The sequence below is a fragment of the Platalea leucorodia genome (genome assembly GCF_965183815.1).
Source record: "Platalea leucorodia genome assembly, chromosome: 1".
NCBI classification, from domain to species: domain Eukaryota; kingdom Metazoa; phylum Chordata; class Aves; order Pelecaniformes; family Threskiornithidae; genus Platalea; species Platalea leucorodia.
The window spans coordinates 118,550,554-118,838,911 of record NC_138823.1 but is presented as its reverse complement, the minus strand read 5'-3'; the positions used below and the strand labels follow the sequence as shown (position 1 = coordinate 118,838,911).

Here is a 288,358-nt window from a genome sequence, read left to right as displayed (position 1 = left end):
TCCAGTCCTAGCACGTACAGAATAAGAAAGTAAGCTCGAATGAATGAAGAAACTATTTTTATGAGCTTATGGTGCGTGTACCTCTTTGCACTTCTTTCCAGGTCCATGCAAGGATACCCACACATTTGCTGTATCATTAGGGGCTCACATACAGAGCCTCACCGTTCTACAGCCGGATAACTATTTAGTAGGAGCATCGAGGCTCCTCTAGGGCCCTGCTTACATTCTGCTCTGTAAGCCAGTGTCCAGCTTGACTCTGGTCATATCCTTTCTTGCTAATCTGAGAAGCAGTAATAAAAAAGTGATATTTGTGAAATGATGCATCTGCTTTCTTGTATCCAAAATTTGGCACAGGAAGGCAATTTAAAACTTGAGTTTCTTAAGAGAAGCCTCTAAAGCTACCTTGCACACAGGAAAGAAAGCTGACAGAAGGGAGCTCAACCCTCCTATCTCCTATTGATGTCAACTTCATGTCTGAAGAAAGATTTACCTTCCTTCTAAAGGTCAGATTAACTAGGAAAAGTGAAGTTTTAGTTTCTTAAATGAAGTTTCCTAGCAGGGTGCTTCAAACAGGATATTTTTGTGTTCCAGTCTGTGACTCTGAGCCTCAGCTTCCCCTTCCACTTTGCTATAGATTAAAAAAGTATGTTACGCTTTTTTCTTACTGTTACCCTTATCAGCATTATAATGCTTATTTCGAGTTAGTTTTTTGTGGGTTCCTTGCTAAAAGCTGAAGAGACGACACATTGTAAACAACAAAATCTCTGCTGCTGAGAGCCAGTTTTGCATACTGAGTTTTGTATGTGCGAAGATTTAAAAAAAAAATGTGAGTTTGATCTACAGATCATGAGATATGAAAAGGAAAAGAAGGAAATTTTGTTATTTTATTTGTATTGTATTTCCTCTTTTTTATTTTTTGTGGACAAAGAAAGAGTGTTTGGGTTCTTTTCCTGACCTCAGGGGCCAGAAATATTTTTAATAAGAAAACTAAAATGTTCATACAATTCTCAGACACCAAAGTAGGGCTTTAATTAATATCTATATCTACACATATTTTTGTGAGATTTTTATATAATCTGTAGCTATCTCATATGATATAGAGATACATATTTTGTTATGCAGTTATCTATCTATCTATATACGTGTATCATAAGACAGGCTGTGAAAATGTTTGTTACAAATTGGCAACGCTGTGCTTAGAAATGTTTTAAAAAAAAAACCCAAACGATATTGTTCTGGTCTACCAGAATCAGTCTGTTATTAATACAGGACTCCCTACATTCAATCATTTTGAAGAGGTTCTTAAACCATTTCTTTCAGCAGTTCTTTAATTAATCCCTTTGTATAATGGATGGCAATAGAGCCTTCAGCCCCCCTACGAAGAGCTTGTGATTCTAATGCCACTTTCAAGGTCTACAGCTTGCACAGTTAATATATGTTAGAGAAGTATAATATATAATAGTACAGATAGATATGTAAGTAATACTGCAGGTATTTTAGAAGCATGGATGAGCCTTAGGAAGATTAATGGAATTTGACAACATGACAGAAATGCTGCTGCACAAGTACATCCATCTCTAGGCTTTTTGTTACGTATTACTGTGAGGGAAACAATCAGTGGAGTAAAATACCCTTTGATGAGTGTAATTTGGTAACAATTTGCAAAACATGGTAACGTGCCTTCTTAATTTAAAGGCATTTGACAGAGATATCTTGACATTTTCATTATAGGAGCTGTCAGGAATTATCTGGAAGAGGAGAAGAGTCTTATTGAAAAGTGCCTATTTATCTTTGGTAATTTAATAATCTATAGTAGTAGGGTCAAGTAATTTTTTATGATATAGCCTTTAATCATCTATCAATTACTACTTTTAATTACAGCTGAGTTGCTGAGATGTATAGAAGTCTTCCTGGGGACAAAATGACCAGCTATATCTCTGCTCTGAATAGCACACTATTGCCAAAGAGACAGCAATTCCCTTTCTCCACCACCACGACATGAATGAAATGTCTGTTAAAAAAAAGGTGCTGAGTCCATTACACCTAATGCTAAAGATCTGGTTATGTCATAACACATATCTATGGCAAACTGAATGAAGATTACAACAGAAGTTTTTGTGGCTTTTTCTAATTTATAGCTACTTGACTTGCCCTTCAACATTTCTAACTGACTAGCTACACTAACAGCTGTAGATACACTTTCTAGATAATTGTGAACATCTATATGGGCCAGGATTTTTTTTCATACCAATCAGTCTGACACTGTTTGAGTCTCTGCCCCAGGGAGAAGGGAACACCTTGCCTGGGAGCCATGAAGGTCTGCTCAGAGCAGGGCGATCCCAGTGCTGAGCATTACCTCCCTCAACAGCACGGTCCAGGCTGTCACACGTATATTGATCACACACGCTTCTTTTGGGTAGATAAAGATACACAACGTTAATACCCCCAAAGTAAAAATTTCATAGCCCACCAGCCACCCTGACAAGCTGCAGTTCTCCCTTGATTTCATACAACAAATTTTGCTGTGTTCCCCGAAGGCCACTGTGTCTCGTTGCTCCTTGGTGGCCCTGTTCTTCTGTGGATGGGGTAGCTTCAGAGGGCTTGTCTGTTAATAGCACAGCGATAGCTTTACTGATTCTGCAGGCTAGTACTGCAAGAGTCCAGCTGTTCATAAAAAGCAAGTAAATCAAAAGCCAGTGTACTTCACACCAAATGAAAACTACTTTTTTTTATCCCTTTATGTGTAGGACTCTCCAGTCTAAAACAAAGATGCATACAATGACCCTGCAAATAAGATCAGTGTAATTCAGAGAAGGAAATTAATCTGTCAAGCCCTGGCTTTGTTTGTCACTTACCATCACTGTAGTTTCTTTTCATCTTCAATTCTTGCGCTGCTTCATTATTTGCTATAAAGAGTTTTATTTAGAGGAAGAAATAGAAAGAGTTTATGCATCCATTATTTAATGACGGGCTTTTATCCTGGGGGGGAAATGGGCAAGAAGGATTCTGATGGCAGAGTGAAGTGAATTACAGATCAAAAAATTTCCTAAATTTGGCTGAGAATATATGACCTAATTTGCATAACTCTGGGATTATTATTAGTGACTTCTTTCCTGCTCCATTGTTGGGGTATTTTTGTTTTCAAATTTAATTGCTTGTGTATTAATTTTCACAATTCTGGAGCCAACATCCCTGTGAGATCTAATTTCAGGACTGTATTTCCTCTTTGGAAAATAAGAGACTATTTCACAAAGAGAAAGAAAAATCAAGAACAATGGCTTCTTTGAAATAACATACATTATTTCTTTTCAGAACAGCAGTTCTTTTCTAGGGCTTCTTAGGAGAGGGTATTGTCTTTACAGGAGATTTGCCTGAATACAATTTCGAGACTCTCACCAGGCAGCACAAAACTCCAGAAGCGGCCCCACAGCATTACTCAAACTTGCCTAAGTGGGCCTGATGCACAAGGGGTACCGCTGCGATTAGGCTGGGCAGAGGGGAATTTTACCCTGCTCCACTGCCTCACTGGCTGATGTTTCATGGAAAGAGGGGGATAGCCTGCATGTAGCTCTATTGTAGTAGCAACTAAATTATACCTGATCAGAGTGCCTTAGTACATTGTATATACAATCTAATCCTCTGTAGAAGGATACAGGTTTGCCCACAGAATGTATGGATACGGCAGAGCTTTATTTTCGAACAGAAATAATTTTAGGCGTAAGAGTCAGGTGCCAAAAGTTTTCTGACCCGCTTTCGGCAGCGTACTCCGTGTGCTCTGCATTGCTGTGCTGATGCGAAAGAGCCGTACAGCCGGCATAACGGGCCACCTGCACCAGCATGGCCCCGCAAAAGCTGCACCGTCAGCAAAGCTGCTGCGCAGCATGCGAATGTGGGCCTGGGCGACAGAGGATTATTGCCATGGGAAGGATCTGCTTTAATCCTCCTCTGAAGGAACAAGTGCATCCACTACCAGTGAACAGCAGGGCTTGGGGCAACCCGCAGGGCTGGGGCACTTGTTGCCAAGCCTTTGCCTCCCCACTGTGGGAAGGCGAGTGGGGTGAACCAGCTGGGGGGGGCTCAGCTGAAGGCTAAACACCCTCTTTTCACCAGGGGCAAGACAACAGTATTTACATCAGATTTGACACCACTTCCAAGATACGTCTCAACAATGCCCTCCCTATCTTACTCCTTATTTCTCCCCATTTTTAATAATAAAATTCTGCCCTCCCCCAAAAAAGTAAAAATCACAAAAAAAGCTTTCAAAAGAGAGTATTTAAAAAACCTTATTACTATGAAATGAAGCACAGGGTAGGACAAACAAAAAATTGTACAAAGTGCACATTGCTGCCTAAAGATGCCTTTAATGAAAAGATGGAGAAGCTTATGAATGCTCGAGCACTGGACCCTTGTGATTGCCTAGGACATGCCAGAAAGCACACAGATGTGCTTGAAAAGACAGCAAGGCCTTTTGTGTGATGAAGAGCCCCCAAGGAGTTGCAAACATGGTAGAGCTGGTAAAACAGATTCTGGAGTCTTCTGCTTTCCAGTTAAGCTGGTAAGAGCAGGGTGCCCCCATGCAAACAAAGTGCTAAACCTGACTGTGTTATGGGCACAACAGGAGTCATTCCCTCCCCCCCTCTTTTCCTAAGGCTGCGTTGTCCTTGGTTCCTAATTTCTTTACTGGTGTCAAACAGTCTGCCTCCATCACAGTTAACAAAGCGGTGCCCATTTGTACTGCAGCAGGCAATTTCCTTTAGCCTGAAACCACTATTTTTTGTAAGGAGACACTTGCCTCCTTCCCCACCACTAATGGTAGCTGTGGAGTGCTGCACACCCTAAGCACAAAGGTGTTTGCACAGCCCGCCGCACCACAGGAAAGCCTGCAAGTACAGAAAGAGCAGAACAGGCCCCAGGACCTGAAGGCATAAAATATGTTACACCTGAGTCAAAGGAGCAAAAAAAAAAAAATCATGATTCACGGTCCTAATCTTGACTAGTGGGGCCTCTGTGGCTCTGCTGAGAAGAAGCATCAGAGAAAGCTCTTCTCTGTACCATCTGAAATTAAATTCATGATCAAATGTATGTTTCTGATAAGTGAAAACACTACATCTCTGGAAAGAGAATGAAAGCAAATGACCTTTCAGTCATTTGGCCTCTGTGGGACTTAGAGGAGCTCCTGTTCTACCCTGTAAAAATGCCTCTGAGCAATTCTGCGTTAAGGCTACTCCTTAATCCAGACAGGAAAATAATATTTTGTCAAGATACTAGAGAAACTCCCTCCAGAGTCAGATACTTAAAACAAGGGCTTTCTGGCAAGCAACAAAGCCACTAACAAAGGCTTTTCTGAGCTTCACGGACACATTAGACTTCGGATTCTGCTGCTTCCATTTCTACCTCTGTTTAGTCCTGCCGGTTGGCCTAAAAGCCCTGAGGGCCTTGGCTCTGCGATGTCGCAGCTGTCCTTGCAGTATCTTAAACCCCAGCAAGATGTAGGAGACTGCAGACCATATGTGTGCGTGGGGATAGGTTGAGAGATGACCTATTTTAAGGCCAATGCATTATTTTCTGACAGTAACTGAGAGGAGATTCACACTTAAAAGTTATTCTTGAAAGGATGATTTTTGCAGAGCTGGGAACACTGACTCACTCCTGCCATCCTCTCAGTCTCCAGTGCGTGATGCAGAGGTGAGGTAGGAGAAGGAAGCGAGTGATGTCTTGCTTTTGCTGTGATAGAAATAAGGGCTGGTTTGTAACTTGGCTCTTTTCCTGAAAATTTCCAGCATGAGATGGGAGACTGCAAATAGCAAATCACAAATAGCTGGCTTCTGGTGCATAGAACAGAAAGGCAAAGTTTTCATTCCTCTTACTTCCAGACAATTGCCTAAAATACATCGAGACTATACAGACCCCCAAGGAAGAGAAAGACGAGATTAGCTGGCTCTCGCATGGTCTTCTCATACTAAATCTAGCGTAGTTAGAGTTAAAAACGTCACCACGAGACAAATTTAGTCAAGACACATATACAAAGATACACCTTCTCCAAAGAAGAGGGTTTTTTTTTCCCTCTTTAATTTTCCTGCAAATGCCATGTCTCAGCTCTGCTGCTAAACGAGTGCATTTGCTGGTGGAAATGCTCCCAATTTTTTTCCTCATGTCTCACAGTTCAAGTGCTATCCCATCCTTGGGTTGCACCATGTCAAAGTAATGCAGCTGCGATGAATGCAGTTACATTGGGATGCAGCTGTGTTTACAGCAATGAAAATGTGAGGAACTGCATTATTCAGGCAATGGAGGAAGGAAAAGTGATTTAAAAGAGCTATTTGGAATGGTTGATGCTTTTCTCTTGCTTAGGTAAATTATTATTTTTACATCTACATGCCCAAAAGGCAATTTTAATCTGTCTGTGACTACAGGAAGACAATTTGCCAGTGATATTTGGAAATATTGTAGATAATATTGGACACAGAGAAAGAGCATTCTAGTACAAATGGAAAAGGTGTCAAACATGTAATGGTAATGACTTCCTCAAAAATACCCTCACTAATGCCTTGCAAATGAAAACTGGGTCTCTGAAAATTTTTCATCAAAAAAGTTTGGTTTAAAGTACACTCCAATTATTCACAAAGGTTATTATGCAGTGCAAAGTTTTCAAAAAGTGTATTCTGTCAAAATTTATGACCTCTTACTGAAAAACAAAATCCAGCTGGAATATACTTTTGTGTATTTTTCCGGAAACTAAGATGTTGCATTTGGAAGCACGATCCCTGGTAGCTGTACATTTAAGGCCACAAATTCCATTTTTGTGTTCTGAGATGGGTTATATCACCAGGCTAAATCTTAAATTTAGACTCCCCCAAGAGATAAGCTGGGAATACAGGGAAGCTTGACAAACCTACCCCAGAAAAAATCAAGTACAATGTTTCAAGGATGCCTTTCTTTTCATTAGGAAGTTAGTGAGTTGGAAGCGTGTAAACCGTAAGTAAATGAAGAACAGAGCAACGCAAGAGATAGATACACAAAGACAGATGGGTGTATCTTCCAGTACTTAACATTATAAACTCAAAAACAAAAAGGCCACCTCAGTCTTTGCTAGAGAGTCACTAGCCTACTCCAGCTAGACTGAGTTTCAAAAGGCAAGCTTCAAGGAAGCTTTGGGTGCATCTCCAGCTGGGAACCTCAGCGTAAACGAGCACTTCTTTCTCCGGTGCTTGGAGCAAAGGCAACACAGAGGGGGTCTGTTATAGCAGTGTTACACCTAGGCACTAAAATATTGCTCAGTGTAGAAAAATACAAGCTAATACATTTCACAGGGAAAAATGCCAGCTATATTCCAATGGGAGGGAAAAACACTAACAGCAAGTGAAATTAGAAATAAATCAGGTGTAAACTGTGTGGTTGCAGACTTCAGGAGAAGAAAATAATACACATGAGGAATTCAGTTTTTCTGCCGCTGCAAGGCTGTAGGATGACAACCCCTAGGTTTTTAGGACATTTCACTAGTTTCAGCTGTTAAACCCTAGCTTGGAGTGGCTGACAAAGATTACAAAGGACTGATGATGATGAGTAAGGAGAAGTTAGAAGAAATGAGGGCTGAACTCTTATTTGAGAAATTGTAAAAAGCTAACAACAACAACAAATCAGTGGCAGACCTGTGCAGAAAACGATATCCTCAGGATTTCCCCTTCACTAACAAATACCTCCAAGTAGGCAAAGGTCTCCAGCTTCTTTACAGTGGTAGTAAAACATCTCAGCCCTACAGCTGCAGGCGTCTTGGGCAGCTGGTGCAAGGGTTGCTCTGGCTTCAGCAGCTAGGCTGTTCACTGGGCTGTGGAACAGACCTTTGTTGCCTCCTGAAAAAATACCTTTTTTTTTTTTTTTTTTTTTTTTATGGTCATACAACACCTTTGCCTTCATATCATACATTCTTGGGCTCAGCTCAACCATGGTCTGACTGTGTCTCATTTGTCCAAAGAGTATTTAAAGACAAGTTTCAAAATGCCAACAGAATTTAATAAATTCTAATAGCACAGCAGTGAAAGGATGTTTTTGAAAGGCATTTCAATGGCGTGGCCCAAAAAGAGGTTGAATGAGAGGGAGACCCCCATGGTCAGTGAGGAAATACTGGGAAAAATACAATCCGCATTATACATTTAATATCAGATGTTGATAATGTACTGTATGATACAGTCCTGAGTGGGAAAAGAAATAAGAGCCTTCACTCTGTCGCAGTGCAAAGCTGTACACTGCCACAGTAGAATAAAAGCGAGAAACAGATGCAAAAGAAGTGGAAAAAAACCATTCAGGCAGCTTTCCCGTCAACACTATACAATCTGTCCAAAATGTCTGAGCAAGCAGCCTGAATGAGATTAATAATCGGTTTTGATCAGAGGGCCTTGCTGTATTATCTATTTATTTATTTATGTATCATCTGTGCACACCCACAGCCAGCAATAGGGTAATAGTCAATGTCTTTATTCCTAATGTGGCTTATTTTTTCCAGGTTATGAAATGCAGGTTAATATTTGATCTTATATCAATAAATCTCCCTATACTAAACATATAAAGGTTATTCTGGAAAATACATCCGGGCATGGCCATGAACTTCTTGTGACAGTTTGTAGGAGGAGAAGTTCACTAGGGATCTGAAAAATTTCACCGCACTTATGTGAATATGTGAATATACTTGTGCCAGTCCCCGTTACAGTTATGGTCACAGGTGATGTTACGGACCGGTATTTGAAATATGTGACTTACAAATTTAATATGATATGTTACGGACTCTGTTTCACCATCATAGTTGCTGGATGGCATTGATTTCTTCCGTCTCCCCCTGCTTATCTCAAGCTCTTTCATTTTGCTTGTCTTATTGATTTTCATGTTCTCTTCATACATTATCTCACCGGAAGCTGGTAATGAATCAATGTGGCCTCCTAAATCCGTGTTCTGTTATAACCCTTTGGAAAGAGCCACTTACAGCTATCTATCTATCTATATCAAAATGCACTGAGTACCTATTGTATACATGTAAACAAGAGAAGACATCATTGTCTCAACCCTACTCCTGGATGAAGGCCTGTACAGTCTTTCTGTTGAGTGCATGTATTTTTAAATGCCTGCCATGATAATATGGACTTAAAAGGAAAACACTGGAGCAAGCTAGAGAGACCTCAGTGTGTCCTTCATCTTTAGTAGTTCCATTTTTAGTGGCTCACTTCCCAACCTTCTGCCTGTAAGTTGCCTGCCTTCCTCTCAACCCCTTCTTTTCCTATATCCAATAATACTGGAAGGACTTCAGAGCAGGGACTAGCTCTTATTCTCTGCTTACGTTGCCCATAATGCGCAGTTGTTATCAGAAAGAGTCTCGTTAGCACAACAGGGACACCTGAAGTATAGATAACAGCAATCCTAATTATGCAAAAGAACGCCAGGACAGCTATGATGACAAGTTGTCATTATTTTTGCTTCCTGCTGTTCTTACATCTTTAGGTAACGTTAAAATTTAATGGTTAGTTCATTCCCATAGATGCACTCTTTATTTAGCCTAGCTGGCCTGCTGCAGCATATAAGGCTGTTGATACAGCTTTCTGCTCTACAGAGATGGGCCTGGCTGAGAAAGGAAGACTCGTACTTCAAACTGCTGCTTGAAACTAGTCAGAGTAATAACACAGGAAACTAATTTCTACTTGAAGATGTTTTCAGTGGGTACTTGAGGGAAACATAACAACATCACAAACATCCTAAATTAACCAGCACCTCAGTGACAGAAAACAGTATCTTGAATTCAGGGATTTCTCCTAAGAGATTTCACGTGAGTTTTAGTTAAAAATCTGCTTGGCTGAACAAAAGTAGAAGATGCGTATGTTCATTTTGGAGCTCTCCACCATGAGAGCCAACACTGAATTTTTAACATCCGTGTATGTAACGTAGAGTGATGACTGGCAATAGTTGCGTGCCTCATTTGTTTCTAGGCTGACACAGCCCTCCTCCTGTTCCACATGGGAGCTGGGTTTGAGCAGAGCCTTGCCACAGAGGCCCCCGGGGCCCCGCGGCGCAGGTCAGCGGGGCCTGCGGGTCCCTGCTTTGTGCCAGCCACCTGTGTTCCCCGAGGGACAGTGTGCCAACTGCATCGCGCCCGGGGGTTCTGGCCACCCGCTACAGGACTTCTTGGCAGGGATTAAAAGTAGTGGGTTTCTGTGACTGCGTTGCCTGAGCAGCCTCCTGTGACAAGCCAGGCTCAGAGTATTTGGAAAGACTTCAAGGCTTGATTTGCAAAGGTTGAAAGCTCTCTGATTCCCATCTAATTCACTAAGGGCCAGGCAGCTAACGACTTTTCTCAACCCCGAACAAATCAGGAATGCATTGGTAACAAACTTGCAGGGCTTGCTTTGCTAGAAAACAGCAGCATCTTAGTGTTCCACTGCCTCTTTTTGCTTGTGCTCTTTATCAGCAAATGCTGTCCTAAGTGTGGACAGACAGACTAAAACTCATGCTGAAGTATTGTGGTGGTTTAACCCCAGCCAGCAACTAAGCACCGCGCAGCCGCTCGCTCACTCCCCCCACCCCAGTGGGATGGGGGAGAGAATTGGAAGGGTGAAAGTCAGAAAACTCGTGGGTTGAGATAAGAACAGTTTAATAATTGAAGTAAAATGAACTAGAAAGTAGTAACAGTCATAGTAATAGTAATAATAATAATAATAATAATATACAAAGCAAGTGATACACTACACAATCGCTCACCACCCACCAACTGATGCCCAGCACGTTCCCGAGCAGCGATCACTTCCCCCCCCAGCCAACTCCCCCCAGTTTATATACTGGGCATGATGCCATACGGTATGACATAGCCCTTTGGCCAGTCTGGGTCGGCTGTGCCCCCTCCCAGCTTCTTGTGCACCTGGCAGAGCATGGGAAGCTAAAAAGTCCTTGACTGGTGTAAGCCCTACTTAGCAACAACTAAAACATCAGTGTGTTATATCAACATTATTCTCATACTAAATCCAAAACACAGCGCTCTACAGCTACTAGGAAGAAAAATCAACTCTATCCCAGCTGAAACCAGGACAAGTATACAGAAAACGAACTGCCAGAGCTGAGTGAACACACGAAACCTGTATGCAAACACTCTGGAAACAAAAAGAGCTGTGTAACCCACCTGCCAGGGGATGTTTTTGGCAGTGAAAAGGGTTCAGGTATGTGAGGTGCCTCTAAACTTCTCAACCCTTACAACAAACCTTAAATTAGCCTGCTCCTCATCAGGCACGTGGGAGACTAGATTACATTGGGCTGAAGCAAAACCTTCCCACTCACCACCACCACCTGGAAGCCCTTGCCCGACTGGACCTCCCAAATGGGCTCTGCCAGGCTCTTGGGCAAGGAATTTAAATTAATTCAAGAATTCATTCATTCAAGCAGAAGCACTAAAACACTTACTTCAAAGCAAAAACAGGTAAATGAATCAAAATCTCCTATACTCGTTTGCCTTTACAAGCTGTTTTGACTTTAAAAAAAAAACACACCCCGAGGCACCACAAGGCTTACCAGCATTGCAATTAAACTGTGAGTTGACAACATTTGGTTTTGTTAGCTCTGCTGTGGCTAAGTGAACAAATGGCTTATATGATATTAAAAGATTTTTTTTTTATCTGCTCAGAAGCTATTCCCCATTTACAAGGCAGAGCATGTGATGCATTTGCCCTCCTCTTGTTTGCGTGTTTCTGTTTTTCAAAGTCTCAGTAAAGGTTCAACCAGTGGGCCCTACAGTAATGTCTCTGGACCAGCTATCATCATGTTTCACAACTATGAGAGTAATTCAATAAGCATCTATTTTATATAGTGCTACAGGGAAATTTCAAAGCCCCTCCAGCTCCAAAGCTGCCTGCACCAGAAACCCGTGTGAAGTCTGAGGACATTCATGAGCTACACCTTGCATCTGCAGCAAATTACCAACAGTAGTCAGTGTCCACTTTAAAATATCCTCACAGTTCTTCCAAACAATTTTACAAGAGGCCTAATTAAAATGGTCTTGGTTGAGGAATTAGTCCATGAAGGTCTCGTAGGTAATTGCTGCCAGGTCCTGCACTTGGGTCACAACAACCCCATGCAACGCTGCAGGCTTGGGGAGGAGTGGCTGGAGAGCTGCCTGGCAGAAAAGGACCTGGGGGTGCTGGTTGACAGCCACCTGAACATGAGCCAGCAGTGTGCCCAGGTGGCCAAGAGGGCCAATGGCACCCTGGCCTGTATCAGGAATAGTGTGGCCAGCAGGAACAGGGAGGTGATAGTGCCCCTGTACTCGGCACTGGTGAGGCCGCACCTCGACTACTGTGTTCAGTTTTGGGCCCCTCACTACAAGAAGGACATTGAGGTGCTGGAGCGTGTCCAAAGAAGGGCAACGAAGCTGGTGAAGGGTCTGGAGCACAAGTCCTATGAGGAGAGGCTGAGGGAACTGGGGTCATTTAGCCTGGAGGAGGCTGAGGGGAGACCTTATTGCTCTGTACAACTACCTGAAAGGAGGCTGTAGCGAGGTGGGGGTCGGTCTCTTCTCCCAAGCAGCAAGCGATAGGATGAGAGGAAACGGCCTCAAGCTGCACCAGGGGAAGTTTAGGTTGGATATTAGAAAAAACTTCTTCACCGAAAGGGCAGTCAGGCACTGGAACAGGCTGCCCAGGGAAGTGGTTGAGTCTCCATCCCTGGAGGTATTTAAAAGCCGTGTAGATGTGGTGCTTAGGGACATGGTGTAGTGGTGGGCTTGGCAGTGTTAGGTTAACGGTTGGACTCGATGATCTTAAAGGTCTTTTCCAACCTAAACGATTCTATGATTCTATGCTTTGGTGTGCTTACAATTTCCAGTTGTACAGGGTGCTTCATGGTGACCTGTGAGCAGTGGCAGGTCTGTGAGATAACTCCTCCTCCCTAGACACGTGTGTCGTCCCCCCCCCTCAGCTATGCCCTGGCTTAACCCATTTCTACCTGAATAAGCCCCTGAAAAGCATAGTTTTTACTGCCATCTAATGTCTACCCAGACTGCATAATCTCCTGCTGGTACAGTATATTAGACTAATGCCATTAGACCATTCGATTCTCCTGAACCTACTTATCCACAGCAGGACACCTGGTTCATCGCAAGTTGCCTGCCCCATTGCAGGACCTTCCCAGCTAAATCCCGCTCGGCTCTTCGCAGCGTCACCCTGCAGCCCGTGGGTCCCACAAACGCCAGTGTCACGTGTGACCACCGGCTAGCACAACTGGGGCAAACGCACCAACTGCATCTGCCAAGACACTGGAGTCTGGGGGTCATTTTTGGTCCTTTCTGGATCCAGCAGCCAATGTTTCTTGCAGCACCAAGGAGCATCCAGGAGAGCTCTAGGCCAGTGCCTGGGTGGCTGTTTTGGGGAGTCCAGCTGGCAGCAGCACCTGGCGCAGACCCTGGTGCCCTGTCCCAGCCCCTGGGGGAGGTCTTATGCCTGAAGATCCCATGGGAGAAGGTTGGGGGGTATCGCCACAGCCGTGTGGCACCCACCCCTCGCTGGCCTGGGCTGTCCGGTGGGCTGCGGGTTACACAACCCATGGGGCAACACCGGGGAGAGACCCCGGCCTCCGCTCACCGGGCATATTTGGAGGGGCAGAAGAAAATTTGATCCGATACAGCCACCAAGGACGGTGGACCACAAAACCCTCAGCTTTGGCAAAGAGCAGAAACGGGCTCAGGTACCCCACATCTTGGCAAATGGCAGGGAAGGCATATGCCTACATCTCGCATATGCTGAATTTAAACTGCCTGGAAGGGACTGCACAGGCACAGCAGTGTCCATTAACTAGAGTCTCCGAGTGCTTATTTCAGCATTGTTTTCTACCATAACAGATTTGCACGGCACTTAATCTCATTCTAATTGACCAGAACTGCTGATTGTGTTATAATTAAATTGCAGTCTAATTTTACTTAGCTATAACTGATAGAACACAAAGCTACAGAAATTAAACCACGATGAAAGGAAACTGCACTAACCACTGCAATGAATATTAGGCCAGAATTAGGCTGAAGAAATGTGGCAGCAGACCACCATCACGGCCACCACTATTTACAGAAATGAATATTTAGGGACCAAGGGAACCTAAAATAGTTTTTTAACGTGTGTTTTTCCTACATCCATCGCTCTAAAAAGAATTTGGATTTCAGTTAAATGGGCAAAACTGAGATTGTTGGATGACTGTCATTGTGGGCTCAGCTTTTCCCGACATGTTGACTGGATACTGACTGTTGGGGATGAAGCCCATGCTTCTAATGCCCATTTTTCTACTGTCATATTTCTTCCCTCTTGCCAGACCAACTATTTTATTTAGTGTGTTGTAGAAAAGTCAGCTCATCGTGCAGCTAAAAGATCAAAGGTGCTGACTGTGCAAGCCCTAGAACTAGGTCATTCAGTTCCCTTTCCAGATTTAATCTTCTCTCTCTTTTGTACTAATGAACCTGCAGTGGAGGTGGCTTTTTACATTTCTTGGGCATTGAAATGAAAGCCACCATCACTTCAGCCCATGCAAAAGTATGAGAAAAAGCTCTATGTAATGCTGGAGAGCAAATTCCTGGAGGTCCCAGTTGTCATGCCATGCTCTCTGTAGAGCGTACGCTTTACTAAAATAATAGTATATACATATTTCCAAAAGCTACTTTTCATGGGGAGCTGAAAAATTGTATCAACCCCTCCCCATACATAACAGGGACCACAGACTGCACCAGCAGTATTAATGCTGGGGAGTACTCCCTTCACGTCCATCATTTCTGCCTTCTCCCCCACTGGCCAGTAAATCCAAGCCTACATGGAGATGTAAACTTTAACACACGCCAACACCTGATACTCTCCTTGTGGCACTGCAGTGGTGACAAGGCACCTTCAGCTTTTACCTGGAGATAACCCAATAAGGGCTACTTCATCAGCTTCAGCCATTGCTGAGTTTGTCTTGTGGTAAACCATACACCTCTGGTCTCCTCCAGGATTTTGTTTTTAAGGGCAGGGTAGCTCACGAGCACGTGTTTTCCCATTGATAAAGCATACCTTTTTCAACAATGAATGAAGCTAAAATCCCAGGTGTGCAGTGACTTACGTGGCGCGGCCTTCTCAGGAGGGCTAAAAAGTAGAGTGATGCTTTATTGCTCTAGACAGAAAAAACACCGAGAAGAAACCTGGTTTGGTCATTAGCCTGCCAGACTTGGGCGATGCTCCTCTGAAAGCCAGGCTATGGCAGGAGCGACCTCAGCCCGAGAGCTGAAGACTGAAAGCCGCAGGCCTGTGCCACGTGATATTTTCTCTTTTCACTAACCAACCCACATGAGGTTAATGTGCAGAGCGCTATTAATCCTCCTACAAACAGATCATTTTTCAGTTCATTAAACATGATTGCTAAACTACCAGTAGCTCTTCCTCAATTACTCACCTCTGAGAAAAGTGGCTCACAACTAAGTGGGAGCAAAAATAGATATTAAACTGTTTATCCCAATGAAATCTCGTGCTGTGCAGGATAATTTCTGTTATTATTTGGTTTCTTTGAGTGGGGGTGGACAGAAGAACTGGGTTTGTCTACGCTGAAGTATTTTGTTAATGCTGAAGAGACGTGTTTATTCAATCCAGCAAGCATTCATTTTATGTTTCCAGAATTTGTACGATGAGCAGAGCTGACCAACCTCTTCCCTCCAACCCCTTCCATCACCTTGCTTGACTCTCTCCCTCCAGCAATATAAAAACGCCAACCCCTGCGCCTTTTCACCCGGCTCCGTGGTTCCTTAAGAGAGGTCTCTTGCAGACATGCAGGGCCACCCCTTGGCCTGAAGCCTGACTTTCAGACCCTGGCACAGCACTGTGGCACCAGCAGGAGGTCACTTCTGCACTCTGCTGCTGGAGAGGGGCTGGAGGGACAGGATCAAGGTCTGAAGGAGGCAGCAAGGAAGAAGGCAACCAGATGAATACTGTATTTCAGCACATCTTTTCCAACCCTGCCTCTAAAGGAAAGAGGAAAAATCCCCGATAAGGCTGCTGTTTCTGGTACTTGGGAACAAGCTGGGGAGGGATGGCTGGTGCTGGTTAAGACAAGACAGGAATCTTAGAAATTTGATAAAATGCAAAGCTAGCTTTGAAATCATTTTAGGCCCTAACAGTCTGGGTTATTAAATGCATCCGGTTTTACTTGTAAAAGGTATTTGCTCAAAAATCTGATTAATTTATGACTTTCAGATCTAGCCCATGGATACAACCCCTAGTAGAACTCCATTTCATGCCTTCAGAACAGCTATCAGTGTCATGATACCTCAGCTTTTCATCCAAACCAACAACGGACAGACCTAATTACTTAAAAAAGAGCTGATGAAGGAATTAACTTCCAGCTAAGTCTCAATCATCCATACTTATTTAAAAGCAATGCCCCAGTCTTCAGCAAAACCCTTCTATTATGCAATACAAATCAGTCCAGTTCTTCATCTGGGAGCAAAGTGCTTCAGTGCTACTTTTTCCCCAGCCATCGAAATTGCTGTATGACTGCCATTTTGGGGAAAGGAATAAGATTTAGATTTGTCTTCCCAACTGTGGATCCAATTTTGAAACCTTTACTTTGTATTCCGCATTCCAGAGGGATGACTGTACAGTGACGTATATATGGCATCTTCCTGAATTCAATGGACAGACTCCAAAAGATCAGTTGATCCTGGTTTCTATGCTTTCCAGCATTATAGCTTTTCCTAAACAACAGACTCCTTTTCAGGGTACCTGTTCACCAGGTCTGTTGGTGTCATGCAACAGTAAGCTCCTGACCTCAGGAGAGCTGCAGAGCCCAAATTACAGCCAGTCTCTTTGGTGGGAATCTCTGTTAACTAAGTTGAAACCAGCCAGATCTTACCCAGCTAATTAGCAGGTAAGAGATCCACGCTTCCAGGGAGTGATCGAGCTGACCCTGTTTTAGGAAGCATTAAAGTACCTACCATTAAAGTCTTCAGCAACGAGAGAGGGAGCTTACACAAAATGTTTAGATTACTAAATTAGCTGAAATTGAACCCACCCAACACATAACATGGCAGTACTTCCATTAAAATGACCCAAGCTAAGCTATATAAATGTAATTCCAAATGGTGTTCTTACTGATATCTAGACTGATGGGCTCAGTCCCTAAATCTTAGGGATGGGCTTAGTCCCTAAGTCTTTGCTTGCAGGAGTGTGCAATGCTCGAGTTATATTTACAGCATCAATCTAGACCAGGAATGAAGTTGGTAAGAATTACACTTTAATCTACCTGACCTACCAACTATTTGGTTTGGGATTCTGTATCTTGTAATCAATAAATTCCAGAATTAAGTGGCACGTCTGCATGTCCTTGCTTGCTAGGGAACCTTTATGCCTCCCAAACAAACAAGCCAGTTCCACTGATTTGATTTCCTGAAAGGGAAGGCAAGGAGAGGATTAGGAGAGCTTTGGGTCAAATAGAGAAATATATTTAGGCGCCTACAGTCCCACAGCAATCCATATGCACTAAGGCACCCGAGAGACTCGCTGGAGCCTGTCCTTACGCAGTATTGGCAGCTTCCAGAAGGCGGCCTAGCAGCAGCTGGCCGGCCGTTTGGGCTGCATCCGTTTCTGGGTGAGCACAGGTGAAGGGGTGACTGACTCCTGAATCGGCATTTTGCCTGTCCTCACCTTGCCACCACACTTGGAGGCAGCTGGGGGCCATTTAAGGCCAATGCCATCAAACCCGGTAGTTCTGAAATTCTGTTCTTAAACCCACATCCGATGGCCAATTTCAAGCTATTTGGAGAGGATCAGGCACTGTTTTGTGATGTTGTATGGTGTCTAGTACCATGGGCTCCTGCTCTGTGGGGTGACTCCTAGTATTGTAACCAGTATGTTCATCCGCAGTAAAGGTGACTCAGTTTTATTTCAGTGGCACCGTATCATTAGATCTTTCTCTGTCACAAAATCATAGCTTCGGTTTCCTGGCTTTATCAATAGATCACCTTTTTTCTCCCTGAGGTAGCGCAACCAGACTCTTCCTCACACGTACATCGTTGTGGGGAACAGCCAAATCTAAAGATTTTGCTTCATGTGTTTCATTACATGGAATTAGAAAACCCATCTGGGCTTCATCCGAGCTCTGCACAAACACGAGCAGCCTCAGCAGCGGATGACTTTGTAGCACTTCGGTACGTTTACATGCCTGAGTTAGCCTGCTGTGCCTATACGGGAAGTACATGGACTGGACGGTCAATGATCACACATAAGACCATCTGACTCTTAAATCTCTATTAAACATGACATTCTTCAAATAATGGATATGAAGGTTAAATCCTACTATAAAGCCACTCACCTGAAATTACCACTGTTTCTCAAGCCCACCCTGAATGCAGCCAGAATCAGCGTCTGAGTTACCAATGTGAGCTCAGGGCCAGTTTTCTGCTGTCAATTCCTTTCCTCTCCTTTTTCTTTTTCTCTCTTCAAGTTACCATTTTTAGCACCTTGTGCCAGAAGAGGTCAGTGCTCCTGCCCCAGGAACAGTTGTGCTGAGGCAGCCGTCGCTATTCCGCAGAACGAAGTGTCCATGGCGTACAGCATCCGGTAGGCTACGATTGCCACATCCGAGTGACGTTACCCAGAATGACCTGAACCGCTATACGAGCTCACCAGCCCCAGAAGGAAGAGGCAATAAGACATCTCAACCAGAAGAGTAAGTCCCCTTTTCTTCAGAGCTAGCATTTCCATCAGCAGCTGAAACTTTCCACATAGTTAACCTTAATTAGTATACTCACAATTAATTAATATACTCACAATACCAGGGGGAAAAACCAAAAATCATTCAGTACCTTCTTACATTGCAGGAAATACTGTCGATTTATTTATTGGAAAGATTCCCCACAGGGTATCAGGAAGTCCCTCCATGTGTGAGCTGAAGATGTTAGGCTACATTTTGGATTAGAGCTTGTTCTGCAACATGACCGCGTGGATGGCAGCAGGGAGGCCGCCGGACCCAAGCTCTTTACGCCTGCTGGCTGTGGTTTGAGACCTTACCGACGGTGAGATCGGTCAGGGCCCTCGGCAGGAAGGAGCCCTTGCAGCTGTAGGGTAGGACACTATTCTCATGGAGCGTACTCTCAGGTCTGGGGGGGCTGAACCCACCAAGTTTCTCTGGCAGGTGCTGGAGAAGGGCCGATTTCTTTCCTTCCGTCACGGAGCCTGGGTTACACTCCTGTATACCAGCCTCAGCAAAGAGAGGAAGCACGGCTGTGCCTCTGCAGGGTCTCGCTTGCAGTGCCTCGGCCCAAAGCAGGTGTCAAGTCAGAAAAGGTGCGTCAGAGAGAGACGTGCAATGAACTTCACGGTGAGCTGGTACGATGGCCGGCAGCAAAAGCCGTGGCTGCTTGCCCGAGCGAGGAATAGGCAGTGAACAGCCCGGTCCCTTCCTGCATGTCATGGACCCCAAAACACAGGCAGGGTCTCTGTCAGCCCAGGGGGGCTAACCTCTCCCCACACTCCCAAACCCGGTCTCCCACTGACGTCACTGCAGCTGTATCTGCTTGGTTTTGTTAAACAGTGAGGCTGGTTGAAATGAGCTACAAAATCATGGTGCATGCCACCACCGGCCCTAAGGACATCAAACACCGACAGCAGCACCACCTGCTGAGAGAGTCCACAAGCATCTAAAATTCCCCAGCAGAGGGGTCAGCATCCCTGCTTTGACCAGAAAGACATTATTTTAGGAAAACAAGTTTTAAGTTACCAACACATTTCTCTGGAGCCGTATCCTGGCACATCTGTGCTACCTTCCTGCGCGGCAGCGATTGCAATCAAATGCCCGGGAACTTGGCTCTCACTTGATGCAAGTCATCTACCCCTTGGGTATAACTGGCTCCAGAGTTTCAGACACTCTGATCTCGTGGACACAGTGTACTTTCTAATCTTGTAATCTCATAAGTCATTGTACTGTTGCTGATGCTTCACTCTTGGGGGAAAAAAAAAAAAAAGCTAATATATAAAAGGGAGGTTTCAGTTTTACAAAGCTGCTTTTATTCACCTGAATCCTGCTAAGGTCAAGAGAAAGACTGCTACTGACTCATAACAGCATTTGAATTGAGTGAGGAATTAGAAGTTACGCTTTGTACAATTTCAGCTCGGGAAAGAACTAGTTTCCTGAACGATCACATGGTGACAACTTTCAACCTTAACAAAAGTCCTAGAAGTACTTTCCAACACTTACTCACCAAATCAGAGCATTTTTCTATGCCAGTTTTAATACAAGCTAGTTACAGTTTTGATCCTATAGATATTAAAAATGGGTTTCAGCCTCCTTATATGAACAAAATACCCGCTGAAATCCAAAGTGCTGTCAGTGTTCAAGGAGCTCATCCCTAATGGGCTGCTCCCAGCTCTTACAGTCTTGGAAGAGGAATGGGCCCCCAGGTGTAACCCATACCCAGATCTACCCAAATACCCTTTTGGGCCCAGCCTGCCTGGGGTGGCACTGGAGAGGACCATCAGCCACCCAAACTTCTGGTCCCTAAAGGGGCTCCTCTGACTTCTGCCATGGTTTTGAGCAGCTTCTTTAACACCGGTTCCCTACAACTCTTTGCTGCAGGCAGCTGGGTCCGGCGTGCAGTCGCTCCCATTGCCCCCATGCAGACGCGCACCGAGCTCCTCTCCTCCCCCGCGCTCCAGCAGACCCGACCCCAGCGCTTCTCTGAGCCTGCAAACTCGGAGAACCAAGTGGAGGAGAAGCAACTCCTTAACCCCCCCAAGCAAATCATTCCCTGCGGATGCACCTCCCAGGACTGGCTCGCTGCCAGAGGAGGGGCAGCGCTAGCTGGTGGAACCTGCGGGGATGCAGAGAGGCAGGTCTGCCTCTTCCCGTGGCACCTTGCCGTGGGCTGACTTTTGCCTGTTACGAAGCCATCGCTGTCGTCTCCTGCCTCTCCCGGCGGATTTATTTCTTCTCTCTGAAGCGGTGCAGGGGGGGGTCTCTTACTGCACCTCTCGCGCAGGGCTCTGCGGTAAGCGTGCGCTGAGCTGCGAGTCGCTGACGGCGTGCAGCCGCCGTAGGGAAGGGGTACATCTAAGGACAGATTTCAGATCCTCCCCCTCTCAGGCAGGGGAAATTTGGGGTACAGTTTCACACGGGTTATGCCTGCAACCACCCAGGAATTTTACCAAATTTCCCCCTCTGCATTCCCCCACCTAAACTTTACAGTCGTTTTTCCTGGCTTCAGTGTCACTATTTTCAGTATGTGCTGTCTTCTAGTGACATCTAGGGATAGAGACTGGAAATAGCAAGCTGGCCATTTACGTAAGCATTGCTTAAAACATAATTCAATCTGATAAAATGGGGTTGTTTGATACAGAACATGTAACTGCTTTTCAAAAAAAAGGCCAGGAGTCCCCTATCTCCTCCCAGAAACTTAAAAAAAATAAATAAAAAAAAAAAGCTCACAGGAGAATTTGTATTTTTAAATATCTTTTGTTGTATTCTCCTGATCGCAAAACTTTAATCACACAAGGGACATGAACCTATAGATCTTAAATAAGCCAGTGGCTGAAGGGACAGTTGCGATTAAGATCGGGAGAAGAGCACATTGCCCGTTTTGCAAGAACGATGCATGATACTCCCCAAGGCCCGTTCCTCAGCTCATGTGCGCTAGCATTAATTTCAGAAAGCGGTATCAGAGACAGGGCACTGACTGACGTAGCATTTCACTCCGGTACAAAGACGGCAAGCAAGATGAAGACATTTTGTTACTAAAAGCAAAGCACATGAGAAGGGATAAAGTCATCAGGAGGACAGAAACACTTGGAGGTCAAAAGAGCAAGCAAGTTGCCTCATGTAGCGGGATCTACTATTTACTCATTGCTACTACTATTGCCAATTTACTCATGACATTCGTACGTCAGTTCTCCAGTCACGAATCAGAGAGTCACCGTGCTTGGTGTTCCACCTACACAGGACAAGGCTACGGGCCCTGACGTGCAGACCTTACCAGGCTTCCCCCGGAGCACCGCCACAACAGCCAAACACGATCAGACGCAGAACGCGCTACGTGCCTGTGTAATACTTCCCGTCAGAGATGCAGAAACATGCAGCCTAGCTTTTTTAAACCAGTCTTTGTATGACTGTACAATCTACATCTGCTCTGGATTTCCCCCTGTAAATTTAGACATCCTAATTCTTCACAACCCACAAGAACAAAAGAATCCTGCAGTAATTCATGCCCGGACCTTTGGAGAACCCCCAAAAATACCACATCTCTTTAATGGCAGGAGGAAACATGGAACATACTCTCAGAAGGAGGACACATCAAGAGAAGGGCTTATACACATACCAGGGGCTTGTATGTCCAAAACAAAAGTATTTAAATCTGCTCATGTGGAAAAACAGTATGGAGGGCAGGGACAGAGGCAAGCTGGTTGGTTTTCAAGATCTTTTGGTCGGATCAGGTGGAGCTGTGCCAGCTGAGGCCCCAATTTCAGTGAACAGGAACAACTCTGTCCAAAAATAAAGGTTAAGTAATTTGAAAAGTGTCAGTGGATGCTTCACCAGTCTTTGCAAAACAGCCTGTAGAGCCTCAAGACAACTACCTAAGGGCTATTACCATTTTAAGCAGGTTTCCATTGCATTCCCACTGCCTGCAGCCTCATCCAGCAATCTGCAGCCGCTAGCTACAGGCTGCTTTTGCTTTTGTGTATGTGTCCTCTGATGCTCATTTCTTGTCTTCTGAATGTCGGCCTTGACGATTCCTACAACTTTACAGGTTTGCTTGTTTCCCCCCCCGTAAATCTCCACAGCAAACCACCAGCAACTTTCCCTGTTCAGAGGGTACTGCCTGGAATTTGTCAGGCTACTACTTTCATGAGGCAGACAAAAAGTAATTAAAGGGCTGCAGGGACAGACCCACAGCAGATGTCCATCTCTGTGTGGTCAGATCACGTCCCATGACCAGAGCGTTCCGTTACTTTGAATTTATTGTCAGAGACCCAGCCGCGTTATCAGGCTGAACTGCTACGAGAACCAGCTAAGGCCTGGAAACCGCGCAGCTGCTCCTGCGCAGCGCAAAACACGATGCTGCCGTGTTCAGACTGGATGCGGGTGGAGGCAACCTGAAGGGCTCTGCATTGCTCTGCTCGGACGCGAGGTGCAGACACCTCCTTCCCTCTCGTCTTCTGCAGAAACCCTGTTTATCTTCCATAGCGTTACTGAAGGACAACCTAGTTTCAGCGTGACTTACGCCAGCACTGGAATTGCCTTCTACTACCAGGAGAAATGAAACAATCTGATGACCCCAAGGGATGTCCCTCCCCTCAGTGCCCTTTAAAAACAGCTCAGCATGCAAGGCAGGTGAGGCAGTGATGGGTGACGACTCCAGGCCCAGCTACTTTCAAACAAAGCGCTGTTCACAATATCTTTTTAATGAAGTAAAACCACTACTGGACAATCAGAAAGTTTCTCTGCACCACTGCAAAATCTTACCTAAAGGAAACGTAGGTAAGGAAGGAAAACACTCTTCTTTCAACATTCCCTCTAAGCACCTTTTTCATACTGAATTCTCACTAATTATCTTGAATAACACATAGAGTAATTTACAGGTTACTGTTTACTAAAGGGACCTGGACAGTGGTTTTGCTCTGTATCTTCAAGTCCTAATCCAGATCTGGGCTTTGAGTTACAGGCGTAACTGAAGATACCGTCAGTATCAGATGCTGACCGGGATTGTACAGACACTGCCAAGTATCAGTTCGCAGGGCCATCTTTTTCACCAGCATTACCGAGCACAGACGCGTTGATACCACCGCTGTCTGTCCTGGCATTTACTGAGGTGTAGCCCATCATTCCTCGGGCGGTACCCCCATCACACCAGTATCTAACCTTCTCTGTCGGAGAGTAGCTAAAGGCTGCTTCCTCGACAACAGGGGCTGCCCTTCAGTAGATTTTTCCAGCAGGACTCTTGGGAACAGACCATTTGCAACCTTTCCACTGCGCAACTATTCTCCGATTACACATCAGTGCATTCATGTCATTTGCCGGGTCTACCTAAAAGAGCAACCTTCTAATTCACACGGGGGACAGGCTACCCAAACAACTGCAGCCCCGCCTCTTCCACGGGGTTAACCGTCCCATCGTGATACCCAAGGCCTGTTCGTCTGTACTGCAGGGACAGCGCTGTTTCCCTCTCCAGTTGTGAGAGGGACCACAAACGCAGCTGACAGCTAAGTCCTGTCTTTGAGGAGCATGACCATTCTACCTGCAACCACGTCTGCAGAATTCAGCTACTCATAACTTGGAGAACTGAGCCTGGATCACGGGTTTTTTTTGCTGCATAATCATAGCAAAGATGGCTTAAAATGGAAAAAAGCATTTATTATATACACAAGTACTTTTAATGAGACCCCAAATTAATTTCAGAAATGTGCTGGCACATTTCGCAGATGCAAGACATTCTAAAATAGCTGAGACCAAACTTGAGCACACATTACTGGCTTCATCTTAAAACACTGCATTTTGCTTATTCAAGAAATTAGATGATGCTCTTCTACTCAAAATTTTAGACCTCAAGACAGTATCATCATCTTGTTTTAGAGCTATAATATCCCAGTACAAGTCACAATATTTTTAAGTTGGTTAGTACAGATCACGGTAGAAATTTAAAAGAGGAAATAACATTTCTTGAAGAAATCAATGCCGATTACAAGAGGATCACGTACATCACTATTAAATTACACTACTTCTATCTTCCACCAAAAAAAATAATCCTCCTTAATAATAGCATAAAAGTCCATCTGTTTTAGAAAAGCATACATAAAATAACATCAGTACATTTTATTTCAAAATACTTTGTTGTCTCAACTCTCTAGCAATACTCCAATACAGGTTAAGACTTGTTCATAAAGAGATCAATCACAGGCATGTAGCAAACATTAAAAAGGCATGCCAAGTACAAATCCTCTTTTGAGATTTTTTTTTTTTTTAATGTAAACTGGAAACAGTAGGCATGAAGCATCTGTACAGCAAACATAAAACAGCTATGTAATTTTTCCCTTATTCATCTCAGGAGCTTTTGATCTTGCAACTGGAAAGTAACCTTCCTGTTGCCATGCATGGGGGACGCGTTCCTAACTAAACCGAGTCTAGGTGTATGGAGAGTCTTAGGAGGAAGGCAGATTCTTAATACTTAAATCCACATGCCCCTCTAAGATCGCTTCCATTTCCCTAGTGGCAGTAGCACACTAATTAGAGGAACACTCAGTGACACTAATCAACACTGAACACACCAGAAGTGACAGTAACCCCTACTGTGTCCCAAAGTCATCTATAAAAAGGCCTCCCACATTCTTTAACTTGCTGAATACCTATCTTGTACATACTTTCACATAGTAAGAGGCACTACCGAGCCACTTTAAACAAGGGTATAACACAGGGATCCTGTACCTTAGAGCCTCCCAGAAGGATTAAGGAAAAGATAATTGCTGACTGGAACTGAAGGTGTATCTGTCTGTATGCATCTTTAGGGCAACTGCGTACTGACTACAAGCAGGATGGCAGAACAGGACAAAATGCAGAGCATTGCTTAATTATTATTTTTTAAATATTTAAGACTTAAGCTTAAACAACTCTTCACAATTTTAAGTTTTATAATGGCTTTAGATACATTTAAAATCTTAAATGCCAAGCTCTCAAGGAAGTTTAGTTAGGATTTTTAAAGACACAGGAACAGAAATACCAATGTTATAGAGGTCTTGCAGTCCAAGTGAATCTAAGTTAATGAAAACAGACTTAAGATATAAACTTATTTCCTAAGGTGGGGTTTTTTTTTGTGGGGTTCCTTCCTCCCTCTCCAAAGAAGTTCACCAGAACAAAATGCTTTTCATTTAGGCTGTGCAAGAATGTAGTGCAGGAAGGTTTAAGCAAAGCCACTGAACCAATGAACAGTATGCACACACAATCTAGGCACTATTCTTTCCAAAGGTTCTTTCACTTGAGAAAATCATTGCTAATCTGCCCGTAGCTGTGCTCTTCACACTCATCTCTCAAACACAAGGTCAGATTTAGCAGACCACAGATGAAGGTCAAGGGTCTGACAATTCACACAAGAGGAAGCAGGCAGCTTACAGACTTAAATTACTAAACCTCATCTTCTACAAATAAGGACTGCTACGACCACTTGGGAAGGGATGGTTTCATTGTTCATAGCTGCATTAAATAGATGTAAGCTCTGAACAGACAATTAAACGAATTTATTTATGCAACACCTTACTCCAGTGTACCAGCTAAGAGAACCAGCTACAACAGCCTAATATAACTATGTACAGTAAGGCTGTGAATTTGAAACAGCAGTTCCTACATCCAATTGCAGCTCGTGGTTAAGCCTAGGTATCGCTAAGCAGCAGTCTTGGTTTGGAGATCTCACATAGACTGCACAATATTCCAAGAAAAAGAAGCCACCTCTCTTTGCAGCCTGAGCTTGCCCAGTCTCAAGTCCTACTAGTGGGTTTTAAAAGTGTTTTCTATTATTAGCTCCCTTTTACTGCCTCGACAATTATGGGTCACATCCTTCACCATTTTTTAACCTATTTTGCAATAGATGGAAAGACTGAAACCTGCCTTCACTGTGAAAACAGGTTTTCATGGCAGTAATTTAAACAGTCCTTTCCCAAGTCTTTCATGTTTTTCAGCATTCTTGAAACATGGATATAAATTCCAAATAGGCTGAGCTTTGACAAAGAAATTTCAGCGTAAGATGGTAAAACATGAAATTCTTGAAGCCCTTCCTCTGGAACACGAAAAAGGCCTCGGCTTCTAACAAGGCTAGTTACAGTCTTATTGAGACACTCTTCTAGTTTAAAACACTTCAAGGACAAAAATTTCTGCTTTCCTTCTGGAAAGATTGTTGCCACAACAAATCTCATCTACTTAAACTTCAAATGTGTTACTTCTTATTCCCTCTCCTTTTAATTTTGCCCTTCAAAGGTCAAAACACAAGCAGCTCCACTAGAGCATAAAAACCAAGGCACCCATCAACTGCAAGGTTCCTCCTATCAGAACGGACTTTTAAATGAGGAAGAAGAAAACGAAGGGTTTTCTTATTTATTCCAAGCAGAATGACTATGGAGAAATGACTCAAGCTTAGGTAGTAAAAGTTAATGGAATGCCATCTGAAATGATGACTGACTCAATAACACATGAGCCTTGCTAATCATTTGTTAATCTCCAATTCAAAAACCCACTAGAAGTACTCATGTAATACCAGTGAAATAGGATAAGATACTGCTTGGTTTTCCTCTTGGGCAGGAGAACAAGCTTTAAACGAGAGCGTCAGTTTTTCTGACATTTGATAAAATGAAAATCACTAAGTGCTATGTACCCCCGAAGGATTAATTATTTTAGCATCTATGAATCAGGACTAGGTAAACTTGCAGTACAATGATTTTATTCTGCTAATGTGCAACACTTGCATAAGACTTATTCTTTGGATTTTTGTTCTGCGTGATGGTGTATCATGTTTTGCTGCAGGCTTTCCCTCCTCTTCCTCCTGAACACACTATACCTTAACAGTATACAATCTTCTGGAACATCGTTTTCCTGGAACAGTTAAGATCTCTAACACCAGGCAGAATTTGTGGAGACTGAGAGACTGGACACTGGATTCTTACAGGTGGAATTGTCTAGACCAGACAGAGAAAGAAAGTGTCATATGAATGTTCTATAATGCTCCCCTAATTGTTGTTATTGCCATAAAGGTTCATATCTTAATTCAGAAATCTTGGGGGGGGGGGGGGGGGGGGGGGAGTTCAAGTGAGTTAAAATTGAGCGTTTCTGTTTAGAAAGGCAAGTCTCAACAGGAAACAAAGTATAGGCACAGGTGATACTAAGTAATATAGTTTTGCCTATTCTTGATGTTTACATAGGTAGTCAGCAGTTCTTTTCCTTCTCAATAAGTTTTATTAATAAAAGTCTTAGCAGTAAAGAAATGTCTCTTTCTTCCTTTCCAGAGAATACATGATGTTACAAGAAGTTTTTTTTAACTTTTCCCACTATTCTTATGATTTCCCAGCTCAGCATGTTTTGAATTGTTTCAGAGAAAATTCCCATGTCTCTCTCACAATGAAGATAAGATCTCTGTGTTTCACCAAATTAAGTCCTTTCATTCTGTAAAGAGACACATCTTAAAAGCAGAATACCAAATGCCTACAGCTAACTAAAACTAGATGAAAAGCATGGCGGAACAAACCTATTATAACTTCAGATGACAGTTAATGAATTGTCTGCTAGAAAAGTAGACTAAATCAGCTTCCTGTAGTAACACCCAAACCCCATTACAAGCCCCTCTATATTAACCATTAGTCACAGCAAAACTTTTCACACTGGGGGGGGGAAGGTTAGTGTAGATCCTATTCCCTTCCTTCCTTCCACAGCTAACACTGCCAGCTATTTAAAGCACTCTGCTTGCTGACATTAAATGCACAGTCATGGCAGAAACCAACTCCATGTCTTTCCCCTTCACGCAGTCACAGAAGAGATACAAAATCCCATGCACTTCCTTCAAATGTTTTGGGAGTACTATGTAAGACCTGGATGTTTAGCATGTTATCAGTAATAGCAGCCTTAAGGAGTTCAGCTTATTTTAGTCCTACTAAGCTTAACGCTAATATTTCATAGTCACTGCAGTAAATTTTAGAGAAGATCCAGTTACTTACTCAGCAAACAATTTATGTCTTATCATGCTGGTACTAAGATACACTTACACAAAAGACTTTAAAGTTCTAGTCTTACAGCTACAGGATAAGATCACATCAAGCTAATCTACTGATTAATTAGCTAATACTTTGTCACATAGATTTTCCAATTTATTCAATGAGCAGTGAGCTACACCTGCCACAAAACATTTTAGCCATTCTTTAGTAAGGCTGCTGTGCTAGTTTAAAACTTAAGCTAAAGCATTTCAGATATCCCAGAAAATATATGAATAAACTTTTATTTCTAAGCAACAACACACACTATTTTAATACAACCCACACATTTAAGTCAGGTAGAGAGTAATAAACTGAACAATCACCGCTAAAACATTTCCATTGGAAATGTGTTAAAGTTCACAAGTCTCTTCATTACCACCTTACTGAAGTTTTCTTATGTGTTTCTAGTCTACACACCACATGTTTCACGCAGTCATGCAAATCTGAATCAAATTTTAAACGTTCAGGTAACAGGGAAGTCCATTCACTGCAAAGATTCATTTTTCACAGAAGAGTCAGGCTAGGTAAGACCAATACTGCAGGGTTCTTCATGGGAATACACGTATTTTAGAAACCATGAACTTTCAGTTGTTCTTCCTTGACAATGCCAATCTAAAGGAGAAAAGCAACATATTTCAGTAAAGCTTACATGCTTAGGGTATTACAGTGATATCAAGTTACCACAATCTTATACTTTGATTAAAGACACTGCAATACGATATATACTCAATAAAGCAGTTTTCTAGTTTCCACAATGTTTCTGGGCCAAGCAGAAGAGTTGACTATGCAAAAAAGAAAATCTTATCAGACATCTGGCTTGTTCTGTAGTCCTAGCACTTACTCTTTAACAGCATAACATCTCTACATCGTGATTTGCATCAGTAACCTAGAAGTGAAAGACTCTTTCCTCCGTAGCGTTTTCAGTCTCAAAATTATGGTTTGCATGAAACACTTGATTTTACAAATGAAGAACTCAAGCTGCACTGCCAGAGAACAAGTGGTATGTTGTAGCAGGGTAAATGCATTCTACAGGGCTTTGGTTCTTACTAGAGTTTTACTCTCATTCTGCAAGTGTCATTTTACTTTTTGGCTGAAAATACAGAGGAACTATAGTGGACATCTTTAGCTGGTTAATTAACATCAGTGCCACCTGTCACTCTATTGCTTCCAGAGAGGTTTAGGTATTTATCTGCAGTCCCTCACCTCCAAGAGGAATTGGCAAATGTTCTTCCTCTGGTCACCTTGAAGCTGGATAACTTCACCGTATTCAGGATGTTCAATCACAGTACCATTACAAGCAAATTTCTAGAGAGAAACATTCATATCGTAAGGCATCTGATACACATTATGATTTTGCTTAGTAAGTCTTTTCAGCAGAATTTTGTCAACAGAAGCTGCTTACTAAATTCTGATGCCAAGCAAGGCAAAGGCTAGATCTATTTTACACTGGTTTTGAGAGCAAACGGAATACATCTGCTGATGCATACAGACACAAACTAAGCTGCTGATGGTAAACTCAGGCAAAGACAGGATTAGCTACTGTGCAGAACGCACTGGCCAACACTCATTACAAGAATGGAAAACAAAGTCATAAGATACATCCTTTCACCTCCACACTATTTTAAAATAAATATTTTCATTCTGGCAAAACTCAAGATCTCTATTTCAACAGCAACCCAGCTATGACAGAAGCAGGAATGCAAAAACAGTTCTACTTTAAACCGATTTTATTCTTCAGATCAACAAAGCCAGGTATCTGTGAAATTTTAATGAAACATTCAGAATATATTTTATTTGCTTCTTTATAGGAAAGAAATGTTTAGCTTCATCACTAGACTCTGATAGGAGTTTTGAAAAAGACAGGGAAAGGGATCAGCCTGAATATGAAAGTGATGTGCACTGGCAAGAATGATATAAAACAAATTATGTTACTTAGTACTAAAAGCTATCATACACCTTTATATAATATCTTTATTATTAAATCAAATCAGCAACTTCACCTTTTTGAAAGCTTTCACAAGTTTCTTCTTGTCATAATCATCTGCAATTCCCTGAACAGTTGTCAGTGTCTTTCTTCCGTTTCGTTGCTGGATCCTTATATGAATGTAATCCTCAGTCCCCGCCGGGAGTAAGTCGTCACCCTTTGTTGCATCAGCAAAGGGGTCTGCAGGAGGAAAAAAGACTCATGTAATTCCCACAAAGGAAAACACCCAAGCTCAAAAACTAACAAGTAAGTTTCTCACTTCACAAAGAGCTTTATTTAGGGGATAGTCTTGCTGTTTTCCCCCCGTTTAAAAAACAGAGTACTTTTTTCTACAGCTGTATTAAATCTCACTAGCCTACTAACTCAGCACAGTGCTCTCAACTATCATGCAGTTTCTTCACTGCCTTCCCGGATATAAACAATTTTCAGCTACAGTATCAATTTACTGCACTATTTCTTGCAAACTGTAAATCCTGAAGCTCTGAACAGGGTTCTGAGAGAACATCAAGTGCACATGAGTTTTAGACAGCCACATGCATTTTCAGTGAAATACCGAAGTCGCATCTTTTATCAGATCAACTGACAAGTACAGACAAATAAAAAAGCTCTTGTACACACACTCCTTTACAGGTCCAGAACAGAAGTCTTATACCATGACAACTACCACACTACCAGCATTTTAAGGCATGAATCTAATTCCTGGCTACTAATGTAAACAAAACATGGCAACAGACACCAACAGATGTCAGAGGCTGTCTGTAAACCAGCACCCCTCTGCCAGTCAGTAGTTTTAGGCAAGAATTGTAACAAAATTAATTTAGGCTTTGACTACAGAAAGGTCAGTTCTCAAATTCTTCCAAGCTTAAACTTATCTAGCACAGGTGAAACAGGAAGGCATTTAGGAAGAAGGGTTTCCAGGTTATACTTCTTATTCTCCCTTCTCCACAGAAACATTTAACAGTCACTCTATCAAGAAATTTCATAGCTGTACAAGTTTCCTAATCAGTAGCTCCAAATAAATCTTGAAGCATGAAGTACTTTAAGTAATTTTTTTAAAACGAATGAGTAATTTTTTGATACTCATCGGAATCGTACTGAAGAGTCCAATCTTCAGGAAGTGTACATTCAACAGCCATGCATGCTACAATTTCCCAAACTTCCATCCAAAACTCAAATCTAAAAACACTGATCAAGTTTTGCCATCCACTCAAAACAAATGCCCCAAAAGAGTAAAACTTCAGCAGAAATAGGAACATAAGTAGTTCAGCTGCAGACAGACTGACCCTTGTAGAAATACAAATGACAAGAGCATTAAAGGCACTGAAAGCATCATGAAGATGCAAGCACCACAAGAAAGTACAGCAGCACCGGGAAGCTGGACTGGTGTAATTTCTACTAAGGCATTTGTTAAAACATGCTGAATTTCACTGTGCCCCGCAGCTTGTGGGGCAAACAGAAAATTGCAGTCAAAGAAAGGTGAAAGAAAAAGGGGACTCAGGCATGGAGATCACTTAGTAGAGTTTAGGATTCTAGGCTGGAGATAAGCCAGCGCTGTAGGTGTCAACACTGGATTACTTCAAACAAATCCTTCGGGCAGCACCTTCCTAAGCACAGGACCAGCTTCCAGATCGTTACTAACATAACGTTCTCATATGGCTTATGCGTGCGGAAGATTAGAGATAAAACTCAGCCCAAAAGCTCGACAACATTACCATATAAAGTGTTAACTTGCTCACTTCTGTTGCCTACAGATAAGGAAGGTGGAGAACCATGGCCCATCGTGGTAAACTTCCCTGCTAATACAAGAGAAATGCCCTACCATCTGTATTGCTCAATCTATAGAAACAATACCTTTTACAGGGCACGCATCAGGTTTTGGGACATTGGTAAGGATAAGACAAGGCAGCAAATCAACAAGCAATTGGAACTGAGAGGATGATTCCCTTCCTTAGCAGAGGATACGAGCCCGAGGCTCCCTCTGCTCACAAGACCTACAGCTTTGGGACTGGAGAGCTGACAGAAACGCCCGGTTCGGGCTGCTACCAGCCATTCAGGCAAACAGGGCAGCAGGGGGTGTCAGAGCCACAGCACACGGCAGCACCTCCCACGGGAGCGGGGAGGGAGCAGGGCCCCCCGGCCCCGAGGCCGGCGCGGCGGGAGGGCGAGCGGCCAGAGCCGCCCGCAGGGAGCAACGCGGGCAGCCGCGGGGACGGCAACGCCCGCTCGGCAACGGCTTCCACGGCCCGGCGGCGGGCCGGGGGCGCCGACGCACCGGCGGCCCTCGGGAAAGCGGGGGCAGGACGCTGCCGGCGGACGGGGGCGGCAGCGGGGCCAGCGGGCCGAGGACGGGACAGCCGCAGCCCCGGGGCCGGTTTGCCGAGGGGGGCGGGGGGTGACTTGCGGGGCTCCCCGCGGCACAAGGGGGTGGCGGGGTGCCGGCCGGCGGCGGCTCTTACCGAAAGATTGGAGGTTCTGGATAGATGACATGCGACTCTGCGGCGAGAGGCTGGAGCAGCGGGGAAAAGGCCGCGGCTGGGTCCGCTCGGGTCGCGCCTCCGGCTCCGCAGTGCCGGCGGGGGCGGGGGGCGGGGCGGGGAGGGAGGGGAGGAAGCGAGGGGAGGGACAACAAAGGCAGAGGGAGGGGGGCGAATCTGAGGGGGAGGGAAGGGGGGGAGAGAGAGAGAAAGGAGTGAAAGGAGGAGAAAGCGCGAAGGGAAATAAACAGGGGTGGGAGCCCCCCGCCCCTCACCCCCGCACACCGCCCCACGCTACCGGTAACGGGCAGCGGCCGCCGCCGTTCCTCACAAAATGGCGGCTCGCCCGGGCCGCGCCAGGCACGTGACGGCCACGGCCGCCCCCGCGCTGCCCGACGGGAAGGAGAGTCCCGTCCCGCCCCGCGGCCGCGGCGCGCGGGGCGTCGCGCCGTCCCGAAGGACTACAGTGCCCAGGGTGCACCGCGCCGCGGCGGCCGGCGGGGCGGGGGCGGGGCGTGGGGCTGCGCGTGCCCCGCGGGGGCAACGGGCGGCTGGAGATCGGCGGCTCGGGAGCCCCGTTCCCCGCAAGAGGGGCCCCAGGAGCAGGGCTGGCCGGTCGCTGGAGCCCCGCCTTCTCCAGGCCGCCCTGGGGGGGGCAGTTAGCGCCCCACAAACCGCCCGCGTCTCCCCCGTTGTGCGCGGGCTGGGGGGGGACGTAAGCGGTGCTGGGGCTGCAGTGGTAAAGGTTTGCCTTTAAAAAGGTGCGCTTGTGTCACAAAGCTTGCCAGTGCTCGGGGGGTGATTAATGGCTTTGCGGATGTACCTAGTTGCATTGGCACAACTGCCAGAACCTCTATTCACCCCCCCCCCCCCTTTTTTTTTTTTTGGCTTTTATGCTAAGCTTCAGTCCATTTAAATGAAAGGGATCTCTCTCTCCTGTGATCCAAGGCCTGGATCAGCACTGCAGTAGTTTTATGAATGTCAGCGTGCATTGGTCTGAGAAAGTTTCTGCTCCTGGCACTTGGCAAGGAAGCTTTTCTTTTTCCCTGGGGTAAAGCAGGGCCATTTGCCATGGTACAAAACCTTTGCTTACCCTTTGCTACCATCGCTGATGAAGCCTTTCACTGCAGTATAGGCTTGTCTAATTCTTTCCCAAGCAGCTGCAAAAGGCACTATTGGGACAGTAATGGGAGGATGGGGAGATGCTAATTGCGGAGCCTGAGGTGCCTGCTTCAGTCACAGAGGCATGCCAGGATTTGGACAATGTCTGTGGATTAAGGACGCAGAGCTAGACACTGGGAGACCTTCTGGGCAGGTTGAGCAAGCTGAGGACTCCCATCCTCAGGGACATGTCCCTGGCATGTCCCCAGCACCTCTCTCAGAGAACTTACTTATATTACTACTAATGTGGGGAATTTTTGGCTCTGATGCATTCTTGCAAGCTCTACACCTCTGTACAAAATTTTGTTGTATATCTTTTGCCTCCCATCATCATCCCATGAAACTTCTTCCCAGCAGCAAAGCAGGCCTGTCATCCCTTTTTTCCCCCAGGCACTGTTTTTTTTTACCTTGGCTGGGTCAGTACTGTTGTCTGTGGGGCATTGTGATGAGCCAGATCAGCAAACTGATTTGAGTTAAAAAATAAACTCAAACGTTAAAACCTTAGATCCACTCCACTTGCATAATAATCCTGCAACCGTTGTGCTGGGACAACTGAAGAGGCCAGAGGCTGGGGACGGGCCTGGCCATGGATGAGAGGACAGTGGGTTTTCAGACACAAAACCCAAGTCCGAGTTTGCAGGTTTAGGCGAGTTCTCTGCTCACTGTGGTGGTTCTTGTGCTTACTTTGAATCTCATGCATTTAAAATAGTTTTGTACTTCTCACTGCAGGGCCTATGGGCTCATTGGGCATCTGTGGGATTCATTGTACAGTTTACAAACACATGAGATTTGGTGTCTGGGAAACAACAAAGCTCCTATGTAAGCCAAGAAGATGTGACTTTGTTGTCCTTAAAACGAAACCACAATGAACAGTTCTTGTGTGCAAACCTTGACAACTGCAGAGAGAATGGAAACAAATCCTAACTGCACAGCTTGGCATGCACTGGGCAGCGATTAAAACAAAGGTCGTGGCCAGCACCCTTATTCTTCCCTTGGCAGCCTGCCGCAGTGGCCACGTGTGTTGGCGTGGGGTCTCGGTGGGGCTGTGTCAACGCAAAGAGCTCTTCCTCTGCTGTCCTCCTCAGGGGGAGCTGCAGGTCTCCGTCTCATGTCCGTCACTTAGGTCTGACACATAGCCTGTGCCAGCGCCTTGCACCGCACAACTTTGGTCACTGTGGGCAGAGACAGATGGCATCCTGCTGGAGGTGTGCTTCTGCTTTTGCCCCTTGACAGCTGTCCTGAGGTCCTTTGTCCTGACGGAGTCCTTCCCTTTGCTCTTGAGCAGCCACTCGTGGCAATAGACCCGTGGAAGTCCTGGTTGCCAGGGCTTCTAGCCACACCAGACTGCAGAAAGGCGTGGCACAGCAGCAAACAAAAAAGGCAGAAGCAGTTAAAATAGGTTTAAAACCTAAGTGGAAGCAAGAGGTGGTGTGGCTTAGGCTGTTAAGTTTCAGATAGCAGCTAATCACCCTAGAGCTGAGGCTGGAGTTAATCTCATTCACTAATATCTATTAGACATCAGGATTTAAGCAATGGATTGGGAATGAGACTCTTGCCTTGCCATGACTAATGTATAACCTGGCAACTATTGTGCAGGAAAAGAACAACATCATCTCTAATTATCTTGATCGTGGCTTCAGGCTATTTAAGTGTAATAGTTGCCAGACCTGGTTATGAATAGCGATTAGAGATCCCTTTGCTTGCCTTTTACTGTATTTCAGTTCATCTGTCAAGCTGTATGTGAATCATTAGAGGTTGTTTATGACTGGATAAGCTGCAGGGAATAAAACCAGGGACTCACTGGCATGCAGATGAAAAATATGACATACTGAAGCCATAAAGTACACTTTTGTAAAACTTGTCACCCTAGTGCAGAACTGCACCTTCCCTGGGTACCCTCGATAGTACTTTGGCTGCCCTTTAGGAGCAGCGAGAAACCCAGACCAGTGGGAGAAACTTTGTTCTTCCAGAGAATTATTGTGTTGGAAACATGGGCCTGGAATACCATGAGAAGGCCTTGCATCAGGAAAAAAACAAGTCACCCACATGGTAGGGGCTAAAGCTCTGCTTTAATTTAGGACTCTGTATGACATCCATCTTTGCATGTGTACACACACTTCAGCTGCCTTCAATCCCCTCTGTAATAACCGGAACAAACAACATCGTTGTTTTTCATTTCCTGTAGATATTGTTCTAATATAGAATCATAGAATCACAGAATGCTTTGGGATGGAAGGGTCCTTTAAAGGTCATCTAGTCCATCCACCCTGCCATTGGCAGGGACATCTACAACTAGATCAGGTTGCTCAGAGCCCCATCCATCCTGGCCTTGAATGTTTCCAAGGATGGGGCATCTACCACCTCTCTGGGCAGCCTGTTCCAGTGTTTCACTACCCTCATTGTAAAAAATTTCTTCCTTATTTCCAGTCTGAATCTACCCTCTTTTAGTTTAAAACCATTACCCCTTGTCTTATCGCTACTGGCCCTGCTAAAAAGTCCGTCCCCATCTTTCTTGTAGGCCCCCTTTAAGTACTGGAAGGCTGCAATAAGGTCACCCTGCAGCCTTCTCTTCTCCAGGCTGAACAACCCCAGCTCTTTCAGCCTTTCCTTATAGCAGAGGTGCTCCATCCCTCTGATCATTTTTGTGGACCCGCTCCAACAGGTCTATGTCCTTCACTATATGTATAATATATACTACTACTACTACTTTCATGTGCAGCACTCTAATACTGCAAGGTTTATTCCTTAGGAGCCTTTACAAAGCCAAAAGGTCTGTTAATTTAATTAAGGAATGCTTCTGTAGGCATATCCCCTGGGCCTGGTCTTGCGGTCTGCCCTACCAGAACATGGCAGGCTCTTGTGCTGAACTGCCCTCCACAACAGCCTGGAAACCCGGACAATTATTGCTTGAAGCATGCCGTGTTCAAAGAGCAGTTTAAGTTGCCTGAGAAAGTGATTGTGCATAAAATGTGCAAACGGTACGTAGCGGCACTAATTTCCATCCTGTATTCGAGCAACGCAACTACTCTTTACACAAATTCTGCCCCACTTTGGTGCCAGAGGCATACCTTTGCTGGCCTAATGTTGGCATCCTGAAAAATACCATCCAAGTGCTGGATGCTTGAGAGACAGGCAGAAATATTTCTATCCTTGATTTTTTTTTTTTTTCTTGAACCGTAATCTTCCCTGCTTCCGCTGCATGACTTTACCTACAATATCCATCTGCGTTTGGAAGCTGTGCATCCTGAACCGCTGTGCAGAAGGCTGTCCGGTGGCTTTCTAGCAGGGAGGAAGAACAGCGAAAGTTTCAGAAGAAATCTTCCCTCTCTCTGCCTGCGGTGTCAGCAGAATTGTTTTGAAGGTGGCTGTAACCATGCCAAGCCTGACTCGTATTTTTCCATCCTAGCTCTGGTGCAAAGCCTCCACAGCGTGCTGAGGAAGGGCTTGTGTGGCAATTAAACACGGACTCTGCATACGAGTTTAGGCGAAGACAAGCGAAGACAGGCGAAGACACTTTATTTTTACAATCTATCCCTTTTATAATATGATCTAGTGTTCACGAGCAAGCAAAACTTATTTCATTGGTTACTGTCTTGTGTCCACGCGTCTCTTCAGCGTTACTTATTGGTTCTTCGAGTTGGTGCACGCGAATTCCTCTTTCAGGGATGTATCCAATCTCATCCTTATTTTTCTGCCTCTAAGTTTCACAAACTTGTTTGTAACAAGCCTCAAGGGCACAGCTGCATCTCATCAAAGTAAAACACGATCTCACTTATTCCCACAGGCTTGGGGAGACTGGCTGATGGCCTGAGCTGTAGCCTATGCCTGAGCTGCCCAGCTGCTGACAAGTTGTTCCAGTAAGCATGTGCTAACTGGGAGAACTGGGCAACCCAGGAACCGTGCTGGTGGTAAACACCTGGATATCCAGCCCAACTTGTCAGAATCTGGGTTATACGCACTTTGGTTTAGCTTCACCACATGGTCAGCTTTCAAGATACACATGCTTTCATTTGAAACCTGTGGACGTTCATTCCTTGCTCAACGATGACTGAAAGCAAGAAGATAATTTCTGTGTTAACCACTAGATGGTCCTGTTTCTCAAAGAAAAAAATAATTCTGAAACAAAGCCAGTCCTGGCTTTGCTCCAAACCTGAGTGTTAGTAGAGAATGGCTTCAGTGTAAAGGTACACATAATTAACAAACAGTCTTGTCTCGTTGCTTGAATTGACATGGGTTTCTGAATAAATTTGAATACAACTTTTCATCAGTCCTCCAAATTCAATTAGTGCAACTGAGCCTCTTATCGGTCAATGATAAAATATTTCCTAGTTAATGTCAGATAAGAATTTCCAGCTCCAGACAGCACAAATGTCAGTGTTATCACTCCCTCTTGTTCAAGGATAGGCAAAACCAGAACGGCAGTGTTTTATTTCATTTCACGCACAGAAGTCGTGCCCTACCCCAGTACAGAAGACCGGACAGATTCACAGCTCGGCATCATGGCCCTTGCAAACTGTTCACATGCTGGTATGTGAAACAATGAGAGCAGTGGGCTGGAAAAAATATATTTATGGTTCTTCATCCAGCTGCATCAAATGCCTTTGCTTTGGTGGTTTTTACCTTCTGTTTGTGGAAGGTTCCTACCAGCAAAAGAAATACAGAAAAAAAATAAGTTTTGGATTAGTTCTTTGAGCAGGCTAGGTGGTAGAATTTGGCATCAAAACTGTAGTTCAGTGTAGTTGGTGCTGTCTTCCCAAAGAATATTCCTCCATGGCAGGCTCCCTACACCTCATCCTCTTGGGTCACTCCAACCTCCAGGAGATACCTTCCCATTGCTGACATTCATCTTCCTCACCGTTTCCTGCCCAGAATCCCGACCTCTCCTCAGCCTCGGGAATTTGCTTTCCTTCCCACAGCCCTTCACTCCTGTAGCTCTGCTGCCTTTCTAAGAACTTGCATCCTGCAGTGTCTCCCCGGTCAGCCATCCCACCGAGACACTGAGACACTCCGGCTAGCAGCCGGCTCAGCCCCGCTCCCGGGTCCCATAACCTACGCAAGAATTTTACATGCAGGAGCCCTTGGTCGTGTGATGGAGGCCTGAGACCTTCCCGTGGGCCATCCACAAAGAAGAGAGCATGTGCCCAGCCTCTCACTCAAACACAGGAAAAGGATGGAGGTTTTAACACGCAAACCTCTGCCCCTTCACTACAGACCAAGCTGCCCTCTAGATCATCTTCCCAGTTCAGTCTTTCATGACCCCCTTTCCCCTGACAGCTCTTTCCCAGTTCCTCCCAATTCTGAGTGGCTTTCACATTTCTGTGTTGCATGAGCTGACATTCTTTCCTCAGCCAAAGCATAAGCCCTGCTATGAATGGGATAATAAAATAAAATAAAATCACAACTGCCTGAAAAGACCGTGAGAAGTCAGGATGATTTCTGTGAAGCTTTTGCGTATTACACGTAGCACTCTGATAGTTCAGTTGTGGTCTGATGGAAAGAAACGGTAACTTACAGTCAATGACAATGAAGTAAAATAGTACTTTAGTAAGAGAAATGCCTGATGAGGCTCATTTAAACAGACTGACACATAGTTTATTAGTCTTCATTGCTTAGAGCATTTTATCGTAGCCTTTCATGAAGGCAGAATGAAAGCAAAAATGAAAAAATAAGTGCTTGAAACTGGCAAGTGGCGTGTCCAGAACAGACGCACGGCTGTGATCCTTCTTGTAGCAGGGACAGAGCTGTGAAGTCCTCGGCACACGATTTTGTGGATGCTGAGAATTTACATGGGTTCAAGAAGCCACTGTCAAAGAAAAGTAGTCCGTTAAGGGCTTCCTACCACAAAGACGCATTTGGCTTGGGAAGCCTCTGGACCACAAGTCTCAAGGGTCTGGGAGAATAGTCTAGTGGGGAATGTCAAATATGCTGCCCTGGTTTTAGACTCTTCCCCAGATGTTCTCTGCTGGCCACCATCAAAACCAAGATACTGCAGTAGATGGACCTCAGGCCAGAATGGAGGCAGCTGATCATAACAGAGCATTTTAAATGCTGGCTCTCCTAATGATGATTTTTCTTTGTATGGCATATTGTTTTGCAGGCAGCCAGTAAGCAAACCACGTTAACATGAAGACATTGTACAGTTTTATTTTATATGGCAACTTTCACGTAGGTGTCAGTTGATGAAAATGATCTGTGCTACTGAAAAGCTCATAGTGCAGTGCCAGCAAGACTAGAAAGACTAAATGGGATGAAAATGGCTTTTACTTCTGTTTTAAGATGATAGGATCACTTAGCAAAACAGGGCCCTACATATCCTGGAGAGAAAAAGCCCTCACTCCAGCAATTGCCCACTAGAGATCAAGAAAGGATACCCACATTTTCTGGTCAAAATCAATGTGAAGAGCAGTAAGGGATAAGATCTACAATGCAAAACCATGAAGGGTTTTACTTCCTAAGAAGATACGCTCTCCATGCATGCACACAAAATTAGCACAGCGGAAGCACGGCCACCTCCTGGGTCTTGGATGCAGATTGATTTTTAGGTAGGCAGCGTTTGCAAGGTTCAAAGGGAACACGCTAAAAGGAGGTTGCTGAAGAAAGCGTGTATATACATTATCGATTGTGTTAGCTGTAGAAAGACCTTTTGTGCTATCACGGACTTGAAGTGCTCTTCATATTTTGCTATTGTAATCCTGAGTAGTCTGAGTAAACTCTTGAAAACTTGGATGAGGAAGACACTTCTTTTACCTGTTACTAGGTGGAAATTGGAGAATGGAAGAGTATTTTTCAGGCTTCTTTACCATTTGTGTTCATATGCATGACCATAGAGCAAACTACTACACATGAATGAGAAATTTATTTTAAACCCCACGATTAGTGGCCATACCCCCACAGTGGTGGTGGTGGGGTCATCTACTCGATGTCTGGATCCTGAGTAAGGGCAGGGTCAGGCAAAATTTCAGTCATGCTTCCTTGTACAGGTACCCCACAAATTGCCCCTAGGAAAACAAAAGAAAGTCTCATTTCTTTTGGGACGTGGCTGCAGTGAAATAGTGTCATCTATACTTTGAGGTTTTCCCAGCTGGAAGCATCTTTATAGGAAAACTGAACAACAGATTTGCTATTGAACTTCCACTTCATCCTAATGGGATTGCAGCATTTCCTATTCAGTCTCAGTTTCTGGACCGGGTCATGCCTCAGAGCCCCCTTTTCTACGCACAGCCTTATAAATTGTTTCTTCAGGTAGTGAGTCTCACCAGGAGCGGAGCACAACCCTGCGTCTGCACAGATCCCTGCAGGAGAGCCTGCCGTCCCCGGCAGCCCAGTAACGCTTCACGTCTCAGCCTCTCTGCAGGATGGTGCCGAAGGAGTGAAACCCCTGCCAGTTCAGCTGCTGCTCCTCTACAAACCTTCACGGTAAACATGGTCTTAGCTATCAAAGCAGTGAGATCTGTAACAGCAAGACTGTGATGACACATTAGTCAAGAGAGAGTGTTAAAAATAGCCACACAGAAGAGACGCCTATTGTAGAAATACAATATTGCTCGAGATATTAGCCTCATGCAGATGAAATTTTCTCTGCCACAAAACCAGTAAGCACCTGCTTAAGCATTGAATCACCACTGATCTCATCAGCTACTTGGGTGCTGTGTTGCAGTATGGCCTAAAACTTACATGCGGGTGAGTTGACCCCAGCCGTGGGTTAGGGGCTTAACGGGACGAGAGCTGCAGTCAAGTAAGTCCCCAAGCAAAAAGCAGAGGTGGGACAACAGCAAGAGGAGCAAGGGCTGGGAAGGGGCACGTGTCCTGGCTGCTCCAGCTTGTTGACCCCGAGAGCTTCCCACTGTCCGTCTCTTTTTTCTCCCCACAGCTCATCCCCAGCCACAAGTGTTTTTCCCCTGCAGAGAAGTGCTTCAGGCAGAGCACCTCAGCCGGGCAGCACGGAGAGCCGGGCTCTCCTGCGTGGAGAGCGTGGTGGCCGGTGCTGCTCTGGCTTGCCCGTGTCCCCCCCATCCACAGGGACACGGCAGCGGCCCCCTCCCCTCCGCTTCCCTCCTGGGGGGCTGGGGGGGCCTCGGCCAGGTGTCCTGCCAGGCCCCCCCGCAATCCCCTGGCCCTGCCCTCAGCTCCTGCTCCCTGCCCTGATCAATGGCTTTCTAATAGAGCCACAGTTCTCTTCCCCTCCCTTTGTAAATTTAAATTTTGCTCACTAGTATGCTGACGTCCTCCTGGCCCACCTCTTGACTCCCCCTCCCACTTCAAGCCCACTTCCCTCTGGTATAAAAGGCACAAGCCCCCAGCAGCTGCCCTGCTTCTGCTTGGAGCAGCGGCTACCTGAGGAGCAGCTTTGGTGCAAACAGGTGAGTGCCTCCCTCTAGCTGCTTCAGCACTTGTCCTGGCTATTTCTTGCTGGATTTCCTTTTTTCTTTTTGATCTTTTCTACATTAATGCACACAGCTGTGCTCTGTGTTCCGTAACTTTTCTCCAGTTTTTGCAGTGAAGGAGACTGTGCTGAGGCAACGTGGCTGAACCCGCGGGCAGCGCCGTGCCCCTGCGGGGAGAGCACACGCAGGAGCCTGCAGCCCAGCAGTGCGCCTTTCGTGCCGCTCAGCCTTGAAATGAGCTGTGGTCCCAGGCCTGGGTTCACCCAGGGTTTGATCTCTCGTGGGGATCGCCAGTGCTGCTTTCGAACATGAAAGCTATTCGCGTTTGCATTGGAGGGGGTGTACGCAGCCGCTGATCTTGAGTAAGATGCTGTTTTAGGGTTTAAAGAGTTAATAGCACCTTGTCTTCTGAGGACATCCACGGTAGGTTTAGACCTGATGGATCTGCAGCAGAGCTTGAGTTTGATGTGCTGAGAGCCCCTGTGTGCCTGGAGGGAGAGCCGGGCTGGTCCCCCACTGCTTGTGTGAGGCAGACGCGCAGCGAGCTGTGATACCGCTGCTTCGCTGTAACTTCAGGAGTGGCTTTAACGTGCTGTACCTTTCTCCTCTCGTGTCGATGGAAATTGTCAGACCGCTGTCACAGATGTCGGTCACCAAAATTTAAAGGCTCTTTCTGCTTAGGGACCAACGAGAAGTCACAAGTTGACCAAGTTGGCAGTGGTGTCAACCTCTTGCTGAGCTCCAGGAGAAAAATTATTCCTGAAACTTTTAATTGTGTCCAGTTTTGTTGAAACCAGTAAGGTTTTAAAATTTTTGGTCATCAATTTAATGATTGGAAATGGAGGGCATATACAGACTGACTGTATGAGGTCTTTTTTTTTTTTTTTTGATTTTCCCTTTGGAAGACAGCTGCAGGGCTGTGGGCTAAGGCAGGTCTGGACCCGAGGAGATCACAGAACATCTCCCAGCCCCATTACTCCTCAAAGAACTGTGAGTGGGTAACCAGGATTTTGTGCTTATCTGGGTGTTAGAAGTGCTCAGCATTATGCAGGGCCAAGTTTGTGGCATTACCTGTGCCTCAGTTTCTCCCCACACAAGCAGGGGTGGGACAATTAGGAGGAGGAAAAATTAGGGAGGATTAGAGGTGCTGAGCCCCCTGATTATTTAGGGGTGGCATGTTACTTACTGAGGAGCAGTGGGAGCCAGGTGCTTCACAGGAATCTTAGCCAGGTCAAGAGTATGAGCAAAAAGTTCAATAAATAACAGCACTGTGGAAGGTGGCCAGAATGGCTGATGCGGGCACAGGACCAGCTGGTGGAGACTGAGACACAGCACTGCTTAGGAAAAAGCTGGTGCTAAAAGCTTTTCCCTTTAGTTTTGTCTTTCATCAACAATGAGCACAGGGCAAGCTCTTCCTTTCTGTCACTCAGTTCCCAGAAAAACAAGACACAAACCCAGGCAGCAAGTAATCTGGAAAACCTGTCAGCAACCCTGTAAGCACACTGGAAAGATTCCTCAAAACACCTTCTTTTTGTCTAACTGAACTTAAGGCTTTGCTAAGCGTGGAGCAACCAGAGACGTACGCCAGCTGCAACTGGAGGCAGACTTCAACCCGTGTAGTTTTACATGCTAAGATCATTTAGTCCTGATTGTTATGAGGCATTCAAGTTAGAAAAAGTTAATTCACAGTTCCGTTGAAATTACAGGTTAAAATCACTTTCCTCTAAGCTGCCTGCTAAGCGACTGTCAGTGTAGAGAAAAAAAAACAACAAAAAACCCGTCACTGAATGCTAGGGGTTAAGGAGCTTTTGATTTTGCATTTTAATGAAAGACACAACCAGATTCTCCACGTGCTTTCATTGTGTTGCCTGTGCGGCGTGCTTGGGAGCATCTTGCATCAAAAGATTTTCATTCCTGCTCTGCCCCTGCTGAAGCACGGTGCTTAGGCAGCAACCGGGGAAAAAAATCCCACCCTTACATGGGGCGAAGCCTCTGTATAGGCGTGGCCGAGAGGATTTCCTACAGCTCTGTAGCTGTACAGCTACTATACGTGATGCTTAAGCAAACAGGGCTCCTGTAGGCAGAGGCTCCAGGCTGTCAAATACACAGGCAGACCTTGCACGTTAGAAGGTACCTAGCGTGACAGCTAGGAGAGCTGCTGCGAGGAAGCTCGTCCAAAATGCCAGAGGAAGGGTAACAGCAGTAACCTGAGCCTGGGATCCTTCACCTTCTGGGTGCGATTTTCCCGACTCAGCACCTTCTGTTCTGCACAGCCCTTCCCTCGGCGGGATTTCTCATCTGCTTGCGTCTGGATGCATTTACAGGATCTGGACATCTAACAGTGGAAACCATAACTGGAAATAGTACTTTTGCATGCTGGCTGTGAAAGGGTGAGCGGACATGGGAGGAGCGTTCCCTTTCAGTAAGCCTTTCTAATGCATTTAGTTGTAAAGAGATTGTGTAAAATGCAAGTGTTAGCCATATTTTACAAGTGAGGAAAGGATGATGGAAGTAGTGACTAAAACAGACTTTGGTGGCCAATGCCCACAGCCGTACAGAGGGCCACACCAGAAAGTCAGCAGCAAGCTCAGGGCCAGGATTCGCGTGTCGTGTGAAGCTGTGCCAGGGGCTTTCACTGTTGGTGAGAAAACACCCAAGCTGCAAGCCTTACCTCAGTAGATGGCTCACTGCGTAGCCTTTGCCTTCAAGCAGAAATACCCAGGACGTCCCCAGCATCAGCGTTCCACAGAACTTAGTCATGAAATGGCTCTGATGGAGAGGAACACGCTGTTGACACCTTCCTTCACCTTGAGAGCTTTAACTCATGTGTTCCCCATGTTCACTTTTCTCCTCACAGCCTTCCCACCACCGCTCCATCATGTGGCATCCGATCTCGTGGACACCACGTGCCCAGTGGTCACCCAAGCACTTAAAGCTGGTCACTGTCTATGTGCTGGTGCTCTTGGTATCGCTCAGCTTTGCTTCAGGACAGAGCAGGCCATTAAAACATCAGATAGACAACAGAAGTAAGTATGAGCCTCACCTGATGTGATGCGGTGGACTCCCACAGGGTGACCCCGCGGTCTCTGGTGCATTGAGGGATCAGGGTCGGGCTGTCAGGCAAAGTTCAGCAGCAAATCCATGTGGGTGTTTCTATGGTAAAATGCAGGTGTGGGGTCCTGTAATTCCATTTACACTTGTAAGAGCATATACAGAACTTAATCTCCTTCTCACAGCCCTTAATTAGCCAAGGGAAATAGTGTAATTTTTGATAACTACCAGAGGAGACACTAATGGACAAAAAACTGACAAAGAAAACGTAAGGCAGTACACATCATTGAATATTTAAGCATCAACTTTTCAGCTGTGTTCTGTAGACCCAGGGTAGTTCGGAACAACTTCTATAGAGTAACAAGAAAGCAAGGGCCAGAAGCTTAAGTTCCCTTTACAGATGTCTTCATTTCTGTCTGGAACCATGACTTGTCTGAAAGGCAAAATACAGGTGGTCGAGGTGTCTCCATTCAGAGACGCTGTGGGCACCTGAGGCTGGCCAGGTGAGGGACAATCCCATATGTCCCAAGTAAAAGCTAACACACAGTCCAGAAGATTTTTGAGAAAATCTTTATCAGGAAATCTCATCTTCCCCCAAGGAGCAAAGTCTGATGGTTGGATGTGGCATGGGAGAGAGGTGGGTGTGGGGAGTGAGGCACCTGGGCTCCCAGTGGCACACCTTTCCCCTTTCAAAGAGAACTGGGGATGTGGGGTTTTTAGGTATCCAGGTGAAAAAAATGAAATTACTTGGGTTTTGGTGGGCAGGAGGCGTGTTAAATACTATGTGGGAAGACTTACAAGATGTATTTGTGGAGAAGTTCACAGCCAAAGTGGATTTTTTATTTTCTTTGTTCCAGCATCAAAATGCACAGGGGAAAATCCTGCTGCCTTGCCCGAGACTTTCATATGACTTGGATAATATATAATGCACTTAAATTGCAATTTATTCCTGTTCCTGACATTCATCTGGCCTTGGAATAATTTGGCATTTCCTTGGGGTGGCATCATCTCCAGCGCTTTGTAGATTTTCCCTGTTGCTATATCTTAAGTCTTTTAATACGACTATACCCCTCTCCACACCTGCTCTAAAACTAGACTAGACTATACAAATAAGTCAAGTGTACTTCAGATGCATTAAAAGAGAAAAAGTCATCCATGAAAACAACTTCCTAAGTGAACCAGAATTAGCTTTTTATGTTTACCTCTCACACAGGAACGCCCTCTGCAATCCAGTGCATTTGTTAGCCTGTAGAGATACCGTACCTGGTGGGTGCAGCAGACATGGATGCTGGACGGTAGGACCTTCAGGACTTTAGCTAAGAGAGGACAGTTTAAAAGTGGCAGTGCAGGGAGCTACTACGGTCTTTCTGAATGCAGGCTGCATTGTAACGTCTTCCAGGGTTCAGATCAGTTTGAAAGCACGCTGTGCCCTCCTGAATTGCTGAGTACTTTGGCTTATGTTCGAATTGCAGGTTGCGGCCCAGATGGATGAAAATTAATTTTGCATCTGAACCCTCTTCCTTTGGGCTCCACACATGGCAGGTGACCCTCAAAGGAACTAGAAAGTTGTGTGCCTGGCTGCAGCCCTTCCCCTTGTTGTTTTTTTTTTTTTCCTGGGCTACAAATGAGCCGCCTCACACCCGCGAGATGGTCAGGAAATGCTGCCTTTAAGTACAGTGGCAGATGCTTCACTGGCTGCTTTGAATTCCAGGTCCTGAGATCGATCCTTTTTGGTACGTGGGCCGTGGCGTTCGCCCCATCGGTCGGTTTGGGAAGAGGCAGCTGAGAAGCGGCCGTGGTGGCCTGAGGCCTGTGAGCAGGCACCTGGATTTCATCTTGAACGCTTTGTGGGAGCAAAAAGTGTCGGACACAGAAGGCAGCGACTGGTGATCCCCGTTCCCCGAGGCAGTGACCCGGCCTCTGCTCTTTGAATTGCGCCCTCCCCTGCACCTCAGACCTCCAGTTCTGCTTTTGCCTAGCAATCCCACGCTGCTCTTCTTCCTCCTCCTTGTGCAAGTTCCTTCAAAAAGAAACATATTCGGGGTGCCGGTAAAAGACAACGCACGGACACTAGCACTGAGTACAACCATAGCTTCTAAAAATGTTTCTTTGTCTTACATCCCCAGCAATCCCTTGATGCTGTTGGCTGTAACGTTAGGTTTATCCAAAAACCACGCAACTTTTGTGCTGGGATTTAAACTCTGCAGTGTTAAGTGTATCATGAAGCCTTCCTGTCACATTTCAAAGTCAATGGCTGTTGAGATGTAAAAATAAAAAGCAATGGTTGGAAGAAAGAAAAAAGGCTCTCACTAATTTTTAACGTACCTGCATTAATGGCATGAAATGCTGATGCTCTGTGTGTAGTTTTTATATAGACTGTTAACATCCACTCGTAGGAACGTAGCCCTGAACTACCCACTGCCTCCTTATGATTCTTCCTGTACTGCTGGAGAGATGCATTAACGAACAAAAAGGGGTTCCTATCAAAGATAAGTATTTTCTCCCTGCTGAAGAAAAAAAATAAAATTGGCTAATTAAACTCTTCAGAGTAGTTTTGTGCCTACGGCATGTAATCATGCACCATTACCCAAAAGGGGTAAGGGCCTAAACTAGCTGATTCCCTTTAAAACAATGCAGTTGTTTGTAAGTACATTACCTGCTCAAGCTGAAGTCCCTCTTGGAGGATCGCAAGCAATGCACCACCTACTACGTTAGTCCACACCAATAAGCCTGGGGTTGTGGCTCAGTCCTCATGTTTGCCATGCTAATTAACTTTGTTATATTCCTTTTATAAGAAGTGTTATTTACAATATGTTTAATCTTGATTAATAACTTTTACCAGCAATAATATTCGAATGCAGTTGAACCTATGGCTTATATCCAAAAAAGATAAGTTTACAATTTAGCTAATGACTGACAGTTAAATCCAGGCCATGAATCATTCTGCAAAAGACAAATTAGAACGAACTTGCATTTCTAGTTGTGCTTTGTTAGAATTACTACTAAAATTTAATAGTGGGTGAATTAATCATCGCAGATAATTCAGCCCTTTTTTTACTCTTTCTGAATGGTCTGTCAGCAAGGAGTGGATTTTTATTATAATAAGGTAATTACTGCTATTTATAACACAACATATAACACCCAAAGCGTTACTTAAAACATGCTAGTTTAGATGAATGCCCTCATGGTGGAGAAAATATGCTGATAAAGAAATATTTTGATCAGCATTCATCGCATGTGACTTTGGAACTACTAGACTAAGATTATCAGCAGGGTTCTTGCTCAGTTTATCATTTTGTAGCGATCCCAGTGAGAATTATAGAAATTCTGCCCGAGAAATTCTGTTTGAGATGGTGTTTCGCCCAACAGACTTGACAGCCTGGAGAAGACCAAGCATCAAATGTTCCTAGCGGGATCCCTCCCACCCCAGCCCCAGCGGAAAAAATCTGAACCAAGTGCCTGAAGCGCGTACTCCTCCCCTGGGCTAACCGCGGCCGCTCTGCGGAGCTGCCAGCCTCCCGGCTTTATCGGGGGACGGGGCATTTGTGGACCGGCAGCACCTGAGCTCTGTGCACGGCAGCGCGTTCTGCACGCTCCCTGGCCGAAGTGCACATAAATCCAAACACCGGAGAAGAACTTTTGGTTTTTCTTTATGAATCAGGTCCTTGAAAAGGCATTCTTTTCATAAATTGCTTTTACTCTTTTATAATTTCTCTTGACAATAATTCTCGGTGAGTATGCAGATAACAACAACAAGGCAAGCTTAATATTCACTCAGACTTAATCAAATAGATCATATAGTCTTCATTTTACCCATTAAAATATTTTCATTTATAAAAATTAATCTAAATATAAATATTAACACTAAAGATTGAAATCACTTGATGACAAAATAATTCTTTGTGTGCTATAACATATGCTTTTATGATTTTTTTAAAACAGTAAATTATATCTTTGCACGTATTTGGCACAATAAACATTTGTAAAAATTCAAATGCCTTATAGCAGGTGGGATTTTTTTTTCTTTTTCTTTTTTTTTTTTTTTTGCAATGCCTACACAGTACACATTTTTCTGTCAAAGACTGAATATTTTAACATTGTAACACGATAATAGTTGCTTTTCATGCCTCTTAAGGAAAACAACCTATTCCAAACTTTGTTGGCTTATTTAAATCACACTAACAGAACAAAAGCCAAAGAGTTATTCTATTAAAATTAGTCATTTCTGTATTGATATTACATACACAATATTATTTATTATTTATTAGACGAATATGTAGACCAACCACCGTTAATGACATTTCGTAACACGCATACCTGCATAAACCAGAACCTGGGAATGTATTGTATACATACACGAAAACAGTCAAGGAAGGGGGAGGACACCGGATAACAAAAAAATACTAGGCATCCTACTCTGTTTAACCTCCTTTAATGGACTGCATATATAAATAAAATCTATTTGTTTTATATATATATTTATATATTAAACAGAGTGGGCCAAATTCTGCCCTCACATCTGTGCAAACCAATTCCAGAGAACTAGTATTGTGTGAGAGTAAAAGAAGGCATAATTTCACGCAGAATAAACACATTGGGTCAGATCTCGGGCAGATGGAAATTCCTTGAAGGGATGGAGCGACGCTCATGTATTCTAGGCGGGAAGATGGTTGTATTTATTCTGAGGGTCCCTTACATGCAGCTGGACATCAGTTTACTGACAAGCTCGATGTCAAATGTGGGTGGAAGATTTGCAACTGGCACTGTTTTTCCAACCGTCCCATCCAGCCGTTGCTTACCTTCCCCACCTGCCCCCCTAAATTCAGATCAGCCAGGAAATTTGCCCAGTTTTGCTCATATTTGCCCAACCACAGGTGTCCCAGGGGACTGCTTTCCTGCCGCGCGGCAGGTAACACGCGGCACTCTGCTAGTGGGTACTCGCTGGGAGCGCAGGGAGCGGAGCAGCTCTCGCCCCTCCCTGGTACCCGCTGGTGTCGGGAGAGCTCGCCGCTCCTTAATGCTGAGGGGGAACTTGCCAGCCCATGCCCTCCTTCACAGCACGCTTCACGTCGACCCAGTCAGCATCTGGGTACCTGCTCTGCACTTTGTGTGGAAGATAAGGGATTCACTGGCTTATCCCCTCCTCTAACTACCTCCTTTGTATTCTTCAGAGCAAAAGGTACCACAAATTGGCAAGGTCCTCCCTGAGAAGGCTGAGAGGCACACGCTGTGAGCAGCATCTTCCCTCCTGGGCATCTGCTCGAGGGCCTTCCAGTTTGGCTCACCTTTCAAAGGTCTCAAGAAACGAAAGAAGAAATTTTACTATTCACAATCCAATTCAGAGTGGTCCAACGGTAGTGGGGTGCACGTGGCGCCAGTGACAGGCCCCAGCTATTCCACGCTGGGTACAGACTAGTAAAGGAAGAGATGTCTGGGCTATATTTTTCACCTGCTCAGAAAACTGCAGAAGGACATCTCTTACAGGTTGCAGCCACCCTACTATCACCAGCCAGTCAGCAGAGATCTCATCCACAATGCTTTTACTTTCTGTTTCCAATCTTAAAGATTTGGTCAGAATTTATTCTGAACTACAGCATGGTTGGACACCACCAAGCAGACAATGCTACCAAGAAGAACTAGACATACAAAGGTGTGGGTTTCACAGGAGTGTTCAGATATTTCCAGACGCCAGGATTGTAATTCAACAGACATCTGGTCCACATGTGCTGCCACCAATTCACGGTTCAACATGACATCCATGTTTCCCCTGCTGCCAAGAGCAAAATACCTAGCTCTGGAGCTAGAACATTAACTCTGCCAAACGTACCCTCAGTGAATGGAGAAGTCTTTGCACATCACATCTCCTCCTACAAACCCTGTCAAAATTTCCACTGACTCACTGGGAGCAGAGCTAGGTACGTTGATTCTCCACTCCCACCACGCAGCTGAAAAGCAGCATACACTGCACAGAGTTGTTGTTATTGCTCGACAAGATGGATGCCTACGTGAATAGTAAGAGGCCAGCAAATATGGATCACGGGTCTGCTTTGTTCTTTCTTTTTGTACGAAATATTGGCCTATAATTATGATTGAGTCTACAAAAACATACTGCGGTTTAAAGACGACATACTTTAGTACAATCAATGGGGAGAAAAAGTGCATCTTAAAATGTGGAGCCTTGCTTTTGAAACTCAGCATCCTTTCTAGAGTCTTGTGAGAACTTTAAGGCAGAGTTTCCTTTAGCAGACCACAATGCTGAAGACTTGGACAGCTTTCTCAGTGAGGTATCCAAACAAAGCCCTATAACTGAGGCATTGTGGGTTCTTGAGGGTCCATTTTCAGCTGGACATACACAATGGCTGTTAAGTAAAGGCACTCTAGTGTACAGCCTTAGGCAGTGTGTTATTGGCAGTAGGGAAGTGTAAGTTTAGTACATCACAGCAGATCCTACAGCAGGTTCCTAGAACAGAAAGGGACAGGAAAGAAAAAAACATGAGCAAAACACAGAACAAGCTTGCTGAAGCTTCTAGGGAGCCAGGTCCTTCCCCTTCTCACGTCCCTGCCTGTTTTCCACATATCTAGTGGCAGACTGCTTCAGGAGAGTCAGCTTTTTTCCTTATCCTTCTACAGCTGCTCTAGAAGATATGACTGACAGCTGTATGGTGAAGCCTATTTGCTCAAACCCTGCAGAGCCAATGCATGGCCTATCTATCCCTTAAACTCCACTTCAGTAACCTTTGAACATTTCTCAAAAATTAGGGAGATTCAAGGTGACTCTCACTGGCTGAGTTACAGTGTGCAGCTGGTTCTGTGAGGGTCTGGTTCAGAAGTCTGAATTGCAGGGGACCGCTGATTTATTTTTTTTTTTTTTTTAAATAAGGCTAGCACATTCCTGGAGACCTGACAGCCAGAATACATTTACAGAGGCTGACATTCAGGACTGCACAGCTGCTATATTATGGCATATAGTCAGACAGCTTCCAAGGACACTGGTCGTGTTTGTTCAGAGCTGCCTCAGCGGTTTCTATTCTTTTTCCTCCAACTATTAAGAGAAGGTTTGTGAAGATGCTGAAATATAGCTGCCTACACAGATATCGCTCTCTATTTACGGCTTTTAACAGCAATTTTAACAACATTTGTTATGAGTTTACCATTAAGTCCTTGGCAGTGCTTTTCCTCTCTTTAGTTCTTTGTGTTAGAGATCCTTGAAGCATGAAGTTTCTGTTAAACGTTCTGACAGTGGTAACTGGAGAACCATCTATTTTTTCACCTGGGAAAAATACAGAAAGGGAGATTTTTCACATAACACATTGAAGCAGATGTAACAATACTCCTGAAGAGTCACAGCTTCTAGAGAGATAAACCTTCCCCTAAGACGTATGAGGAAAGCTGGATTTAATTTAAATGAAAAACAGCAGGCTGTGATACTCCAAATTTATTAAAGTTTGAGGCCATGTCAATCAGTGGAATTACAAGAGAGTAAACCAAGAACAATGCAAGGTGAAGCAGGCCCTAGAATTGTCAGAGATAATGCACTGTGGGGTTAAAAAAAAAAGAGAAAACATGAAAGAAAAAAGCACTTTGTTTTATAAAGCCAATTCACAGCCACACCCTAACATACCAGGAACATCACTGAGCCACATCATATGGACTGAAATCAGCAGACATAGGCTTTAAGAAAGCAATGGTGGGTTGTGGAGGGTGGCTACTGGCTTTTCATAATTAAACACTGCGACTGCTTGGGCCTGACAGCCTAACCCCAGGCATGCCAGAGTAGCAGCGTCCCTGCTGCAGGACAAGTATTCAGCATTTCTCATTTGCTTTTCCCAGCCTTCTGCTTCTGCTCCTATTAATTTGCCACTGTCACAACTTCCACGGAAAGAGAAAGTGGTGATGCTTTTTTAATGTGACAAATGGGTATTTTATGTAATGCAAGTACAATGGGAAATGAGGAGGGTGGACATATTTTCTGTTCATTTTATAACTTAATCTTTCCCCCACTTTGCTGAACTGTACATTATATTGAACCTTAGAAGGAGAGACTCTGTCTCTAACATACGTAACAATTTAAGTGCACCTTTTACTGGTGGAGCTGGAAGTTTTCTCCTCTGCTGTCTTGATGTGTCTATTGTATGCATCTGTAAACAACACATATACGTTACTCAACTCCATTACAGAGTAAGAGGCAAGATTTCCCCAATGTATTATTGAATACTACATAATGTTCTGGCACCTGGTTTGTTTGCTTTTGATCCCGTTTCCTTGTCAGGCGAACACATGGAGCCACGTTCAAGCCTGCAACAGTGAGAGCTGATATTCTGCTCTCAATATCTGAAATCTTCAAAGAAAATAAAAGAGAGAGACAGACAGATAGGGAAGGGGAAAAAGAAGTTTTAAAATTACTGTGGATGCCACTACTGAAATATATCCCTCCCCCAGTCAAATTCTCTTTAATAAAGAAATATAAACAGATGGCTAACTTCTTCAGCAATTCTGACACCTTCCTGTATTCTTTAGTCCTGATGTTAAAAGGGGCTTAATTTGTTAGTAAAGATGGAGTAAAGGAACAATCCAACCTACCGTGTGATTCCAAGGAAGAGGCATTTTACTCCTTTTGAGGAAAAAAGAAAGGAGGAGAGAAAACCCCCCTCTGCCATCTCCCAGTTACCTTTAGCTGCATAATCCCAAGTTCATTCAAGCTGTGTTTTTCAAAGGCTACATTCAAAGAATGACTTTGTGGAACACATTTGCTAATTCAAAATTAATTTCATGCATACACAAAGTACATCCTCCGTCACAAAATCTAAACATTTGGTCTTAAATATTTATAATTTAAGTGTATATGTATGTTAAACACAAACATGCATAAATACAGGTACATGCTATATAAAAACACTCAATGGAAAACAAATTGCTTGGAAAAACAAAAGTCCGAGAATGCAAATATCTGGGGGGAAAATAGGCTGATGTTGAGACTGGAGGAAGCAAACGTTGCCAAAAGAGAGAGATGTGTCAGAGAAGTCAGACATATAACCCGACTCCTGATTCACGATGACACCTGAAGCTGTTCACTCTGCAGAAGGCCTTCAGTTGGCCTCTTTGTCATCCTCCTTGCATAGCTTAGGCCTCTCTCCTCCTCATGTCTCACCCCCATTAACATATTTACTGTAAAATAATGACTGAAGCCAACAAAACGTCACTGCCAGTTTGCCATCTAGTGCAGCAGTGCACTTCTGACATCAGAGAGATGCCAGACTCTCAGATCTTTGCTCAGTCCTAAATTGAGCATGCTACTGCTGAGTAAAATAACCAGGTACTTCCCATTAAAGCCTGGCACAGGCAGGTCAGAGTGCCTCGCCTGGGACAGGCTGGTCAGTGAAATCATTGGCAGGGAGCTGCTAGCAGTGTTATCCCCTTGAGGTCTGGCAGCGTTACCTCGTTCAGCTTTTAGCACCAGATCACGATGCTCTTCTGAGCCCCAGACTTTCTGGAGCTCACTAGGAGACACTAGGTCGCAGCCCACAAGAGCAATTGCCTTTTGGCTGGGATGTGTGCGGCTAAATCCCAAGGCAGGCTAGCAAGTGCTAGGCTCTGTGCTTGGCTCAGCAGCTGGCTGCCCTTGGCCTTTTTCAGTAGAATGGTACCAACACTGGCTTCTTCTAGGCAGTGCTTTACAATCTGCTGATTAGATAAACTGCCTAAAACTGTATTTGCAGTCTGACCACAGCCACGCATGTGACACAGAGTGCACCATGTGAGCTGCCTGGCAGCCAGGAGCGGGTTCAGTATTAGTATTGCAGTAACAGGCTGTTGCACTCCCATGTCTGGAAACAAGCTGGGGGAAGAAAAAAATACAGTACATCTGGCTGGGCTGAGTTACGCATCTCAGTTAAGCTTTGCTCAGCTCCTGTGATGCAGTCAGCATCCTTGGATCATCAGTCCACTGCGGTACAAAAGAATATCAAAAGTAAGTGTGTGTGGACAAAAGGTGAGCGCTAGGCAAGGCAGCGTGAAACCTGCAGGTAGGGAGGAGCTGCTGTTCTCACCTGAAGCTCTGCGTGATGAACCTGGGCGGCTGCTGTGGCCACCTGATCCTCCAGATCGGCCAGCTCAGATTCTGCAGTAACACTGTTGATCTTGCGTGCCGCATCCTCCAGGTTGGTCAGCTGCCCCTCCAGCCCGTACACCGTGCTGGCTGTCAAGTACACCTGCATGGCCAAGGCAGGGAGAGGTGTCAGTGATTTCCGTTTTGTGGGCACGGAGGTCTGAGCAGACTGCATCTTCCACAATGCCTTTGAGCTTCCCTCCTTGCTAACCCACTACAGGGAGACTTACCTGGCAGAGGAAAGTCATGGGGGAATAATCTGAAAACACACATCCACAAAGAGAAGGGAGGCGTGAGGTGGCTGAACTCCAAATTTCGTAGGTGCTACAATGGTATTCCAAAACAGATTTGTTCCAGATTCGCCAGCAAAAAAAAAAAACAACTGAAAAGTTTGCCTGTTTATTTTTGATATTCAATTGCATAACAAAAACCCTGAAGTCTACAAGGGGAAGCCAACAGATCACACCTCATATGAAACTGTGTTTACTGAAACACAGCTAATGCCTTCTGGCAATCAAAACTCTGTAAGAATAACTGTTCAGCAGCATATGGTTATTAACTTCTTATGGAGTAACTGTGCTTACATGTACAACACAGTTTTCCATCCTGTTCTGCTCTCACCCAAATATACAGCAGCCAAAACCTTCCCATCTCCCGGCCCTTTGGAGTGAATCTGTGGAGGGTCAATAGACTTATCTGTGCCACATAAGAGAGAATAACAGACTTTATCATTTAGAGATCTTCCCTAAAAACAAACAACTTTTAATATTTTGACTGAGCTATGATACCTCTGATAACTGCAGGTAAAGGTTTCATTTCCCATTCAGCTCCTCGGAGCAATAATTCATGATACACCGTGTTTTATGTTTCTTCTATTTCACAAAGAAATCTAAGGTACATGGCTGGATGGAGGTCTCTGGTTTATAGAAAAGGGTAATTTTCAAGCATCAGCTTTTGACATCTGTGCTTAAAATTGTGCAGACCCATGCAAAAATACTGCACCTTCTGCCTATTTACTAGATAGCCAAGAGACTGTTTCCATGAGGCTGGTAACAACACAGTGGAAATGAAATATATATTCTGATTTGCCCCACTGGCAGCCTCACTCACTCTAATAACAGTAAAGACTGTTGTGCTACGAAATTAGCATGAATTACACATATTCTGCATCTGACTTCATGGTTTGAGGGGCAAGCAAACAGGATCTGAACCAGATCCTTGAGCAAATACCTTTACTTCATACCTGTTTTCCACTCAGGTCATTATATATGCCCACAATTCCTAGATCATGCAGTCCTTTGACATAACAGGTATTCAAGTAATTTCTGGTCATGCTGTGACTTTATGGATCAAAAGTGGTGGAGAATGACTAGATTAATATTTAAATGAGTGTTTACTTTTCATTATTTTTTATTTTATTATTGTTTCTTAATTGCTTGCAATAGTTTTTTTCCCTTTGTATCAATTGTTTCAAAGCATAAATGTATATACTTTTTTTCATGTATGTGACTTTGCTAAGAAACAAATTCACTACATCTTCTATGAACTGCATCTTGTAAGACCACAGTCTAACTGCAGGCATGAAATCTTTGAAAAATGTACCTAGAACAAATACGTGATCTCATTTAACATCTTTGCTGAAGTACTTGGAGACACAGGTAGACCATAAAGTTAACATGCTGATTTAAATAGAAATGCTGCTGCTTTTGTGGGTTTTAATTATTCTTTCCATTCATTTAAATTATACATCTTTGTGGTGCAACATACCAAAGCCACTTCAGATTAAAAGGTGATTTTTTTGATTTCCCTGTCACGTCTAAAAGCTCAGAGAAAGACGAAAAAGGAACATTATGAACAGAAACATCTTTAGAAACTTAAAGATGCATTTAAATGCATCTGCATAAGAAGTTGTACTTTTCAAGAGGGGAAAAAAAATCTAAAGAAAATAGGACTGATAGAAAAACATGGGAAGGGAAGGTCATCAATGTTTTTGTCACTCAATCAGCCCCTACCTTTTTTAAATTTTAATTTTATTGAACATTTTCCAGCTAGATCTAAATAAAAGATTTTTCTAAAGAATATTCTCTTTACCTGAACAATTGTTGTGCTTCAAAACAGCAATGGGGTACTTGCAGGTGTCCACTATATTATGCCCTTATGCATCCATTGACATTCAGATTGTGGGGACTTATTTTACTACCATTTAGGTCTGCACAGCTTCCACTAAAACCTACCCAACCTTGTGCTGGTGCAGGTGGCCCTACATTCTCCCCACTGATGCATGCACTGTCCCCAAAATGCTACAGAAAGCAAAAATGAACAAAGCATGTATATATAGCCAGACCCTCTTCCAAGACTTGCTGCAAAGAGGATGTGCTGCATGCAGATATGCCCCCAGCTGCACTGAGAAAGTTATGGATTCCTGGATTTCTAAAGGCTCTTTAACTCTGCTATGGAGTGTGGTGGTGAAATCCGGAAACTGTCAAGTTTTGCCATCTACTTCAAATCCTGTGTGGGGCAGAGAAAGATGTAGCGTGTGGACACAGTAAGGCTGAATAACTTCTGAATTATGCAGGGAATTGAGAGAAGCTAAACCAGGGGTATGCTGCAAGGAGAGCAACACTACAGCATGAAATGCTCTGCCTCAGTGCCCAGCCTCTGCTCAGTGAGAAATGCTTGGCCCGAATGAATGACACGGGGCCACGGCACCACAGATGCCAAAGCTCCACAAGGATGGGAGAGATTGTTGGAGTGTAACTGGGGAAAAAAACACACCTCAGATAGTTTACAACACAGTTCTCCACAGAAAAAATGCGGGAGGAACTCTCCCCAAATTGCTCTCTGTCCTCCTGAGGAACTTAGTTTTTCTAAAGATGTGGTCCAGCCTGAACTTGGAGTTTCGTTCTGTATCCACTCTCCTGACAAATGCATTCTGTGGTGTGTGGAGCTAGGATGCTTCAGTATGTCGTGGGGGAGAAAATCTCCACCCACCTATTTCTATTATTCTGAAAAATATTAATCAAACTCAACTAGAAGTTGTTGTGGGGGTGCATCTGTTGTGTAAGATTGAAATGGATATCACGGTAGGTGGCATGAGGAAGGCACTTTGCTTGCCACAAGCTCAAGTCATACCCTTCTCCGGGCACTAGAGCAGCAACTGCTATGGGAAGCCTTTACCATTCTGCAGAGGGCCATATCTGAGCTGCCACAGGACCAGCATCTCCTGGACACATCCTCCTGTCCTGCACTCCCAGCCGCACTGGGGAGGACTCCCAAGCCTATTTTGCTTTGAGTTCCCCTCCCAGAGAGGAGCTGGGAGCACAGCCACCATATGGAGAGCTCCGAGGCAGGGCAGGCTCACGTGGCTGTGGTGCCCCATGATGGAGGGCAGGAGATGCCCACAACCAGGACAGTGTGTGGGATCGAGGAGGAGCAGGAGCACCTCAGATGGCACAGCAGGATGCCTGGGAAGGCTGAGCAGAGATGGGAAGGAGAGGTTTGGAGGTCAGGTTATGACTGGGAGCTGGTTGGGGAGGAGCGAAGGTGCTCTGGGGTGGGTTGGAGGGCATCCTGTTGGTGTGTGCAGGGGAAAGCTCTGAGATGGAAAAGGTTGTGGTGCAGATGATGTTAGGAAGGATAGGATCTAGCCTAGGAACCTCCAAACCACAGCAGTGCTGGGAGATTTGAGATCAGAAAAGGTGTGGTGAGAGGGACTGTGGAGTTGTGGGACTGGTGGAAGGGCTCTGGAGCAGGACAGGCCCAGTGCCAGGACTGGCTGTTATTGCCATGGATTATCTCCCTCTCAGTCCCTGGCCTGGGGCTGTTGTGGAAGTGCGTTTCTGTGAAGAAAACTGATTTTATCCCCCAAGAAGAGATTCTGTCTGAAAATTCTGCAGGGCTAAAGAAAACCAGGATCTATTTTCTTGAATTGATCAGGATGTTATAATGGGGCAACCCAGATTCCTATGAGATCTTTAGAGCTCCTAATGAAGGGAAAAATCACTGAAATGTAATCAGTTAAACGTAGGAAGAAGAGAAAATCGAAAGTTACAAGTGTACCAACTCCATTAAGTGGCTGCATAAGAAGTTCCAAAGAGTAGTGACTTCCCTTTATGATTCAGCATTACACTTTTCCTTGCAGATGACAGGTACTCATGAAAAAGGATGGGTGATTCGGACACGGACAAACAGAAATGTTTGTTTAAATCGGCTTCTCCAGCCCGCTCTTTTTAACAGTGCAGCGGGCAGCTCCGGCTCCCTGGGTGCTCAGTGCAGTGTGCTGGGCAAGTGTGGGCAGAGGAAGAGCTCTTCCACTTTTTCTCTGTGTGACCAGGGACATGCTTTCCCCTACCTGTCCTTACAATAATGAGGCTGTGCTGGGACTTGGAGACGTGGTTTCAGCAAGGTATGGCGCAGCCACAGAGGTTCGGAGGGCTTAAGAGTTAACTTTTGAGGTAGGCATTTTAAAGTCAGTTGTAAAACCCAACACATCCAACTCTCCCCTTCCCTCAAATATTTTAAAGCACACATTAAAAAAAAACCCAACAACACAGCTGAGTACCCCTTTGAAATAGGCTTTTTTTGTTCTGTTTGTGTATTTGTTTAATAACCAAAAATTATTTCTGAACATCCACTGATGCTGCCTACGCGCTTTCCCTTTCCAGCTGGCACACACACATAGGTACACTCGCTCACACACATGACACTTTCACATACTGATTCATGTTCTTACATTTTCTTCCAGTGTGGTGAGCTGCTCATCGAGTCTGATAGGGTCTGTCCCCAGTGGGAACGTCCCTCTTCCTCTGTCCTGAATGTCAGCTGGGAAATCACAGGGACCAGTGGATTCTGCTATCAGTTCTTCAGTGGCATTGATGACTTTCAGGACCTCTGTAGATATGTTGCAGAGAGAGACAGCAGAGTACTTCTGTTTTGTTACAAGAGTAGACAGAGAAAACAACAGCATTAAATTAGCACAAAGAGGTAATATGTAAAATCACCTTGCTAAGAGCTGTAGCTTTAGCCATGCTAAAACAATATACCTGGCTAACTGCTGTGAACAGACACAAGAGCTGTGTGATGAAATTGGAATCTACTTCTCTTTTTCTCTGTTCCTTTTTCACATATGCACGCTGATATGGCATGCAAAAGAACATACACACGCAATTCTTCCACAACACAATTTCTACTGGAGGGATGGTCCAACTCTTATCACGAAGGAGCACAGAAATATCCAGCTTTAAAATCCAAGCGAGCTAGATAAGGCTATTTTTGCAATAGCGCTTTAAACAGGTTTTAACACACAATCTTCCTCTTTGGGTACTGGCAAACAGATGTGGAATCATCCGCCCCGATACCCACAGGAGCTATCACATCGCAGGCGCAAACACGGGAGAGCAATCTTCAGCAGCCCTATCAGGAGGGCAGTTTACAAAGATGTCCGCTATGGATTACGTGATAGCCCCAAAAGACAAAGGTTGAGCTATAAGTGTGTAAACACTTGTATCTTGATTTTTAAAAAGTTTAAATTTATCTTTTTTTTAATATTTATGAAATACATTATATCAAATACCAAGGAAAAGCATGCAGTTTTATCCAGTTTTTGGTTTTTCTTTTAAACAACTGTAAGCCTTGTTATCCGTGTTTCTGATTTGTAATTAACTATCCTGATTCTGATGATTCTCACAGAGCTTTAGGCTTCAGGACAACTCTTTTGATGGCAATAAAATTTCACCTGATGTACCTTCAAGCATCAAGCTCAACATCCAAACTATACAGCTTGGAGAATGAGCCAAAGCTTGTTGAAAGCCAATACGAATACTGTCAACTGAATTTATGTGTAATACCTTTAGTGTTGCTTTGCCTAAAAAAAAGTGTGGGAAGTTTAGACCTAAATTTAATTCATTCCTCAAACCTGCAAATACTTATGCATGTGAATTAGGGGCCCACCCATCTGTAAATTTTTCCACAAACAAAATATCTGAGGATCAAAACTGAGGAAACAGACAGTCTTTGGATTCTATATAGTAAATTCTATAGTACAGAAAAGTGTAACTGATTAAAAATGTTTGTGTGTCATGCAAACATTGTATTAATCAATATGTCAGCTGGCCTCCTAGGCAAGATATAGGAGAAATAATGTTCCTTTGCTTCACACAAACTCTGGTGGGTTTAACTGGAAAACCTCTTTTATTATCTCTTTCCTGTAATTAGCTGTTCATTTTTATGTTAGATAAGACTTTTACTGAAAACCTACTTTTTTAGCAGTGTGTACTCAATTGTCATATATCAATACATTAAGGCATCTTTAGCACTGTTATTTCTCCGAATTACAAGAATAATTAGATACATGAGATTAAAGAGAAGGAGAACAAAGCAAATACAGTATGCTACAGCACACAGATCTTTAGCTTGTTAGGACAGCCAACACAGTCCTGAACGAGTAGGCCTAGGACTCTCTTACTGAGAACAAATACTTGAACCCCATAAATAGCCTACTCTTTTTTTCCATTTATTTTCACAAGTGCCAATTAGGTTAAAAACAGATCAATAATTTTATAGGACAGAAGAGGAAATCAATGTTACTTTGTTTTATTATTTGCTTTTACAAGTACCTAATTCTTATTCTATTCTATGAGTAGCGAACAAAAAAGGATACAGGCCAGACACTACATTTTCTTCATCATTTTCACTGATGTATGTTCTCCATTTCAAGAACTGTAGCCTCACTTCAGTGTTCATTATTTCTTAAATTTTTTATTATCCTTTGTAGCTAATGATGGATATCCAAAAGAGATTAAATTAGAAAAAGGTGTTCTTATACCAGAATATGAGAATCCATATTGGCATTTATTACAGACCAATTACTGCAAAACAGGGTTTTTGGTTTTTGTTTTCCTGGTAAAGTGTTTTTTTGATAGGAAGCTTTAGGAAATCGAGATTTGGAGTAAAATACCCTACCTTCTCAATACGTAATAGATAGGGGAAGAAAAGTTCAATGAAAAAGAAATGTGATTTTTAGCTTTTCTAGAATTTTGAGGTAAGTTCTTAGTGGCATATGCTGTTTGACTTTTAAAACCAAAGATTTGCTTCACGTTAAACATTGCACAAGGCAGCTAGATGGATGTTCATAAAGTGTTTGCATCAATGAACATATCTTGATCCTAGCCTGCAGGTATCTAGCTAGACACCAGAATCACAATATTAAAGCTTTTCTTTAAGCTTGTGAAACATCTGCTTTTATAGAATAACAAGGATACAGCACTAGAAGTTAAACACCATGAAGAAATGCATGACAAACAAAAGTGATTTTCCTTAGAGTATATCTGAAGAGTTGATCTCCCAAAACCTAAGAGCACAAACAATATTTCAATGTATTTAGGACTAAACTTTGTGAAGGTATTCTGCTAAAGGATATTTAGAACTCAGCTTTGCCCTGGGCTGCATTTTACAGAGAAGTAAGAAGAGATTAACGTCTGCCCGAGGGAGACATAAAATCAACATGTGGGGAGTTCAGGGTTTCTCAATTAATGTTTTTGCATAAATTTCTACCTCTTTTTTGAGCAGCTGTTGAAAGCTGTTCAAACAGCTCATGTTCTAAAATGGCCAGTTTGCAAACGTGGTGGGTTATTCTAGACATAATTAAGATGTGTAAGGCAAAAAAAAAAAAAAGAAAAAAAAAGAAAAAAAAAAAAAAGAAGTGTCCTGGAGTTTTAGTGCTTCACAACCCTCTCCCCTCCCTGACCACCCACATCAAACTTAGGAATTATGAGGTTCTATAAAAATCACCTAAAATTCAGACACACGCACACCAAGATCATCCTGGTAGGTGGACATTTCAAATTGCTATAAAGATCTCTTGTCTGTCTAATTTATCTTGCCCTAGCAGGAAAGGTCATTATTAACACCTATAAGTGATTCAAAGCGACAGCTATCATGCCATGATGAAGTCTCTCCCATCTGTCTTGTCCAGCAAGTCAAAGAACTAATATGGATGTGACAGATGCAGAAAGCAATCTCTGTTACAAATATCTAGCACAGAAAAGGTAAGTGCAACCATTCTTCTCAAAACACTGGGATGCATTCTGATTTTGACTGTGCTTCCCTACTTCTGGATTAACACCACCCCTCCCAAATGAAATTGATGCAGCTGACCCAAATTTGAATGTTTGTACTGGTTATGAGAATCTCATTTTTGACTGAATTTGAGATTAAGAGATTAATGGAATGAAGAAAACATGCACTTATCCTTTTTATGATAATTAATGTCCACACTCACAAATACATTAAAGACAGTCAAAAGGAGATGCTAAATTTCCTGAGTTCTTTGTGGAAGAGTTTTGAAACCAATGAAATACTAAAAAAGCGTGTGTGTGCGTGTGAGCACATATACATGTATGTGTGCCTGAGTGTACTGAAAATAACAAACAGCATCTTGTAAGATTTCTTTACTGTCATTTCTCTGTGTGGTTGGACAGATGGAAAGGATTCCTGGCTTGCTGGAGATAAGGTTTCAGTGGTCTAAGCTAGCTCTTGCTGGCTGTTAGCCATTTCCCTCTCTTCTGCTGTCTCTTTCCTTTCCCTGCTGATGCTGCAGATATTTCCTTTGTCTTTTTCATTTAAGGATGCTACACTGGAAGGTGCTTTATAGAACAGTATTTGCATGCTTGCACAAGGTAACGGAAGTAACGCAGGATGATAAAACTGAAGCAACGTAAGTGTCCAAACTGCTGAGAGTAGGTGAGCATTAAGTCCTTGTATGCATCTCAGCAGCCTATGACATCTCCACATCAAGTCTCCTTTGCATGAACATTACTGTTTTTATTTTTAATGCTTCTAAAGTTGTTAAGTTCTCCATCACTTGAACTAATTTTTTCTCCACGATGTACTCAGCCATTAGCATTTTCTCTTTTTTGCTACTATGATGTTATGCCATCGTTAGGCTCTATTAAACTGGCATGGGAGGCAGTGACTTGCAATTCAATAGAGAAGAGTTGACATCGACAGTTAGATCAAGAAATAGAGCAAAGGAAACTTGCAGCTCTGGCAGTATTGACTGCGTCTGTGATAACTTTTAGTGCAATCATTTTTAGCTCTGGTCTCAAGCCATTCTATCACGCTCCCAGTTGCATGCCTGTTTCTCAGTCAATATCCTCATTTTTTTGTAGGGAGTTGAGCGGGGCTGAGGCGAAGACAAGTTTTGCTTTGCCACTGGTTGATTCATCTTTTCGGAGTACCCTGACTGAATCCAAACTTGACATAAATAAAACTAAACACCAAACCTGCCCCCTCATCTCCCCACCCCGTGGGAGTGCATTGTACAGCTTTGAGAAGGCCCTGAAAAGCCCACCAAAAGTCCATCTCCTTCACAGGCAACCAAGATCTGGGACACTGGCCAAGTCACAGTGTGGGAGGAACAGAGCCATCAATACCAAACCAACAACGGCAGTCGTCAACCCCAACCGTCTTTTGAAGGCCTAAAAGTGAGCCCTAACCACTCATTACCACAAAGACTGGGAAAGAAAGTTAAATTTGCCTTGATATTTCATGGAAGACTAATATACTATGATAAACTATGGTATTAAGGAATTACTCTTCTGTGCAAGTTTAAGACTTCCTGCCTTGACCTTAACATCAATATCTTCATTTATGGACACTCATTTAGAAAAAGAAAGCTAAATTATCTTACAGAGTGAGCTATTATTCTACTAACGTTCTCCAAAGTACGACGCAGAGAAATATAGTCTCTCTTTTTGATTGTGCTACGTAATTCTGAATATTAGATTTTTACTAATGAATTCAATCCACTGTCCTAATGTAGTTATAGATGTTATTCCTAGTAATTTGTAATGCCTCATTTCTAGAGACAAGTTGCCTATAATCATGCAAAAGGAAGTTATTTTCCAAGAGGTGAAATATTATGGTCCAAGTTGGAAATGGAAATATTTAAATCTTAAAATCTTACAGGATTCTGTAAGTGTAAGTGACATTGCAGAAATGGAAAAATATTTTTCCTTTAAAATCATCCTTGACATTTTTACTAAAGAAAACCAAGATGATGAAAAGGTGATTAAAATTCATAGCACAAAATTTAACTCTGAGATTAAGGAAAAAAGAAAAAGTTGAGAGGTGGAGTGTTTTGCTGAATTAAGCAACAACTTTTGACACAAAAAAGGTGATTCTTATTTTATGACTGAGAGAATGCTACAGAATTAATTTGCTTACCACTATATACGACATACTAAAAATAGCTTGTATTTTAAAATACAAGATAAGTATATATTTGCTCAGGGAATAAAATGTAAATCTGTTTTAATATCTGATTCTCATAAGCTGAGACTCAAATAGCACAGAATATGAAACCTCTTTCCATCCAGACAGATGATAAGCAATAGACACTAGTAGCAATGTGAGAAAGGGCCTACTCACTGTGTACAATCTCTACAATGAATTAAGGGTTTTGTTTATTTTTTAAATTGGGAGCTTAGAAATGTTTTTGAAGACCACTGTGGCCAGAAACTGCTAAAAATCTTATTGCTGAAATGAAGTTTTAAATTTATTCCTTCCAAATTTATTAATATAGGTGAGTACATGAGAATAGGAAGATCATACAACTTATCTTTGTCTTCTGTTCTTCTTCACCGATAAAACCAATTTCTCATCACAAAGCCGAATACGAGAGCCATTCTGCTCCACATGTCTGCTTCATGCTTATCACTCCCATCATAACACATGACTAGCTGTGATTATAAAATAATTTTCTGCAATGATTATTGATTTTGGCCAAGAGGTATGATTTTTCAGGCCTGATATTTGCAGGAAAACATTTTGAGAATTTTGCTTGGGAAACGTGGAAACCCTCAATATCACTTTATAGCATCTCTTACTATGTAAGAGATGTAAGAAGACACAGATAAAACAAAGCATTCTCACCTGCTGCAATACAGTGGATAAAAACTGCAACTTTAAATGAAGATCAAAAGCCTTTTGTTTTTCCTAGATAGTGGGAAAGCAGTTAAATAAAAGGCAGAAAAGTTATGTTAACAGCTACAGAGGTTAACGTTTGTACAGGTTCAGACTTACAGAGATCTTTAGGATGAACAGCAAGGATAAAGAAACTAGCAAATATAAAATACCATAAAATTTAGATTTTACATTTATTGCTAAAATATTTAAAATAAAGCAATACCTAATTTATTTTTGTTTGTGGAATTGAGAATAAGAGATCTCATTAAGACAGATATTGCAAATGACACATCATTTTTTATAAAATGAAACAGATAGGAAATAGCTATTTCCACCATCACAAAACAAAGTGGCACTAGCAATAGAATAAGACTTTTGCAGCAGTGTTAAGAAAAGGAAAAGCCAGCTATCTTCAATTTTTGGGTCTACATGATTGCAATTTCGACACTGTGTGTGTTTCTAGTACAAAAGGGTCCGTACCTCACTTAGGCTACAGATGCTCACGTCGGAAACACCTGAGCTGAGTTAAGACATCTTCTGCCAAATCACTTCCTACTGTTCACTGCTGTCCCTCTCCTGTACTTCCCTGTCCCAAAATGAACAAGTGAAATCCTTCATACTACCACTCTCCAGTGTCAAGTCAGTAGGCTTACCTTAATCCCCCTAATTTACTTAGGTCTATTTAAACTAAACTGACTGCTTTTGCCTTGAAATAATGACACAACCACAGTTACCCTGTTGGCTATGCTGTCACAGAAGTATCATCCAGCTGAAGAGTAGCGTTTGCTTGAAACTCTTCCAGCTAGATCTGGAAGAGCTCATCTGTCACTGCCAAGTCTCTGGGCTGCTTACAAAAGAAGACAAGAAAATAGTGACTTTTTTGTTACGGTCTGTTTTCCCCCTGTTTTGTTCCAATAGCTTACACTAATCTTCCCTGGTTTTTCTATAACTGTATCTGTAAAATGGCTTTTACATTTTCTTCCTAAGTAAATAAAGCTTTGGTGATCAGACAACTGAATGGGATTCACATTGCACGCATGCTGGACAGAGCTGGCTTGGGCATGCATGCACATAAGTATCAAATCTGAGACTTTGAGAATCTTATTTACAAAGGTGCCACATGCCCCATGTGAAGCCAGCTGAAATCTCACCTATTCTGCACTTCTCCATGTAGACTCAACAGGGCTTTGACTCAGTTGCTTTAACACAGGCAGACAAGGTGCTATTTGAAACAGCTTGAAGTATCTGAGGATTTTCAAACAACACTGTCAGATATGACACGGACCTGGGAGATGTGCGTTTCCTCTGGACTAGCAGCTAAGGCCCTGTGGGATACCCTGGGGCATCTCAGATAGATGACCTATATCCGTACTTATGTAACTATTGAGTCCAGAAAAGGTCAGAATTGGAGGAACACAAACATCACTGCCCACACTTTTGAAAACTTTTTAAAAATAAATGTTTATGGTCTCGAAGCAACTATTTTGCTTGAAACTGAAGAAAGATTTTGACAAAATAAACTTAGGATCAACTTAATTTTCTGTACTAAAGACCAATAAATAATAGTAAATACATGGGAGAAATCTCTTGAATGGGATTTTTGTCCAGCAAACTACTTAATCCTGAGTTTAAAACTGAACATATACTTGACCGCTTTGTTGAATCAAGAACTTGAAACTTTGGATCCATTAGCCCCATGTGAAGATTAAAGTCTCATACCTCTTTTAGAAGAAAAAGCCACTGTTTCACCTTCCTTAGCCAAAATCTTTTTTCTCTGCTGTCATTCAAAATCCTGTGCATAGATTATCTGCAGTTCATAAACCTTAAAGATCACTTTTTACAATGCTGCCCACATTCAGTTTTCAATCCTGAACTTTGGAAGATGGCACAGATAATTACATCATAATAAAAGCCATGATCCACCAAAACACAAGAATTATTCCGAGCATCTTGCATACAAAAATATGAAACAACAGACAGACAAATATCTTCTGAGTTGATAACCCAGGAAGATGTCATTGTATTACACTGTTCAGTTTTATTAGCATAGTAGTAACAATGTAGTAAAACTACTATATTTACGCTATTACATTTTCTTGATTAAGTGAGGCATGGGGTTCTGGCTCCTTTAGAAATGTTCACTCAGTCATTTCTAAAGTCTTCAGTCATATGAAGCTGTATGGCAGTTTCCTATTAAGCCCTGCCTGGACCAACACACCAACCAAAATACCCGTGAGTTCCTCAGCAACATTTTCAGTTCAGGAAGTTGCAAGATAACGATCACAGAAGATGATAGACTAGTTTTTGTGATCTACTACTCTATCATCTTCTGTGAGGACGGTGCATGCAGCAGCACAAATGATTAACGGAAGCCCAGCCACCAGGAGACACAGGCTCTCTCTCGTTATTATGGCACTGCTGTTATAACATCGCAGCCATCCCTACCGTGAATGCTTTAACAGGTCTGTCATACGCAGGAGGGACTCACTCTCATGTGCACATCTGATGCCATTCTCCAGCTCCATCAAGGCCGTGAGCATATTTATCTCCAGCGACCAAGTCCCATGAGCCCCCCCTCGCCTGACCTCCCTCACTGAGCCCTGGCCACCCTCTCCATGGCCAGCCCCAGGCATAGCCACCAGCATACACCACACCAGGGAGCTGGCTGACTCCTCTGCTGCAGTAACATGCACCCACATCCACAGCTACTGGCTATTCTCGCTGAAGAGAGGTGCCAGGCAGATTTTCTAACAAGTGTCAATCCCATTATACGAGTAGTCAAAAAGTGCTAATTTACCTGGTGAAAAATGTAAGATGTATGCTCTTGAAACAAAGAATATAGGCCTCTGGCACAAATACACATGAAGATGATGCTTGTAGTACATGCTTTGCCCAAAATAAAGCTTTATAAAACCTAAGATGAATAAAATGTTTCCAGAGAATGAAGGCATAAATATTTTACGGAAAGAATATTTATGCTGTTATTCATACTGTCAAGGAACTTGGGAGCTTTCACTTAGGGAACAGGATCCTACTGTGCTACTTAAACTTACTTATGGGTTGTCATTCAGAAAAGAGCTATTGTGTGCCTAGTCACGTAATAATGTCAAGAGAAAATAGCAGGATTTAAACAAAGTTACTAAGCCTTGGTTGTAAGATTCTCTGAGCAGAAGTAAATGCATAAAGGGATTAAAAGAAATTCCTCGAGCACACAGCATGTTGCACCAAGCTAATGAAAAGAGGAGAGAAACTCAGCGCTACTACTGAAGTTTAACTCACTTGCTCATTTGCATATCTTAAGCAAGGAGGAGTACAAAGTAGAAGGAGACAAAAAAGAAAAACATAAGTAAGGTTTGAACAACTATTTCCATTTTTATGCTATGTGGGTCAATTTGCAAAAATGGCAGGGGCTATTCTGTTTTTTAAACAGTATCTCTGTAGTTTCTGATAAAGTGGTCACAGTGACAGACTGCATTCAAAACGCAGTCTCGTTAGGCACTGCTGAAATTGCCTTCTAGAATGTAATTCTGGGGTATACCACGAAATATAGACCTGGCCTATTCATTTTCATGAAAGCATTAAAAGAGAAGGAAAGAGGATAGAGGAGAGCAAGAGTTAAATACAACCCATTTATCATGCTTGCTACTCTCAGGATCGATATCATTAAGATATTCCCAAGAGGATTTACATTTTGCTTTTTTCTTTAGGTATTTGGTTAGGGTTTGGGGGGGGGTGAAGCAAAAAAAAAAAAAAAAAAAAAAAAAAAAAAAAGGCAGCAAGGCAGAAAGAACTGTTCAAATCACTGTGCTAGTACAAGATGCTTCACTAACACAACAGTTGCACAATGTGATTTTTGGTTTGTTCACACCTGAAGTCTAGAGGGGCTGAAGGCTAACTCTAGCCTGAGCATCAAGGACTCCACGGCCTGTCATTGCACTACTGAGATGAGCAGGCTTTTCAGGGGTCTGCATATCCCAGAAAAACCATGAACTACTTCTGTAGCTTAATAAGCACAAAATGTTGTCTATAAAAACAAGCCTGCTGTAGGATTATGTTTGTTTTAGAGAGCTATGAATCTCCACAAGACCATTTTAGGTAATCACAAACTTAGAAATGTTGAAAATGATTGTGCTGAAGGTGTAAGAGGATTTAAGTCTAAGGCATAAAATTAACTTGCCTTAATTAATACCCACCTAAATCCTCAAGTATCCCACATGAACTGAATAATTAACTCAAAGGTCAGCATTTTCAAACTTGTATCTTAAAGGCAGTCATACAACTCAAGAGCTTAGCTTGAGGTGAGAACTGAGAACACGTAAATGCCCAACTTCAGCTAACTCCCCACTCAAGACATGCCAATTCTTGCCATTGCTACAGATCTGAATATACTAAATACCCTTTTAAAGCATCAGCTCAACATGGGATTATGAGAGATTCCCAGCTTCCATTAAAAACAGAAATCCAGATTTTGAAAGAGCAGACAATTTCCAGTGATTCAATAAACAATACACGTTTTTTGAAATCTTATTCTACAGTCAGGTGTACTGTAACTAGAAATTCCCTGTGATTTAAGGTTGCTAATGTGTTCCAGAATAAGTTTGAGAATAGAAGACTAAAGGCTAAAAAAGATAAGCAACATGGCTAAAATATAAGCAAGATGGCCAAAATCCAGTATTTAATTTGTGTTCAGGAGCTCAAAGCAGATTGTAGGCACTCAAGCTCTCATTTCAATGGCCCAGAATTAGTGCTTCTGTATACCTAATTTGAAACTTGATGCCCAGGTCAGAAGTGTGGGTCTCTGGCCGAGAATGTTAAGTGCCATTCTGAAATATCTGCAATTCCCTACATATGCATTCACCAAAAATAGGCTTCTTAGAGACAGCATATTGGGACATCTGGCTTTTAAGGCATCTAAAACTACTGGTTCCCTGAAAATACATTTTCTATGCTTGTCTCCATTGAGACATGCCATCTACTCATCTTAAAGTTATTGCACGCTTTATGAGTTTAGTTAGGTCTTCGTATTTTAGGTTACCATAGCCACAAACTGGTATTATACACTGTCATCTTCAGTATTTCATTGTAAAATGTTGGTCAGCCACCTTTCCAAAGGGAAGGCATGCATCAGAAGATTTTAAATCACCTTTAAGGACAACTGTCAAGAATAAGAATGAAAGCAGCCTGCTTGTTTCTCTACAGCTTGAGCAAGTTCTGCTATCAATTCCGCTGAAGTCATGACCATGAATAGTACTGGGATATTTTGGTTTTTTTATTACAGACAGAAAGAATATATACTGTGACCATGAATGACTAAGACTTTTTTTTCATCCAAAACCGATAAAGCATTAGGAACTCCAAGCATGCCCTTTTTGCTAAACATGGTATGTCTCCTACTTTTTTAAGCTTAAGGAAATTTTATTGAGGAAAAAGATATTAATCTTTGCATTATTTTAAATAACTGACATACAAATGTTAAAGAAATAATAAAATTAGAGGAGGAAAAAACAACTAATATTACTTTGTAGGTGCATGCAGATGAATAAGTACACCACAAAACATACATCTGCCATTTTCTGTGCTCAGTTTACCATATAGGAGCATTTCAGAAAGTCCTATTAACAGCCTTTAATTCTGGACTTTAATTGCATCATGTTATACCCTAGGCAGCCTATATATCCTGCTGAATAATTTGATATTGCTGGTTTGTCTTTGTAAGCCAAAGACAAGCTAAATTGGATGCTGCTAACAAGCACTGGCAATAAAGCTTTTATTTAATTTCCTTAGGAACGTTGTGTGTACATCGTGAAGGTATTTGTATACATAATGACAAAGGTACTTACACTGCTGTGTAGTCCATGGCTAAATAACTCGGAATCAGAGAGTCACAGAATACTTAAATTTAGAAAGGACCTCTGGAGATTGCCTATCAAACCCTTCGGCTCAAAGCAGGGTCAACTAGATCTAGTTGCCCAGGGCTGTGTCCAGTCAAATTTTGATTACCTCCAAGGACACAGACTCTACCATCTCTCTCGGAAACCTATTCCAGCATTTGACCACCCTCACAGTGAAAAAGCTTTTTATGTTTAGATGGAATTTCTTGCATTCCAGTTTGTGCTCACTGCTTCTTGTCCTGTCACTGGGCACGGGTGAAGAGAGTCTCATTCCCACTTCTTTATTTCCCACCTCACACCCCCCCGCCTCAGGTATTTATACACATTGAAGAGATCCTCCCTCTGAGCCTTCTCTTCTGTGGGCTAGATAATTCTAGCTCTCTCATCCTCTCCTCGTATGACAGATGTCCCAGTCTTTTAATCATCTCTGTGGCCCTTCACTGGATGCACTTCAGTATGTCCATGTGTCCGTTTGTACTGGGGAGCCCAGAACAGGACACAACACTCCAGAAGCGGCCTCACCAGTATTGAATAGAGGGGCATAATCACCTCCATTGGTCTGTTGGATGCTGGTAGCCTTCTTTTCTGCAAGTGCACATTGCTGGCTTATGTTCAACTTGGTGTCCACCAGGACCCCTATGTCCTTTTCTGCCAAGCTGTTTCCCATCCAGATAGCCTCCAGCCAGTATGGGTGCATGGGATAATTGCTTCCCAGGCGCAGGACTTCGCATTTCCCTTTGTTGAACCTCATGAGGGTCTGTCGGCCCATTTCTCCAGCCTGTCAAGATCCTCTGAATAACCACAGAACCATCTCAAGTATCAGCTGCTCCTCCAAATTTAGGGTACGCCCTGTCTCATTGTCTCTGTCAACAGTGAAGATGTTAAACAGTACCGGTCCCAGTATTGACCACTGGGGTACATCACTAGTAACTGGCCTACAGCTAGATTTCATGCCTCGGATCGCAACCCTTTTGGCCCAGCAATTCAGGCAATTTTCAATCCACCTCACTGTCTACTTATCCAGTCCTTACTTGCTCCATTTGTCTGTGAGGATGTTATGTGAGACAGTGTTGAAAACCTTGTTAAAGTCAAAATAAACAATATTCAGTGTTCTGAACACCTCAGATTACCATGATCTTTCAAAGATGAACAAGAGTGGCCTCACAATGACATGGGCCAGCTCCCTCAGCTCTTGTGAGTACATCCCCATCAGGTGCCATGCACGTGCGTATGTCCCGTTTGTTGAAATATTTGCTAACCTGATCCTCCTCTACCAAGGGTAAGTCTTCACTGCTCCAGATTTTCCCATAGGTCTCAGGGGCCTGGGATTCTTGAGGGCAAATCTTACCTGTAAACTGAGGTGAAAACAATGTTGTGTAACTTAACCTTTTCCATGTCCTGTATCACCAGGTTGTTGCAGCAGTGAGCCCTGCTTTCCCTCATCTGCCTTTTGCTGCTGATATACCTGTAGAAGCCTTTCTTATTTCCCTTCGTGTCCCTCACCAGATTCAACTCCAGGTGGGCATTGGCTTTCCTGACACCATTCCTGCACACTTAGACAGTGTCCTGTCATCCACCTGCGGCACTTGATCCTGCTTCCACTTCCCGGTGTATTAGTTCTTTATAGCATTTGAGCAAAACACCTTTCAAACGATGAAGAACAGATTTCCTTTGGAGAGCTGTCCACACCCACTGTCAAAGCTGAGCTGCTGTGCAGACAAGGCTCCAAGGGGTGAATCAAGACACACAGTAAACAAGAATGAGCCTAAGTGGATCTAAGGGATAAGAGTGCTTGACTGGCAAGGGGCAGTGCTGGGCTTCTACAGCACCAAAATTCAAGCACACCACATGATCTGAAAAGAAATTCAGAGGTAGAAAGGGAAGAGGGCAGGTGGAAAGTCCTGCAGAGTGACACTGAAATCAGACATCTCATTGTAAGGGTGAAATGGCACAAACGGAAGATCTCATAATCAGAACTGACACTGGATTTCAGTTTCACTAGAATATGTTACTATTCACAGAGGCCTATTAGCTGACAGAGTAACAGCGTTGGAAAGCCTTAAAGCAGCACAAAATATTCCAATAGAGAGGCAAAAGAAGAATCTATGACATCAGAATGAACTACAGGACACTAAAAACAGGGGAGCAAATAAAAGGACTGAAAAAAACCACTTAAACCAGCTGGTTAGCAAGGAGGAAAAAAGGAGAACTGGATATGTTTTTAAATAAAAGCATACAACCCAATTCTGTCAGTATAAACTGACATAATTCCATTAACATTAGTCACAGGTTTATTACACAAGCTAAGTTCACTGCTTTGAATTGATGCTGTAGGCTCACAGGAAGGAACATGCACCTTAACTGAAGTTTTACCTGCACAAGGGCTGCAGGCTCAGACCCAGTGTGCCGGACCTGGGATTTTTTTAAGGAACTGTGTTTAATTTTCTAACCAAAAAGTTTCTCTTTCTGGATTCTCACTTTTACAATATTAGCCCCAATGCTCCACAATGACCGCTTACCTTCTTTAACTCTTCGTGAATAGTTCTGCCATTTTCCTCTGAGGACAAACTCTCCTTTTGGTTTTCAGGGTCTGTTCTAGGTTCTGACTCTTGTTCTTCACCAGAAGATGTTTCCTTGTCACTCATTTTGGCAGCGAGCTGAAATAACCTGGATTTAAGCTCCTCTTCCATAAGGTCAGGCTTGATGTTATGATGCTGATCCTCACTGCTTATATCCGTTTCTGATAAATCATCGAAATCCTACAAAGAAATTAGAAGAACAGTATAATTACTGCATAGGTATGGAAAGGAAAACAAACAGCTTCCTAGGAAAGTATAGGTATGATCACTCTGCAGGGAAGCTAGAAAGAAAGCATACTAAGTATGCTGATAAAAAAAATACCCTGTCTTTACAGAGGAATGCCAGTAAACCCACAACTGTTGGATTATATTTATCATTCCTGCTTACTTTTTTATTATGTAAAAAAGAACTATCAAAATCATTTTGTATCTGTGTGCAACTAATGAAATAAAAGCCTAAATGGCACTTCCCATTCCCAGCACTGAACTGCCATCACTCTCAGCCATGGTACAGATAAAGAAATTGAAGTGTGGGAATGAAATAACTTGTGACCTGGCAGTTGTGTCCAGCTTTCAGTTGAAAGCTGCGCTTGAGTTCCCTGACTGCTGGTCTTGAGCATTATCTGTGTTTTTCTTAAAGACTATTGGAAACGAGTTTTGAAAAATTTCTGTTTTATTACATGATGGCGATTAAGATTTTCAGCTTTCCCTGTGATTATTTACATAGGTGGATCCTCTACAGCGATGATTATTTTCCAAACGCCAACCTCCTTGGAAAAAGTTCCATCATTAGGAGCACCTTCTTTTCTTACTCTTGGATCCTTAAAGGTGTGAAGTACTCAGAGGCTCAGTTAAGTACAGTGGGTGTTACAGACTCGACCACGACAAGTTCCTTACTTTGCAGGCTGAACAGAAAAAAAGCAAAATCCTTTTCCAAGTCTGTTTAGCAAGGTGCCTGCCCAACATTCAATAATGTAGAAAGGGGGCTTTTTTTTTTTTTTTCTGTTAGCCACTGCAGGAAATCCGAAAATTTCTGATGGTTATGCCAAAAACTAATGTCTAGATACATATCAACTTATTTTCTGGATCTGTGCTGTCTGATTAGGACCCAATTTCCCCTGATTTCCACTACAGTCCATCGCCCAGAGCAACCCGCTCCACCTATAGCGTTAACTTCCTTCTGCAAATGCTCTTCTCTCCCTGCTGACTGCTAGAAAAGAGCTTAGAATAATTAGACACTTTGTTTAGTGTCTTTTTGCTTCAATCAAGTGCATAAAGTAAGATGGAATTAGGTGGTTTTAAAAGCGATGAATCCCTTGAAATGGAGCATAATCATGACAAAACCACCTGGAAGGAAGCTATAAAGAATGCAGCCTGGGACCCAGAAGCAGTAGGCACATTGCAGCGGGGTCTAAGAGGATGATTTGGAGCAATTCTCAGACAGGAAATTATTCCTGTTTGCCTTATGCTCTCCTACTGAGACAGACCAGACACTGCTGGAGAGACTAAAAGCTGTGTTCTCTCTACCATTCATTTGGAAATACATAAACAGGAGATTGGCTTTGTGCAGCTACTCTCTCTGCAGCCGCAGAAGCAGTATTTATGGATGGATCAATTACCTCCAGTTCTCACGGGAAACCTTAACTCCCTCACAAACCCCACCTGCCAAACTGCTCTTAATGGATTGACACATCATGTTTGTAATGTCAGTCCTCATCTCTCATACAGTAAACCGTACTGTAGAATCTAGCACTTTTACAGCTTTCTGGACAATTTTTGTCTGCAATTACCTGTGAATCAATTACACAACTAAATTATTGCTTTCCAGCTCACCTTCAGCATGCAGAAGGCCCTTTTAGAAAATCAGGATTTGAAAGTATGTGACTAGCTACAATAGAAGTGGAACCACGGGCTTATGCTGAAATTTATTCTTTGCCTGAACAATCAGCTTTTTCAGAATAAAAAGCCTTTTCTGCCAAATGAACTTCCAAGCTGTTCTGAATAAGATTGAGAACAAGATTTCTAATCAGTATGTTTCCCCTTTAGTTTTATAATATGTTATGATATGCTTTTATATACATTTAGAAGATGTCTGTCATTTCACCTTTTTAATTAAAAATCTGTATTTATGATAATGGTGCTTCCTCAAGTTGTAACAAGAGATTTTTTTTCAGACATATCCTGCATGTCATTCAACAACTCATTATAACCCCAACAATCTGTTAATAAAAAATACTCACATATCGCTAAACTACTATAAAAAACTCTGAAAGTTCTTGCTGAATCAATCAGTTTATCAATTTGTACCCAGGAAAGAAACAATCATAATTTATGGGATTTACAGGATAGAAAGCACAGCTAAACTTGCACTTGTATGAAAAAGAATACAGTTTAGTGGAGAAACGTCTCATTAAACTTGAGCTGTTTACAGTCAGGTATCTAGTTTAAGCTAATTACTACAATCCCTTTTTACTTGAGTTACCTCCATTTATTTAATAGATCCTTCCAAAAACCTACTCTCATCTAGCAAAACTTGTGGTTTAGGATTACAAGACTTGCTAGTGAGCTCTGACAGCTCTGCACTAGGGGTGTGGGCTTCCTCTAGCAGTGCCTGGGCAGGGAGAGTAGTTTATCTTGGGGTCGAGTCTGCAAAGAAGAGAAGAAAATCCTATTCAATGCACGCATTTGAGCACATCAAGCTTGTAAACACAAAAATGTGCTATTCTTGTTTAAATAAGCTGACAAATACGTGTATAAAATCCAGTGGAACGGTGAGGGAGGCTGGCAGTCCAGCGGGGCAGGTTTTCCCATGTTTCCACCTCATTGCTGTACCATGAAGTACTGACAGACTTCATCGTGCAGCAAGACATACATGAATCCTCTGGGGGCTTCTTACATAGAACTGCTTAGCTCTAGCTGCTTAGCAGCTATATTGGAGTAGCAATACACACATACCCTTGTGGAAAGCACCACCAGTTAATTTAAAGAATCCATAGTGACAACAGCAGAATCACAATTCCTCTTGATCCTGAACAAATACCAGTCTTCCTAGGATCACACATGGCAGCACCTTTTAGGTTGATCTCTACTGCCTCTATCCAAAGCTCGGTGAAATCCTGTAGAGCCCTCCAGCTGACTTCCCGTGTATTTTGGCGAAGGCCTGGCAGGACAATATTGCTAAGTTGCCCAGCTTCAGCAGGATAAAAAATTGAGGATGTAGCTTTATGAAACAAGGTGAGTTAATGTAACACCCTAGTGCTGCTGAAAGAGAGTCATCCTGCACCTTCCTGTCCTTTATTCGGTTGTAATGAGTTGTGTAGGCTTGGCAAAGGCATCCCGATATGTGCCAGAGCTGACAAGGGAGAGAGACTGGACCACGCTGGAGGAAGGTGGAGGGAAGGCAGGAAGGCAGACAGGAAGGAGGTATTCCTCTTCTGGCAGCAGCAAGCTGCTATGTTACCTTAGCCACATGTGACACTGTTACTGAAACGTTCCCAATTCTAGCTTATGCTTTAACACATATAAAAGAATTTTCCTAACTCATTAACTGGGAAACTTAAAGAGCTTTTTGCTACATTTGCCAGCACAGGTGAAAGCCATGAGCTGCCTTGGCATCCCTAGGGTTTTATTCCACGTTAGCTAAATTTGTGTTATGAATACACAGCCCTTCTTGGGGGAGGACTCACCTTGAGGGTACTGATTTTATTACAGCTGGATTCAGGTATGTCTATTATCCACCTTTGTGCTTTCCAACCTCCTGACAATGAGCAGGTGGAGTATTTACATTTGCAAGAGTTGTTAGTTCCTGCTTACACGCAGAGATAATGATATCCTATAACACTACACTTTGTGGTGTTTGTTGTTGGCAGGTTGCTTGGCTTGTGTGTTGAGCTTTTCAGATGGTGGCAGTGAACTATTTGCAAGGAGATAATACCTCTTTCATGGATTAACAGATTAAAAAATCCATTAGAAGCCATGACAACAATAAAAAAATAATAAATACATTGAAAGGTACTATTATTATTATTTAATAGATGCTATCTTAAACTTCATTATTCTTTAGTGTTCACACTTTGGCTCTATCTGGTAAGTTTAATGACATATTTGTGTTCATATAAATCATTGTGTAAATTCCCATTTGCATCTATCAGCAGCATATAATACTAACATCTGCAAACAAGAATAAAGGGTCACCGCTTTACTGAAAACGGAGCTTCAGTGACGGCCTGACAGACTAACACAGCCACAAACCCAGTCTCACTAAAAGAAAATCAAGTTTCTAATGCAAGCGTAAGTCCTTTAGCAGACAATGAACTAGGAAATACACCTTTGCTCATACACACTGTCCAAATCCTTGCATGCAAATGGCTGATAACTGAATGTAATCCTAGCAAACAAAAAAAAAGTCCCAAAATAAAGCAAGCAAGCAAAGTACTGGCTTGGAAGCTCCAGAACCAAATCCATGTTATACTATAAACTCTTGAGAGAAAGCTCCATTCATACAGGAAACCAAAAATCAGAAACTACAGTTTTTAGAAGACACAAATTGTGAGGTTTGCAGGCAGTTTCTCAGCAAGAGCCTGTGTAATTTCAGGGCAGCTATTTTCAATAAATACATCCCAAGCGCCATGCCGTGGGGACCGGTAGTCCAACAGTGCTCACCCCGTACCTGGCTGCAGGGCAGGAGGGCTGTAATTAGCAGGTGGGGTCTCCTGATCAAAGAAGCAAACTCATAATGAGGGCACTTTCTTCACTTGATGCAATTAAGCCACTCCACTTTCCATCAGAAATATAGGAATTGCAGCTACACTAAGCAACATCTCCTCCTCTCAGAAAGATAATGAAAGCCAATATATCAATATTATTATTAACAATATCAATTATTATTAATAATAATGAAAACAGACAGAGATTGGTGGTTTCAGTGGCAATTTCTTGTAAAAAATTATAATTTGAAAAATAAGTATCATTAAAAGCAACGTTGCACTTCCCAATTCAGGTTCGCCAGGAATATAACTCTTCTGTGTTACATAAGCAATTGGGTTATCAGAAATTTATTACAGTAGGACACCAGTTTTATCAAGACAGTTTTTATGTCCCTCTGTACTTGCTTCATGACTGCGTTTACAGCAGTCTTACAGGTTGTTCTTTTACCTACCATAAAGTGGCAAAAATTCTCTCCAAATACAGTATATCTTGATACCTGTTTTCAGGTTTCCCTTTTTAAGTCACTCCAGACTTCATACAATGAATTCCCTCTCAATCACAAAGTCAGCATTCCAGTGTTGAGTGTAAAATCAGTTTTAGAAAACTGCCACAGCATTATCATAATCTAGGTACTGGATCTTGATTAAAAAATACCTACTTTTTAATAGAAATTCAGTTGTGAGTTATGAAATGACTGCAATTGTTCCAGAATGCTACTGCTTACAATTCTCTAGACTTGGAGCAGGGAGAGAGGAAAGGGCCTGTTTACATTTCACTGAGTCTCCGAAAGCAGCAAACAAGAAAACGACCCACACTATTTGAAAATTAAAAAAGAAAACCCAACTTTTAGACTGCTAAACTGAAATCCTGTTCTACAACGGTGATGAAAACATAATGGTTAACAAATTATCATGTTGTTATTACAATGCAGTAAAATAAGGTTATCATTACAATGCAATAAAATCAGGAAAAAGTATGTTTCTTCAATGCAATTTACATATGGTCAGTTGTTCGGTGTCTAATGTTTAGAGGCAACATGGCTTAGAAGAGCAATTTGTATGGTTTCTGTAAATTCTGTATAACCTCAGCATGTGAAAATCTATGACTGATTTAAGACCCCACAATGAAGCCTCCTTAAGTTTATGCTGTCTGCAGTTCTCCATGCAACTACACTATCATTTTGTACAAACTACATGTAGGGCACTCTCTGCCTCAGCCGTTTTACCAAGATCAATACATTACTTTGGGGATTATATGAAAACCTGACATCCCTTTAATCTCATTTTTCTAAGCAATATAAATGATGTCTGGCTAATTTATTTTCATACCTCAAATCATATTCCTTACACTCATGATAATTTTAATTGCTTCCTAGAATTGTTCAACCATGCAACATTCTTGCTATAAATTGCAGTAGCCAGTCCATTTAGGCTCCCAGCAGTGCTTATGTACCAGAGCTGGAGTAAGAGTTCTCCAAATGCGGGCATCAGCTGTCAAATCAGCCACCAGGGTGGGTGTGTGTGTCCAAACACAAACTAAATGTATGCAAACCCACCGATACATAAACCTCCTAGGGAGAATTTCATTGCTTTGAAAACAGTAGCGTGATCTGGAGGCAGCGTGCCTCTGCCTGCCCCGCTGTGGCTGAGGAAGCAGGAGAGCAGGAACAGTCTCTTTTAGCCTAAAGGGTAAAATGAAGGGGAGAGTGGGTCGGAATCCCAAACCTTGCATTTTGAGCACAACAGAGGGGTATAAGCAGCACTTAAGAGACAGGGCAACTCACAAGAGAGTTGGAAAGAACAATCATTTTCCGCACCAGCTTGCACTTTGAAGCACACACTAAGCTGCTGAAGGATGCCGTCACGTATCTCTGCAAGCACTCTGCCTTTCTGACCTCCACTGGATGAACGTGGGGCAGGTTTAGGTTGGATATTAGGAAAAATGTCATCACTGAAAGGGCAGTCAGGCACTGGAACAGGCTGCCCAGGGAAAGTGGTTGAGTCCCCATCCCTGGAGGTATTTAAAAGACGTGTAGACGTGGCACTTAGGGACATGGTTTAGTGGTGGACTTGGCAGTGTTAGGTTTGCAGTTGGACTTGATGATCTTACAGGTCTTTTACAACCTAAATGATTCTATGATTCTAGAACGTCTCCAGCACCTTTGCTGTGAGCTCCAATCTTCTATACTCTGCACAGCAGTCGTAACTAGAAAGCCACAATATGAATACAGACACACTTACAATGTGCACAAATACGCAAAGCCAGAAAGGGAAATGCAGAAGTCTGTGTACAAAATACGGTCTTTGTGCAGTCTCTGGAAAGTCCTGTAATTCTGCCTGATCATCTAGGAAGTCATTAATGGCCACTGATGTGTTGTTAGAGCACATTATCATACATAACTCCCCTTCAACAACTGTAGATTATAAATGTGTGAGGACACAAGTATAAATTAATCAGTACAAAACACCCACACCTGTCTCCTAAAAGCAGATGGAATAGGTACAGAATTAACAATAGTTTACCCAGCATTAAAAACCTGCTGAAATCCTAGAATCCTAATCTTGATTTATGATCAGCTGTACTGATGTCTCTCTATGGGAAATATAGGCTAGTAGCATAAGCAAAGAAAAACAATTCCAGGCATCCTAAAATTGCTCAGATGGCTTTAAAGACTGGTCAGGTTGTTTGTAGTCAGAGGCATAGGGAGAAGACAGCACTTAGCTCCTTGCTTCAGGCTTACCATTACTCTACTGCAGCAATGATGCAGCTACAGGATTTGAGAGGGGTAGGACATGGGCAACAGAACTGGGCAAGGGGTCAGTAATCTCCTCATCTAGCTGGGTAACTAGTTAGAAGTGTGCTTGTACTGCTAAAACAGCTCTGGGGGACAATTGGATTCCTTACATAATATCAGTCCCGGGCCTGGACAAACTCCAAACAGACTTCTTTGCTTTCTGGTTATCCCACACTTGTTGTTTAAAAGAAATGTTTGTGGAGTGCTTTGCTGTCTTCAAGTTGTATGATCAGTTATTCCAAGTGTGAGCTGTTACGTTCTGTTTGTTTTGGTTTTCTTTTTTTTTAATCAAATGACAAATTATTTAAATGGGAGTACTTTGTAAACACTTACGCTAACACACCAGAACTCATAATCAAGTGACCAATTAAAAGCAGACGTGACTTGGACCATATTTCAAAAACAGCCCTTTCTGAATTTCTGCTGCTCATTAGCTTTATCCCTTATGAGGACATTTGCAAACAGCACACAGAAGATTCCCAGGCATATTTCTTATTCCAAGAACAAAGGAGCTTAAAAACAAAACAAAACAAAACAAAAAACAACCAACGCAACAGAACAGGTGATTAGTCAACATTTGTTAGCTGTTGGCAAATCCCGACTTTTTTTTTTTAAGAGCACTGTATTTTACAGCATTAACAATGTCATCGATCAGATGGAAGTGGCATATTTGAGAAAGAGGCAAAGCCTGCTCATGGTATATATATAACACTTTACCTTTGCTTCTTCTCAGTTATGAGGCATGAAGAGGATAAAGCTTGCAAGAACGCTCCACCTCCCACTCACAATTCATATGTTATTGCCAGTATAGCTTAATTAGCTTTGCCCAGCTCTTTTTGAGATTGCATTCGGTAAGCTTAAACACAATTACCTGACTTAAATTAATCTTGTTGGTTTTTGTGTGATTATTTCCTTCACATAATTCTTCAGTAATCGCTTTGTTCTTCCTCCACCTCCTTGATCTCTTTTCTAAATCATAATGGACTTCTTCAGTCTCACTGCTGTCTGAATACTCCAAGCTGGTTGCCTGTGGATTGAAATTTACATCCAGTTCTCCATGGAAATGTTTTTTTTCCATTCTGGGCATATCACTTTGAGTTCTGCTTTGTAACCAGAGAAGTTTGCTAGGTCCTTTAGCTTCCTGGGAAGAGTTTACCGAAGATGTTTCAGAATCGGAGAAGAGTGTCTCAGTATTGGTGTATAACCCAGAGGAAGGGGAGGTCACTGCCTGGTACTGATCACTGCCATAAACCCATTCAGTACCATACTGGGAATTAGTATAATAGAAATCATCTGGTAATTGCCGAGGTCTCCGACGCAGCTTGTTCAAGGCCACATTCCAGTCATAGTCATCCTCACTGTCTGAGCCCATCTCGTCATAGGCAGACACAATGCTAGATTCATTCTCCAAAGCTTCAAATACTTGACTCTTTGGTTTGGCGAGCATTCGAGGACGAGGCAAAGTGACATTCTGCAAAGCCACCCAGTTTCCATCAGTGCTTTGAAAAACAGAAGGCGGATCTATAAAAATAAACAAGAACAATTATCGCTACATGATCACAGTGTGAAAGGCTCATTTTACTTGCCAGTTTGCAATCAACTGGCCACAAATTGGAGGGCTCAACAAAACTAATGAACAAATGCAAGTGTTGCTGCTACATGAATCCTCTCATGTTGTGAGCCATGCTGCTGTACTTTTAATCAGAAACCATCACTTAAAGTCATGATGATGACTATTTAAAATGTGAGAGTACTTGGACAAAAGGTTTTTTCTAAAAGAATTATTAGGAAAGGCTGAGGGAACATCAGTACACAGACATGTATAAATCCTGTGTTTTGCAAATGTCTTCGAGACCGTGTGCAGTTCTGGTCCCCCATCTTAAAAAGGAAAGATGGAAAAAGGATCAGAGAAGAGCAACAAAGGTTGCACCAGGTTCCGAAATGGCTTCCATTCAAGGCATGATTAAGTAAGCCAGAGCTCTGCTGTCTGGAGGAGAGAAGACTGAGAGGATACATGCTAAAAGAGATGGGAGAGTCCTTCCAACCCAACTACTAGAGGACATTGAGTGAAACTAGTGAAATCAAGGTTCAAAACAAACAAAAGAAAGTGGGACGCAATGGGTACCAGACCTGTGGAGCTTCTTGCCTAAGGGTGTCATGGATGCTAAAAATTAATCTGGGATAAAACAGAGGTGGCTATGGACATGAAAGAGAAATCCAGAGTTTTACTAAATACAGAAAAACACTTCTAGCTGAGGTAGTCATTAAGCTGAAAGTTCTGGAGGTTCAGAGCCTACTCAGAGGCAGCATGAAGAACTGCTTTCTCCTAATCTTTCCTAGGCTCTTGCTTATGGTTACTATTGCTGCTGTTGTTGCTGATTATTGTTGCTGCTGTTGTTGTATCCTAGACTAAATGAGCTTTTTGTCTGATCCAAGCACTGCTGCTCTTGTATTCTTACCCTTTTTCAGAGTATGTTCTACAACTCCAACAGAAAAAAAAAAAAATGCCACAAATATGGTCAAGAAGTGCTGTATAACTCACAGAATTGCATTTCTTCTAAATTTAGATTCCATTTCCAATCAAACTTGAAAAGTCCCTTCATGTGAAATGTGAATGTGTTATGACTCTACCTCCCACAGCAGCTGAAAAATATATAATGACATGGATTTACGCAGTAATCTCAGCCTACTGAATGAACTTTTCAGCCTTACAGATTCCTTCCATGGGTTCAAATTTGCCATTTCCAGAAAACTGTAGAAATACTTATTATAAACTATTAGTTTTCGAAAACTGTAAACAGAACATCAACTATTTAAAAATGGAAGAAGTAAAATCTGGATAGTGTTGTAGATGATACTCAAGCATCTTGCATTATGTGATTACAAATACTTGGAGCTCAAGCTGATGACTTTTTCTCTGGAATTGTTCATAAACAATGTAAGTATGCAGTAAGAAGGTGTGCCCAGTTTGGGAAAAAAACAAAACAAAACAAAACACCTCTGTGGGGTGCTACCACCAACAAAACACCCCCACAAAAAAGAAACAATAATTAAATGGTAATTAAACTTAGGAGCTATGCAAGATTTCGAACAGTTTTCGTATTTTGTACTCATTTGAGTCCTTTTGGCTTGTTTTCACTTCCTAAATTTCATGCCAATTCAGAGAACTTGAGAAAATACATCACTGAAGTCATTCTTAGTCCTGCTTAAAAAGAAATCAAAATAGTAACAGTTTTCTTGTAGCAGTGACCAGCTGAGGATATAACTGAAGTCAGGTTTATAGGGAGAACTAATAACTCTTGATTGCAACAGCTGATTTTGGAGAAAAAAGAATACAAGCTATCAAGCATAAGGAACTTTTGCTTGTTCACTTTTTCCAACTATGCTCACTAAGTATAGGATTCTCTTGAGAGAAAGAGGACCTTTCCTTAAAAACATTGTTCCTTCAAAAAAAGCTCTGCAAGATAGAAATCTCCAACAGGAACTGAATTCAGCTGCCTGCGCCACATTACACAAATGTAATGCAGTGGAGTGCCACATCATTATACTTTTTTCTCTCCCAAACCATATCCCTTATTTTGTTTAGCAACAACACATAAGAATCTGTCAAACATCCTCAGTTAACTGAAGTAAAGGACAGGATAGTAGTTCATTACATCTTAGAGGGTAAGCAGGGTGAAAAGGAAACCCACTGAGAACTTTATATTCAGAAAGCTGACTCAGTTTTATCCCAGCTTCAAGTAATGTCAAGTGCTCCCTTCCTGATTTTCCAAAACAACGTCTCTTACTTGAAAGAATGGATTTTGCCTGCAGTTCTGTGGGTATACACTATAATTTATCCATGTGAAAATGAAAATAGATTTAAGGAGTCTCATTGTGAAACTATTGGTAAAGGGGGGAAAAAGCACTAATTCATGATTTGGGTCTTGAGTCATCATTTAAACCAGTGTAAACTGTGATCAAAATGAATTGCGAACTGCTTTTTGGCTATATGACTAAAAAGCCCACTGATTTTACCACTCCAAATTCTTGGTTGATATTTCTTTTGTTTTCTGTATCCTAATACAGAGCTGCTTACTACTGCATATGTGAGATCATATTTACACAAATTAACACAACCAGGTGTTTACTATAAGCTCAACAGGCACCACAGTTTAATCACAAACGTGGTCCTTAGATGAAAGAAGCAGAACAAATCCTCTGAGTAGAGCGCCTGAAAGGAAACTGAGTCAATTTGTCATTCTGCTATGGTTAAGCAATTGTTAAGTACTAAATTGCTCAACAATTGAATTCAATGGGATTGAAGTGGGTTCTTAAATTTAAGCACCCAATTAACTGCTTTACTGAAAATAAGCCTTTCACTAAAATGCCCAGGAGAACAACACTTCTGACAGGGGGCTGAAGGAGCAGTTCACAAAGTAATGCATAGTTAGTTAAGTAAGATTTTAGTACTACTTTACTATCACTTCCTTTTAGGGGGGAGGAGGGGTATTGACACTGCCTAATTTTCAGTCTCCCAGGTTATCAACTGGCATTACAGATAAATGAATTGATGGGCAGCCCCCATTCCTGGTCCCCACTACACCCAAACACATATTTTGGCTGCTTCTGCTTGCCAGCGCCTAGTGAGCTAGCTGTGGGAGTTACAGCACCAGTAAACTCACCCTACAAAAGAGTTTTCTGCTTGTTTAGCTTCATGAACCAATTTGCTCCAGGGTTAGATGGGCTCTACAGCTCTTACAGGAGAAGAAGCAGGAACAAGCAGGCTCTGTCATGGGAGGACAACAGCAGCAGATACGCTAGCTTTGCTGTTCCCCATCACCTAGAGCCAGGGGCTGCTGCTGCAGTGAGCAGTTCAGCCCTTCCCCCTGTGCAGCTGTGGGGATGAAAACCATCTCTTCTGTGCAGCAGTTGCCTCACGCTACACTCTTGTAGCCTCATGAACACTACAGCCAGAACAAGAGAGGCAGTGGAAATGGGACCCCCCCACCCCCCAAGAGCAGGAACCATCTTCTTCAATGACAGCCTGTACTTATGTCATCTTGAAGTAAGCAGGGAATTGCATTCTATCCCAGGGTGCTGATTCAGGAATGGGGCCGACTTAGGAAGCTACTCACCAACCATATTCACATGCATACCTAATGCACAGAAAGACTCAGAACATAGATCTAGGGACACTGCTGGTCTGTGAAGTTCCTACTCATACAGCTTCCTCAGACTTGTGTGGAAGCAGCAGTTAGTAGGGCTGCACAGAACACTGCATTGGTGAATTCATCGGAGTTGAAAATAAAGGTGCAAGGGGGAATGCTAAATGTGAATTATTTCACTGTTTGGTTCACCATGTAACCTCATGAACAGTTAACTTGTGCAACAGAAGGGAGAGTACGGGCAGCTGCAAACTCCTTTAACTGGAGGACAGATAACCAGGTGACAAAGCAGTCTTATGTCTTAGAAGCTCTGAAATGCATCCAAATTAGATGCCTAATGTCTCGCAGCAGTCCAAAATCAACTGCCCAAAGGCCCAAATTTTAAATCTTTTCTTGGGGGGGGGGGGGAAGGTAAGATAAGCAATGACACAGACCAATGAAATCATGACACTCAGGATCACCAAACAGACATTTTTACATGTGACTCCTGCAAGCACAGAGGTCAGCAGAAATTTCCTGGGGAAGGTCCTTGCTTTAAGTCGTATTTATTCCACATGTGAGTGAGAACTAAAAAAATATTCATATTCGTACTAGAAATATTTACTTGTTTCATTTAGCCTGTCCACACTTTTCCAGCTGGGTAATGCAGAGAGCTTGCGTTCCTTCTGTTTCCTGAATTGTCCTTTTTGCTGCCTCCAAAGAGCCTCAGTCACAGATGATGCAGGGTCTAGTCCTTTACTGGGCATATCTTCACTAGCCAGGGAGAATGCAGACTGAGATCTCTGTGGGAATAAAAATCAAAGAGCATAATTTAAAAATAGAAATACTTAATTATCAAACCCTTTACCATAATTAGTATGAGTATTCTGTTACCCATGGAAGTGTGGAATCTGCTAGCATCCAGAAATGGAATTTGATGTGTTCAGAAGAATTGTTTCACCACTAGACTGCTTATTTATGTGCATTTCTGATGCTATGCAAGGAGACAGGAAATTGTTTATACTACCACGGACCAGATGGAAAGAAATAATTACAGTGAAGTTGTTAAGAATGTGCTTGGTGAGGACTGATATCTAACTGCTTTGACTCAAGCTAGCCAGAAAGAGATCCCATTGTGGTGAGACATGATGATCTATTGTTGGCTCAACAGGCCATCTGGTGTAACAATTTGCAGAAGTTAAAAATTAAAAAAAAGCAAACAAACAGCCTGTTCCCCAGAAATAGATGTGCAACTCAACTGATTTTAATGCAGAATTCTTTTGTTTGCTAGGACATACATATCACACAATATGCTGGGCAGTTTTATGCAGTCTTGCTAATGAAGTCAATGTAGTCTCCAACTGCGCATCTCTTTGTTTCTAGGAGGGTCACATTTCAAGTCAAAATGAGGTAAAATACTGTTGTGATTGTTAATGAGCCCTGACTGCTACTGAGGGGAAGGCACTTTCCTTTGGATGTACATGAAGAGATCACACATTTTAGTTTTGACTTAGGCACCGGGGTCAGTTACAGAAGTCACATTTAAATTTGGCCAGATTTTTAAAAACTGTGAAAGCTGGTAGTGTCCTGGTGATTTCAGGAGAACTCACTCTTACATTTCAAATCACGTATGTAATTTTAGAAACAAGGCTACAGCAGCTTGAGTCAAGTTTTAACATCTGGCTGACACTATTTTGCTGCAACACAATTTTTTTTTTAATTAATAACTTTGGTTTTGAGGACAGTATGTGCTTAGGCAGCTTGAATGGCAAAAGAGATCACTTTTTCAAAGGACAATCAGCTTTTTTCCCCATAACTTTTTACCACTCAAAACGTCTGTCTTGGCCTTCATAACAGAGTTGGTAAAAGACTACCTGTATACACCAGGGTTTCATTAAGAAGTATGATTACAAGTGGCTCAGCTTCTTTACGCAGGCCAAGCTGGCACTCTCAAATCTTTGTACATTTTAACTGATGTTCAAATTACAAATAATAAACTAAAACTGTTAATCTCAAAAGGGCCAGTCTTTGCCTGCATGAGAGCTCTGCTTTGCACTGGTGCAGATGAGGAAAATTATAACTTGATTTTAAGCTATTTTCAAGTCCCTTCAATTCCCAGGACAGCGTAAGTATTGCTGGGAGTCCTGCTGCCTGAAAGCAACACTTACACCACTTTTCTGACTGCACCTCCTCCCATCTGAAATGCTCCTGTGTGGGACCTGTGCACCATGCCAGAAGATTTAATTAACTGTAAATCTTCCTGTATCCTCGGCTCAGCAGTGTGATTTCATAACAGATTCAGTAAAAAGAAACACAAACAAACACCAGGGTTCAGCTTGGCTTCTGAACTCTAGGGGAAAAGCCAGAATCATTGCCCTAGAATAAAATGTTTTCTGTAACTGCAATGACCACATAACTTGCTTAGTCCTGTCCATGCAGAGACACAGGTCCTAACGTGATGCACTGGAGTGTTTCCTTTCAAATTCAGTGACATGAACTACTAAAAATAATCTCATAGTACTGTATAATTTTATTATAGGGCATCTTTCAGATGAGTCACTTTCACAAATGAGCTATATTCAAGTGTATATTTAGGCTATTTCAAACCTCAGACTAGATCTTCGATTGATCAAGATCATCTGAATCCCCCTTAACCCTATAAAAGGGTTAATAATTTAACACAATACAGACAGGTACATAAATTGTTTTGCTATAGGAATTTGCTCATTAACTTTCATTTCATCCTGCCAGGACATATGGACAATATAAACAATTCTGCCACAAATTTGCAGCCTGAACTATGACAAGTTTTAACTGTGCTGTGGCTCACTTCACTTTGTTGTTAAAGCAAGAACTACCGAACTTCCCATTCTTACAATAAATTAGGTCCAGTTCACATCTGCCATATCCTCTGATATCTTTGTGTTAAAGTTGTTACATACTGAAAGCAGCAAGTTGTGGCTGTCACTGTTTTCACAGCACCAAGAAAATTCCCTCAAGGCACATTGTTTTTCCACGTATATGGCAAACACAGAGAGATAAGAGATGCTGAGGAACCCAGAAGAAGGAATATCCTACAGTTTAATCACTACTATCTATTTTCCCTTATTACTTAAAGAACTGAATTGTAAGAAGGAGAAGAAAAAAATCAGGAAAAACTTAAGTAGTTTGTTTAATGATAACCTGGGCTCAGATAATGAAAGTAACGTGTTTTTTCTTATTATGTAAAATCTGTAGGTTTGACAACTTTTCTGGTGTTTTGTTTAAATGGCAGCTTCTCGCCTGCCTACTCACTGTTTCATAAACATCACAGTAAAGGCTGCATCGCAGTGATGGCAGTGTCTGCACTTAGCTCCCAACTAACCAGCAGCTTAGCCCTGGCAACGCTGAAGTTGGCACGGGCTGTGAAACCCGCTGAAGGAGCTCAGCAAATCTTGCCCTCAGACCCATGCTTCTGCAGCAACGCCGCTACCAGCACTGCCCAAGCAATTTAAAGCTAGCTCAGGTGCGTCTACACTATAGGGCAGATATATCTTTCAGAAGGACTAGAAGACACACAACAGCTTGAAGGATTTAAAAAGGAGGAGATGAGCATGAAGGGCCTGATGGACAAAAAGAAAAAAAAAAAAAGACAAAAAGACTGAAAAACAAGGAAGCACAGAAAAGAAAGTAGACACAGTCCCCTGTGGTATAGCAGCCTAGGATCTCAAATAAGCTTATTCAAACCAAGCTGATTCTTTTAAATTACGTGCTGAAACTTTTGGGTCAGGTCAGAGGGAAACTGCCCTTCACAGTTTCTGCCAACTCTCTGTGGAGAGCAGGAAATTAGTATTATGCAGGAACTGCTGCTAATTCCCAGGAAAATCCCTCCAAATGCAGCAAGGGAAAAAGCTTTTGGTGCCTCCAAAGCTTGGCTTGAGGCCATCCGTATCCTTTTTCTACACTTTATGTGAATTTTTGATAAAATCTGTCTTGGACTGCTCTACTAGAAGTACTGCCTCTTCTCACTGAAGATGGTTCAATGTCACAGAAGGCTCAAGGAGAGAAAAGTAATGCCAATCTAAGATAGCTTGACTGCACCCTTGCATTCAGATCCTGAAAAAGGATGAAATGATGCTACTGGAAGAGGCTGTTGAACTAGCATTCTTCACTACTACTTTTGTAGTCCTCTGTAGTTCTTGTATCTGGAGAGATTTAAATGATCAAGAAGGGACAGCATTCGAATAAGCTCCAATTAAGAAGAATAAATAAAAGTAGAAGATTAGGTTATTTCTTGTTCTGAAAGTTAGTTTTAGATAGGGATGGAAGGACAGACAGTAGAATTGTGTTTTACTCAGACAAGTATGGGTGGAAAGAAAGTGTAAATATTCATCCCTGATAGTAGTTCAAATCACTGGTAACACTGATAATGATACAAAAAAGGAGTGTCAATAGCCAAGCCTTGTGTCAGAACAGAACAGAAGCACATCCCGGCATGAGAACAGATCAGTCTACATTGGCATAAATATGGCCATTTTTTTCAGAGCACAAAAGGAAATGTTTGTCCACAAGTTTATCTCCAATCAATTACCAGCCTGACTGATGACTCTATCAGAAAAGAAAATGACTCAAGAGCTGCTTTTGTCGCTTTTGCAATTAAGAGCAAACTAGAAAGTTAGTTATTTGGTGTGAGGTTACACAGCAAAAGCTCTAATCTTGGTTGGCACATTTGCATTAACTTCAACTCAGCTGGCACCACTAACTCAACAGTCCTACAGCTATAGCATGGGATACAAACCTATGCACATCTGCCCACGCTGCTGACTTCACTGCCACGCTTACCTGTGGCAGGCAGCAGAAGTACACATTACTGTGCTACATTTGTGCCTCCCTTCATCACAGAGGTAACGGCCCGTCTGTAGATCCACAGGGGACATTTTTCCCTTGTGGATGTTTGCATAGGAAGCAAAACACTGAACATAAGGGGACAGGATTGAGAAGCCTACTTGGGGGCTGGTGCTCCATGTAGTTTCCCCGTGCATGGATGCAGGTAAGTCCTGGAGGTAAGGCCAGCTACCCTGATAGGCTCTTGGATCAGTTTGCATTGGAACAAGGGATATTTACTGACCAAACGGAGGAGTCATGGCCTTGAATCTTTACCAATTGCCTACAAACTTGGACAGCAACAAGATCTCAGCGCAGAAGAACGAATCCAGTCTATTTTCCAAAAGTATCCAAATAATACAGCAGCCTAAATATGATTTTCAAGAGGAGGCAGGAATATAGGAGCTTTGGTCCTGATTTATAAAGACATGAGAGGTCAAGAAGATCCTTCAATCCCAGCTAAAGCTACCAGCACTTTTTCTAACCAGAAGGTCTGGTTCCTCAGCAACAAAACCCTGTCAGCCAGGTGCTATTTTGGGTGTATTTATTTGTGATTAATTACAAGGCTGCCCTGTATGTTTGCAGTCAGACACTAAAGTACTGCAACTGTTAGTTTCTGCAATAAATTAGTACATCAGCAGATGGCATTGCAACCCAACAGGTCATTTGCTATGTTCACTGCACACGCTCCTCGGAGGCATGTGCTGCATACTAGATTGCTGTGCAGTACAGCACAGCTTGCAAAATATAGTTACAGTATTGACAGGCATTTCCAAACACTTTAGTTAGATGAGTTCCTCACCAAATCCTGCCTACTGGCATCTGCTGTGAGATGTTTGTTTCAAAAAGAAAACCCAGATCCATTATTATTCTCATTTTTTTTTTTTTACCCCTCTTCAGGGGATTTCTGCTGCATAGTTATCATGTCTGGATGGAGAGAACTCAGCCTTCATCTTGTACTGGGTTAGCACTAAAAGGAATAATTTTTTAATGTACATTCCTCTTTCATCGCTGGCCTTCAAAAAAAAAAAGACAATGTGGTTTCTGAAGATTAAAGAAGGAAGGAGTGAATAAAAAGTAATCACATACAATGGCTCCTATTATTTAATAAATATAAATATTCCATCTTCTGTCTATAACAATTTACAAGTTCATGCTTCTGAACATTGAATAAATAAAAACAAGTAACCAAAAGCAAGAACAACTTCTTGTAAAACACGCTTGTGAATATTGAGCCTAATGTTGATAATCTATGGATTCTTTACCTTGAATAACTCTCTTAAAAGTATGCATATTGTTTACAGAGACAATATAAATATTTTGCTCTGCATTCTTCCTCAAAATATGAAAGAGTATGGGTAATTTCTCTTTCTTCTAAAGAGAAGCCAAAGTGGTAATTCAAAATAGATCTCAAAAGCAACTGACTGAACTCTGCAAAGGATATTCTGGATCACACATGTTTTTCTCCACACTTCCCTCCTATTTCATCCTATTTCTTTGGTCTGATTTAACTAGTAATACTGTAATTTATTCTGCATTTATTTAGAGTACATCAAGGACTCTCCCAGCTTCAGGAGGGACTGAGAACCCCGGGTGCCACAAGGATAAGGCAGCTGCAGGGTCACCAGGGCAGGAGCCCTTGCAGGCACTGGGCTCAACAGTGGGGCTGAGGGCAGGGAGGGCACCTCTGGATCTGGGCAGCAGAGTCCTGTGCTGTGCAAGCTCTGACCTGTGGGGCAGCTGTTAGTTTGGGCTTTGAAGATTACCTTGTTTATTCAGGGAAGCAGCCTAAAATTGACAGCACAAACACAGATGACTTAGATACAACCTTAACCGTCCCCCTCCTCACTTGCAAATCCTATGCCTGCTAGTGGTGCAGCAAAAACCCTCGCCTGCTTCTCATCTGTGCTCTATGAATACAATCATAGCACAGACAGCACCAGCAGGTCCCACCCACCTGAGCAAGTACAGCAGCAAACCCTAAGCACCAACAGCTAATGCATCCTTTGGTAAGTAAACTCCCACACCAGGAAGGAGACAGTATGAGCCTGAGCACAGTGCCACTCTGCCACAGCCTATTTATCCCTGGAAGTGATTCTCACTCTGCTCACATGTATGCAGTCCAGACATTTAGCAGTGGGAGTGAAATACCAAGGGTTTCAAGCATCTGTTCCTTAGTTAATCTTGTATGTGGCAAAGTATCTGTTAACAACCCTATGGATTCTGAAAAAGGGCAAGAACAGCAGATGAATGGGAGATTTTCACACTCAATTGAAAGAAAAGTCCCTTCTTCATGCCCTGACTTATACCCTGGCTGGGATATCCCAGCCATCAGGGCAAATCCTTGAATAACAGACTGGGAGAAAGCAAAGATGACTGTTCCCTCTCCTGCAAAAGCCTTAGAGCTTCCAGGGTCTGCCCAAGCTGGCTTGTTGTTCACTAGTGACACAGACAGAGCCCAGCTGCACGTTAGGTGGGTTTGCCATCCTACTGACCTCTCAGGCAGCTGATCCCCTTAAAAGCATTGTTCCTTTAAAAGTAGTACAAAGATAACTCTCAGTTAATCAGGAATGGGTTTGTCAGCAGTATGAATTGCACAGCTCTGTAATACTATGTAGAGCCACATTTGGGCGTGCATTTATTTTGGTTCAGTTTGGATTAGCTGACCTTGAGGATCCGGAGATGGGTTGCAAGGGAGAGAGGCAGGAGGTTATTCCCCAACAAACTCATTGCTGCTGAGCATGCAAGTAGCTCTACATATCACCACACAGAAGTATAATCCATAGTGTTTGAGGGACATTCCCTGCCACCCCCCAAATAATAAGCAGGCCTTACAGTGAAAATGCTATTGCTTTGGATGCAAGGGATTTGCAAGAAATTTGTAAGCTAGTAATAACTGATATTTAAATATTGGTTCCAGGAGATTAGTATAAACATCCTTTTATTGTACTTATGGGGCTAACAATTTAGGAAAGTGCTAGAAGTGCAAGATAGTACAGTTCAATCAATGTAATGAATTTATGTGAACAAGTCTATAGACATTTGTGGTAAATCAATTATTATGTGCTTTGACAGGAACAGAGGGCAGATGTACCAATGCAACTGTAACTTAAGCAGTGCCTTTACAGGTACCCTTGTTCGTTTAGCTGTTACTATTTCTCACGTGTTCCCCCACGGCCCATTCTTTTTCCCTTTTCCTGAACTCGAAATATTCTATTACATCTCTAAAAAAACAAACAAACAAAACAACAAAAAGGGGAGACGCTTCCCAGTTGTGTAACACCTTGCATTTGAAGATACTGAGAGCTCAGTTAGTATCCTGCGATGACAGTATTACTATATTATTTACAGATGAGAAAGCTGAGCAACTGCAAAGGCCAGGTCCCTGTTCTGGTGTTGGGCAATACGATTCTAAGTTGCTACTAAGGTACTCCACTGGGAGAGTGCATGTGTGTAAAGAGGCAGGGGAAGGAGGTGAACTGGCATTTTCACCTCAAGTCTAACTGCAGCCTCACACATAAACTCACTTTTTTCCCAAGACAATACTCTTTACAGAACACGATTACTCTATTTTCATTAATTTCTAGGTTGCTCAGTGCCCCATGCAACCTTTCATGTCCCATTCTCACCCTCGTCTACGAAGTTGTGCTCAGCAGTGCGCTCGCCCATCAGAGCGAATCACTGTGGCATCTCCTACTCAAACACCCACTTGACAGAGGAAGCCTTAAGTGTTCTGTGTTTATTTGCTTCTCGCTGTGACAATATACGCCCTGATTTCATCTAAAAATAAAGTAAGATTTGTCAGGCAGCCTATCTCTGAGCATCACAGGTTTTAAGTTAGACCTTAAAGCTTTGTGATACCCAGCAGTGTATTAGGATAGCATCTTTAAAACAAAATAAAGCTGAAAGAATAACATATGATCTACATTCTTTGGAAAACAACATTATAGAATGGCCATCCTTCTCTGTCCTCTCCCCTACTGCCTTTTGTGCCTTAAAACCTATCCTGGCTTGCTGGCAGTAAGTGTAACTCAGCTGAATGTAGCTCTGCATGGGCTTGATCATATATCTAGCATCCAAAACTGTCTTCTTGGATGTTTGTCAAGTGCATGATTAGTACTATGAAACCAAGATTCAGTAATCTTCTGCTAGAGATACATCTCAAATAAATTCAAACTATACAAACAACTTCAAAAGGACAATGCTGTCATGTTTAGCCTTGTGCTGATTATTTAGCCACCTGAAACCTTAAAAAGGTGGTACTAATTGCTGAGTCAGAATTGCAAAACCAGTTGTATCCTATCCTTCTGCTGCAGTGGAAGGAAGGAGATCAATCACATTATTATGGACAGGGCCACCTTGATCTGAAATGCATGAAGTGTCATATGGCCAGGTAACTCCAGATCACTTTTGCAGTGAGACTACAATGTTACACCTGCAAACTTGGCAAACGACAGCAAGATTTGTAATCTGCAAAGCACTCAGAGGAAGTTGGAATTTCTCATAATAAATATGAATTTTAAAAGACCCATTATTTTCTAAAACACCATGTGCTTTTCCATCTTAAAGTGTACTGTTCTTTCCCAGTCTGTGCAGGGAAGATGGTGCTGCAGTTGGCTGCTTCTGGAAGGAAACAAGGCAGTAAATAACCCATCAGGGTCCAGCTGATGGGCTTCTGGGTAAACGCAAGCTTGCCTCATTGGAAGTAGGTCCCAGCAACACACTCTGTGCAACCTTCTGATTCCAGCTCATGTATAAAAGCTAAAAGCTCCATCTTCCCTATGACATGACATATTTATTAATTAGATATAAATATGTTTCTGATACAGAGTCGTTGACAGGTAAGAACTGATATCAGCTGGCTTCAACTTCCTACAGTGTTATGCCTCCCTCATCTGAAGAAACTCTCCCACCGGCTTGTGTGACTGCTCAACAGGATTGCACCTCAAAAAGCTGTTCTTCAAATATTTGTTTGGCACAAACCTACAAAGGTATAGAGCACCTGCAAAACCTCCAGGGATTTCCGAAGCAGTGTTAGATCTCAGGCTTGTGGAACCTTCTCTTTAAAATAAATCAAAGGGGGAAAAAAAAAAAAAAAAGAAAAAAAATAAACAACTGTCAGTATGCTGTGGACCTTATAATTAGCTTAACCAGTAAATTTCTACTTGCTTGGAGGTGCATCATAATGTGCATTTAATGATATCCTCCTTTTCCCTATATCCCTAGCTGTTTTATATACTATAAATTATGGATGAGCTTCTGTTTGTATATGCAATCTTTTAGCTGTAAAATAAAGACCACTAATACAGCACTTAGAACACACCGGGATGCCTGCACTCCATCACTGTTTAAATGGGTATAATATGCCAACTGGTCGTTTGCTCTCACTGGCAGTGATGTATGGGAGGGAAATGGACTGAGAGAGCAGAGAAGCATCCGCCCATTGCTCTAAGCTCCTCCTATCCCAACATTGTACAGCCTTTGCTTATTGGTAATGAGAAACAGATGGTGCCATCCATCTCTTTTTATGAGATGGGGAAGTAAAATATTCAGCCTTTTATCACTATTTTTAGCATGGGCAAGGGATGTCAAAGAAATCTGAACGGAAGAAAAGGAAAAGACAATATCTATAGCTACTACCACACCATAGTACTGCAGTTAAACAATCAATAATATATTTCAGGGAGATACCGTGTGTGTGTGTGTGTGTGTGTGTGTTCCTTAATATAAAGATCAATAGATTTTGCTCCAATCAAGCAGGTCTCATGCAGTTGGTCTCTTGGCACTGTGCTGTCCCCAGCTTACACAGCTCAAGTTCTCTGCATACAGCTTTTACTTCATACTACAGAGGCATGAGCAGGGAGGTAATGCAGGGCTTCCAGAGCCCACTGGAAGTTTCTGGCCGATATGGATGAGCTACACACAAATTGCTGCGATTAAAAGAAAAATTGCTTGGCAGGTATAACCACACAGTTATATCTGGGATTATTACAGCTCCCTCCCCACACTGTAAGCAAGTGACTTTGGTAATAAAATGCAATGCAGTAATAAACATGGGTTTCTAAATGCCAGTGTTATAGCATGCAACTGCCCTAAGTAACTGAATGTTACTAGCTTTATCGTGCTAGCGAAACGGCATGTATTACCTTCTTCACAGAAGACAAATAAAAATATTTGCTCTAAGATAGATTTCCAGTTTTAAATTATGAAATCCTAACTGCCTTAAGATTTGCTATCTTTACCTCCCCTTCCTCTGCACGTCTGCCTTTCTGTTCATCATGTTTCTCTTTTACTTAACCTATCCTGCTTCTGCTTGCTTCAAGCACTAATCTGTTTGCCAGGTAACAAAGTCTTAAACAGAGGAAGCTCTACTTAAATAATCCTTATTGGGAAACAGGTTCACGGACATAACTCTAACCCAGTAAGAGTCAACTTGGGTAGCTTTGATAGAAAAAAAAGCAAACTTTTTTTTTTTTTTCTTCCCTTGGGGTTGTTGTGGCCACACAGTCTGTCTACAAAAATCTTGGTTACACTAGGAACATCTGCCCTAATAAATCTGTTGCAAGACCCCCCTTGTTAGCTGTGGCATGTACTAGTAAGAAAGGGTTTTTATCATTACAGGCAGATCTCTGCTCAAAGTGACAGCTCAATGGTAGGATGTGTACCAACACACACAGCTCAATGGTAGGCTGTGTACACAAATCAAGAGTTTGGGCCTTTTTGGTCAACATAATGTCATCAGTTAGGAAATATGAAAACTTCACTTACTGCAGTGGAGCCTATGAAGATTTGCTGTTAAAAGCTCGGACGCAAGAGTTCCAAAATCCACCTGGGAGGGAGTAAGGAGCTTTGCCTGGAAAGGGCATACGGCCATAGGGCCTCTCTGACAGCTTCCATAGAAGCTAGGTTTTGTTTTGGAAAGAAAAAAATATTGTGATTCTTTTGGCAGTAAAGGTAACTTTCTCAAATGATACACAGAGGAAAAACTGATGCAGTTTAGTCCTCCAAATCTGCTGACAGATCCATGCTTACCATTTGCAGCTGAATGAAAACAAAGTTGAATGGAAAGCAAGCTCAGAAAAAGGGATTTGGGTTGTTCCACTGCTCTTGATGAGAATCAAGCAGGCTGTAACTGCTCTTCATTTGCTCTGCACAAATTGGCTTTCAGTATGCTTTCCAGTAGACCCTTTGTTAGAGCTTCTATGACTTTATATCTGTTAGCCTAGTAGGCTAACATAACTGCAACTACATTCACTACGGGAGCAACTAGAGCTATGCTATCTTTCCAAGGGTGTCTGGTTTTACTAAGAAAATTCTCCTCTATCCAAAACAAAGCAAAAATAGACATGTGCACTTCAAAGGACAAAAGAAAACAATCAAACAAACTTAGCAAAGCAAAAGGCAGACACTGAATTTATGGGAGGGGTGAGAGAATTCAGACCAGATGGCCAAATTCATTTGTGTTCCTCAACGCACTGTGGGAAGAGAATTGGACCAAATGGTGACAAATGTGGTGTAGAACCCTGTGAAGAGGTAGAAAGTCCTTATAAAGCGCTGTACACATCTGGATCTCTAGTACTGACTGACGGCTGCAGAAGTTTTGAAGCTTTTGCTGCAGCTTTTCTCACCTTAGCGTGACATTTCTGCTACTCCAGTATTTTCCACAAAGTCTACTATTTCTCAAACCAACAAGCTTCCCTCTGGCAAAAATTTGGGACTCAAACTTGTTACTTCAGAACAGAATTTCAAAATGTGTTGAGTTCAAGCTTTACTCTCCAAATGCAGAACAACAACAGGTTTCTGGTATAATACCTGAGGATTTGAACAGTATATTCCCCTAGGTCCTGTCCTTAAACTCCAGAAAGAAAACTCAGTTGAGCCAGACACAAAATTAACTCTCCTTCTCCTGGCTCTTATGTTCCACAAGCAAGTTGCCTAGGAGCTACAGAGCAAAGCACTTAAACACGCTCACCATGACTTGTGATCACTTGGTTAACAGCAGCAGCTTAAACGCATTACTCCTTGAATTTGGAAATAGGTGGGGGACAAGAATGTGAATCTGTATCTCAGCAATTCTGGCCCACAGCCTTATATTCTGGAATAAATCTATTTTCACTGGCAGTGTAAGCTAGCAAACTTAGCTGGGAACTAAGGCACAGCACATGTTCAATTCTGGTGGCTCTGCCCAGTGGGGGAGAGGTGGTTCCTGGTGCAGTAGCAGGACACTTGGGAGCAGCAGTTTAAACCACTGTATCAAAATGCACTGGAACTCATCTGTCACTGCCCTCACTCTCCAATTGTGAAACAGCCTATCCAAGCCTATAGCTTATTTTCACTTCTCTTCCCTTGCTGCTCTTCTTAAAATGTTACTAATGCAGCTTGTCAGATTTTCTTCAGCTTTATAGCAGGAGCTAAAGGCACCATGCTGAGAAACAAGTGAAAGGAGGAGGAAATACTCTTTAGTGTAAGACATAAATGGTGCTCTACAGTTGGGTTTACTTTTTTGATGTTGGTGGTGGCTGTTTTCTTTAAGATGGCTAAGGATAAAAAAAAAAATATTGCAGAAATCTAACATTGTACAAAAGAAAATATAACTTTCAGCAAAAATCCAAATAAAAGCTAAGTGAGCATAAAAACTGTTTTAAGGAATAAACACTCAGGCATTGAGCCCTGTTAGCATTCAAATCAAGCAGCAAGACTGCTCATATCACAAACTTAGTCCTTCCCAACACACTCACCAATATAACACAAGGTCTGTGATGTACTTCCGTGGCCCATGATGTGCTAGGAAAGCATGCAACTAAGGGACAGTTTGTCCAGACACAGGTTTAATGCTTGTTCTCTGCAAGTCTCTACGTACCATTCCAGGCAGTAAGTATACTTATCTATGATTTCAATCCTGCAGTTTTGTGCAGCAGAAAACATCAATAGTTGTGCTAAGTCACTCACCCATAATGTGTAGGACCCCCTGCGGCTCCCTGGAAAAGTCAGCATACTCTGATCTGAGGCAGCGACAGATGCCAGGCCACTGCTCCTCGATGGTGGCCATTCAAAGTCAGCCTCGGCCTGCTCAGTTTTGCTTTTCTGCTTCTTTATAATCTGTAAGGTAGCGGGACAGGGGGTGGGAGGGGAGAAAAAAAGGTGCTTGGAAAACACTGAGCCGTATGGAGAAAAACTACACGAACCCTGTCTCAAGGCAAACTGCCTAGGAAGAACATTTGAGTTTTCCTTTGCTTTTGGTCCAGTTCATGCAAGGATGATTCTGACAACTTGCATGCATGTCTTATCTGATGTCATGCTGCTTGCAAGCACATAAGCATTGATACAATAAATCATAATCAATGCCTGTAGAAACATCAGAGGTGAATTAAATAAACATGGAAACCTGTTCCTACAGTAACACTTTAAACATTAGAAGCATCTAAGTGCCAAGTATTTTCTCAGACAAGAATTTTTGCAAAGAAACATAAAATACTAGGTATGAGGGGAATTTCAAAGGCTCCTGTGACATCTAGACACATTTCTACTGAAAACGAAGAGGTCTTAGGTGTCTAGGCACTATTTTTGTTTTTGAAAATCTACACTGTCTTAAGAGAGAGAGAAGATCATACAGACTACCTGTCTCCCTACACTGACAGATTATATCCTGCTACACTTCATTTCCACAACTTTTCTGACTCCAATTTAAAATATCTACAGAATATTATTACATGGCATAAAAGATCTTGTTAGGCAGCTTTTGACAAAAGTGGTAGCAATTCAAGCTTGGCTGAGATAGGCTCTGGACTATCAAAGATCTGATAAGCATAATTAATCTTCTAACATCCCTATTAAAAAAGAAGGCAGATTATTTTCCATCGAGCTGCTGCTCTTCTGGCTTTTTGTGATAGCCTTATAAAAACATGTTCCTCTTCTGGTGTGTGATCTATACATTGTTAAATGACACATCCCATACACAGATGTGGCAATTAGCTTAGTTGACATGGAGGGAGACTAACTTAGCAGAGTGGTTACTTTACTGATCACGGGACCTCAGCAGCACTCTGTTCATGCTCGTCTTGCCTTGCTCCAGACTGTCTAGACAAAATCAAGCGGTATCTGTTCCCGCTAGCCCTCCGTTTTTTATTGGAACAGACTGCCCAGGGAAGTGGTACAATCACAGTCCCTGGAAGTATTCAAAAAACGTGTGGATGTGGTGGTTAGGGACATGGTTCAGAGGTGGACCAGGCAGTTAGGTTAACACGTTGGACTCGATGATCTCAGAGGTCCTGTCTGACCTTAACGATTCTATGATTCTATGATTTCTGTGCTGCGTCAGTGCCAACTGCAAGCTTTGCAAGGAGAAGAACGAGCTTTCCAGAAAAAGCCACGTAAATCAGATACACAGAGGGTTCTGTGATTTTTTGGGTGTCTCTCTCACAGCATCATTAACAGAATTCTATTTTAATGATCAATGTTTTCTTTGTATGTGTTGCAGATGCAGGGTTCAGTAGAGTTGGTATGGTCAAGAGCCACACTTCTTTACGTTGGAAAACTTTTTGCCTTTTGGGAAGTGAAGTACAGATGTAAAATTCCATCAAGCAGGGGCCTCCTCTTCCAAGCAAGGATATCACAGACCTGAGGGAGTGGTACCTCTCAGCTCTGAGGGAGTAGGCCATCAGCTTAGGCACTGGATTAAGCTTATTTATAAATCAATCTCTCTGTCAGATGTAGCTGATTAAGCCTATGCTGTGATAGTTGAAATTGCAAGTTGTCGTTTACTCTACTTTCTACGTTGCTGTCATCCTTTTTGCTATTAGCAGAGTCAAAGCTCACCAGACTAAAGGATTGTGTTTTGGCTATTAAACAAGCTAGGGAAAAAATGCATGCCATACCTTCTGCACGATAGTTGTGGCCAGCTCTTCTATGAGGTCCTCCTTGTGTTCCTGCAAGTAACAAGCCTCGTTCTGCTTGTCCTGCATGAAAATGGATATCTGTAGTTGCTAAAATCACACAAAAACAGCCTTTCCACAGAAATGGTATATATCAGGAAATGGATAATATGCCCTGTTGGCACTGTGGGAAGAAATTATAGGTACTTACATTGCATGTCACCTTCTGAAATGCAACATGCATCTTGGATACAAGTTCATAAAACCCACACCCAGCTCTTTAGGTATGGCATGAGATAGTCACTACTTCTTTACGTTTTCTTTTGTATCTACTTGGTTTTGTACCACTACCCAAATTAAAAGAAGGATAATTGTTCTATTTAAATTAATACTTTTTTTTTTTTAAATGTTACCAGGCTGTCACTGTAGGTCTCTGCCTTAGAAATAGCTTCTTCCACTGCTTCCTCTGCAACACGTAAGGCCACAGCAAGGGTATCCATCATGCTGTGTCCTAGGTGAAGAATAAGAAACACCACCATGCTCTTTATACATGTATATTTTGCATAATGAGCTCCAAAATTCAGACTCATATTCTGGACATATATTCAAATCTTAGGTTGTTCATGACAAAGTTCATTTCCTCAATCCATAATTATGCACAGTAAAATAAACACCTTAAGACAGAGAATTTTGTCTCAATCTCTATGTTATTTCTTAAATGTAAATATTAAATACAATAAAACACAGTATTTTTATGTTGCTTATTTTAGAATCCAGCAAAATAGTTAGGAGGAAATCATAGAAGAAAATTTGTAAACTTCCTATAAACACCAACAGAATATAAGGAAGAGAATGAAAAAAATATAAGAGCATAGGAAAGGAAATGGGAGAGAAGTAACAAAAACCGAACATTAAGAAAATCATGCTAGAATAAGCATATATTAGCTGTGATACTGAAGCAAGGTATCCCAGCATGGTACAGAAAGGATTTTCAGTATCTTGCTAAATGTTTCAGCTAAAAGATTGTTGGATCTCTGAACAAGACTTACCAGCACTCTAGGCTACTTGTCCACTAATTTAAAGTGTAAGGACTGTATTTTAATCAAACGAGTTTTTAGCAGCATACCTTCTGTCTGACGGTAGAATGTAGAGTCACTGCCACAAATGCTTCCTTCATTTTCAAAACTTCCTTCAAAAAAACCTCCTTCTGCTCAAAAAAGACAGTACCGTGCATTAGTATAAGTACCCATTAACGGCAGAGGCATTATTAGATTAGAATATTCACTCAAGATATGGTGGCACCGCACACAAAGAGGGATAACCGGAAAATTCCTCCTACCTTTTGTATAAAACATGACTACAGCAGCTTTTGTACAAAACATGACTGCTTTTATATGAAAGACCTCTCATTCATTTTGGATGGAGAAAACTATTCATACAGTAATAGAGAGAGAGAGAGGAAGAAGCTACTAGGTATAAAACTTACACGGTAGAAGTTAAGTACAGGGAACTTGCCTTTAATATGACATTTGGGGTTGAAATAGATTCTACATTTTAAAGGGCAATGCTGTATAAATAAGCCAAAACCCAGACACGTATACTAGCATTTATCTTCAAAGGGAACAAAAGGTTTACCTAACAATCACATGGAGAGCAGGAGAAAGTTAGCAATGACATTTGGACTCAAAGGCCTTCCTCAGAAAGGTCTCACAGAGAGTGCATATACCACTGCAACTCGTTACTGCATTGTTCGCATTTCCATTCAAGGACAAATTCAGTGAAACTAGGGCTTAAGTAAAGGCAACATATCATAGTAAAGTTCTGAAGGATCCATCCCCAGTTTTTAATTCCCTTGTCCCACTTCTGCCCTCACTGACACCGCTTTTCTTGTCTTCATACATATTTGTTCTCAACTGTTAAGGAATCTTCTCTAGAAAAACGAATGTGATACAGAGAAAGCAAAAAGAATAATAAATCAGAATTTAATGCATAGGTTGCTCCTCCCTAGAAGCTTTTATACCAATATTCATAAGAAACACCTAAAATTTTCACTCAGGACTAGAGAGTCCACTTACCATCCTATATAATTTCAGAAAAAGACAAAGTAAAGACTACAGAAAAATTACGCTCTCTGTACAAATTTCAAAAGAATTACCTTAGGTAAGTATCTAGTCCAATAAATCCAATGAAATTTCAAACATTCAGCTAGCTGTGTAATTTGTTAAAGTTACCAGTATGACACCAAACGCCACCTCTTCTAACCCGTTTTATATCTCCAATTACTCTCTTATGTGGTGATGAATTGTAACATCATAGTTAAAGGAGAATTGTGTCTTTTCATGTAAGAGGGTGACACCAATACTTATTTGGCATCTTTTAACCATTTATGGACATCAATACAAAAATAAGATGTGGCCAGTTTCAGATCCAAATGCAAAACTCTAAGTGAAGACAATCTAAGTTTTGGTCAACTTGGGCACTGAATGTATCCCATGTTAACCAAATTTAGCTTCAAACACCATGGAAATGCGCTCCAAGGCCAAATGTTGAATGCAAATTATTTTCTCATTCATTGTATACTCAGAACTGTGATAAATTTTGGAAGACGGGCTAGAATACAAACTGCAATTTACAGACTGAAGATAACAGTTCTTCTGTATCACTGGCATAATAAAGCTTAAACATTCTTTGAATTCTTAAATAGCTCTCTAGACACTTTACCTCTTTTTCCTCTCTGCTGAGGTATTTCTTTTAAAAAAAAATAGCCTTAAAAAAATCTTTTTTGAAATAATCCCAGAATTTCCATTGTCTCAGCTTGTGTGTTAAAATAGATAAGCTAATAAGAAATCAACACAGCTTTCCTTACCTGTTACGTCAGGACAAACTCCGCTCTCCAGTCTATGCTTCTTGTATAAGTTCTTCAGGACTTTGGCACTTCCAAAACACTTAAAACGGCTTTTGACATTATTATAGTACCAGTCCAGAGATTGGGTCCTTAGGAGCCTAAACCAGAAAAATACATATTTGGAATGATTCTACAACAGATAATGTAAACAGTTTACCATTCTTTTATGTAAAAAAGGATCTTTTAGGCCTCAGAGCATAAACATACTAATTTCTGAATACTTCTTTACTGTTTGTACTTTGCAAGTGCCCGGTATACTGGGGGGGGGGGGGGGGGGGGGGAGGTAACTCATGAGCAAATATCTGCTTCACATTACTCAAGGTTTTATTTGGTTTCACTACTATCAGAAGAAGTGCTTTCCACTTTTACGTTATAATGCCAACATGATAGCCTTTTGAAAAATATAAACAAGCCTTGGAGCAGCACAGGAAATTTTTAAAAACAGCCTTTATTTACAGAGATTTATAGATAATGTAAGAACATTAGCCCATGAATGCACCACAAAAAATAACGTTTTCATAAAAATATATCACCGTTTTTATTTGGGGAAACCAATAGCATAGACAAAGCGTAATTAGAGGACCTCAAAGCAGAATGAGCAAAGAACGGTAGGCAGACAATGTTTGGGGCGGGGGGGAAGGACTCACAACTGCAGTTTGGTTTCTTAGTTTCAAGAGTAAGCATCACTGATGTCAGTAATTCATCCTAACGGATTTGTCCCCAGAGCTCATACACTTTTATAAAGCCATGAGAAACTATCAAGCTCCGTATTCTTTTCCACATAGCGGAGGGCTCTTGCTCCACCTGTTACTTCAGTAGCGGGTAGTAGACAACCTGCACCATATTCCAGGCAACACAACTACAGGTTACTGCAGGGTAACCCACAGCAGACCCGTGTGTTTCCTACTGACGGTGTCACTGGAGGGGGGGATCCTAGGGGCCCACCTATAAATTAAAGCTAACTTACCCAAAAGCCTCCAGGAAGGAGAAATAAGTCTGAGCCAGTGAACATGAACTAATTCTGAGCGTTTGCTTCCCCGTTTGAGCTCATTTGTTGCTTTGCACGTTGCCACAGTAGTTTACTCTTAATTAATTTACTGCACTTACATTGCAGGAACCAAGATATTTTCATAGGACATGAAAACATTTCTTATAAAACAGTCTTTAGTATAGGCTGTAAAGGTAATGTTGCCTCTGTAATAATTATAAAAAGTGGGGTCTTGGAACTAGATGCCCTATGGAGCTTGTTACATAATTAAGCAAAGAGATGATTCTTAACACCAAGATTTTAGAAAACAAAAGGCTAAGGTTAGTGTCTGGTTTCAATATATGACCCCCTAAAGAAATGATGTTACTATCAGGAGTGCTGGACTCTCAGCACTTCCAGATTTGAAGACATTCAGATGATTTAATTCCGTTTTTTAAACCTGGGGTCGTGGGTGAAAAACAAAATAAAATGAAAGCCCCACTGTAATCTTTAGATTTTCCTTCATGGACTCTAGACTTTTCTTTATATAAAGTGCAAAGCAAGTGACAATCCACAATTTTTGTTTGACACACACCATTTCATAAGCAAATAAAATCTCACCTATTGAGGGACTAGCAATATAGTTCTTCCTCAGCACTGGACCTCGGGAGATACTTGATAACAAACAAATACGCTGAGCCCGAGGTTTCGACTAAATAGTTGTAGTCTGGCTCCGGATTTTTTGAGTTTCAATATATTGCTAAAAGGGAATGTCTACTTCACATAAAAGCAGAACATCATTATATAGTCCACTTCTCTGTTACCACTGGAAAGTGTTTAGTAGCAAACACCAGCAGTGGGAAATTAAAAATAAAAATCAATGAAGCCTATCTTATTCAAACTGTGAACTCTTAAAGTTATGTTAGTTGCTCTACTGAAGACAAAAACCAAAGGAAAAGCACATAATGGAACAGAAGCATATTTTTTTCTGTATGCTGTATCAGCAATTAGATGTAGGAGAGATGTTTACAGATAATGTAAGAGTGTTAGCCCTTTACTATCTGTTTGCAGAGTAGTATCCCAAGCCAAACTATGGTTCCCAAGAGGCTGATTAGTTCCAATATTCACCATTCTACAAATATCACTAACATGTGACAAGGGCAAAAATCCTTTTTTTCTGGAAAAAGTCCTTACGGTGCACAGATGACTGACATCTCATGAAGCACAAGTGGCTGGTGACAGAGCACGAGCAATGGGAAGCATGCCTTGGTCTGTCTGTGAAGTACAGGATTTCTGAATTTCTATAATGCTGCCACCAAGAAATTTGTTATGATGCCTGTCCAAGTCTTGATCCACTGATGAGGGCCTGACTTCTGGCACAGTGATGAATCTGTGAATGGAAGCAAATTTCTCTCCCAAACCTGCAATTCTTTGGCATTTTGAGAACCTGCCTTCTTTGTGGGCAGGAACCATTTGGTCTCATGGAAACTGCATGTCCTGGTTTCAGCTGGGATAGAGTTGATTTTCTCTTCCTAGTAGCTGGTATAGTGCTGTGTTTTGGATTTAGTATGAGAATAATGTTGATAACACACTGATGTTTTAGTTGTTGCTAAGTAGGGCTTACACCAGTCAAGGACTTTTCAGCTCCCCGTGCTCTGCCCAGTGCACAATAAGCTGGGAGGGGGCACAGCCAGGACAGCTGGCCCAGACTGGCCAAAGGGCTATGCCATACCATATGCCGTCATGCCCAGTATATAAACTGGGGGGAGTTGGCCAGGGGGCAGCGATCACTGCTCGGGAATGGGCTGGGCATCAGTCGGCCTGTGGTGAGCAATTGTATGGTGTATCACTTGCTTTGTATATTATTATTGTATATTATTATTACTACTACTACTACTCTAGTTCATTTTACTTCAATTATTAAACTGTTCTTATCTCAACCCACCAGTTTTCTGACTTTCACCCTTCCAATTCTCTCCCCCATCCCACTGGGGCGGGGGGTGTGAGCGAGCGGCTGCGTGGTGCTTAGTTGCCAGCTGGGGTTAAACCATGACACTGCATCAGAAAGGAACAAACACTATGTCTTCTGCTTGCTGAATTTGATTCACTTTTGTCCGCTGAGGTTCTACAGGTGCTGGGAGTTTAAGATTTCAGTTAATAGTACAGAGTAACAATCATTATGATGGATAAAACTAAATCTGCACGACTGGGTTGGAAGCAGCTTAGCAGAAGGTATTGGCCCGGAAGGATGCTCTTCTTGCCACTGTCCACAGAATAGCAGTATCGCCGCTTTAGGGCTTTCAAGATCCCTACCAACTACCTTAGCACATTTACCAAGCAACCTCAGCTCGCTAGCTCAAAATGCTAAACTTGTCATCTTCTTGGAAGCCAAGTAGACCCAGTTCTTAATATTCACACTGAGTGACAAGGTACCAAAGGCAGAAAGTCACCTATCTCATTATACAAACTGTATGAGTTAAGATAGTCAGTTATGAATGCTGACCCTGCACCTTGGGAAAAACAAGAGATGGGATCCACTGCAAGCCTGCTTCCCCATCTCTTTCCTCGCGTTACCGTGTTTTTCTGGGTCTGATCAATAAATACTGTTTCTGTACAAACAGAAGCTAACAACACTGATTTTTTTTAATGAGGTGAGACATTGCTTTGCAACTAACACAATTTTAGAGACAGGCTTTGTATTTGTAATGATAACATTTTCCATATGTGAACTTTGGAAGAGTCAAAAGGACAGATTATACAACTCACAGCAACAATGAAAGAAGAAATGCTTGCCTCTTTGTACTGGCTAATCTGGTGTAAACACAAGGATTGGGATATTTTTTTTTTTTTATTTCCTCATTGCTGCAGGATTAACACTTTGTGAGTAATCTAATCAGCTCATGCTTCTCTCCTGTGTTGGAGAGCTACCAACAACTCCAAATCTATGCCTCTGTCCTGCACACATTTTACAGCAGATTACCATGCCTCCTCTAAAGCTTTTCAGCCTCTCAGCTTTCAAATAAGTCACAATGTCCCTGCTGATTCCTCCTGGGGAGAAAGGATTTGGAGAAGAGAGTAGTTTTCTCATAGATACTAAAATAAAGGAGCCACTCAAAAGAGAAATAAGAATGTTTTTGCCTTATTGCAAAATCCTTTAATGTTGACCTGTATTTTAAAGCTGTATTCTGCAAAAGCAGTCCATAAGTCCAGAATAATGAAAGACTATGACAGCACTAGCATTAAATTGTTGCAATGAAACACTTCCCTTATTACCTCTATGTGGTGGTGCATCCCCCCGTCCCTTCCTGGGTTGCTTTACAGCCTCAGTAACTCCCATCAAAACTTGGCCTTTGTGTAACGAGTTTGGCGGTTGAGCGTCCCTTGACTGTATCAAAACTCTTACATGGCTGAGGTGGGAGCAGCACTGTCTGTGCCAGGGAGGCAGCCCTGACAACCTTGGAACATATTTTTCGCCTGTACCCATCACCTCCTGACAGCCTCAGGGCCTATCTTATCTGGGTTGTAAAACAGGAGGATCTGTACCAGCATCGCTGGAATTTTTGAAAACTTTAGTAATTTCCAACATGGGTTGTGAAAGTGGGATGAAAATTTACTGATGCCTGAAGTCAATCATCTCGCGACCCTATAAACCAGCGGTACCAAGTGAGACCCTTTAAGCTCTCCTGGACCGCAGCGGGCTGCGCCAGCATCTCCCTCTGAGTGGGACGCCTCTCAGAGCAGTGAACTCTTAAGTTTGCATACGGAGGCCTGGCAACAGGACCTAAGCTGATCTCCAGCTCCCTTTGCTACTTGAGGCTCGACTTTCGCCCACTGAGACAATCATTTAAAGTGAGTATTTCACTGAACTCAAGGAGAATTTTTATAGGTGCCTTTATTTGCACATATTGCATTTTCACTAAACCCGAGGGAATTTCAAAAGGTACCTTCATCTGCACATATAGCGAGTATTTCACTGAAGTCATGGCAAATTACTATCTACCTTTATTAGACCTATTGTGTGAGTGTGTGTGAATCGATTCAAATATTGTAGTAAACCTCATTTAATCGCTTCGTAGATGCTAGATTAATCAATGATTAGTTACTGCTAAATTCTTGCGATTCTCTCTTAACTGTGAACAAACCTTAAACTGCTGTTAGAGATATATAATCCTTAGACATAAACCACTGACCAAGTCTGAGACTGGGATTGGATCCAGCCGCACCTAGGCTCCGCTCTGAGAAGGAGTTTAGAAAGCAAGGGGGTCCTTTCTGAATCTTGTGACTTGACGCGAGGGCCCCCTTTACCCCGCTTTTTGTATTTTCTTCTATCTCAATTTTCCCTTCTCTCTGTCTGTATATATACTCCATTCATTTAAGTAATAGAGTGAATCTTGCCATCAAACTTTGTTTAATCACCCTTTTTATACATTTCTATTAAAATCACCTTTTACAAATCTTTTTGGTGGTGATTATATAAGCGACCTAACCACTTATCCATGACACTCTAATAGAAAGTGTGCAAGTTCTTTCCGTGAAATGAAAGTTCACACTTAAAGGATATTAGTTGCATGCATTTTAAAGAAGCAGGAATGGTTGAAGCCATTTCTCTCTCTTTCTGTGCCATAAAGACTGCTGTATCTTTATTGCTAAATAGCTTTAAACGCTAAGGACATTATTTATGTTATATAATACTGCCATGGAGTTGAGTTGCATTCTGAAGTGCTTTTGGCAGAGGGGAATAATGTGATTTTAAAATTCTGCCTTACTAGAAAGTGTGAAAGCTAGGCAGACAGTTTCTGTTTAATAACGTTAAAACTTGAATGAGTATTATAAAGCCCCAGTCTTTTTTTTAGTGCAGCAATGTGTTTGCCTTAATCAAGTAGCACGGTAAGAGGAACGGATAAGCCCATTAAAACCTTTACAAGTAGTTGTCAGTACACTTCTCACCTGCAGCACCCAACTACTCAATTTTTAGCCTTCTCCTGAGGAAAAAAAAAAAGTACAGCAGCTGTGCTGGGGAGTGGGGACATGAACCATCTCTCTCATTATTAGTGATGATCACAAGAAGATCACGTGAAAGATGCCACCCACACACGATGACAAGTATTCGCTACTCAATACAGAGGAGGTTGTTTAGTGACCAATTTACCACTTTTATTTTTTTTTCTTCTGAAAAGTTGTGAGCTTTTACTTGGTCTAAAGGCAATATGAATCTTCTGCAATAAATTTTCTCTAAAAGGTAGTGCCAACTTAATGTTTGTGACCTTAATCTCTACTTATAACGCAAGTTGAACTACAAGGAAGCATTTTATAACAACAAGATTTTTCCATGAACTTTGTGAGAAGTTTTCTCCCACAAGAAGAACTTGTCACTTACAGAAACTAGACTGCAGCTCAGTAAGTCAGGAGGTGCTTCTGGGAATCTGAACTTACATTATTCAGAGTGAATACATAATCACTTGGAGTTTCCTTGCTGTTGACTTGCACTAGAAACTGAAGACTCCTTTTCAGCTTTACACTCCTATCTTAGTGCATCTTCCATAGCTTTGTGCCAACAACCAGGCTAGTAAACTCTTCTAGCCCCTCAGTCTGACTCCAAAATCAGAGCCACAAACTTCACCTTCACATCAACAACTGTTTGTACAAATGATTATGCCAAACAATTCCTATTTCTGAGCTCACCTCCATATTACATATTGTGAAATCTTAGACATGAGTTTCATGGCACCCTGCTAGAGCCTCTTATGTTCACTCGAGGTGGAGGCGTCCCCTGGAGCCCCAGCTGCCAGCTCAGCCCCTTGAGGCTGATTCCTCTCCCCTCATTCATAACCTTTGCCATCTTTCTACTGGAATGAGTAAGGCTGTAGGCTAAATGACACTACCTATTGCCTCCCTGCAGCCCCACCGATTCTGTCGATGGTCCACAATGTGTTAAGATACTGAAAAATCTGACTTTGTGACCCTTAGGTAAATAATGACAGTGTAATAATCACAGAGTAATATCTCTAAATATAATTTTTATACCTCCTTTTAACAGGAAATGGTGCTTCTTTAAATACTCGTTTATTCTTTTTAAATGTCTTAAATTCATTCCCACCCCCCCCAATTAGTCCAGCATTACCACTGCATTTACTAGTAGCAGACTTATGGGTTGGTTGCAACTTTCATTATAAACTCAATTTTTCAGGGTTTTATAACTTAGTTGTAAGATGTTCCCCATGGTTCTTACTTTGTTAAACAGGAAATAATAAAAAGGACCCAGTAGCAGGCCCACTAAAGTAATGTCCATCATAAAAAAGGTCTTCATTAAACAACTGTTTAATATTCTTGAATGGGCACCAGCACTACTCAGCCCTGAAACACAGACATTCAGCAGCAATTTCTCAGACAAGTGATGATCAGCGAACAACTAATCAAGCTCACTAGAAACCAAATAAAACAGTTGCTGAAAACAACTTTTTATCTGCGGAAAAAAAGAAGGGAAAAAAAAAAAAAAAAGGCTTTAAAAATTGTTACCCCGTGCTTTTCGTGCTATGCCCGTGCCCTAGTGTAACATCTAACCTCAGGTCACTTGAGATCTGCATTCAGCAATTGGCTAGATTAACTCAGGAAGGGAGCTGCTTTACAATTCTTGGACCTTTTTACTTTTGTGGATGTGACAATTTTTTTAAATTAAGTAATGGAAATTAAAAAAGCCAGACAAACCCACCTCTGAAATACAGGACTATCCACAGATCAGAACTGCTGCTCTGTGGGAGACTCCAAAACTCCACGCAACCACATCAAACTGAAGAAATATTAGAAGCTTAAATTTTCAGTGGAAAAGCAACATCAGGTTTAGTTTTCACTGTTTCAAAGCACTCCTAAGGCTCCTTGAACTGCCCGGAGGCTCGGCCATGAGTGAAGAGATGTAGGGATTGGGAGCCAGGGGAAGACTGCCTGCTGAGCTATGCCAGATCTGGGACACCGATGGACAGGACCCCTCCAAAGACAACCTCCTTAGCCACACCGCTGGGCAGGAGGCAGGGGCATGCTGCAGTTAAATATTCTTGTCTAACCACGAAGTTCCCCCACAGGCAGGTGACCGGTGCTGTAGGACCAACCTCCTTGAAGCCCTTCTTCTCCTGGGGAGATGCACGTCCATCACCCTCCGGCTGCATTGGCACCATGTTATGCATCAGTTCTCTGGGAAACTCCAGCTAATCCAGATTATGCCGCCTCAGGCGCACTGTCTGTCACAGGCCCCCTGACACAGGCCCTCTCCCCGTACTGGCCTCACACAGAATACGAAGCAATAGGCCCTTGTTTCTATTTCCCAGGCACTGAGTGGCCTCAGCCTGGTGCTGAGAGAAACAATTAAGATTTAGCCTGTCACTTCTTATTCACTCAGTTTTAGAGTAAAATTGCTTCAAACTCAGCATCCTGAAATATTCTTTCTCTGCCAATAGCAATATTTGCTTTTTCCCTTGGGCTGATGTTTTAGAGGCTTGTAATGTACTGTTCTTTATAAATTGTTGAATTAAAGTATTTCAGTTCCTTTCAGTTTCAGTGAAATCAAACATACTTCCAGGTTCAAGATGCAACTTCACCTTCATTCCCTTCAGGATGAATCATTACTATAGCACACGAACACCCCACACAAGAATATCCTGCCAACGCTCAGTTTGCTAAAAATCAGGCTTAAAATAAAATAGAGAAAGTTCAGCCCCCTGAAGCCCTGAACAGAAACTTCTGTACGTCAGCCTTTGGCCAAGCTCATTTCATTCCAAGACGGGACTTAAATTTCCCTGACTGTTTTGCATATATCCCCTGCCTGTGAAAGGCAGTTGTTCAGGCCTCAAGAACAACAGCTCGTCGTAAACATTTAGCCCAAAAGGCGACTGTTAACTGTTCGTGACACTTCCTTTCCAAGCTTTCAGTTGAAATCCTATTTATTTTCCTCTAATGGCATTCTGCAGATCACCCATCACTTAAGAAGCGCTGCTCCAGAAGATTTCTTCTTCCAGTTATCCACAGCAGAGGGCTGCACCCGGATTACACTGCGACACGTGAAAGCACGGCACGCTGACCCGTGGAGGTGCCTCACAGGAAAGGCTACAGCAATGCATGCTGAACGCTACGCTCAGTGGTCAGCAAAATCCAAGTAACAGCAGAGAAGAGACCGTCTCAAGTCCAAGCATTTACCCCAAAATGAAGACTGTCTAACCCAGTGAAAACATCATCTGTCTTTCCCACAAGTGGAACAAAACAACTTTCCGTGTCCCTCCCAGTGAAATCATGACTCCCCTGTGCTAGCAGAAATGAACCTGGCCCAGCAATCGCTCTGCAGCCTACAGTATGTTAATTATTCAGAGAGCTCAACCTACACTATTGTACTATATAAGCCATTTCCTAAAAATATGCATCCTCCCAACCATTCACTGAGAAATTCACTGCCCCAGTTTTGGCCTTTAAATTCCAACATGGAGCAACATACAAGAAATAATAAACTAAGGTTAGCACAGAGGAAAAAAAGGAATTTTTTTTTTCCCCCAAAAGACAGCTGTATGTGCAACCCTCTAATTTGCTTACTCTGTCTCCTTTACCTTTGAAATTAGAAGTCAAGAAGTTAGATGTGGAGGAAGACAGCATAAGTTTTATACAGAAAACCTAGATATACTTTCTGAAAGGAAGAAAAATCAAAACTTGTAACAAGTTCACCTGATCCTGATTATTGAGGGAAGTACTAAAGCATATACTACCTGGGCCCTTTAAACCAAGCCTCAGTGACTTTCCAAAGGGAGACACCAAGGATTGCTCACTGCAGCATGTGCCAAAGCGCAGGAATCACTTGCTGCATTTTGCAGCAGGCCACAGTAAGTGACTGGAACCTTCCCTTAAAATACTTTACCGGCTCATAAAAATAAGATCATGAGCCATACTAGTTCAAATAGAAGGTTCACCTAGCCTCTTACTCTGTCTCTGGCCATCAGCAGATGCCAGGGAAAAGATGACAAGAAAGGTGCAAGTGCGGAGTGACCCTGGCTTCGACACACTCTACACCTGTCAGCTCAGGACTCCGGGTGTGACATTTACAACAGCCCATCCTCAAAGGACACTCTTTGACGGACTCATCTTCCATAAATTTGGCTATACTTAACCTAAATCTAGACATACTTTTGGCCTCCTCAAAGCTCTCTGATGATAGAGTCCACAGCTACATGGCACACAGATGCATTTGTGACCCACGCTCCCAGTGGTAGCTTGATCATCTAATCCACATTAAAATAAACCATGAAATTGCTGATCTTTAAACATATAATTTAATTATTGGAAAGTAATCAGTATGCAAGAAATCAGGAGTAAAACATTTTCCTCTAACAGCCTTTTTGAAAAAAAGAACAGAGAAGGTACAGGTGTCCCTCTCTTAGGAAAATAACAGACTTAACTGATGCTTTATTAAAAAAAAGAAGAAAAAAAAAAGGAAAGATTAGGTGCAATTTGTAACCCCTGTACTAGCAAAACAACATTCCTTGGAGATCACATCTAGACTACAGATAAATGTTTGCATACATTTGCTGACAGACATTACATGGAATGATTAAACACTGGCTATATGCAGTGACAAATAACTTGGTGGGTATGGATCGGGTTTGCTCAGTGGTAGATTGTGATCTTCCAGAACTCACACGTTCAGGCAAAGTCAAGCCCATGAAACACAAGAGGTCTAGACCTGAGGTTTACACCTGTAAACTCAGCTGATGTACCCCTGATGGTTCCTGTAACCCAGTCAGAGCATTTACACCCTCAAACTCTCCCTGAGAAATGCCAGACCTGACATACCACCTTCGGTTCAGATTTGCACCCTTTTGTTATTTACCCCCGCCCATGCTGCCATCTAACGATAAATTTGCACTTACCCAGCACTATGTGTACACCCCTCCATCACCACATCCTCCTTCCTTTTTGGCAGTCGTCTGCATACTTAACTTACTTTTCCTATGAAGCTATTTGGGTCTTCTCTGAATTTTACAGTCTTCCAATTACATTTCCCCAGAATTAAAGAGGTTCCTTTGACAGGGGCTTACTGCAACAAGATACCTCCCTTTTAAGGTTTCTGCAAAGGATAAGATTTGAACAAGTGGTGGCTGGACATAGGTCAGGTTCAGTGGTTTTTGCACATCATCCCAAGTTAATCTTCTTATATGAAAATGGTCAGGCTAAAAAAGTCTTCCAGCTTAACTTGGGCACAAAGCCATCATTCTGGTTTGTGAATGAAGGCTGTGACTGTGAGTTTGGCAAGGACCATTTTCAAGACTATTCCCCACAGAGGATAAGTGTCCTGCAGCAGGTGAGGAAAACACTGAGACAATATAGGGTATAACTGGAGTTACAGTTTGATCCTCCAATAGGAAAACACACATAAGAGTAGAACATGTCAGCATTTAAACGAGCTATTTTGCCCTGTATTTTCCCTGTGAGGCAGTATGGCAGGAACCCCTCGCTCACGAATTAATGCCTATTTAGCATATTAACCCAACGTGCTGCCCCCAGGAAGCATGTTGTGTTTTAGGGTAATTCAAGTAAATATATGGATTTTGCAGCAGTTATAAAAGTCAATTTTTAAAAAAGAAGAGGGTTTTCAAACCCAGTGCTCCACTGTAATTTAGCTGACTATGAACACCGGGGTGAAATCACGACCATGGAGAGTTAACGGCAGTTAAAGCAATGACCTAAGAAGGGGCAGGACCTCTCTTCAGGCATCTACCAGCAGTAAAAGATTTAAGAAGCCATATCCAATACAGCTCCTGACAGTATCTCAGCAAGAGCTAATAAGCTTTTGCCATAACAACGTTTACAAGGATGTTTGCCATGTCTTACAGCCATTAGTGAATATTTTTTCTCCATTTTTGCTTTGTAAAGTGAGCATCAGTTGACTGATGCTTATTTATTCAGAGCTGACTTCTGAACCTAAAAGTTCAAAAGGCTGCATTGCAGGGGAGCTTGCAGTGCAAGTTACTACTGCTTTCAAGCCGCTTTGGCGGATCCTTAGGCCATGACAGAAACGGCATCACACAGGTGTTCCCCTTGCCCCCACACATGATGAGCAATACCTAGATCACTCTCAGCAGATATACAGCTAGCCTGTTCTTAATGACTGCCGATGCTGCAGAGCTCCCCCAGCCATCCACTCTGAGGTTTTCCTATCCTAATGTTCAAGGGTTTTCTTAACATTTAAGCTGAATCTTCCCTGTTTCTATTTAAACAAGACAGTTTAAGATGTTTGCTCTTTTCTTCTTTTTTTAAAGGCTAAAGAATCCTGTTTCATCCCAGATCATGTTTTCTAGCCACCTGATCATTCCCACTGTTTTTTTCCTGGGACAAGGGAAAAAAAGACCCAAGTGGTCTACATCTTTGTTTAAACACAGATCCCAGAACTGGTAATTTGAGGCCTTACTAGTCCTCTTTCAAGAAAGCCAAATGTAACTGTCGGGATACGACTCAGCACAGTGCAGACCCTGTGGATGAGAGCACCAGATATGCCATGGTGATATTGAATCTGAGCTACACAATGCCGTGAGTCACACATCTGTCAAAGCCTTGCTGAGACTCGCAGCATAGAAACTGCCAACTCTTCAAAAAGAAAGATCCTGTCAAACTAAGTCAAGGGTATTTTCACTCCACCTTTTCGTTAGATTACATGGATGCCACTTTCAGAAATGAGATTTAAAGTGTATCTTCTCACTAGCTGGCAGATATACCAATGGGCTAAAATGTCACTTTTGTGGGAGAAATCCAGGCACTCAGCTGTTACACCTTCTTATCAACCAGCGAATAACTCTCCCAGATAACAAAACCATGAAGCCTGTCATTCACAAGAAGCCTTATGGTCGTATCTATACCAGTTCTACCCCATCTGCACAAAAAGCCCATCTGTCTTCATTTTACTCCCACTTTCATTTCTAGGTTGGTGTGTAACAAGCCCCAGATGTTACTGCAGCCACTGTGGATCATTCAGTGGCCAAAAATGGTCTGTAGTCCTCAACCCAGTGGTGTAAACGGAGGCCAAGAACTTGTCACCCTCTTTTCTCAGCCCTCCTAGGTGCTTCATTTAATGCCTGGAAATCACTTCCCCACCACATTGCCAAGTATTTTCCTCTTAAGCCTTTCATTAAAATGCTTATCTTTACACAGCTGATTAATACTACCTGTCAACCCAGGTGAAAATTAAATAAGCAGCCATTGGATATTTGAAACCAAATCAAACCAAGTCCAAATCCAAACGCCTGTGTAAAAGCTGGAACACTCAGATATTACTGAACTGGAACATTCCACATGTTCACTTCAAAGTGCTTTTTATGAGCACTTTTTTAGGAGCACAATTTTAAATTACAGGATACATTTATGACATTTGTATATGATCTACAGGATTTATTTTATGACATAAAAATCACTACTATACAAATAAAAGTACCACCACTGAAACAAATCTTTCCCCCTCAACCAAAAGTAAATATTTCATTTTATCTGAGTACCTTTTTCCCCAGAAATTTCATTTCATGTAAAATTTTTGGGTTTTTTTCCTATCTTAATTTGCAGTAAAATACATTTTCAGTATCTCAATATTTTTCAAAGGAAAGAAATTCCAAATCCTGGTCCTCTGGTACTAGATAGTTTTTCAAACAAATCATAAGAATTAAACAATATTACATCATTAGTAAATTTATGACACTTACATGCACACAGCATGCTGAAGCAAAATACAAATAAGCATGCATCAAAGCAAGTTGTTATAGCTACACTGAACACAGATATACTGTCTTTTACTGTCATATTGGTTTCTACTTGCTACAACACATCAATGTAATTTTTATTTCAGGTTTCTGAAAGAAGACAGGCAAAAAGAACAAAAATCCACACTGACAGTACCTCAAAATGAATACATCCCGCTGTTTTTCTGAAGAAACAACAGCAAGAGATATTCATAAATTTCAATTGGAGAGGCATTCATTTCCTGCTGTGCTATTACTACGAATTTATCCTTTGCACCTACCCACTGAAGTGAAGGAAAATTCATACAGAAACCTCATGTAAATAAACTTCAGAATGCAGAGAGCAACATCAAAACACTCTCAGGAACATTTGGCCATTAAACTTTGTGTTCATGTTAATGAAACAAAAGTATTTGCAGTCAAAATACAACTGAACATAAATGGCTATGAATAAATGCACCGTTCACCCACATGAGAAATGCTTTCCATTACCAGAGCAGATACCAAATGAAACAACAGAACATAAAGCCACTTTAATTAGTTATTCAAATTACCTAAGTGAAGGCTTTTCTTTCTGGAAACTTCAGTTTTAATCCACAGATTCTTGAAAAACCGCTGAACAACAAAAAAATGTGAGGTCGATGAAGCATAAAAATTTTCACAAAAGAGATACAAACTCCGCTCCATCAGAAAAAAATACCAGAGGATAAACCATACAAATTAATTCTGTAATCCTGATTAGAAAAATACGCAGGGCTCAAGAACGCCAAAAAGACAACAATCCTCTGCTTTAAGGTCTGTTTCTGTTCTTGTAGCAGGAGAAAGCTGTGAACAAACAGCTGCGAAATGCCAGTAAAGATGAGAAGAATCATCACCACGTACAATCAAAGAGAAAGTTGGGCTCATTTCAAGATTATTTAAAAAAAGAAAGGGGGGAAAAAAAAAGAAAAAAGAATTCAAAGAAGCCAAACCCCTTAAAACTTTGCTGGAGAGCGAAGAGATGCAGTTTCAGTTCCCATCTTTCATACTGGTTATCTCACTCTGTAAGCCCAACTTCTGCTCAACTAGGCTGCACTGTTTTCTTCTGGCAGCTGTGCACACAGTGACTCCACCACCCCCTTTCTGAGATGACACGTATTTGTAGCTTTGCGACTCCACAAGCCACAGAACAGCTTAAGAAACACGTCGTTCAGCTGGAGGCACTGAAGTGTTATCTAGCAGGAGGATGACGCTTCCAAATCCAAGTCCCATGCAGGTCCCTAGCTGGGAGGTGTCAGGAAAGTATTTCCTTGCCACCCACCCACCTGTTGTGGTAGGAGGAGGAGTGAGACGGAGTGATGCTGCACTCCCCAGACAGCAAACTACCTGGATGTGGTTTGGACATTTATCCAGCAGTTAAAGCAAGGTTTCTTTGAATTACAGTGGAAAATGGGCTAGATGGGGAATAGCTGGCCAGGCCCAGAAGGCTGGCTCAGTCAACCACTGCACCTCAGCAGCTCTTCCCAGCATGGACCAAGGGCAAATAACGACTGGGCAAGGGTATCTGATGAGGTGCAACGTTACTCTCTACTGCTGTGTGCAAGTGAGCCTCCCGAGCACACGGTGTGTGCCTCCTAATTTCCTTACCATTCTATTGCTGCTTTTGCAGAAAATGAGCCTTCTGTATGTTGTGCTACTTGTGAGTGGAGCTCTCTTTGATTAAGCCTTTAAAACACACAGGGCATGCTTTTTGTTTCATTCTTTTTTTAATAATTTGTTTTTTCAAACCAACTTTATAGTCACTGCATTTAAAATGCACATTTTTCTCTGGTGGGGTTTTCCCTGTTGCACAGGAAATATTTCTAGTTGAAAGCTTTATTGTACAAGCTGTCCAGCAGTCTGACAAAAGCTAAATTCCAGCTTACGGCTGAAAACCGTAGGAAAAATTCCAAAGCCTTTACAAATTATACAAATGAGACTTTAATCCCAGCTGGCCTCACTAACGGGGGCTCTACATCTGGGCACACATACAAATGTACTTTTCATATGGATTTTCAGCTATTTGAATAATGAAAAATAAAAAAAACCCCCTATTTTTGTAAATACTTGTATCACAGTAATAAAAACCAAACAGTCCTGCAAGCACAGATTAGCCAGACTGTCAGAGAAATACAGCTGTTTCTCAAAACCGGTCCTGTGCAGAGCTCTTGGGTAAAACTGATCTGCTGTCTAGAAGAGGATTCACTTCTCTTAGCAAACAGAAAGCTTCAAAGCCACTCAATCCTCCTGTCTTCTCCAGAGCAAGCTTATTCTCATCTGCATAAGGGAGTGGGTATCCACATAAGGCCACCCAGTTATGATGAGTGCGTGATATCAGCAAGTTTGACCAAGAGCAATCAAGAAAAATGGAAGGAACTAGAAGAAACAGTGTATGAACAGGAGGGGTGAAAAAGGGGAGAGCTGCAAAGCTGCCTGGTCACGCAGACAGAGATGATAGTGTGCAATGGGTCTTTGAGATCCTCAGTGCTGGCTTTCAACCGCTGGCAGTAAGTGGAGTGCAAATATCACAGCCCCTTCTCAGCTATGTCCACAACGCTCATTTGAGAAGATCCCCTACTTCAGTCACAGAAGGAAGACATGACAAGGATTTTTGAGTTCCCGTTCAACTGGGATGAAAATATGGTAGCCAAAGGATGGATATTACTTGATCGAGATGTCTCTTCCTGCTTTAATTGCATGAGGCATCACTACCACACCTTTTCATGTTTGGTTAAGGCAAATCCACAGAAGAAATTTTTTAAGAATAAGGAAATCAAGTTTTATCTAACGTTTCTCTAACCGAGCTGCTTAGGCCCTAAGGGAATAAAGGGATTTAACGCAGACCCACTGCATGCGCTCTTGCAGCTTCACCTGACAGTGGCAGAGAAGATCCCACCGCAATAACAGGAGGCATCTTTACTCAGGCATCCCTCCTCTGTGCAGTGACCACAAGGAGAGACTGGGCCAACAGAAGCTATTTGTCATTTCTGAGACACCGCTTACTCCTACCTCTCACCAAAGGGGAGGGAATGTAGGTCTCTTCTCAAGCAGAACTCCTCCCATAAAGAAGAGAAACCTGACGGCATTTTGGGGAAGCAATCCCAGCTACTAGGATTTCCAGTTGCTGGCTGCTAATACGACTCGTGGTGCAGGCTGCCAAACGGCTACTGAGCCTGAGTGGATCGGAGATGGGGTGGGGTGTGTGTCTTGTCTATCCTGTGCATCTAAGGTGGAGGCCTTATAGAACAAATTAAAATGTTCTTTCTCTCTGCACATACACAGTACTTTTGTCAGAGGGCTGTAGGTAACTCTCATGCTGCCCCTGCCCCTTTTTCTTGCCATTCTTTTTTCTCCGTCCTTCATTTTCCTTAGGAAAGCATGAAGGTGGGATAAATGATTGGCTTGCACTGCTGAAGACAAATTTGGAGAGTACTGGGGCAGGCAGGCAGTAGAAGGCAGTGCATTAAGAATGTCCTCAGTTTATGTGCTGCTCCATTAATGTACTGACCTTCTTCTAGGAGGTCAGACTACAAGAAATCACCAGTCCTTGTCCAGCAGATCCAGGGATATGAAAAAGTCTATTACATGTAGTGCTAAAATATTATCACATAGTCTGTGCAATTCTGTATTTGCCCTGTTACAAAGATAGTGCAGGTGCTGAAGTCATTTCCATTACATACATAACCATGGGAAAATAATTTAATGACCATTTTTTAAAGATGGTGTTACAGATAGTGCAAACATATTTTCAACCAAAATAAGTTAAAAATTATTTTGGACCCAGAAAAACATTGAAAGAATCATATAAGTGAGACACAGAACAGATGATTGTCTCCAAGAAGACAGATTAGTCTATATGGAGTCAGACGGATACATTAAATCTGGTAATTGTGTAACAGAAAGTGGAATGGTAAAAACAATTATCTCTTCTTGACATGAAACAAAAAAAATGTATACTGACTACTCAAGGGTGTTTACCCTCAACTTTTCTTTTAGTTATGATGAACTTTCATTAAAAAAATACTCTTTCTCATTGTCTTCAGAAGTTCATTTTTGAAAAGGAATAGAGACACCAGGGGCAGAAACACCAGGGAAGGAGGGAAATCAAACAAAAATCAGAGAAAAAAAATCTGACTTAAGTTTCAAGATGGGAAAAAAAAAAAAAAAAATCATTCTTCTCTCCCAGCCCCCAAAAGTAAGAGGTTGTACCAATATAAAGCATTAAGAGTATCTACTTACTTTCAGCATATTAGGGAAAATAATAAAAGGATCTACATTCGTGGACACTTCACTCCTAAGATGAATCATACCCTGAATAATGACCGGTTAGTACTGCTGCTTTAAAATATTTGGGTTTTATACATCTGATCCATCTACAATATTAGTTAAATAAGACAATCTAAGATGACAATATTAAATACTCTGCAAGCTGCAACAATAGGATTATTTACTGACTACACCTAAAATAAAATCACAGGTAACGAAGAGAAAATATTTTCTAGAAAAGGGCTAGAAACAGAGTTAAAAACAAGAACTTCTTTAATAAATAGTAACAGAAGTATTTTTCAGATCAGAGCCAACTACCGAATCCTGTGATACAATCTATGATCCAACTCCTAATTTTTTGACAGATGAACTTTTTAGGGGACAAAGTACCATAATTCTACAGTAGATGAAGAAGCTAATAAAACTATTTTACACATATCCTATTTCATGCTTCATTTTTATATGGATTTCTACTATTCTTTACAATCGGTAAGTACATACCATATATCACAGTTATTTAAAACTTATTAGCTTATTGACAATAATGCCATTACCCTAAAGCAATTCACAGAATCATAGAATGGTTTGGGTTGGAAGGGACCTTGAAGATCATCCGGTTCCAACCCCCCTGCCATGGGCAGAGACACCTTCCACTAGACCAGGTTGCTCAAAGCCCCATCCAACCTGACCTTGAATTAAGACCTTTGAAAGGAAGCTGACTAAAATCTCAGCAAGTAAATAAAAGAAATGCCCAAATATCCTTTAAATCCATTTTACAGGTGAAAAACTGAAGCACCAAAAGACTTGCTTCCAGTTACTTTCGAAATCTGGCATGTTGAGAAAGGAATTCAGATATCTTGACTCTAAAGCCTGTGTTTTCGACTCAAGCTGGCCTCTCTCCCTTCTGAGGCATTAAACATTAGTCTTAAAGCTCTGTTTTCACATCTGCAATTTGTTCAAATTAAATATTTTAGATGAAATACTTGTGTCAAAGAGAAAAGGAAACCAGCACTCTCAAAATCTTTACACATGAAGAACTGTGAGCAAGATCAAAGGGTTGAATAAGGCAGTGTGACAATGCATGCAATCCTCTTCCAAATCCACTAGACAAGCAGCATATCTGAACTTGGAAACAGCCTGTAGCCAAGGATTTTGCAGATTGTTATGTTAAGATATATGGCAAGAATTACAAATGGTTGAATACATGACAACAGATGCAAATCTTGAAAAGCAATCATCTGCATTAAGTCTATTTAGCACTGCTTCTACTACACCAGCTACACTGCTTTGCTCAGAAATGTATCAGAAAAATAAGACATTCTCATTTTACAGCCCACGAGCCACAAACACATATCATATATCTCAGCCAACTCCTACTGTACAAATCCCTTTGCGCAAGCCTGCACGCCCCGTGGCCCAAACACTGGCTTTATTCTCAGAGGATTTGGGATGACACAGAAACCTATATGCCCACACCTACGGGCTTCTTCACAGTTTCTCAGGCTGCCTCATTCAGAAGAGACCATAATTGCGCAAGAGCATGATTATCGACAGGGCAACGTCTTTTAGAAATGTTTTTGGCCAGTATGTTCAAAAATGCTCCACATTTACAGAGACATCACAGGAGCAGGAGTCAGGTCAGCCTAGCTAAATGCTTTTAGTTATATTCCCTGTGTTTTATAAACAAGACCATCACTCCAAGTTTGGGCTTATTGAAAGCTATTGAAACCTAGGCTAATGGGAAAGCTCCACAAAGTAGGAGATTGCAGAAGAAAAGGGAATTGCTTCCTACCCTTATATCACTCTCAGATCCAATGTCACCTCTGAATCCACCTGTAGCATGTTATTTGGGGTAAAAGCTTTCATAACAGTCTTTGAACCTATTAGAAAATAATACATGCCTGAACTGCTGCATATCCTTGACAGCCAAATGCATCCTCCACTATACCAGTAAAAACATATTCAGAAAATTAACATCAGGGCTCCGATTTAACCTTCATATTAACATGCAAATTCAGACCAAATCAGCCACTGTAAGCCATTCGTCAATACATGGGGATATGAGGATAGTAAGGCCACTAAGAAAGACCAAGAGATGGTACAGACACTGTCATATTGGGCCGTACAGTACAGATAGGGATTGGACTATCCACCTCCACTCTAAACAGTCTTTTTCAGACACCCATATCTATGCTGCAAGGCCCAGGGAGGGAGCATACAGCCACACAGCACGACACACGAGCATTTGTTGTACAGAGCCACAGGATTGTAGTAGGTCTGTGTACACTGCTTCGGAGCTACAGAAGTCTTGCATTCAAGACTCCTCTGCTTGCCAAGCCAAACTACTGCAGCTATTATTACAACACTTAGCTGGGCTATGTTCAAATTACCCATCACTTGGGGTCCATGCTTACTGGTTACTTAGCACAATGATGAAACTTAATTGGTAGAGGACTGTGTTTTTTCATGGGGAAGCTCATTTCTGTTAACCCAACCTCTGATAGCAAGAGAGCAATATGTTGCTGCCTTTGGAATTGAGTCACATCAGTAGGAGGACAGGGAGGATGAAGAGACTATTGAAAGCTTTTTTCAACATTAAGTCTTCAAACACATCATAACCCAATTTGTACGGATGCCAGCCACTTATTTTGGCAGACTACATGATGTCTTGTTGCATCCTACAGCCAATTTGTTGACTCTAATTAGCAATTTGGGAATAGAGTAAAAAGAAAAGAGAAGTAAAAAACTGAGTGCACAGTGCCAGTTACTATAGTGGGACACACACTCTTTCACTATTTTTTTTTTTAATGTAGCTGAACATAGGCTGCATCCAGCTGTTTCTTCAAAATTAGCCCTGGGTGTGAGTAGCTCCACATTATATTTGACTCTGGTTGGGTAAATACTTTGTCTCCTTTCCGTGTAAATACCACTTGTGATTTCCCAGGTGGACTCCAATGTGCAGCCTAGCAGGTGAAACCAGGCGTCAAGGAACACCTGGGTTTTGAACTTTTCTTACTCTCTCTTATACTTTATGTTTCAACTTAATAGCAACAAGCTGGGTGTCTCCCAATTATTTAGTCCCCAAAAGCACTGGGTGAACACTACCATGCATAAGCTGGCTATACAATGTGGCTTAAAACACAGATCAAATCCAAGCTCACCATGTTTCAGGATATTCAGTTTGGTCCTCTGAAAAACTCATATTCTAGGATTTTCACCTTTTTTTCTAGTAAAAAATGAAACAAACTGGTGGTGTCAACACACTAAATAACCATAAAAGACACTTGCACAGCCACTATATTCTCTCATGTGAACCACCACGTTTATGTTACTACGGTCTCTGACATGAACCACCAAAGCATTTACACCAAATATCCCTAGGATCCCACAGATTTTGATAGATTAATTTTTTAAGGTAAGCAAATAAATGGCAAAAGACAAAAGACTGTGATGATTAAGCAAAGAAAAGACAAGAAGCGCGACTGTCTCTTTTTTTCCCTCATACTCAGCCCTCTTTCAGGGATCCTTAGACACAAAGTCACAGCAGAAGATACAATCTTTTCTGGGGTTTGCTATATACTATCCATAAGCCTTTCCTTCACAAACAGATCTTTTGGGTCCTTATGCCCAATTTCTCCCACTTGGAGAAATTTTTTTTTTTCACGGCCAGAAAACTGATCATTCATCACCTCTCTTCAGCCATACAGCTGGATGCAGGGACTCGCACTGCCTGCAAACGGCCAGTTTTGGCTGAAAGGGAAGAAACAGCCAAAGTCATGTAAGATCCTCAGCTGGCCTTTACTTCAATGAAACGAACTTTCAGCTTGCAGCCTGAGGCTGTCCCCAAGCCCTGCCTGCCTGGGCTCAGGCAGCATTTCACTGCAGGAGTAGCAGCTGGCTCCATGTTTTCTCATAGCTCCATGGATGCTCCTGCCTCTTTCCTTGAGTCTTCAGGTGCAGGATCTGGGTACCACTTCCCTTTGTGAGCTATGACTATAGAGCCATGGTATTAAGGAAAAGCAGCCTCCCCTCTCCTGTAGGTATCACAGGTAGCATGTGCCTTATACGAGACAACACAAAAGGAAGTCTTCTTTCAGATGTTTTTGAAGTGCATTTTCCAACCTCTGTTCCCTTTACAGATGATGGGGGGGTGGGGTGGCAGTCCCAGAAGTATGAATCAATGCACCTAAGAGAGATGGATAAAGCACTTTGGTATGAACATCCATCCCGAAAAGAGTTTCTGATCGTCTTCACCATGGTCAATACTGACATCTACACATTCCCCAATGTCCTTCAACCCTTTCTCCTTGCTGTCTTCCCTGTCTAATGCCGCACTACTGTCACACACAAAAATATGAATAGAACAACTCTCCCCGCTTCCACCACTGCATTTCCTCTTTTCTCAACTCATGGGTTTTGTTTTTTGTAAAGACAGCTGCCATCGCAGCTGTCGTTGCTGGCTGAGTACAGAGCACTTCAGTGGCACAGGTGGCTACAAGACACCCATCCCTGCTGGAGCGATTTTTCATCATTTCTTTCTCAACAAAAGCAGGTATATCTTAAACAGCTGCCTTTAAAAGAAAAGGAGGGTGAGCCAAAAACTTGCAATGGTTTTGGTGAGAATTGCCATTAAAATGTCACAAACAGCCATGAGAGTGCTCACATGGTATTGACGAGCACATCAAAAACCACGGAGAATGCACAAGTAATAAGTTTAATTATGCTCTATATAGTAACCATTCAAGTTTGTAGTTTGAAAATATTGTCAATTCCTAGTGAGAGATGACATTTGATTTTGAAACACTAACTCAGGACAGTTAGGCATGAATATTTGGCTGCCAAGTCATTTGTATCTCTTTCAGGAAGAAAGACCTCCCAATGGGCATGATATTTATATTGAAACATTCACATTTACATGATCACAATAGGATTAGATACAGAACACTCACAAATCTTGAGCAATTAAAGAGACCATACAATTACCAAGTGCAGAGTTTCTCTCTTTCCTCATAATTTTTCCCTTCGCCCTCTCCTAATATTCCTGTTAGGGCAATAGCCCAAGCAGCACACGGTAGCACTTTGGCCAGGCACAGGGTAGTGCATCTGCTGGCCACTGCAGCTGCACCTCTTGGGCTAGCTCACAGATTTTTGGCATGCCCAGCAGGTGATAGGCAGTGGCTGGCCAGCATACAGCAACTAGGCAGTGATCAGATGGTCTGTCTAAACAGGCAGGCTGCCCATTTTGGCTATCAAGTCTAGACTTGAATCCAATATGCTCAACAGCTCTTGCTGAACCTGCCAGCCAAACAAGTTACAAACACAGCAAAGAGCTGTGGTCTTGTGGTGGGTAGAAGATAGGGGGCACAAGGCACTACTGGAGGTATAAACATAGGGAAGAGTGATAGATGCAACGCAAACTGACTTGCTTTTGCTTGTTGTGCATCCTGCTCTAAAAGATGTACATTTTTACTATTTGTCAGTGTCGCCACAAGCTACTGCAATGTATTAGAGCTATTGCAAAAGATGGGAATATAATAAACATGCCTTCCCCTAGGGAGAGAACACAGCGAGTGTCACTAATAATCACCTATGTCGTGGGAAATTTTGCGTGCCTCCATGTGCCTGTTCTAAAAGCTCTGGTACCATATGAAAACCTAAGCTTTGTTTGGGAGATAACAAAGAAAATGGGTTCACGATACAAATGAGAAACAAGATCTAAAAGTCTGACTCAAGGGGTGAAAAAACTCACTCTGAAAGACCTGGCAGTGAGACTAACACGCTCTTATTGATGGGCAGGTATTGTAGAAGTGTAATACAGCTTCTGGAGAAAAAGTGTCAGAGGGGCTAGATAAGAGGTTTGGGTTCAGCTGTGCTCCACTTCTTCCTCCATCCCCTCACCATCCTTCATTTAATTCTATTGCAGTTCAGCTCAGAAAGGGGTGCCCAAAAATCCTAAATCCTCCCTCATGGCAAAATCCCCTTTTGAAGTCCTATTTCTGTGCATTACACCCACTATGACAAATTCACATCAACACTTCAGCCCACTAACACCCAAGCCTAGCAAACCCTAGTATAATTAAATGCCGCCTCCCACCTTGGCTTCAACAGCTGATTCTTCTGTGTCTGCCTGGCTCTCACTTTGCATTTACTGATACTCTCCTTACCTATCAAATTTCAAAGCAAATTTAAAAATGCAAAAATTACCTGATTCCAAAAAGTTTCCTCCACTTAAGGACCCACTTCAATTTTTCCACTTAAGACTTAAGGTCTTGGACAATAATCAGCAGCTTGCTGTTGACATTTGGTATGCTGGCGTGAGAGTTAACCAAGGGTGGTGGCCAAGGAAACCATCCGCTCACTGCCCACATCAGACTGCCTAACACGCCTGCTGGAACAGAATGCCCCCCACTGTCAGCATGTTGGGAGTGATCTTGAGAAATGCAAGGGAAAAAAGAAAATCTAGTGCAGGTAGCAAAGAGTAAAATAGATTTTATGTAAGTGTAGCCCAACAGTGTGCCAAATTAAAACGGTTAGGAAAGCTGCAAGGGTAAGAAGCCACCAAAAACTTCTTCCTCATTCTTTTGAGAGAAAGGTGGATGGACTGGACTTGGTACAGCACTGAATCTGCCAACTGTAACATGTTTGAAACATTATACAGCCTGCAGATTTATGTGGATTAAGGTGTTTCAGAAGGTTACGTAGAATTGGCATCTTTGAGAAGCTCCTTACGTACACATACCCTATGACTACTTACAGGAAGAGAACTATCGTGGGAAGCAATGTGCACATCTATTTAGTTAAACGAGAAGTCAGAGGGGAGTATCACAGAGACAGATAGGTTAATGATTGCCTCAGTTTGTTAAATGTCATTTCCATGCTTTATGTCAAAGTTCAGCCAGACAGTTCAGAATAGCATTAGGACCATTATTATTTCACGATACTTGACAGGAAGTGGTTTGTGGCAGCAGCTTCTGAAATTAATTTCTAAATTCTCAGCTGACTCACTTGTATAATTTGTCAGGCACTTGTGGTTTCAATAATCATTAATAGATAAACCAAAGGTACAGTGGCTGGACCTGAAGATACAAACTGGGATTCTTGTTTATATGCAGGCCCAAGGAAGGTTAATGAGGCATAAATATACAGTATGTAAAACTAGAAATGTTCTCTGTTACAGACAGCCCTCTATCTCAGACACCAAAAGACTGCAAATATATGTAACAGATAATATTAAAGGCATTTATGCTTAACATGTACCTTAGGATTAAAAAACATGACCACAAGATTGCACACACCTACATCTCGCATATTTGAGATAGTCCTAAAATGCTTTTTCAGACCAATTCAGTATGAGATAGAGGGAAAAATGAAGGATTAACCAAAATTTTGTGAGAGGAGTGTAATAGACAACTTAATGTTAAGTAGTCTTTCTCTACTCCAACTTACTACATTTCCATTGCTACCAGAATTTAAGAGTTTGCTATTTTACAGAAGTTATATATAGGCAAAAATGAAATACTGAATTTGAAGTAGGATGACCCCACTACTGAAGACAGTTTTCAAAGCATTTGTTTTGAAGATGCTTCTTACAACAGGTATAAATCTCTGCTGCGTAAGATATAAGAGGCATTTGGAAACGAACCTACAAGATTTCTACAGAAAAAAAATCATGTCTTTAAAGTCTTTTGATTAAAAGGTATTTCGAGTATCAAATTTGTTCATGTCTTGTTATTCACAAAGCTTGGCTAGTTGAAGTAGATGGCTCAGTTTTATTTTTGGATATAGCTGGTTTCTAGAATCCTTGGATTTATATCCAAACTGAGCAGGTACTTTTCTTCATTAGAAAGTACCATAGAATGTCAGGATGAAGAAATGCTCCAATAAAAAAAAGTTACATATAGGTTTATCCCCTTTATTCTACATTAGCATCTTTGTTAGCACTGACACTATTTCAAATTTATCTTGGTGTTATTATGATCAGAACTGGATTCCTGGAACTGCACGATATTCCCCTGCCTCAGTAGCTGTGAGAAGACGCTGCTGTAGGTGTAAAATTCGCTTAGACTTCTGTTGGAGTCTTTGATGAGTAATAATGCACAAAAAGCTCTTACATAGGAAGGGAAAAGTGACCACCAAAGCACAAATTCTAAAGGCTGCCAGTAATGCAAGTCCCAGAGAGGGACCTTCTCCAGAAAACATGTTGAAATCTATGTTGGGTGGCAGCAACTACTCAGAAACGCACTTAGACCAGCAATGGAGGTACAGGACTATTATTACTCTTTATAGTAATATCAGTAACCCAGCAATAAGGGTGATGGCTATCCTTAGCTTTCAGTACAAGATCTAATGAATTCTTTATCATTTAGCACAGCACCTTCTTTTTACTATGAGAAACATCCATTTACAAAGTCTTTACTAACAGTAACACTAATTTTCAACTTAGGAACAAGATAGGCAACATGAACATTGGAGCATTTTAAGATGACTTTTCTGTTTCAAATGAAGGTGACTTTGTACCAAAGTGATGATGCTTGTTCTCCCTTGGTCTCAGGTGCACCACTTCTCCTCCCTTTTAGCCTCAGGCTTGCCTATTCTTCTCTTTTGCTCCCTTTCTCTTTTACAACCACTAGACCTGAGTTTCCCTGAGGACCCTGTTTACTGCGGTTACCAGCCAGCCCAATACAGAAAGGGCCGCTGTCTGTGTACCTGGGCACCTCAGTGCTAGAAGGAAACTCGCCCAAGGTCTGCAGAAGCAGTGGCATCTCTGACTTCAGGAAAACTCACCCACTAGACACAGCTGATACATGGCCCCTGGAAGCCTGGGATCACTGACAATCAGGCACTCTCAGTGCCGCCGATGGACCAGCTGGCCCAAACCAGGGCAAGATGCCAGCAGGTCTGCAAATTCCATGAGGAACTACCAGAAGTGCTCCAGCAGACATTTTCTTTCCCTTAGCAAATACTGTCCAGACCTAGAGTAGTACAGGGAGACAACACAAACAACAGGTACTTCTTTTTAACTTTGCTCATGCTGTCCTTCAAGATGGCATAACTTAACCGTGACTGTGTTTTTTCAGATGTAAAAGCTGGTGGCTCAGCTTGTCCAGCAAGCTTTCAGCTGTAGTACTTAAACATCAGTATTGTTGTTTGTGGAGGACGGTTACTACAAAAACAAAAAATATAATACATTCACACACAGAACATAGAGGTATATTTTGCACTACAGGCAGAAGCTGAATCCTCCAGGAGCCAGAGTTCCCATAAAATGATGAGAGAGGAGAGATTCTGGGTTACAAATGCTGCGATACTGAGCATTGTGGAGTACAGCACAGGTAAACTCACTGTCTAATTTCTAGGTAAAGTAGCAGATAAATCAATTGCATGCTTTTTTTAGCCTCCAAGACATATATAGTGCTTCAGTGGCATCAACACGACCAGTCCCAAATGGCCAGTGTCATCCAGGACTCACACTTAAATCCTACAGAAATATTTAAAAGACAGAGATGTTGAAAGGTAATAAATATTTGGGTTTATATTCACCAGTGTCCTCAAAAAATGACGCACAAAAAGGTCCAAATTCCAGGGAACTGGACCCCAACTCTTCCATAACTCTACTGACCAATACTCAGAGTGGAAAAGGGTTTTCTATGAGATTAGCAACATCACAGGTGCGAAATCTGCCCTGGCAGGGCTAATCTCATCTCAGTTTCTTGACTTACGCATTGACATGCACAAGTACATTTGTTGTAATGCTGCTGATGCAATAGATTTATAAGTGTATGGTCATGAAACTGAAAGGGGTACGGAGACATCGCTCACATCCACACATCTGTGTCAAACAGAACAACACATCACCAACTGCAGCAGCACCATAGGTCACTATTACACAGGCAGAAGGAAACCCATGTTCCTTCCATCTATTACCCCTTCTTCCATCTCTTACCCAGTCATCTGGCATTTGCCAGAAAAAGTGTCCCAGCAGGTGCTAACAGAGGGAAGAAGCAGAGAAGCTTGTACCCGCCTGTGACCCTCTGTCTCACAAACATCGCGTCGCCTCTGTGGGAGCCCGGCCAAGTCATTCACTGGCTCTGTATTACTGCTGGCGTAACAGGGGAAGGAGGGGGCAGACAAGCAAATCCACTAAAAATGAGTCAGAGTCTTTATCAAATGGCTCAAAATAACAAGTGAATAACAGGGATTATGAAAGTACAGACACTGCTGCGTGAGGCCATTCATATGACTCGTGTTCCCCAGTGACGCAAGAAGCAAATGAACTGAGGAATATTGACAATGTACGATTCCTATCTCGCTGCCTGCAATACAATTTAGAGGATGCTTCCAGAGATAGGCTGAGCCAGAGATAAAAAGTGACATGAGACAGCTGGGAAAGAAAGAGAAACAGACTAAGTTGATTTCTGCCCCCCCTCAGAGAAATGGAAACTAACTGATTGCTAAAGGCTTATCAAATGTGGCTCATTCTTCTAGTGGTACTGCCTATTCCCCTGGAGAAACGGAGAAGTTTTCTGCATGACTAAGGCTGTCTGGAAACATAGCTCCTCAAAGCCACACATGCATCACCTGACGCTATGGAGCATCTTTCTTCACCAGCCAGCCAGAGGCTGGCATGAATATCAACTGAAACCCAGACCAGTACTCTGCACAGACCCTGAGGTAACTACACAAACCTAAATCACTATTATTCCTCCTAATAGTGCAGCAGCTAAATTGCATGAAGTCCTGGGGTCTGGCACCAGGATTTAGGGGCTGTTTGACACCCCAGAACATCACCCTGCCTCTATGCCAGGAGAACACGGACAGTGCCCAAGGCTTTTTCAGCACTTTTTGATCTATCTGCAGATCCGGAAGCTTGCTGTGCAAGTGTCCAAAGTCTGACCTCCATGTTACAGATGGGATAAAAGATTGTTAAGCACAGAGAGCAGAGTTTCAGTGGTAGTTAAAATCTCTTACATGTGGCATGCACAAATTAAACGGTCACTCACCGGTCACATCAAAGGAATAAAGTCACCATAAACCCTCAGGATTTCAATGTACATCAGCTGTCAGTCCACTTGCCTTGTACTTCTCACGTCTGACAAAGCCAAGTTAGTTCAATTCAAAACCATTTAGAGTCAAGTGATAAACACATTGAGTGACAGGAGACAGGGAACAAATGATAAATAGTTCAGATTAAAAGATGACCCAGGTGAGCAGAGGGGCAATGTCACCATCTTCCAACATGGAGCAGAACAAGCCCTATGAAGCAGCAGCATCGTGCGTCACTGACATACATAAAACCTGTGGCGCCTACTTTGCCTCTGGATGGAAACTTCTTCAGGAATGGATAGTGCTACTTTCACTGACCTTGATTCTCCATCAGAAGTCAGGAAGGAATCATAGTATCACAGAATGCTTTGGGATGGAAGGGACCTTCAAAGGTCATCTAGTCCACCCCCATCAGAGCCCCATCCAGCCTGGCCTTGAATGTTTCCAAGGATGGGGCTTCTACCACCTCTCTGGGCAGCCTGTTCCAGTGTTTCACTGCCCTCACTGTAAAAAATTTCTTCCTTATATCCAGTCTGAATCTACCCTTTTAGTTTAAAACCATTACCCCTTGTCCTGTCACAGCAGGCACTGCTAAAAAGCTTGTCCCCATCTTTCTTATAAGCCCCCTTTAAGTACTGAAAGGCTGCAATAAGGTCAGCCCGCAGCCTTTTCTTCTCCAGGCTGAACAACCCCAGCTCTTTCAGCCTTTCCTCGTAGCAGAGGTGCTCCATCCCTCTGATCATTTTTGTGGCCCTCCTCTGGACCCGCTCCAACAGGTCGATGTCTTTCCTGTGCTGAGGACCCCAGAGCTGGACGCAGCACTCCAGGTGGGGTCTCGCCAGAGCAGAGTAGAGGGGCAGAATCGCCTCTCTCGACCTGCTGGCCCCGCTTCTTTTGATGCAGCCCAGGATACGGTTGGCTTTCTGGGCTGCCAGAGCACATTGCTGGCTCATGTCCAGCTTTTCGTCTGTCAGTACCCCCAAGTCCTTCTTGGTAGGGCTGCACTCAATCCCTTCATCCCTCAGCCTGTACTGATACTGGGGATTGCCCCGACCCAGGTGCAGGACCTTGCACTTGGCCTTGTTGAACCTCATGACGTTCACACAGGCCCACTTCTTGAGCTTGTCTAGGTCCCTCTGGATGGCATCTTGTCCCTCAGCGGTGTCAACTGCACCACTCAGATCGGTGTCATTTGCAAACTTGCTGAGGGTGCACTTGATCCCGCTGTCTATGTCATTGATGAAGATATTGAACAGCACTGGCCCCAGTACGGACCCCCGAGGGATACCACTCGTCACTGTTCTCCATCTGAACATCAAGCCATGGTACGGTTTTAAGTGCACACATTCTCCTAGCTTACTTTGCATGAACTCCTCCGTGGGACAACCCCAGGAAGAACCATGAATACAAGAATTCCAATGAGCTGTGTGTTACGCTGTTAAAATACTGGAAAATACTGGTAGATTTAGTATTTTCCAGTATGAGACGATACTAAATGAATGCCTTAACCTTTCGCCAAAAAGGTAACTTTTTGATAAAGTTCGTGAGCACTTTTAGCAATTAGGGATCTCTTGGTCATTGCTAAAAGCCTATTTAACTAACTCCATTTTGTGTAGCTAAACACCTCCTGTAACTTAGGCATTCTTAATCTCTTCATTGTACTCCAGATAACAGAAAGGAAACCTAAGATTCGATAGACTATTTACCAAAACGTTCTTCTCATCTGGCTTCATACATTTTGATAGAGATTCTTTTCCATAAAATGTGTGTGATTAATCTGTTATTTCATGAGCCTAAACAGAGGACATACCAGTTTTCTAAGCCACTCTTCCCCGAAAGAGATGCTTCTTTTCCTTACAAAAGGATAAAGGCAAAAGCTATAGCAGCAGCTTGAATGATACTGAAAAGGCAACAAGTATGCCAAGCTCATTAGAAACATTATCCTAAGAAAATAAAAAAATAACTCTCTCTCTGGCTAATGACAGAACCGCATTTACTTATAAACTGCAAATCTTAGTGTCCATCCCGGATGTGATATTAAAAACAGCAACACTCCTCCCTCCCAAAAAACACCCACAGGCTTACAGACTGATGCAGCAGATGGAGTTTCTAGACCCTGCCCTCTCTTTTAACTAGAGCTAATTAAAACAACAACACTCCTTCTTTATTCTTACCTTAATTACATAAAAGGTTATGAAACACTGTGATACAGAGGCCATACAAATATCTGAAACAGAATCCGTATTCATTCCCACTTCTCTTCAAATCTTCTTGTGATTTGGTTTTGTAGCCAACGTTACTAGTAGCACAAAAATCTCAGCGTCACCTTTCTCCCAAAACCCACTTGTTTGCTACAGAATTTGCCTGAGCTGTCTTACTGCTCCCGTAACACTTCCAGTCTGGTTGAGTTACCATAATTCTGTGGATCAAGTAGGATCATTAGCTCTGCAATATCTGAAGAATGCTAAATCTTGGAAACTGGGCAGGAAAACAGACAAATACCTCACCAGTTCCCATGCATGTCAATCAACATGTCGCAGGTTTCCCATACTGGATCTGTTCAGGTGTTACAAATGGGTCTCCTGAACTCACAAGCGCTACATAGCAGGTCAGGATTTTTTCTGAATTACCTGAACATCTCATAACAGCACTGTGAAACACCACAAGGATCTGTTCAAGCACACTTCAAAACTTCATGCAACTTGAGTGCATTTGAAGCAGCGTTGCTGATACAAAAGCGCAGGATGAGCTTTAAGCTCCATTTGCTTCACTTCACACTTCCTTCATTCCTCATGTTTAGATGCTTCTGTCTCTCTTTAGAAAGATTTATTCTCAGGCATGTTTTAAGGGTGTTAACCTATGCTTCTAGAAGGCAAATGTGCTCATAAATTGTTTCCCAGAACAAAAATTGCCTTTGTCAGTTACCAACTCTTCCTTCTCTGAATTACGCTGTGGAGTTCACTGGCCTCTGCAGCCAGCAAAATTGAATGCTGTTGCTAGAGCAATTTTTGAAATCACTTCCTCTAGGAAAGTGTTACCAAAAAAAACCACAACCCACCAAAATACCTAAGCCCCAAGTTTCTCTCTCCTGAGCTATCACCAAGGAAAAGCACTAAAATCACACCACACTGACATAATACCAGAGAAAATCACAGAAAAATACCAACACATGTAATAGAATGTTTCCCCTATCAACACTGGGATACGGGTTCTTCTCAACCTCAAGAAAAAAAATTGTAAATTCACTAACCACATCCCAGAGACTTTCAGAGTAATGCATCAGATCATACTCACTCATCTTTGTCAGTATCATGAGCTCATACTCTGAGTTGAAATGCCTATAGGCATTAATAATGCGAAAATCTATAGAAAAGTATATACTGACATAGGAAATTTAGAAACAACCTTTAAATAAGCTTGCTTTGGACAAAGTCTACTTTTTATTTGAAATTATTAAGTTTTCTTCATTCCCAGGATTCCAAAATGGTCACCTTATATTTCAATTCAAACTAGGACAGATTTTTTAGATGATACTTTTTAAAATGTAGAAAATATTTTTCAGGTATTGAAAAAGAATAATTTGTTATTACTGTCAAGTGCTTTGGGGTTTTGCTGTTTGTTCAGTTTTTTCTTACTGAACCTTTCCTCTTCTAGCATTTCTTCTGATGCCCTATTTTTACCATGTTAACTCCTATGCTATCAGAAAAAGTGAGGAAATGAAGATTCAAAACAAAATTCTTCATGAAGAGCAAATGCCTTTCCAAATCTCCTTGCATTCTGAAGGTTCTCTTTGTCGTCCAGTTTTCTGCAGTTAGGTTTTCACTTTAAAAGCACAATTGTGATTTCTTCTTCAGAAAAAGTATATACTGTTCAGTTGTTTCCACAAATGTATTTTGGAGGTAGGTGAAGTAACAACATAATTTCCTACTATAGCCTCTCAGGTTTCTTTTAACTTTGCAATTGAAGATCTGCATTTAACCTTTCCAAACTTTTTTCTCTCTCTCTTTTTTTTTTTTTTTTTTTAAACCTTTGAGCAGAAGGTAAGTAAACTATAAGCCATGATCAAATAGTGTCACAACAAATTCTTTGTGTTTTTTTAGGGAAACAAAGGCCTTTCCAGTAGCCACTGACTCTTCCGAGACTTGTAGCATTTGGCTGTCAGACACACTTCCCATTATTTGCTCCAGGCGGGCTTCCTAGGCGACTAACGGACATTAGTTGCTGTAGCCTTCCCTTTGAAATTCAAACCCTACTTGTAAGCCCTGACTATTTCAGACTTATTATTTTTAATCTCTTCTCAGGACCCAGCAGAATCACACACCTTTCTCCTGGATGAAGAGTTTGGTGAGTTTGCATTACCCTGTAGAGAAGCTAAAAATACAACTTTAGGAGGACTCAAACTCAACTGTTTCACACAGTCAATTGTCATTCTAGGGCATTTTGCTTCTATTAAGAGATCAGACTGTTTTTCAAATACCCCAATAGCCTGCATGAACACCGTTAGGATCACTTTGACTAAGTGACCTTATAGGAACTAAATGGGACCCTAATCTAATGATGGGCAGCAGCAGCAACTCGTGGATTAACTGTTCAGGAGGCAACTGGAGACTTTCTGTCATCTGCAGGGTAACTCAGTGACAGCCAGCACTGAGAAACACAAGCCTCTTGTCTTACTGCACAGTGTCACATCTGAGCAGCTCCACTCAAGTGTTGGCCAGAGCAGACCGTATTCTTCAGAGTGACTGATCAGAAATGAACAAATGGGGCAGTGTGATGGGAGCTGAACTTTATGGCTGCAAAGGGAAAGACGACACACTGAAAGAAGTAATTGTGAATCGCGCATACAGATCACCAAGCTCTGAATTAAATGTGTCCAAATTACAAAAAAACCAAACCAAACCCCAAACAAAAACAACTGCCCAAAAAAACATCACATTCAATACTCCATGGAAAAACTCTGGTCAATGGGTAATAGAATTACAAAAAAGTTAAAGAGAACAAATGGTAATATAAAAGTAGTCCTGTGTATAGCTGGTATGCCTTCATTTAAAACACATTGTTCTGTTTTCATAGTTCTGGAGAAAGGAATCAGAATAGATAAAGATGCATTGCCAATGTTATGAAAAGATCTAGGTATGTTTATGTGAATGTAAATAAAATGTGCATATACACATGCACAAATAATACCTTCATACATACAGTTGATATAGATCAGAAACATATTTAGAAACTGAAGAGATCTTATCCACGTGTCTAAAGCAATCCAAGTTGCAACAGGCCTATAGAAAGAGACAGTGAGGAGTGGACCAGCTCTTACCTTGCACTGAGGGATAACGAGAATTACTGAAAAGGAGAGTTATATATGGTACAGAGACAGTAGAATGGGCAAACTTTATCCTCTGAAAAAGCTACAGATAAATCCACTGAGATTATCTGTGAAACAGAACAGTAAAAAAAAGGTGTCAGACTGAAGTTTTTTGATGAAAACCACAATTAGCATGTCGAAGGATTTTTTTGCCACAAAGCATGATTTGCAGCCAGAAGTTCATAAAAAGAGCTGCACAGGTAATCAGAAGAACCACGCTCGCATGAGATACTTGGACTTCAACAAGCCCATAGTCTAGAAACTGTAGTGTTTCACAACCTGAAGACCATTAACTGGCAACAGTGCTGCAGGCTGAGTTTGTCGATGTGGTGGTGCTTGGTCCTCATCTCCTGAAGAGAAAGGGAACCCGGGAAGCCCGGATGGGCCGGGGGCAGCCCTATGGAGGGGCACAGCCAGGGCTGGGGCAGCGAGCTCCCCAGGGCAGCGCTGAACGCTGGTGCAGAAGGAGCGAGATGCCAAGACGTGGCCTGCTGCCTTCTACATCTCAAGCATAGCAAGGGAATGGGAGATTTTTAGATTAGGCAAAAAGCACAAAAAAGCTGATCCACTGCAGAGGTTAGTTTGCTCCCAACCGTGTGCGCCAGCGCAAGAGCAGGGTAGGACCTGAGCACCTCCAGCTGCAGGATTTAGTCTCCTTTGGGGTGGGGGGGGTGGGAGGAGGTATTTTAATTTTTTTTTTTTTTTTTTGTAGTTTTCTGCAGAGTTGGCACATTGACCAAATCCGAGGACTGTAATAATTTCAGCTATCCATGTCTCAAGGGGAAAATTTTAGTTTCATTAAGTTGTAGACAATTAACAAATGACAGACTTCAAGGTGGTTTATTCTTTTCTGAGATAATAACAATTTATCGTTAGAGTATTTAATATTTTGTAGGCCAAAGTGGAGGTGGAGAATTCAATAATTAGACATATGTAGCTGCTTTCATTAAAAGGATAAATCTAACAAAACACAGTTAACATTTTTTTTGTTCTCGTTAAAACAATTCATACAAATTTAAAGGCAAAACTTCTGTGTTGATAAACTGGGGGTTGGGGGAAGGGGCAGGAAAACACAGGTTGCATTTAAAGTAGGATGAAGCAGTAATATTTGACACTGGATATTATCAACCAGAACCTAGCAGGAATAAGCTAGGGTCAATTTAATGAGTTTGATGAAGCTTGTGTCAGGAAAGTAGCCTGAATTACACGCAGGCAGCATCAGGCATGAAAAGGCAGCATTATCTCTAATTCTGAGCAATGATTTCTTCCAGAGAAGCCCAACTTACATTGCAACGGTGGGGAATACTATTACCCACTTTTGTAAAAGGGAAAATCAGGACACAGGGGGCTAAAGTGGATGCAAGCAAGATTTTACAGTCGCAAAATTAACAGATCCTGTTTAGCAGCCTGTTATCAGCTCAATCAAGTTGCTTCCTAATACTTTTCATGTTTTATTTTAACTGTGATTTTAATCTGGCTGGGTTCTTTAATTAAAAAACTAAAACTGAATATCCATAAATCTTTATAATTAGAAAGAGAGAAAAATTTTCCTTGAACAGAACCGCTACTGCTTCACACACGTTTCACGGTCAGAGGATACTGGAAAAATTCAAGACTGATGATAATTAGTGCCATATTTTGCCCAGATTTTTTTACTCTGCCTTGGTGATTGAAAGAATTTTACGTTTTTGTTGTAAGGCATCCTTGTTTTTTCTTAATACTTGGACACTGAGGATATGCAATTATATGGTACTTGTTTCCTGCTCAGGAGCCTTGTATAGCAACAAAGACTTCTGAGCTATGCTTGTGATAAAAATCATTAATTCTTACAGAGTTCATTTTTTCAGTGTCCAAAGGAAATTAGCAGCTCATTGTTATTTCCTGCTCACCCCAAAACTGCCTGGAAAAAATGAACAAACAAAATCAAAATCCCTCCCTTTACCAACGGAAAGCTCTTTAGAGGAATTGGAGTGACTAGAAACATAGTGCCTAAAAATATTCAGCCTAGTTATTCTGCCAAAGGGAAGGAAATGTCAGCAGGGTCATTGAGACTGCAAAATGAAAATCCATTTTCATGTCATTCTATTATGTATTTCTACCTTTTCATCTATCCAGCCACATGTTGCAGCTGGAATACAGCCCTCAACAGGCACTTTATGGTGCAAATGGTAAACACTTGCACTTTTGAACGCAGTGGAGTTTTGCCATGGACTGTGACAGTGTAAAATGAAGCCATTAATAGGAATGTCAGATACAATGGTACAGTTCTGGCTGTCATCAACCTCATTCTAACAGTATCTAGTAAACAGACAGAAATATTTTTGACTCTTTGTTTACAATTAACTCTTCTTACATTGTGAAACAGTCTACTGCACTACATCAAGGCACTATCAAAATGGGTATGTGACTAATAAGTTATATTGCACCTAAGCTCTGTGCAGGAGGGGACCTTTGTGTTCTGTATCATTCATAAACTTAACTGGAGCAATGCAACAAAGCTAATTATATTCTTGGCATCGTTCTTCAGTAAGTGCTGGGAAAGTGCTTATTCTCCATTTCTTCAAGTTTATTATCCAGCTCTTATAAATTAAATTAATTAACAGGTTTTCATCTTGTCAACTATTGGGAAATGGCTATAATGCATGAAACAAAGATCTCCTATCTAGTCAGTTGGATGGGTTGTTCTCCCACATTTTGCACCATCAGAATGACTGCTAGTCTGTGTCTTTTTCTCATTCATATATACATACACACGTGTGTGTGTGTGTATATAAAAAGAGGTAAAAGTAGGCATGAATTGTATTTTGCTGTATGAACACATACAAAATAGTCTGCTCTTTGTACGAATGGACAATGAGCATCTTCTAATATATACAAAAAAATTGTTCTTGTATTTTTTAACTTGTTTGTATATAGTGAGAAGACTGTTTTATCAGTTGGAGATATACTGGAGAACCCCACTGAAAGTAGACTAGAAAATGCAGTTTAAAGTTTACCATTGTATAAACATTTTGTCCTTGACAAGAATCCACCAGTTTACAAAGGCATACACTGGGATATGGCCTTCTATAATTCTACCTATCGAGGCTTTTGGTTGTTCAGTGCTTTCCTGAATGGGAGAGCATAAGAAACCCCCAAAATATTTCTGATATTTCTTTCCAGATAACAGCAATGTGTTCAAACATCACTTTCAATTCAGTATCTTTAAAAAAGCACCTCTGTCATTTGCTATTTTACCAGTATTCAAAGATTATTTATATCAGTAACTGTCTTTGACATATAATTCTAGGATGGGGTAACTTTGTGTCAATTTTAAGATTTCCACGCAGGTATTCTTTCTTTAGATTCAAATGACTTTTTCCTAAATTAATGCATAAGCCACAAACCCGCCTTTAGTTTTTGTAATTCCCTAACAATATTATGGTGATCACTGGATAACAGAGATTGTTACTGGGAAACTAATCATAAAGAGTAACTTTTGAGAGTTTGTAATTTAGTTTGAGAGTTTGTAATTACAGATCTCACCTTGCTCCTATTGAAGGCAGGGCCAGAAGTTCAGATTCCCCTCTGCAGGGAAATGTCAGCAGTTGGAACTGAGGACCCTGTAGTCTTTCCCTCTCGTCACTGGGCTTCTTCAGAAATCATACCCAGAAGCCTGCCAAGATCTTTAATGCTCCCCACGAGTGAAGGCTCAGCAAGGAAAGCTTTATATGGGAAACAGAGGCCAGGTTCAACCACCCTTCAGAAGATGATGGGGAACAGCATGGCAACAGAGACCTGACCGACCTGGCTGCTGACCACAGGGCCGTTATGCTTTGCATGCAACTGAATGCGAAGGACAGGCTCCTAGAAGTCACTAAATGGCCACACAGACACTGAGAGGGGAAGAAAGGAGTGTGTGGAAAGGAGCGCTCAGCACACAGGAGAGCTGAGCCCCAAAGACACCTGCCCACACCCTGCATCACAGGGAACTTCCAAGGCATTTCCAGGGTAAATCTGTGCTCATAACTTACCAGCAACCAAATCTGGCCCCTTCGTTTTCCATATTACACTGCTTTATCTTTGCCTCCTCCCCATAGCACTGCGCATCCCCTTTTGTTCTCTGTGGCATCTAACGTTCCCCTGACAACTCAGACATTCAGAAAGCATGTCAATGCATGCAATTAAGACATCTGAAATCTGGTGCACATATTGCCCTGCACCTGCAGAGCTACTTGTAAAAGTGCAACAAAGACAACATTTTCAGTTTTACCTGCTGCTACATCCTTGTATTTAGTTTCTTGTTTGAGAGAGAGATTTTCAATGCCCAACCACATATTGTGTGAGCCACGAAAGTCAGAGCAATGCTCTGGCGCGTGTGCTCAGTATTATTTTACTAAAAACTTGGGGAAGAGGGCAAGGAAGGAGTCACTGGCTGGGCAGATTGTTCCAAATTCCCATACCTTGCCTGTGGCTCCCACCCAGCTGCCGAAAAGTCATATGGACAAACAAGCAGGCCTCATGTCCCTTCGAGCAGCCCTTCCGCTGGTAACCTGGGCATACAAAGATACGGCTGGTTTCTTGATCTCTCCCTCAGCTTTCCTCTCTTGCTGCGCACTCCCCTAGCAGCTCATGTGTGTTTTTCCATTACAAAGGCCTTCCCTTCTAATTGCAGAAGCGTTAGCAGGGATGGGAGAAATTTCTCATTAGCCTCCTGGCAAAGGAGGGAGTCAGGTCAGAATTGTTTTCCCAAACTAGGTATCAAGGGAAGAAATTCCACAGATTTTTTTTTTTTTTTTTTTTTTTTTTTTTTAAATTATAAAAAGTGGGATCCCAGGGATAGGGTCTCTTTAATACCAAGAGCTCTTTGCAGCTACTTTTTCTATCGACAGCCAAAGCCATGCTGTCCGTTGCCCCCAGAATTACAAATAACTACCAGTTATTCAGAGAGACTTATTTTCTATAAACGGTACAGAGAGAGACTGATGAGCACAGACAGTAGATCATGTCCATAGCATAGACAGCAGAGATGGGAACAACTGAACAACAAGCTCAAGGTACAGTCTCTAATGGCATGCCCTGTATGAGTTTTAATTGATTATACTTGTGAAAGAGACATTACATCCTTTAAAGCTGTATTTATAGAATACCAGGAATATGGTTCACAGTGACCCAAAACAGTCAGTTACTTGAGTATGCCTAACTTTTTTTTTTGCCGTCCATCTTACAACAAAAATAAATATCCAAGATTTTGAAGCTGCTGCAGCTGGCAAGACAGAAAACAGAAGAGAGAATTATCCTCCCATTACCTATGCTTAAGTATATGCAGTGTAATAATGTTTCAGCTTCTGCTCACTTCAGAAGTTGTGATTCCCCCTACATTAGTGGGATAACATATCACTGCTCCATCGTCACAATACAGATGCTGTGATGCATCTGGTAAGACTTCATGTTGATGCTTGTAAACTCCGTGTTATGACTGCAGCAGTAGAAAACAGTGTTTAATGTTAATGCTGCTTTCTTGGAATACAGTTAAAAGGCATTAAGAGAGAACATCTCTAGGAGCACTACAGAATCTTTGTCAAAACACTGTCAAGACAAAAAAATATATGCAATGCTGAAGGAAATGTGTCCTCTCTCTGTTACAAAGAACACTGTGGATCATCAAAGCAGATTGTTAAATCAATCAGTAGTTTACTTTGCATCAGTGAGCTCTCAGCATATCTATCTGTCCAAGGAAACTACTGCTATGGTTGTGTCCACTTCTTTATGCAGCCACACAGCACTGCATTGCTTGGGATTTCAGCAGTGCCAGTAAACACTGAGTAAACATTTGTATTTACTCACAAATTTAAGAAGTGAAACTATTTTATTCATGTAAGCCTCTCCATTCCCCAATTTCTTTTTTTAAGTCTGCATTTTGGGACTAAGCTATTTCAAAACATCTTTTAAAGTCATTAAAAATGTAAGTATAAATCAAAACATCTTTAGGAAAAACAAAGCTCCCCCTAGCTAATCCAGATAAATACTGTGCAGAGATACATTTGTCACAAGTTCAAAAAACTGAAACTTGAAATTTTTTGTCATGTTTGCTGCATCTCAGCATCCAATATTGAAAGGTACTCCCAATACTATGATTAAATCACACACTAATGTTATGAACTGAAAGAACTGCATTGCAAGGACAGTGATGCATAACATAAGGAATGAAGTCATCTCATTGTAATATCATGCACAACAAAGATATGGGTACCATCATTACAAATGATAAGAAATAAAGCAATAAGCAGATTTACCTGGAGTAGTTACTGTGTTCTATTCCTGATCTGTTTCATACTCCTCTCAGGATAAACACCCCTAAAGTATATTTCCCGCTTTGTACTAATATTTTATTCACGACATGTGTGTTCTTCATTATTAAGTGAAGAACTGTAAGGTTTTCAGATGGAAGGCAGAGGGCAGGGGGAACAGAAATCCCCCCATTCCCAGCTCTCGCAACTGAACTCTTATGATGCAGGTGGACAGAAGGATTCTGCTGAAGGGAAGGCGCAGTGTATGCAGCTCCTCTCAGCAGCGCTTCTCTCCCCAGCAAATGCAGCTCGCTCGTGGTAGAACAGCCTGCAGTAGAATAACAAGAGAATTTCTCAAGTGCTAGTGTAAGCGAAGGAGGGGGTGTGAGGGAAAGCAAGGAAAGAAAAAGCTCGGGAAGCTGCTTTTCTCTTCAGCTAAGGCATGCTGTATGTCCCTCTTTCACTGGGGTCTTGTGAGGATAGGCACACCAAAGATTTTAAGGCTCTGACATACTATGTGAGATATAACACAGACAGTTGGCTAAAATAACCAAGGTTAGGGAATGCAAAATATTAAGTTTCCAATAGCAACATCAACACCTCCCTGTTGTAGCTCCTGTAACGTGATGTACATTTTGAGACAAACAGCAATATTGTATGAGAGAACATCTTTGGCCTGAAATGTTGCAAAACTACAAAATCAGTCTTGCTCTTACTACCCCTCCTCAAAACTCATTACCCACTTTTTAAATTTTGTTTGATTTTGCAGATACCATTTTCCCTACTGTATTCTTTAATATTTTCTTTCCTCTGACGGTGAACAAACAACTAAGACGTTAACCCTTGCAGGTGCTCAGACAGCTCTGTTTACAGCCCATTGCTGGATGGTAACTTGAGTGACCATACAGATGAAAAACTATTGTGCATGTACAAACCACCAGCAAATCTACAGAGCACACGTGCTAGAAATAAACAGAAAATCCGACTTTTTTCAGATCTACGTAAGGCTCATCCAGCCATCATGCAACCGGAGTGTAAAAGACCTGCTAAGCCTCACGCTTTGTGCATGAGGGCTATTCATCTGGCATCCCCTCCTGCAGCTCCCTGGCAGCTCCGGCGGCTGAGCTGACATTCAGTGTGCAGCGCTGGCACTTCCCTCTGGCCCCGCGCACCACTTCCCTGGGGCTGGACCCCAGGCATCCTCCGCGTGCAATCTCACGGTTAGCCCCAGCACGTGACTGCAAATGGCACCTTTTGCATTGAACAACAGGTGTTGAAATGTTTGCTCTCATACATATACTACTAACAGACAGCAGATTTTTTTTTTTAAAGAATTCTAACTCTTAAATTACTACAGCCTCTTGTCCTTGCTGACTTTAAGTATCAGCTCTAAGTGATATGAACCCAGTTCTCCCTCACCCACCATTTTAAAACAACAATGTTATTTACAATTAGTTTTTTAAAAAAAGCATTGTTCTGTTAATAGTATTCACAACGATATAGTAATGACTACACTTTGTAATCTAGTAATAATAGCTCACAGAAGTTTCTCTTGGGGAGAATGTTCATCCCCATGTGGTTTATATATGCTAATTCCTATGCAAATTAAGAACCCACTGACACATCCTATTATAATACTTGCCCATTTTGTACGTGTATTTGGTGAAATCATCACTCTCATATTATGCTTTGGAAGAAGGACGCGCCCCAGCCCGTATTGTTGCTACGACAAGAGATGAGATACAGATCCATCATGGGAGTGTATCCTCCACTCTGGGTGGTGGGTGTTCACCATCACTAAAATGGCATGGACAGTGGGTGGCAGCATGTTATCATTTCTTTCCAATGTTATGTAATTAGTACTGCCAATCCCGGCCTTTTAAAAACTCAGAGTTTAAGAAATAGAACAAACTGATGTATTTTTATTTATTGCTTCAATATTCTAGCCTTTCAGATCCATATTTTCTGTTCTAAAGAGCCAAGCATCATGACTATTTTTAAAAGGGAAGCCTGAGCTTTCCATCACTGTGGAAACTGAAGCTTTAAGGGAAATCACGACAAGATCCACAATAAAATCATGACTGCCAGCAATCTTGCATAGCATGTGAAGAAGAAACCCCTTAACAACATCACATTGTCACTGAACACAAACTGCTGACAACTTGCCAGGAGTGAACGGCAAGTAATGCAAGCTAGACCACGAGTGCCACATTAGTGTACGACAGAGCCCGGCTGGGACACTTCTGGATGGGAAAGGGGAAGGGGCTCGCAGTCGGGAGGGGAGGGAGACACAAATGTCAGCCCAACAGGCACTGTCGTATGTATTGCACTGACAGAGCCTGTTCTGCTAAGAGCTGTGTCAAAAAGGCAAACGCAATTGCTGAAAAACTTTCAGAAGAGCAGCACTCCCTCAAGGCTGAATGCAGAGACCTCTAACAAGTCAGGATTGGGAAAATCAACACTTTGAACAACACTCATATGAGTCCTGATCTAAGCCCTGCAGATGTGATGGGTCTGACACATCAAAACGAGAAGCGCCTTGTCGTTATAGCTCCCTGTGGTACATTATTAACACACGGTCCAGGAACGTCCATCCCTTTGCGAAGATTAGGCTCCTCAGATCTGTATATCAGAGATAAGTGGTAAAACTGATGTGAATCACTATTGTTACAGGGCTGGAGACCCCAAGGCCTCCAAGCAAACCTACAAAACTGTACAAACAGGAGGCATTCCTTGCCTAGGGGAGCTAATCATCTAAATGAAAAAGACAGGCAGGGAGTTGGAGGGGAAGCAGAAGCACGGAGAGGTGAAAGCGATTTGCCCAAGGCCACACAGCCAGTTGGCGAGCAAACCAAAAATAGAGGCTGACCCCCTTGATTGTCAGCCCATTGTTCTCTCCACTAGATTGAATCTCCCATGGTAGATGTGACTTTAAATTGGTATATCTGTTTTGCTGCTGTCATTTTTAAAAGTAAAGCATGACGGCAATGTCTCTGTACTGAGCTGCTGTAATTGAGGCCACACAAGCACTTTTAGAAACAATACTGTGGAGAACTTTTGGTAAGAGAAGAAAGCAAGGCCCTTGGACACAGGGTCTGGAGGGCACATCTTGATTACCAGCTACTCTTCTGCCATTAAGGACAAGGGTTCCTGCAGCTTTAAGGGCTCTCAGCATCAACACCTTTACCAGAGCAAACCCTGGACAAGAAGTACAGCTGAAGAATGCAGCTGAGGGCAGATGCCATTAGGAATTGAGAAAGGACGTGGCCCTGCAGAAGGGTTAATAGCACAAGAAGATTTAGGATTGTAAGGGTGTCTGCAGTAGCTCTCAACCTGGCAGGGTAAATTCTCCTGTACAGAACTTGGCACTGCCAAACATGGACTATTGCTGATGACTGATCAAGATCCTGGCTCCTCTGTACACCACTTCGAGCTGCAGGGCACTTGTCCTTTTAAAGCACAGGTTTTCATACCCCTTAAATGTCACTTTAAAATGCGGTAAAGTTTTCCAAAAGACCTAGATCTATGTCTATAAAGGCTGCACTGGCATTACTTCAGGCATCACAAATGCAAAACAAGACTTCCACCAGTGTGCACCTGAAGCAGTTTTTCAGAAAACCCTCATGAGCATATGACATAGTGCTTGGAGGCCTCCGCAGGAGGAACAGCCACACATGCTGTCCTCACGGAACAGGAGGAGGAATTCAATTACCTGCGTTCCGACACAAGGACAACTTATTTCGAGTGCATCGATATTTTATGCCATTCATTTCAGAACAAAACCACACAGAATTCTTTCAGTTATGTTTTTAAACACAGCTCCTTGGTATTATATACATAGCCTTGGTCCCCTGAACTGGAAGAGAGCAATTGTCACTCTGATCTTCAAGAAGGGCAAGAAGACAGATTCAGGAACTACAGGCTGGTCAGCCTCACCTCAATCCTTGGGAAGCTGATGGAGAAAATCCTTCTGGAAAGCATTTCCAAACACATGAAAGACAAAAAGGTTATTGGGAGTAGTCAGCATGGAGCTACGAAGGGGAAATCATGCTTGACCAACCTCATTGCCTTCTACAATGAGATGACTGGCTTGGTGGACAAGCAGAGACCACTAGATGTTGTTTACCTTAACTTCAGTAAAGTTTTGATGCTGTCTCCCATAAGACCATCATAGTCAAGCTGACAAAGCATGGGTTAGTCAAGTGGACAGTTATGTAGATTAAAAACTGGCTGAACGGCTGGGCCCAAAGGGATGTGATCAGTGGCACAAAGTCCAGTTGGACGCAAGGCACTAGTGGTGTACTCCAGGGGTCAATGCTGGGGCCATTACTGTTCAACACCTCATTGATGACCTGAACAATGGGATGGAGTGCATACTCAGTAAATCTGCAGATACACCAGACTGATGTGCTGCCATTCAGAGGGTCTTCAACAGGCTGGAGAACTGTGCAGAGAGGAACCTCATGCAGTTCAACAAGGTGAAATGCAAAGTCCCGCACCTGGGGAGAAATAACCCCAATCACCAGTACAATCTGACAGTTGACTGGCTGGAAAGCAACTTTGCCTTGGGGACCTTGGGGATCCTGGCGGAAAAGAAGCTGACCTGCAACCCACTCTTGCAGCAAAAAAAAAGGCCAAACAGCATCCTGGGCTGCATTAGGAAGAGCATCACCAGCAGGTTGAAGAAGGTGATCCTTCCTCTCTACTCAGTACTGATGCAGATGCATCTGGACTGCTGTGTCCAGTTCTGGGCTCCCCAGTACAAGAAAGATATGGACTTATTGGAGCAAGTCCAGGACAAGGCCACAAAGATGATTAAGGGACTGGAGCATCTATGGAAGATGAGGACATGAGGACAGGCTGGGAGAGCTGGGACACTTTGTACTGGACAAAAGAAAACTTGGGGGGGATCTTATCAACATGTATAAACATTTGATGGGAGGGAATGAAAAAGAGGGAACCAGACTCCTCCCAGTAATGCCCAGTGACAGGACAAGAGACAATGGACACAAATGAAAACACACAAAATTCTAGTCCCAGGAAAACATTTTTTTTTTTTCACTTTGAGGGTGGTGAAACAATAGACCAGGTTGTCCAGAGAGATTATGGAGTCTCCATCCTTGGAGATATTAAAAACTTGACTGGATATGTTCCTGGAAAACCTGCTCTAGCTGACTATGCTTGAGCAATGGGGCTGGACAAGATGACCCAACAGGTTGCTTCCAATCTCCATGATTCTGTGATTTGCCATTGCTTCAGTACACAAACAGCACCGTTTGCTTGCAACGACCAAACTACAGTCAGTGCAGGTGTATGGAAATATCTCACCATGGTTTCCTGGTGTGCTTTCTTTCCTTCTGCCACCAGCAGATCACATCAAATTAAAGAATTTAATGCTAGTCTTAAGTCTGACAAGTAATTAATTCCTTAATAAGCAGTGCTAATTCACCTTTATATCCCGTGTCCTTTTGACAGCTGCTGTGCATATTCCACCACTTCTTTTTGGCATGTGAGCTACACTCATTCACCTCATTCCCACTAAGTCAAAATGCAGAAATTAACTCAAATTGAAGGCAAGCATGTAACTGTGACTTCATTACAGAAAGCAGAGGATACTACTTTAACAGATGCAATCTTGTCTGGCACAAAAGCCAGTGAAATTTGTGAAATGAGTGAAACAAAGCAATTTATAAAGATATTACAATCTACTATTAATACAGGAAAGATACAGACTCACATTCAGAAACTGAAATGCAGAATACCATACTTTAAGTGAAGGAAGGAAAATATCTTAAATACTTCATTTACCAATGTTAAAAGCATTGTAACTTTCTTAAGCAATAAGCTGACAGATTTCAACACATTAGTAAATATATTTAATACATGCTCCTCTCGGGGAAAAAAGGGTAAGAAAACTATTTTTCTGAAGTGGTAAAAATTTCACTATTCCTAGACTGGCTTGATCAAGAACTAGTAATTCTAGATGTCTGTAATATGGATTTCTCTCTATCTACTTCTAGGATATCCAAATACAAAACATATTTGAAGGTAGATGGCAGAAGCAGTTTCATAATTCCACATATCCACATTTCCAATACTATCTGGGAATAGAGTCCTTTTCAATAATACAGGCAGACACAGAACAATGTCAGAAGTCCAACTTACAAAACTATTAGGCATACAATTGACTATAATTTCTTAAATGAAATGAATGCACAGAATTGTATGCATAAGCTGCTCTTTATTTCGAGGAAGACATGCATCTTTCCATATATTTGGGTAATACCTATTAGTTCATGGGTGCTATTAGAAAATAATAATAGAATAAGTATCACCAGTTGCAACTTCTTTCATGAGAATTCTCTTCTCATTTAAATCAGCAAGAGGATTAAAAAGATTACCTTTATTGGAAAAAACAAATTTCCTGTGTGTGTAGCTACCCGCTCCATACTCAATATTTTTGAATGCAAGTTCTGCAGCTATGCTTGACTGTACATTTTAAAATTAAAGACATTAAAATTCCTAAACATATACAAAGGACTTGATAAGGTTTTAGAGAAATTAGTTCTACCAACTTAAAAGCAGTACTTATAAAATTACTTAGAACCCCTGCACTTCTGAAACACAGCTCTGAAAGAGCAGTTTCTGGGGTTTGAGAATTAGGATGGGGAGACTGAAGAAGGGATGTGGGACTTCCTATTACTGCAGCAACCCAAATAGTTATGAGTTCTTATTTCTTGTTTGGACATTATCTATTTAAGACCAACATCTACAAGCAAATCCCTAAGATTGACACCTGAACTTTGTTTGACATCAGCAGAAAGAAGATCCCCCCACCAGAAGGGGTTGGTTGTTTTTGTTGTTTTTCCCAAAGAATCTGACTATATTTAAAAATAAAGCATCTGACAAGCTAAAATATTGACTTCTTTATTATGATGACAGTGTTGGTATAGGAACTGGTCTTAAGATTCAACAATCAGACACTAAAACCTGTGGCTATGGCAACCCCGGCTTCCTGTTGTACTCCTTACAGCACAGCGATATTTCAGAACACACCATTGTCGAACTAGAGTTAAAAAAAGCAAGCTCGGGAAATTTATGCAGTCTAATTCCCTGGAGCAAAAAATTCAAAAACCCTAGTAAGGTGGCAAAGTTTTAAAAAGTAAGAATTTCAAAAACAGCTTAAGTTCATACCACAGATCAGTAGTAAAGTAAGAAAACTGAAGTTGTGGTTTCCCTTCTGTATGCTCTGAAGTCCACCACATACTTAAGTTGAACATGGATTTTAGTTCAGTATAGTTCAAATCTTGAAGATTTGCCACTTTCAGGTCAATACTGCTGTGTAACCAAAGAAAGCAAGTAAGACAGTTACCACAAAAAAACAAACAAACAAAAAAAAAAACCCACAAAACAAAACAAAACTAAATTTTGGTTCTCTTACACTACAAAGCAGACTAGTGTGGCTAGTTTATTAGAAGAGTTAGCACAGGAATGGCCATACTTGCTTACATGAAAATATACTTCTTCAGGATCTCCAGATATGCAGCACTGTGTTGGAATAGTAGTTTCCAGTAGAACAAAAACGCAGTTACTTTAGGCACAAACCCAGTCTGACAGCAAGATAGGAGAAATTTGGATTAAGATTTCACAGTACTAATTCCCACATAGCTCAGTACACTCTGTTCTACGTGTAGATGAACTGTTTTGCCCAGTATCATAGAAAATTATCAAAAAGGTGATCACAACTGTATATTCTTCTACTAGAATAAGAGAACATATGCAAGAAGCCGTAAATTTTCATACTTTACACAAAGTCCTGTGTAATAACTACACATAGCCATTCTGTTATATGCGTCCAATAAAATTAAGTGCAACACCCTTGAGGACAGCAGACTGTAAAACCTTTCATAGGAAATAAGAACCACAGATAGGAAACTTGCTCATGCAAACAAAAGGCTCTTACATAATACAACTTGTCCTAAGTAAGATAAAGAACCATCTCACTTGTAAACTTGACACAGAAAGGCAACTTTCTAACTTGCCATTAGAATCAGAGCAACTAAAGGGAAAGACAGTGAAGGACAGAAATATGGTGGGTAAATGTCCATGGTTTACAGATCATTCAAATGAAGGTTTTCTTTCCCCCAATAACCTGGTATTTAAAAAAAAAAGGTTAAGGTAACTGAGGTTTCTTCTCCCAAGAGAAGTATCAGATATAAAGGAATGGTGCAACAACTTAAAATAGATTTTAACAATGTTGCGGTTCCCATCTGTGTTTGTTCTGGTACAACAATGCAAGGTGCTTAAGAAAATCACTTGTTCTTCTAGGTGCAATATTTAAAGAGGCCTTTGAGAAACCGAATTAAAGGTTTTTCTTTATACAACTCTAAAACTGCAGGCCTCCTTTGCAATTAAATTATTAAACCCAGTGGCTCCAAAATAATCAACAAACATGCCTGCAAGTTGAAGAAGTACAGCTCAGACATCACGTCTGATCATTATTTAAAATGCTCATATGTTGTACATATATTGCATCAAAATCACTCCCTCGAGCCTGGAAATAGTATAAATATGCATTAATGCAGGACATGTTTCATTAAGTAATGCTGACATGAAGCTTGCATGTTAGCTCCCATAATTTATGAAAAGGGTTTTGGAATGTGCATGCAACCATTGTTTTTAAAACTACATTTCATATATATATATATATAAACTCTATATACACACACGCGCGAATAATTATTATTTTAAATTATTACATAATGGTACTATAAACCTGAAAAAAAAAATCCTGTTAATATATTTTCACATTAGGGTAATATCAATCTTGTGCTCTTTCATTAAACTTCCTTAGAAAAAGATGATTACAACTGATAACCTAGACAGTAAAATTTAAAGAGAAGTTGGCAATACTTTTAATTAAAACTTCAATATAGTCCACTGTTTGCAATGTCACCTTTAAAAACAGAAAAGGCAATCTCTCCCACTACCAAATTTTCCCTTTCACAGTTAACACTTAATTGATCATCAGGAGCAGTAAAAGGATCCTGAGTTCACTGGCTTGCAACGACAAGAGAAGCCACGCTCACATTGTCAAATAATCCATGCTGGAACAACCCCCAGCTCTGTGTTAATTAAAGTTATAACTTGATTTTCAGGCTTTAAAGGAAACTTCCATGGGGGAAGCAAGACACCCTCCAGACCTGAAGGAAACCAGCACTACAATTTGCTATTGCGTATCACACAGTATTTCTGCAGCAATTCCGTCAGTATTAAGGCTCTACCATGCCTGACAACAAAAAATTAAGTATGAGGAGATACCCCCTGTGCAGAAAAGCCTGCAGTCTGGCAACATGGGCAAAAATCTGCGAGACAAAAATTAAATTTGCTGATCTACCAAAGCCTTGATGGATGTTCCTAACCAGAGCATGTGGATGGCTCCATTGCAGCACTCCAGCCTTTCGAGTAGGCTGTGGCCAAGCGAGCAGTGCCAGGTCTTCGTGCCTCACAGATCAGCGTTGTAGATGGGAGGTTATATTTTATACCTGTATATAAACTCACCTTCAACGGGAAAGAAAACTTCACACCAGCATTAAAAAAAAAAAAAAAAAAAAAGTATTTTGACCCATTCCTTTACAGATGAGAAACATGGATGTTTTCATAGAGTATATCTTGCAACCCTGAATAAATCTCTGATCCCACGTGAGTGGAAATGAGGGGAAAAAGTGCTCATAACTGAAACAAGGCTCTTGCCTCCTGCTGTTTCCCAGCACCTGCTGGCGTCTTAATGCTTTTTCAGCAAATGAAACTGCATTGCAAAAACTGTCACAACTACAATAGAAGGTAATATGACTGCAAGGCAGTATAACACCCGTATATGGTGGCTCCCTTGCTGAAACCAGCTACTTAAGTGTAGGGAAAGATGAACATATCCTGTAACGCAATTAGCTTCTACACACAAAAGGGGTACAATGATCAGAATAAGATTTATTAGCATCACCTATGAACATACACAGTAAGAAATGAAAATACTAATCAGTGGTAGGAAGTGTGTTCCTATTAAAGTAGCTAATTACACGGTTGTCAGGGGGTGGGCAGGTAAGGTCTGAAGTATACTGTAAACTGGCTTATAATTTACTGTTACTGTTAAGATTACCCGACATCTCCATCTGTTCTTCGTCACTTTCAAAGGAGTTCAAGTTTATCAATTGTGTTGCACTGGGGATTTGCCTTATATTAAATATTTTGAAAAAAAATGTCAAAATTGTTCCACAGTTTCTAAGAATGAGGCTAAAGAACAACACACTTTTCACATATTTGAAAACATTTATCTTGTGATCTTTTCTTTGAGATGCTTCACACTTGAATGCAGTGGAGGACAACTTCTGAAACAGACATGGGAAAGCTTGTGCATCTCCGTGAAAAACACAAAATTTGGCAAAAGGATGAGATTTTGAGAAACCACAGTGAAGTTTAGACACTTAGCAGAGCAGTGTGACTTTACTAACACACTGTATCAAAAAAATCCGCTCACTATATGCTCACTAAAGCACACACTTTTGCAAAGGCAGGAGCGGAGCCCAAGTCATCTGCTGTTGACAGATCTCAAAGAAACAAACTGACAAAGCATCTCGTTTTCCTCTCACACTGCCTCCCAAAGGGTAACCCCTTGCTACTCCTCTTGCCTCAAGTACCAAAGACCTGCAAGGTTTGCTGAAACATCCTGACCTTGCTAAAGATGCATGTAGGTCTCAGTCTAGTAGCACATGGGGTAGACTGGTTTTGGTTTGTTTTTTTCTGTGCAAAAGGAATGCAGAAGCTGTGACTCCTGTGCAGGAATGTAAGCTGTGTCTCCAGGGCAATTTTTGGCTTATTGACCACATTACTCCCAGCTTCTGAAACAAATGAAGCAAGTGCTTCAGCCTCTATATAGTCCTTTTTTCACTCCTGCAGTGGGACCACAATAAGGCAGATGTGCTGTGGACAACAAAATAAGAAATCACAGATTGAAAAAAATTTATAATGCACATGTCTGAGTTATCCCTTCACAGTCTTTTGCGATACATACATTTCATGCAGCTTAAATGTGCTTTAAATATGTGTGCAATTGAGATACTTAGAGCATTAAATCATCTTTAACCAATCCCAGTGATTTTCTTTTGTAGCCCTCAAGTTGCTACAGAGTGTCAAAAATATTTTTAAGAAATTGAAAAGCAAAAAAGACAACTAGATCACTACTGATGCAAAGAATAAATCTACTGTATTAGCTGATAAAACATAATGTTGGTAAAAATATCCAAGACCACTACGATTGACCTGAACTGTATCTTTCCTCAAGAATAGCCAACGCTTCTATTTCAAGGTAAAGCTAGTGAAAGGGAAAACAGAAAAGTGAAATGTTACCACGGAAATGTTTGACACCAAAGACAAATGGAAGGTCTCTATGAAAATGGCTCAAATTTTAAATAGCAGGTATCCAGTGTAAGCACAAAAGCATAAAGTAAACAATCACTCTGGAGAGTATATGTTACATTTTTCTTTGCATACAGTTAACTTGCCTGTTCATTTGCTTTTGGTTTTCTCAGTACCTGGACTACTGTCTGCAAGCTGGAATTCCTAGTATTTTTACTGGAAAATGAACTGCTGAAATTGTCTCCAAAAATGTAGGATTTTTTTCCCCTGTTATAATTTCAACATTTGGTTTTAATTTTTAAGCCTTTTTCAATCTAGCATTGCAGTCGAGAGTCTGCAGTAGTAAACTTATGTATAAAAAAAACTTGTAAATTTGTGCCAGCTATCACAAACCCAGCAAACTAAAATCTCAACTTACATCTCAAACAGATGCAGCTACATTAAGGTACATAATTGCAAAGCAGAGCTACTCAACCAACTAAAAGCAGTAACAATCATAGCCTGTAATTCAAGGTTCACAGTCCCACGTTAGAATATTTTTTTAAAGAACATTTTGCATTCCCACTCATAGTGTACTGTGACACAGCAAAAGTTGTGGTTCATTTGGGAATGCAACATGAATACACCGATACTGAACATAGCAGGGATAGTTTAAAATCACTGTCTTCTCCAGAAAGGGCTTAGCTTTAGCCCCTTTAAGAGATCAGTGAGTAATGCATATTTTAAAAGAAGACCGTCCTGCTGAACGTAAGAATACGTGGAAGTCATCTTGAGACAGCAAAGGGATTTTAAGAGTTTGTGACAGTGAAACATTATGTTTTAATTCCGTGCTGAGAAAGAAACTTTCAATTATAGAGAATGGCAGAAAAATCATGACCTAAGAGTAAATTCTCCAAATATACCAAAAGGTTTCAGTAATTCACTGAAATGGGAAGTCTGAACAGCCTGCCCTGTGCTGTCATTATGCTGTATTATGGGCAGAAATTATTTTGAAATTAGATTAAATTCAAATTAATCAAGATACTTAGAAAATTTTCAGAATATTTACTTTAACCCCCTAAATATATTTGTTAATCCTAGGAGTAATATGAAGTATCCCTCTTGTGAAGTATCCCTCTTGCGAAGCTCTGCTTCAAATATTAAATTCATTTTAACTTCAATTATGGAAGCACAAACAGTACTGGCATAATAACATCAAGTAACATTTCACAGATGATGTTAGTGAATATTTATTTACATAAACTAAACCAGGACCACATGATCCCATTAGACATATGCATGCTGCCTCTGAAAGGCAGATTTGGTTTCAGGGTGGTTTTTCCTCCCTCTACCAACACCACTATGGATTTTTAAATATCCCAAATTAGCGTTTCTTGTGTCCTTCTTGTAATGAGGCCAAACAGGTTGTAAATACACAGAAAAGCCATTTAGACACGGTGCTTTTACACACAACTGAATTCTTGGTATCAAATGAAACACAGAACCTGAAAGGACTTCTTGGAGAGGCTTTGCCTAAACCAGTTAAAAGGCCATAAGTATTTTGTAATCTTTCAATGTAAACTTAAGAGAACAGGAGTAAGTGGAGGAAAATAACCAAAAATTGTGATAATATTGTAATAGTAGAAAGCTAGGCAACTCAGCCTCATGGGAGGAGCTGCTTATCTCTTGGAAAAAAATATTTTTCTATTGCAAACCCACACAGACTAACTTAGCAATTTGTTGCTAAAAGAAAAGAAAAGAAAAAACCAGCAGGATGGTACAGCTCCCCATCATAGGAAAAAACAAAACTCATTTAAATCTTGATGTCAGTTTTAATTAATTTATTTTAGACCCATGGCAATATCCCATGACACTGCAGGTTTTTTAATTATTAGGCATAAAAGCAGCAGTCTTAATAAATCCCAACAATAAGGATAACGGCGGAATCATTTTACTTTCTGCAGATTCTCAGAGGCAGTAACTGCTACATTTATTCTGAGGGCAATGTTCAGATCGAAGATGAATCTGTAGAAGCATCTGGAGACAATTATTCAGCAAGAATTAAAGCAAACAGACCTGTGAGATTTGTGTCTGAAAGGAGGAAGCCTTTCTGCACTGGAAATGGCACTCTGCCAGTGCAGAGGCTCTGAAGATTTGCTACGTGGGTTTTGGTACCACAGAACATTTTACTCCATCTAGGAAGACGGTGCAGTAGCAAAAGCTAGTCATTTTAAATGAGGAAAGGAGAGGATTTTCTGCTCATCTTAGATATATGTCAAATAGGGAAAAAAGCCAAGCAACCAATATGTTGCTGTTCCGACGGGATCAGGAAAAGTCACATCACAGAGAAGCAATAAAGCTATTTAGCACCTGGTTCCCCACCCCAGCTCTCTTTAGATCTGCCAGAATCTTTGCTACCACAGGGAAAAGACATTTTTAGCTAGAGGAAACCTTCACAAAAGCATGGTAGGGCAGTTATGCTTTCCAGCTTGGCTTAACAGAAACTTATCATTGCTGAGGAAATTCTAATGAATACAGAGTCCCAGTTAAGAGCATTCTCTTAAGAAGCTAATTCTTTCCCACCAGATACTGTGGGTTTTTTTTTCCTTCCAAAACATAAATAACGGAATTTGAGAGGTTCCATCTATACTGCTTAAACAACAATTCCCTCAGCACGCAGAGCACACATTCTGCAGAATGATCCAGATCTTACAAATGAAAACCATCATTCAGCTTGCTACATGCTGATTTTGTCTTCCATAGATTACAACGATGGAAGTTGTAACATGGAGGATATATGTTAGCTCACTATATTCCTACAATCCCTGCTAAAAGGAAATTACTTACAGAATCTCAATTCTGAAGTATATTAAGCTCTTATTCCTGCCCCTGGTCCCCCAGATGCATCTTCTTTGTAAACTTCATCTGCTGGTCCCCAGAGAAAGGACAGGAGGTGGTGCTGTTTGTATTAGTAGACCCATAGCTGATTCCATGAACAGGATTTGCTATGATTTAAGAAATTCCATCACAATGGACCAGGTTACTTGTGAAAAATCTCATTAGAAGAGAACTTTTAGAGTTTATTATCTCAGCTGTCCGATTTCAACCAAATCAGCTAGCCTCAGACACAAATCTGTTAATTAGGATGTACGATAATCCCAATCTATGTGATAACTAGGAGAAGCAACATTTTTAGATTTTTTTCTCACTATTAAAAAAACTATTAAAACCATGAAATCTAGTATCTAAAAACAGCTACTATGGAGGAGGTGTTTCCCTTCACTAAATGCAAGGCTTTATTTTTGGTTTTGTTTTGTTGTTTTGTTTTTTTTTTCTGATCAAGATTTCCCATCTGCTATGTTATTGACTAAGAGAATTTGCCAGAGAGCTCTCCTCAGATTTCACTTGACAATCATTTGGACACGAAAGGCCGCTTTTCCCACAGGTGTCTCTCAGGTTCAATTGCACTGCCTTGACTAGAAAAAACACACCACTGCAGTAACAGCAGTAATTATCAACTTTTAAAAGTCTATGGGTTTTTTTGGATCTGATGGCAGAAACCCCAGATCCGTGTCCCCAGAACCACCCCACTATTTCCATGTGTTATAGTGCACAGGGAAGCAAATTCTGAGTCATCTTGATGCCTTTCTGACTGTGGACCTACCTGTGGGGTCACCCCATCCTCCAGCAAAACAGAGTAACTTATGCTCTTCTGCCTTCAAAAGCCCTTCTTCAAACTCATATTCAGGCCAAGAACAGGCAGGCTGCAGAGCACACATGGACACACAGTAAGGCTAACAGAGAAGAGCAGACTGGTGATACCCTACTTCTGATAGATGAGATGAGATTCTGGACTGATCCTTACAGAGGATTCAGAAGGAGAAAAGCTTTAAAATGTCTCAACTAGATAATAAGGAACCACAGATATGCCATCCAGTTAAGATTATCAGAGCCTGGAGCCTTCCAAACCCCTGATTTCCCATATGGAGCCTGTCACATCCATGTTTTTTATTCAGACACTCCAGGTCTGTACGATCTCAAGTAAAAAAAAATAATTATACAAAGCCCACATGAACACACTTTATCGGGATTATGTCTCTCTCATAATAGAGCAAAAAAAGGGAAAGGCAGGGTGACCTTCTCAACACCAGATGGTGAGCAAGTTATGAGTAGGAAGCAGAATCCAGGTCCGCCTCCTACTTCCTCACCTGATGAATTGTGTCACCTACAGAGTAATAAAAAAATTTACTCCCTCCATGTACTATAAAAACCATAACTATCTACAAGCCCTTATATATATCTGTCATATAAGACATGGAGAGTCATGAAGGAAACACTCTTTTCCTCTGTAGCAGGATTCGTGTATTAATTTTCTACCTTTAAATATACACTAAAGCTATATTTTGATTTGAAGTTCTTCTCCCCTTCCTAAACCGTCCAAAGACATTTGAAATGCACAGAATCAGCATCAGCAATCATCCAGGAAAATGGAAGTGTCCAAATAATTTTGGAAGCCATGATGATGCCTTTATAACCTAAATGAAAAGCGTGCAAATATCAGACAGCTCACGAGATTCAGCACAATTCAGAAGCCATTGCCTGGCTTTGTCAATCAGATTGCATACATTCACTTTCTATTTTAAAAAGTAATTCTGACAACTAACACTTTTCAGCTTAAGTAATGCTGGAACAGCAATTTTCATTGTGCTACAGAAAGGGTTTAAAGATGTACAGTGTATTTATGTGCCTTTTAAAAACCAGAGCAGTATATTTGAACTGAGAGAAGCAGAATCTTTGTGTGACAAGAATTAACAAAGCCCACGTAAAGGCCAAACCGCATACTGGAAAGCACCCAGTTATAAGCAGCGAGAGAGTTTAGAAGTGGTGCTGATCTCTATTTGCCTTCTGGCAGCATGCATCAGCTGTACCCGAGGTTCGGGCAGAATTTACAGGCGCTCCTTCCCTTAGAACATCGATACTGGAACATAAAGGAATTGCCATCATTGTCTATTACATTTCACCAAAAAGGAACTGGGGCATGCAAAGTTTAACACAGCTGCCCTTAGATGGAGAAGATCTGAAGGAAAGCTGGAAGCTAAGTCCTGACTTTCAGAATTTTGAGGCAGCAATTTCCTCACCTGACTCTAATATCAGTAACTGGTGCATCTGAGCAATTGCAGCTGCGGGACGGACACTGCCAAACTTGGCACAAGCCTTCAAGAACTGACATTAATGCTCATTTAACACAATGCTCAGTGTCCCTTTCAAAGTCAGCAGATTTAAATAAAGCACTCAAAAGAGCCTGCAGGGCTGGAGCCCTAGCTATCTCAGATCAAAGAGGATTTCTGTTCTGAAACTCCTTCCTTAAGTTTTTTCACATCCAGATTACTCTACATGCTATTACTGTAGCTAATCCATGCTGATCACCTGAGAAGTTTATTTGGCATCCATTAATCCTACTATCCAAAAAGTGAGCTGTGACTAAAAACAAGTATCACAAAAGTGACGTTATCACTACAGTGAGCTCACTAAAGTGAACGGTTTTGCATTTACCTCTGCATTTTTCTCAGGCTCTTATTTGCAAAGAAAAACCATGGAAAAAATTTGAGTATTTAACTTTTAGGTATCTACAGTCACAGGGGTAATGGCCAGGGGAAGGCTCTGGGGGTCAAACCAGTGACCACCACCACCTCGTGGGAAGAAGCGCCAGACTCTCCTCAGAGGTGCCCAGGGAGCGACCAGAGGCTGTGGATACAAGCTAGGACATGGGAAATCCTGATTAGATACATGGAAACACATTTTCACCATGAAGGTGGTCAAACACTGGGACAGGGGCCCTGAAAGGATGCAGGATTTGCATCCTTGAAGGCCTTAAAAACCCAACTGGAAAAGCCCCAAGTAACCCACTCCTCCTAGTCCTGCTTGGAGAAGGGCACCAGGCTGCAGACCTCCAGGGGTCCATTCCAGCCTGAATTATCCTGTGACCTCGCTGCCGGAGACCATCCCAAGGAGCAGGCATACACGCAAGCTGTATGTCCCATACCTGCTAATAGCTTTGAGGCTGGTTCAGCTTCCAGCAGCGCTGCCTTTGCCAGCCCTGCACAACCTGCTGGGCATCACTGGCTCTCTTCCACCTCGGACCTCCCTCATCGCCAGGGAGGTGCCCGCTGCCCTGGGGGAGCCCCAGCTGCTACAGCCCCCGGGAGCAGGTGGCTGGCACAGCACCCTGACATGTGAAGAGGAATAAATCATGTAATTTTTCTGGCTGTCCTATTGTTTGTTTGTTTGTTTTTTTTTTTTTTTTTTTTTTGTTGTTTTTTTTGTTGTTGTTTTTTTGTTTTTTGTTTTTTTGGGTTTTTTTTGTTTTGGTTTTTTTTGGTTTTTTTTTTGTTTGTTTTGTTTTGTTTTGTGGTTTGTTTTTTTTTTTTAAATCTATTCATGCAACAGGCATATTGTAAAGTCATAACCAGCCAGCTATGGAGCTGGAGGTCTGGTTTTGCTAGGATTAATTATATTAAGCACTGGAATATGGTAGTGTATGGCATGTGTGAGGCAGGTATCTGTCAATCAATTTGCAAATTACATACTGGAAGTGTTGTTCAAGGTCCTGAATGTTACCCTCCAGTGTTACTAATCCTTTATGCAGATACGTGCTGTTTAATTGCCAGTTGGGAATTACGATGACACGTTACATGACTAATTTTTCAAACTATAATCGTGCTATTCCCCCCACCCTCCTCCTTCTACTTTTCCTGTCAATCTCCTTTCACTCTATTTTGTTGCTGTTTCTCTTGCCAGAACCACCTTCTTTGGTAGCAAGTGGAAAACTTTGAAAGTGGATAATACAGTATTTAAAAGTACTGCACAGAATGGCCTTGGAGAACTACACTTTTGCAGGTCTCAAAACCAACCCTCGCTACGCAAACTCTATGTAATACTGTGGTATTACAGCTGGTGTTTCCCAAGAATATTCAATCTCTAATTATAATTTCCCTGATGAGAAAAATAACCACTATTGCCACACTATGTTTAGGAGTAACAGAGACAACTTGTTAAGTATGTTTTCTGTGTGAGTGGTCTAGTTTCTATACTCGGAGAAACAGTTTCAGGGAGCAACATTCATACAGACACATTCTAAATATTAACCTCAAATTCCCTTACATCCAATAGCCCTTTGGTCCTAGAAGCAAAACACAAGAAGGCATTTTGATATAGGTCACGGAGTCTAAGGCTCAAAGGCACCAGATGCAATGTTTGTTTTTTTTCAACATGTAACAGAATTACTTCCCCCCAAAAATGAATGGCTTGGGATTTCCAAAGCACAGAAGATGCAGTTCGCAGTGGGTACTTCTTCGCAGTATAACACTCTACAGTTGTTTTTCCCCCCAGGAGAATTTCCAAAAGCGTTTTTGATCAGAAATATGCACTGCCATCACAGCCAGAGGTCTGGCTACTGGTGAGTTCGCAGGACTGGGGAAACAAGTCATAAATTTCTTCCTTGCCTCTAACAGCTATTAATTCACTGATCATCTCGCCAGAGACTGAACGTGTTCGTGACAATTGCAACTACCTGACATGTGGGGAACCTAAGAAGCCTCCTAGGTTATGAAGCCCTGCAAACACATCAGTGAGAGAAAATTACAACTGTGACAACTGATGCAACTTCTACCATCCTTTACACTGATGTCCTCTATCGCACAAGCATTCATTCAAGTTTCCATACTCCAGGCACTATTCCACAAGCCACTACGTTGACCAGCCAGGAAACAACATACATACAAAGCAAATCTGTCATCAGCAAATTGAAGACAATGTGAACCATGATGTGTTCATTACCCTATTAACCTCACATACAACCCCAGAGTGTGACAGATGATGGAAAATAATATTTCTTAATTAAATGAACAAACTCTTTCATTCACCACTAATTTTCTCTTGGGAGCCTCATGAAGGCTCTCTCAAGGTGGGGCCCGGAGGAGTACCCCTCAGTCTTCACATCAACGGACAGAAACAGAGATGAAACCCTGGAGAACCAGTACCGTCATCTGACTCCCATATATTGCCAAGAGACATCACTTGCTGAATTACAACAGCAAGCTTTACAGCATATTAAATTTCAAATCAAAACGATCAGGGCAGGCAATATTACAGATCCAGCAGCAAAGGCCATTATCTTACAAAGATTGCTTCCCCAGAGTGGAAGTGTTCAGCCAAGGAAGCAAGACCACTTGGTCACAGAACAGCCCCTGAACACCGAGACTAACAAAATCACTTCAGAGAAGCGTTAGCAACTGCCTGTTGGCATCCAACAATCGCGAGACAAAAGTCAAACCATAAAACCATACCATGGTCATTCTCGGAAACATATAGGAGTTTTAAATATTTTGGGGGCCTATGGGAAGAACCAAAGACATATTTGGTATGATTCTGAGGAAAGGTTTCAGCTTCAATGTTTCAGGCAACTGAATTGTGATGTCTTACAGGCTCCTTTTCAGAATTTCCATGTTGGGCCTCATCATTGTCCAGTCAAAGCAAGTATGTGCTTGTAAAGAATTTCCATTTTTACTACAGCAGCTTTCTGATGAAAACTTTTTATCAAAGTAATTCCCAAGCACACTATAAATCCAATACTAATCTCAAAACGAACAAGAAGCTTTCTTTTGCTATGATCAAACAGCACTTTTAAATAGTTCACAACTTCCGCAATCAAAAGTGTTTTGTTTTTAGGCAGCTTTTATTTAGGCACTATGTCAAAAGTCGATCTTAATTTCTGAAGCTGTTTCTGCAAAAAAACATACAACAACCTGAAATGAATGGAGATGCAAACTCGAAGACAGCTTTAGGTCACAGATGGTTTTCCCCCTACGTTAACATGATTTTATTTGTGGATACAAAATAAATACAAGAGTTGTCTATTAGCTCCCGAGCTAAAATGAACAAGATGCTTGCCTGGACAGTGAGGTGTGATGTAGGATAGGAAAGCGCATGAAACATACTTCCAGTACAGGTAACTCTGGCAGGCATTACCACTTATTTCATGATCCACAAGTGTAGTGTCATATTTTGAAAGCTGAGGGGGTGGAAGATGCAAAAAGTGTAATTAACTCTCTAGCCAGACTCCAGCAGTGCTTATCTGGAGTAAGACTTCACAGAAACCTAGGTGCAGAAAAGATGTGCTACTACAAAAAAGTACAAGAAAGCCATATACTTAACTCAGCACACAAATTTAGAAAACCTTGTCTTTGGCAGAAAGACAGGGCAATTGCTTTTTCCACCTTCCTTTTCCCCCAAATCACAGAAGCAGGATGAGTTACTGCCTGATGAAATATGTAAATGTATGATCTCATAGATTCTTATTGAAGATACTAAGCAGTAAGTGCTTCACTATCAATTTCATGTGAGAGGTTGGTCTGAAGAACAAGAGCATAGAGGAATATATTTATTGATGTGGTTAAACTTTTTAAAAATGACAAATTAAATTCTCACTAACTTCTTTGGTAACACAAGAACCTTTTAAGAGGGTACTATTTCTGACTGAAAAGTGCATTACCTAGAGGAAAGACACATTTGTTATTGCCATTCACAGTTAGTGGCTACAAGTCTGGAGGATTTCCAATTTTATCACCAAGAAAAAAAAACCCTGTGATAACCCAAGCATTTATAATGCTTCTAAGGGTACCCACACATAATTGGACAGCTGTTCACAGTTAACAGGATAAACCTTTTGGAGGAAAAAAGCACTGAGGAGGCACAGAGGGTCTTTGATCCATAGGTATTGGGATAAAAATAATACAATTTGGCAAAAAAAAAATAAATCTGAATTACTTGTGGACTGTAGAAATAGTCTTTATATACAGCTTATAATGACAGAGACAGAGGGGCATAAAATACAGGTTCAAATAGTCTTCTCTCCTTGTGAGGAGTGGATGGGAGCTAAACCTATGTGGCGCTTAGCAGTTATGCTGCACTCGTAAGGTGGGAGAAGACTCTTCCTTCACCACACAGACCTCCCCTCTTGATGCATGGTTCCTCAAATTCACAGTGGACCCCACCAAACATTATGAACCCCACACCTTCAAGGTCAGACTTCCCAAGTGGAAAAAGCAAAGAGCATGCACATGGCATGTTCCTTCGGGACTGGCAGAGTACAGGCCAGAAGCTGACTTCACTCTTGGAGGTGGCAATGTCAGCGTCAGCTGGAGCAAGTGACTGATTTCTGTACTTCATCAAAGCTGGAAAGTTGCACAAATACAGCAGGAGAAAACCTAAGACTCAGCAAATGCTGAAACAAACATATATCAAGCCAATTAGCAATCTTTCATTATTGATAATTAAAAAATATTCAATGGTATGTCTATGTGAAAGTGCACTCTGCTCTGTTTAAAGGCTACCTTAAGAGTGTTAACCACAGCATGACTTTTTGTTTTATTACATGCATATTATGATGGAAAAAAGCAATAGGGCACAATAAGATTTAACAAGTGAAATGTGATTTTTCCCTCTTAAAAATAATTCACCATAGTTGCCATTTAATAGAGACCAGAAAAAGAAATTCTTATACAATGATACACAAAGATACTCTGACTTGATCCAAAAATTGAACATCTGATCTAGATGAGAAGTTGTGAAAAACTCTGCTCACACCAGTTTTTTCTATTTGAAATAAAAATCAGTAGATTTAGTTTTAAAATGTCACTTTTTTCCAAGGGGACTTTCATGGGTACTAATTCAGTGTTGTTTAAAACAAAAAAAGTTTAACAGCTTTTTCAGATTAACATGTTTTGAAAAACATTTCCCAAACAACATGCTGCTAAGAGGATTTTAGAAATCCAACCCAAAAGGGGAAAAACATGAATCAGAAATCAGCCTCTGTCAGGCAAGTAAACATACAGTGGTCCTGAAGAGGACAAGGAAAGGCTGACGCTCGCTGGAGCTGAGGGATGTCCCAGCACGTTCCAAGGCCAGCAGATCGTCCAATGCTGCCACATGAGCTCGGGAGGGAGACAGCGGGGGCTGAAATGCCTGGGCAGCGAATGTCTCCTCCCAAATGTTTCAGCTCAGCCTGACTGAAAAGCTCTTGCTCTGAAGCACAGTGTCTTGCATTTCAGCTAACGTTAACACAGAACAGAGCCAAAATGAAATCCCTGCTCAGAAAACCAAAAAGAGCTAGCTTGTGACCTTCTGCAGGGGATCAGAGAAACACCCTAAGGGTCACCCAAAAGCAGGCAGCAGCACCAGCTGGGGAGAAAAAGAGGACCAAACATGGGATAATCAGAGGGGTTTACTAGATTCCAGAACTGCCTGGACACGTTGAGTTTATTATAATCATCAGTCCTAACGGTTGGCTCAGTTTACTCATAAGTCTTCTGTAGGAGAGGTGTTGTCAGACAGGCAAACCTCATCCTCTCTGTCAACCAAGAAAACTCCATCACAACACACAGGAATGATCACCCTACTTAAGACTGTATAGGTCCAGGAACAACTTTCTCAACTTGCAAGCATATGAAAATGTCAAATCATTGGCAAGACAGTATGAAAGGAAAGAATCACTTTCTTCTCCAGGAAAAAAAGACAGCAAATTAAACATCTGATACATTTTAAAAACACGAATAGTAATACTACTGATACCAAGAATTAGTTGGAGTGGACTTGCTTTAGGCAGAATCGCTGTATTAATAAGGGATGCATAAATTTGACATTATACTGAAAAATGAAGCGAAGTACAAGCATTATTGAGTCAACCACTCAGGAGTCAGAACGACAGGCTGGTTTTTCACATGACATAACTTTTTTCTTCCTCATTCTTGGAGGAAAATCTTGCCTTGCAACCCTTTACTACTACACGTTATTTGTAAATTTGAGACCTCTAATTAGATATTGCCATCTTTTTTTCTCCCTTGTTTGACTACCATGAACTCTACATCTTCCCTGACTGCCACCAACCCAACATAGGGGCTGGCATGGCCCACAGTCCTCCAAGTCCGTTCCTGCAACACTCGTCAGTGACAGGATGCAGAGCACGTGAAGTCTCAGTTACAGAATTGACGAAAGGGAAATTTTTCCTTAAACTTTGCTTGATACTTAAGATTTTGTATTTCAGCGACTGTAAGAGGTGATGTTCTCACTTGCCACTTAAGTGCCCACACTTGAAGAATCCTGTGTATTTTTCATTAGCTTTCAATTTGACACCTTCACTGAAAGTCCCTCAGCTTTTGCAAAACTGAAAGGCTAAATAAGTTTGATCTATAATTTTTTTGCTGCTTATTATGTGGAAAAAACTGTGTTACATCCTTTCATATTCCTCTCCTCCCAGTTCAGCAGTCCCAATATTTTTGCACACTATTTACATAATATTTATTCCTGCTAGGGAAAATGTTTGGTAACTTCACTATGACTTGCGAAGGTAGGTGGGGCCACACACAGGCAAACATTTCTTTATTAACACTGAAAATAAAGCTGTGATATTCTGTCCCCATTCATTCCCTGCAAGAATCCAAGCACTCACTTTTCTGTGCTACTGCAACACATGAAGCAAAGGCTTTAACCATGCTGACTGCAGCAAAACTTCTATAATAACAGTACATTAATAATACTTAGCACTTTACAGCCATAGCATTTAACTTTTCAACCACTGACCTCCAAGAGCTCAGCATCATTAAATCCATTCTGCACATGGGGAAACCTGAGACATGGAAACTTCCTCAAGGTCACTTGACAGTCAGATGAACAGCTAAAACGAGAATCTAGAGCTCCTAAAACACAGATAAGTCCTCCAGGCACTCAGCCACACGCTCACTTCCAAGGCTACTCAAAGCTAGAAAAAATTGCCTAATTAGCACTTGTATTTAACCATTTTAATAGACCTATCTTTCCTACTCTCCTCTTCAATTCCATTTTTAGACACTTTTTTTAAAGCCTGAGTGCAGCATTGCAGTCTGCTGTGCGTTATGCAAGTACAGCTTTATTCTGTCTAGCAGAATCAAAATTCTTCACAGTGCATACTTCAGAAATAATTAAGATAGATCAGGATAGCAAAAAATCCAGCAGAGATCAACCTTCCAAAGCAACCAGTTTGCACATTTCTCTCTCTCTCCTCCTCCAGCTAGGGAACGACTGAATAAACCAAAGACTGTTCCTGGCTCTTGTGCAAAATCCAAGCTATTGCCCTTGCTCTTCATGGGTACTGTAAGCAAAAGGATATGGTGTCTGTGATCCACTGTGATGCTTAAGCATGGTAAGGAGATGGAGATCAAGAGACAGGCTACAGAACAGAGAGAGAATGGTGAGAGAAGGAGGAGGAAGATAATTGGAATAGAGCAGCAGGCATTTTTGGAACTGCATCAATTTCTACAAGTACATACAGCTGAGGAAAATAATTTTCACTGCTATTTACTTGAAATTAGTAAATCTCTTAAGTACAATATGAATGAGATCATTCAGAGGACTTCCAAAAAAGCAGAACAAGACCCACACGGGTCCAGTGAAGACAAGCAGCACCATGGCAGAGCTAAAACTTTCATCTTTTCTGCTATGCCACACAGCAAGTGAATGTTCCTATCCAATTCTATCTCAGAAGGAAAAACACATTTCCTGGCATTTACGTGACAAAGTCACAGTTTCCAAGTTCTGTAGAAGTTCTCTCTGATGTCAGGCGAGGACCTCAGACAGCAGAAATATGCAACTCTGACAAAGGTAAACACAAAGCTCCAAGCTGCAGTTGAGGCAGACTATCTGAATGATATTTCAGCTTCCTTTTACCAGATGGTTTAGCCTGCTTGAAAGCAAAACAAGATTGCTAAGCAGCATTATACCTTCATTAACTTTCCACAACTAAGTCCTGAAACCAACTGTTTTGTTACAGCCGAATGCACCAACAAACAAATACAAGGTTCAGTTATTTGCTAGGAGTACTTCATTTTCTCAAGTACCATCCCAAGGTCTTGCCAACTTTTGGTGTCTGCCCCCCCCCCCCGTAGAGACTGTAAGGAGTTTTACACTAAAACTTACATCAGCTAAGCAGAAGGGATGTATCCTTTTGCAGGCTAAAATCACATCTACCATCAACTTTACCACATTTCCACAAAAATACGCTCCGCTCTGCTGACATTAAAGCACATTACAGTGAATGGACCCTCCAAATAAAACCATCTGAAATATAAAGATTTTATTTAGGACTGTTTCTGGAGCTGGCAAAGCTCCAGTCTATTTGAAGGGTGTTCTGTCTGGTCACTGAGCCTAGATTTTTATTTTCTGTTGCAATTTTCATGTTATCATAAGTATTGCTCCATTTTTACATTAGCATTAATCCCAATAAATGCTAGTCAGAGACAAATGTACTGGGCACTGCAGGTATACTAGACCTTAATAAATTTTCCTCAAGTCTCACTGTAATGTACATTTAACAAAATCTAATGCATATCTAATTAATCTAATTCTAATTAATTTTCAAGTTCCGGTATGACAATTACATTTGCTACTGATGCAATATGTTAGCTTCTAGTTAGAAACCCTACCTTTCAACTGGGCACCACAATAAACTCAAAAGAAAATGTAAAGAACATTCAAAAATAACTCTGGATTGAGAAAGTCTATGAAGATAAATGCTATTCTCTTGCTTTCTATTTTTTAAAGCAGCAGTCAAACTGGGAGTACGAAAACCAAAAAAAAGAGCAGCTCACAACATTCAAATAAATCTGTGCTGCAAACAACCAGTGTGACAACCTTTGGGACCCATTCTGAGCTGCTCACAATACTACTTTGATTGCACTAAGTGTATGCAGCATGCTTTAAAGGAGTTCAAACACCAACATTTTCATTGGCTTATTGATGAGTTTACTGCTTTTGGAAGAAGCAGAGACTAACTTTTTGGCCCAATTTTCTACAAATGTTCTATGTTTCAAATGCTGACCGGCGTATTTGCTCTCTGCTAAATGTTAATGTAGATCTCTGCCCTGGAAGAAAACCAACTTCCACAAAACAGGTATCTCCACTAGGGTCATGCCTTGAGAGACTAACTCAACATGACATATTTTCTTCAGTGTCAAGATCACCTCGGTGCAGGAATCTACCAGGAGACTATTTACAACCTGCAAAAGTTGATGCCACTCTTTTGGAGGAAGATAATGGGAAATAAAGTAGTCTAAAGAAAAAGGTACAGCTCCCAGAAGAGTTTTAAATCCTCCATCGAACCCAGGTGATGTTTATGGAATGCACTGCTTTCCAAAAAATTTTAACCATCCTCAAGTCATTGGTTCTGATTCCCACATTATACAGGAACTTTTCAGAATTTTCACATGTGCATATAAACAAAATGTATCTTTGTAATTCACCTAATTAGAGTCTCAAGCTCTAATGTATAAGGTGAACCATCTTTACAAAAATTTATGCTGAGAATGCTTTATAGCCTTTTGTACAGCAAGAAACTACTTCTGACATCAGAGAACTGGTTGACATATTCTAAATACATACTAGAAATAAAACCTAGGATTATTCAAGCACTGCTGTAGAGCAGAGCTGAAGAGCACAAACATCATTACATGAAGTCTGAACTGTGTATGTTTGTACTTTTCCAGTTCGACCAAACTCTTTCTGCACAGCAGAGAATTACAACATTAACTCTTGTAGAATTAAGCAAAGACATATAGGGAGGGGGAGAAAAAAAAGGAGAACAACCTCAAAATGCAGTCCTCTCTGAGCTATTTCTAGCTCACTATCTATTGTGCAGTAAGATGTGCAGACGAGCAGCGGCTAAACAGAGAACCACCTCCACTACTTGTGCTATCTTATTAAAGGAAAAAATAAAAGACATAAGAAGAGCAGCTGGGGAGGGGCAGGAGAGCACAGTTCATGCTCCATCTGAGGGATAAGTCACTGAGAAAGCAAGAGGAACGCATGACAGACTGTGGTGTTTCTCCCTGTGTTTCTCCCTGGAAGAAATACTGCTTGATAGTTAAAAACAAAGAAAGACACCATCCCACACCACCCCCCAAACCAAAACACCTCAGCAGCCCTGCTTCCCCTACAGGGATTTGTAAGTCACACAGTCCAATCAATAAACCAGATCATAAAATGATTAGCAGCTTTGCTAGTTAATTTATTCACTGAAAAATAACTCAAGCTGTGTCTCAGGTCTCATAAACAAAGAAAATATTTATAACCAAGTTACAGGTGGGTGACTCTGAGGGCTGCACAGGGTTGTGGGAAAAGCACTGACTTCAAGGGTCAGAAATAGCATTTTTATAATTCAGCTACAGATTTTTCTTCTGAAATTAAATTCTTCCAAGAGTTTTTTTGTGGAGTCAGCAAAAACTATTTTAAGTGCAGTTCATCAGCATCCACAAACCTGGCTGCCTGTTCTGCTGCCCGTATGGGTGAACTGAGAAGTGGAAGAAAGAGGTATAATATGACACGGTCGAATGACTAAAGCAGAAACAAGCACTGACTCCACAGCGCTCTGTACTGCTGGAAAAGATACTCCTGTCCTTCTTTTGCCTCCTCACTGGGGAAAAGGCTGCGCGTGTAGGTTTTCCAGGGTAAAAGGTAGAGAAGGAGTAGGTGAGAGAATAAGACAATAGAGAATACAGTCTCCTTCAGGTTCAAAGGCTGGCATTTGGAAACATGGCATCATCTACCTGGGACCCCTATGATTTTAAGGCCCCATGTCAAAGGGCACGCACTTCGTTCACAGATACTATGTGAAAGCTTAAATTTCAAGTGGGTGTTGATGGGAAACAACTGGGAGCAATGAGTCTTTGGTGAGCACAGGAATATCATACAGCATTGGGAAAGGGACTCAGTTTCTGTCTTCATCCTGTGTTCTCCACTAAAGGGAAAGATGAAGAATAAACATCCATCTTTGTCACATGTGCCCAGCTGCTTTAGTCACCAATGGTTCAAAATTAAACTGTGAGAAATCAAGTTATTTCATTCACCCTTCTTGTCTGAGTAAAAAGGCCTTGGTCAGTGCTACATCGCCACAGCTAAGTCTGCTTTTGGAACCTGTAGTGCAATGCAGACAAGAAGGACTATCACCGTTAGTATCCAAGGAATATCCTTTGCTGCTGTTATGTGTTTGCTTGAATTTGCTTTGTTTTTCTGGTGCTATCTTTAAACGTTGTGGCTCTGTTAGCCTCAAAAGGGTGAGACAGTAAATCCCTGACACCCTCTGCAAATAGAAGCCTAGCAGCATTTTCTTAACAGATGTTAAGAATTATAACAGGTTGCACTGCCATTTTGTCTGGTTATTTGCCAAAGTAAGCCCAAGGCATCCCCACCAATAAGCTGGCATTTAGAAAAGCACTCCAAAACACAGTCACAGCTGGATGATCTATTCACCAATATTCTTCCTTCTGCTCCCCACCCATCAGTGGGATTTGCTGCAAAATGATTAACTGCATTACCACCATCTGCGCTCAGGTTCTATTAGTAATCCAGGCATTTCAGGAGATCCCAGCCCTGCTCAAGCTGAGCCCCATAACTGCTTACTGATTCATCAGTCCAACTAAGCAAGCCTGGAAAACGCAACAGGTAAGCAAACGCTCTCGGAACAAATTAACTTCTACAAAAAACAGCCATGTCACACCTCAGGAACAAATCAACCCCTACATAAACAGGTACTTCATGTCCTATCCTGCCAGTGTTAACTACTGACAAAAAGAAGGGAAAAGCTCAGGTCAGGCCACAGCTGCTTTACACAGGTTGCTGAACAATAGGCCCTTACCTTGCTTGCTGGCAGACACTGCAGATCCAAGCCTTCTCCTTCTTCTGGTAAGAACTGCAGCTCTTGCAGATGTTGTACTTGCAGTCTTGGCACTGTCGCTTGCTGTTGATAAGAAACGTGAAAGGGGAACAGCAGCGAATACAGCAGTGCTCATTGAACTTCTGCTGCTTGGAAAGGATGCTGCACTTGTTACCCTCTTCATCCAATTTCTGCTTCATTTCACTGGAACGAAAAGCAAAAGAACAAAAATATAAACAAAATTTCAATGGGAAATCTCCCTTTACCTTTCTCTTCTTTCCATATCTTCATGTTATACTCTTCAAATAACTTTTGCAGGTGTGAAATAAATGTCAGAAATGGATATTCTAAATCCAGAATTGGGAAGCAAAAGGTCCTATATTCCCTGGACTCACCCATAGCCGATCCATTAAAACTCTCCAAGTCATGAACCAGGGCAAAACTCAGCTCCAGCAAGACAATCCTCAGGAGAGCCAGGCTACTGCTCCAGGTACTCCAGCCATGCAAAGCCATAGTGTCATTTGAGAATTCAGGGTTACTTTCAGAACACTTTACAAATTAAAAATCAGTCTATGAAAGTCAAAAGGCTTGGTGCACAGTAATAAAAAGTCCTACTGATCAACAGTTTTGTAAACAAAAGTGCTAAGTTTGCTTTGTTCTGACCCATGGGGTCGTATTATTCATAATAGCTCCAATTGGTCAAGGAAGGTTAATGACATACTTCATTTCAGAGAGAATCGGGTGTTTTACTAGTTAGGACCAATACTGAGCCAACTGTTTGTTAAAGAGTTTGCAGACCCCCTAAAGTTTTCTGTATTCCAGCAGAAGAGCTCATTTATTAAAAAAATAAAATAAAATAAATTGTGTGTGTGTGGTATTCACTAATTTGCTATCTCCCATTTTACAGTGCTTTTGATATTTTACAAATTAGGCAATATATTCCAAGATATGAGTAATAAAAAACATCCAGAAGGAACAGTTGTGTAAGTAGACAAGTCTGCAAACTCATCACGCAGTTTCTGGCATGTACAACTAGGATATACATTAAGAGAAAAAAAAAATTAGGATTAATGAAAAACATGTTAAATAAAAGCTTACAGAACAGTGTGCATGTACATATATTCATTCTTTCCATTTCTCAGAATTAGTGGTGGCTACCTTACTATTTCCAATTGCTGGTAAGAACCACTTATAAGACTAGAGTAACACAAGAGCCTAAACAAAATTTAAAGGTATTACAACAGATAGACTAAATTGCAGGAAGTCATGACATACTGACTTACACTTACATTAATGCTTAAATATCCTGCTACAGGAAAAAAAGAATACACTTATTGCATGCTTATTCGGGAACTTGACCAAGATCATCTATAAGCATCTTTATAAGCCAAGCCTGGAATGTTAAAGAGACTCGTATTACTGGGCTATACATCATCTTATTTGCCATTTCTGCCTCAGATTCATAACTCAAAATAAAAACAGACTATTTTATGAAAGTCTGACAGGTCAATTCTAAACCTCAAGTCTAAAAGGCAATTAAGGCAGTGATCTACAGCATATAATTTTTGAACTTGCACACAGATCATATTTAACCATATTCCAGATACACACCTTTTATAAATTTAAAGCTTCAAAACAATGTATGTTTCTGCTGTTTGTCCACTGTATAAAGATTTAGCTATCTTAGACCAGCTGCTCATACCCAAGTAAATACTCTTTGGAGTTTCAAGTAAATAATCTTCCTTTATGATTTTTGTCCAGATGGCAAAACTTAATTGTTTTTCCACATTTTTAGAGAATGTTAAAGGTGAAAAAGGTAAGAGATTATCATGCAAAAGAGGAAAAGGCTGAATTATGCAAGTCAAACTGTCTGCCTCATGTAAACTGACAGAACTATCCCACAGATTAAATGGGATGGTTAGACTAGTTTGTCTTATCCCCATTCTTCCCTCCTACCATGGTGCCACATGGACAATCTTTCTAGGGGAACAGGAGAAGTGAGCTGTTCCCCACGTTGCTTCTCCATCCACAGCACGTATCCTGCTCTGCAGCAATGGAGTGAGACAGAGCAATGCTCCTGCACAGAAGGTCAGGCAGCAACCCCGGGTGCCAGGAGAGAAGCTGGTGAAGGTGAGGGTTACACAATACAAGGAAGATTTCTGGCATGGAGAAGAAGTGCCAGCAGCCCAGATACAATCTTTGCAGCAGATACTGCAATCTTTGCTTCAGGCTGGAGGCCCCAGGCAGCAGACACTGGCCTCCCCGTACGATGAGAACAGCGAAGGTGTCAAGGTCAGGAGGAGCAGTGAAAGAAAAGATTTTTGTCCTCACACAGCTCTATTATCTCCCAGAATTAGTAACATTGGTATTTGGTAGTATCAGCCTGCACACTCAACACTGGCATGCTCAATGGCATTTTGAACCCTCATTAGGGCTCTTATCCATGATAGCAAGATAAACCACAGAAGCAAAGCCACCAATTTAAAGCACTACAATAATGCTCACACAATATAAAAATAGGCAGTTTCATTCACAACAGAGCTAATAAAGCCTGATACCTAGAAAAAGCTGAGCACACACTGAAACCTTTTCATCAGTACAGGCATTAATTACATCTGTCTCCTCTATCTGGCTGCCAACATTCATTACAGTGGTAGAACTTTAATATCATTAAGGCATCTGCCTCACTGTTAAATAGGACTAAAATTGGCCAATAGATTCAAAAAGTCAATAGGATAGGGTTGGACAGGCTGGCAGAGAGAGAGCATGACAGAAAAAGCCTCATTTCCACAGGAAACCAGGCAGAACAGAAAAGAAAGCAGTGCACATCCCTCAACGGCTGTAACAAATTAAGGCCCTCACACACTACCTGCCAAAGGCTATTCTAGTTTCTATTAGGAGTCAAATGGCAAACGGGACTGTCAACAGGACTTGTCAACTGAAGCCAAAAGGCTACTCTTCACACTCCTTCCTTGGAAGTAAAACACGGGTTTCCTATGAAAGTGAAGTGCTGCACAACACCAGTAGGCAACTGAATCTGCCTGGTTTGCGGAAAATGACATAGTCAAAGGGAAAAGTAGGCTCTGGTTTACTCCCATCAATACTGGGAAAACCTCACTTGCACATGACTTCAGCTGGATGATTGCTGTGAGCGGGATCATTAATGTGAGCTCCAAACTCCATACAATGAGAAAGTTTGTAGCACTGGAATTCAGGAGGTACAAGTTGAAGTTCGAGGCATCCCGAGTTTGAAAGTCTCAGACTTTACCTTTTGGGTGTTTAAATGGCTTGGTGAAAGACAATTGTAACAATGATCTAAGGAAAGGAGCAGAGTCAACAACACTGATCCTCTCATGCAGCGCAACTCGCTTCCAAAAGGATGACGGTCACCTATGCCGGTGCCGACGTTTTCTAAGGGGCAGGTCGAACCACACAGCCATCGCAAACATTCCCCCTTCCTCCCTGTGCAACACCGTTTCCCTCAACAAATCACAGATGAGGGGGATGGGACAGAGAAAAGAGGGAGGATGCATGTGCACTCGTGCACTTACTTCCCCCAGCATTACACTACGTTCCTTCCCTGGGGAAGTATTTATAGGTATACATATAATATGTGTGCAAATAAAACAGGCAACAAAAAAAAGACTGCACAAAAAATTTCCTTTCTGGGGAAAAGACAGAGGAGTGGGAACCACAAATGACAGCATTTATTCACATCACTTCAGCCACAACTGATGGTGCTTAGCTATTACGGTTATGCGTAACATAGTAATAAGGATCTGTGGAGAAGAGAACTCCTGCTGTTTGAATGAATCTAAGATTGGATTTCATTTTCTTTTTCGAGTGGTTGCATTTCACTGATTGCCTATAAATACAAAAGAAGAAAAGAATACTCAATAGATACCCGACATGTCTGTCACCCAGAGTAATTCTGTCAAAGAACGTTTTATTGAAGTATACGTTCCAAAATATACAGATGCATATTTAGATTTTTCCAGAGGCTTGTATTAATTAATCTGCAACAGTTTGCATAATAAATATGTAATTAATTCCAGTCAACATTTCGGGTGATAGACTCCTGGCATGTAAGCCCACACAAAGATTACCTTTGTTATTTAAAAATATTCACCGGACCACAGAGCAAGACGGAAGCACAACCAAGCAGCCACCGCACTCAGGAGGCCGGGACACCTTTCTTTAGTCTTGCCTTAGGAAACATTTAGGTACTCCACAAACAGCAGTACATCACTGATGGTTAGCACGCTCTTCTGGGAGGAGGTGGGAGATGAGGTGAGGGTGTGCCCAATAGGTTTTGTTCAAGAGTCCAGTTTTGGGAATACTCTCCAATTACCCTACCTGTAAAAGTAGCCTCACACAGAGGCATTTATGGGAAAGCAATGAGACCACTACCACTGGCAACAGCAGAGACGGTCCTTTGGAAAGGATGCAACAGGTATTAGCTACAACGCAGCACGCCAAGCTCCAAGACAGCGTCCGTGTAAGCAAGTCTTTCTGCCAGGCTCCCCCAAACCCGTCTCTCTGCTCTTCTCTGAGGGAAGATCTCCAACTATTCTGATGCTCACCTCACACCAGTCTCAATTTCAGACAGGCACCTGCCAGTTTAAAGGCAAAGTCCAGCTGGTGAGGTTCCCATTTGCTCTGTTGCTTTCTTGGGTGATGGACAAATACAATTTTTCCTACTGTTTAACCACCTTTTATCTTCCCCAATAAAGAGTAGCAGTTAAATATATTCTAGTTGCCTGCACAGGAAAAGAGGAAAATGGAGGCACAATGTTCCTAGGAGTTACAAAACAAAACAAAAAGCCCCTATTTCCTTCAAATTACTCCCTCCTGCTGAACAGAGGAGCAGCGCTTTGACCACAAGTTATCAAAGACAGGTAGAAACTTTCTCCTTCAGTACTACAGATGAGGGCTTCTATTTCCAGTCTTCTGAATTCAAATTACATCTATTTCATAACATAAGCTACCTTTTATCCACCTGGCATTGGAGCCTTTTGTTCTTCAAAGACTAGTGAGCAGGTAGCACATGCGGCAAAGTGCTTTTCTTAGGGGAGCAGGGTTCTGCTCAGCTGTATAACTGGTTGTCTCTCTTCTCTGCACTTGTTTGCGTATCTCATCTCTCAGACTGGATTCGGAGTGGTCCATGAAGACCACCAATTTGTCTTAAAACTGGTTTTACTCTTAGTTTGACCGCTGTTAAGAGCCTTAAGACACTTAATGCCTTCAGACACTCTTCTGGCCAGGCACCCTCCATACTCACCTGCACGTACAAGTGACTGTGACATTTCGCTTAGCACAAGATCTGGATTTCTACATAGTCTGGGGAGCAGGTGAACAAGTTCAGATGTGCCTGTTCCCAGCCTTTCAGAGAAGCCATTTTCACCACCCGCACCTTGTGTTTTTCCACTCCCACAGTCAGTCCGAGCCTGGTCTGTTGGGATGGGAGTTTCCTTGGGTTACAGAGACCAGCTGAAAATACAAGTTCCACCAATGCCCTCTAAGCTACAATGTCGGAGGACAAAGGGCTTTTCCTATTCAGAGGCCAAAGTGTACACAGTATTCCCGTCTCTGCTCTCCTTAGACCTGCCAGATGTGCACCAGACCCTGGGGTGGGGATAAAGTTCCTTTAATCTGCGCAGAACCTGACAGTCCAACCAGGTTAGTGCAATGCTGCTAAATTTAGGGATAACACTCACTGGAAAGCTCACAGCCCCTCCCTGATCCCTGCCCAGGGGTTAACTAGCCAGAGCTGCCAAGGAGAGCTGCTCACCATTTCAACCCTTCCAAATGAAGCTATATGCTGACCAGGTCATATATCTTTTCCACCTGCTACATACAGTAAGAACCAAATTCTCCCAACAAGCATATGCCTCCATCATCATTTAGTCTCTAAAGGTTCAGTGCTCATTTCTTTTAACTGCCTCTTCTTCTCAGGCAGTTTATTTTTCACCATCAGGATAGGCATCTAACACAACTTTCTAGTGCCAGGCAGTGCTACACCACCACTGCACACACCTTTTGCTTCTCTTATGTCTTTACTAAATTGTCCCTGGTGAAAATCTGCTTGCCTCTCTTTAAAAAAAGTAAAGCACAGGATAGTCCTTTGTCCCTTTACAGCAACTGCCAAGTTAATTAATTATCTTTAAATGATGGCTTTTTTTCCAAGGCTCCTATCAACACAATCACAACTGTGCCTTGTGCTATATTTAATACTTAGTACGTCTATTAGTATTCTACACATTGCTGATGCTGTCAAAAAGCCATGCTAGTACACATACAAACACACTGCTTGCAGTTGGGGACTCTTCGAGGAACATGCATCGCTTTAATCTGTGCAGAGAGATATCGATCCAGCAGCAGTAGCTGACTTTGAGGAAGGATTAGACAGCAGGGAGTGCACCATAAATGGTAAAAAAAGAAAAAAAAAGTAACATCAAAAAACACCCAAAGCAAAACACGAAGTCTTTGAGGGGAGACAGAGGGATGGGACACCTCAGCATTCAAGCACTAAGAGGCTCATAAATAGTTATGAGCAAGTCACTTGTATCAAAAATCAGGAAGATGAATATTTCACAGTCCAAGTACTCCAACTGCTGTTGCATTCTTTTATCTCAGATCTTACTAGCATCTCTTAAAAGATTTTTTTCTCTCCAGCTTTTCATTTCTATAAAATTAAATTTCTTTAAAATTAGTGGGTATTCCTATCAAATCTCACTTTTTAATTTTTCTTTCTCTCTCTTTTCAAAAGTAGGAGCAAACACTGATGGTGCTGCATATATGCTAACTGATGATCTTGTCCCGTTAAATTCTTTACAATTGTTGTCAAAGTCTTGCCCTTTTGTCGATTAACTCAAAAGGCCTATGATAATATCTGAATGCGACTACTGTGCATTCAGACTGAACACTATGTCCACAGCACGCACCACGTAGCTACCAACGGTGTGAACCCTGTCAAGGAAACAGTAACAGAAGCGGACATGTGAAAGGCAAGCTGACTGGCATGCAACTTCAGTGCCATCAGAGGTCTCATAGGATAGCAAAGTACTTAGGAGCTTAGGATAACTTACTTTTATGTTTAGTTAAGGTTAAGTGAGGTACAAGAATAAAAACCTATTTCAGTATTTTTTTTAAACAAGCCTTTGCAACAACAATGTGGAGACTAAATGGACTCCATATTGCCCTATTGACATAACCCATCTGCTTCGACTGATGTTCCTTGAAGCGGAATAAATTAACACTAAAAGACAGATGTATACCCTACCTTTAAAAAATACAGTTATCATTCTACAACCCGGGACAGCACTGTAAAAAATAATCAGTTACCTGCATAAAAAAGTATCATGGATTCTGGGGACAATCTCTTTCTAAAAACAAAGAAACCCAGCACAGTGGAAACACTGCTGTTGGTTTGGTTTTTTTGTTTTTATATTTGCAAACATTTCTGATAACGGGAAAAGAATTACATTGACATCTTCATATTTCTTATTCAATACCATAAAATAAATGTTGTGAAGACTGACAGGTGGAAACTTTGTCCTAATGACAGTTGAACCAGTTAAACTGCTGACAGAACCAGAAAATTGTCAGCATTCTCAACACTTACCTTTGTCTAAAAAACACATATCAGGCACTGCATTTGCTGGAGAGAGAAGAGATTCAGTCAGCACCAAGTTGTGGTTCACTTGCCCCAGACCAGTACCTTGCTTGTCGTACCAGCCTCTATCCTAATCTGGTAACAATTTCATGCTCAGGTGAAACCGTTTCACAAAATGAATGATTTGTGCTGTGTTACTCTATAGACACTGTGCTAGTGGCTCTTAAGGGAAGTTTCCTTTCCTGTTGCTGGCACAAGCACTGTCAATCAGTGTCAATCATCAGTTGGAAATGACTGACACATCAGAGCGTAGATAAATGAAATAAATAATATACTGGTATTATTTTAAATTCCTTCTTCTCACTTTGTAAACCTGTAAATTGTCAAGAGACGTTGTATTTCACCCCATTTTGTTTTGTCATATTGGATATCACAGAAGCACAGACTGTGCACCACATTTAACTGATAGGCTCTGAAGTCTTCTGCAGGCAAGTAGAGCAGCGAGGGAGAAGCAGGTCTTGAATTACAGAGCAGATATTTTGGGGAGCCCTGGGGACATTGAATTCTTCACATGAAAGCTGAAATTATCTTTTCCAAGAAGCAGTGCTGCAAGTACGGACTCCTTTGTCCTCCCATTCTAATACTACCACATGGAACACGCGAAAATAAATCTGGGGTTTAACATACTTTTTTCCCTCTCTCTTCTTTCTTATCTGCCCTCCTATCTCAGTTAGAGACCGCTCTGCAGCCAGGTAGGGTGTTCTGAGGTAAAATACTTCACCGTTATTGGGGACAAGCATTTCTGCTGGAGGTGCAGGACCTTCTGGTTAAGTCCTGGGTTTAACTGGTCCATTGAGAAGGGCCAAAAGGTGTGCTTCCATGTTGGACATCAATCGCAAGTGATGATAAGCTAAAAAGTCTTCTCCCTTTCTCACCATTACATCCATACTGAACCACTGACGATTACTATCTGAGCCTATGCGTCCAGCCAGTTTTCATCCACTATGAAATATTTCACCTGTGTATGCCATAGCGATGTGACTACAAAATGGTAAACTTTGATTAATATTTACATTAGCATTTTGTGACACCTTCCTCTTAATCACAAACATGAAATACTTTATGCTGTACTACCCTATCAAACATGCTAACAACCTAGTAAAACATCATTATAGTTTTACAGGTTTTCTTACATGCTTTCTCTGATTTTTTTTTTTCCTTCCCACACGTGATAGTGATTTATAGTTATATAAACATTTGCTACATTCCCTTCTGTCTCATTTCCTCTCAATAAATATCATTTTGCTCTCCCTGAAGCATATTTCTCACTACCTATCTGGTATCTTTCTAGAACTAGTATGTCAATGTTTCTTGCCTCTTTTTTAGCTAATTATAGTAGAATTTTATTTTGTCTTTCAATGTCCTTTCCAAATAACTTCCAGAAATATCAAGAAGTCTATAGAATTGCACTGAATCAGCAGCATTGATAACTACTTACCACAAGTAGCTTATTTGACCTGCTAAACTCCACAGCCTAACAGCTTTCTATTCCCTACCATCTTCTAAGGGTTATCCTACATATTAAGTAGTCAAAGTGTAGTTCTAAAAGTCTCTCTAATGCGTTATTTCCATATCAGTCAGTCTCCGTTTACCGCTCTGCAGCTCAGAATAGTGCATTTTGTCACATATCTAATCCTGTCTTTTTTTCCCTTGTACCAAGTGAAAAAATGAATAGTTTAACAGAATTAATTTTCAGGTGCATCTAATTTTAAAGGAATGAAAACTGAATTCCTGGCCATATTGACCAACTTCCTCTGAGTATTTCATTGTGTATTCATGATCAGTAGAGGAAAGCAAAGTATTCATCAAATGCTGGCACACTTGCAGCATTTATCTGCACTCCCTCCTCCCATTTGTCACACTCTGTGCCTCTCCCCATGCCTCTCTCATTGGAGAATTTCACGTTTCTCCTATCAGGTCCTGACTTTCAGTACTAGGTCATCTGAAGTTAATGATGTTTTTTATCCCTTTTGGTCATACCTGAAGAATGATAAATACAGACAAGCATTCTTAAGAATAAAGTATTGTTCAATTCAAACAGCCCAAAAAATATTTAGTGAAAATATTTTTGAAACGTACATACTCTTCCATCATACTTATGTGTAATACATTCTTTGTGAGTCTGCCTTTCTTAGGAATCCAATTTTATGCCCGTATCAACTTGAAAAAGTTTCCTTTAAGAATAGAAACACTCCTACTACATTCAACAGTTCTCCCAGTGCTCCTTTCACAGTGCCATCTGGCTTGACCTTATAAAACACAATTCATCGCCCGGCTAGCGTACAGCAGGAGAGTAACTCAGACATTGGCTCCGAAAATCTCTGAAGCATTCACTATGAGTCATCCTTCCCTCTTCCTGGTTGGACTTCCAGCAACTCAGACCTACAAAGATTTGCACTAGAATCAGTGTTGTTAATGAGTTACTATTATTTATTTCCCTTATCATGAGAAAACTAGGGGAGTCTTCCTTGACCCTTACCACAGAACACGCAGCAGAATAAACAAGAGCGGGCAGCAGAATAAACAGCAGAGCTTGCTAAGGAAGCAGGTTTCACAGTCATAGCATCCGAGGATTGTGTGTGCCCTCTTAGAAAAACCAGCACAAAGACGTTCATGCCACTTTGCATACAGACGAGATGAGTAATGCTTCATAGATGAGGCCTTCCACCTCATGAGGGTGGCTTTCAAAATCTGCCTGTCCTGATCATTGCCTTCCCAGGAAAGTAGCTGCCACTTCAGAACCTGGGCAGGACGGGAACGCTGGGAGAGCCATGTCCTCCACAAGCACGAGGAACGCAACACAGACAAATCTGCAGTGTGTCCTCCACACCATCGTCCACCAAGTATTTCTCCACTTCCTGCAACAACCACAGGAGCCCTAATGCGCCACGCAAAGGGGCTTGTTTCAGGTGAAACTTCTATACAGTCCTAGGAAGCACACCAGGCTTATACTGCCTAAGGAGACCAAAAAACCCCTCCAAAATACAAAGAAAAGCCTCAAAGCAAGAGGTTCCCACTAATTCGGTTTCAGAGTGAATTCCTTACCAATTGCATCACTTAACTCTGTATTTTCAACAGGTCTGCATGTACACAGCTCCTAAAGTCCACTTCCCTAGTCCCGCTCCTCTTCATGCCGCCTATGCTCCTAACGTAGTAAATACTGTTCTTAGTTATTCCACATAGACAATTCAAGTAGCTCAAAAATTGCAAGCCCTGCAATTCCAAACAATCAACATAATATAGGCCAATAGCAGCTTAATATTTTTAGTAAATTTAAGCCTATAAACAGTGATTTTCTGAAGTCCAGAAATTGTTTGCAGTATCCATGTAGGTTTTGTGTGTTTGTTTTAAAGACAAAGACTTATAAGCTTAAAATTACCCTATACCTCTGTTGTACACAAGACAGTATTTTGGCAGACAAAAGAATCTGTTTTCACAGAATGCTTTTTATAGTTAATACAATATGTTACCCTGGTGTGTTTCATATCAACAATATTAACACCTTCTGGAAGCAGTATCATGTCCCTTATTACAAACCAGACAAATCTCTGCAAAAGGGCAAGAAAATATAGACAGCACCTCCACCTCCCTGTTCAGACAGACATACGTAAGGTAGTCCTTTAAAAGGTATTGGCATATGCTATTGCTATAGTAACACCAGTATTTAACAAAGACACAATCGCCATTGAACACTTTTACAATACTTCCAATATTTCACAGTAATGTTCTTAACTTAATCTAGAAGCTTTTTTTATTATGGGAATGTTTCTGCAAATTTAATAACATACTGATATTTTAACATATAAAGGACTATACAGTAATGGAATGAAAGGAAATCAGAAAGCAACCACAAAAAATATAAAAAGCTAATAATGTGAAATTTTTGTAGAAAAATAATGGTCTTTATTTTGTAGTGTGACTATACGTGCAGCTATTTAGCTTTACTCTGCACATGTGTGCGAGCATGCATGCGTACACATATAGATAAACTGCATTATTCAATATCCCTTGCAAGTGAAGGCTGGGAATCTCACCCGCCTAGTACTCTCCATACCCCATCCCCATGGAAACGTAGCACTAAGCACTGTCCTTGAAAAGGCAATTCAGCTACAGAAGAGGAAACACAGCCAGGTTACCAGACTAGTGGGATATTAAGGAATTAGTGATAAATTGAAGTCCTCTTGGGCAGATGCTCCCACAGCTCTATGCATCCCAGTAATTCTTCCTCAGTCCTTGGCAGCATGCCTCACCCAGGACACAGAAGGCTATGCAGAGTGAACTTTCCCAGAGAGGAGAGAGCACGCAGGAGAACATCAGAAACCTGCATTTTTCATTCCTCCTCTTAGTTCATGTGTGCTCTCTGCTTCTTCCCAATTAGGTATCTATCAATTTGAAGTACAACAAATGCACATCAGTAGGATGTTTTTGATGAACGGTAAAACAACTGAAATATCCCAGAAGCCTTTGAAAAATGGAAATTAATCTAATCCAACAACTAGAGTTCACAAATATTTTCAGAAAGATGATTAGGTGGTAAATATTTGGAAAAGACAGAACAGTTCCTCAACATTCTTCACCATTTTTAAATTACATGGTTTGAATTTTTAAAATGTCAAGTTGTGTTCTGACTTTTTCCTAATAAGAGAGTTGCAAATACTGCTATTCAGTTCTTCTGGGGATACTGCCATTCAAGTATCTGATGCCTTTCTCCTCTCCCTCATGCGTTTTCTCTCTCCAAAAGCAGCAGATGGAAGATATCTCCCTTGTGTGGAGCTTATGGCACAGTCAGACCCCAGACTTGGTTCACGTACTTTGTGCAGACCCTCTGGCTATGTCTGAATGTGCAGATAATTCAGCACACCAAGAGCAGATCAGGAGTCTGAACTAGACAGTGGTGAAGGCCTATACCTACTCAGTACGTGGTTCAGCAGGTTTGCTTCAGGGAAGTCAGTCTGATTCCCCGGACCGACTGTTACCACCTTGCACACAGTTTGAACCTGTCTCAAGGCGTGATTCACTGGTTCAGAGACCTACCTGCTCAGCGGAGGGAGTTTATAACCAAACAGGGCACATTTGGTAAGCACCTGGAGATAAGCTTTGGCTTAGTTTCTTCCAGAAGGAATCTAGCTTGTGCACACCAAAACCAACCTGTGATGTAAACCATGGTGTGATAAACGAGGATGAGTAGGTTTGCTCCGAAACTGTACTACTGCTCTAAACTGAAATGCTAACACAAATGCAGTCATAGACCACTAGAGGAGTCTCTCTCAACATGGGTAACTGGAGTAGGTTATTTTTCATTAACAGGTCTATAACAGCACTGTCTGAGTTTGGAAAACCAGTCTGATACCTGCAACATGCATAGCCATGGCTCACATGCAGCTAAGTTTTATACGTTTCTACATCTACCTTGCTCACAGTTAACAGAGATGCAAGATGCTGATTTATAAAGATATATGGAAAGCAAGAAGTAGTTTCTGATTAGGAATTCTTTCTCTTAAAAAAAAAAAAAAAAAACAAACAGTTGTGCACAAGTCCTGTGCATGGGCTTTTGGCAATTATTCTTTGAAACAGCATTAGAGTATCATACACCTGCTTGATATGTTTCAAGACATATCCTGCATTGCTATATTTAAAATTTGCCTTTATAAAGCACTGCCAATAGGATCCTAATTTGCACCTGTTAGATCAGTTATGTTCAAAGGTATTTCAAACTAATTCTCCACAGCATTGCATCAGTTCATGCCAGTGTCACTCCACAAATCCCATCACCACTGTGGTACGGTAAGACGGATGGGGTAATGGAACAAGGGGCCAAAAGCTACACCTTTTGTAGCTACAGCCTGAAATGCTACCAGAAGATGGTCAGACTGCCAGCTTTTATTCAGTAGTAGAAAATGGGTGCAGAGTAACCTAGGGATTCTCTCGGGAAAAAACACAGTCATTTTGTCAGACTTTGCTGCTGCCTTGCAGATTCTGTGCCTCAGTCAAATCCTGCTTCCCTCAGCATGTTTCCAAATGAAAACAAAGTTCTACCAAGCCACTTACCTCTTTGGTGAACGTAGCTTAGATTTACCTTCTGGGCTTAGCTGCTGGACTGCCAGTCTGCAGGCAGAGGACTGCCAGCAGATAGTCCTCTCCTAAACCCTTCTCTGTAGAGCTGCACTGATGTACCATCACCTGAATTACAGATCAAATCTGCTTCTGATGCGTGACTGTCAGTGATTTAAAGTTAAATATATTTAAAGGAGAATTGTTGGTTTAAAAGCAACAATTTATTCTCAAAACCAAACATTTATTCTTGGGGGGGGGGATATGAAACACTAACCTTTCAAAATAACCAGAATACAAAAGCATTTGCATCTCCATAAATGCAGGATGACAAAACTAATGTAATTAAGTGGTCACAAGGGAATATCTCTGTAACTACCTGTTGATTTGTAACAAATAATGAAATGTATTTAATTAAACTTCAAGTGAAGGAAACTCCTCCAACTGGAACCGTAACAATATAATTCGTATTAATTCAATGACTAAAAAAAAAATCTAGTGCTGACAAATATTTCTTTTTAATAAATTAATTGCTCAGTTTTATACGTTTAGTTGCAAGTATGTGAAAAGACTAAGGAGTGACCAACTTGATGCTCAGAGGGTAAGAGAAATTCAAGTGGAGATCTCCTTCAAAACAGTCCTAAAAAAGCATGTTTTCATTCTAGGCCAAGGGTGCAAATTTCAGTTACTACGGCAGTATGTGTAAGTCAGACATAAAAAGGAAGTATTTTAGCACTTACAGCAAAACTCAAAAATCCCCTAAAAATCTAGATTGACAGGCCATTATTTTTACTGAGACAAACAACTGCATGAATTCTCGCCTAAAGCAAAAGGCTAATTATATATAATATTTTTGAGAGCTCTAAAACGCAAACTGGCATGCACCAATACTTCTAATCAAGGACTCTCTCCTTGAGCAAAAAAAAAACGAAAATCTTTAGAGGAATTCAGCACACTGGTTATATCTATGTAACTACAAAAGCAGAGGAAACAAAAGCTCAAGGTACAATCAATAGTTTATAAATCAAAGCAAAGCTTTACTTCAAAAAACAGAGGCAGGCTTGAGAAGAGCTGTTGATTTATAAAAACCATTATTTGAAATCAGCAAGCAATTAAAGCAAAGCATTTCTCTTTCTGCTATATACAGGGCAAAGCACACACAGGCTGTAAAACACATAGTCAGTGTTTTGCATCTGAAATATTTCCCCCTTGTAGGACATACTGAAGTTACAGAGATCCCCTTGGATTGCAGGTCAGTTCATTTTCTGAACAGTGCCACCACAGAGGCTGTGTTCAACAAGTACTTAAACCACTCCACAACACACGGTTAAGCTTCCCAGCTCACTTAAAAAGTTGAATCTGTCTCTAACTTTGCAGAAATACCAGCTCAGACCTCAAGGCTTGTGTTCTAGCGTGGGAAGTTACGAAGACCAGACATCGTGTTTATCATGTCATCAACTCCAGCACCTAAACTTATGTGAAGAAGTTTACACCACCAAAGAAGTTACTCTATCAAGCTCTCTCACCCTTCTGCGGATTTTTTTCAGAGCTCTCCTAATTTCTTTTTGTCTTCCATTTCATCGATGACGGAGAAGGTATCTTCTGCCAACTGAAAATCATCATGAGGGCCATAGAAGGCCTTCAAAAATAAACAGAGATCATTATTCATGTTCCTTGGTGTTACTTGTCTGCTAAGAGGGATCAAGGAAGCCAGATATCTGCTAAAAAGGCTTTATAGAAAATCATAGACCATGTGGATTGGTCTCTCAAGATTCAACATCACTAAATGCAGAGAGGCAATGCAATAGCTTTATGGCATATTCATACACATGTACGTATAATCATTAACAAAAAATATAGTAGCTCAGGAATAACATACTGGCTTGCCTAACAACAAGACAAGGACAGAACTCTCAAAATATGACGTATAATGATGCCCAAGAGAGAGGAACATGTATTTGATGCCTAGTCTTCATCAGTAAATCCTGATCTTACTAGTTCTGGAGTAGCATTTGCATGGCAAACTCAGAGATACCCTGCTGAGCTTACTGGAGTTAAAATGAGGGACCAATGTTAGATTGGTAATGAAGGTATGAAGTCAAGAGACAATAAGGAATAAAGAAAGGGTTAACTATGGGCATATTCAGAGCTCTTCTTCCTCTAATACCAGTAAAATATTCTCTCCAGAAGTTTTCACACCCAGAATCACCAGAAATTCTGACCCTAATCAGTAAGGTGCTGAAAATGAGAAATAAGCCTAACTTGCCCTCGAAACATGAACTTAAGTCTAAACAACCTGGTACTTCTACTACAATTACACAAACTAATGGCCCGAGAGACCAAAAGATCTGAGGCTGCAGGGAGCTCTATTTTACATGATGTTGTGTAACAGGGAAGCAGCTGAATGAAGCACAGTTTTGTCAAGCCCTTAGTTAGGATACAATTAGATTACAGCCACTACAGCACGCCTTGCATGTAGACATAAACCACAATGACTTGGGGCAATGTGACCAGACACGCAGGAAATTAGGCACTGCCTGTGAAACTAGCCCTGAGAACCCAGAAAAAACAGTCGGCTGACTTGTTCGTGTTAAGCACTGTGATGCCGCAACCCCTTATGATCAGCACCCAAGTCAGACAGGTGAAAAGTAAGCCTGATCCCTGAGTTAGAGAAGATTCTTGAACACTGCCAACAGTGAGACATTATGCAGAAAAAAAAGGATGCATGGGTGGAAGGAAGTTTTTAAGCTTAAGAGATGTCATGGAAATAATTACAGAGGCCCAAGCTGTGAGCTAAACCATGGTCCTTCACCTAGAGTAGCTTCGCTGAAAAATACAACAAACAGATCAGTGATCTGCATCATGTGTGTGCCACAGATGCTAAGAAAAGGAAAGTCTCCGACGTCAGTGGGCTTGCGTACCCACTTTGGCTTTGCCTCTGCAGCACGTCACCAGGTTATTGCTATTGTCAAAAGGTACTTTCCAGGCCCTGTCCTGAGAAAACCAGTGTTCTTGGTGACAAACAAATACTCTGCAAGCTGAATGCAACTCCAGGAAGGATGCAGTAGATGCAGATGTAGGGTAGCCGAGTGCCTTGGAACAGCCTTGTAAACAAACAGCACGCAAACTCTGTTCTCTCAGATTAAGCAGGGACACTCCAAAGGAAAAGAAAGGGATGACTCATTGATCTCACCATTACCATTCCTGCATGAATCTGAAGGCTCACATGGAACAGACTGCCATCAGTTACACCCAGTAGCTAGAAAATAAATATACTAAGCTCAAATAACAATAAATAAATAATTATAGTGATACTCTAAAAGCAAGCAGCAGTTTCAGAGATTTGTTGGTTGTACAGTGTCCAGCTAAACCCCAGAACGCAAGCAAGCAAATCAACATAAAACCCAGTATCATCATTAAGTTTGGTCATCTGCACTCTCTGTTCAGTGAGATTTTTCAAAATTACATTCTGAATGTTTTCAATCTAGGTAGGAATAAAAGAAACTCACCAAATAAAATACAAATGCTCAACTCTGACTGGAGTGTTATTTTCTTCATTAATATTAAAATAAGCAATTCTTATTCAAATCTTTATTATTTACTCCTTACCATATCTATGTATCAAGATGAATACTTACAGGTATACAGATACATGTGAATATCAAATCATACCTTTATGTGCACTGCACTTGACCTGGATAATTAAGATCAGATTTTTGTCTCCTTAGTTATGGTATGTAGAATGACAGGTGCTTTAAAAAGGAGCTTGGTTTTTAGTGATGGCTTAGCCCTTCTTGAAAACTTGAAAATCAGGTCCCTTAAATTTCTTTCTCTGTTTCCTCTCTCTTTGCATGCCTCTGTGGTGGGTTTGTCCCTGGCTGGACACCAGGTACCCACCAAAGCTGCTCTATCACTCCCCTCCTCAGCTGAACAAGGGAGAGAAAGTATAATGAAAGGCTTGTGGGTCGAGATAAGGACAGGGAGAGATCACTCACCAATTACCATCACAGGCAAAACAGACCGGACTTGGGGAAATTAGTTTAATTTATTACCAATCAAGTCAGAGTAGGATAATGAGAAATAAAAACAATTCTTAAAAACACCTTCCCCCCACCCCTCCCTTCTTCCCAGGCTCAACTTCATTCCCGATTTTCTCTACCTCCTCCCCTCCAGTGGCGCAGGGGGACAGGGAATGGGGGTTGCGGTCAGTTCATCACACGTTGCCACTGCCGCTGCTTCCTCCTCAAGGGGAGGACTCCTCACACTCTTCCCCTGCTCCAGCGTGGGGTCCCTCCCACAGGAGACAGTCGGCCATGAACTGCTCCAACGCGAGTCCTTCCCATGGGCTGCAGTTCTTCACAATCTGCTCCAGCGTGGGTCCTTTCCACGGGGTGCAGTCCTTCAGGAACAGACTGCTCCAGCGTGGGTCCCCCGTGGGGTCAAAAGTCCTGCCAGCAAACCTGCTCCAGCGTGGGCTCCTCTCTCCATGGGGCCACAGGTCCTGCCAGGAGCCTGCTCCAGCATGGGCTTCCCATGGGGTCACAGCCTCCTTCAGGCACATCCACCTGCTCCAGCATGGGGTCCTCCACGGGCTGCAGGTGGATATCTGCTCCACTGTGGACCTCCATGGGCTGCAGGGGGACAGCCTGCCTCACCATGGTCTTCTCCAGGGGCTGCAGGGGAATCTCTGCTCCGGCGCCTGGAGCACCTCCTCCCCCTCCTCCTTGACTGACCTTGGCGTCTGCAGTGTTGTTCCTCTCACATACTCTCACTCCTCCCTCCAGCTGCAATTGCTGTTGCGCAGAAACCTTTTCCCCTTCTTAAAGATGGTATCCCAGAGGCGTTACCACCATTGCTGCTTGGCTCGGCCTTGGCCAGCAGCGGGTCCGTCTTGGAGCCAGCTGGCATTGGCTCTATGGGACATGAGGGAAGCTTCTAGCAGCTTTTCACAGAAGCCACCCCTAGAGCCCCCCTGCTACCAAAACTATGCAAACCCAATACAACCTCAAATTTGAAAGATCCAAAAGCATAGAACAAGTAGAACTTTTTACCCTATATTGTTAATTGGTAAAATATCAGCTTTTGTCACACCCCATTAAAATGGGTTATGTTCAACATGCCATATTTTACCCAGAATATTTGCACTTTTTTCCTATCTTAAAAGTATACTACAAATATCCAAGTAAAAGAAAATGCTGCACTGAAGTAAACAATTTTCTTTAAACTGCCTCTACTGTGCGTACCTAAGAACTTTCTTCAGAATCTTTGCAAAAGTCCTCAGTGACTTCAACTTCTTCAAAATCCGTAACAATAAAATATTTATTTACAACAGGGTAGAAATCCCCAGATTTATTATTTAATTGGAAGAATATAAAGGGAAGTTTGTAGAAGATCAAAGAAATACAGATATAGTAAGAAACGCAGTAAGCTACATAAATTGGATAAACATTTTAAAATATGCATTATATGCCTGTTACATTTGTGTGCGTCCAATTATAGTAGCCAAAATCCCAACCAAACCCCTAAGACCATACAAGTGTTTTATCTAAGGAATTCTTATGATTTGTTCAGTGGAGCAAAAGTGACTCAGATTTTGACTTCCTGGTTTACCCTACTAAAAAAAAAAAAAAAAATTCAATAAAAACAAAACCATGTCATCTAAATTTAATTAGGGCCCCAATCCTCACATCTGAGATTGATGGGGACTTTGTCCTTCACTGAAATAAGAGCATAATTCAAGCCACTTAGCATAACCCAAAACACTTCAGTCTGAAAGCAGGTGACCTATCATGAGTGGTGTCAGCACCTGCTCCAGTACCTGTCCTGGTTTAACTCCAGTTGGCAACTAAGTACCACACAGCTGCTCGCTTGCCACCCCCACCCCCCCGCCGTGGGTGGGATGGGGGAGAGAATAGGGGAAAAAAAAAAAAAGGTAAAACATGTGGTTTGAGATAAAGACAGTTTAATAGGACAGCAGAGGAAGAAGGAAAAAAAAAAAAAAATATTGCAGCTGGCAGAGCATGGGAAGCTGAAAAGTCCTTGAGTGGTGTAAGCACTACTTAGCAACAACTAAAACATCAGCGTGTTATCAACATTATTCTCATACTAAATCCAAAACAGAGTGCTATGCCAGCTAGTAGGAAGAAAATTAACTCTGACCCAGCTGAAACCAGGACAGTACCTTAATATTACACAGTACATTAGATATGGCAAGCACAACAGAATTTGCCACTTGGAAAAAAAATGAAAGAAGGTAAGAGTAATGGCATTTATTTTAATTAGCTGGTTGTGTATTTCTAAGATGTCTCTGGCATCTCAGTGCCAATTATCCTGGTGTGTACTATTCTATCAAGCCATTGAAAGTGTATCTTTCAGGGTAATTATATAATTCAGAAGCTAAAGCTATGTAAGTTCCCTTCAAGTCAGTGAAAATATTACCCTCCAGCACAGGGGGCTATCTTTCTCCTGCTTGGACATGTGTCCATATTAAAACACACCAATTAAGGTTCAACATTTTACTCAGGATACTCAGAGCACCAATATCTTACTTGATTAACTGCTTTGCAGTGTCTTTTACTTTCCTTCATTATGCTGCATGTTTGCGGGTCATCAGCTAACAATATATATGCTGTAACACTGCAAAAAGAAAAAACTTCCCACCCCAAAACACCCCTACCATTAATTATAACGGTACAAAAGCAAGTGTCCAAGTTACATTCTTTGTTTCAGAAACAGGACCAAACCACAGCAAAGCATCAAATCTGCCTTTAGAAAAAGATATTTGGCTAAATGACCTTTTACTCCCCTATTACTTCGCGTTACAAATCCTCATGACAGCATACGGCCTTCGTGAGGAGGGGCAGGGGCAGCGTGTTGAATTGTCGCTCAGAAGAAAGGTCCTTCCACTAGATCTGATGTGAAGAAAATTTCACAGCAATACATCACTGGTTTCAAAAATATTCTTCTTAAAGATCAAGGGGATGCTGTGCCTTCCCAAAGGCCAAGGCATGCAGCCTCCTGCTGTCTCTCCACTCACAAGAGCAAGTGGAACTCGAAGGGAGAAGCTGCTTTAACTGTTATTTCTGATATTTCTCCATATTACGGCTACCTGCTATTATGCCTCTTCCCTCTGTTTCCCCTTCCTGTTTTTCTACCTTCCGCTAATGCAGCAATCCATCCCACGGTGGATGCAAGCACTGACTACACACACAACTGTTCTCATGTGGGGCTTCGTGCTGGCACATCCAGAAAGGAAGTCATGGCAACTGATGCACTTCTGAGAGCATCAATATCGCTTTGGAGATGCATGCCCAGTAACGTTTACTTCATCTTGCGTTAGGCCAAACTATGCAGCAATGATTCCCATTTCATTTCACATTTCCAGTTGTTGCTAACAGAAAAGGAACCATGAAGGTGTCATTACAGTATTGCCCTCTGGAAATAAATTTCACCATGGCAAAATGCTCATTCACTCAAATATTGCTCAACACGTACCGCCTCTGTTACATTTTTTAGCCATATGAATTTCAAACTTGATTTTAATAATTATCCCACATTTCACATCATTAAGAAGTAGCAAAACTCTGGCTTGCCTCTTTTTTTTTTTTTTTAGAACAGAAATTAATTTTAGACTCCCCCAAATTGTTAATTTAATTTCTTTTTTAGATTTCCAATTATCTTTTCCAGCAAAATTCTCAACTTGAGTTAATTAAAAATCATCTGTCTCCCCTAAGGCTTTCCATCAGTCTTGTGAGTATCAGTGCACTGCTTTTTATTGACTCTAGAGCACTTGGTATTGTTAATTGTCTGCCAGAGACCAAAGAATTCATCATCATATTGCAAAGGTGTCAGATCCCCTAGCATAGCAATTTATTGTATATATATTAAAAAAAAAAAAATCAATATGCTTCTGTGATAAACTGTACGTTTTCCATGCCAGCCCAAACCCATTCTTCTAAAGCAGATGACTCATAGACTACTTACTGCACATTGTGCTCTTGCTGCTGTTATTCAGTAAAGTTATCATTTTCTCCCTTCCTCTGATTGTCCAAATGGCTCTCAGAATTAGGATTTTCACACGTATTGAGCTTGAGAGACTTTTAAACTTCTTAAAACTGAATTTTTCTATTTTATTTTTAGTGAACTGTTTAAACAACAGCTAACAATTTATCTCAACAGCTTCTTCATTCAGCCTTCACTTAAAAACCCAATCTCAGAATTAAATTGCACCCATCTTATTCTTTTAAAATGCACATAATCAAAACCTGCTATCAGCATTACAATAGTTTGTCAAGGCTGCATCCTGGGCTGTCTGTAACAGACTTTGAAGCTTACACATACCTTCATTCTCCCTCACTCTAATCAGGGTACCTGCCCTGCCTGTTCTTTATATTGCTTCCTTTTTTTTTTTTTTTTTCCTTTTTTTTTTTTTTTTTTTCTTCCATATTTCAGCTGAGTGACTAACAGTTGCGAAGTGACGGAATTCAGCCTTGGAAAGTAAACTCCAAGATGGACTATGGTCCATGTAACACTAGGGTTATATGTCTGACCAGATGGGCAGAAGTTACTGGAACAAAGAAGGTTTATTTATGACTTCCCTTCCTGCTCATGCCTGTAGAAATAGTCTTATTCTTCAAAGACTGAAAGTTGCTATTGTATTGAGGAGTTGTAACGTGGAATTTTGTTGCTTGTCCGTTTGTTCAAAAAACCTGTTAAATCTGAACCTCAGTATTATTTGGACAATGAATTCCCTAGCCTAACCATGCAAAAACAATTGGATTTATTTAGTGTAAATTTGATGACGGTACCTTTGGTATGAAAAGGAACTGCAAGAGCACTTAGTTCTATACCACATAACATCATCTGTACTTTCATTGTGTCCTCTCTCGTCTCTTCTGTAAGGCAAGCTCTTTCATTCTCACGTTTCTCTTAACAAGAAAGCTGCTAATGAAAGCTCTTATAATTCTATTAGCTCCTTTTCTGATCAGAAACAATGACTATTTTAGGCAAGAAGGCACCTTCAATTTGCACAGAGGAATTACAAGACCGTCAGTATTATCTTCCGTCATAATTCTTGCATCTTCCAGTACTAATTTTGCATGGGTACAATTTTTGCTGAGGCATCTTCCTACCTGACTATTTCCCATGAGTTTTCAAACTCAGTACAGCACACCTGGCTAGGTGACATTGTCCAGCATTTGTCAAAGGGGCAAAAAAAGAAAAAAGAAAAAAAAAAGAAAAAAACTCCCAATCCAGTCATGGCTTGAAATAAAACCTTTACCTATATCCTTGCAGACACCTTTGACTTCACCTAATCTAAATCCTTCTGTTGCTTCTGAACATCTTGCCATTCATTTCAAAATCGTCATTTAATAAGCTAAAGAAGTCCTTTAATATGAAGCCCCACATGCCTATAGCCAAAGCTGAAAATTCACCGTTTGTTCCTACTCCTTAATTTCAGCTGCAGTTTCTAATCTATAACAATGCTTTATTTCTAACCTCCTGATAACATTATGACATTTTCATCTTTTTTTTTTTTTTTTTTTTTTTTAAATGGGATTTCTTTCAGAAGCTTTTAGAAATCAAAAGAAATTAATCCTATGGAGTTAAGCAGAGCAAATAGCAAAATGAGTCAAGACTAGAAATTCACTCTGGCACCTGGAGTTTGATATAAACTATAAATGTTATGCTTACTGTTTTTTAAATATTTTAACAAACACTAATGGATTTATTGAAATTGGAACACAATTCTGCATTTCATTAATCATACAATCCTCCAGAGCATTAGTTTTGTTCTTTCTTCATTTGCTAAATGGAGATGAAAACATTTACCTAACTCCTTTGTAAGACACCATCACACCTACAAGTGAAAAGTGCTATGAGATATACATAATGGATGCCTTTTAATTTTTTGTTTGTTACTAGAGATAATGTCATATCAAATTTGAAAACATACTTTAAGTGTAAGGTGATTCCAAATCTATTATCATTTCTCGTTTTATTAATTAATGGCTAACATAACAAATAGCTAAAAATATCTTTTTATTACATTAAGAAAGCAACAGCATTCAAATACACTTCAAAACAACAAGAATATACATGAAACACTGCAGCTTGTAGAAAATCAGTTGAATTCCATAACACATCAAAATGTTTTGCTGGAAATGACGGCAAGATTATCTTCTGAACCATGAACAACCTCATCACATGTTCTTTTGTTCAAATTATCCGACATGCCTAAGAAAATTTTATCTTCCTCAAAAATCAAAGACAAACTTTTCTCATGCACATTTAGGCTTTTATAGGAGAAAATGTTGCCATTGAAACTATTTTTAATACTTACTTTAAACTATTGAAGCTTCGTTTTGTGGCTCTGTGTAGCCCCAAATAAATAATTTTCTACTTATATAAACTCTCATTTGTGATCCAGTCATGAACCCTTTCAACATTTAGTAATCAAAAATAGCTATCAACATTTGAATAAAGAAGCAGGATAAAAATACTTTAATAGTCTTCAGGAATGGCTGAAATTACCTTCCCAAATGCAACACCACCACGAATCACATAAACCAGGCCCCAATTTTTCAGGCACGCACACAGTAAGAAGAATTTTCCAGCTTTGCAAAACCTTGCTGAAGTCAGTGAAAGGCTCCAGCTGGATCCAAAAGTCTTTCAGGTGAGGCTGAGCCTGAGACACAAATGCTCATACTAAAACGCAACACTGCTTCATGTACACTGATTTCATTAACACATTTTCTATGATGGATAGCATTCTGCCTACCAAAACATTTACAAGCACCTTAAGGCTGGCAGGTATGTTTGTTGCTTTTCTTAAAATTAAGAAAATAAAACATGATTTCTTCTTAGAATAAAAGGTCTCAGATTATTGGATCAAAACGTGATTTTAATACTCAGTGGAACAAGCTCCCTCTAAAAGTTACGGAGAAGAAAGAGAGGACAATCATCTCAAACTATAGCAATACAGACATTAGGCACATAACTTTAGAAGCAGAATGGTTCAAGCACAACTTCGCTTTTCTACTAGTAATGAAGACCATTTAAAAAAAAAAATCAAAATCAGAACTTTTGGTAACACCTAAATTTGAATCATCTCAACCTCAGCCTTGATGAAAAAAAAAAAAATCAGTAATAGCCTTGCTGGAAACATTACTTCCCAACATTAAAGAACAGAAAAAGCATTTCCAAATGGCCATCAGGCTGCAGTGTACACTACTGGGATTACAACCGAGAAAAAAGAAACAGAAAAAAAAAAAAAAGCACAAGCAAAGCTCACTGCTGTGCCAAAGAAAACAAATATCTCACATTTGTATAGCACTTACAACAGATGCTTCTCATGCTATTTCACCAATCTTGATTAAACCACTTATCACATAGATACATGTTTTTGGTTGTGTTTTGGTTTGGGTTTTTTGTGGTTTGGGTTTTTTTGTTGTTTTTTGTTTTGTGTGGGGTTTTTTTGTTTTTTGTTGTTTGTTTTTTGTTTTTTGTTTTTTTTAAGTACAACATAAGGAACAAAAGTTGGACACAACTTCAGACAACTTATAAGCAGTCTGGCAAAGACACGTGGAATAAAATTCTTGACTCAAGCAACAAGGTAAATGCACCTGTGCATGTGGCAGATCATTTCAGACTACACTTCAAAATGACTACATTGTATTTTTATTAGTATAGCAAAGCAGGTTCACCTCGCAGGTGTTTAGCGCCCATGCTTGCCACAGCTCAAAGCTGCTTAGCAGTGTCAGCATAGCTGAATTACATCCCAGCAGCAGCAAGCACAGACCCGAGAGGATGTTCTGGAGCACTGAAGGCAGTCAGAGGGGCCTTGGTGGTGTCAGCAAGACAGTGCTGCTCCAGCCTGCATTGAAATACACGTAGGCTATGAAACAAATTAATCTATTTAATAAAACCACTCAAATGTTGTGTGCAATGAGAAAAATCTTGCTAACAGCATAGTAAAAGGGCAAGCTGGAAACCACAGAGCCCAGCTCAGTGGTTAGAAGCAACAGGAAAGCTTGACAGTAGTACGTGACCCTTGCTTTACTGGCAGAAGGGAAAAAAGATTAAGCAATAAGAGATACCAGTTCTTTTCCAAGTTGCAGTTGAGTGGGATTACTGTTTATCCTGGAGCTAAAGCCTATAGCAGCAAGAGGGATGAGGGAAGGACGTATTTCATGAGAGCAGGAGTTTGGAAAGTTAGTTGCTTTGGTAACACAGACTGCATGCTCTAAAAGCCTTGGTGCAACAGCCAAGTCTGTTTAGCACTGGTAAAGAGGTGTAGTAAACGTGTAGCAACTGAATTGTATTAATTATCAAGATAAGACAGGATGGAAAGAGCTTTTCCAAGCAGCAGAAACCAGAACAGTTTCATTAAGTTGATGTTTAATTAGGTGTCAAAATGATGGAGAGTGAGAAAAATCTTTTTCATGGTTAAATGGAGGTTAAAATAATCAACCAGCCCTTGCCTAACCATGAGCTGATGGGACATTAGCACCATTAGGCGTGAGTTAGCAGTTATGAATGCAGCACAGAAACAACAGAGTAATACAAAGGCAGGGCTTTTTGGTGCAATTGCTTACTGCACTGTGTTTGCCAAATTGCAATGTAAAAGCCTAAAATGTGGCAGAATTCACATGACTATACCAAACAGGTCAAATGACTTACAGGTATTTCTGAAAAAGACAGTTCAAACGAAACACAAAGGATCAGGACACTTGTAGCTCAGCTAGCTTAATTCACACTGGTGAACGAGTACTCTCGACAGACACAGTGTTTGGAAAATTTCTGACTGATGTCACAGATCCACCTCTTCTTCAGCTCAGGGCATTTCCAAACATTTGATCCAAACAGGTGTGACCGTTCTCTTTCCCTGCTTGACAGTTTTCAGGCACTGGAAAAAAGAGGGTAGCATCTTCACTCCCAGCCACGCAGAACCCTCTTTACTGCTGGCGGCGGGAAGGCTGCTTGCTGTTCCAAGGCCAGCCTGAAACACTGCAACTCCTTCACACTGTCCCACTACTCCTTTTCAGGTTGCAACCAACAGTTCGAGAAGCAGTGCTCCGAATCTCAAATGGGTCAAAACCCATTCTGCATCTCTGATCGTACTTGTTACCCTTCTTTGTGTCTTTTCAGTTCTATCAGTCTTCTAGGTAAAGACCAGAACGGCCCATGCCATCAAAAATGCAGGGATACTCTAAACTTACTATTTCTTATTCCTTTCACACTAATTCTTAAATGTTCTAGTTGTATTTTGATCATCACCAACTACTGAGTTTGTGTTTGGAAAAAGAAGTTATCACTAGTGATGTCAAGATCTCTCTTCTCAACAGACCCTGCTGCTGCATATGCATATTTTAGGGTATATATTACATTTGGTAGCATTGGTGTGTTTGTATATATGCATACATGTGTGTATAAAAAAACCTGAATTTATCAATATTTAATCTCACATGCTGCTTTGCCACCTTGTCACTAAGGATCAGAAGTCTCTGTGCAACTTTTCTCAACAAACTTGATCATTTCATTATTTATTCTTTTTTTCCAGAATAGCAAAACCACTGTTTTTAAAGGAAATCCACTAATAACATCACACTAAGGAAAGTGATCATTTAGTCCTATTTTTCTCCCTGCCCCATTTTTTAAAAAAATCAGTCATTAATCCATTAAATACTTTCCCTCTTATTGCTCAACAGCTTCATTTCCTCAAGAGCCTCCACTGAGTAAACTCACTGAAAACCTTTTAAATCCAAGTGTATTACAGCAACTTGATCGCCTTAATTCACTTGCTTCTTGGCTCCTTCAGGGTCCTCTGCTTGATTTGGAAGGACTGACTTTGCTCTCAAAAATCATGTTGATTCCTCCCCGGTATTCCTGGTATGACTATTTTCTTTATCAACTTTGTCATTCATTCAGTATAGAAGTCAGCTTTCCTGGTGTCCAGTTTCCCCGTTCCTGCATCCCCTTTTAGAAATCAGCATCGCATATCAAATCTGTCCATTCTCCTGGTACCAAGAACAATTTAGGAGACAGTTTTCATATCATAGTTCAACGATTTCATTTCTGAGTTCCTGTGGAACCTGTGAGTAATTGCCATCTGGTCCTGGAGACTAATTTATCTTCTTTTTACTAACTTTGTCTAAAAGTTACTCTTGACACTTCCAATTAAGGCAGGCTCTCACACAGTGACAGACTGATGTGAAAACTCCCCTAAACTCTTCCCCAAAAAAGCCAATGCAAAACATTTATTTTCCAATCATTAACTGACTTTATCTTTCCTGGAGCGCTTCTTTTCCATCCTCCTCTTTAGAGAGCACATTCAGTCAAAGACTCTCTGGAAAGCTTCCTCCTTCTGATATCTCTGCACATTTTTTGTTTTTAATTACCTTTCCTCCATCTTTAAGGAGTACTTCAGGTGTCCTAATTCACTGGCAAGTTCTGTCACCCATGTTATAGAAGACCAAAGTGATAAAAATTGAACTGCTAGGCATTCCACAAGGAAACTTCACTTTCATTTCAAATCCTAGTAATAGGCTACTTCCTCTCATACCCTACACATTTTGATGACCCAAAAACCAGTTAACACTAACAGCATCCCTACTGCCATCTGGATTGATACAAATGGGATAGTTTACACCTCCAAAGCATCATTTCAGCTTTTCTGCAAATTCAGCGAACATGACTGAATTGGTTTGGTTCTATCTGTGTTTTCCAAAGCTTTCTCCATAAAGCAGCTCCATTTGTTTTCCTCATAAAAGTATAAACTACTGAAGCTGTGGCCACATGTTCTGCTCAGATTTTCAAAATCAAAGGGGATATGCCTGCTGGAAATTCTTCATATATGAAAATAATCACATTTCAATAAAATGCCAAAAGCATTTCAGAAATAAGTAATCTACTATCACTGACTTAAAGAAGGGCACCATCACCTACACAGGAGCTTTCAAATGACTGGAATAAAATATGACCCTGTATTCATGGAACATCCTGAAGTCTTCCAGAACTGATGATAAGATGAATAATAGCAATAATGAACGATGCACTGCTATTTTTTCATTACTGAGTAATTCACTTTAGAAGTCATTAGACAATTTCAGATTGTTTAAAATGAGATGTTGAGCTCCTGCTGCTATTTTTTTTTAAGCTTCAGGTTCCTGACTTCAGCCTGTAGTTATGCAATATTGTAAAAGCAGATCCCTCTGGTTTCCAAGAATAGTTTTCCTGAATATACAATTAACTAAGCAAGAACCCAGGGGTTCTGCAAATGACGTACGACTGTTTATTGTTTATTATTTCTCCTCTAAACCTGATTATTTCACCAATAAACCTTATTAACAGAGGTCCTGTACAACACCAAGAAAATAAAGACTGCAAGTAATACTTTGCTTGTGCTCTTGATTGTGTACCGTAATGTTCTGCTACATTACCTGCTGCAGAAAATTAAATTATATGCTTACTTTATGAATTTTCTCACCTGCCAACACTGGCAAGAAGGCTGTTATATGAAAGAAGTTCATTTATATCAAAGGTTAACATTAAGCACAGATTGGCAAAAGATACTGCAATTAACATTTTATTGGCTTTCATTAGCAAACGAAAACATCAAGAATATATATTACTACTAAGTATCCTATGACTTAATTCAGTAATGTTTACTCTGCTTTTTGAGCTTGCAAGCAGGCAACATAAATGTTTAATTTAATTGTCAAAGTATTCAATGTAAATTCAGTTACAATATCAGTTTCCATCAAGCCAATCCGTTACATTTTGGACAGATTTACTGTAATGCTATAGGAGATTTCACCACCAGAAGGGATTGAGAAACCTCTCCTAGCAAACCTCCAATGGGCCTACAGTACACACAGCAGCTCAAACAGGGAAGGAGCCAGGGCTTTTTCAAGTGATTCGAGTTCTCGGAGAAAACTCTCAGGCTACCCTCTGTAACAGGATTATCTCCTTGGATCTACCTGATCTTCATTCAAAGAACTGAAAAGCAAGGTTAAAATACAAATAGGTCTGTCCTTCCTGAGCCTAAGCTCCTCCATCTCATGTCAATCAATCTGAGCCCCTCTATGCCAAGGAACACTTGGCATGCCAGCCTAAAGGTAGTTTTGTTGTTACTTGGATCTCTATTTGTTCTGTGCAGGAAATACCAACTTCCATTGCTTTTGCAAAATGGTGGTACTGAGAAGAATGTTGGTTTCCGTATCTTCCTCAAAAGGAGTCTGTTTAAAAAAATCATTTATAATGGTAGAGCAAACAAAAAAGGTAAATTAACAACCCTACCACTGTGACAAAATCAATGTAAATTTCTTCTATGATAACAAAATCACTCATATTAGAAATATAGATTTTTTAATTGCAAATGTTTGTGTAATCTTACAAAAAGAAGGCAGAAAACCAGAAGAGTCACATGCAGCACAGCAGGACAGAACTGCTCCACTTGATTAGCATGGAAAATTACATGAATGCCAGAATAAAGACTGGCCAAATAAAGCAGCATCCAAGAAGTTGCAGTATGTTTACAAAGCCAGTTTATTCACATCTTCTTTCTAAACTGATAGATCTTGAAGGAATTAGCATCTTAGGGATGCTAGGACAGGGCAAATGAAAACTATTTCTCAACTACATTTTTGAATTTTTCATTTTTAAAGGAGCAGGTTTCAAGTGTGTAACCAACAGCTCCACCTACTGTCCCAGAAGCAAGGAAAGCATTTCCCAAATCTTCATTTCCAAGCTGCAGCAAGTACAACAGATCTCTTACAACCCCCTTCCATCCTGCCCCTTTGTAATCAAGAGCTATGTCTGAAAAACCTTAATATCAAAGCAAAAAGAAAAGAACCAGTCATGTAATAGCCCACTCTGAAGTTCTTCAGATCTTCTTCAGGCAGCTGTAGGTCCATCCCAGCCTCAAAAAGCACAAGAAACCCACTGAGACGCAGACCCTCCCACTCAGCTCCAGACACAGAGCCCTAGAAGGGAAGGAAAAGATGCCTCCCAGCAGGTTCCGATTTCTTGATGTCTTGCAAGAATAGCTGCCTCTCACAGCCAGTGTCTGTCTCCCAGTGAGAAAAAACACATCCGACTGAAAAAACACTAAAGTACTACATAGGCCAAATCAAAGCTTGACACAATCTGTTGTGGATTTTTTCTGAAGTTTGAACATGCAAGCGTCTTGAGTGCAAGAGGAAGTGTATCCAGAAACAGGAAAGACAGCCAGCTTGAGCTCGGATCTTCTGCATGACATGAGGAGCAACGCTGTACCAACCTCTCCCAAATCAAGGGCCAAAATTCGCTTGATCAGTTCCTGCGCTCTCACAGTGGCTCAGCTGTTTTGATGCACTGGTCGGACTTTTACTCATACTAGCTTTTCTGAGCGAAACTCTCCTTATAAATAAATCAATTATAAATGGAGAAGAAGGGAAGACTGTACTCCCTTTCCTTTCAAACATCAGAAGAATATTCAAATACTACAGTGATGTGGTACTTGGGAAAAACACAACTTGCGATTTTGAGACTGTGCCCCAAACTATGGTTTGTAACTCACAAGATTCTTCAAAGGATCTCCAAGTAGGGAAAAATAAGTTTATTTAACTCAATGTTTTAAAAACAGAAAGTTTCCTATTTTAAGTAACCAGTAACTTAATATATACAAAATTAACCCAGATACTACTTACATGCTCTATAGGACAGACAGATTTCTTATGGTTCAGATTAAACAAGTATAGGCCACCCATAACTCCTCCTCTAATCAGCAGGCTATAAGCACCTTTGAAAAAACAGAGCTACTAACAGGCTCATGAAAAAAGCAGAGCAAAACTTGTCTGGCTGGCTACTTGGGAGACATCACGAGACTGCCCTGTTGCAGCGTCCTGGCAACATTCATCACCAGCTATCACCCAAGGGTGGGATGATGCCACTAGATTTGTAAATACTACCAACTGTTCAAAATTAATGTGGCTTACGATGGCAAAAATACCCTTCATGCAGAAAAAAAAAAAATTTCATTTTTGTGGGTTTTTTTTGTTTGTTTGTTTGGGGTGTTTTAGTTGTTTGTTTTTTTTAAAATCCCATAAGACTAGGATGATTCAAATAAATTACACTGAAGTTAATTTTGCCGAGAGTAACTTTTGCTCACATGACAGCCAACTGGCATGAAGAGTCATATCAACTGATCATAATACACCTACGAAAGGGAAGAGTTGTGCTGGGAATTTGAGAATAAACCAGCTTAATTTGCTTTCACCAGGTGACACTGAAGTAATGACGTTACAGGAGAGAGGTGTGCAGAGCGGAAGTCACAGTAGCAGCATACAGCTTGCTTTCAAACGGTCCTGCCGCCTTCCCCCACAGCCTCAGGTTGGATCATCAGTCACACTACTTTACTCTGATTTTCAGTGCTTCTGTAAATGTCATCTGCCAAATTTGAAGCCATGAAATGCAAGGCTTACAGCCCAGAACGCAAACCTGCAATGAATCTGCCAAGATCCTTATCCTAGGACTCTTTCTCTGTGTCACTCTGACTAGAGTCTGCTTTAGCTCCTAAATTTAAGATCTGTCACTGTATCAAGTAGATGGCACTACAAGCTTTGGCTGAGTAACAGTGGGGTGCACACCCAATAAGAGTATATTCCAACAGAAGCACAGGTCAGAAGGATGCATAAACTAATACGACACAATGTAATTCTTTTAGGAAGAAGCAGCGACACCTTCTTACCCTTTGCAAGGGAAGCTAGCCAGATGGGTAAGTGCAATTACTGGCAGCACACTGCTGCCAAAACTTTCAAAAACAGAAGCTGCAAGTTTAAGACTGTCATTTCATAAATACAGACCTATTCAATAAATATGAAAACTTTTTCTATGAGGATGCGTTTATATTACATACCTGGTATAACATCTTTGTCCTTAATTATTAGGATACCATGTGGGAATGTGTCCATTCCAAGGAAGCTATGACTTTTCCCCTTTCCCAGCAGTGAAATCACGGCTGGCTGAAGCCTGGCTTCACCTCAGGCGTCCACAAGGACTGTCCTACCTTAAGTCATGCCTTGCCAGGACAGCACTCCCCTTGCCTGCTATTATCATAGAATCGTTTAGGTTGGAGAAGACCTTTAAGATCATCAAGTCCAGCCGTTAACCTAACACTGCCCAGTCCACCACTAAACCATGTCCCGAAGCTCCACGTCTACCCATCTTTTAAATACCTCCAGGGATGGGGACTCAACCACTTCCCTGGGCAGCCTGTTCCAGTGCTTGACAACCCTTTTAGTGAATAAATTTGTCCTAATATCCAGCAAATTCAGCAATGAAAAACAATTAATTTAACAGCTCAGCTCTAAGGAAGCAGAACAGGATTCAGACATTTTCTATTTGGATTGAGACTTTTACAGAGATCTCCAAGTCACTGCACATGTGATCAAGTTTCCCTAATGTGTGTTGTGAATCTATAAACTATCGCCTCTGCTGCAGCAGAGTAAGCAAATGGACTGTCCTCCTTTAGGAAAGTACAGTCAGAAAATACTCAACACCCATGAGCACGCTGTATCAGCGTCCAGCAAGGAAGTCCACACCACCTGTCTCTTACAGCCCTTTGAACCCTGTGATAAATGCAATACCAGGCAAAGCTTTAGCGTCACTGTAATGAAAGTATCCATTGCAATTAAAACTAGTGTTAGTAAACTTACGCTTTGCATGTCTCTCAGTTTGAATACATTGAGTCAATCCTCACTTTGTTCTTTCTTATGGATAAACTAGGTAAATCCTGTATTTCTTTAGATGGATAAAATGTGAAATATTATAAAACCCTGACAAACACTAACTATCTAAAAGTCAGTGAACCATACAGCCTGACTCACACAACATTCTAAAAAAAAAATTAACGTATTATTTCCTCTATTTTCTGTAATGTCCTCTTCTGCTCAGTACAATAAAGCAACTCAGTAAAGGTGCCTTAACACTGAATCCAGGTTGGTGTTCTGTGAGAGATTTTAATATAATTTTATCAGAAAGAACGAACTATCATATTCTGAAATGGATTTAGTATGTACATCTATTTTAGACTTATTCTCATATATTGTAACGTGATTAATTGCATAATTCTAATATTCTCAAAAATGTAAAAATATAAGACAAAAAAATGTGGGGGAAGAAAGAATAGAACAACGTGCATAAAATAACTTGGTTTGTTATTGGCATCTTCATCGTGAAAAGAAACAATGAAAGCTCTGTTGTACTGAAAAAAGCAGCAGTTGCTGTTCAGATGCCAAGCCTTAAGGGCTCCATATGTCTTATCACCTAAAAATCCTGACTTTATTAAATTCCAGAGGGGAAAAAAAAAGTTCATAGCAGAAATCAAAGTCATGCCTTTGTCGTCTTCTAAAAAAACCCAAACAAAACAAAACAAAAAAAGAAAACAACAAACAAACAAAAACCCCAAGAACAAAACAAAGCACCCACACATGGGAAGACCACTGTGGCTGCATCTAGACATGCATCGCAAGAAGGGTCAGAGTACAGGCTAACCAAATGTTCAGATTAGGTCCAGACGAGGGTGTTTCTCTAGGTTTGCTCAATACAAGAATCACTCCTGATTCAGAAAAAGCACAACTCCTCTCTCCCCCAATTCCTTACATATGCAATAGTGATACTTTAGAACGTGTTAAGGAAACTAAATTCACTTAGACAAATACACAGGCACAATGGGGATTTGGGGCATTAGAGAATATTTTTCTATTTTTTTATATAAAATAGCAGATACTTTAAATACCAGAACAATTCTGAACTTTCAGAAAATTCTGTATTGTGATACAGTGGAGATATTCAGCAGGTATGCACTGCTGAAAGCTTGTATAAACAGCCAGTTGACAACAACCATCATTAGTTCATGGCCTGGACTAGATGGACTAACTGCCTGGGAAAGGCCAGTCCACAGATTACTCACAGCCTCCGTGCCTAATGATCACTGATATTACAAAGTTATAACACATCATGATACAACCATGGTTTACATCTTATCACTGTATTTCAGAATACAGTGAAATACTGTTTGTACTTCACAGGTTAAAGAAAAGATCAGGGCATGGTTCAGTTTCTCACAGAGGTTAGATGACAAAACATTGCCATTCATTTGGTACTGGATACCTTAAAACATCATCTGGCTAATTTTCAATATCAAGACATTTTACTACCTGGAGCCTTGGCTGCAATTACCTGCAACCTTGGTTGCTGCAGATGCATTAAGAATGAAAAGATAATGCAAAACAAAAGAGACTAAATTAAATGTTTCCTTAAGTGTTCATAGACCTTTGTATTTCATTAAACTAAACTCTAAGCTTTTGTGGCTGACAAACAAAAGGATATTAATGGTAAGTATGTAGTTACAGTTAAAATTAGGTACTGTTTTTTCCCAAGTAATATGGCCATACAGTATCTGGGCACCTTGTATTCACGCATATTTTTCTTTTTTTCTTGTTAATTAAAAGATTGATTTTACTCAAAATTCAAAACATGGCATTTCAAACAACTTTTTAATACTAATGCTCTCAGTTATCTTCAGTGTCCTACCTCCTGTCTTTTGTCCTACTAAAGAACAGGTGACTAAAAAGTGCTTTGAGCAACAGAAGCAAAGATCGAGGCAGCTGAGATGGCTGTCTTGGTGCTTCGCATGACACACTGGGACAGAGAAATTTCTACTTTTTGAGGACATGCGTGTCAGGTGGCCAGTCACCCTAGGTTATATATGAAGAGGTATGGTAAATTGGGCAAGGAAGGGTCTACATAAAATCATTTAGTTCATACTTCCCCCCAAGGCAGAATCACTTAGATCTATATAGCTCCTAATGAACTTCCTTGTTCTTAAACGCTTTTAGAAATGAAGATCCTGCAGTCTTTGTGGGTAAGCACTGCAAGGTCTCACCACCCTCAGTGTTTAAGGGTGCTTCACAATGTGTACCCTCACTTCAATTTAAAGCCATTCATTCATATCCTATCACCAGCCGCTTAGCCCCTCTTATTCCATGAATCTTTTTACTTATTCAGTCTATGCAGTACACGTCAGCTCGAACGTGTTAGCCTGCAGGACCTTTGAAGTATACTACCTATAAAGCATTTCAGACTCATTCTTGGGTGCATACTATATTTATTTCATCTGTCTAAGTGAGGTTTCTCTGTGTCACAGAGCTGCTGTTCAATAAGCATTCAGGCTAACAGCTATAGGAGCTGTACACCTACTGAAGGACAGCACCCACATCTTTCACAGTACATCAGAAATGTTCAAATGGGGAGAATGTAAGAGGACATGGGAAGACCACACAGGCTCATGTTTTCTAATTCAATACACTTTGACCTTCCTTCTTTTCATGTGATGGTTAGGGATCATTCATCCTTTCCTGAGGAGTTCATGCAACTGCCTTTCACACCTTACTGTCAGCCAAAACAAGCTTTATATTTAAGAAACTGTGTAAAGTAGCAGCTTGTATGATATATCTTATGAGATATAGTGAATTAAGTTTGATTGGGGAACTATCTGCTTTCTGTAAGTGTCACAATCAGGTCCATAACACACAAACCTTAGCACATGCCACCCCCTCTTTCTCCCCCACCCCACCTGAAGTCCACAATGGAAAGGGAAATGCACAATACTTTGAGTCCACTTATTGTCCATCCAAAGGCTAGTAGTACATGATAAACATTTTAACGAGGTTGGAATTAGCACAGTTTAACCTCTGACTCAAGCATACATTATACAAACATCCACCAGATTAACAACAAGGCTTATCTTGACAAAGGAAGACAGGCACGGACATGAGATGGTCTACTAAAAATTAATGTGATACTTTTTACAAAATGAAGAACTACATAGAGTATTGTGAAACCCAACAGCTCTTTCTGTAACTAGACTTCATTACTTCTGCTATTCTACTACACCAACCATGAAATTAGCCTTTTTCCTGTTTTTATGTACTCTAAGGATATTGCTTTGTACTATGCACCCCACTGACTCACTCATTTGATCATCTTTTGAGCACAGAATGAAAACATTCCCTGAGTAGATGACACAAATAGGATTATTCTGAAGCAATTTCATCCAAGCTGAAACCACAAGACACAGATGTGTAACAGAAGAGGGCACAGAATGCTCTACTTAAAAGAGAAGGTACATGCGAAAGCTCTCCTCTAAATAGAAAGCAGTTCAGGGTTAACAAAACTGGTAAGACCACCCACAAGGCATTGAAATCTGCTGCAGAAATGAATGCCAGGTGAAAATAGGTAACACTGGAAGACTACAATTTAAGTCAGTGATGTGGTATCCATCTTACAGTGATGGTGTCCTCACAGCTACCTTCACTCTTAAATAGTCACAAATAATAGCTCAAGATCTCTCTAAAGCCTTGAGTTCCTACTCATTCAAATTGATCAGATTTTCAGGAAAGACTGTAGTATCTCAAATAATTAAAATCAGCAATGAAGATGCATCCTCGTTATGTTACTACATTCATCCAACATCTCAAAATATCTTTAGGGGAGGGATCATCTTTTGCTCTGTCCTGACCAGGGATTTATGAGTAAATGAATAAACAAAGGCATAATTTGCACGTAAGGTGTTTAAAACATAGACAATTCTGAAAGAAGTAGCACAGTTACAGTACCCCCAAAATTGTAATTTAATATAAAAATAAAGAGCCTTGCAATAAGTTAGGATGTGCATGGACTGAAGCAACATCTTTCCACTCACACAGTTCTGGCAAAAAATGAATTGAAAATTCTTATTAAAAATAATTAAAATGCAGAATAGCATAGCATCAGAAATAGAGGAGATCTACAATAGGGAGTTGCAATCTATTTACACTTTATTTTAGAAGACATTTCCTCAGCTAGCTGACTGAGTTCAGGTTACTCTTACTTTGCACTGAAATCTCCCAAGAAGGATTCTTTATTTTCATCATGGTCTGACATTGCAACAAAGAGCACAACTTTGGTGGGATTTTTTGTATCACACCAACATGGAATTAGGCTTTAACATTTGGGTGGATGAAGAAAGCCTGTCTTTGATTGTTTGAAATTCATGCTTCCCGGTATTGTCTCTTGTCTCCAGAGCTTGAATAAAACTTGCTTTAATAGTCTTAATGCTGCCTGAATTTTTATCATACAGTAAACTACACAACATAAATCAAAACCAAGTATCTTTTGCTTTTGATAGAGGTAAAACATCCAACAATAAAGTGGCAAAGATTAAATGCTTTTCCTTTGCTTCTTACGTATCGACATCTATAATTACTCATGACAGCTTCAGTTAACTGAATTTCAACAAAGAAGGTCAAATCATAAAGGCCTAATTAATTTTACAAATACTCAGCAGGATAAACTAAGATTTCCCTGGGGAGTTAGAGAACCTGAAAGGACTAATTAAGAACAAGAATAAGACGTGGTAGCTTAAATTTACGAAATTTTTGCATGCATTTTCATTCTGATCCAAACTGGCTGGAACCTACTTCAAATATTTCATTGAGTTCTAGTTACAAAGTAAAGCAAAAGTGTTGAAAGATTACAGAGAAATTATTCTTTTCCCCATTTCATTTATCTTCACTTCCGAGTCAAGGGAAACTCAATATTTCATCTGTGCTGATATACAGGACAGACTAGGACAGCTAGTGGGTTTTACCAACATTCAGTTTTCTAGTTTTACGATACAGGGGAGTTTACTTCTGTTACGGCTTTGAGAAACAGATGCTTATATGAAATTTTTTGAAGTGAAAAACAGGAAAGGCATATACTAGAAAGCCACACATTCATTTAAATTTTATTCTGAAAAACAATCTGACCGATTTCAAGATACTCTCTTTCTGCTTTCATCCGAAACTGATGAATGAAACGAAGTGGATCTGTAGCATGCATTGGCATGGTATATTCAAAGCACATACCAGTACATATAAAATTCTAGCCACCCTGAACGGAGGGAAAAGCTTGGGGGAAAAACAAGCCTTATCAGAAACCTAAAGCAATAAAAAACCTCAATGCAAGTTTCAAAAATACAGAAATTTCTATTTTAGTTCAGAACTGCATGGTTCATGATGTTTAACATTTCAGGCCAGCTACATCTTTTGATATTGTCTGCCAGTGAATAAAGCGAGATAAAAAACACAAGATCCAGTCAGCAGTCACCTGTTTCACAGTGAGAGTGAATAGGATTACACAATATATATAGTTCTACTCTGTATGTAAAGGACACGTGATACCCTGTGGACACTAACTGTTCTGCCAACAGAGGCAGACAGAACAGTAATTACAATTAACTGCATTTTTTCCCACTGGATGGATTCCTACACACATCACCCCCCAACAAAAGGAAAATTGATTTTAATACACAGAATAAATACTATGTCTTAGAAGCAGGGTAAAATATTACTACTTAAATAATAGTAGAGATTGGAACTTATTGTGGGGATTTTTGTTGGGGTTTTTTTGCATTAGAACAAGCCTATATTATTTTTCATACCCCAGAAATATATATCTCAGCTCAGGATACATATGTCTAGGCTCCACAACACCACTGAAAATACAGTATATATTAAATAATCACAGTAAGAGCATCAGTGGAAAAAAAAAAAATCAGCATGCCCTCATTTGATATGCATGCAGACATTTTTCATCATCTTTAAAACAGTGTAAGCTGTAGCAAATAACTCACAAGTGCACAGATTACTCATAATATCCAGATATACCAGTACACAAAATTACTTTTGAAATTACACGTTGCTTTTGCAACTCTTAAACTTGCAGTCATTTGCTGAATGACCTCACAGCACAATGTGACAAATCTGGTCATGCCATTATGCAACAGACACACAGCTCCATGAACTCTGAATACATGGATGTTGTTGCCATACAGGAATAAACAGAATTTCTCAAATTTGATTACATCAAGCACTTCTGGTGAGCTTCAAACTTCTTTCATTTCAAATTGCTTTGACAAAAAAAATGAAGTCTCATTTTATTAACAACAACTACTTTGTGGATAGTCTCCCCACCACCACCGAGACAAAATAATGCATTTTCAAGCAATGCTGTTTTACTTTTAACATATAAAAATAAGCCTTAGGGTTTGCATTAATCTCCCAGACATAGTTCCACAGTGTTCTTTTATTAAATATCTCACAAGCATAATTTTTTTCTGAAAAAATGTACTTTTATTAAAGGTATCTCCTTTTAATAAAAATATGCTCTCACCCTTGTTCTCTGGCTATTTGGGGCTGACAAACACAAACAGCACTTGTCACTTCCATGCAAAGTAGTAAAGAATCAACAGCATCTGTGCAAGGAATGTAAATTTCTTCTAGAAATAAGCCCTTAGCTATTGCTTATTTGAAGGACCATTGAAATGATTCTATTTATATAATCAAACAGTCAGTGAGTCCAAAAAATATCTTAGGCTACGTTTATGAAGACATAGACATGTGGAAATTTACCTGACTTGATAACAAAATGTAAGGCTGTCCTGACAATCCCCTTAAATTCATATACTACAATGCTGCTTAGAGAGGTAGAAGTGCATTTAATCATCTCTTATGATGGCGTGCATTTTTCTCCAGTATCAAGTAGGACAGCAATGAGTTTAGAGACCCAGAACAGACAAAAAATTAGAAAAGGGGCCTAGCAGAGGCAGTGTTCAAGGCGACACCTACAACAGTGTCAAGCCTGAGATGCCTCAGTGCAAGATATTTAGCCCTGCTCCCACAGGGTGTCTAGGCTAGCTTTTCTAATGCCTGTTCCAGATGCGCACAAGAGACCCTCTCTTGCAGAGCAGCTATATCGTTTTTCAGTGTTGAAGAGGTGACCCAGTCATCTTCAGAAAGTCCTTCCTGAATACATTTGGGCTTCAATCACATCACCTTTCTTAACCTTAGTCTCCATCTATGAAATGGGGACAGGAGCACTTTCCTTCCTCACCTTGCCCATTAAGAGAATAAACAGTAAAGGTTGCTCAGGTTCTCCAGTGCTACAGTGACATAGATTGTGTTTTTCTTGACTAAGGCAGGAGATGCCCCACTCAGCCACATCTCACTGAGATTAAAAACTACATCAGAGGCAAGACAGAACCTAAAATGACTTTAAAAGCAAACACAGACACTGACAGAATCAATCGTAAAATAGAACACCTAATTAAACTATTCTGGATCAAACGCAATGTGGCAAAATTCCCTAATATATAAATAGCAAAGACAGTAACATTTTACTGATCTTTTGTTGTGTTTAGTGGTAGTTTATATACTTTTTGCTCCACCACATTCTAGTAATATGGAAAGGCTGATTCTGCATTGACTTGTTTAGTAGCAGAGCTTTGTGCAATCAAAATAAAGTACTGTTGCTGTGTTTTGCTTTATCACTGAACACTTCAGGGTCTTCATCCTTTTGAATGCATTAGGTACGTGCACATAAGCTGGGAGGACTGCTCAACAGTTCAACATGGAATACCAGTCACTGGCACCTACATATCACGCAAGCTTTGATTTTTCATGGAAATCTTCCATCCCCTGCATCATGAATCACTGAACTTTTCAGCATGCATTATTAACCTGCTTACCTTTGCTAACCAACATAGCAGAAAAAAGACCACAGAGTTAGCATACTGATTACTACATTAGATACTCAGTACCCTTATACTCCACAAAAACTATGAAGCATTAGCATTGTCATTAGTCCATATAAGTTCTACTGGAAGTGTGTTGAACTTCATGCAAATGTTATCTTAATAAGGCCAACATGATAATTTGAATTTGGGATGTTGCATGTTTTAAAAGTTTTACATTGGGGGGGGAGGGGGGGGGAGAGAGTTTCCATTATGTTCAAGAATATGTTCTCATATAGTTTAGATCACGATTAGACTTCAGCTTTTTTGTTGTGTTCAGACAACATAGTCTGCAATGAAAACTTAGCTCTATGTTGCCAGTCTTTTAATGGCTGTGGAAAGAGAGCTGGCTTGGAGGATATAACACTTGCATACAGTCAATGTAAGCATCAAAGAAGACAGATAAGAGATGTCATATGGACTTTTCCATATGACTAGGTCCAAAGTTCTGTGTGTGATTAATCTTAAATTGTTTTCCTAAATTAATGTAACATCTGCTTGGCTCGGGAGATCTCGCTTTGAAGATTCCCAAAATATCTACCAACAGTGCTGACTGCCCCAAAAAGGGGAAAACAGAGACAAGGTAATGTACAGGTCCTAGATAATTAAAGAATGAATTCAATTGTAAAAAAGGAAGCCAAAGACTCTTCTAGGACTGCAGTTTGATTTCTCCATTTGCCATTAACAAATCTTTTGCTTCCTTCAACAGAAAATATCCAAAATACTTAATTATTCAGAACTTATTAACATCCTGAACTCAGGAAAAAAAGCTATGGAAATGTAATTATGTATATTCAACAGTGCTGGCCTATTAGGTACATAATATGCATTTTTTAATATTGCTTAACTACAATTCCATTCGCTTGGGTAATCAAAAAACCCATGAAAAACACACATCTGAAATATTTACCTGAGAGAATAGAATTAGAATCTTTAATCACAGAAAATGTTGCACATTCTTTACAACATTTGTTTAGTTATCCCATTGCCCCTCTCCACTACAGTTAACCACCATAAACCTTTGCCATTTAGGGAGCAACAGTCAAAAGATAAAGTTTTGAAATTGAAGTTTAATAATTTCTTTTTTATACTTTAATTGTTAATTTTCTGATTGACAAAGCTGTGTCACACTCCAATCAGTCCAGAAAGGCCTGCTTGAAACTCCCTACTATCCCATACAATATTCATACCTGTTATTAAATAATGCACATTCTGTTGGCTTTAAAAACTTGTTCAATATGGGGAGTCTAGTATATATATTTTTTTTATTAGACTGCGATGCACCCTCAACTACTGTTTCTGCCTTGTTTTCTCTGCCCTAGGCATACAAGTGCAGGCTGTAGCTCAACCGTCAAACCAAAGTTGAACTCCATTCTTTCCTTCAAGTACTTATAAGGAATACTCAGAAGAAAAGAAACGGAAGAGCAATTATCACAGAGAGAGATGAAAACTCCCCAAACTGGTCCCAGGCAGGGGAGGCAAGGAAGCAGGCGCAGACTGCTCCTGACTCTTCCAATCCCCCAAGGCCGAGCAGGTTCTGGGGCAGGTAGAAGAAGAAGAAAAACACTGAGACTACTGGCCAAGAGCTTCTGCTTATGGTGTGCGGAGACACTCTGTGCTCCCCAACAGATCAGCCATTGTTCAGCAACTGTCCTGCAGCCTTGGCCTGCTCAGGTGATGGATCGCAAGGTTGTAAAAGCAGCTTAAGTAGCCTTTGTGTTTTGGCTGTTTCAGCTGACTATATCTAAGCGGGCGGGGGGGGGGGGGGGGGGGGGCGGCGGTTAGACATCAGCTGGCTTTCCTCAGCAAGAGCCATGCGCGCAGTAACAGTCTCTCCCCTACAAAAAGGGGAGCCCGCAACCTGGATTGGGGGCTAACAGCTTGAATTCTGCCTAAATCCCAAGCAAGCGGCTCAGTGAGCAATGAGGCAGCCTAAGCAGGTGGCCCTGCCGGAGTTACTGCTGCAGCAGCCCAAGCAAAAGCCCTGTGCTCGTGGCCATGCGCCTTGGCCAATGCTGCTATGGCTGCCAGGCTTGGCCCCCTTTCTCACGTTGGGGGTGACGTCCTGCAGGACTCTGGACCAAGCACACAGTGCTGGGTTCCCTCCCAAGGTCTGCCAGCAGACTTCATCACCAAGGCACGTTGGGCATTACTGCTACTCAGATATTCTAGACAGTAACAAGAAGCAGAACCAAGATCTGACCAAGAATCCATAGCACACTGCCTCCTACTCAGAAAACAGAAGAAACAGTAAGCTCTCATTCCCATCTGGACACAAACTTATTAATGCAGTATAGCAAGTGCTACCTACTAGCTAGCCAACAGCAATGAGGTATCTCACCAAATAAGACAGTGCATTAAAATTCAGACCACCCAATTCTGTTGCTTGATGAAGAAATCTGGTGGGCTAACATAGTCTGATTCTGCTTTTCCTGAGGATTTTCATCATCTAGTGTTTTTTGCGCAGCTTACAACATGCGTTATCTCTGGCACTGAGGCCTTTTAGAACTAAGGATATGCTGTACTAGGCACTATACAAATGTACAGTAAGAAACACTAACTGTGCCAGTAACTGGTCCTGCCTGCTCTGCCTCGTTAGGCAAAGCACTGAGAGACAAAGAGGAGAATTAACTTGCCAATACTGACACAACCACTTGGTCACAGAGCTCACAATGTTCTCGCAGCTCTCCCAAGACGAGAGCTGCCTTGTTTCTGGGTCACACTGTCCCCCTCTCACAGATATTATCTTCCCCAAGGAAGGCGCATTATGAATGAAATACGTGCACAGACCACAAGCCCTGCAAGTACATTAAAGCCTAGCAGTATTTGGCAAGCAGTCGTAATCCTGTGGCCCCAATAATTTTTTTCCCTAATGAAAAAAGTTTATTTCAACTTCTGCGTGTGTCCTTATCTCTAAATTTAATGAGGAAGCAGATCCTTTTCTGCTGTTTTCCAAGTCTCTTTGATCTTACGATTATGTATGTGCTGGTTGCTTGCCATTATATAGAGTCTGAATAACATATATGGATGCTAGATAGCTTCAGGTACACTATGTACCCAGGAATAAAGAGCAGCTACTCTTTCTGTAACAGGAATCTTAGAAGTGGTTCAAAAATCTTGGGAAGGAGGGACACACAAAGCTGTCTTGTGGTGATTCCATGCTTGCTCCATGCCTGCCCAACCCTGAGTCCCATGGGGATGCACAGGGAAGAAACAAGCAAACAAGAATTAAGACAAAAAAGTGAACATTCCTGCCCTGGAGCCCATCTCCTTTTGCATCATTTTCAGTTTGGAGGTACCTCCCAAATGTGAGATGTACTCTTCTAATTTTGGTATCTCCCCCTATATTATGACAGCTGAAAAATAAGCCAGAAAAGTAGAAAGGATGATGGGTTTGGGGTAGGGGTTTTTTTGGTTGTTTTTGGGTTTTGTTGTTGTTTGTGGTTTGGTTTTTTGTTGTTGCTGTTGTTGATTTTTTTTTTAAACTTCCCCCTTATTTAATTTGGACTCCATTCCACAAACAGTCCAGGACCCAGCCTAAGTACTTGCTGTAGCTGTAGGAAAAGGCAGGAAGCCGCAAGAAATCAGTAAGGTCATGTCATTCTCACAGCAGTCTACAGTTTTCTAAGCCTAAGAGTGAAATACTCCCAGCTTCACAAAGTAGACACACAACATTCAGGATACACTGAAAATTAATCACATTTGTATTTAAAATACTTGGGTGGCTGTGAATCAGCTCTGTCTTGACAAGTCATGGTGCTTCAATCCTCAATACCAGTGACCACAGGCACTTTGTAGATGCCTGCGCTTGGGCTGCCACGTTGTCACTGTGACTGCAAAACAAGCCTTATTCGGCTACCAACTGCAGCGCCCTAATTAGCACGATGCATGCAACAACTCCAACATGGAATAATTCTTTACATAATACATGTACATATGTCTGTACATACAAATCCATGCACGCAAGTGACCCAAAGGCCATTGGATTAGAAGTATGCTACTTTCAATTTTAAGCAGCTGCTGTGGACCATGCAGACAGACCAACGGACCTTACCAAACACATACCTCATTCACTTGCTCATCTCCTCTGTAGGTCATAGGGAAGGATGCTGAGGGGGGATGGAGGGCCTTGCCATTCACAGGCCTGAACTACCCTCCCAGCCGTGCAGCTTACCACTGCACTTCAGTGCAAGACATTTTCAACCTTAATGAACAAAACCAGCTCCTGTCTTTACCTCTGCACCCGTAACAAAAGTGAAATTGCCCAATGCCTTTCTCACTTAGGGAATTCTGCCCCTCTTGGCTTTGCCATATTCATTTGCTAGCTCACCTTTTCCCTTGTACCACACACTTCTGAAGAGATGTGGTACAAATACTCTCTCTCACTGAATATGTCTATATACCAGGACATATTGCAAAGTAATAAGAAATATTCACTACCTTTTATTCAAACCAGTGTACCCACCCTACATTCACTTCAGACTTGCATTTAATTTTTTCTTTTTTTCTCTCTAAATTGAGCTGATGGTACCCCCACCCTCACTGATGTGGTCCTATGGTCTTTAAGTGAAAGCTACTATAAAAGAGAGTGATAAATTCCCCTTTATTAGCACTGCAACTATTGATCTCAGAATTAAGTTAAATCCCTGATAATACTTAACTTTCTAGTAACATCAAAATTAGATTCTTCTCCTCCCTATCCACATTAATATGAATAATTCATACAGCTCAAGTGCTGCTCCATTTACAACAAAACCTGAAGGACACCATAATAGCATTAAACAGTTTTGGGGAAAGATTTTAAACAAACCATGTTGCTACAGTTAGAAAGCACTAAAATAATACTGTTTTCTAAATTATTAATGTAAATGTTGAACATAACTTGGGTCTTTGCCCATTGTAATTCTGTATTACAAAGCAAGGACACAAAAATGCTTAAGGGCACTGTTGGACCTATTTTGGCACAAAAATTTGCGAAAATAATCAAAGGGGATTTTTAATTATTACTTAAAGTTTTTTTTTAATTATTAAAGGTTGACAAAATGTTTTCTGATTTTTCTTTTTCTAAATGTCAATAAGATGGGGGGGGGGGGGGGAAGGGGGGCACACGTACAACACATTTCCATGCGGCTTGACTCAGACAATGCTGTATTACCCGGACTTATAAAAATATGAAAATGACTATTCATCTTACAGAAAAAAAAAAAATTAAAAAGAAGAGAGATTTGCAGCTACAACAGGCACAAGCTCTAAAAGGAAGCAATTTTGGAATTCTTTCAGCTTTAATAATCTTTACACCAGTATGTTCCTTTTTATATTTCATAGCTCAAAAATAAATTCAGAACACAGAACAAATTGAAATATTAAACATTAATTTTCAAAATACCAATTATCCCACTATCATGGGAGTTAGATTAAAATATTTTATATGATAATATAAAGGGAAGAATGCTACGGGCCAAAAATCCAAAAGAAATTCTACCACTAATTTTTACACTCTAAGCTTGGCTGTGTCTCATTTGCTTTTACATCCATAATGTGCCAGGTCTCTAAAGGATGCTTATTTGTGATGCTTTCATTAGGAAGGGTACAAATTTAGATACACTAGAAATCTAAGATTCAGGATATGCACAATTCCACAAGCAAGTGGTGCTGTTCAGGACCTTGAAAAGAAAGTGGTACGTAAAAATAGATCTGAAACACAGACAGGAAAAACAGGCTACTTCTGTGAACAATCTGTGCTGTAACTTCTCTGAACACATATACACGTGTTTAAAGTGGTGGAAAAAATACTTATTGGCCTCCTTACTGAAAGGATGTATTATTAATACTTCTGAAGACTAAAGAACAGCATCATTATTGTAGTTAACACATCTCAGCTGCATATTTTGCACTCTGTTCCACATGGCAGAGAACACAATACTTTGTAAATAGATGTCTCGGAAAGATTATGCAGAGAAAGGACAACCCACCGGCTTGGGCTACGACTCGGACACCAGAGGTAGTGGCCTGCACTATAGAAGCCTTCTGTGAGACATCTGACAAGTCACTTCTTGTCTTCTGGCCTCTAGACCCGACTTGTACCCCTAAGTTTACCTGGCTATCATACAGTCTCAGAGATGCATAAAAGGTTACACAGACTAAAGATTCAAGTACCCAGATGCTACTGTAATTAAAGATTAAGTAAATGCTAAAGTGATACATAGAAAGTCTTGCTATTTATCAAAGACTATAAAGCCTTAACAGAAAACAAGAAAAAGTAATGCAGTTACAGGCGCAGGTGCTAGAACAGAGAGGAGGTAAGTCCCTGCACAAACAACATGCAGCCAGCTCTTGACACTCAAAAAAAAGCATCCTCAAATTTCCAGACCTGGGCTATATACATTGATTCAAACTGTTTTCCTTAAACCCACAGCAGTCTCTGGCAAAACACCTACCATCTTCAGCAAGAAGGGAAAGTAGGCTTCTGAGCTTAGCAAAAAGCAAGGCTGCTGAAAACATAAAAAACCACTCTCATTTCCTGAGGCTATCAGTGTTAAAAGTGTCAGTTGTAAGGAGTCATTTATGCACAAATGGGGTTGCATGTGTAGGGATCCTGACAAAATTAACTATTAATTAAATCATACAGACAAGAAGAAGAATTGTGCTTGCAGGCAAGCTAGCTTTTCCTGAATTATAATTAACTAAAATATTATTCAATAAACACTGCAGAAACAAAATTATCTGTGTTTGCTGCAGCTGTGTCATCTTAGTCATAAAGGTGATACTTCAAAATTACATCACATTAATTAGGAGTATGGTGATACAGGAAGAAATCACCTGTTGCAAGGTATTGGCTTGCAGCAAAAGTTACAAACTATACTGGATGCATTCAAGACAAAAATCTGAAAAATCAGTAGACAGAACTATTTTCTAAATCTGAGTTAAAGGGACTACAAAGAAATCATTCAGGTCTTCAACCTTTTTCATAGTGGAATATATAAAGCTCTCTAATTCACAGCAGGAGACAAATGCAGCTTCAGAAGAAAGCTGCCTCTGTAGGACCTCTCAAGGGATTTGAAATAGTTTGCATCAAATGCAAATTTCATAAATGATGCAAGGATGCACCCCAAGCACACTCATTCTTTTATCTACATGATGAAGGTAACTGTCAACACAAATCAGTGGCAAAAGGATGGAAGGATTTTGTGCTTTTTGGCTACCAACATCGTGAAGGAAGGCAAAGTGGAGGAAGGCTGTCCAGGCTGGTATTACAAGTGATCTACTATTACACAAACTTGACTATCACCCCCAGAAAAAACATTTTGAAGCCTAGTTGTAGATTGAAGCAAGGTAACTCCTCCTCTATCCAAAAATCCCTAAAGGGTTTTTGAAAGAAAAAAGCAGCACAAATAACCCTGTGGGAAGGATGGACTTCACCCTTTGTGAGCAAATCCGATCTTTAATAACATAAAGAGAATATACGGATATATTGGCTATCGCTTGGGAGGTATTAGAAACAAGTACAAGTTAAAAAAAAAAAGTGGCTAAAATTTGATGAAATAATTTAAGAAACAAAGGCTATAGTACATTTAGAAACAGCATGTCATTTAAATACCCATAACACAAGAGACCTTGGCACCTGCTTGTTTAGTATCATTGTTCTTACTAATTTTGGTGTTACAGAACTACATAGCCCATGTGATCTGGGCTCCCATCTTCTTTAATGTATTCAGAGGTGCTCTGAAGATGAGGAGACACTGAATGCTAATTCTGGTTTGGAGGGTCAGATTTTAGTTAGGTAAACATGGTGATGTGATCGCCAATAAGCGCTGCCTGCAATGGCAGGGACCCCCACATCGGTGGAGCTCTGCCTTACATCAACTTCAACTAGCCAACCTGCTGTCAGGCTTGGCCCTTCAAAGGTATTTAGACATTTAAATCAAGGAAATCAATGGAAGTAAGGAATTCAAATACCTCCAAAGGTTTGGGACCAACTGATTTCTCCAAGCTCACTCCGTAAAGCCTATACGGAAAACTCCAATTCAACTCCAGTCACAGGATTTTACACATTTTCTGTGAGAACATTGGTGCAAACCAGGCTGGATAAAGCTGACGTAGGGACTGAGGAGTTTTTGTCGGTGAGGAAGATGGGGGTGGAAATTACTTTAGTTCATAGGGCCTCTCATACTACCTCACTAAATAACTTAGCATCTCACTCATTTAAGTGAATGGGGTGATGTAGATTAGTCAGTCAATTTTATAAAGAACACACTTTAATAGCAGGCAACTTTGCTTCTAAGAGAAAAAAGAAATTGTGGCAACACTTTCATTATTTTACTACATCCTGTTTAAGTTCAATCAACCTACTGCAAAATCCAACCTAATCAGGTACCTTCATGTAACTTACATTAACTGCATCTGCCAGACAAAGCAGTTTTTACAAGATTTTATTACAGCAAGAACAAACTGAGCTTTTCAGTGATCTTCAAAAAAGCTTCTTCAAAAAAGCCTCTTAATGAAAATCTTTCAAGCTAGGTATTTAGATGTCCTTTATAAAAACATTAAAAATGAAAACAAGTTAATCTGTGCCGCATAGTCTTGACATAACAAATGTAGGTGCAAAACTGACTAACTACAGACAAGAGAGAGACAAAATGGACCACTCAAAATGGAAAGATGTATCAAGTGGCACTGCAAGCTGTTCCAGTCAGTCTTAACTAATGAAGCCAAAGAAAGAATATGCTTATTTGCAGATGACAAAGGCAACCAGAAGAAACTCGAAATGATAGAGATTATCGGTAAACTGCCTGAAAAGAAACCTCTGTGAAATTCAGTAAGGGACAAATCCAAGGTTGAAGACTTACACAGAGAGAATCAACTGTACAAACAGGATGGAGACAGTAGTGGAGCAGTAGTGCTTTAAAGATGAATTTGCCCAGGAAAGTATCAAAATCTCAGTATAAGGCAACAGTGCTTTCAATGCTATTGCAAAAACATAAAGCACTGACAGCATAAGAGCCTGAAAAACACCTGAAATCATCCCTCCAACCTGCTTTACACGGATAAGGTCTTAGCTGGGTTCGTCAGAGCAGAGTTAGGTACTGTTTTTCAGTAATACAGGCACCAACTGAATAGAATCAGCAGCAGCAACCAGAATGATCTGAGATCTAGAAATAAAGAATATAAGAAAGAAAATCTACTGAATAAAAATTATTAAGCCTAGGGAAAAAAGGCTGATTTCCTAAGGTCCCTTCTGTGTCCCTTCATCTTTTTGCAAAATGAAAGGCTCACAATATGTATGGGATGGTTTCAAAAAGCTAAAAGTGATAGGCAGAGGAGGGAATAAAGAAGAAATAAACAGACTGGGGGAGGGAGGGAGGGAGGAACACAACAAACAAACCAGATCAGGGAAATTAAGGAGGATCCTGATTCAAGGAGACTGTCACCTGTCAATAACATTTTCCTATTTAAAAACAGGAATGCTTTTGCGTGAACTCCTTCCATAACACCTGTGGAAGCTGCAGCATAGACACAAATGAGGTCTTCTATCCCCCTGCTTTCAAAATGTGTAGTGAAATAAGCATGATTATTCCTTAATAACAGGTCCATTGTTTTAGAATGCATCACGCTTCAGAATTAAAACTGCACATCTAAACACATCTCGTAACAATTTCTTTTTTCTCAGGTACATCCTGAAAGTTTATCATTTTTCAAGGTGAAGAAAATGGAATTGTGGAATAAATGTAGCTGCCCCTCTCCTGTCTTTTCATAGGCAAGGAAGGAATCAAGCAGCACTCTCAGATTTAAGGTATCTGAAGGACTTTTTCCCTCACAGCACATCAGCCATATGCTGACATCTACACCTGGGTAGTTTTCTTTTCTGTCTTTCAAACTTAGCCACTGAAGTAAAGCCTTCATCTCAGTTCAAAAATTAGCAGTTGAGCGTCCAAGCATTAGGACTGTGTGTAGTGAGGAAAAAGATTGAGCAGATATGAAAAATAAGTTGTCTTACTACTCCAGGCAACATTTCACACTGAGGTAAACTGAGAAATGATTGGTAAATTTTGTCCAATTTGCTGTCTGTGTGAATAGCAATGCCAACCCTTGGGAGCCCTTCACAGAACCTGAATACAGTAAAAATGATATCTGTATTTACCTTTGAAAAGTAACCACTATTTTGAAATGGCAACATAAAAAGTTTATTACTTACATTTCACAATACTTTAAATGCAGAGACATTGCAAACTAATAGGAGCACAGTCTTTCTTACACTGGCCACAAGATTCTTCCCTGTTTTTCTAAATGTCACGCTGTATAACTTCAATGCATTTTTCTTTCATTTCAGAGATTTTGCATTCAATGTTCTGAAGTGATACAAGGTGCAGTTGACCAACTTCAATTTATATTCTGAACCCTTTAGAGTATGTCCCGATTCCAAAATACACGACCTCTAGGATGACCGGACTCATCACTGAAGATTCTTTCACAGTAGTTTGTGAATGGTTATAATAATATTTCCCTCAGTTAACTTGATAATCATGTGTTTGGAGATGGATGAAGAATGAAATTCGTTCAGATGTACTTTTCCCAACTTGTTCACTGTTCTCTTTGTAGTAATAAAAGCTACCCCTACTTTAATCCAGACAAATGAAGCATAATTTACTACTAGAGCATGTTACAGTTGTGAGAAAACAAATAGAAAACATTTCATTACATACTGAAAAGCCAAATAAAAGGTGAATTCAAATTGTCAGACTAGTCTTTAATTTTCATTGGAATAGCTGTATTTGGAAATTTGTATTTTGGTGCATTTTGTCTTTGTAGTCTGCAAAGATCAAATACCCTCACATAAATAACCTAGTTAATGTAATGAAACAATCATATTTAATTAGAAGGATTCAACTGAGACACAGCAGCAGACTTACCTTGGAAGAGGCACATTTTGGAAACTGTCTAGGCTCAGCTCTGATGAATCAAATAATAAAAATTCAGCACACCGCAATAATAAGTCTCTGCTATTTAATCTTTCTCTCTTGCACTATTCTCTAATGAGCAACGCTGAAAGTCTCCCTTGAAAATATCAGAGACTAAAGCATATCCATTTGGAAGCTATTGCTTTTGTGCACAATAAGGAGTTTCTTTGTGGAATAAACTATTTCACTTGAACTTCTTTATTCCAACATGCCTTTTCCTTAATAAATTAACACCCTACACACATATAATTTCCAGTCATTGCTTTCAGTGCTTTGGAAGCCTGATGGCACAAGCAAAAGCAACCTCCATGCTCTTAATTTTTGCCTCATTTTGTGCCCTTAACACTTTTCTCCAGTTCCAACACAACTGCCAAGCATTTAATCAGCAAAAAAGCATGTACATACCTGCATTTAGTGCCTTGTATATTACAAATTTGTCCCTAGTGCTTTATTTTTTTCATGCTGGAATAGTCAAAATGTTGGATGAGAATCTTTTCTCTCTCTCTGCATGGATAAAGCCCAAAGCAAATGAGGACTGCAATCTGCTGGAGCCTCTGGAATCAGCATAATAAAAATACTGATATCTATATTAATTTCAAAGAGTTAGAAAGACACTATTCTTCTCTTTAGGATCTGTGCATTCACATTTGCAATACAAGAGTATACTGGCAACTGCTGCTTAAAGAAGAAAAAAAAAAAAAAAAGGAAGAAATGGGGCAGGGGGATTGTCCTCAAAAGCAGCACTTTTACATTTGCTTCTGTGAAAGGAACGTTAATTGTACAATTTTTAAGAATAATCTAATCTCTGAAAAAAATATTCTTTTTTTTTTAATAAACTGATATTAAGATTTTAAAGAAGTATAAATAATATTGTGTTGACAGTTATTGTAAGGGGATAATAGTGTTATATAGGCACATAAGTGCCATAATCACCAAATTATAAGCAGCCATGAAACAGACATTTAGCTCAAGTCAAAAATATACCCACAGCATGGATGACAAGGTACATGTAACAGAAGCACCAATCCTCTAGACCTGTATCAGAAAGCACAGAATACAGAACAGGTAGGCCACACAAAAAAATACAGAAGTGATCAGCATCTTGGACCCATGCTTGTCGCAGGAAACTTGTCATAGAAAATTCCTATCCAATATTGGGAGTCAGGTTACTGGTGGGCAGAGAGCAAAGTGATAAATTCATAATAGTTCAGTGAAGCCAAAGGAAAACATTCACTCCTGACAAGTCTGACTATCAGCACAATCCTGAACTGGACAAATCATAGCTGTGCCTGTCAGCCCTGAGAGGAAGGGTGATCCTCCAGCTGCTTCCCACACACTCCCCCAGACATCTAACCAGACATTGGAAGGAAAAACAAATAAGACAAGGCAAGGCAAACAAGACTTGATCTGGAGATGACCAGAATAAGGGGATTAATACAATAGACATGAAATGCAGTAAACAAAAATTTTGCCAATTTCAAGCCCTTTTAGGAATACAAGCAAGTCAGAACACCCAGCACCTCTGATTCAGCACAGTAGGCCAGGCTGCATTGGAAGGAAAGGAGAAGTACATTTGCTACAAGATAATGAAGGTTTAAGAAATGAAGCCTGGCATAACTGGCAGAGTTATAACAGGAACCAATCTTAGTTAATCATAAGGAGCACTGCTGCTGGAGACTTTGAAAATGAAGGACAAGGAATCTGACTTGGGCAACCCTGAAAAAAGCAAGCTGATGAAGGAAGTGACAAGCCAAGTGAGCAGCTGAAAGCTTGAAGCATGTGAGGCAACAGGCTCGTAGAGACCAGACAGATAAAATTATAATATACGCAATCATCATGGCATGGCCTACAGTTCTGAAGGCAGACAGAAAAGAAAGATTAGGTGTGGCAATTCAAACAGCTGATATCACATGCCTGTATCTTTTGATACAGCCCAGAGACCAGGACCTAGAAGTACCAGTCAAGGATGACACTCAGGTTACAGGTTTAAAAGTGATGGGCTGTATGATGAGTTAATCCTCTGCAATGAAGAAGGTAGCAGAAGAGGCAGAGCAAGCAAAGTTTAGAAGCACTATTCTAGCTGCAAATAGGTAGTTAAGAGTCCCACAAGGTTTTTGGTTGGCTTTTAGAGAGATGGGCTGGAGGTTGAGCTTGATCCAAAAAGGAGAGGGGTCCAGGGTACAGATGGATCAACTCATTACCAGTAAAAAGACAGCAGTCCTACAGCAAGACATATAGTATCAAAGGTCAAGAAACAGATCTTGTAGGATTTGCAAGAAAAGATGGAACGAGCCCTGGAAAAAGAAATCCTCCGAAGCGAGTGCTAAAAGAGCCACTAGGAAAATAAAATGAAGGCAGTTGCTCTCAACTTTGCTAAGATTTCAACAAGAGATTTCTCTCGTTCTGAGGGCTACTGTGATGATAAAGAGGTAGTTTAATTAGTCTGGGGGGGATATCTGAATGGTAGCCCTGTAGTTCTGCTATTTAAATTCTCTTTTCCACATTTTACTGCATTCTTAATATATAGTAGACTTTTAGAGTCAACATATTCACCACTATAACTGAAAACTATTGGGGCAGGAGAACAGGATAAAAGGACACTTTTTTTGGTAACTAGACAGAGCTGAGGGATAGCTGGAGCTTTTTGCAGTAGTGAGATGTAGGAAGTATTATGAAGCCAAAAAATGAACACAATTAATAGCCCCAAATCTATCAAACGATGAAACACCTAAAAGGTTCCATGATAATTCATTGACTTCTCAACTGAAGACTTGAGAACCCTTGTATAGGTAATGACCATATGACAACAGTGTTACCCTATAATAATACAAAGAAGAAGAACACATAACCCTAAATGTACTAGAAGCTCCGCATTTTAACCTTTCTACTTGCTTTTTAAAGAAACAAAACAAAACCATCAACCAAACAAAATAAAACCCAAAAAAGTTTGAAATACAAGCAAGAGGCACAAAAAGAATAACATTAAAAAGCTTTATCTCTTTTTTTTAATATTTTAGTTGTAGCACTAAAAGCCAATTTTAACTCTGAATTTTTCCTGTGGTTCTCAATTGTGCCGATTAATATTTTTATCAGATTAAAAGATGTGTAACAGGCATTTGCAAGAATACATTCCGGTCACAAAGTAATAGTTATACAAAAGGGTTGGCAAAAGCAAAAAACTCTTCATTAACACTTAAAAGAAAAAAGCTCATCTCCCATCCAAACAACTGGTCTTTTTTTAAGTTATGAATAATAATGAACAGGACATTTTATTTATGAATACTAAGAGGCAGGACAACTTTACAGTGACATTACTGGAGAAGCTCTGTTCAAGTAAACCACATGAAAAATTAATCCTCCCTAAACATATCTCATTTAATACATCCATTTATACATTTCATTAAACAAGCGTGCACAGATCTCTGAGCTTTTGCTCATATCATATCTCAGCTTCAGAAAGACTCAGGGCAAAGAAAATGCTCAGAGGCAATCCGATTGGGTTTGACTGCTGTCTGACCACATATTTGCAAAAATAAACATACTTTGTAGGAGTCACAGAATAATTAAGTGTCCAGATGTCCATTCAATTCTTACCCTCTGGCAAGCCTGATCACTCCCACGCCATGTGCTACACGGGCACATTTCCACAGAGCTCAAGGCTAGGACCAACAACTCACTGCAAGACAGGCCACCCAGCAGAGGGCAACTACTTTGTCATTGCCAATCATATTTGAATTTAAACTTGTGATCTCAAGGTGAAAAGCTTCATATCTTGTCAGTGTATTAAAATAATTTAGTTCTTTAAACATAAGTATGGTAATGTAAATGGCAAAGGCTGGTGAAAAAAATTGGGGAGGAAGGGGTCTGTAAAGTCATTGCCATGAAATCTGATGCACTGTAATGTACCTTTCAGTTATTCTGTTCCTCTGTTGCTGATATTCTTGTGATATCTGCTGCTCTCACCGTAGGGTAATACAGATGATGTATGCATCCTGTCTTTTTCAGCTCAAAAGATTAAAGAGCAAATATGCCTCATTTTACTAATTATCACAAAGTACAATCCTGCCCAATTAAAGTGAGATTTTTTTTTTAACCACTGTATGGCTTTATTACTGGTAATTTAATTATTTGTCACTAGTTTCAATCTTAAAGATAGACAAATCTATGTGTTATTCTAAACTTCTATATTTTGCAATTAATTTTAATGAGGCAGTGTTCCTAATTATGTTTTATATAATTAAATCCCCAGAATAAGCAAATATGACATACGTACACACACATCTGTATGTTACTGTCCTTTATATTACCACAGTACATGCAACAGTATTACAATAGGATGTTACCTTTTAATTTTGTGCTTTCCCATTATACTCATCTACAGTGTAACACCATGTAGTTACTTAGCACTGCCGCTTGGCTTCTTTTACTACAGTGGCTTTCAAATTTAAAACACAGCATTTTTCAGATTGGGTTGCAAATTCCTCTTATGCTCTATTATTACTTACTTACCACTCTATCAGTACTGTGCAATAAACACTATTGCCTTTAGACACTACCACAAGCACAGCAATTACAGAAACATTTATATATCACAGAATCACGGTATGGTTGAAGTTCAAAAGGACCTCTGGAAGTCATCTGGTTGAACCCCCCTGCTCGAGCAGGGCCACCTAGAGCCAGTTGCCAAGGGCCATGTCCAGATGGCTTTTGATTATCTCCAAGGATGAAGACTCCACAACCTCTCTGGGCAACCTGTGCCAGTGCTCAGTCACCCCAGCATTAAAAAAAAGTGTTTCCTGATGTTCAGGGGAAACCTCCTGTGTTTCAGTTTGTGCCATCGCCTCTGGCCCTGTCACTGGGCCCCACTGAAAAGAGCCTGGCTACACCTTCTCTGTGCCCTCCTTTGAGGTGTTTACATACATCAATAAGATCCCCTCGAGCCTTCTCTTCTCCAGGCTGAACCATCCCAGCTCTCTCACCATTTCCTCATAGCAGAGATGCTCTGGTCCCTTAATCATCTTAGCAGCCCTTTGCTGGACCCCCTCTAGTATGTCCATCTCTCTCTCTTGTCCTCGAGAGCCCAGAACTGGACCCAGCACTCCAGGTGTGGCCTCACCAGTGCTGTGTAGAGGGGAAGGATCACCTCCCTTAACCTGCTGGCAATGTTTTGCCTAATGCAGCCCAGGATACCATTAGCTTTCTTTGCAGCAAGGGCACATTGCTGGCTTGTGTTCAACCTGGTGTCCCCCAGGTTCTTTGCTGCCCAACTGCTTTCCAGCTGGGCAGCCCTCAACATATATTGGTGCTTGGGGTTGCTCCTCCCCAGGTGCAGGACTTTGCACATCACCTTGGTGAACTATATGCCTACTACAAGAAAGTTTGAATGAAGAACATGGAGTCTATTATTTTGGTTTGAAGCCCTACATAGCCATCTTGACCATGCACAGAAGCTTTAATACAAGTTACTTCCAACATGAAAATTTAACAGTAGCCTTTCAGCTAAGTAGAACTGGAGAATAAACAGCATAATTTAATACCATGCTTAATTAACTTTCTTTTTTCTCATTAGAAGCTCAGAATGCTTTATGGAACAGTCATACATGATCTATTACTTTGTAATATAAGATCATACACGTCTCTAGATAAACAGAAAAATGACATTGTTTGTCTGGTGTGTCTAAGGAGTAACTAAGAAAACAATGTCACTGCTTCCAGTTCAAAAACCAACATGATATAGTATAACTATAAATTATGCCTATACATATCAAATTTGTTCTGTATGCATGAAATACTGAAATTAGCCTCTTTGTTCCTAATTAATTTTAAAATTTAGAAAGTGTCTTTATCTTAGCAAAATCAGGAGAAGACTCAGAGACCAGCAAATTTCTGCCAACAGAAATTAATGGTGAGCCACAGGATATAAAGGATAAATGTGTGCAAATACAAAGAAACTTAAAAGCATCGCTGTGTGCTGAAGAGGCACTTAACAGAGGCAGCGTAAACCCAAGACTGGCTGTGTCGAAGAGCATCTGAATTCTCTTATCTATGAGAAACAAGCTGGATCTGCCTGTATTTACTAGGTTATTAGAAGATGGTTTCCTCAGACTGCAGTATTTTTAATGTGGCTTGAGCCTGTTAGCGAGTTTCAAGCAAATGTAAGGAAGAGGTAAAGTCTCAAGATTGCATCAAGTCCTGTAATTAGGTGACTAGAAGGGTTAGACTCCAACCAAGAGGGCATTAGTTTTGTTCAGCCAAAAGGGAAAGCTCAGCTGTTTTGCAGCTGGTTTGGTAATGGTTGGCAGGCCCATCAGCAGGAACACCCCAGCACCCAAACAGCCCTAGGCCAGCTGCCCCGGCACTGCTCCTTGCCCAGGAGCCACAGGAAGATAGGTGGGGACCTAGAGTTGCTGGGGTGAAGAGGACACAAAGCAGGCTGTCACTGTTCACAGAGCAGTTTCCATACACTCTGGTGTGATTTTAGGGCAGATTGTTTCGATGCTATTTTTAACTGCATATCCAAAATAGTTCTGAATGAACTGGAGTAAACGGAAGGACAAACCAGGGCAGTCAGCCTCAGAAGACATTCACCTTGGCCTTCCATTACAGTAGGCAGTACTGTGCTTCTGCTCTCCCAACCACATGTTGGTCCCAGCCACAAAGCACAGAGGGGTTACTGCTGCTCAAGGCAGCACAAAAATTCACTGCATTATAAATCGCACTCCCTGTATATGCCCACACTCCCTTTCCTAGCACAACGGTCAAAGACTTGAGTAACCAGCCAGGCACCGAACAGCTCAAATGAGCTCGTTTTCCCCATACATGTGTCCCCATGCAGAAAAATGCATGTTCCCTTTGAAGAAGTATTCATCCCAAGGAAAAAAGCAAGCTTGCAAATCTCCAAAAAGGACTAATAAAAGACTAGTTACTGTAGTTACTGTTAGCAACCTTCCACAAACTTTGTAGACTGCAAAGTCATCTCCCTCCCTCTCTCCGCCTCCCTCCCACACACAGACACACACAGACACACATTCCCACCTCCCCCAACCCCCCCCCCCGGCTCCAGCATAGGAAGTACCATGGTGGTTTTTTGGTTTTGTTTTTAAAGGCATTGTCACATGAACATTGCCTCCCTGCTTAGCCTCATTTGACCCTAAATGCAGTAAAAACTGCAGCCGGGGCAGGGGGGGTGGGGATGTGTGTGTGTGTGTTCATTACAGTACACACTGCATAGTAAAAAAAAAAAATCCAAACCAAATATTTTGAGTCACCAGCAGTCCAAATGCACTGACTCAACTGAGGAAGTAATAAGAAACAAACCAGAAGCTTTGATTTTCATAAGGACCATGGAAAATATCAACACATTGCAGAAAACAAGTAATTTACATTCATTAAATAGCAAAATATTAATAAATAAGCTTCTGTAAACCTGGGAGAAATGTTTCCTGTTAACTTTTAAAACAAATGGAACCCGGTCAGAATTTTTCAAGCAAATTCTAATATCCACTCTTCAAAATTGACACTAATGAATTTCCCCAATTACTGTGGAAACAGCTTCCTTTTTTCTTTTTTTGTAAACGACGTTTTGCATGCTACAGTACTAAATCAATTTACAAGAAAATACTCTTATCTAAAAGGGCTTTTCATTGTATGTTCTACTATTCACATCTGTATTTTGTCATCAAAATACTCCTAGATATTTCACAATCTGCAGGACACATGCTTAAAACACATTCCAAGAATACATCCCTCTTTGTGCTTATCCCCTCTTTGCAATTTTCTATTACTCCAATAATTTAGGCTGCTCTAATTTATGTCATCTGCTAAGAGCCAAAGATGATTTGCTATCCCAGCTATGAGAGCACCACCTAATTCTCCGAATACTGTCACTGTAGGAAGATTGTGCATTAATTGCTGGGCCAACTAAACTGGGCCAGCATGGTAATGGAAGGCCCATTTAGCACAGGCAGCTACATAATGCAACACATTAGAGCTAAACCAGGTGACTCACATGAGTTGTTTTATTGGAAAACTGCATAAATTTGTGAGAGTTTCAACAGAAGCCATGAGTATTTACTTGGAGAATGCTGCTTACCAGAGGTAAATTCATTACCTACACTTCAGTGATCTTAGGGGAAAATCCTAACCTTATAAAAGAACATCTATTGGTGACACCCCAAAGGAAAGTCACAGGATTTTTTTTTTCCTCTCCTTGAATGGTAAGGGAGGGGGCTCATAGCTACCAGCATCAGCTCAATCCTGAAAGAGGAGATTTCTCATTCCCCACTCAACCCTACCCTCTTTACAGCTTCTGTTTAAAGAAGCATAAGCTAGCTAACCAAGACAGTTTCCTCTGCACAACACTATGGCACATCAGCAACTCAATGCACTACTGAAATCAGTGTCCTAAGCAGCCTACTGCTGACACAAACTCGACAAGTCTTGACAAGCAGAGGTTAAGGAGGGAACATGCTGCCCACTTGCCTTTAGCACTGAGCATCAGCTGCAGAAATGGATGCTGTTTCTCATCTTTGTCCTTCCTTTCCATGTGCTCCTCTTTGTGAGGTGCCTAAGAGCTGGACTGTGCTCCAACAGCAGCGGCAGCCACCCCACCCCCTGACTGCTAATTTCTCCTCCTTTCCTCTAAAAGTATTAGTTAGTGTGCCTGTAATATTTCAACCAAAAAAATTTTAATTATATGATACAGAAATAACTGGATGTCATTATCACAAAAAAAAAAAATTAGTTCTGTAATCAACTGTATTATTTTGTTGGGTTTCTTCTTTAAAAAAAAACCAGTTACATAGATTACTTTTTTCCCCAACCAGTGACTGGTTACTTTGTGATCAAGTAGACCAAGGCCTCAGTAGTAAGACATTTATTTAACAACCAAATCTTGCAGCACTATAAAATAGTGTTAAACACCTTTCCTTTTTGCACCTCATTCATTCTATTTAAATTCAGCACAACATAATACCACCTAATCCCAAAGGTGAAGTCTTTGAAGTCTTGAAGAATAGGCATTGAATGAACTTAAGGGAAAATCATTACAATTCTTGGCCTTGCAGTGCACAAAAGCAATGCCTTCTAATATCCAAAACTAGATCACTACAACCAGTACAACAGTAAACCCAACTCAGGAGAACCTAAAATTCATATTCCAGCTCAGGCAAGCAAACATTTGAATACAATTATTTTACTCATATGCAAATATGTTGTAGAGCTGGGCAAGGAAAGGCATTTCCACATTGGAGAAAATTCCCAAATCTGTTCTGGCCCCCGTGTGAAATGAAAATCAGAAATTTCAACTTATCCTCTGAAGGGGGGAAAGCATGCATCTGGAGGACAGGTCTACCACTGCTGGCCCTGAAAAATCCCATTTGGCAGTACCCTGATGGTTAGGTTGCTGAGGAGAGAAGAGACAGAAACATATGCCAGAAAGGTTCTTATCTCTTGAGACAGAAAGAGAGGAGAGAATGCTGCCCTGTACCGTCAGACCTGTACCAACACCCAATGTTCCCTAAGCTGCCCAACAATTTTGAAGCTTTATAGAGTTCCAGCTAAAGACCATCAGAATTCACCAGCCAGATCTAGCCAAATTGTTTTGATTCTGAAATAAAGTCAAAGGATGATAAAAAGTAAAATAACTTGTCCTAGAACTGACAGTGTCTTTTCAAACTAAAATTTGAGTCAAGCATTAGTGCACTTTGTTTCTTCTTTAGAAAAACGAGACAAAGTTGCTCCATTATTTATATTTAATCAATCATTTAAAGACACCCGTTGTGTCTATTTATAATTCCAATGTTTAAAACTAAATATAGCACACTGATTGCTTCTTGTCTTTTTCAAGTACCACACAGCAACATCTGGGAGTTTATTTGTCAAAAAAAAAAAAATCAATAGAATCTATAAACTGAGAACCCAAGTGGCTCTTAATTGAGGATGGTGATGCTGACTAGTAGTTAACAGGACTGCCAGCCTCAGTTTGTGTCCAGTGGGGTCTGACCCCTCCAGTGGTCTACAAGTGCAGTACAGTGCAGGAGAGCAAAGGGGAAGCCCCCAGTGAGCACACAAAGATGGGGAGAAAAAGAAAGGATAACCAGGGAGAGACTGTAATATTGTGTTTGTAGCCAGCTGATGCCAGCTGCTTCTTTCTCCTCTTACTCCCTCAGTTTTAACAATATTTCTACCTCCAGCCTTTTTGGGGAGGGGTATTTCCTTGCAGCTATACTATCAGAAAAGGGATGTCTGTCATCCCACTTTTGTGAGAACAACAGCAAGTTCCCTATTTCCAGGAAGATTTTTGAAGAAAATGCTGCCTCTGGAGCTCGTACTTACATTTGGGATACTACTGCCACAAAAGTGAACGGCTAATAACAAACAAGGCAGAAGCAAGTTTTCTGCTGGACAAGGCTGTCTCTAGCTGCCAATAGGGACAGCATGCCTCTGCTCAGCCCACCAGACCTTTCTCTTCGTGGTCTCTTCCCCAGAGCCCTCCATACAGGTCTAGAGAGAGGTCTGTGAAGGTAGGTACTGGGAACTCGCTTCTAAAGCACGCACACCTTTCCAAGGACACTGCACACAGTTCTGACATGGCTGCCATGCCCTCTCCAAACACACATGCATCCAGTTTCTCCATCAGTACCATTTCTAGCTGCTACCTGTTCCTTTCCATGCCTTCGCAAGAACAACTCCTCCACTAATTAAAAGGCACAGAGCAATTTCTTATTCTCACACTTCACACATTACAAGCTAACCGACTTCCCCATGGGTTCATCACAGCAAAAAGTGAATATAATCCAGTCCATGCTGCTTGACACGTAACACGTACACACACATAACCCTGACATCCTGAATACACTAACTACTGAAAGAAATAAGCATACCAATGGTGGGGGCAGGGGGAGAAAGCCCCAGTTAAAGTTTCACTTTTGCAAAAAACTCAAATCCTGGCCCCACTCTAAAAATTTATTGAAAGCCATAGCAATCACGGGGAACTTTTAAACAGCCTCACTGTTCACTCAGCCTGCCCTCCAAATAAGAACCAGATACAGTGAAAGGAAAGCAAACAACAAATGAAACTAAACAAGACACTAAAAGTTCTATGTCTCAATTGAAAGTACCAGATGAAATAAGCCCGCCTTTTCTAATTGAGTCATTACTTTAATGGGACTGCTAGAATCCATTTTGGCCTTAGTCAAAGAATCCTTATATCCAGATGATCATCTCCACAGAGCATCTCAGGCCATCTGCACCCTGAGATCATGAAACAGGAGCTCAACTGGATGTTGGGCATGTAAAAGCATAACTGATCTCCTGATACCATAACAGGATATAAGGCTTCTATTCGATTAAAGCAGGTTTGTAACTAAATACTGAGGTGAGGTTGTACATGGTGCATTAGGAAAATGAGGATGCTGGGTACACTGCTTGGCCGTTCTGCACATCCAGCATGACAGTGTCCATCTCACAGAGGCGTTCACCCTTCTCCCTGAGAGGTGATGAAAGACACTAAATTCCCTTTAAGGGGTTATGCCCATCCAATTTAATTGGAAAGATGTATTTCAAACCACAGGGTCACCAACCACTTGCTCTTAACACAGTGGCTGTGTACTGCTTCAACACCCCCTGTTCTGGTCCTTTGCTTTCGGCCCTCCTGAAGCAGTACATGTTATTTGTTATATCCTCCCGAGTCGCACTCCTGAACGACGAGATCCCCATCACTGCCTGCAGCAATAACTGTCACTCAAGCAGCCCCTACTCCAAGGCACAGCCCATGCAGCGTTCAAGGTGTGAGCAGACCAGCATAGAGAAAGCCAATGCTACAAGAAATGAAGTCACACTAAAATGGTGGGTCACGCTTGAGGGAGGACAGGAGGGCAAGGAGAGAATGAGTTAAATCCATAAATTTCTTCTCTCAAACTGTAAGACTGCTTATTTGAGTTACTATTCTATGTATTTTACCAGATAGAACAATACTGTTGTCAACTGCTTATAACTTCATAAGAATTTTGTAAACTAAGAATTACCGCTGGTGTAATTTTCCAACCTGAGAAATACGGATAACTGATGATCTGCGACGGAGTGAAAAGGTCAAGTAATTTCCTAGTTGAGGTTTTCTTTATTTCTCAGTGAGGTAAGCAACAATTGGAGGAAGGAAATGCTTAGGCACGACATTTCAGAAGTCAGAAGCTGTTCTTGTAAGGCAGAAGAACAGTACAATTCAAATCAAGGAAAACCACATATAATTACAGGTCAAAAAGCTGAAAACATTCAGTGGGGGGAGGAACCAAAACATTCACAATCTAAAAGACCAACAAAATACCAGAAACAACTAGAACAAACCGATGTATGTAAGCAGAAAAAGCAGAAAGATTAACTTAATTGAAATCTGACAGGGCATCAAAACACGAGGATAAAGGGACATCTTGAGTATTGAAATGGTCTGGTTTTTTTCTTTTAGGAAATAAGTATGTCAGATTTTAACTTTAAAAAGGAGAAACAAAAGAAATTTGAAGTCCTTGTTTTGAACAGCATTCATATTTAATGAATATACTTTGGCAAGCCAGTGGGCTATCTGTTCAAATTAGCAGTTCGTAAGACTACTTTAATTGTTCTTAAAATACCACTGCTGCATTTCTATATTAAAAAGATTTATCAGTGGGGAGTCTTATTATTTCCAGACTATTTGAAAGATTACAGGGCATATATTGAAGGTTTCAGGAACAGGAGAATGAAAATAAACATGAACTAGTTCAGTCTTAGAAGAAAAAAGGTTGAACTGCAAGATGTTCCCGTCTATTAAGGAAAGTGCAGATCCTTCTGCTGTTTGAAACAGTAACAGTTTTTATGTCTGGTATAAAGGCTAGATGATTCACACACACCCACCCCCCTGCTTACTAGTAGGTCTCCTTTAATTCTCTTTCAAAATAGACTCTTCATATTCTTGAACAGGCATGTCAACTAGGCTGTCTTTCAGTTTCCTTCTCTTTAGCTCCCCAGCAACTAATTGTTAACTTCTTTCATAACTAACTAATCTAACAATATTACAGTAAATATCAACCAGGATACATAAAACTGAAATGACCACTTAGAAATATACTGAAGTCATGCTATGCAAAAAGCAAAACAAAATCAAATTGAGACAGTCTAGACTTCAGACTGGAAAAGATGCAAACAAAGCAAAAAGCATCTGAGCTTCTACCAGACTACAGCTAGCCGTAAACATGGATCTGATCATTTGGTACACACTGTACAAAGTTGTACAACATTTTACAATTACGCACATTAAGAACATGCAGACTTTATCAATAACTAGGCCACATATTTGGAAATAAGACTAATCAGTTTAAATCTTTGTAAAACTTAAAAGGTAAAATCTACAAAAAATAAGATTATAGTAAAACACATTCCTGGCAAAACGGCTGCCGCAAAGATTCAAAAGCAGTGAAACAATTGGGCCTTTGACACAAACACATCAATCTGTAATGCCTATGCTATCGTGGAGAGTGAGGAGTCACTAGAAGAACCAGGTACATACGCAAGAAAATCTGCATTCAAAAGATATGCTTTTCCTTTGTTTAAACTACGCAGCTATACGCAATTTATATGATTATTTAATCCATGGTAATTTCCACAACTTGGTTACTTGGGCAGCCAATGCAGCAGGGGAGGTGAAGAGGGAAGACATGGTTTTTGGACACATGGGGCTTTCTTCAGACTACTCTGCCTTTAATAACTGGGTCTCTTGGTGTAGTAAAGAATATTCCCTCTTACTACAAACCTTATCTTTTTTTTTTTTTTCTGTAGACAACCTTGACTACACTGCCAGTACAATCAGGTTAAGGACTTTGAAGGAAGAGAGTCTTTGGCTTGTTCATTTATTTGCTCCTTTTAAACAACCTGTTTGCTCCCTATTCAACCATGTATTCTAACTCACATCATTAATGTGAAACGGTGAAAACAAAAGTCTATAGTCACGTTCTTTACTCCACTCAGGATTTTAAAAACTTATTTGATCTACCCCCATGCAGCTGTTTCGTTTTTTTTTTTCCTAAGCTGAAAAGTTTTAGTCCTCAGACAGAAAATATTCTACACCTTTGATCAGACATGACAACCTTTGCTGTACATTTACTACTGCTGTAATGTATTAAAGGTAACTATAATGTTAGGGAATTGCATGTAGTATTGAGAAGTGGATGTGGTACGGATTTACACATTCAGACGAGTCACGTTTTCTGATTTGCTCTCTATTCCTTTACTAGTATATTGTCAACACCCTTTTAGATGCAGTAGTTCAGTACCACTAAGTACTGAACCAATTCTTAAGACGTTATCCATAACTCCTCCTTTAATGGCAACAGCTAATTGACTAATTTAAAGGTTAAGGGGTTTTTTCCCTCTTCACTATGTACATCACTTGGTACTTACCAAAGTTTAATCTCCTCTGCATTTAATTACTGAAACCACAAGGTCCCTCAGAAATCTTCTTCCATAATGAAAAAGTGACAATATATTGCAACCTTCTGTCTAATATTTCAATGGGGGAAACACTCTTGATTTCTTCAGACATGAACTCAAATGAAAAAATATTTAACTTAGCTGTACTGCAATCACATTATCCACCAGTAATGTCTCCTTTTCATCCTAATAATTACCAGCTTTGCTGACTCCCTACCAAACTTGTTTCTTGCTTATTATGTATTTATTATTATTATTAGCTGCTATGCACTTACAAATTTGGCTTTGAAATTTTTTTTGTGGTGTTACCTTTAAAATGTAAGAGTTTACGTTCTTTTGTATTTTCTTCAGTAGATACTTCTTTCAATTTTTGAAGGATGTCTTTTTATTTCTAACATCTTTCATTCTGCTTTTTGATGCCTTTTTTTTTTTTTCCTTTAACTGGTAGGACTTGAGCCTCTACCTTTCAACATTATTCATCCTGACTCCAAGCACCCTCCCTTTAGCTGCTCCTTTTTGGTTTTTTGTTAAATTAAAATCCTTTTTGCAACTCAAAACACTAGACAAGACAAAAGTAAACCAAGGGAGGTACAGCAATGTGCCACCACCTCCTCTGCTGAAATTGCTCTGCAAACACAAAAAGGTCTTTCTATTCAGTAGCCATCGTTACTCAGTCTCAGGCAAGAGAGGCATAAGATCTAGCCCAAAATATAAGAAGTTTTAAAAGCTCAGGGACACTCAGTTCAGTTAGTGACATAACTATGAAGACAAAACTTGCTTAGTCTAACCACTGAGTGCAAGTTAAACATAATTGTATGCTTGTGACACAGCAATTCCAGGATTACACGTGGACTTGTCTTCACAATGCAAAGCGTCTCTATGCTTTATTAAGAAAGATTACTGGAAATTTCAAGCTTTTTTTTTTTTTTTCTTCTTCTTTTTCCCCCCAGAAGAATTTTATGTTTTGTTCCTCTACAGTTAAGTTTGCTAAGTCATCCCCTCTAAAGACCATAATAAACTTCTTAAATTATTACAAAATGGGAGTCATTGAGTGGAAAAACCAAACAAACGAGCAAGCCAAACATATGTAGGCTTAGTATTGTTTTGCTAAATTAAGTAAAACATATAAGACCATTTTCTACACCCTAATAGTTCACTTATTAAGGTTTGTAACCATATACATATTGCTATTACTTAATTCTCCATTTTGATGCAAATACAGAAGTTGAAAGCTTCTAGCTTATTCACCCTTATTACTGCTACTTCTTCAGTGATCTCTAGGGCTCAGCCTTGCCACATAAACTCCATCCCGATACTTGTCTGGCATAAATAGTTCTGTTAAATCATAAAAGACTGAGCTCCCGAAAGACAGTTCCTCTGACACTCAGTGGAACATAACTGCTTTTCTGCCAAGAAAAGACAGATCACATAAGTTAAAAAAAAAACAACAAAAACAAACAAACAAAAAACAACAGTAGCTTCTTGCTAACCAGTGTTTCTATATTGAAATAACCAAATGTTGCAATGAACTCCTCCCCTTGCCCCTGCTCCGGCTTGGACTTATGCACAGACTACAGTCCCTTAGGGGTGTACGTGCTCCAAGTGCAGCCTTATCTATGAGCCATAGTTTCTCCAGGGGTGTACCTGCTGTGGCATAGACTTATCCACAGCCACAGTCACTTTGAGGTGCACCTGTTCCAGCGTGGCCTTATCCATGGGCCACAATGCCTTCAGAGATATGCCTGCTCCACCGTGGCCTTACGCACAGCCACAGTCCCTTCAGAAGTAAACCTGCTCCAACATGGCCTTACCCATGGCTGCAGTCTCTCCAGGGGTGTACCTGCTCTGTCATGGGCTTAGCCATGCCCACATGCTTTGAGGTGCTCCAGCACGACCTCGTGCACAGCCACTAATGCTTCAAGGTGTACCTGCTGCAGCATGGACTTCAAAGCCACAGATGCTTCGAGGTGTACCTTCTCCAGCATAGACTTATCCTTGGGCCACAATCCCTTCAGAGGTATACCTGCTGCGGTATAGACATAACCACGGCCACAGATGCTTTGAGATGTACCTGCTCTGGCATGGGCTTATCCATGTCCACAAACGCTTCGGGGTGTCCTGCTCCTGTGTGGACTCATCCACAGGTCACAGTCCCTTCAACTCCAGTTCACAGTGGAGTTCCAGCCAGCTGTCCAGCTGTCCAGGACAGCAGCACAGAAACAGCAGTGATGCCCTGGCCATCTGCCAGCCCAGGCGCATGGCCATTGCTGTTATCAAAATGTCCCCAGGCACAGCAGAGTAAGATGATAAGCAGTACAGCAAGCAGTGAAAGCAAAAAGCAGCCACTAACGAGCACTAGACTCTAATACACAGTAAGGCAAGCAAGCCCCATGGCAAGCACAGGAGCGTGCCGATTAAGAGCTAAACAACAATAACAACTATAAATTTGATCTAGCACATTCCAATGAAATCTGTCGTTATCTCGAACCCTTCGAGCCCTACGTCAGGCACGAAAAAGGACTGTCATAGTTTAACCCCAGCCAGCAACAAAGCACCACACAGCCGCTCGCTCACTCCCCTGCAGTGGGATGGGGGAGAGAATCAGAAGGGTAAAAGTGAGAAAACTCGTGGGCTGAGATAAAAACAGTTTCATAGGTAAAGCAAAAGCCACGCATGCAAGCAAAGCAAGGAATTCATTCACTACTTCCCATTGGCAGGCAGGTGTTCAGCCATCCTCAGGAAAGTAGGGCTCCATCACGTTTAATGGTTACTTGGGAAGACAAACGCCATCACTCCAAATGTGCCCCCCTTCCTTCTTTTTCCCCAAGCTTTATATGCTGAGCATGACAGCACATGGTGTGGAATATCCCTTTGGTCAGTTGGGGTCAGCTGTCCCGGCTGTGTCCCCTCCCAACTTCTTGTGCGCCCCCAGCCTACTCACTGGTGGGGTGGTGCGAGACGCAGAAAAGGCCTTGACTCTGTGTAAGCACTGCTCAGCAGTAACTAAAACATCCCTGTATTGTCAACATTGTTTTTGGCGCAAATCCAAAACAGCCCCATACTAGCTACTATGAAGAAAATAAACTCTACCCCAGCCAAAACCAGCACATCGAACCAACAATAAACAACTCTACCCAATCCAAACTAGAGGAATGCATTTTCATTTTCTTTCAATAATAGCTTTTGCAGCAGGTCTTTCAGATGCTATGCATTAGTGTTTCAGGATGACTTGCTGGAAGTCAGCCTTGTGTAAGTGATCATTTACATTTTGAGAAAATTGATCATATGCAGTTGAAGTTACCTGCTTGAGCTAAAAAGCTGGGCTTCAATAAATGGAAAAAAAAAACAGGCCAGTATAGACTGACTTGCCAATGTTAGAGTAACATATGTCTAAGGTACCTTTACAATATCTTTTAAAATTCTGTCCCCTATAAATAAAAATGTAATAACTAACAACAATTAATTAGGCCTAAACACAACTTATATTAATGTTCTGAATCATGTGAGTATTCTTCACAACTGGTTGCTGTGAAGAGGATTGTGCTGTCATATGCAGAGGATTAGGATGTCACGTTGGAAGTGATCAGGAGCGGACGGATTTATAAGAATCACTGATCCTGCTTTTCTGGGAAGGACATGAGCATATTTTTTCATACACATTCCAGAATCCAGTAGCAGGAATCTTTTATAGTAAATATTTTATTATTGATTCTTTTTAAGAAAAATTGCAAAAAGTACAGAACAAAACACAAATACAGGGTAACAAGGATATACTACTACTGAAAAGCTCAGAAAGCCAAACTTACTGAATCCTACTTCTGCAGTCAGCTCACTGCAAGTTCATACAAGGCTGTGCTGTACCAACAAAGATGCACCTTGATTTAATCCTCATGTAACAGTATACAGTATACCAGAGCAAACCGAACCAGTGCAAGACCTCTTCCACACCTATCCTCAGATGTGCAATTCAAAAGAAACAAGCATTCACCTGAATCAAAAGCACACTTGTACGTCTCTGCCTACAACAGAGCTAGTCCCCAAGAAACTGCACAAACATGAAGGGTTTAGTTTAAAAGGGCTAAATAGTTTAGGTTGATGAGAGTATTGCTCCGTCTTGTCTTCTCAAAGCTATTAGCAAGTTTGTTACTAGAGGCACTTTCAGAAATGGACTGATATTACCTTCTTCTGAAGGGAAGAAAACAAAGCCCTACAGAAGACTGAGACATTGCTATAAGTAAATTATATCATCCATTAGCTATCATGTACAAAAAGTGGACATTAGACCTTGAAACAAATGGGGTGTTCACAATAGCTATAAGAAACTGTCCAGTTCTGGGCTCCCAGTACAAGAAAGAAATGGACATAATGAAGAGAGTCCAGCAAAGGGCCACTAAGACTATCACAAGACCAGAGCATCTCTCCTATGAGGAAAGGCTGAGAGAGCTGGGACTGTTCTGCCTGCAGAAGAGAAGGCTCAGGGAGGATCTTATCAATTTTATATAAATACCTGAAGGGAGAGCACAAAGACGATAGAGCCAGGCTCTTTCCCGTGGTTCCCAGTGACAGGACCAGAGACAATGGGCACAAACTAATACACAGGAGGTTCCCTCTGAACATCAGGAAACATCTCTTTACCATGGGAGTGACTAAGCACTGGCACAGGTTGCCCAGGGAGGTTGCAGAGTTTCCCTCCTTTGAGATATTCAAAAGACGTCTGGACATGGTCCTCGGCAACTGGCTCTAGGTGGCCCTAGTTGAGCAGGAGGATTGGACAAGATGACCTCCAGAGGTCCCTTCCAACCTTTCAACCATGCTATGATTCCGTGAACATCAACTAAGAAAGTGCCATTGAAATTTATCTTTTTCAGAATAAACTGCACTCTAAATTGCACATGCTGTTCAAACTTCAGCAATCTTATTAAATGCTGAGCTGTAGTTCTCATCAACACAGCACTCTTTAGAACCTAGCTCAATAAGTACAGATTAGGAAAATTCTGAAGAAGTATTGCTATTGAATCAATACTTTAATTAAAATGGATGAACTTATGTTTCAGAATTACTTTTACCAGTAATAAGGCAACAAATCTCCACTTTCTTACTATGATTTGATATTAAATATAAATCACAGGTTAATAAGCCTCTAGCAAGGTTAATTACTAAGGTAATATCAATGGAATATGAAATTCTCATGGGACAATTGTTACCCATGGCAAAAATAGAGGAGAACAAGAAACATCCATCAAAAACTAAAGGGCAGGCAAAGACCTCAAAATGAGGTCTCTCAAAATGAGACCCTGAACTGGACAAGCATAGTGCAAAGACAAAGCTTTAATACAGACCTCTAATGCATCACCTAATACGGTAACTCTAATGCATCAATTTTCATTTTAAACTGTATCTGAATGGAACTATCCATCCAAAGTGTGCAGTTTTTAAATTTACAATGGGGAAAACCCAATGATATTTAAGTCATCAATTATTAACCTTTTATGGAATAAAAATCTGGAAACAAATATGAAAGCATATTCCCTGATGTCCCTAAGCATTCAATCAAAACTTTTGGAACAGCCCCACAACAGTCCTAGTGGATGGCTTCGTGTGAAATGAATCACTAATTTGGTTTGACTACCCAAACCACATTGCTTAGTCTCAAACCCACTAGCTCTATTATCCGTCTCAATTTGTACAGGATACACTGTTCCACGAGTGCTCTCTGATTATATTGCCCAAGATTTTTGGAAAATAAACATTTCTGAAACCACAGATTATATGCAACTCTTACAGTTTTGCACCCCTCCTTAAGAAGACAGCATTACAGGATGCATCTCTTCGCTGAGTTGGTGTCATACACCTAATCTGCTGTGCAGGTACTGTGTGCTTTCAACCCTCGGTGAGAGAATTAGAGCTAGGGACACTTAGTACTTCTCTGAATCAGTCTCTTAATGAGACAGGACTAGGTAGCATCCCTGGCTTCGTTTACTGAGCATAACGCATGGAAAAGATAATGAGAAAATTCTTCCTGACAATGAAATTTATTTTTACTTCCAATTAAAAACAAATGAGAACTTCATTGAAAAAAAGTAGCATCACAGGATGTCACGCTTGCACAGTTAAACAAGTGTCAGGAAATACATGAGTTCATACAGAATGTGTCATAAATTAATTGTACATTAGGAGTTAGCTTTTAATTACATTATCTCATGCTACAGCTTCAAGATGCTCTTGAGATCTCCCACAGATATACAGTCTTGATGACGTTCAGGGTATTTTTGACTCCTGAATCAGATACTTCTAGTATGAAGCTTCCCTTATATTCCATGCTGTTGTCAGAAGCCATTGCTATCAGAAGCCTGATGGAATTCTACTATAGGGCAGAGCACTATATGTATACAACCACCAAGATACCAGCTTTGCTTACAAGAGAAGTGTTCCCAACACTCTTTAGTTTAAAAAGATAGGTTGAGGCTGAACTAAAGGTCCCCAAAAGGACCTGAGAAAGAAACTTGGACCTCTCAAGCTGGCTAGCCACCTCATGCTGCCTTCATTTAACTTTCTGGATGTTTGCCAACATACAGAAGGAAGAAGGACAAAAGCCATTTTTTATTATGGAAGGGCTCTAGTTAAAAAAAATGAAATAAAAAAACCCCAAACCATTTAACCTAACACAAAGAGAAAACCTACAATATCAGCGTTATTGTTCATGACCAGTGCCCCAGGAACATGAAGAACCTGAACCTAATAAATGAGAGGTTTTTCCTATGTTATCTGAAGAGAATTATCTTTATTAAAACCAATCTAGCCTTTATGAATAATACATGCCAGCTTCAGACAGACCAAAAGAACAGTTACTCACTGCAAAATTACTTCTAGGAGGGGGAAAAAAAAAGGCACATTCTTACTCAACAGATCTGCTTCCTGATACTTTCAGTCAGAAAGATATCCATTCACTCTCGTATATTAAAAAAAGGCCAAAAAAAGATAACTTACTCTTGTCTAGCCAGCCTTGCTAAGAAGGAGCACAAGCCACCACGATGTGCTTCTGCTGCCAGAGCTACTCTTCATACGCTGGGAGTGGTGCGGCCATTATTGCCCCAGCTAGTCCAACGCACAAGGGAAGAGGGTTTCTGCAAGACACTGTACTCAAATGGACCTTCACCTGGGTATCCTCACCACATGAGCAAGCGGTAAAGGATGTTGTGAAACGAGACAGAGTAAGAGGGAACACACAATTAGGCTTGACTTGAGATCTAGAAACAGATTTATCCACAACCAAGAAGGTAAGAGGTTCAATACTTGAAAACAATGGAAAATGAAACCCACTCAGTGCACACGTGGCTGGCAGCTACACCCAAAGCCTTGTGAACTATATCAAACTGGGCTTTGTTGCATCTTCACAGGGGGCTTCACAACCTGACAAAAAAAAAAAAGGTTAGCAATAACCAATAAGCAAAACATTCATTATTCCTGTGGCCTTCATGTAACGAGGCTAAAGTTTAAAAAAGGTCAGATAATAGTGCTACTGCATGTGTATGAAGGTTAAATGCCCATCAAATAAATTGCTGCACCTCTGCCTGCTGTGAATTACTGCAGCACTCACTTCAGTTTACTAGAAAGATTACAAATTATTTTGACAGTCTTTGCTATGCTTTAAAGCGTTTCCCAAACATTAAAAATAAAGGTTCAAAATTTAGTGAAAGACTATGAAGGAAATCCAAAACTCATGTCCTCCATCTATTGCTCAGCAACAGCTGCTATTCCAGCTCCAGATTCTAATTATGTTTTATAGAAGTACTCATACCAACGCCAGCAGCTTTGCAGAGGACCTGTCCCAAGCAGATTTTAAAAGAAACAACATATATACTTATGGACAACCTGTCACTTGTAATACATCTGTTGTGAAAGCAGGATCTGGATACTTCAGGTTCACAGGCATCAGTTAAGTGCTACATGTCAAGCCGAGAGAACATTGTACTTGAAAGCTGTTAGCTGAGGGTGGAGGCTGCCAAACACAGAAGATAACGCACCCCGGTAGTGTTAAGATTTTATCAATATTTTGGAGCAAACAATGCTGGAAACCAGTTGGGAGTGAACCTGTGGGTATGTGCCAGCAACTAACTTCAATTCTTAGTAACAAGATGAAAAACATAATGAACAACAACATCCTAAACAGAAGCACAAATAACATGAAGCTTGAATATTTTTTTTACAGGCACATACCACTTCCCTTTTGAAATGAACACCACAATTAAAAGATGGTTAAGGACAAGTTCAATGCAATGATTAACTCCAGCTGTGAAAAGTCTGATAAAAATCACATGCAGATTAAAAATATCCATGCATAAAAACGCTCCCCAAAAGATAGGGTCTTAGAATTTCAGAATTCTTTAACACACATCATAGAGGATATGATTCTAAGACTGGCTTCTTTTAGCATTTTCATCATTTAGAAAACAAGACAGCATGTTGATGAAGGAAAGGTTAAAAGTGAAAAAACCTTATTCAATACACAAATTCTTGAATGAGATGATGTAAGAAGTCATCACAATAGCAAAATAGAATGGAACTAAAGAGAGTAGCGAAATGGACATTATAAACTGATACTCAGTTCAAAGTTGGTCTTACCAGCCCCCACACCCCCTACCAAAACCACACAAAAAAACTTCACACGTTTGTATGATTATTACCCTGACTATTTTGTCCCAATTCTTTTAACTGTTAGCACCCATATTAAGTGTGTCAAAGTTAAGACACACAGGATGTTCCAGAGGGATAAATCTGGATGCAACACTAATCTGACTTGCCTTGTTTTTTCTAGTGCAGCCTAACATAGAAACACTTATTTGTCCTTCTTTGCCCATTATCTGAAAGAAACTGTTCTGGCTTGACAAGTTCTCTCTTTCTGCCAGGAGCCTCCATTCCAACATTTATTTATTTTCTTAACTGAATACCCTTAATTTGGAGGGTGGCAATGCAAACAGAAGATACTTGTTTATATATTATTTCATTAAAATAAAAATAGAGCTGATAGCTTATTGACATAATTCTTTAATACATAAAAAAAGAAAAACCTCAAGTTTAAATCACTAGACCCATTGTTATAATGTGTAAACAGCACCAGCCAAGGCAGCAACAATAGTCCTCTTATGCTTTGCTGAGAAGGTCGCATACAGGATTAAAGCTGACAAATCTCCATGGGTGCATGGTTCCAGAGAGCTTGTGTCTTCAAGATTAAACCTTTGGCTTTTATTAATACTACAAAGAGCAAGAACAATCCCCTGTTAAACCAGATATACAAGCTTATTTCAAGAAATACCAAAGTTCTAACTCAAATTCGTGAAGCTAAAAAAAACCCCAACACACTCTCAGGAAGGCTGAGGCTGGAGCCCAGGTCACCGTACCCAGCTAATCCCTTGCTAAGTAAAGGTCTCTCCCCAGCTACAGTCTTTGTACCCATAGAACCATGTTGGTTTCCTCAGGTCGAGTATGTGCTCAGCTAAGCTTGCAAGTCTATTAGAAAAGGATCAGCTTTATTTCCCAGGGTGCTTAAACTGACTCCCAGCTTCTCCTCTATCTACGGCAATCCTGTCCAGTTTCAAATTCCTGTCTGAAGGGTCAGTAACCAGATGGGAGATCTCCAAGAAGCAGCACAGTTCAGAACTAGATAGGGCTGCCAATTTCAGAGCAGGATCAAAAGACCCACGAAAGCAGACTAGTTCCTCTGCCCCACACTCCCCCGAGGCAGAGCAAAGCTAAAACCAGTTCTGGATTGGTGCAAGAAACATGGAAGCTAATAGCACAGCCAACTTCAAATGAAACGCAACACTATTTACACCGTACTAGAGCTGCCCTTTGGCTATAGTGAGAAAAGTACACCTAGCTCCTGGACAGGTTCAACCCTCTTCTGCTTCTTGACTCATGCCAAGAGGCCTAGGAAAGAAAAGCTGCAAGCCTACAAGTAAGTGGTGGGGAGACAGACTGACAGTACACACAGATTAATCAGGAACAGGTAAGGATTAGACATACAGCGCAAGCATGACTTTTCAGAAGAGCTTTGCAGTGAGATCAGCTGAAAGAGATGAGGACAAAGCAGCACTGCTGCAATAGCAATCAGAAACGTTACATGGAAATAAGAGCAATGACACTAACATTTCAGAAGCGTGAAGGCCGCATTTGTCCTGCGAAATACTGTGTTCCAGTAACTACAAAACTCTCCCAGAATGCCTTTTTTTTTTTTTTTTTTTAAACAGGAAAAGGCACTATCAGAAATCTGGTTTAAAAATCACTTGTGGGGAATGAGGAAAACAAACAGCACACTCAACTCAGATTAAGCTTATTTTCCCAAAACAAAGCAACCTTTCTGAACTCCCTCTGACCAATGCCTCTGTCACCTATGGTCCCTCGAGTACTATTAAATCCATTACAGGGGATTTTATAGAACTTAAATAACCCTGAAAGATCCTGCATTTATCCCTGCCAGGTATGTGTGACTCATGTTTCAAAAAAAAAAGGCCGCTGTACCATACTTGGCAGCTTAATATATTGGAACAGATTTATCACTGCACTACTTCAGTTGTGATAAGCTCACCAAATTAGAAGACTTTCCTGATACTTTCCTGACACACTGTAAAGGTCTGTCCTTCTGGCTGAATGAGTAGCTTATAGCTGTCATAAAGTTAATTACATAAAAGCAATCAACATAAGTCTGCATATACTGCTTACAATAATAAACATTTTTAAAAACCATCAGCTATGATTTAGTGTTTACATTCAGAAGAGCCAAATTCACTTTTATTAGATCAGAAATAGATTATTTAAAACTGTGACACATTTCAAGTTCTACAAGAACAGGATGAGACAAATACAAAATGGAAAACCTACACTGTGTTTTTTATTATATTTTTTATTATATTTTTTATTTTCTCCAAGTGTTTCTGAAAGACTCCTAGAAAGCAAAGTCCTACTTGCCTAAAGACAAGTCCAATAAAGTATGGCTCCAAATACTCCAAGGGACAGATAAAAGGTTTTTTTGGTTGGTTGGGGTTTTTTTTGTTTAGTTGTTTTAAAAAAAAAAAACAAACAAAAAAACCAACAAAAACCCAAAAAAGAAAAGAAAGGAAAAAAAAAAACCAAAAAAAAAAACAACAAACCAAAACCCACCACACACAGTAGAGAATGCTATCCAAGGACTTAAAAAGTAAGATTAATAACTCTTGTCTTCCAGAAAGCAAATAAAAAGAATTTGCATCTATCATTTTAACCAGAGGTCTTTGAGAAATTATTTACTGGAGAGTGGGTTGTATTTTTAATACCTGCGTTGACAATACTGAGTGATTTAACTTCTCCCTTACATACAGTTACAGGGAAACACCATTTACACAAGAGCAAGGAGTTGGTTCTCTGTTGCAAGGCTCTTTTTTGTAGGTGCTTTGCACGTTTTTGTTAGGATTGCATCTATGTCAGGAGCACAGATTTGCACACAACAGATTTGCTTGACCCCAGAAACAATCTAGTCCTGTTTGTACTGCTTGGGAGCTAATAAGCCCTGCAGGGACGGATATGCCCCTTTCAGCCCTGAGACATAGATCGGCTTGGTAGGACCTGGCACTACTGCATGGCCTTACTGACTGCAATCTCTGCTAGCTTTACTGCCCAGAGCAGGTGTTCTCTAAGCAAGAGGTACAAACAAAAGCATGCTGATGGGCTTAAAGATTACAGCCCACATCTTCCAGTCAATGCAACCAATGAAATGGTCTGTAAGGAAAAGAAAAACCTTGGAAGGAGGTCAGAACATCTGGCAGTCAATGCAAGAAAGGCCTCTCTTCTACAAGCGTTCTCAGCCTCCCACCACTAGGCAGACAGGTGGGACACAAGCAGACTCTCTCATCTCTTCACTATTGGGAATCATTTACCCAAATCACCTATGATCTTGCACTCTCTTCAGTTCAGAGTTAATGAAACAATATCAGACCAGCTGGCAAGTAGTACAGGAAGATGCAATTGAGTGAATGGAGCTTTGATTTGTCCCTGGAACAGTGTCTTGGCCCAGGAGGTTGGCCTCCCTCTGTCCCTTTTTGTCAAACTGGAAAACTGGCCATGGCAACGCTTCAAGTGCATTCAGGCAGATGCCTAACCCCTGCCAGAACAGCGAGGGCATTTTAGCTACTGGGTTTTAAACCATTTCTTTTATATAAGCAGATAAACTTATTCAGACATTAATTTGCTGGTAAGGATAAAGACTTCAGCCATGTAAAGTTCCCTTCAAATGAGCAATAAAGCTTTTACAGTATTATCCCCTAGATAGGCAAGTACCCTAAGTTACCTAAGTTAGGTATAGTGGACTGGAGATATAAACATTACATTTGCCCAAAGCATGAAACAGAGGAGAATGCAGTAGTATCATCCTTATACACCAGGGAAAGAGAGGGGAGAAAAAAGGAAGGAGGAACATTCTCCTTTGGTCTAAAAAATAGGAAAAAAGGGAGAAAAATTGCGTTTCCTCCTCCTCTTACTACTTCACAAACCCAAACATAGGGTAATTTATTTTTTTTATAGCTTAAATTTAATCAAACACTAAAAATGCATTATATGATCAAATGAGAAATTCCTACAGAATATAAATTCTGAGACACTTTCAGCTGTAAGTCACCACTTGCGACTTTCTCTATAGCAATTTACTGCACGGTATATAGACAAATATTTTATTATGGATTGCAAGTAATAGTAATCACAGTATAAATCAGTGTTCAGAACAAAACATGAAAAACAAAAGCTAAATTTTACATATTTGCTTGTGATGAGTCCAGAAATAAAAAAAAAAAAAATAAATACCAAAACAAACAAACCTCATCCAAAGTATTTACAGTACAATCTGCAATGTCAGATGGATCTTGGCTTTTTTGTTCATTTCTTGCACAAGACAAACATTAGAGGGCAAAGTCCTTCAAAGACTACTTCACTGTTAACATTTTAATAACAAATTCACCTTTTGCAACAAAAGCTAATGACAGATTATCTATCAATGCCAGTGGAAACCAGCTAAAGTAGGGGAAATCTGGGTGTTGTCCACTATATGCATGTTTGCAATCAACGAAAATTTTCCTTTCAAGGGACAATTTAGTTCTTTAACATTCAAATGACAATTGTAAATGGATGGGCAAAAGAAAAATAGCCATAATTCCAATTCTCTAACTATTAAAGATCTAGGTCTGTAATGAAAGCTAAAGCCTTTCGTATGAAAGGTTCATTTTAGCTAACAGACACGGAAACAGTATTTGAGTCACATCTAACCCATGGAAACTAAAAAACATTAAGACAATTGTAAGTAACAGGGCTTAAAAAAAAGGCTCAGTGTGCCTAAAATTTTAACTTTTGAAGTGTTAGTACCTGAGCAGTGGGTTTGTGGGATGATGGTTCCAGAAATATTAACTTGAACTGAAACACAACTCTCCTCTACTTTTCTAAGTTGCAGACTCTCTCCCAGCCAGTAGAGTCATACTTGTTTGATGAAAATCAGTATATAACTTCTTGCTCCTCAGAAGCCCTGAAGACACAACACTGCTAAATTGAAACACAGAGGGTTTTATTACTTCTTGTGCAATATTTTACAAAAAAATCTAATTACTCACAATTATGCAACCCTACTAGTGATGAAAAGGCTGCACAAGCAATACTTCCCATCTCACCAATGCTGCTGGGACTTTAATAGGGCAGTAAGGCATGAAATTGAAAGAACTCAGCTCAACTTTTGCAGCAGCAGTCAAGTTTGCAGAGTTAGTATTAAAGGGGTTAGAGAAAATATTTTATAAGAGAACACCAAGAAACAGTAAATATGGGACTTCAAATAAGCATTTTTACATTTAAGCTTTTTGAACTAGGTGTACATTAAAGGGTCTCATTCAGCCAAACACAATCATACCTGCTGCACCTTGCTAAATCGCAGTCAGTCAAAGGCCATGAAGCTACTTCCCTCTCTTCCCCAAGGTAGGGCAGACAGAGATTTGGGAGTCTATTCTGGCATCACACAGAAGAGCTTCAAGACCCTGTCTCATATCATCTGTGCAGACACACAGACACTCATTTCAGCAAGATAAGCGCAATTTTTCTCCCCCTACCACAGGCTTCACAAGCCAAGGAAGAGGCAGGATACTAAGAGTACCGCAACACAAGCCTAGGGCCAGCTGAGACCTTCCCAGCACATGGAGAAAGTTTCGACAGCCACAGTGCTCTACACCAACAGTGAGGATCACTGCAATGCCAATGGCAGCTGGGTTCTGGTCCTCAGGAAACATCAGGCTTTTCGGCTTTTAATGGCGGCTGCGCATCGTACAAATTCCCCCTCAGAGGGCCACTGCGCTAGGCTCCCCTTCCAGTCAGTTTTTGGGGTAATTCCACAAGATTTCACAAAACATCGAGGGCAAATGGACACCCTGCCAAATGATTCCTGCCAGGAAACAACATCAGCTTTTTAATAATCTATCATCAGGGCTAAGTGTGAGCTTTGTTTAAAAAAATAATCTTTTCATTGCCTTTTCTGACTTCAGTAACAGAGAGAGTAATTATATAACCCAAAGGTTCTGTAATAAACACCACTGTGTTGTTTATTATGGCCATAGAAATAGATTTACTGTCTGAAACTCCAAAACTGTGACAATATGTGCAATCTTCTAAACATTTGCTTATCCATTAAAGCAAACCTTAAATATTTTTCTAGGAAGCACATCACATGTGATCAAACCAAATGAGTCAGTAAATAATCGCTGGCAAGCCAGGTAGGAAAATGAACACTTAGCATAACTTAAAGCTTTGCAAAACAATGAAATACTTGGAAACAAACAAGGAGTTCAAAAAGAGAGAAGATCCTTACAACACATACTGTATGTATCTGTAGATAGAGCTATTCAGTACTCGCACATAAACAGCTTCCTCTGAAATTCTCTCAAGAGAAAAAAGTTCCCTGAAAATCAAAACCTTCTAAAACATTTATGAAATGTACCACAACATCTTGATTTTGAGAAGAATCTACATGACTCTACATGATGAAAGACGATTGGCAAATCATCACAGTATGATCCTGTGTTTCAGGCTTGTTTGTTTTTAACCCAGCTTTCCAATTTATGTTTTTCTCTCTGCTACAGAGAATATTTTAAATGAAAGTAGTGGTGGAAATAAATCTGTAATGTCTATTACACAGCCAAAGGTTTACTGTTAACAGAAAAAGGCTGTGCTCCATTGCTAATGGACAGTCACCTCAGATAAGTCAGTACAACTCATTAGAAACACAGTGTAAATAACATGGACCCTTCATAAATAGCTTTCCAGATGTTATATAGCTTTTGATCTATGCCTAAGGAGCTCTACTGGCCAACCATTAAGAGATGTAAAGAAACAAAAGGTATTATTTATTCAGCCCCTTCATCAAATTCCATGTGTTTTCAAGGAAGACCAGACTCTTCACCAGCAATAAAGGACCTGAATTTGTCTGTCCCCTAAGTAAATCGCTCAAATTGAAAGTGAGCGGTCTGGGAAGCTCTTTATATCCTCAAACTTTTCTTCTGCATTCCCAAATACAAAAGTCATAATTATAAGTTGGTGTAACATATTCAAACATAAGGTATCTGGTGATGCTTTACTCAGAACATGGCAACGTTCAAATATAGCTGCTCCTAACCCATGACATATTTTCTAATCACAAATATCTGTAGAGGATGTTTGTTTTTCCAAGACTGACAGCATATAAAAAGATACAGTGTTTGTGATTTCTGTCACCCAATTTCTGACTGCTTCATGAAAGCTAATATCCATTAGCATCTCTATGGCAAGCTGTTTCGGTCTCAAGTTTTGCTACATTAGGCACCTACAATGTTAGGTGGGAGATAGGGCCAGATTCCCAAAATGCAGACTTAAATACATATGTATCTTGGAGTTGTAGAGCCTCACTGTTTGGTTTTTACTATTCAGAAAGACAGAGACTAAGTCTTGACTTTAAATCCTCCGTGCTAACTGCTGTTACCTAAAATGAAAGCATTTGTTTGTGAGTGAAAAAAGAAATCCATAATACTGAAGAGGAGTTTTATCCATGCAAAGCCAACTGAGCTAGATTCATAAACCATACTAGAGGCGGCCAAATCATGAGAACATAAGCAGGATAAAGGGAACATCAGCCTTTGATGTCACCGGATAACAGTGACTTCTGCAATATTCTTTCTTCTTCCCCCTCTTTTCCCCATCTCCCTTCTCTCAGATAACCCCAATCACCATTACAAAGTGTTGTAAAATGCTGAAGCAAACTAATCAAAGGAAAATAGCACCACACTAAGCAAGTTAAATGTGGAGACATCAAAGATATGCCTGAAATGCTCTGCCAAATTTCTGAGATTACTCTTCTGCAGCAAACATCAGTATTAGAAGATTTTTTCACTGAATGAAAAAAGCACCATAGCTGTTTCCAAAACGCCTGCCTGTTCACATACACTGCAATTATGTATTGCTGATTTACACATCACATTAATGGTAATTAATGCTAATGTTAATAATTGATGCTAAAGCAGCAATGCCTGCAATACCAAGATAACATATATATTTAAGTTTATCATTTCTGCTCAAAGTGATGACATCAGACAGTCACATTCTCCTTTCGCAACATTATCCTCTTTCCTAATTTATTCAAAGTAGGTGTTGTTTGGCCAGGACTGTTTGCATAGAAAAATATTTTAATGTAGAGACCTGTTGTTGGGCATTTCCTGCTCAGTAGCCTGCAAGACTGCTTAACTGCTGAATCTCAACAGTCCCAATTGCCATTCCTAGCAGGATTCACTACTGCATCTGAGGCGCACCTTACTTAACACAGCTATTGTAAGCATGGGACTGGGGGGAATTTTAAAAACAACCTACGTTATCATAAAAAGTGCCAATGCTATCAACTTAACCAGGGAAATGTAGGTCAAAACAGAGTACTCCTGAAAAGTGCACAAAGTGAATTTCTGTTTTCAGGTGAGGATGGAGTTGCTGTCCTTTCTTTTACAAAACTGTGTCCTAAGTTGATTAAATGGGATGCTGCATCTTTTTACATTACCCAAGGGCAGAAAGGCTTTCCTCTAGAGTGCCTGGAACTGCTTCCTCAATTGATTAAAGACAAATGAAATTTGAGAACTGCTGGCCAGGAGGACACTTTTTGGTCATCATAGACTGTGCTAAGGACTAGAATAGTATTTTGTTTGATTAGAAAGAAAACATTATTCCCCCTTGTGCTACTAATACTTATTTTCTGTCCTCATTTTTACTCAGAATGCAACTAGATAAAAATACCAGCCTGTTACTAAATTAAGAGTTTGGCAAGCGTAAAGAATTTAAAGGCTATTCCTCCTTAGAACCACTACAAAACATTAAAAACACCTTCCAGCAGTTACTTACAGACAACTGATGTAATCTAAGCCAGGAAAACCTCTGTTACAGGTCACTGACAGAACTGCCATAAAAAAGACTCCATATTTTACGCTATTCCAAACACACGAATGTTAATTCAGTCTAAGTGTCCAGCCTCTCTGAAACTAGGCCACTTAGAGGTTCTAAGCTAGGTTTTCACATCTCAGGTTTGCATCTTTGGAGAGCTACAAGTCTAGCCTGTACTGACAGCAAACATGAAGGTACATGTTTGACTTGTTATAAACCTCGTATTCCCTAGGCTGTCTTCCTCTAATTTCTCACCTGCTCTGACACTCTGCAAGCACACTTTGCCACTGTGGTTGTGCTCATTAGTATTCTATTATCTAATATACTATTATACTAGTATATTATTAGTATACTAATACACTATTGGTATATTATAATATACTAGTATACTATTTTATATATATTAGTATATTATAATATACTAATAGTATATTACATAATTATATTATGTATATTAGCATATTATAATATACTAATATACTATTAGTATTATCTATAACTTCATCTAATAATAATAATAAATCAAAGTTTACAGGGAAAAATAAATGGAAGTCCAGATGGCAGAAGGAAAAACAATGATCAGGCTACTGTACTTTGCTTGCTGAGACACAGACAATTCACCAGTCCTGGACTGATAGATAAACTGCTTAAGAGCTCCTTTTTGAATTTAAAGCCACTCAGTTTTAAACAGATTCACCACCTATCGTAGAACAAAACGGTCAGTTCACAGATCGTACCAGCTAACTAGGTTTGGTGTCAGCATTAAAAAAAAAAAAAACAAAACCAAAAAACTGTTCTCAAGAACCAAAATATGTAAAATACAAAAGGGAAAAATTACAAATTCACAGTAATTTTAATTAATTTACAGTAAAATTAAATTTTTCTTTATCTAGATGACCAGTTAGCTATACGTGAAACACAATTTCACATTCCACTCCTACATTAAATGTGGCTACCTGTAATAATATAACAGTGATAAATCGACAGGCAATATTTATGAGGCATATAGAAACTTCACATGGTATCTTATGGCACGGAACAGATTTCTTTACTAGTGACAACATTATTTAGATTACAGTCTCCTATCTAACAAGAGATACTCCATACCTGTCATACAAGTATTTGACTATTTTTGTCTTAGTCCACAATCCATTAAAATAAAGTTTTCAAAAGACAGAATCACAGGTGACATCTTGCCATCAACTGAAGCGACATCAATTGAAAAGACAGGTTCATTCTTTTGTGTGACCAAGGTAATGGAAGATGGCCACAGGATTACTTCCAGGATGACTGACAGCCCAGATGCAGTTACAACAAATCCTTTAAAATTAATCATATTTTCAACATTCCTACTAGAAGCAGACAAGTTTATTTTATTTTCTTAACCAGGAAAAAAAAGAAAAAAAAAAAAAAGGCAAAACAGAAGCAAGAAACTCATCACCTCCAGCAGGTTCAAGAACTACATAAAAGCCACAGGACCACAGTGGCAATACTAACAAACTGGCCTCCTGTTAATGACAGGTCTTCTATCACAATACAGTGGTCCCCTCCCTCCTAGTGTTATGCTCAGTGCAAAACTGGAAAGTCTATCATGCACTGATGAAAACTGAGTGGGAGATGCCACCCTCACTGACAAATGCTACAGTAGCCAAGAGAAATATTAGATACACTTTTGTTAAGTCTCACCCAAAGTGTTTCTGAACAGCAGAAAAATTTTATTAAATTCCTGCCACCTCCAACAGGCTTCTCGCTTAATTGCTTTTTGATTTAAAGTTCTTTTGATTGAAACGCAAACATTGAGTTCTGTGCTGTTTCCAAATTATTTCATTTCCAACGTGCTTGACAAAAACTAGATAATTTCAGAATATCCTTTCAAGCTGGAAGTGCTACAGAAACAATACACCATTTGCAGACTATATCCTCCGATATTTACTAGCCAAATTATAATCCAAACTGTATCAAGAACCACACCTAATTTGCCATAAAACTGTACTAGGTTTGCAAATTTGTAATATACTGAACTGTACTAATGAAGACTTACTATGATTCTTTAAGATAATAATCCTGTTATAAACCAGCTTTATAGAGAGATTTATATATTTTCCTTCATGGAGTTTGGATAGCAGTCAACAGTAACAGTAAAATTATTTTACCCATTCTAAGTTTTAGTGAAGTACCATAGAGCAAAAAGAAAACAAGAAAGTATGTTTGAGTTCAGCTGCTTTCAGGAGAACTTTAAGTCATAATTAGAAGGAGAATCAAAGGATTAAAGCAATAAAGGAAGAGAGGCATAAGCAAATATAAAAAAAAATAAAGGAACAGGCTGTTGCACAGTCTTCTCTGGTGTGCAGTTCAAAGACTTGCTCCAACCTCAGGCACAGAGCCAAATACACACCAACTGCAAATAAAGGCAACAGTAGATTAACAACTTACCCCAAGTTCAATTACAGTGAAAAGTATGACTCCGTAGTAACTGCCTATATGTTAGTTCGTTTCCCTAAGCAAACACAAAGCTTCTTACCATACCCCTCAAGGGTAAATTATAATTAGGTAACATTTATCGTAGGGTAGGATCATATACTTAGGTAGCACCCATTACAGCAATACTTTATGGTATATTAACTTGCATACCGCCTTCAGCTGAGATATAGCTGATAATTTTTGCATGCCTAAAATATTACAAATGCAAAACTTAACATGTTCATTTATACTATTACTCTTTTTTTTATTATTATTTTCACAAAGGTAACAAAAGCAAATGCATTTTATTTCACATATGCAACCAACAAGTGTTAGAAAGTATCTCCAAAGACATTTCTGAAACACCACTTTGGAAGTGTTGACAAAGCGTTTTGACATCTTTGGAATTCTCCCACATATGCATAGCCCTTTTTCCTTTAGCTGAAAATGTTCACTAATTTCATTTAGAAAGAAAAATGCTGAGAATTTTGCCATTTGTGAAACAAAGATCAGCTATCTCTAACATACACCTTTTAACTCAATCAGCTCCGTTCCCTTCTGAAAGTTGTCTGGCAGTCCTTTGAACTCACCATAAACACAGAACATGCTTACAAACACTAAAAATTGAGTTCCCCTCTAGCTACACATTGTGACATTTCTGGAAAGCAAGCAGATCATAGTTTGCAATGGTTCATTTTGGAATGAGGTAGAATGGTGAAGAATCCCGCGCAAGTTTTATTAAACCTTAACTTACAAAGTAGCTACCTTTCCATGAACTTCTCATGACACAAGTTCCTAGACTCAGGACAGATTTCTAAGAACTAGTATCCCAATTAGCACAGCTCATTCTTCTGGCACAGCTTTAAGTAGGAAGCTACACATAACAATTAAGAGTTCTAGAGAACCTGAAGGATGAGGTGTTAGGTGACTACAAACTCACCACAGCAATTTGTTAAGGTTCACTTTCACCTCTGCTGATTCAATAGTTTGAGGCAGATCCTACGACACACTCCCTAAGCTTCAGCATATGGAACAAAACACTCATTTTGCTCCTTCTAATACAGTGGCCTTACCTTCTCTAAGTCCTCCTTCCACACACTGAACATCTGTCATGTGGATTCTGACACACTTTCATTTTTTCATAGGCTTCAGAAAGGAAATATTAGCAAGTATTCAAAATGTACCTTTTTATAATCAAAAGCACGGACAGTGGGAGACAGCTCCACATTCATTTCAGTGCACAAAGGCAACTCAACTTCATGGCAGCCCTCTTGTACTCTGTCACCCTCCTGTACCGCTACTTACAGCTGTTCTTGGTTCTACTCTCAACTGAGGGCACAGGAGCTGGCCACAAGAAAGACCAGAGAGACTTCATTGTCTAAGAACACCACAGAGAATGGAAATTCTTTAAGTAGGCAAAGACTACCCCTTGATTCACCAACAATTCCTCTTGAAATAAAAACATCAGCAAATCCGATTTCCAGTCAATATCATTTTCCTTAAATCTTGTATCTCTGAAATATTGTAATACTTTTTAAGAATGGTTACTGCTTTGCAGGTAGAAGCAGAAGTCTTTTTTCCTTTCACAGACATTAGTGTTTCTTAAATGTGTACTTTTAAACTTCCATAATGCATATGTTTCCCAAAAAAAAAAGTATTAACAAGTCAAATTTCAAATCTAAATGACAAGTCATATTTCAGATTGACAAACTTCATAATGATGAGCAGTATCTCTTATTTTCTTGAAAACCAAAAGGTGAATATATTTAAGATAGGAAGCCACATAGCTTCAGACAGATCCATCCAGATTGATGCAGCCAAGGACAGGTCTACAGCATGTTGCTATAGAAACTCACAGTAAAACCATTTCCTTCTGGCACAAAAAAACCCCAACATTTTAAATACAACACTTCTTCCAAAATGATAAGACTTGGCACATATTGTTTACAACTTAGTGAACATTGTATGGAAATGCATTTGGAACATCCCTATACTGTAAACTCTAATGTGAAGAATAAACCCTGAATAGGTTACATTATGCAGCTGTTCATGTTTATTGACATGTTTTACCGTAACTTGGGAAAGTACTACTAATTGTACTACTATAGCAACACCTGAATAGAGAAACCAAAACTTAAGGTAGATTTAGGCTTGCATAGATAACGACTATAAGTTTGTACAAGACCTTGACCTGTAAAATTACCTAAGCTGAATAAAAACACACTCCTCCAATAAAGCCATAGGTTTCATCCAGCATACCCACAGACCTTTTAATCACTTCTTTAATTGCAGAAATCCCTAACTTACTTCAAGCACTACAGTAACAGCCAATAGACGTCATAAAAACAAGCCCATGAAGTTAAGAGCATCCAGGAGGTGGGTGCCCCAGTGCACAGTATCCATTTGGCTCTTCCAGCTTTGGATTTAAACCATACTTCCAAGCAAGACCCTGAAATTCAACTGTCCAGGACCTGACACTTGTGCTCTTTCACAGTCTTCCCAGCAACTTAAACTAGCTCCTGGAAAGTCACGTCTGCAGGCAGTGTTGCTTTCAGCTTTCATCTTCATAAGCATCAGATTCTGAATCACATTTATCATTTCCCTTTCAAAAAACCTTAATCTTTAGTTTAGATAGTGCAATATATACACTGATGCATCTATTTCATGCATCTCTCTCAAACTCCCTGGTTGCTCAAAAAAAAAGGCTAAGCACCTCATAAGAAAATTTCTTCTCCTGCTCTCCAGCACCCCGTTTCATTTAATGTCCATGAGGGTGTCCAAACTCTCCATCTTCCTACTAACAAAACAAGTTTTCTTTACCAAAAGGCTGAATGTTTCAGTGATTACCCGCTAGATGATGGGTTCTTCTCTCTTGGGCTAATTATTAACCCAGCAGTGCTTACATGAGACTACAAAATGATCATTTTCTGTTCATATTTGCATTTTGGTCCAGTACAGCAGTAAAAAGATGTTAGACATACAGTAGATGAGCCCAGCTTTCAATGTGGTGTTTGCCCAGATCTAGCTAACCTCTACAGGATCAAAAACTCTGAATTCACAGGGCAATGGGGGACAGAACTCAAGATGTCCATGTGGTTCATCCTCATGCCCAAGGCAAGATCCAGAAATTGATGGCATTCAGATATAGCCTCGAATACCCTGTCCTTAAAACCCGTAACACAATTTCCCCAGTAACCTCTTCCCTCGGCAGATTACCTCTATCAACCCATGAACATCTGTACGTTTTTCCCATGAACTAACATGGAGCTTTAATAAAGAGGTTTCTGATAAATTAACAGAGTAACATATTTAACAAGATTAGCATCTTGTTTCTTCAGAAAAAAAGTTGAAGCACTTCCTCTGCAAAAGGCACTTAAGATTTAACATTTTCAGCAACTATTTTCCCTGTGACTAAATTGTATAGACAGGATTCCATGCTCAAGAGAACATCTCTTCCCCGCATTGCAGGGCTAGTCAGGTGAGAGAAGATTACTCCTACAAGTCACGTGTAACAGCTTAGACTCTTCATACACAAGATATCAGAGATTAAATATTGATTTTACATTATAGCAATTCATTATCACTAGGCACACTCACTCCTTTTAGTTAAATTACGGTCGTTAATTTCACTGGTCATAACTCACAACGAAGACCAGATTACCACAAAAAAGCCTGCAATAAGTTTTATAACGTCTCTGCAACATCATAGCGCTTCCTTTAAATACTTACCGACAGGTCATGCAAGTTTGGCACAGTGTGTGTGGGCTGTACTTCAGCTACATCTCCCCCGGCCTGTCCAATATTGAAAATGTTAACTGGAGACATTTCTTTCTACACAAATTTCTCCAATATTCCCTAAAATGAGGCTTTTTCTTTTTGCACCTCTTCATAAGCGTCATCTCTCATGTTTCTTCATGCTTGGTTCACCAGCATTTCCTCTCAGTTGAAACTGCATTTGTAAATACATTTTAAAAAAGCCAAAACTCACATCTGGAATTGCCTGTATTAAAACACTTGACACAAAATCCAAGAATGACAGTTTTGCGAATGAGGTCCTGCATTTGCCAAATAACTTGTTGAGAAGTTCCATCCATGCTTTTCCTATAGCATCTATATGGCATTCAAATAACAAGGACAGTCATAGTGACTTCCCATTAAAGTCACAAGCATGCACAAGCAAGATGCACAGAACTGGTTTTAGAGGCACCTAAGCGTAAGCTGCTCTTTGGAAGTACCCTGGCATTTTTTCCTCAATTAGGCAGAAAAAATTTTGACCCAACCCTATAACTTAAACAGCTGAAAGTTCTTTGCATCTAATGCCAGGTTCTTTCCAGTGCCCCGATTTCTCTCTCGTAAAGCCTAAACTAGCTCTACCCTCTTGTCAACTGCAATAACTTTCTCTGCCTATAGGTGGAGCAGGGACCAATCCTGAGTCAGCAGAACCTATGCACTAACTTTGCACCAGGACCCGGTGCTGTTAGAGCAGGGAGTTTGGGGCAAATCACAGACAGAAGGACTCTAAACTAAACATTGTTGCACTGCACATGAAGCGGGATGTTGCATCACTGCTGAGATACTTACTTCCTTGTCTAACCCCAAACAGCATTATTTGACAGCAAGCAGCACACTTGGATCAATGTTTCTTGAAATTAGTGACAAGTAACAGTTTCTAAATGCGTTTTAAAGTGCATCCTTACTGACTCTGCAGCAAAAACAACCATTAGCTATCTGGCTTTCACGCAGAACTCATCCAGGTCACTAACTTTTTTTTGATAAGCAATTTATTCTGACCTGAGAATACAGCTAAGAGATATCTGTTAAAACATTAAACACTACTGTTGAGAAAGGGCTACACAGTAACACTGTAAAGCACCTGGTACCCAGCTGAAGTTACTGACAACTCTTAATCCTGACAGCCTACATGAGCTAGGAAACAGGTTTCTTTGCATCTTGGAACATTATGTAACAAAATTGGTGATAATCTATAAATAAAGATGTCTTGCTCTTAGTCTTGTTAATGAACACTTGCTTCCATGAAACAGCTGTACTGTGCTGGATATATTTTAATTCTTTTTTATAAGCGAAAGCAGTAGCAAAATAGAATATTAAGTTGCAGCTATGATTCTGATTAATCATTCATTGCACTCAAAAATAAGTTTAGAGAGATGAGTGCTAAACTTACAACGGCTCAGCAGAGCCTTGCACTGGAGAAGAGTGCAGCTGTGTTAATGTGGGAATCACAAAGAGCACCTTTCTCACAGAAGGAGTAAACCGCTCTAAGACCTTTTATCGCAGGGAGAGAATACATGTGTCAGGACAGCCCACAAAGAAGTACTAGCCATTCTCCTTAGCACAGCGTAGCCTTACTCTCAAGCCTCATGGGCAGAAGCAGGGATATGAAGTGGTATCTTACAGCCTCCTTCTCTGGATCCCTTGAGGAGTTAATGAGCACGCACAGGAACCAGAACGGTGCCTACCTGCTACCAAAAAAAAAAAAATAAATAGCAGAGTAATGGACAGGAATGCTCCTTGTGCTCTCCCCACACTGTTCATCAGCGTGAAGGGCAGGCAGGCTGACCTTATGAAATCACTTTGAGCAACAAGGTATTGATCAGAAGTTCATCTGCTGGAACTTTGAAAGTTGTGGAGATGAGACCAATCTCCCATTCCTTTCTCACTAGGAAAACAGCTTTAAAATGGCTTTGTTTGGAGGCAAAGAAGGAGGGAAGACAGACAGGTGGTTTTGGTTGGGTTTTGTTTGTTTTAAGGTATTTCATACAAGCATGACACAGGAAGGAGGAACAAGAACTGATATGCAGAATCAACAGATAGCTACCCAAATGTCAGAGCTGGCATTTTGCCAGTTTGATATGACTCACAGACAATATTTCTATTAACAGAGGTTGGAAGGAGTTTAATATTTTATCCACTACAAGACCCACGACACATACTGTAAATACACTGAAGTCTACTGTAGTCTGACAAGAAAAAGCATCAAACTGGCTTCTGGGTTTTGTCAGGTGTGAGAATTTGTTGCTTAAGAAGCCTATTCATGAGTCTACTCCTGCTGCAATGGGCTACAATGCAAAAGGAGCAGAAAGAAGAAAGCAGGCAAAAACAACTCTCAATTTAAAACATTTCATCATCTTCTACACAAGGCTCTACTCTAATTCCTTACCAAGTCTTTGGCTAAAAGAAAATTAGAACAAACAGAGCGGAGAGGGCTCTCCAGTGAGCACACACATCTCATTTTTTCTGCAAATAAAGCACTGCTGGAGATTTGATCATGAATCACTGTAGTTTGTCTTGACCACAACTTAAAATGCAACTGCATAAATAAAGACAGCAAAGCTGCTATTCACTAACCCAGCTATGAAAGACACAACGTCAGGCAAGACATGGTGATGTTTCTGCCTGTGGGTGACAGTCAACTCGCAACACTTCCCTTGTGCTGCTCCAGTGACCCCACATAACTATAAGTGATTAACGTGTTACGATCACATGTCCACGTGGTACCAGAACGTCAGTAATTTTTCCTTGTAAATACATTTTCCCAGGTGACTAAGAGCAGTGGTTTAAATAAGAGAACCATGTCCCCTGCAAAAGGAGGAAAAATTTTTCATCCCTGCCCAATGCAAGTTTCTAAGGCTTATCATTAGAATACCACCACACAAATGGCTGATTCAGCATTCACTATGGTGATGGAAACTTCTGTTAGCCAATGGTTATAGGAATATGGCTTCAATCTCTTAGGCCATGGCCTGCTAAAGTGAAGTAGCTGCTGACAGGTAAAGCATCTGCTCTGTTGGCAGCTGATCAGCACTGAGCCCTTTCTACGCCTGCCCTCTTTCCCATCCTTCCAACTTTTCTCCCTTTGCAGTCGCTCCTAATGTTAAATTCAGTATCAGAACAGCCATCTTTTAACCTGTCCACACGGCTAAAACATAACAGGTTGAGAATATCTACCACAATAAGATGATCCATCAATTTTTTTTTTTTTTTTTTTTTTTTTGTAAAATTATAATTTCACTTATTTAAAACACCATGACTTCTCAGCATTCCTGACCTGGAACAAATGGACAAGCATGTTTATAAATGCAGTGGTAACTAAAACCAAAACCAAAGTGGGAATTGATTTTGCCCACAGTACAGGAGAATAAACAGTGGCACATTTAGACAGTCTGGAAAACTGAATACATAGGCAGTAAATGGAAAGAAATAGAAGGCAGCAATCTCTTTTACACATCTGTTTATGTAAAGAGGCCTATCTCACAAACACACATTTGGCCTTGTAAGCTCTTGTAAGGTCTCCTCTGCCATTTCTTTAAAAAAATATTTAAAAAAAAATGAAAAACACAAATTGCAGATATGACAAAGATGTTATACACAGCAAAACATTAAAAGTTTAACCCTCAAAACAGTTCAATCTTCCCCATTGCTGACATTCTGCAGATGCATGAAGTCTGAAATTCAAGATTGAGAGAATAAATTTGTCCACAAGAAAACAAACCATTAGTGTGTCCAGTCAACTTGCTCTAAAAAAGCCAGCTATGATTATGAGTGTCCCACTATTCCAAAGACAGCCTGCCGAGCTTCTGCAGCAGAGGCGACGTACACAAGGCTGTACTACCACAGCCTAGTCCTGAGCACACGTGCCAAGCAACTCAAACCGATCACCTTCCTAATTATGCCAGATCTGCCTGGTTTGCGTACTTCAACTGATTCACAGGAAATCAAGCCCATCTATTTACAAGTCTGTGTTATAATTTCAGCCTCAATGACTCTGAATGATTACACTAACATTGGAGTAAATAAAAACATAACACTACTGCCAAAGAACAGCACCAACACATAATCAAAACAGAAAGATTATGGGTGAACAAGCAACAAAGAACAGTAAATATTATTAATCCGATAGCAAGCTGAGACCCATAACAAAAAGAGAAACTGAACCGATATGAAGCAGTAAGGCATAATAAATCAACCACACTAATCACTAACTATTTACATATGGTTATCTTATTGTTATCTTACTATTTTTAGCCAACTAATTTTTTCACAAAGTGTACAAGAGCACTATGCTGTCTGATAACACTAGCATAAAGTTGGGAGAAAGATTTAAATTAGAGAACCACTGCTAAAAATTCTCACTGCAGAGAGATTGAAAACAGCTTTGCAGCAGAAAACGGAGATGATCAGTATGGCTTTTCTCCACACATTCATTACGTCATTTTGTTTACAGAATACGAAAAAATAAATTAACATGTAACAACTGCAATATTGTAAAAGACATTGGTATGTTTGCTCTAAAACATGTGCCATTTTACTTTATTACCTTAAGAACATTTATTAGGAATGAAGATAAACTTCATTTCTTGTAATATGCTACTTAACTCTTCAGCTTCCACTAGCAAAGCAAAATTGAAGCCATCAACCACTTACAGTTTTCTTAGCTTTTATTGTTCTCCTGATATAGTGGAAGTCTGTCATATATTCCTTTACGTAGTTCTTGATCTTTAGAAATAATTGCTGCCAATGGGAATAATCCCAGAGACAGATCTGTGAAACAGCTACTTAAATCTTTGTGGGGAAAAACACCCCAAAATAAAACTGTCTATGGTATGAAGAATTATACAGAAACCCCATTTTAAGAAAGTATCACACACGAAAGCTTCAACAGTTCCATCCAAAGGCTAGTGTTGCTACCTGGAATTAATTACAGGAAGAAAAAAACCCCTAGCTTCAGATATAATTTGGTTTTCAATTTATTAACAGCAGTCTAATATATAAAACATATATATCATTTTTTTTCCTCTTAAAAAAAGATTACAAAGCTTGACAATACTTCTAAAGTGAAACAATACTGTAGACTTTGCCAGTTGCTAACTTTATAAAAACAAATGCAGTAGAGCCAAGAAAATGCAATAGAACCAAGAACATCAAAGCAGACCCAAGAACTAACCTGCTTTCTTACAGGCTGAAAAACCTAATCTATAGCAAAGTATAAGTTTCTTATATGATTACATTTTCTATTACATAGTAAGACAAAAAGATGTGTTGCTACATCCTTCCTTTTAACTCTGCATTTTGTAAAAAAAGAAAAAAAAAGGAGTAGCCTGATGAAAAAAAAAGTCATAGCTTTTAAGTCAGAAGTAAGCTTTGAACACTGGCAATCTTTAAGATCATTAAAATTACTCAAATTCATATCTTAAATATCCGCCTACATTTCAGAACTTTGTCAGTACGGCTCATTATTTGCAGCACTGTAACATATTTTAATACTTGCAAAAGGCATGAAATACAGTCAAGAGAAAAAAATTAACATACTCGTATATAAGCTGAGTTGACTGTGTGCTTCTCCTACCTTTCCAGTGTTTTACCTCCCTTCTCACACCAGTTTTCTACTTGTGATCATTCAATTATCAAGTCTCGTGGACAACTTCAGCAGCAAAATAGTAAAACACAAACACCAGCAAAAGGTTTATCTATCCAGGCTTTGTGATCAATTTTCTGTGGGCATGCCTTACATCCTTCCCCCTTCTATTCTCACTATAGGATCTAGTTGTATAGAATAGGAAAAATGCCCCAGCACTTGCTAACTCTGGTATGCTTGCTCCAATACGATACAAGTCACATAAAAAGAGCCAGAGAAAGCCCCCGCACTCACCCTCCTTAAACTGCTTCTAGAATCTCTTGGCTTTGTTGTGAAAGACTACTAAAAATAGTCAGTACAACCCATGGCAAAACAAACAGAAGAAGAAGGAAAAAAAAAAAAAAAAAAAACAACACAAAAAAAACCCCGTGTGCCATCCTCATCCAGTCTTTCCTCCCTGCGGCAACCTTGCGCTACCAACCCAAGCAAGAATTTGCACAGCATGCCAAAATTGAATTAAGCCCATGCTGCAAGCCTTCTTTCTTATTCCTAATGTTCCAAGTAATTTCAGAAAATAGTAACAGAAAAATGACGGAGACAGGATTCCTCACAGTTCCAATTGCACATAATATATATGCCTAGCTTTGTGTTTACTTCAGTCATCTTCCTGCTCTGTTGACTTCAGCTTGATGCTAAATGATAAAGAAACAGATGATATCTGTGATACCAGTAGTATGGTCAGAGCATGTGCATTTGCCAACTATAGATAGAGACTTCAGACTATCCTAGAGAATAAATAATGATGCATTCAAAGAAGGTAATAAAAAAATCAGACATAATAATTCAAGGAAATATTGTTGAAACTACAAGAAAAATATTGCATCTACCAATTCAGGTCTCCATTAGTAGTCCCCTTGTCACATACTGAAGTTCCTGCGCTGAGAAAGTTACCCTGCAACAAGTTCCATTTGTTTTCTTCTAGGTTGTTTCTGCTTGCAATCATTTTGTGCACAGACTACTAAAAGCAAAGTTAATTTCTCAATACAATGTATAACATGTCCCATTGATTATTTTGGGGGAAAGAGATGGGTTGAACTTCTTCACCTTCAGATGTTTGCATATAGACAAAGTTTCCAAATAAAAGAAAAGGGACAGACTACAGCAAGCAAAAAATTTTCTTAACATAAACTTCTGTTTATGTTCAAGTCAACCACTACTTAGTCTCTACCCAGGCACACACACAGATGATTTAGAGACCATTGTTGTGGTTTAGGCCAGGATAGACTAAACATAAAAATGAATTACTACTCAATAACTGAATTCATGTGGAAGAGTATGGATATATATTGCCTCTGTGATAGGAATAATTATTAATGCATAGAACACCATAAAAAAAGCTGTGTTCTCTGGTTTCCTCCAAAACCAATCTGTAATAATCAAGAGACCAATATTTTTAATCATGTTTTTATTCTTACCTCAGCCTTTCTTCTTCTTTCTTACGAAGGCTGAAATCTCGCTGAACCACCTGGAGCACATGCTCTGCTTCTTCATCAGTCAAGCCAGAAAGATCCAGTTTTCTCCCCATTATATACTCTCTCCTGGATATGAATAACTATGAGGAATATCTGAAATTAGAAACAGAAAAAAAAATGCAAAACAAATTGAAAGCACTGATATTTTTCCCACATGTGTTGAAGTCACAGGCACATCTGCCCAATAAAAAGAAAGTTGCTGCCATCAACATCAGAGAAGAAAATCATAGAATCATTTAGGTTGGAAAAGACCCTCAAGACCATCGAGTCCAATGGTAAACCTAACACTGCCAAGTCCACCACTAAACCATGTCGCTAAGTGCCACGTCTACACATCTGTTAAATACCTCCAGAGATGGTGACTCAATCACTTCCCTGGGCAGTCTGTTCCAGTGCTTGATAACCCTTTCGGTGAAGAAATTTTTCATAATATCCAATCTAAACCTTCCCTGGCACAGCTTGAATGGTTCATTTCAGAATTATTTTTCAAGTTCCATGCATGAAAAGCATTCACCCCCAATTTAAAAAGAAATGCAAAAGATAAATTATTTGGGATATTAAATAACATTGAGGGAAGACCTGTGTTGCCTTCAACAAGAAACACACTAAGGTGAAATAAGGTTTAGACATTTCCTAAGATTTAATGCCATGAGTTTGCAAAACTTCGCAAAACGCAATCCCCGTGACTGTGTATGAACAGAGAACATACTCTCCCGTAACACTCAAAATTATTTTGTACTACCAACTAAGAACCCAGGAATTATTTGAAAACACTATAAAAAAAGTAAGCATATACATTTCAAATGCATTTCCCAGAGTGACTGGAAAGACTTAGATGTCACTACCACCACGATATCATTATTTTCCCTTTCTGTGAATGACAGTGGAAGAGAAAAAGTAGTAGTCAATGTTATGTGTGAATCGAAGGTACTATAAGGTCTGAACTAGAGCTTGGTCCATTTGTTTAATGAATTATCATCAATTTGTTCTAATTTATTTTCTCATGACTTATTAATTTTGTTGAATTCTAGTAAATTCAGCTCTCTAATATTAATTTCTATAACCTAATTTATGTAATTATTTGGGCAATCATAAAGATGTCCATCTCCACATTAAGTTATGGTTTCAGAAACATCACACAGTTTTTGTTTGCTCATAACACAGCTCTGTTATGAGCTCTTAGCAATGTATATAATAATTACGAACACACAAAAGTTCTTACACTATACTGAAGAGGCAACTATTACTGCCTCTTTATCCACAATAAGTGTCAAGTGAATGAGGCTATATAAAACATATAAGCTGGTTCTGCCTCAAAAGAACACCTCTGAGCAACGCTGCTATGGCATATAATTAAGTGCTCCGAACAGTATAGAATATGGAAGCATGGGGGAAAGCAGGGGAGGGGGGAGCAGGGAATAGAATATAGAAGCATGGGGCGGGGGGGGGGGGGAAATCACCTTTATTTTCTAAATATAACAATTCATTTTTTACTTAGATGATGATGGGGGATGTGGTTGGTTGGTTTTTGTTTGGGTTTTGTTGCCTTTTTTTTAGTTCTTCAAAAAAAAAAAAAAACACCCCACTTAGGAGGGTATTGCTTATTTTTTCTGTTTTGGTTAGGCTATCAATGAAGTTTAGAATACACTCTTTATTCAAGGAAACAACACTTCAACAAAAACAAGCAGATGGGATAGAAGCTTAGGTGAAATCAGGATGACAAGATCCCTCCAGTGAGACACATGCTTACCATACAGCTAACAAAGGTCACAATGGAGCAGTATGTTCTGGCTTGACTCTTTGGGTCTACTAAGGAAGCTGAACATGAACATCAACAATGAGTTAATAAAGACTATAAAAAAGTACTTCTAAATAAAATTACCCTGATTTTTGTAGAAAAAAGTGCCACAGAAACAAAGGACTATATGTAGTCTTCACTAACTCCACTTGCAAGGCCAAGAATGTATGTTAAAATTAAAGGTTGGCTAAAATATAGTGAGGAACAACTGGCAAGATTTTCTTCCATCCCACGCACATGCATAAATCTTCCTGAAACTTTCACCAGAATGTTAAGATTTTCCCCTGTCCCTTCATCCGCAGTCCTTGTACCACAGCCTCAGTGGGCACTGGCAAGCATAAGAAATGGCGAGGTAGGGCTTACTGAGGTTCTGCTTACGCATTGCAGCTCAAAGACAGAACAAGCAGTACCCTGGGATATGTTCTTCCCTTCATGCTTTGGGATACCTGTTCAGCTCTTCCCATACAAAGCACTTCAGTGCAGGGAAGGGCTTCACTACAGGAAAGCCACATCTGCAGGGAAGTAAGCAGGACTTTTCCAATTAACTTTTTTCACACCCATACACTTTTTGGGAGAAACACAGGATATAAACTAAAAGGAAATAAAACCATTTTAAGCAATTGCTGGAACCAGTAGAGACACTTCCATGGTAGGTCTATAGTTGTCTGAGACAAAAGACGACAAAGGTCAAAGATGCCATTCCTGTTGTTCTTGAGCATCAAGTTAATAACTGTAATTAACACTGGCATAGTAAGTTCTCCCTTCAGGTCTTCATCAAAATGTTTTTGGAAACTTTGTCAAAATTAATACTGTTTTTTCACACGTACAAACTGTGGCCCATCGGTAAAGAAAATTATCCTTTTGATTCAGCTGCCACTGCTGATAGTGAGCATATATTAGAAGGGGGGAAATTTACCCCTAAATCTGGGGGTAAGTGGGCAGCCCCACTACCTCTGATATTTTGGGGTCAGCATACTTAAATTCAAGTATACATATACTTTAGAATCACCAGAGACTTTAACTTTTGATTTTCATGTGGTTTATTTACCTATAAGACTCTCAGTCTGCATTCCAATATTACATTAACCTCCAAGGAACTCGTGTGTTTTTCCCAGGAAATAATTTTTCATCACATTACTAAATCACCTCTGATCTGGGAGTATCACAGCAGTTTATAAATATTTATAAACAATGCTCAAATGTCTTTTTTTCAGTAGATCCCAATTATGCATTTTGGAAATTCACAATGGCAAATCCTCTAGAGGAAGTGTAAAAAGTTATATCTTAAAAAAAAAAAAACACACACAAAAGACAACAAAATAGTTTCTCATCCTAAAATAACTTCTGGCCTCAAGTGAAATAACTTACATGAGGCTGTTCAGATGTTTGCCTTCATGAGTAATACTTCTTTGCTAAATTTCAAACTGAATACAAAATTTAAGCTTTCAGAGACATTACAAGGAATAATATCATTCCCTAGAAAACTTTTGCTCAACGAATTAACACACTGTAACACGAAAGCCTAGGCTTACAATACATGATTGGGTATTGTTTGAGGAATACTCTAATCTTAATACTTCTTACAGTCTGTTTTAAAATCTAATTAAAACTTCCATATTGAAAACATTTCTTGAATTTAACCTTTAAAAAAACAAAAAAAACCACCAAAGCAACCACAAAAACCCCACAGAACAACAAGCAAATGAAATGTTTTTCAAGAACTGCAAGCAATGCTTCTGAATTTTAAAATAGACAAGAGCATCAACACTAGAAATGAGGGCAAGTAGTATATTTCCTAGTCACTGACATGATAGATAAGCAGTTTGGACTTGCAGCCTCAGCAGAAGATTAGCATTACAGAAGGGTGTGGAGAAAGCCCACAAACTTTTTTTTTTTCTTTTAAAGTACCAACTAACATTTAAAACAGATTCTCTGCTTGACAAAGAGCCACATTATAAAGTTAATTATTCAAATGGTCACACTGAGTATTGTACAACATAAACATCTTAGTTTAATGCTGTAGCAAAGAAATCAGCACTAGCGAGGCTGCATCTGGAGTGCCGCATCCAGTTTGGGCTCCTCCGTACAAGAAAGTTATGGACTTACTGGAGCAAGTCCAGCTCAAGGCCACAAAGATGATTAAGGGACTGGAGCATCTTTCACAAGAGGAGATGCTGGGAGCACTAGGACTGCTCAGCCTGGAGAAGAGAAGGCTTAGGGAGGGCTATACAGTGTGTATCTGGAAGAGAGCCCTCCAATACCCTGGCACTGAAAACAAGAATATCCTACAATTCTTTCCATTTCTGAGGAAATTTTTAATCGAGATTTCACCTCTTTGCACAACACAGTATCATTTTTACTTTAAAATGCTGCTCCTGTGCATTAATGAAATGCGACACTTGAGGAGCCAATATCAGAAACTCCTTCAACCCAGCTATTTGCAATTGAAATATTTCATATAGAATACCTTTCCCTCACATGCTCTCAGCTTTAGAGTCACCAAACTAAACATCAGAGCTTTTCTACTCTGTTCCGCTACTCTACCAATTCTAGTATTTTCCAGGTAGAAAACGAAGAAGGAAAAACCTGCTAGTAATTATATCTTTGATTCTGTTGCCAACTAACTCATCTTTACTTCCTTCAGCAGACTGTCAGGATCTAAATAATACTGCTCAATCTGTCTTGTCATTATAGCTTGGCATTTTACCAACTTTTGCAGAAGTCTTTTAGTACCTTAAGAAATTCTTTCTATAATATTATGGATGAACATTTTGCCCTTTTAAATCAAACAACAAGACAGTCATCTTTCTAAGCCAAAAAGGAATACAAGTACTTTGTCCAAAAGACAGCTCCTTCGCCACACCTCATGTTTTAAAAAAGAAGTTTAGTTTATTGAACATCCAAAAGAAGCGATCACATTGCCACCACAAGGTCATTACGCTAATTTTTTAAATGCAGATGTCACAATACATATTATATATAAGTTATATAATGTCACACACTTTATTTGGTGACAAAAATAAGGTCTGAGTGTTGAAACTGTAAAGGGGATTCCTGTGTTTTGAATTATGTCACACTTGGACAAAACAGACTTCAGCCAAAAGACAACATTTAAAGAACATTACTGTCCAAAGTAATTTCTACTACAGCTAGCACATCATTAAGTGTAAAACAAGGCATAATTAACATTGGACACAAATTTCTTAATCTTTTTTAAACTCCAAGAAAGTCTAGAAACTGCAGTAAACAACACTGTGGATATTCTTCCCTTTTCACTGGAAATAAACTAACGTCCCAAAGTAACAAGAGGGAAAATATACTCATCAGAAATACAAAGCCACCGCTTCAAATGAAAAATTAAGCACAGCCCCACTGACTTCAACATGAGGACTTGTATCTGGTGTGCCACATTTTAAATGAGATGCAAGACAAAGATCTCAAAGAGGACGTTATTCTTTGTACCCACACCGATTTTAACTGAGATTTACTGCACATATTTCCTGATCTATAACCAAAGCAGAAAATGATCTTCCTTTCAGCCTTGTACCGATTTTATGTGAGATTTGTTTAGAAAACTGAACAGCTTGCAAGTTCCTGAGCGAAGTTAGGTTTGTTTCACTGGGGGGTGTGAGGGATGAAGCAGCAGGTTTTTAAAAGAACCATGAAGTTCATTTGGTTCCTTCTGGGAGAAATGTTCCTTATTAATGCAAGTTAATAAACATATCAGGCCTACAACTGATACACAAGTATAAATCCCAGTGGGAATTTAAAATGTGGTATAAAAACAAATTCACTGACCGGAATAATCATCTCGCTTGTAAGAGTGAACTCCTAGCAGAAAGGCTTATCCAGAATTTGGCTCTACAGCTGCTAAAGATCATAGGTCATCTGGCATATACTGTTAGCATGTATTTCACTGCCATTAGCTTTCTAGTTACTGTAAACTCTCACTTCAGTCTCATCTTCCATTGTTTATGCTGAATTTAGGCAAATCATGCTCAGCTCTATTTTCTCTATTTAGTAGCAACTGTCTTCTGGAAGAATGCGTAGTCGAGATGATGGGTCTGACAGTATTCTGACTGTGTGAGACTGACTGTTACTCTTCCCGAAATGAGGAAGACAGCTTGGAGAGACAAAATTGAAGTGGTAATGCGCTGACACGCAATTGTATCTTAGATGATTGGCCTCTTTTCCATGTGCCTTCAATCTAAAGCATGAAATGCAGCTCATTACTGTAACAGACTGTAAACAACCAATTCTCCCAAGGTGAATCATCGCAGGGCAGGAAGAAAGCCAGCATGCGCACTTAGAGTGTGCAACTGGTCCTGAAGATTCGGGATCAACACAATCAGAAATTTGCATGTCTGTAAGCACGAGGCTTCAAGGGCTTCCCTTTGGATGCTCCACTCGCAAAGTGGGGCTCAGAGCTTACTGCTACGTACCCAGGCTCCCTGCACAGAGAGAACAGCAGCTGCTGAACAGAGTTGTGTCCCTTCTTCCACCCTCCCATCAAAACCCAAACCAGAACACACCTGGCAAATCAGTCTTCACACTGTACTTTCTAAGCTTGAGCCAGCATGAAGAAAATACTAAACAAAAAGCTCATTTGTATTCCTACCTCTCTCCTCAGCCTTAGCTCAAGAGTGAGGACTGCAAAAATACATTCACCCACCTATGTTGCACTACACATGCCATATCCTTCTCCCAAGACACCTGTCAGTCTCAGCATTTCACAATCAATGGCCCTGAAATGAGCTACACAGATTGAGGAGAGATGAAAGAAACAGCAAATCCTTCTCTGGTTCTTCAAAGCATAGACGGCAGTTTCTATCTCATTTTAAGAGGCAGACAGAGAAGGGAGCACTCACTTTATCTGTGTAACAGTCTAACACATGCACACAGAAAAAGGCTCAGGTTCAATGCCATGTTAAGCCTGGGAAGGCGCAAATATTTATCTCCCTCCTTGTGCAGGAGGGTATAAGAGAACACAACTCAGGATATTCCTGTGCAGACCCCTATTTTGGATGCCAGCATCCTGTTTTCTTGTATGGCCTGAAGAAACTGAATAATACAGAAGGTCCACTACCATATGAGCTGTGGAGCAGCACGTGAGAAGTATGTGTTTTAAAGTGCCTTCCCCAGTGCCACAGCAGTCGTTATTTCTAAGAACAGCTATAGAGGAACATCCTGCAGATAAAATTCAAAAAAGCTAAGCAAGAAAATATAGGTCCATTAAGATAACTCTTGCAAGTTCAAGATACCAAAGCATCGCTACTGTGTAAAGTGGTGGTAAGGCTCCTCATCTGAGTTATTCATACCTTTAATCTGGGGAAGAAAACACTGAGAGAAAAGGTGAAGCTTTTATAAAATCTCAAACAGCTCTGGAAGCACTACACATTTTACATCTGCATATAAATTTAATTTTGCACTTTAATAATACAGGCAAAAGGGTTATGATAAATTAAGAATCTCATCATAACTTGAAAGCTGTATTGTGATCAACCCAGGCAAACTACAAAAGCAAACAGTTAAGTGGATTGCTTGACTACTACCAAAACATCTGTAATATAAAATCCAACCAATATGCAAACATACCAGAGGCATACTTAAAAATCCTACACAATAAAATGGATTTTTCCCCCCACACACAACATATGTTGCACTAATGGATATCCTGCATCCCTCTTACTAAATACCCCTAATCAGCATATCCTTAAGTTTGATCCAAGAACTAACCTTTGACAGAATCTTTCTGCAGGACTAGGACAGAGACAGAAATTCTATTTTTAGAAGTAAGAAACCGCTTCCAACAGCAGTTGCCACAATGAGGCAGTATTCTCTAGTGCTGCCAGATGTGAAAACAAATTTAATATGGTAAATCACTGCTAATTCAAACCACTGACAGGAAACCCCACTGCAAATTACTGAATTTTACAGATTAGCAAGTAAATGAACAAAATAAAAAACAAAAATAATTTCATAAGACTGTGCCTTCCGCATTCACTCTGACACCTGCAAAGTGCTTCTAACCCTGATTTATGCTAGAACAAGCAAGAATCATAAGAGATACAATAGCAAAGAGTGACATCTGTAAAGCCACATGTCCCATTTCACTGAGACTCAGAGATGAGCTGTAGTTGGTTGACACACAACTTATGCCTCATGCATGGAAAAAAGGGTTTCAGAAGAAGTTTTCTTTGAATTGTTTAGATAAGCATTTGTTAAGTGACATAAAACAAGAGTAAAACGGAGCCAGAGCTACAGAAATCAAGCCAGAGCTGTAGAAAGCCTCTGAAAACCAAACTAGGAGCTGGGTTAATCTGTCAGGTGGGGGAGTTAATGGATTAGTTTGTTGACACTGGGACCTACACTGTGCTTAGAAGAGGCTCTGCTTTGGACATGAGCTTGGCTACTTTTTTTTTTTTTATATTGACACTGCACAACATGGAGATAATCTGAGCCCTGGCCAACAAAAAGAAACCTGAAGTTCTGGATCCCAAGTTTATATAAACAAGGAACATTCACATTCAAGCACAAGACATGGGCACTTTCTAGAGTTCAAAGGCCAGCTTTGCTGTCAGGTTTTGACTGCTGGTTCACTCATTTGGATCCAAACTGGAACAGCCTCACAGCTCCTTTCATTTAAATTGGGGAAACAGTTCATCCTCTTACAGGTTTAGAGAATCATCCAGCCAGTACAGACACCTTTTTGAGTCCCACAGAAACTATTATTTGATCAACTTAAGTTAAGCCACCATCTTTTGGAACTAGCTAGGACTCCTCTGTACCTTATTAACTTTTTTTTTTAAAGCAGTTCCCTTTATCAGGGCCCACTCTTGAAGATCGAAGTAGCATTACCAGTACACTGAAACAGCATGCTCCTTTGATAAGCCTACATGAAGAACATCAGCTTTACCAAGAAAATTCCTGTTTCTAATCCTCTACATTAACTTCTCCCTATGTATAGATTTCTAGTATCCATTATAATAGGCCTCTGGACCTTGATACAACATTGACACCAACTCCCCACCCCCCACCCCCCAGCACAGTCTTAGGTATTCCTCATCTACCACAACTACATAGATGACATATTTCCATGGAGGAGGTGCAGTTCACTTAATCATGTGTGGAAACAGAGTCCATAGTATTTCATCCATTGATTCCCCTCTTTTTGACCTGTGATACTACCTTGGAGCAGGAATCTGAGGCCTTGACATTAAACAGTAGAAGAGAAGTGGGGGGGTGGAATAATCAGGCTGATCTTCCTCTAGAGGTGAACTGTTTTCTTCTCATTTAGGACTCAACCCATGACTTTTGTGCTTGCGGTGATAAACGTATGGACAATTTTTGGCACTGCATTTTAGATCAAGCCCAACTGAGATTTTAAAAACAAACATCACCAGATTATACCTTTTAGAATCCTCCCCAAAGTGCTTTCAATTGTTTTTAAAACCTGGTGTTGCTCCAATTCACACACTGTAGTTTAACTTAAATCCAACTCATGGTCTGTGAAACAAATGTCAAAACACTTATGACAGCTAGATGCAAGCGTTGAGATAACTTCCAGAAAGGTACACCAAGCACTCCCGGGGGTGACCACTGAGGGGCAGAGGGACCAGTTCTTGTAAGGGGAAAAAAAGGAATCAACCTCTTGCAAGATTAACAATGGTTAGAAAAACAGGTACGCTCTGCAACTCGAGGTATGTCAGGACAGTGTTAGCTTCATCTCTGTCAACAGCACTTAAATCATACGCTGAACATCCACGCCATAGCAATTAATGATAATGGCACAAACCAGCACTTTTCTATTTGGATTGCCCTGTATCACAACATCCTGTTCATACAGCCCAAAAGGGACAAAAGAGAACCACATTAAAATGACCTTCTGTATCAGAAGTAATACCTAATAAAGCAAAGAAGCTCTTCTTGTATTAGTTTCAGAAGAGATAAAACTCCTCATCACAAAAGCAGAACAGAAAATTTACTCCTGGAGTTGTAAACATGTTTTGCTTTCTTTCCTTTCCAGAAGGAAAACAACAGATTACGTACTGTCTTCTTCCAAGAACAGAAAGTTGGTTTACAACAGCAGAGTCACATATAATAATATAATATCACTCCTGCATGGAGGTGAGTGGAGGGTGTTGGGGAAGGGATTGTTTTGTTATTAAAAAACCCTGAAGATTTCAGGCTGTTGCCAGCTTCAAGACTCATTAAAGCCAGGGTGAATTCCATGGACTTTAACAGCCTTTGAATGAAGCTCTACACTTCAGCTTGCTATCACAAGAAGAGACTGCATCTCATTTTCAACAATAAATTACCTTTAGACAGACTTCATCCAGAAACTACGGCTGCATTAACTCACTTATCCATTTATTCTTCTCCATCAATAAGCAGCATATGTTGCAAGGAAGAGTCCAGGAAGAGAAGATTTTTGGAACTGCTGCACAGCAGGACTTGAGCTTGGGTCTTCAGCAGTAGGACAGGCTAGAGTTCCCTTCCCACCTGCCAGCCAGCGCCAGCAAAACTCAGGAAGACTACTTAATTGATTACCATGAGTCAACTTGAGACAATGCCATCAAAAGTGTCTCATCTTCAAGATTAATCTCCGCAGTAGTTACCTCCTCCACTTCAATAGGTGATATTTTATTTGGAGGTGTACTTTGCCTTGAAGAATGCAAAATTAATTTCCTATGGTAATGCTTTATATCTTAAAACAACCAGTAGATAGTAATAACTGCAATAATCAGAATACCAAACACCAGTATTAGTTTTTCTTTTACGATCATCAGTCGATCAATAGGTAAATGAAGCATATAGGTAATAGGAAGTAACAAGAGGTCTTGTTTCCTTTACCCAGCTCAGGGACTAATGGGTCAGTAAAAATTTGCAGGATAAAGGTTTTTGTGAGGATAACATTCTTCAAGAAAAAAAAAAAAAATTGCTCTTCTGTTAAAATTTCATTCATATTGGCCTGGAAATTTAATGTGTTCCCAGAATAGTATCCATAAGATCTAAAAATTAGTCAGTATTGCAATAATGCTGATATTAGCTTTTGACCAGTCAAGCCACTGCAGTCCTTATACTCTGTTCATCTACACTAAAGCTGCTAGGCGATTCACTAAACTGCTTTCCACTATAGTGCGCTTTATTTATTTATTTTCAGGACACAGAATGTTGAACATGATGGTTATTTTCTGAAAAATGCAGTTTTAAAAAATGCAGCATGGCATTTTTCTATAGGATTGTTAAAAAAAAAAAAAGAGGACAACACATTTCAACTGAAAGTTGAATAGCAAGCAGGTCATGATCACTAGTCTTTAACATACACACGACAGATCTTATTAATGTGCCAGCCACGTATAAGGGGTCCTCCTCTTTGGTTTCTGTAAATTCACATAAAGTTTGGAGATAGGCATCTTTGCCTAAGCTCACAAATAAAAGACACACAAAACTAGACCATGGCTTGAAATCTTATCAAATTACCCTGTATTTATCCCTTCTACGAAATTCCCTGATTATGCTGAAGATAAAGGCCAAGTTTCTTTGGTAATTTGAGCAACAGTATGGTGTGCTTCGCTCCACACTGAAATATAGCAGTTTTCTTCTTCTTCCCTTAAGTACAATACGCTTCTTTTGAAAGTAAGCTCTTATAAATCTCTGAATATAAGAAACTTGGGGATGTGGTTTGTTTCTGGCTGTCCGTGGTTCACAGGTAAACCAGAAGCCTTTATTATTTCTAAGAATCTATCTAGTAAATAACCTACCTGGATCTAGAAGCAAGGTGAATAAAGCATTCCACAGGAAGGCTGGATTAGTCCACTCAAATGAACTGGTTTTCTCAAAGAGAAAAATTGTCCCTATGGTTTTCATGGAACTATATTCAACTAGTTCCTTTCAACTTGTCCAACCTTCCAAGGGCAAGTTAAGGTGGTTTACACTGTCAAACAGCAGTCTCCAGTCTGATAACAATAGGGCATATTAATGTTGGCAGGAATACAAAGGAGTCACATTTTCATACAGATGTACTGTTTATGAACAATAGTGCATTTAGTATATACAGCTTTTCTTCAGCATCACCCATGCATAGTTTAGGGATTTTTTTTTTCTTTGTTTAAGTACAAGTTCTTCAAGTGTTCTGTTTACTGCAACTATTAAATGAGAAGGGTGAATTCCTACCATGTTCATACACTTGGGTACACCCTATATAATCCAAAAGCCTGGTTTAGCAATCAATTGTAGCGCACTCAGCTGTATTCATCAGGTTAGGGTGGAAGCAGGAAACCAGCTCAGGAAAATAAACAAAAGTTTTAGCTTAGCTTTCTTGATCTTGTATCATTCCTAGACAGCACTGGTTCAGATGACGACAATCTGTTAAAAAGCATTAACCCATCTGAAAGGACAATCTTGTGTCACTTGAATCAGCAGCAGGTTCAAGATGCAAGTCCCGTCACAGGGGGCAGTGCTCTTCTTTAAGTATCTCTCATCCCCGTGGGGGCTACTGGGGTAGAATTGACTTCTGGGAGTTCTCACTAGCAATTAATGTATCACAGCTGCTGAAAATGATACTCTCCTGTTTGTAATTGCTATATGCATTGTACTAAATTATCTGACAAATTCCACAAGAAGGCTACAGAATCGCCAAGTACATTTTTAGATGCTTGGGCATAATGTAAATATGCTCTGATACAATCCGGTACCTGAGTAATGATGGGTAAGGCAGCAGCCTGAGCGATTACGTACAAGATACAGCACCTTCTGCTCTGTTCGCTGTCTCAAGCTGGAAGTACGCAGCAAACATTACTGTTTGACACTTAAATGCCGGTCAGTGGTTTCAATGCAGTTCACAGGGAACCGCTATCAGCATTAATAAGCAACTATAAAAATCTGTCCAGCTTGATGATAGGTCCCTCAAAGTCAGAAAAATGTCTGGTAACGTGAGAACTAAACTAACTTTCCCTCCTTTCTCTCTCTAGCCTTCCAGAAAAGGGTTATCAGAGGAACTAGTAAAAACCTTTATTGCCAAAATCCTTGCTGTGCCTATACTAACAAACTCCAGGCTCCATACCAAGACAGTTACCCACATTTTCAGAAATGCAGGAAATAGTAAAATGGTAGGTATAACGCAAAAACCACTATTTGTCAAAATAGATTGCTAGATGCAGTTAACATCCCTGTAAACACGCCTGAGGAGGGACACACACACACACACACACACTCTAAGGCATTTTGCGATCTAATTTGGTTACCTTCGCCTAAAACATAGCACAAACCCCAGCACAACACAAGCTCCTACTTAATTAGGTTCCCCAAGAAAAGTCAGCCCGAGCCATATGGTATTTTCCTCAGCAGTTACGATAAACTGACCTTGATACTAGGAAAACGCACGCTGCTTCTGTCTGAAGCATAAATTACAAGTGCAGAGCGGCGGGATGCTCCCGTGGAAAGGGGGCAGAGGCAGCGCCATGCAGAAACACACCCCCCTCCCCGTGTTCGCGGGGAAGTTGATCAAGAGTTAAACACTTCAATAATAATAATAAAAATAATAATAGCACTGCGGTGACGGCGCTTGAATAACCACGCTGTCAGCAGAACGCCACAAGCGTACTCAGACACCTGGCCGGTAATTAAAAGAAGCCTAATATCGTCTCGTCGTGTCCGTCGTCCCCCCCACCGCCCCAAGCACAGGGAACGGCCGCGGAGGAGCGGCCCGCCCGCCTCGCCCCTCACCGCCGCGCAGGGCGACGGCCCCTCAGCCCCCAACGGCCGCGGCACCCGCCCGCCGCGCGCGCCCCCTCAGCAGCCGGGCGCGGGGGGGACCCGCCGCGGGCCGAGCCCCCCGACGGGGCGCTGCGGCGGCCGCGGCCCTGCCGCAGGCCCCCCCCCCCCCCTCACGTCGCCGGTCGGCCCCGCCGCGACGCTGCGGGTGACCCCCCGCCCCGGCCCCTGCCCCAGCCCGCGGGGAGCGGCGGCCGCGCCCCCGGCCGTACTCACCCTCGGCCGAAGGCGAGAGCTGCACCAAAATGGCAGGCGGGCAGCAACTTCCCCGCGCTCGGGGTACGGACAGAGCCACCGGCGGCGGCTGCGCCCCGCCGCTCATGCAGGGAGGGGGCTGCGGCCGCCCCCCGGCCGGACCCCTGCGCGGAGCCGCCGGGCACAGGTGCCCCGCTCCGCACCAGCCGGCGCACGCCGAGAGCCCGCCGTCGCAGTCGCTGCCTCCTGCCGCCGCCGCCTCCCCTCCCCGCCGGACGCACCACTGGGTGCTGCTGCGGTGCCGGCGGCGGCAGCAGCTCCCGCCGCGCACCGGCACCTGCCCGGGCGCCGCCGGCCAATCAGCGAGGAGGGGCCGGGCGAAGGCGGCACGCGGGCGGGCGCCGGGAAGGAGGCGGGGGCGCGCGCTCCCTCGCCCGCTCCCCCCCCCCCCCCCCCAAACCCGCGCAGCCGGTGCTCGCCCCCATAGCGGCGCCTGGTGCTGCGGGCCGGGCCCGGGCAGCTGCAACCGGGCCCCCTCGGCGCCGGCCTGGGCCTCGGGGCTGCCCGCTGCTCCCACACGGCCGTCGCGGGGCGATAC

The 288,358-nt window shown here is 40.8% G+C and overlaps 2 protein-coding genes across 2 annotated transcripts; both read right to left on the bottom strand.

Annotated features, from left to right (window-relative positions):
- Window positions 1-24,345: 24,345 nt before the first annotated feature.
- Window positions 24,346-33,504, bottom strand: EIF1B (eukaryotic translation initiation factor 1B). Its single transcript, XM_082311843.1, has 4 exons — window positions 33,177-33,504; window positions 30,737-30,900; window positions 29,940-30,041; window positions 24,346-29,348 (listed from the first exon to the last, which is right to left on the bottom strand). Exons 1-4 carry the CDS (start codon window positions 33,205-33,207, stop codon window positions 29,304-29,306), a joined length of 342 nt encoding a protein of 113 aa, XP_082167969.1. The 5' UTR covers window positions 33,208-33,504; the 3' UTR covers window positions 24,346-29,303.
- A 16,027-nt stretch (window positions 33,505-49,531) lies between these two features.
- MYRIP (myosin VIIA and Rab interacting protein) lies at window positions 49,532-288,006 on the bottom strand. The gene is made up of 17 exons (XM_082310973.1): window positions 287,782-288,006; window positions 273,936-274,085; window positions 176,387-176,608; window positions 106,558-106,694; window positions 104,818-104,898; window positions 104,105-104,202; window positions 103,695-103,775; window positions 101,770-101,919; window positions 88,583-88,760; window positions 83,703-84,352; window positions 75,271-75,510; window positions 60,628-60,822; window positions 55,837-55,998; window positions 54,024-54,128; window positions 53,868-53,928; window positions 52,942-53,060; window positions 49,532-52,250 (listed from the first exon to the last, which is right to left on the bottom strand). The coding sequence occupies exons 2-17, from the start codon at window positions 274,043-274,045 to the stop codon at window positions 52,218-52,220; spliced, it is 2,622 nt and encodes an 873-aa protein (XP_082167099.1). The 5' UTR covers window positions 274,046-274,085; window positions 287,782-288,006; the 3' UTR covers window positions 49,532-52,217.
- Between the last annotated feature and the right edge of the window lie 352 nt (window positions 288,007-288,358).

What these genes read in the sequence shown, in the direction of transcription:
- EIF1B (XM_082311843.1), bottom strand. Translation starts at nt 33,207, where the DNA reads ATGTCATCTATCCAGAACCTCCAATCTTTCG. An exon ending in CCAGAACCTCCAATCTTTCG is followed by an intron (nt 30,901 to 33,176) that starts GTAAGAGCCGCC and finishes TTCCTCCTGCAG; the next exon opens with ACCCCTTTGCTGATGCAACA. An exon ending in TTGTGAAAGCTTTCAAAAAG is followed by an intron (nt 30,042 to 30,736) that starts GTGAAGTTGCTG and finishes GTTTCTCTCTAG; the next exon opens with AAATTTGCTTGTAATGGTAC.
- MYRIP (XM_082310973.1), bottom strand. Translation starts at nt 274,045, where the DNA reads ATGGGGAGAAAACTGGATCTTTCTGGCTTGACTGATGAAGAAGCAGAG. An exon ending in ACAAGATTAATTTAAGTCAG is followed by an intron (nt 75,511 to 83,702) that starts GTAATTGTGTTT and finishes ATTTCTTTGTAG; the next exon opens with GATTTCGATGATTTATCAGA. An exon ending in ATCAAAAGCAAACAAACCAG is followed by an intron (nt 53,929 to 54,023) that starts GTGCCAGAACAT and finishes TGTTGTTTACAG; the next exon opens with ATGCATACAATAGACACATC.